We start from the raw sequence: 240,298 nt of genomic DNA, 5'->3' as shown, positions 1-240,298 counted from the left end.
TGACATCCGATTTGACTATAAATAACAGACTAAATTTACAACAGATAAGTTTACACCAGTGGTTTTCAACCTTTTTCAGTTCATGCACCCCCTTTTGATAATTTACACAAGCTTTTCCCCCCTATCGGAACCATGAAACCATTTAAACAGGTTTCAAGCAGGAGCAGGAAAACACCAATACACGGGCATTCTCAGCATCACTTGTGAAGGTGTGTGTTACGATTTATCGTCAACAAGCATATAGAGCTTTCTAAGCCAGATCTCACCAATACAGGCTTAGTCGTGTGTCCTTATAAAATCGATTTGTTTTCAACCAAAAAATTAGCTGATATTCAATTTCGAAAAATATTTCACTTATGAATCCTAGTTCATTCGTGTTACATGTTTCAACAAACTGTGTTTAAGTGGAAACATAAATGAAATAAAACTAAAAATCGGCCTACAACTTGAATAAAAGTTTGGGGCATGAGGAAATTTTTTGTTATCACCAGCGTGTTGATTATTTGCGCCCAAAAAAAAAACTTGTATTAGTGAAATCGACCACTAATACTAGCGCAGATAGAAAGGTCTATTTGACGTATGCCTATAGAGCAAAATAATGCGCAAAAACCGGTGCATGGGGTTTTCGCGAGCGAATTCATTGGACACTGAAAAAAAATGTCGCACCACCGTCAATCATAAAATCGCATTACATGTGAAATTTTTCCACTCGCGATTCCCCCCCCCCCCCTGCAACGGTCAAATTCCCCCCTAGGGGGGAATTCCCCCCCGGTTGAAAACCGCTGGTTTACACCTTGCATGACCAGATTTTGTTATACAACAAATCATAATGAAAATAATTTTCAAGCATGACCCGCCGAAGTTGATTGAATTTTGTAACGTCCAATTACGAATTTTATTTTTTTTTATTTCCATTGAGTCAACAGTAACACGAGTTGGTAAAATAGATAATTGCCTCAAATAATTTCTGTGAAGAGTGTGCTAGTTTCTTGCGAAATATTTAAAATATGTAATAACTTAAGGTTGTATGTAGAACACACACTTTAGTAGTGTATGGATTGTACTACTTCCTAACCTCCAAATTCATTCTCCGCCAGCTGGGCCACGTTAGCTTGACCAACTGTTTCAACCAGGACTCTGCATGTCGAGGCGGTATAAGATTAGATAAGCGTGTTACTCAAAATTTTAAATCATAGTTCAATGGAAGTGCAGCCGACACTTCGAAAGACGCCGGCCACGTTGGCCTGGCGGCTTTTGGTAACCTTTAAACCTGATTGATATTTCGCAATAGGTGGTTGATAATTTCGATGACTAATCCGCATACAAAAATGACATCCGATTTGACTATAAATAACAGACTAAATTTACAACAGATGAGTTTACACCTTGCATGACCAGATTTTGTTATACAACAAATCATAATGAAAATAATTTTCAAGCATGACCCGCCGAAGTTGATTGAATTTTGTAACGTCCAATTAACGAATTTTCATTTTTTTTTATTTCCATTGAGTCAACAGTAACTCGAGTTGGTAAAATAGATAATTGCCTCAAATAATTTCTGTGAAGAGTGTGCTAGTTTCTTGCGAAATATTTAAAATATGTATTAACTTAAGGTTGTATGTAGAACACACACTTTTGTAGTCCAGAATTTACCAAATGTGTGCTAATTTTTACAAATTTTCGGTTACGTGTGAGCAGTTTCGAACCTTTTCATTATTTTCTGCATTTAATTTATTTAATTTATAAGAGGAGAGAATAAGCCTTTTCTTTCGGAATACCTAATTAAAAAAGCCACGAAACTACAACACAAACACCTAATTATTTCACTTCCTCTAAAGATTCCTGGGTAATCTCATTATGCATTTCTTTTCAAGTTTACACTTTATACAAAATACAGGAATTACAAACCAAAGCCATTCTAAGTAAAAAAATCAAACGTGTTTATAATAAATGCAATTCCTAGAGCTCTTGAAAGAATATCCAGTGGTGGGCACCGCTAACCGAAAATTTAGCGACGCTAATCGCTAAGTCGCTAACCGGAAAATTTAGCTCGATAATCGCTAAATGCTGAACGCTAAACCCACATTAGCGGAACTTTCGCTAATCACTAATCGCTAACTTTTTAATATGTAAATAGTCATATCGCTATATTTATTGCTCGTGTTTTGTAAGATTTGGACCACTTTGATCTGTTTTGGTGAAACAAACGAAATCAATTACTTTTCAAAGCTATTTACAGTCAGAGGTTTACGAAACGGTATTCATATTTGATTTTGTAAAAACAGGAATAACAAAAGTTATTTAGCTTGCATTGAAAATAGATACTCTTAGGAATGTTTTCATAAAAATTCAATTATTATCTGAATCGAAAAAGTAGAACCAAAGTTGTCATAATTTCAAGCGCATTGCAATTTACCAAAGTTCTTGATGTGCCAAAAATTTAATCTAGACCTTGTGCTTGTTCTTCAAAATGCTCCTGTGGCTTGTACGATAACTGTAACTCCATTCTAGGGTAAAAAAACTGACAAAAGTAACTTTCGCAGTAAAGTATGTTCATCTTTCGAAGCAATTTACGTACGCCATCAGCAATTCACAGTTTTTCTAAATATTTTGTATTGTCGCCTCTCTACAAAATTTAGCGAATTAGCGTTTCGGAGGCCAAAATATTAGCGACGCTAACAGTTTCGCTAACCAGCTCAAAAATTAGCGAAATCGCTAAATCGCTAACTGAATTTTAGCGTCGCTAATTAGCGAATTAGCGAATTAGCGGAATGGTGCCCAGCACTGAGAATATCAAATATCACAACAATGTTACAACATCATTATGAATCATTACAACATCATTATGAACCGTTCAGATAATTTTCGGGCCCTATACTATACCAGATACCTCCATACTGTTAACAAGAACAAACTCATTTTTTTATGTAAGAGGTGTTGACTGAGTAAATCGAGACCACATTCACGTGTACGTTATTGCGTCTCAAAAGCTCATTCCACATTGACCACACTAAAAGCTAATCCTCTCGGTTTAAGTAGTCCTTGTAACCTAATCTACTTGTAAAGTTATCTACGGGAAATTTCCACAGTAAAACAATATGACTGAGTCATCTGGTGATAGTAATAATTTTTATTTTTTTTAAGGCAAATTTCCAATTAAGTATCTCATTAGTCATCGAATTTACACCTTTCAAATACATATGTATGCTTATAAACACCTTCTACATCTCAATTACGGCGCTTGTACTCAGTACTCCACCGGTAACTCTTCCAGGTTGTCTGCCAAAGTATCGCAAGCTCCATCCTGCAGCTTCTTTAGTCCATTCGCCCTTCCCAAATCTGAGTTAGCTTCACACCGCAAGCTGCACTCGTTGCTGTATGTATGAAGATCGGTTCCACAGACTGGCATATAGATCCGTGGACAGGCACATATTCCTCGCTCGCTGGAAAGTCGTCCTTCCACTGATGTTGGCAACAAAGACCCCAACAGGATCACTGTAGTCAAGATTAAAACTGATACACGATGCATTTTTTTTGTCTAGGCACTTTAGCTCACAGGCTTCACGTATACTACTGATGAATGCCATCGAAATGGTATTACTTTATAAAAAGAACCCACTTAGACTATCGATTTCTAGATACTACCTTATCGAATCGCCACACTCCTGACATTGATAACAGAACTGAGTGCAGTAGGGTAAAATCCAAGAGATTATTAACGCTATCATACCTGGTCAACATCTTCGAAAGTGCATAAAGGTACTTCAGAGATTAAATAAGTTTTTTGGATGAAAACTTATTATGAGAAATTTGCCCCACAACACTATATCTATATGTACTTTAGCACAGATGGAAGCAGACTTACATCAAGTATGTTCGGATCAATTTATAGCGCAAACTGTTTTAGCTGAGCTCAGTACATATATTACTCACTGGAAAAATAAACACAACAGGCATATAAATAGAAACATTCACTCTAAGTGTATTACGCTTTTTTCAATTAAATTAAACAATTTCGTTTCATCACAGGATCCACTGCGTCTCTTTTTCAATCCTATCATAGTTCCGGTCGCAGTAGCCATAGCACAATTCAGCACACAACCGTTGGAATAGGTCACGTCATCCGAGCCGCAGACTGGCTGGTATAGAAGAGGGCACGCACAGCTGGCCATTTCCGAATATATGTCAGCGCGGACATCCGCCATCACCACCGCCAAAAGGAAGCCTGCTGTGATAATTGCTGCGAAAAATGTCTTCATTTTCGAGATATTAATGTGTCGATGATTCCTGAAATACTGTTCAACAGTCCGTTCTTGCAAGCTATGGGTATTTCAGTTTCTGCGTCGATTTTTAGATAAGATATATTGCGTCCTATGCAGGTGATAAGATACCATACGGGGAATTATTTACTTTTTACCGTCAGATTTTAATGATTTAAAACTATGTAGCAGTACCTAGTAGTCAACGATGCTTTTGCATAGAACAGCGGTTCTCAACCTGGGGTACGCGTACCCCTGGGGGTTCTCGAAAGCCTTCAGGGGGTACGCGAAAGAAAATTCAATAATGGCGGACAAAGCAATTTTTCTCTAAAATACTTCATTTGTTTTTCAATCTTGCTCTTAAAACATGACTGTAGCAATCAAAAAAACCATAGTTAAATTTGAAACCTAAACAAGACTCTCTCCTACTCTGCGAAAACAATCCAAGCCAGGGGGTACAATCGATATGAAAAGTATCGCCAAGGGGTACGCGAATAAAAAAAGTTTAAGAACCGCTGGCATAGAATATGTTCTCTTCAAAAGTTGTAGGAATGATGGAAAAATACTAGAAATAATATCCGGCATCTAATGTAAACATATACCTACCCATCTTATTTGTGTATTCGTCGAGGTTCCGGAACAACATTCACATCGAGGTAAACATCAGCAGAATTATTTTTAAAGATGATTTTAATGTAGGATTAGTTTTTGCACTGTAAATACACTGGTGTAGCACTAAAATTGTTCGTTTTTCATTTTATAACGTATAGCCACAATTGAAACAGAGTGTAGTTGAACAAAAAAACAACAACAAGTAGTAGTACGAAACGGTGTTGCCCAAGAAGGGCGGATGTTGGATATTTCAGGATATTATTTAAATAATCTCTCAAGATTAGTAATAATATTGAACTAGCATGATTTCAAATTGAGTTCGGGATAAGAAGGGTTCATCCATGAACCTCGTATACTTCAAGGAAGCTGTTCGGAGGTAGTTTCTAGAAAAACAGATATTATTTGTGAGCTAATTGGCTTCAAAGGCTGAATAACATTACTTAGTAAACAAACCTCTAATTCGCACTATTAGATCTGGATGCAATTACGTCAAACTCCAGCTTTTTTGCTGTGTTGTAACGTGTGACTTTTTCTGCCCACGTCCACATCTTTCTCGTGCATTTTTTAACATTAATCTTTCACAATAGACAAATCGCAAACAATATTCTGTGATCATCTGATCCACTCAGTACAAAATGTCCTACATATTTCAGTTGATTACTTACACAGGTGGTCGTGATCGCTATCCCGCCTTCCATTTTGTACGGAGAAGGCGTTATTACGCCGTGTGTATTTGGGCCTTAAATAGGAATGTGTGAACTCAGACATAGCAGTGCGGCATCGCTTGTTACGTCAAATATGGTTGATGGCCGGGGATGACAGGTCATTTTTTCAAATGTCTCTACGTTCCAAAAAAAAATGTTTTTCCATTCTTTCAACCCGAGATGGTCGTAAAAACCGACCCGGAAAATTTACCGGCAAATCGGAAATGTCCGAACAAAACAAGGTCCCACCCTCTGCAAAATGCGGGTCATAATCACATATTTTCCAATATCGTCACAAATTTTTCAATGTCTTCCATTTGTCTTCACAAACAAGGATGTATTCGCCGCATGGTAAACGTCTCCAATTTGAAGATATGTCTTCCATACAGACGGTGTTATAAACAGACACGCAAATAGTGAGGTCGAAAACTCCAAATGAACCGTCAAATCGAGGCTCTAAGTGTGCAAAGTAAACAAACTCATGCGTGTTACCTTGCGTACAGAATGAATGAACCACGTGCAAATATGGTTTCAACGGAAAATGTGTTCGTAATGCTCGTATTATGAGTGATGGGATGAAAATTAAATAATTGTATGAACAAAGTCAGTAATATATCCTTACAAAGTTTCGAAATTTCATTACACTTTCTAGTGCGTATGAAAAGTTATACGAAATTAAATATGGTTACCACAGTTTAAAATAAAATATTGGCAAAGGGAAGCCATATTTACTACTTTTCTCTTCGCGTATCTATTTATAACACAGTCTTTAGTCTTCCAATCTGGTATCGCTGTTGATGACAAAAACGAGAGACGCTTGCTTAGCTGCGCCATCTGCTCGTCGTGTTGTCTAAAGCATTATACTGTTGATCCAAGCATCTTTGTCCCAGCATGCATAGGATTTGTGACGAACATGAGACAACTATGCTTGGAACGGCAGTATACAAAACTTATGATTGAGTTCACCTAGATTTTTTTAAGGGAATATTAACCACGGTGATCATTCGTCCCTAAAGAGTTCGCCTAGAGACCCGAATCAACCCAATGATGCCGTATGGCATCATATGACAAATTGAAAAATTTATCGACTTAAAATTCAGTGACATTTCCATCATATGGCAATACTTTTATGAACCACAATAGCGGCATGACAGAGAAAATCACATAAAGTTAGTTTAGTTTTATACATGGACGCAGAAGCTATCCAAAGTTGAAAAATATTCACGGGGAATCCTGGGCAGATTCCGGTTAAAACATAAATGCCATATCCTTTGCCCAACTTCTTTTTATACAATAAAGAAATTGCGTCAATCAAACGGAACTGCATCTTAAACTTCATCACTGATGTATCGCATACGTATGTCATTTTAACATATAAACCATGTCCCTTTTTATATGCTTCAGTTTTTAATTGGTCAGTTTCTAGCGGATTTACTTCCCTTGTTCAAAATTGTAATTTTACGATGTAAAACCTTGTTCTCGGCTTCTGTGAAACAACCAAAAATAGCCAAACACCATTTAATATGGGTAATTCCGAAGCCGACATGATACCTAGAGACCAGAAATCGACCCCAGATTTTAATTAAAGATAACTAAATGAGCAGCGAATGATATAAGAAATAATTCTTAATTTTAAAATTTCCTTTGTTAGTGACAGCGGTGTCGCCATTTCTTTCCAGTTGGCCTCGAGGTAGGATGCTGGCCTAATAAGCCAGTCGTCATAGGTTCGAGTCTTGGAAGAGACTGTAAGTGTTAGTAGGATCGTAGCGCTAGCCCCGCAATTGTCCTGTAAATCAAACAGTTGGCTGCGTAATCTGTGTATAATAAACAGAAGGTTGAGTTCCGAATCGGAATGTAGCACCAAGGCTTTGCTTTGGTGTCACCATTTCACATGATCCTCAAATTATGGATGTTTTTCCTTTTATGGCTGGGTCGAACGCTTAAGTTGACGTCTGCAGAGGTCTCCAGTGATGGTTTCGTTCGGTTGGAGCAGTTCATACATACAGCTTGCACGTTGATGCTGATGTATGATCAAGAAACATTTTCATTTAAAAATATCTTCCTTGACTTCCGTTTGATAAGCTGTTCGACGTTCCTTGGCTTGAACTAATGTGGGTAATTTCACTTTTGTATCACTCCGATGGTTTTGAGGCATTTTCCAACCGTCAATAAGTCAACATGAAGTGTTTGACACAATTCTCTATCGAGAAATGTCAACAATTATTAATGTTTCAACTTTTCGGGATGTTTTTTGTCTTCCAAATATAAAGTTTCCACTTTCAGACCGTGAAAACCATTTTCTATCGACATAGTTGATAATGCATAACAAAATAAAAGGTGTTCACCGAGTAAATACTTTATTGTGTTTCAAGTGCTCATTCCACATTGAGCACATCAAAAGCTAATCCTTTTGGTTTAAGTAACCCTTGTAACCTAATCTACTTGTAAAGTTATCTACAGGAAATTTCCACTGTGAATCAATGTGACTGAGTCATCCCGTGATAGTGATAAATTTTATTTTTCGTAAGGTAAATTTCCAGACCTTTCATGAGTCATCGAATTTCCACCTTTTAAACATTACAACAATTAACACTTTCTACAATTCAATGGAATCGTACTCAGTACTCCACCGGTAACTCATCCAGGTTGTCTGCCAATGTATCGCAAGATCCATCCTGTAGCTTCTTAAGTCCACTCGCTCTCCCCAATTCTGAATTAGCTTCACACCGCAAGCTGCACTCATTGCCGTATGTGTGAAGGTCGGTTCCACAAACTGGCATATAAATCCGTGGACAGGCGCATATTCCGCGCTCGCGTGAAAGTCGTCCTTCCACTGATGTTGTCAACAAAGACCCCAAAAGGATCACTGTTGTCAAAATTAAAATTGAAGCACGTTGCATTATCTCTCCTTAATACTTTACTCAACAGGCTTCACGTATACTACTGATGAACGGTATCAGAATGGCATTACTTTATAAAACCAAACAACCAAGACTATCGATTTCTGCTGGACTGTCTTATCGAGTCGCCACACTCCTGACATTGATAACAGAACTGAGTGCGGAAGGGTAAAAATCCAAATTTACGATGGGAATTCCAGCTCAGCTCGAATCAACACCTTGTTTTCGCTAACATACCCAGGTGGGGATCACTTCAGAGAATAAGTAAGTTGAAAACTTGTAAGGTTGAAAACTTGTATTTTATGATTTGCCCCACAACACAACATCAATATGTACTTTAGCACAGATGAGAATATGCTTACATCAGTAACCACAATTTGATGCGACAACACAGCTATTAACTGAGCTTTGGGTAAAATTACTCACTCAAGAAATAAAAACAATGTTATTTATTTTGTAGCAAAACATTTCAACACAGTTTTTTTCCGCTTTGCAGTCAAATTTTACAGTTCAGATTCTTCGCAAGATCCACTACGTTGCTTTTTCAGTCCTATCTTGGTTCCGGTCGCAGTAGCCATAGCACAATTCAGTACGCAATCGTTGGAATAGGTCACGTTATCCGAGCCGCATACCGGTTGGTATAAAAGAGGGCACGCACAACTGGCCATTTCGGAATAAATGTCCGCGCTCACATCTACCATCACCGTCACCATAAGGAGGCCTACTAAAGTAATTGCTGCTTTCATTTTCAAGATATTATTGTGTCGATAATTGCTGAAGTACTGTTCAACAGTCCGTTCTTGCAAGCTATGGGTATCTGAGTTTTTGCGTCGATTTTATGATAAGATATACTGCGTCCCATGCAGGTGATAAGATATCAGACGGAGAGTTATTTACCTTTTTTTGTCAAATTTCAGTGATCTAAAACTATGTAGCAGTAGTCGTCAACAATAGCAAATCAAAGCTATATTGTTGGCGAAAAAATACTAAAAACAGCAACCGACATTGAACGTAAACATATATCTAATTTGTGTATGGTAAACTGAAAACTGCCACAATTTTTTTGTTTATGTGAAAAAGAGGTCACAAAAATGTCAATTGATTTGAAAAACAATATACATCATACTGAATAGAACATTTGTAGTCACTGGCGAATATGAAGCAAACAAACAAAAAAGGACATTTTGCATCACACAAGTTACAAAATACATATTTAGAGAAATGTTGTTAGATATATCTTCAACTGACTTGGCTACAAATAAAGCAAATGAGTGGTTTTACTCTCATATAATCAAGTTCGTATCGGTTGTAGTCGTTACTCATATTGCACTTGTTTAAAGCAAAACAGAACCTTCTGTGCTGCGGGAATAAGCATCGGATACGCATGCTTCGAGAGAGCACGACGTCGCTAACACACTAAAGCAATAACCGTCTAGAGCGGAGAGGGTGAGTTATGTTTTATTGTACAGGCTTATCTTTCGGACACAGAGCATGGCTGTTTGATCTTCAATATACCGTCAAGATGTTTTTTACAACTTAGATTTTTTTCAAGCTTGTACAATACAATGGAACCGCTATTCCAAAGAAATCAAATTATTTCGCAAATCAAGGTAAAAATCTGGAATTTATTAGAAAAAAATAGGGATTCGAACGTCTTCGTCAGTGGTTTTCTTCGGCCCCCTTTTGCATAAGATTGCGGCAGAAAAACTGCCGAAGAAAACCACTGACGAAGACGTTCGATACCCTATATAAATATTAGGGAAATTACTAAATGAACGATTCGAAACAAGAAAATTATAATAGCCAACGACCTTTTTGCCTTGAACATATCAACAAATTATATTACGATATGTTCATATTTTTATGTTTTCGCAAACAAACAGCCAATGGCGGGTAAAATACAGCTGACATCACTGCTTCTTATACCAGCATCAATTCATTAATGAGTATAAAAGAGAGGTGAGGAGAAAACCTACTAACACTTGCACGCGCCCCTTTGCTTGCCCCCTTCTGCCAAGAGATGATGCCAAATAGTGACGTAGCTATTTGAGTTTACCATTGAGTTCGTCTAGTTGTTTACATTTGAAGCATTTACTAATACTAGGAAAATGCACTCTCCTCCTCACCTCTCTTTTATGCTCATTGTACCAGCATGTCTCCCATCAACGAAGAGAGTGAGAAACCGACGCACATGCGGCCGTCAGTGAGCAATATCATCGAATCCAACAGAAGCCGTTACCGAGTCAGTTTCGTTTGAATTTTCAGTTTCACTTCTACTTTCAACTGGTGTAGGTGTAGGTGAATAAATTGCCGAGTTGTTCTTTTGTTTTGTTATTTCAATCTGTCCAAACTCTCCTGTCAGTGTTGAAAGAACCAAAGCTTGCGGTTGTGTAAAAAACCTGTGCACCGCTCATTATTCCCAGCCTATTGCGATTTCAATGCCAAAGTACACAAGTCAAGTGCAACATTGATCTGCATACAACAATAATAAACATAAGTCTGGGCGCGTAAATGAAGTAAAGTACAGCAAAAAAAAAACAGTGTACATACATCGCATGTGATGTCGAATGCGATTTAATTAGCTGCACTTATCTCGGCAAGCCATGGTGGCATTATCATGTAAAGAAAAAAAAGAAGCAATTTGAATAAAATAATTGGGAAAATATCCGCACAGTAAGTGAATAATTGTTCGTAGAGGTTTCTCTTCCACTCGGTATCTGTGCCATTGTACGTGTTTATGTCGGTATCGATTGACTGGAAGGATACAGGCAGAAAGTGATAATTTACTCTTTGGAAACAACAGAAGGCAGATAGAAGCCAAACAACAAAAAATGTCAGCTGACTCCGAGCTGTCCTCCGTCCTGAACCGCCGCCAGCAGATAAACGACGCCCTGGAGAATGGTGTAGAGGTGAAGCACACGTACCGTGTCGTTAACATCTACACTGAGTTCCACGAGTTCTCACGGAAGGAAATAAAAGAATACCAGGCGACCTTCTCAAAGTGAGTAGGATGAACACGTATCTTTCTATTAATTCTAGAGTCCATGCTTGTAGTATCCATTGTCCTTAAGTGTTGAAAAGCAGGCTCGCGGTTTAAAACACAAAACTAGTAACAGTCTCCTCAGCTGGTCTCGAGGTACGATGCTGGCTTAACAAGCCAGTCGTCGTAGGTTCGAGTCTCGGCTCGGGAGAGACTGTTAGTGTCAGTAGGATCTGTGTATAGTAAAGCGAAGTCTGTGTATAGTAAACAGAAGGTCAAGTTCCGAATCGGAATGTAGTACCAAGGCTTTGCTTTTTTTTAACTTGTAACAGGTTTGGAATGTTTTATCATAACAACAACATAATGATGGCGAATACGTCATTCCGATACAAATTAGAAAAGGTCAAGGTCGTGTCTCATCTTAGAAAATATATGCGCAGCATTGTGAAATACGTGATTCAAAATTTTTGTTCCTGGTGAACTTGGAAAATTGCTGGAAGGTCGCGCATCTGCGTCGTTCAGCATCTTGAAGCTACTGGTGTGACAAAGAACAACACAACAAAGCAAAATTCGTGAAAATACATGCACATCAATTTTTATGCACTGCACATGCAGATCTGTTAGGATTGAAATCGAAGGCTTCACTCTTCCTGTTTCCCTTATTCGCTGTACGCGCCTGCCAGACGAAGCATGGCAGATCAGCCTCAGCTGGACAATGGCATTAAACCTGAACTACGCAGAACCTGTCCTTTTGAATCGACAAAGGAAGAAGCAAAACATGTTGAACACCCGTCGACACTGAACGGCACCAGTGGGCTTTCGATATTTGAATCCGATATTTCGTGCAGTGATCTTTCTTGTTGGATTTTAGGTTTACGTAACGATTGACCACTTGCGTAATCTGTGAAATTGAATTCAACACACGCCATATTTTTTTCGCTCAAGCCGAATTGACTTCAACGGGAATGCGAATAAAGTTCATGCTTCGTCCCAAATATTTATATGAAATTTTTAAAAAATAAGTTATATAATAAACCTGTTGTATTTTGTTTTCAAAAAAAAAAAAAAAATTCTCAGCTCTAAACAATTTTGCAAGCTATTGTACCGTTCAACAATACTGACCCAGCTATGAATAGACGAATGACTGAATTTATTTCAAAAGCGTGACCTGTTTAACTCAAACCAATCAAGAACAATTCTCAATACAATCGAGCCACCTGCATGATACTGAATTGATTGGACAGTACATTACCCATGTGGTGCTTATTGAACTATTTCTGAACTTGTAGCTTACATCGATCGACAGTAAGACCTTATACCCTAGGTTTTTGCTAGTCACAGATGTGTGTAGAATGAGCTGACAGCGAACCCAAATATGACCCATACGTTCTGAATTGAATCTGACTACAATCAACATGTATAGATGAAATAAGTAAACATCAATCAAGTGAAATTGATGAACATAGAAGCGTTTACACTAATTGTAAAGCACGACAAAACTGGAACGGGAACTATTTTGCAGTAGTCAAATCTCCTAGCCATCACGTTTGATTGACCCAAATAATTTTTACAATTTGAAAGTAAGCTGACACTTTATTGGCTGATTTAAAAAAAAAAAAAAAGATATGATTGCTCTATTCCGTTCATAAAAAAAAAACATAGAAAACGACGGCTAGCTTCAATCATGTATACTCTGAAAATTATATAAATCTTGAAAAATGAGCACCGTGTCAACAGAGGTTTTTTTAACCCTTTTTTGCTTTTATATCTTGAATTCATCTTATTTTGTTCAAAAGATACAATTTATCACTGTCGGTTCTACACAGTAGATCAGAAGATAGGGAAGCGGATTGATTGAAAAATTTTCAAGGAAAAACAAGAATTCGTCAGAAGACATTTTATCGCATGGACGAAAATAAAAAACTACAATCAGTTTTTTTCTTTTCACGCTTAGCTAGATTCGTGGTTTAGGGCTGGTTGCTTTTACCATTCGTATAAAAACTGCGAAACGATTATTTTCTGAACAAACACACATTGATAATAAATACTTGTTACAGCGAGATTTTGTTCCGAAACTCACGAGTAGTGTAGCAATGGAGTTTATGGAAAGAGAAGAAAAATTAGCATTTCAGAGTCGCACATCCATTTTTTGTTTTAAAAATGAAAAATAGGAATATATTTCAGTAATTCCGACTACAAGTTGCCAAATGTTCTGCCGAATACTTTCACTTGTAAATTGAGCCTTGAGGAAGCAAATGAGTATGTTTTGAACATTCATTGAAAATCTAAGGGAGTAGCGCCTAAATTGAGCGACAATTAAAACGTTTCTACTTTTATTTTTCGGTGAATAATAGTAAACATAAGATCAATGAACCCATATCAAAATTAAGACGAATCCGTTTACTGCCCGTCTAAACCCACTTTTTTTGCTGTGTGTTTCCTAAATTTCGCAGCTCATTAACGGCTGATTGTCCTTGAAAGTGGACGCACCGCAATTATAATGTTTGTTTGGATATTATTCGCGTAGATTCACATCATCCAATCTCGGCCGGTGCGGTAAACTCCACTATCGGTAAACTGAAAGAAAAAAATCGGATTTCAGCAGACCTCCAGCGTGTGCAGAACGTCAAGGTGAAACCGATTATTGTTTCTTGAACATATTTTCAAAAAACAGAAAAAACATCTCTCACAATGCCATCATGTGAAAAATACAAACACGTGAAAGGTACATCAGAAACGCATGTTTCAGCAGCAACCGGTAATTAACCGCGAGATGAAAGTGTAAGCTATGTGGTGCGAAAATTAGTATCCATTCCGCCGTGAATGATTCAATCCGACGTACATCGGCACGGCGAATCGACGAATTGATTCTCGTTTCTCGAAATGCGCGCCTAGGAGACCCAGCCGCGCCGGTTCATCGATGAAGATGCTAAACAGGAAAACCATCAGCTAAGCGTTCCACTTTTCGTTCGTGTTGAGGAAATTAAAGTGAACTATTATGCAAGTCCACTTTCTAGGTTACGATTTTCGCAAATTAATTCAGTCACTTTGGAGACCTATAGAAATGTGGTAATGCCGATTTTGTAATGACTGTAAAACCAGAGAATATGACGTTTGTCATACTTTCCAGAAATTTGTTTGTACACATTCAATTATCAACCGTCATTCATTTCCTTGTAAAGTAGGTATGAGCAATCGAATAAGCAGCTCGATAAACAACTGCCGACAGGAAAGTCTGTAATAAACTGTCTAAACAAATCCCCTCGCTTGCGGTTGCAAATACTATGCGAGCTGCCAATTGTGGTGGCGTACAATCTTACCTTTTATTATTATTTTTTTTTTCAATGAGCCCCACTCCGGTTGTTCTATGAGTCATCTGTATTACCGCGTCCTGTGACTTGACTTCCGTCAAATCGTTTCAAGTACTTAACTTGATGATAACAAACGAACGAATCAACTAGTCGTTGCCCTACGCCGAACGGCTTCTGCCATCAGCACGAGTACACTTCGATATGGCTTTCAAATTACTATATGGGTGTAATATCCTACCCCTCAGTTCTTTGTTGTCGCTATATTTCCACCGGGTATTCAACATTACGCTAGAAGGGGAGGCGTCAATTGTTTAATTTTAAAATCATGCTCAATTTCTGCTTTGGCTCCCGTTCTCGACCATGCCGGGTGGGGATGAATCATCAACGGGTATCCAGCAATAATTACTGAACGGTAATGTTTTGCTTAGCATTTTGGAATTTCGATTTTTCTGCATCAGGGTTATACATACCACATTGTGGGTATTGATCGGCTATCAATCGTTATGAACGGACGGTTGATTCGATATGCAATCCTGTTTTGTTGGTAGTGGCTTACAACTATACAACATTTTTTTTCGCAGCATTTCAACTAGCTTGCAATTCCTAAGAATTTTCATTAGTATGAATTTGCTTAGGGGCCATCCACATACCACGTGGACAGCTTTGTGGGGGGGGGATGGCTAATGGGGTCAAAATCGTTAAAAATCTGTCCACGTGGTATGTGGATGGCCCCTTATTGATAAATAGGTTCGACGATAGGTTGGTCAATATATTTTTAAGCAATTACTCAATTTCATAATATAAAGCGGGAAATTTTGGTCCCCTTTCACTTTCAACTCAATTTTTATTCGAACGACTACAAACTGAATTTCGAGAAGCGAGTAAAGGCGCTATATCCTTGGTTTCGAAACCCGAACATAAGGAGAAAATACCTATGTTCCACCCCAGGAGATTGGTCAACAAAGGAGTGTACTTTCTTAGCTTTGTCACTCCGAACGAATTATATTACTTCTTACATACGGATCGGTTAGTACGGATTGTCCCCGTTCTTAGATTATATTGTGCTACACAGTAGGCCTGACCTTTGACAAGAAAAATGTATGGAAATCATTTAAAAAAAATGGTGGATATCATTTTCCAGGATCCGTTCAAGTACTGGCTATGTTAGTGTAGACTAGACTAAACTAGAAATGACTGGTAACCGAATTTCGAAAATACTCATATTAGGTGGTATTTGGCCATGTTAGGCTGTTTGACATAAACCAGAAGATATAACAATAATACGTACGTCTGGAGTCGATTTGCGGACTTTGAACATCTCCGTTTCCGAGAATATCCATATTGGGTGATATTTGGTTATTTTATGTTGATCTCCGAAAAACGGAAATTGCAACCATGTATTCAGAAACAGCGTCTGATATTTATTTCATCATTTTATGCTGTTTTCGAAAAACCGGAAGTCACCATGTCACCAACTTCAAAATGGCGTCTGAAGATAATTTGCGGTCGCGGGGGATGATACTCTATCCTGAAAATATCCATATTATGTGATATTCGCAGTCGCCGCGGATTCAGCGTTTTTGCGAATTTTGCCTTTTTCACGGATTTGGCGCGTTTTTACTACTCCATGGCGCGGATTTTGCGGAATATTGAAGGATTTCGCACCAATTCGACTGACTGGTTTGCAGCACTCTTTCAGAATTCAATGAAACTTTGTGGGTGCAAAGCAATGAAGCAACTTTACATACTACATTTTTCAAAGTGTTATATAAACTATCATTTGAAAAGGAGTGATTTTTTTTATTGATCTATATATCTGAGAACCACAAGAGAAACAAAATTTAATGGAAGATGACCTTTGGGAAATTGTCAGAATTTTTATTTAAAATTATTTAAATAAATGAATTTAGAAACAAAAAGTGATTTAGAAAACGCTCATCAGGTTTCATCAAGTTATGTTTAAGATAGACAATTAAACTGTTTAAAACTATTATTAACATTTCAAGGAAAAAATGCTTATCTATCAAAAACTTCTCTATTGGGAAATCTCAAATTTGTTTAAAAGTAGAGTATCCATTTTGTTCAAATTTGAATTAATTTTGTCAAGAACCATTTGAACATTGATAAAAAATGTTCAAATGGTATAAACGATACCTTTGTTATCGCCACAGACGAACAGACGTGTCACGAAATCTCTTTTCGTGGATCAAAATAACACTCAATTCAAATGAATTTCAGTTACGCAGAATATGGCCACCTGCAGCGTTGGTGTCACTGACAGGGTTGCCAATAACATTTTCGAATAAACTGGAATAATTTTGGAAACAAAACTGGGAAAAACTGGATCCTTAACATGAAAGGAACAAAACTAACATGTGGGTATTCGAATTTTCAACATTTACTTTATCCATTATTGGTCTTTAGGCTTTGACATTGATTTGAATGTTTTTTTTTTAATTTTTTAAATGTCATGTCATGTTGCTATCAATTTGGCTGAGTTTCGTGCGAGCAAAAGATGGAAAGGAAAAAATCAGTGAACTCCTCATTTACTCCCTCCTAAAGGTTTTTTAGAGATAAATCAAGTTACCTTCACCTAAAAAAATATTTTCAAAATAGACAAAATAGAAAATGGGAACTTAGGCTGATGAAAAATCTGGATCGCGAAAATATACAAAAACTGGATGATTTTGTGATTCAACTGTTTGATTTCCAGTTGGCTCTCATAAATATTTATAGATTCATAACATTTGCAGATTTTTTTTCTGGGAAAATACTCTTCTGAAAACTGTAAGGTGCTACGATGCTTGTAGAAGAAGTTATTCACCGCAAACTAATTGAATATCTGACGAGTGGCTCGACATGAAATATTTTCTAGTAATACTGCTGCAGCACGTTGCTGTTGCAAAAGGTCCTACGAATGAGAAACAATTTTGCGTAGCATTAAGATTGGAAGATTAGATGAGCAAAAATTCACACTTTCAAACTTAATTCTACGCGAAATTGTTTCTCATGCGTTTGAGGTAAGTAACTTTTTTACAAGCATCTTACGGTCTCCAGAAGAGCTTTTCCTAGGGAAGTTTTGTGCAAATATCATGTATTGATTCATTTTTAGGAGCTAGCTGAGCATCTCTGGAGAATAAGTTTTGGAAAAGTGCATTTTTCTTATAAAATCGTACGGAAATTTAAAAAATCGGGCGCAAAAAATTAGTTTCACTGATCAACCTAAAAAATTACGCAGTTGTTATAGGACCCATAAAGAACACGAAAAGTGCATTGCAGTGAGAAATAAAAACACCATCACTTTTTCCCATATAACCGTATCCCAGTCTATTATACATATCAGCTTGACATTATGATATTAAGTTCACAATGCTTGAGACAATAGCTTCTAATAGTTATTTTGGTTTCGCATATTTAGCTTTGTTTTCATCTCTGCCTCAGTTTTAAGCATTTGAAAGTGGACAATTTTCGTGTGGCTCCCGATGTTGTCGGTTCTTCAATTTGACCCCTATAATGTGTCCATAAGACGTAATTCTACGTTAAAATTTTCATGTCTTATGAGATTGCCTTTCAGTATGCTGTACCCCACACTTTACGCGAGTTTTTTTTTATCTAGAAGCCAATGGTGTATTGAATTCTGTTTCTACTAAGACTCAAACCCACTACCGTACGCTTACCAAAGCAAACTGACTAACCTCACTGTCGAAGCCCTCTAATGGGTAGGTATTTGGAACAGCGTCGTTGCGCATAGCTAACTGCGAGGTAAGATACGTTTAATTTGCACACACAAAACTTAATCGATACAAAACCAATTAGAATTTCGTCTAAAACAGCACTTAGTAGCGCAGTAGCCCTCATTGGAAACCGCATCTCGGTGCCGAAACATTACCGTGTTTCTGTATGCAGCATGGTCATAGCTCCCGGTGCTACGTGTAGCGAATGTTAACCACACCGACAGCTCACGGTCTCCTATGATTGAAGTACGTATGTACGCTGACTCAATGCGTGCAACGGTTGAAAAACAAAACTATTTCGACAGGGTGGGAGTGCAAGAGATGCCTCCGTTTCCCCTTGCGAGGATCAAACTAACGAAGGTAATACATAGACTATTATTGTATTTGGCTGCGGTCAGAAGTGATTGATTACGGCTGAAATCGTTCAACAACGTAGGTTCGCAGTAAGCTTTGTAAACCCCAGAAGCCAAGTGTACCGGACGAGAATTATGCAAAAGCATCAATGTAATCCACCATCGGTTAGAATGCATTTGCAAGGTTTTAAAAAGAGGTATAAGCGAAATTAGACACCTTGACGATTGCGTTCATGAACCCGTTTCAGTTTCAACAGCCCGGTAAGCAGCCATAGTTGCGCGCAATGCGTTTGTTTCGGGCCACACTAACGAGAGCAAATATTTGATACGTCAGAGATAATGAGAGTGAAATTAAAAGAATCAGTCTAGTTGTGGCGTAAGATATAAAATTACATCGTTTGTCTCTGTGAGATATGTCGCCCACGTTGTGCACTTTATGGCAACACACTTCCGGGGGGAAAACCGTACATACCTCACGTGCTTAACGCAACACGCGGTACAATGTTCTCTATAGGAATACATAGTAGGCCATATCAGAAACACATTTGAAGTAACATTTTTGGTTCGATTTCACCAGAAAAGTTCTATTAACTTTTCAATTTGAGTGCAAAGGTATGAGTGAGACGGTGGATAAAGCAACAGAAGAATAAACCAACTTCAGTGTCATTCAAACTACAGAAGGTTGTCGCAACCTATGAAAACCGGAGAACAACTTCCGTTTTCGGCTTGTTTTTATTCAGCTGCTCATGGCCCATTCTAAATGGGTCAAGCGTTAACTTGCTGCGATTGAAAGTCAACCTATTCCTAGCCCGTCGAACAATGAATAGTTAGTTGATTCCACAATCTTGATTGGTTTCTTATGCAATGAACCGAATAAACAGGTGACCATTGCTGAAACATGCTTTATTCAACTTGAAGCGGTATAACAACTCATAGCGTGTTTAATTGGTGGTATTTCCGTCGCATTGTTCTTGTATGGTTCAGGTAAAAGTTTCTTCCGGTACCAACAAACGTATGAAAGCATTAAGCATGCAATTGACGTGCACACAAATCACAATTGCCAATGGAAACCAGAAGGAGCATGACAGCAGATTTGTAACGAATTATTTATGTAATTTTAACAAACTAAGTATTTATATTTGTATAGTTTTGTGTTAAGATAGTGATCAACATTGATATAACTTTTTATAATTTGTAAAAAAAAATGTTTTTTTTTTTGACGTAGGACTACGTCTAACCGCACTATATCGAGATACATTCCGCGAAAACTAAAACCAAGATGTAACGCCGGAATGAAAGATTTCAAACGGTTATACTGATGTAAGCACATGATGGTTCACAATAATCAATATGTCGTTGGATTGATAAAATGATGGACAATTTTGTGATTCTTCAATTTCATTATCACTTCATTGTTAAACAGTGAAAATTGAATAAAAGTTTCAAGGTCAAATTTTCACCAACAATGTACCAATCATATGCGAGCACGCCTAGCACAGACTTCATGAATAGACACCAACTGCATGCTGTGATATACTGTATAGCAGTGCCAAAAAAAATTTTGACAGAATCTCCCCGTCCCAATAGGTCAACTAATGTTAGTTTCCATGAGCCTAGACTATTTTGATGTCTTGAAGGTGAAGCTTTCTCGGAAAGTTCGTAACCACCTCCACTATTAGACAGTATGACGTTCTGCTGTTAATAAATATGTTAATATTAATAAAACTGATGTCTTGAAGGAAAACATGCTGGCACAGGCAACAGTACTGCACCGAGCATTGTATGGATAGAGCGCTGGTCATTCGTCGTCTATCAGTGCAGAAAATCTCGATATTCATTTGTGTGCAGCCAAGCCAAGTGAAAACTACATTGCCGCTGTTGACGCACGGTGGGGCGTGGAACACAATCGAATTGCCGTTTGAATTGTCTTCTTCTTCTTCTTGTTTCGTATAGCAGCAAATATCAGAATTCAATTTGATTTTTCGGGTACCGCAGAATACGCTGCGCCGCCGGGGACAACAAAATGCGTTGTTTATTTTTGAACTCTACATTCTGCTTTTTTTCAGATTTATTTAAATAACTGAATATGGTATTTGAAAGACAATAGAAAACAAAAATGCTCCATACATATCTTTGAATAGTTAGTTAAAAGAGCTGTACTGATGATTATATTTTACTAGCTAAATGAATTTAGTCCAATATGACAATATTAGTTGCATCCTGCGGTGGCGGTATAGAGGAAAACCAAATTCATTTCATCTTGATATTAGAGCTCCGACATTAGTATTTGTGTTTTTCAATTAATTTTTTTTTTGAATTTGCATTTACAAGAAAATATTACTTTCCATAACCTTACTTGTAATTGAACAACGCTATGCAAACATTAATTGCCGTGGCATCACTCTTGCCCAGTTTATTTTCGAAAATAACAGACATATAACCTTCAAATATGATATCTTCGTTGTTCTTTGGTATCTTGAAACTAATCAATTTTTTTCTGATTGATTCTGTATACTGATAAAATGTTTAAATTGACCTGAATTGAATGTTAACATGTTCATAAAATTCTATGTCAATTTCAAATTTTCTGTGAATATACCTTTTTTACTAAAACTGTCATTCATTATCTATATTTTTTCCACGAGCTTGTAACTGCAGAAAAAAAATTGATGTGACATCTTTGCCGCTTTGTGATCGGTGAGTGAGCCAACTTTAACAAGACAAATAGATATAGAAGGAAGAAGTTTAATTTCTACTAAATCGTACTCAATTAAATATTTTATAGAAGGTTGCCTTTTCGCGTGTTAAAGAAAATTCGCTGTATTAGAATGAAAGGTATTCATCAATAGTCTGGAAACCAAATTTAGGGGGAAATTTGGGTCTAGAGCTCTATAGCAATATTTTAGAGAAAAACTTTCTTCAACAAAGTTGTTACATATGATAAAGCGCTTATTGAAAAAGTATCAAGAATTGGGGTGACCAAAATTTTCAATGCTATCAAGTATCTTCCTTTTTATTTTTGTAGATAGAAAACCTTGTTCTACAATTTTATAGCTCCAATAATTTTGAGTAACTTTGTAAAAAAAAGATTTTCTCTAAAACATTGCTATATAGCTCTAGACCCAAAATTTCCCCTAAATTTGGTTCCTGGACCATTGTGAATGTTGAAGAGAATATTTTTTCTTCTAAGGTAGAGGGGTACAAAGAAATAATCAAAATACAGACCCCTTCGATTTTGGCAACACGCCAGAATATTTTCTGTTGCCAAAATGGAACCATGCCAAAAATGAACGGTTCTTTTTTCATGACTTTTTTGACTTTTTAAGTGGTCAAAGACGACCTTAACAGTAGAAATGGCCACCAATGAGCTAATTTTAGTTCCAAGTCGTTTAAGGTGTCGCTTGATGAATTCGGGCTGACGACCTAGATATTACCACCCGAACCAAAATACCTCCCTTTTGGAAGATGTTGAGTTTAAATTGGTTAAAATAAATCAAGCAAACTACAAAAGTAAAACGAGCTCAAATCAAACATAGCTTTAAAATAAAAATATAAAATTATTGTAGTCCTACGTCAACTATGCGGTCGTGTCTTGGATACCACCCTCCTACTATTTCAATTAATACAATAGTAAAATTTTGCGCTATCTACATTTGACGCTTGTGCCATGTTCTTATATTGGGCTAGATTAGGAACTAAAACAATGCTGAAATTACTCCAAAACTTAATAACAGAACATTGAATTAAGTTACTTACTTATTTTTGTCTTTTGATACTCTCTCATTCTTTATTTAACTTGTCCTTTCAACCACATGCACTTTTGAGAAGTTTCTCTTGCGGAATACATAACGGACCGGGTGTCAGCTAGTCATTGACTATTTCAGTTATATTTTGACGACTGCAGTGTGATAGAAAAAGTTTGAACAAAAGTTAAAACTACACGGGTCGATTCGGTAAACTCACCTACATCGAGGCAGCAAATGGTCGCCAGGGAACGGATGAGCAAATCACTTTCGCCCTGGTTGCTACCGTGCTACTCATACGTGGGACATGAAAATTTCCAAAAGTAGCACAGTCACGCAGCCTGCTAAAAAGCGTACACAAAACAAAACCCGACCACGGCGCAGGCAATAACTCAATAGTTTTCCCACGTTGCGATGCTCCATCGTCGCTTACTGCGACGAGCAGGAATTTTATGCAATCAACTGTCGAATAACGACCGACTAACCCGCATGGCATTTCTTCAAAGCGTTGGTGTATTCGGTTAATGCAGGGCGGTTATGTATCAATCTATCGCTGAAACCACACTTTTGCTGCTACTGGATGCATAACGTGCGACACGCGCATCACCACAATCAAATCCTGATCGTGTGTAATTATTCAAAAAGTGCCATTTCGTCTTTTTTCTGTCATCAGTTTCGTAATTAACTTACTAGGCTCCCATCAAAGATACCATAGGACGTTTCCATCTCAAGATTGTATAACAAATTGACACACAAGACAAATCAAAAGCAAAAAAGCGCCAGCATCTGATTATGGAATCCCAAAGCGCAAATTCAGCTTACTTAAAACCAACATGACTTTTTCCAATGCAGCAACTATAACTTGAAGCGAACCTAGCATATGAAGTGAACGGTGTAAAGTCCAACAAACGACCAGCTGCCAGTTAAAGTTGTGAGTCAAAGAGGAAAGGACACACAAAGCATGCATGAGTGCAACAGGAAACTAAGTAGAAACCGCATTCAGTCGACTATTATTATTTTTATATCTAATCGACGCAGTTGGTCGTTGTATGCTGCAGAATGCTATCCATGTATAGTCACTATATTACTAGTCTGGCGGAATAACAAACCATAACATTGGCAATCTACATTTTCCATCCTGATACCACTGAAAGATACTTCGAAGGGCATATGACTCTTCTGATACGTGAAAAGAAGTAAATGGGTTGAACTTTATCTTAAAAATTCGATTTCTTTTTTTTTTTTCAAGAAATTAACGATTACTTTTCGACTGGTTAACGAAATCCACTTCGCCAGCCTAGTAATGCAGTGACCATAACTCCATGTGCTCATGCAATGACAAACATAGATGTAATTTTAGACATGCATGATTTTTCTATGCATGAATCATTTCGAATTCACCTGACAAAATAGATTACTGGTGAATGGAAGAACGCTGTTGGGGGGTCATCAGTCGTACGACGAATGCATATAATTTAACAAATTGTTTTCGAACACACATTCCCTGCTGCGATGAAATGAAACATAAAGAGCTTGGCATGACAAAAGGTCATGTCTATATGAAAATAACCCATATCGCTTGTGCACAAGCTGGATCGGTTGTTGAGGTTCGCAGACAAGACGTGGTCACGTGGAGAGTTATTAGGAGATAATTAGTATGGTGAGAACAGGCACGACCACATCACGTCATATTTGGTTAGTTTACTCAACGGCGTCGCGATCAGGGAGGCTGAAGTTAGATAAAGTATAACCTCGACAGAGTCGAGATGCAAACCCGAAGGGAGAGCGTGGAAATCTGCTGATGTGAGAGGAAATTGAAATCTTTAGGCAAGCTTATGTAGAGGGTCGGTGGTTTTGAGCCCTTACGTAACGATACAGTTGAGTGGTGTGTGATGAAAACTGGTTGACGAATTGCACATCAATTTTGATCCATTATGTTGACAACTGTCATAATGTAAACGGGCAAGGAATCCATCACCTTAATTATTGAGAGGATACGTATCGGACGTACCACTTTGCGCTACACCGCTAATAAGCAAAGAAAAATGGAAAATGGGTCATGTTTTTCTTTCTTCTGTCTGTAGCACGTGAGTCACGCGGTTCCAGCTACCCTTGACGACAAAGGACGTTCGGTCCACTTACCGTTACAATCGAAGGCAGCTTTGGAAAATCGTTTCTGTTCAGCGGGGATTTTACGGTCTCTTTGAATTTGCGAACGACAATAGAGACGGTAGGCGTGAAAAATATGCAAATATTCGCACCTCATTACGGTGGGGATTGTAGCGTTCTACCGATTATGCGTAAATCTTGTAACACTATGACAGAAGCATTATTTGTGCTTTTCATTTAAGCATCAAAAATTGAATAAGTTGTAGAAGACCGAAGTATGTCACGGTGGATATTTAACGTCAAAACCTTTCGCTCTAGTAGTTTCGTTATTGGAAAGTTTGTACATATTTTCGAATACCTGGAACGACTTTTTTATATTAGACTATCAATATTCAATTTAAACACGGTAACTTAAAATAATTATTATTCACCATTATAAGACATATGTTATGCCATACGATTTGATCAGAATGCTGAATAGCAATTTTGATTAACTTGTTCCTGATCGAGAAATAGAGAATTGTTTAAGGGTACTTAAAACATCTATGTACACACCCTATACGCAATAAACTGCGTGTAATTGCTGCCGGGTGGCTGTAATTACTTTAATAATAATGGGAACTGTTTAATCGTTCATCAATTAACCCTATGATTTCCATAATGTATTAGGAATTAATAAAACACTTGCTGCGTGTTGTTTGAATATTCGTTTAAATTTTGCTCACTGGAATTTTTACTTAACTATTTGATCGGTATCGTTTACCCAGTATGAATTATGCTACAATTGAAATCATATCTTCTTTTCTCTACGTTGATACTCAACTTATGTATTATGAATTATGTCATTAGCAGAACTGGGACGAATGAAAATATACATCATGTTGGTTCCTGGAATCCCCTTTATATGAAAAATAATGATCCAGCGATTTGAGCTGGAGACAAATTAATAGCAATAATTAAAAATCATCGCACATTCAGCAATGAATGAACGTAACCTCTCCTCTAGTATTGAAACATTCCCACAAAGTTGAATCTAATTGAATAAATCTCCTTTACTAATCCATACATGACCCACAAACCAGAATAATCAATAATCAATTTAATCAACTTTACCTCCTATAACTCTGTGTTCTCGGTGTCTCTTGTCTCTCGACAGATACGACGTTGGAAAGGATGGTTTCCTCGATCTGGCTGAGCTTAAGATCATGATGGAGAAGCTCGGTGCACCACAAACCCACCTTGGTCTGAAAGGAATGATCGCTGAAGTAGACGAGGACAAAGACGGCAAGATTTCATTCCGAGAGTTTCTGCTGATTTACAGGTAAAAAAAAACATTCACTTTCTGGCATTGAGAATTACAAAATATTAACGATTGACGCTTGTTTTTTCGACTACTCACAGAAAAGCGCGAGCTGGCGAACTGGTTTCGGACTCCGGACTCGGTCAGCTGGCTAGACTCACAGAAATCAATGTCGACGAAGTCGGTGTGAACGGAGCCAAGAACTTTTTCGAGGCCAAAATTGAACAGCAATTGAGAACGAACAAATTTCACGATGAAATCAGGTAGGCAAACAATATTTACTGCCATGCTAACTAGATGAAATATTTGACTGTTTATCCCCTTTAAACAGACAAGAGCAGGAAGAAAAACGACGCATGGAGGAGGAACGCATTCTTCGACGACAGCAGTTCCAGCAGCGCGCAGCCGTGTTTCAGTAGAGAGTGCTATTTTTTGCGCAACTTCAGCCCGACGCAAGTGAACAAAAAAAAATGACGATCCAAGTTCACAGCGACTGGATAATTGACAAAGTAAACAAAAAGTTTCTGTAAATGTGTAAATGTTATCGGTTCTTTAGAATAGATTTTAATTATTTTAGCAAGTATTTGCAACTACAATGTTCAATGTTTGAGAAATAGACGAAAAGTATGTGTCATTTTAAGTTAATGAATTTTATCCAACAAATGGAAAACAAAAAAAAAAACGGGATTTGAAAAGTGCATGTGATAAAGGCTAAATCAAAGAAAGCAGGTAATTCCACAATTGTAAACAGTAAAATAGAAGAACATCGAGAGTAAACGAATGGCCATATTGTTGCTTCTTTTCATGACTAAAGGAAATTAGGCATACAACCAAGTATCTCACCCCTACTCTCCTAGTGCAATGGTTTTTTATCGCTCATTGCCGTTGTTTTAACAGAAACCAGGAAATGAAGTAAACTACGGCTAGTGCGCCATATAGGCAATGAGAGCACTGCATAGAACGAAAGTCTGCTCAAACTAATTGAGGTATATTTTTGATAACAAAAGTTAGCCGCGATAAAGGAAGTAATTTGAAGAATGCTTGCGGTGTAGGAACGAAGAGCTGTCTATAAAAGGGCTTTTGGCAATAGTCCTGGTGTGACTGTCTAGTTTTAGTGTAGTAAGAATCCATATAGTGCTTAAGTGGTTCTAACAGTCTCAATGTAGTATAAGGTTACAATAAATATTCTTTGAAATGATAGGTAGTTTGAGATTTTTGGAAAGATTAACAATTCCTGTTGTTTTTTTTTATTCCTCAACTTATAATTTCCGTTACATAATATAGACCTCTAGACTTTCCTTTTAGTCAGCTGACTAATGTTTTTCGTCTTTATTTAAAAGGTTGTCAGCCTCCATTCAACGTTTTCGCCATTGACTTATGCGTGAATCAATCGTGGGTTGATGCCACAAGACGTATTTCATAGAAATTTTTATTAAACAATACTACCCGTTTGTCTTGTTCTGCGGAACCTAGGCAGTGGTTTCCCTGTTTTGTGATTGGTCAGTTAAACTGTGAAAAACTAGCCAAAATCCTTCAACTTTGAATGTCGGCATCGTATCATGTCGGCTTTTAAGGCAAAATCCCTACGACACACTGTACACTGGTACGGTTTGATTTTCATATGGAAAGCCTTCACGTGTTGGCCAAGACCGCCACTTCTCTTGAAAACCTGAAATGCAGGACATTGATTGATTAAGAAGTTAGATTTAAAAAAATCCTTTTTACCTTAGGACATAACTTGCACGTAAATCGTTTTTCATCAATATGCGTCAGCCGATGCTGGCTGAGATTGACCTGACCACCGAATCGTTTCCCACATGTTTCACAGATGAAAACTTTTAAACCTTTAAAAAAAACTTCGAAAAAAAATCGCACTATTAAATTTTAACCTATCACATACCTGTATGAACACTTTCGTGTACTTTTAGACTGTTGTACGATTTAAACTGTTTGGTGCAAGTGGAACAAACATAGAGCAGCCTATCCGAAGGTGTACCAGCGGCCTGCAAAGACACAATTTCTTCCCCGCTCGTATCTTCGTCTGGCTTGTGCTGCGAAAATTTACTCCTATCCCCACTGCTGCCAGCACATTTAGACAACTGAAAATGTTTCTTAAGATCGAACAGCTTGTCGAAAATTTTCTGACACACGCCACATTTATGATTCCACTGGTCAACGGGTCTGTGGCTAGCCTTGTGGCGTTTCAAGTTATAAAGCCTAGTATATGACCGGTCGCACATTGTGCAATCGAAACGCCTGTTTGTCTTGCCCGACGATGATGTTTCTTCAGTGTTCCGGTCGTGTTTACTGTTCTCTTTTGCTCTTTTAACCATATCGTTTCTTCGCCGTTGTCTAAGCATCCTGCGGCGACATACGGAAAAATGCATTTTCCGTTCATGCCAAGAACACAAACTTCGCTGACAATAAAAGCAACGATACGAACGAACTACTCTTGACGAACAGTGTAAAATTTTATGGCGAAGCAATTGAACTCGCGAACGGAACCTTTTCTCGTGACACCTTGAACAGGCAAATTCAGCAACAACGGGTTGTGGAGGCGGTAACTCAACATGAATTACCCTGACAGTCGCAGAATTACCCAATTGTATGGGCTCTATTGGCTCTAGCTCCATGTGAGTTGGAAATAGTTCATCTTTGTTATCGTCCGCTTGTATGGGGAGCTTGGAGTAGCTGTGTTCTTCCCACGCTGTAAAACCGGCCATAAAGTCTTGAAAATAACCAGAATAGTCTTCATATTCCTCCTCCAGTTCTGCGGTGTTTTCCGTTTTCAAATTAATTATCTGCGGAGCGCATGGTTGACAGGTTGCGTTAGATAGTGATGATGGCAATGTGATTTCATAAGGCTGAACCTCCCGAATAGTTGCACTGGTTATGTCGACAATAGGAGGATATAAATTGACAATCTCAAGTATCTCGCAGTTTTTGGATTCCCTGTTGTGTTTCGTATATTGTCCTTCATTTGTCTGACTGTTATTAAACAGTATTAACTTTTTCTTGTCGTTTGTAATATTCGGGTTTTTGATAATCAAAGAATTTTCTGCTTCCCTTCCCTTTGCGGCAAAATCGATAGTTTCTTCCTTAATGCTTGTTAGTGGTTCCTGTTTGATTTTCATCGTTCGAGAGGGCACATCTGTCATAGGTTTGTAAGTAGAATACTGTTCACAGATCCCAGTGTATTTTTGCTCGAGATCTCCCTGAACTTTGACCACATTGTCGTAGTAGGTTGAAAATCCGTTCAATACTTTCACACAATTAGCACAAACCTTAGAAGGGTAATGCATAAGTTCCAGATTAACAAACGGTAAACACTTGGCAATCAATGCCGCATACATTCGGAATTCCGATAGCAAGCTTTGGCACCATCTGCTGAACACCGTTCCACACAGCCTACAAGTCATTTCTAACATGTGTGTATCCTCTCCCCCGGATAGCTCTTCCTGATCTGTTTCCGCTTCGTGTATTTCACCATGTTCCGGTGGCGTGTCTGTTGTCTCTTTGTTCTCCTTCGATTTTTCAGGCGCATATGCAGCCAATTTGTCAGAATGCTTTTTCACTCGAATTGATGGAATTGCTGTACTGACTAGATTCTTACTAAAATTAAATACATATGTGAGAAACAGTGGAAGCAAATACAAGCAGAAATATTAACCGATAGATGCAATCCTTAAAGTCGGTTGCTTTAAAATGTCGACTGCATATCGTGCTCCACTTGGTAGGCAACCATTCTGGGTTACGGCCTGCGAATTCGATCCATTTGGCCAGCTGTTCTGGCTTTTTTAGCGGATATCTGCAAAGATAAAAAGTACAATGTTTGTATACATAGTAATGAGTAATGCATTCACTTACTTGTGATAAGAAACATCCTCGGAATGCGCATATTTTAATTCACAATCGGGAACTGTACACGACGCCGGCATTTCAATAGCCCTCCAATGTTAAATATTGCAATTAAGAGTTGATCTTTGCAATAATTCAATGAAAATAAGAATTATATCACAAGACTTGTTGGTTCGAATCGAAAGTTACAGTAACAAATATTGTGAAATTGGGCCGATCAGGCACAATCAGCGTTGCCAGGTCATTTTTTCAAAAATCTGGAAAAGGCAAAATAAAAATCTGGAAAAAATCTGGCAGTGGGGTGAAAGGTTAATTTTTCGAATAAAAGTCTTGGGGTACGCAAAATTTGGGGTGACAAAATTGCAAAATTTCGCGCCGAAATTGAAGTGATGACCTTTTTGCGGAACAGAGAAAATAAAATCTGGATAAAATCTGGATCATCCATGAAAAATCTGGATAATTGGACATCAAAGCTGTCTACCTGGATACATGTTCAAAAGTCTGGATAATCCAGCTAAATCTGGATACCTGGCAACGCTGGACACAATGCTAATGTCATCCATTAGCGTCATATAAAACAGGGTTGCCAGAGTCGCAGGCTTTAAAAAATTAAATATTTTTACACTGAAAATATTTCTCACGCACATATCATAGAACCATCAATTAATGATGTCACGCAAAATTTGGAAAAAAATTAAGTTTCCCCCTTCCCCTTGTCACAAACTGTTACAACTTCCTTGACCCCCTCCCCTCCACTTACGTCCCGTTCTGTTACACTCCCTCCCCCTTCTTTGGTTATAATTGACTGAAAATTGAGAAATTTGTAGAAAATGCATTTTTTAAAAATTAGAACGATTTTGAACGAGATGAAGAATATTATAAAAAATAACTAGAAAAGGCGTCCAAGGATTCTGTTGATGGAGTCATAGTTGAGTGTTGATTGAGGCGACGACATAGAAAACCGAGACAGTAACTGCAGCATCATTGCTGATTTCTGAAAGACCATCCGTATTCAGTTCCTCTTCTTTAATCATTTCGCAACTCAAATCTTCTTCACGTGTTAATAGGATTGAGAGACTAAAAAATGAATTAAATTGCGAACATTGTGCTTTTTAAACGAAAAAAAAAATAATTTATTTGAACTCAAGCAAATCTTAAACAAAAAAAAGAGATCGTGAAACTATGAATGAATGATGCAAGTGTCATGAATTGAACTCTGTAGTATAGGTATGTTTTTGTAGTTGAAACGTGATGACACACTAAAGCCAACCTCTCCTCTCCCATATGCCACAAAATGTCACAATAATCGAATGTAATAATGCTTTCCATACATCTAGAAGTCACTGATAATATTTTTCATGGTAAAATTATTGTCGGTGGTAGATTCAACCTGAGGAGCGACAACTGGCTTCTTACTCTTCTTCATCACCCACCTTGATGATCCCTGTTGTATTTTTCGCAAGTGATGCCATTCACACGAAAAATACTTGAATGTTTTACTGCTTTTTAGATGCATTAGTGTTAGTGAGAATGTTTTCTTTGTTAGATGTAAGAATTTTTGATTAGCTGTAAGAATCTCGAACAATATTCTTAAAATCCATCGATGATTATGATTCATTTATTGACCCATCTAAATTGTTATAAACTTAATCCAGAACGAATTCGAAAGAGAAAATAAGCTCACATTTCACAATTTACGACATTGGGCTGCGGTATGTCGTTCTTATACTTCACGCAGAACCCGCACGCGCACTTTTGGATCTTTTTATCGAAATGGGATCTCTTACTACGCCCGTATTTTTACGCTTTGTACTTTATACTTCCGTGCAGGTATTTACTCAAGAATATGTAAATCATTTTTACCTAAAAGTACCTTCCCGCACAGAAGGGTTGATTTACGTAATAAATACGCATATTTGGGTATTTTTATTTTGCTGTGAACTATTGACATCCCTATACCAAATAACAGTGAATGACAATGAACTCATGTCATGGGCTCAAACTCATTTGTGTCCGCTTTCAGCTGTCAGATAAAGGTGATATGCTATCTCGTTTACATATACGTTGAGATGTTAGCCTTTGAAACCTGGCGCGATGCCAAAGGGGTATTTTTCTGTGAACGTTTTTGTCTGTTGAATCCTAAGGGGAGACAACTGAGTATAGATTTGCATCCGCTTTGGGAACCACTCGCTGATTGGTTGAAATTGAAAACTGGAGAGCTAATCACATGTCTTACTGTTTTGGTTTTGGCAGTGCTGCTGAACAACACGTTTTGTTGTTTTGATACATAGTTCATTTATGATTTCACCTGGTATAATCTGAATATCCAAGTGAACATTCAAAATAAAGTTCTTTGTGTACCAGAGTAAGACCACATACATGAGACATACATAACACTGGCGTTTTTTTCTGGTGATCGTTGTCCTATAATACTCCGTACCTCGTGCTGTCCAACTGCTCGACAAATAATAAACAAAATGAATTTTCATTTCTCGGCTTTATCGAGCCCCAAAGAAAATCCCATAAGGAACTGTCAAAAAGTTCTTTACAAAATCAATGCAGCATTTTTCGACTGGGAACGAGACAAATGCAGGGCTGCTCAGGCACACCGCCTTCGTAAACTACTCATACAGTGATTTTATTCCACGGGGATGGCATCGCTGTCAGTTACCATACATTTGACGCGTTACCAGCAACACTGGCACTGGCACCCGAAAAATGGTCAGGTTACCCTTATATTATGTTGATTCGGGCAAACTTACCAAATGTTGACTGCAATTATTGATAGCATATCAGATAGTTTTGAACAATTTTTGAAAATTTTTGCATATTATGTGATATTATAAGTGATAAGCACTTGTACAGAAAAATACAGATTTTTTTACGAGTGCATAGATTTTTCAAAATAAAATCTGGCAGCTCTGCATCGCATCTCTCGCAAAAAATTGTTTACAGCTGCTACTTCATTCATCGCAAAACCGATAAATCACGCAATAATATCTAACCTTGAATGATTTGATTCAGTATTTGCCGGCATTTCATTGAAAAGATAAACTGCAACGTTTTGCTTGTTACTTGCTATTGTTACACTTTTTTTTGTTCTAAGTAGGTAAATTTAAGAATAATGTTCGAATTTGCGTTTCTATCGTCTGATGCGGTAGAGGATGTTTCAAATCGAGCTGCAGGTAAGTTTTTGTTTGGGTCCGCTTCATGTTGACAGTAGTTTTGTTTACGACTACTTTTAGCGGCAGCTTCTAATGAGCAAGAATGTGTAGAACTACAGATCCCCGAGGACCTTCGTCAAGGCATCGATATTGAACCGGATCGATTGCATGTTTTCGTAGCCAGCCTGGATACTCAAGTTGAGTATCTAAACTGTCTGACACTGCCACAAGAAGACCTGTCAGGTCAAGTTCTATCAGCTGAAATGAACCACTCGGATTTGATTCCGGGAGTGTATGAGGGAGGACTGAAGGTATGGGAGTGTACTTTCGACCTAGGAGAACTCATCGCAGAGCAGGAGAGATACACAAAACTACTCAAAAATGCGTCGGTGCTCGATTTAGGATGTGGCTCTGGAATATTGGGTATACTAGCAGCTAAACTAGGTGCCGCCTCGGTGTGCTTTCAAGACTATGTAATATTGTTTAGTTTGATATATTAATATGGTTTTAACATGTATAATTTCTTATCTGCAGAATCGAGAAGTACTAACAAATGTTACAATTAAAAATTACTGTTTCAACTGTTGCAACGAGAAAAACGACATCCAATCCCAGGCAAAGCCGAGTTTCTATTCGGGCGATTGGGCCAGCTTTGGACGAAAGACGCAAGAATTGTACGACATAATTCTTACCTCAGAGACGATTTACGATACCAGAAACTATGGTAAATTGATCAATTTGCTAAAAAGCAAATTGAAGCGTAATGGAGTAGTGTATCCTTTTGAAAACCGTACAAAGATTATTTTTTTTGCAACTAAAATTCATGCGTATAAAACGATAATCCTTAACTCAGTCCCGTTATCACTGCGACGGTGTTTGCAGTTTGCTGGCCGCCAAGACATACTACTTTGGCGTGGGTGGTGGGCTGCGCCAGTTCGAACAGGCCTTGGAAGCGGATGGAATGCTCGGACATCGGGTTGCATGGGAGTGTGACAATGGCGTTCGACGTGAAATTCTTGAGATTCGTTGGAATGCAGAACCGCCGGCAACAGCTGAAGCTGCAGTCGTCGAGACTGTCGAAAAATGATGGACTTCTTTTCAGTTTCAAACGAACTACAGGTTAACTTTTTTGTTTCTTTCTAATACATTTTTTTAAATATATAGATTTCATGTTCATTTCATCCGTCACGCTTGTAAGAGAAGCCCGCGTTTGAATTTACTTTGCTTGCATTACCGTCTTGTTATGAATGGGTAAAGATGTACTGTTTCATTTTCTTGTTGCCAATAATCAGCTTCAGCTTTATTTAGACAGAAATGTTTTATTTATAACACTGGATATTTTTGTTGTTGTTTTTTTTTGTATTTTTGTCTGCTCACTGACATCAAATTATGTTGCGTTCTACGTGCTGTTGTGTGTTTATGCTGTGTGCACATTTTAGGTTTTTAGTTAGTTTATTTTTCTTCTTCTAACATTCATATTGACTTACACTGTTTTTTCCAATGTGAAAGTAAAAGCAGAGATTCTATGAATGTGTAGATTTTTTGGGAATGTTGTTAACTTTGGTATCAATTCTTTATGTGTCACTAACTCCTTCAGGGTTAGACAGAAACAGTTTGAAAGTACTTCTGGTCACGGTTGCAGTTTTTTGTAACATTTCGCCTAATCGGGAACAACTTTTCATCGTACAAAAATTTTATATTGAAGGCAGTATAATTCGCACAGTTTGTAGTTATGTCTTGATAAAGATTTCATCTAAAACAGGTATTAGTGTAGTCTTAGGGTACCAAAAGCGTTCTATTTCGTGAATTTTCTTTTTTTTTTTAATTCACGCTAAGGCCAGAAAGATTTCGCACAGTGATTTCTTGTTTCCCCTTAGTCGTTGAAGTTATGTTGTATTGCACGTGTAAAGGTTAAACTTTTTTGCATCAATGCATTTATACATTAATATTTAATCTGGGTAAACTAGTGGGTATTTACTAAAAGCTAGAGAAAACATCTGTTGGGTTACAGCGAGCTTATCGTCACTTGGATTGGTTATTTCCTGCATGTATAGAGTTTTCTCTTTTGTTTTTTGGTTTGTTTTGGTTTGCCATCACTTTTGTCAAATAAAACACCCGCTTCTCATAACGTAAAAAGCACGATCTACTAATAATAGCCCGTTTTAAAATTTTCCTTTGACTTTACACTTAAAATGAACAACATTTTGTTTTAAAGTATCTCTGCTTTGATTCAACGCTTAGTCCGGTCTTGTAATATATAAGTTTTCTAAACATGATTTACTCGCTAATGCATCTACGCGTACAGTGTAGTATAAATATATCTGGTAATTGACATTTACAGCGCATTTTTTGTCCTACTTTCAGTCAAAGACCAAAGAAAAAGTAACTGATCCTAATTTCAGTTCCAGTGTACGCGAGAGGGCATTCCCTTTTCTCCGTTATCACTGTGATGAAGGACAGCAGGTCAAACACGTTTATTTACAAATTTTCGTTTTTATTAAGTGTCAACTAGAGTGCTGTTTTCAGGCTCAATAAGGGTACCAACAACTGGTTGTAGTTCAATGTGCAACATCAAATAGCTTATTTAGAAGTGTCCCTCTTTTTTCTCTATTCTGATGTTTTTTTTTCCGAGAAAGGTTAACAAACAAAAATTGAGAACCGAGAAATGAGGTAAAAAGGACCAGAGTACTCAATACAAACTAAATAGTTACGGAAAAGCTGTGAAATAAATAATAGTATACTGTATAAACAAACTTTTTACACGAAACGTATAACTTGTCTTCCTCTTTTAATTAACTAGAGAAATAAACCTTATAGGAAAAAATAATTACCCTTATTTTTTTTTTGTTTTTCGGTCGTATCCGATACTCGTACGTATTTTTGCATTTTCAAATGTATTAAATAAAGCGGTATTCGAACATTCGTTTTGATTCGAACGAAAATAGGAATGCGAACTTTTGATACTTTCGTACAAATGTGACTCGTACAAAAACAAGAATAAGGGTCAATGTCTAATGAGTAGTTGTTAAAAGAAGTAGTTCCACAAAAACAAACATATGAAAATGTGAGGATGAGATTGCGTTCCTATTCGATCGATGGCCATTGGCCGGAGGGTTTCTATTCTGTTTTCGATACTCGAACACCTGGTGGGTGAACAACGTTAATCAGTAATCAGTAATGCTCCATATTGTGTACTACACAGCAGTTTTGCAGTAAGTAATGATAGTGGGTGATCTCTTTTTTCCGTTTTTTTTGGTATACTCGGTTCTGATGCCGAATTACATTGGTTCCGTAGCTACTGTGGGCATGTATTCTTTCAGTAGATCCCGTAGCCGAAGGATTTCTTTACCAGCTGCGGCAAGATCCCCTTGTAAAGAAAGTTCTCGCTCTCTCAATCGCTTGATGTCCCGCTGGCAAGTCTAAAATAGAATTAGAAATGGAAATTATTGATCAATACGGAAGAAGTTTATTTTAACTAGCAATCAGTCGTCTATGCTGGGGAAGTCTGTTACTATCTTCTCTTATATATAAAATAAAGTTACATATATGTGCAACCGCCCATAACTTTACAACGGAGCGTCTGATTTGAGCTGGCTTTGTTCTGTTGTGTTCGTCTTCTAGGAAAATTCGAAGGAAAATGGTAGAATTCACGAGAAAAGAATTTCCATACAACGAAGAAATAAGATCGAAGAAGGCGCAATAAACAACAATATGACAGCAATTTAAAACAGATGACTCTCGACAGTTATTTTGAAATCATCCTTCAAATCTACCACCGAAAATAAAATACAAATAGGAATACACTCGACTGGTAGCTACCGTCACGGTAATCGGTTGAACTATCTAAACATATAAAAATGCAGCTCTGTCGGTCTGTCTGTCTGTCTGATCCACATAGGCTTGGAAACTACTGAAATGATCAGCGTGAAATATTGTGTATAGGGGTTTTAGGGATAGTCCGAAACCCCCCTCTTTTCTGGAAGGGAGGGGTCCCATACAAATAAATCACAAATTTATGCACATCTCGAAAACAGACCAAGCAAATCGAACCAAATTTGGCATATGGATGTCTTTAAGGGTAACAAATATGTCCAAATTGGTTCGACACCCCTCCCTCTTCTGGAAGGGAGGGGTCCCATACAAATGAAACACAAATTTCGCACAGTTCGAGAACCAATCAAGCAAACATAATGAAATTTGGTTTGTGAATATTTTTAGATGTAACAAATATGAATAATGGTTCGACACCCCTCCCTCTTCTGGAAGTAAGGGGTTCCATACAAATTAAACACAAATTTCTGCACATATCGGGAACTAACCAAGTAAATGGAACTAAATTTGGCAGGTGAATATTTATAGGGGTAACATATATGTTTGACACCCCTCCTTCTTCTGGAAGGGTGGGGTTTCCTACAAATTACACTCAAATTTTTTTACAACTCCAGAACTAATTGAGTAAATGGAACCAAATTTAGCATGTGGAGGTGTTTGGGGGCAAAAAATATTTTAATGGCACCCTCCCCACTTCTGGATGGGTGGACACTCATACAAATCAAATTCCAGTACTCTGGAAGGGGAGGCAGATTTCCCATGCAAGCTGAACAGATATTTCAACCAGGTTTTCCGGAAAATAGCCTACAATGATCGGGTCGATGGACAGGAGCCAAAACTCGACTCCAGACGCCATTTTTAAGTTTGAGATTGTAATGGTGCACTGAAGCTACATGTCGACCTCAGACAACATTTTGAATTGTAAGATGGAAACTTCCGGTGTCTGGAAAACAGCCTAAAATGACCAAATACCACCCAATATGAGCGTTTCTTTTACCAGAATCACGCTCAGAGGCCAGAAATTTTCTTCAAATGCCATTTTGAAATCCAAGATGGCGACTTCCGGTTTCTGGAAAACAGCCGAAAGTGACCGAATACCACCCACTATGAGGTTCTCCGGAATCAGAAGCTAAAAATTTACCACAAACACCATTATTAATGGAATTTATGAAGAAAACAGCCGAAAATGACCAAATAACACCCAATATGGGTGTTTCTTAAACCAGAATGACGCTCAGAAATTGTCTCCAAATTCCATTCTGATATCCAATATGGCGACTTCCGGTTTCGGAAAAACAGCCAAAAAGATCGAATAATACTTAATATGGATATCTTCGTAATCGAGTTGATGCATTGAAGACAAGCTTTGACCCTGGACACTATTTAGAATTCAAAGATGACCACTTTCGGTTTCTGGAAAACAACAAAATTACTGAACACCACCCAGTATGGGTATTTCCGGAATTAGATCGATGCCAGCCAGAAAAACAGCTAAAAATACCAAAAATACGAATACCACTCAATATGAATATTTTCAGGATCGAGGTGATGTACAGAAACCAAAAGTCGAGGATGTTGTCATTCCAATAAAATCCATTGTTTCAAACGATTTGTCTTTTGACATTAATCATATCCTTTGACCAGTTCGTTGTGTATTTGCAGACTATAAACAAATCGCAAGGAATCAATGAGTGTTTAAAAATATTAAATTGAACACAAAAATGGGCGAGACGAAGTTTACCGGGTCAGCTGGTCTTTTCATAATTTTGATTAAAAGTAGAAATTTAACCTTCATTACAAACCACAATAAATTTATCAACCGTTGTGTTACTTGATTTCGTTCTGAACGGAACTGAAAACGCTTTTCCTGGTTTCAATATACTACATATCATAGTAAGCAGGTACATGTTTGTTTATGATTTTACTATCAAACTGATCAAACTATATATCGGTTGCCATGGCAATTTACCCGCCAAACATACAGTGAAATTTAAGTCCATAATGTATAAAACATGCCAGTAGGATATTTTGTATTGAGATGTCTATCAGGCTTACGTCGTCTATAAATTCTGTAAGATTACTTAATATTTCTAGCTCAGGTTTACTTACCACATTCTGCCTCAAAAGATCCAGTTTATCACACTTGAGACGGGTAATTTCCTGCTTGAATCCGTCGACCTGCTGCAGTAACTCCTGTGTTTGCATAACACCGATCCCGTTAACAACGGCGACGTTGCCAGCGCCAGTGACAACCCCAGTCCCGGTACAGTTTGCTGCAGTCGTTCCACTGCTTCCGGTGCTACTTCGCTGATCCCGGGTACTGTCCCCACCGGTGCTTCCAGTGCCGACACTGACACTAATCACACTGCCTCCACCGTTCGTGGAACGTTCCGCCCGATCACCATCGAGGCACAACGAACAGGCCTTGGTGGTTGCGTCTGCGGACGACATCGATTCCAGCCCTGTATCGCTGTCGATGTAGGTTGCTCCGGCATCTACATTTGGGAAAACTTCAGTTCGTAAATCAAATTCGTCAGGTGGTGTTGGGAAAAGGGTAGGGAGCATTATCAGGCGGGAAAAGTCAAGCATTGTTCGTCGGGGGAAGTTTAACCAATTTTACAAGTTTAACGGGGAAGCAAAAAAGGGAACAAAAAGAAAGCAAACAGATGCTTAGATTAGTATTACAATCCTAATTGTATTATTGAACAGTTCATTTTGATTAGATGGTGATGCGTGATAGGTTTCAAGGATGAACATGCGGTGTGCAATGGGATGATAGTTCTTAACTACGTACCCATCGGATCGAGATCAACACTGTTTAGACTGGAGTCATCACTGGTTTCTGACATTGCCACTGGGCCATTATTGTTATTGTTGTTATTATTATTCGAGTGGGTTTTTGCTCCATGACTACCATGATTGTTGTTTGCTGTGTTGCTATTGTTGTTGTTGTTATTCGGGTTTGGATTTAGAGAACAGCGAGATGTGATGTCTGGAGATGAGGCAACCGAGTCATTGGGCGACTTTCTCGAACCAGTCGTGCTGCTTTTCGATAGCGATCGACCAATCTAGAAATCAAGATAGTTTTTATTATTGTGGTTATTATTGTTCAATGACTACTAGTACTCACGTTGATATTCTGTCCTGCTCCGTAGGAGGCATCAGACATGTCCTTAGACTTTTTGATTGAGTTTTGATGCTTTGGGTTAGAATCAACTCCATTTGTTTGGTCGGAGTTTTGTGATCGCAGTCGAGCGTTAAGTGCTTTCTTGACCGTATCGATAAACCGTGATCCGGTGAAACCGCTCTCGGACTTGGGAGTTTCCGGAGTGGGTGAGGTGGGAGCTCCTAATAAATCAGCCCCAAGGAAATCCCTCGTTTTCTCCTTCAGTTCGTCGACCAGATTCTGCAATAGAGAAGTCCTGGTACGTAGTTCCAACTGAGCGAACTTATCCGCTTTATAACAGGCATTTTCAGCATTAATCAGTTTCGTCAAAAGAAACTCTTTCAACTCAGGTCCCTTTTTGAATACTGATGGTTGAGGAAGCGTCGGTCCAAAAAACGGAACGTCGTCTCGGGCAGTCACTGAAATCTTATACCGACAGTTGGGAGTATTAGGCTCCAACGGTTGAACGACAATGAAAGCATGAAGGAAATGACTCGCAATCATCGCCGGTGAAAATGGAGTGTTTTCTTCCTGAAAAACAATCGCCACAATGTCATTTCCAATGTGACGTTTCCGTTGGAGCTGTTGAGGATCTCCTTCAGTGTAAGGTAACAAGGTCGATACGTGGAACATAATCTCTCGTTCTTTGAACACTTCGTACACTGCAGTATCGCCAGTGTGGCCGTTTTGAATGTCTAGCCCTCCACGATAGCCTTTATGATCACGTAGTCGTATTCGTTGACCGAGAAGATCGAGGAATTCTTCGAACGCTGGCGTTGTATCACTGTTGCAGAAGAGTTCTTCCTCAGCGGTTTGACCGTAACGTTGGTACAGAACACCGAATTTAAAATTTGTCACTAGCACGTGTTCGTCATAGCTAGCGATCAGAGTAGAAGCTTTAGGACACAGTACAGGCATAAAACTATCCACGTTGATCTGTTCGTTTAGTAGCCGCGCCATTTTGATGGGAGACGGATTCGAACCGAGACATGATGCAGGAATAATTTCATGCATGGTTCCTGTTCGCAATCGCAGAAGTAATCGAATGTGATCCTGACTTGCTACATTTTCCGATTTAATTGAGAGCAGTACTGGGCCCAGTTGATCGTCATGTCCGACCAGGTTAGAATGTTCACGAGAGATGAAAAACCGTCGGTAACATTTAGCCGTATCGTCTGACTCAATCTTACCTACGCGCCACGTCGTATGCGATGGTATGTCATAGCCGGCATCATGATCGGTACCATCTACCCAGTAACCTCCGCTATTCGGTATCACGATCATCTGGTAGGGTGCTGATTTACTGAGGTGATCCTCTAGTAATCGCTGCAGCGGTGGGATTGTGGATATGATCGACGAACTTTGGGAACTTACTGATGATTGGCTTTGATATTGTGGGTGATGGTGCAGGGAGCTGCCATTCGAGAGCGTGTGATGTAGCTGGCCACTGCTGCTGTTCGAAAGTAGATGCGGCGAGGCTGGCGTCGAGCTGGAGTTCGAGTGCGGATTCGAGGACATCGAATTCGAGTGCCGCAGGAGCGTTCGAGTTTGTTGAGGAATTTGAACGGTGAGATTGTTCGGCGCGTCATTGTTGTTACCGTGCGGATTGGAGATTCGTTCTTCACGGGAGTTCTGCAAATTAGAAAAATGAAACAAAAATTAGACCTCGTGTCGATAGATTTCGATTCATCATGGTTTGAATTCAAATTACTACACCGCGACAAATTGAGCCGATCGATGATCGATTTGCATTGCACGTATAGCTTTCGATTTTGTTTTCTTGATCGTGAAGGTAATACTCAACTGAAAGACATACACGTTTTGGTGTCGTTAAAAGCGTGCTAAGCATGATCGATATGTGACTCAGTTTCGAAGGCCATGTTTCTACCATCGGTAGGACAAGTTCCAAACATGGAGCTACTCCCGCGCATGCTTGAACAGCATTCGATCACGTTCAGCTGATGCCGGACCAGATTTGCAAATTGCACAAAACCTCGCAGTAGGACGGGGTAACTACTAACAAACGCGCACAATCGACGGTTTTGCGGGTCGTTAAAAGCCGCAAATCATTTCAGTTTTAAGTGCTAATAATATAGATTTGCTTTTTTCAATTCTTTCTCAGACGCCCTAAAATTAGATGCCCACACGCACGCAGCAAAGCGGGTATGCCACGCAACGCAACACAGACCAGACACTTCACCCATTGAGTGACAGAAAAGTCATTAGCGAACAGCAACCGGTTTGCTGTTTGCCTTATGTTTGTTTTTCACGAATCAACTGTTGATTGATCGTTCGGGCGCCGTGACAGAGGAGCTCAACAAAGGTAAGGAAAAGCGAAAATGTTGGGAAAACTTGTGTGTAATATTGCCACATCCAATGGTATGCGCGGAATGAAATTTTGTCGACAGCTGCTACACCAACTTTTGTTGACAAACGCACGTTTAAACATCGGGTTGAACAATGTGTAAAAATGTTTGGTAGCTCGGTTGCTTCGATCGTTGAAGAATCGGTTTATTGTCATCAAAATTATCCTGCGCGCATCTACTAGACTAGAATGTAAACAAAAAACAACTGGCGACAATGAAAGAAACGTTGAAATAATGAATGACCTTGAAAAAAGTGTTTGGCCTCCACAAGGACGAAATAAATGTGTGACTGTCGAAACACGACCGAAATAAGATATTTATCGTCGCGGCGGTGATTAGAGCAAAATGTCAGCAATAACCAGCGGAGAAAATGTCGTTTCAACTAACTAAGATTAAGTAACGTAAACCGAAAGGCCAATAAAGGGGAAATGCTAATGAGGAACAGTGCAGAACTTAGTGGCGCTAAAAATGGTTTCACTCGTTTTGAGGGAGTGATACATTATTCAACGGTCCTGCTGGTAACGTTTGCACGTGATTGCGTGTCTGCGATTCTCCTTACGCACGCTAAGGAGTTTGCTTTCTTAGGTCGATTCACCAGGTTTGAGCTACCTGTTCAATTGAAGGTCACAAGGCTATTATTTAACCCCAAAAATAAACTCATTTGGTCAACGGTTTCCAACTAGTTTGGTACTAATGCGGTACGAAAAAGTTTCCACGAATTACCGATCTATCGATTACCGTGTCACATTAAACAATTTTGCGCCGTTTTTTGATCGCGAGGGAATTTAACTTCCGTTAAATAGGTTTGCTTGAATTCGTGCTATTTATGAATCACAACCAATATGAAGGATTATTACTTCTGTAGCGTATTTGTATAACACTGGTCGACAGAAGGAAACAAATGTTACTCTTAAGCTCAATATGTGTAAATTTTGGTTCGCTCGCCGGGTTCGTCGCTTCTACGTTGGCTCATTCAAGTCTCTGAAAAATGTATCTTCACTAGTGGCATCAAAATTGACAGGAATGGTTGAAAAGCTATGATCTTTTTTTTCAGTTTGAGCTCTAGGGCAAAACCTGTGTTTACCTGTGTTATCAATTGGCAGTGATTATGTAAAAGAACTAATTAGGGCTCTGAACAATCAAGATACATTAATCTTGTACAAGTGGATCAGTGGATCGTCTTTACTCCTTGAAAAGAACAAAAGTGCCGCTGTCGCTGATACAATTTTAGATAACGACAAAATGAGTGACGGTGTAGAAATCTATATCCATATAAACATTTGAAGATGTGAAACAGTTATGCAGCTATCATACGCGCCAACAAAGTTGGCGAGTGTTTGTTTCGCCTGCTATGTTCAGTTAAGATAGTTCAAATTGTTTATGCAAATTTGATGCAGCGAAATCCAGCTCATGACAAACAGCACTCGCTGTGTAGCGTGGGCAAGGGGGACGAAAATAAATAAAACTCGAAGATAACAACAGCCGACCGACCGACATGCGATAATGCTTCGATGATACCTGACTATGTGAACTTGTCAGGAGGGCTCATTGACAGCCAGCCGGCTCGTTTGAGACAGTACCTTCGCCCCCCAGTGCGGTTTCGAGGTGTAGCAGTTTTATCTTGTTTTTCTTTCATTTTTTTCATCAGGCCAAAAGCGGTTAACCACTTCCGCCATGTTGGCCGTAAACCTGTACAAGGAATCTCATTCTTCCGAATAATCACACTTTATCCACTAGTAATGTTAAACCAAAAAACGAGTATATATATAATGATGTTTGATGAGTGAGTTAGTTTCACATTTGTTGCTTTCACGATTGGGCAATAACCAAGTTACCTATCTACATCCAGATTCACAAAATCCTTTATCAACAATACTGGTCAACCTCCCTAGAGCTCAAATTGGAAAACATGAAAGATTTTAGCACAGACTAACAGACGTAACATTGGAACCTAGCTTCATTGCACAAAAAACGATCATTTCAAATTTCTAATAAAATAACGTCTGGAACGCTGTAATGCAATCTCATATACAATTAGTAGTTCCCAATTTGACACATGCATGTACGATAGCGCTGATGTCCAAATACAAGACGCAGCGCGTACACGACAGCAGATAATACTGGTGTTACTAATGTAAAGCGCTGGTATCATCCAAACGATAATTTTATTGAAAATTTGTTCAAAGTGTTATGTCTGTTAGTCTGTGCATGAATTATTGAAAATTTTTTATAAAAGCATCAAAGATTTAACTAGTTTTTTTTTGTAACGGGGTAAAAAGCGACTTCAGTATATTTCGCGCGTTTGACACGCATCGTAAACGATCTTCCGACTTTACTGGCCGATGTAGTGTAATTGGTAATACCTTACCCGTAGCCATAGATATAGGATGTGAACAACGTGGATTGCATTCTGCTATGAAATGAATGAATAGTTCTACCTGAAGTCGTCGCCACAGGCCGGCAAGGAAGTACCATGGGTTGGAAGATAAGTAATGCAACATGATAATGGAAGACCCTTCACCGTGTCTCTTCAGCAGTAAAGCCAGGCACGAAAGAAGTGGTGCAGAAACAAAGAAAAGAACTTTTTGCCGTCACAGTCGCTGTGGTTTGTCTCCACTAATGACGACGACGACGACGAGGCCAACGTGCTACCGAGCGCTAGGAAATCTAGTGAAAAGTGTCTGCTTTGATATCGACCAAGTGTCGTAATCTACATAATCATAATAAAATGTGGGAAAATGACCATCTCCGCAACGGAGTAGAAAGAAAAACTACAACCAGAAACAAAGCCTACAGTATACTTAACCTAACCCATTCGTATTCATATTCGCATTTTACGCCTTCTTGTAGGGTTCTGCAGTTTCAACCGAGCTTTGAATGAAGTACGACACGACGTTTATAACGTCACAGAACAATGGGAAAATGTTCTCCTTCTTCTTGCTTCTGGGTTGGCTGATTAAAGTAAAACCAGTTGGACATGGCGGCTGACTGTAGATTTCTTTGGGCGATCAAGCAAGCGAATCATCACCGTAGTTGCGTTGTCTCGTCGTTGTTGCATTTTTTGATTGACAAGTGTCATTCATTCAGCGCCACCGCCGGTGAGCTTCCGCTGCGAGTTCAAGGAATTTTTGCAGACTTGCACAATCAAAGAGTGCTGTTTAACACAAAAACAAGCTTACTTTGTTTTCCTTCGGAAACTAGCTATGATTCATCTGCTTCATCTGCCATGTTTTTATCGGAGAGTATTTTTTTCTCAGTGTTCAATCGACTGCAAAGTAAAAACGTCGCAGTTGATAGGAAGCAGGTGTTATCGTTTGAATAATATACGAGCTCCTAAAGTGTTGGTGGTTTATTTATTTATTCTCCACTTGCAAGACAGATGCAACTGGAAGAAACATGTGGGCAAGAAATGCTACATTCGCGGGTAAGCCATCGAAACACATAAGTTGTTGAAGTCAAATATCTCCTAAAGGCAATTCGAAGAACGACGACGACGTGCTTCTAGGGCTATCATTTGAACTCACTTGAAACAGCAAAGGAAGAGAAGAGATGTAGGTGGAAAAGAGTGAGGCTCAGGACCTGCTTAACAACTTCCGGAGTCAATTGTTGAATATTAAGGGGGAGGAACCCGTCCGGTTGCTAATTTTTGGGCCAGTATGTTTTTCGCTGTTGTCACTGAATGAGCAATTAATTTCCTTTTTCCGTTTTCGGTTTTAGCAACGCATGAGAATCTTCAAAAACGCAACGGACAGGATAGTCAATAAAAAATGGTGAGGGTGGCAGAATATATTAAATTCTGTACGTGTACGTGATGTGGTTATAATTCTTGAGATCTTTGTCGCCATTTGTCAGGTATGGTAAATGCGACCTTCTTATTAGTTTTCTTTCGTTTCTTTCGTTGCTATACCGAATTAGATCTGATAAAGTAGGCGGATATGTTAACGAATGAGTTGTACAAAAGAAAAACCGATACAATCAAAGTAACACATCCGGTTCTACTAGTTGAACCACTGAAATAGGTCACGGGGCAATTTATGTGTGTTTAAAGCAGACTACGGACGACTTATGCAATTGCGATACGTATTGTGGAAAATTGCGGCGCGGCTGTAATGACGTCAACCATAGATAGGCTTGCATAGGGAACTACCTGACAAATGACATATGAATGTTGAATGGTTACAATTAAAACGTATTTAAAACCTAACAAAGGTGATTTGAGAATTGTTAGTTTGGAAAATAACGAAAGAAAATGCTGTTTTCATGGTAACAACATAAATAAAATGTTTTGAAGTGTGGTATATTACATTGAAAAGGGAGCCTTAGGTGTATTCATCTGAAAGGTAGACTTCAGGAGAGGAAAAATCACAAGCGGATAATTATGCACTACCTAGAAAGCACTTGCCCTCATCACTACCAGTGCTGTTAAAAAATGAAAAAAATATGTAAACGTGATACAGTTTACTGTTTCCATGGTCATCTATAACTTCTCCTACAAGCAGATAGGAGCCCAGGGAACAGACTGAAAAACTGCTATAATATCGTAGTAGGCCGGCTTTTGGTTATCTGAGAACGTGAAGTGAAGCGGATAAAGTAGGAAAAAAACACAGCTGGCTGGAAATAATAAATAAATGAAAGGCACCCACAGCAAATGAATGTAGGAGCACAACAACCCGCAACGGCTAGGTATGGAGGCGCCCGGAGCGAAGAACGTGTTTAGTGCTCACAAAACCTGATGATTAACGACAAGTTAAAGGAAGCACGCTCCGTTGACCACGCCGTCACGCGTTTTTGCCAATCTCCACCAAGAACTTCTCCGTCCGATTCTTCTGTGCACCGGTACTCGTTCTTCGTCATTGCGCCGATGTGATGGCCTGAGAGTTTCTTGAATTTCTGCACCATCTATGAACCAAGTCATAACTTAATTACGAGCTAGCCATTTTCCTGTGGAACTCGTTGCAACCCAAGCAAGCATTGTTCAGAATAATCACCATCATCCAATGCCTACTACAGAATGTAAGCTTGCGTCATTTCTTTGACCTTATCCTCCTGCATAGCAAATCATGCACACGATTCGAAGCACGGTTCACCCCATAATTTTTCATCCACAAATGAGCAGTTTGAAATGGTTTTGATGCAAAATTGATGATATCGATTGACCTCTTGCTGAAAATATTTTTTTCTAGGTTGTCATGGTTGATTGATTTTGCGGATATGAATTGAATACATATTCATTTTTCTTTCTATTTATTAACCAATTTCCATTAGCTCGTAAAAGCAGAAAAACCCGTCCACTCTTATGGAAAACTGTCACATCTCTGAAGAATGTGCTATAAGTGATTGAATTACACCATTTCTTAGCTAACAAATGTTTCACTGGAAATCAAAAACAGAAGCCGTCAATTATCGACAGTCAGACTTTTGCTCGAACGCAAACTAAACTTCATGTTCATTTTTTAGCCCAACTCTAAGCCGCGGTGGAAACACGCCGCTCAAATTCCATCACCAATTGGTTCCTCGATATTTATGCAGAAAGCGTAACATGCAAATCGCCTTATACCCTAAGTCCAGGCTGTCGGCAACGGATTCACAGTCGAATTTAGTCTTTTGATTTGGCTTTAAAATTCAACGCACTCACGTGGCGCAGTGACTACATACTACCAAACTAAACAACGGTTCGAAAGAAGTAGCTTGTTTTGCGCGAAGTGAATTGTAGTAGTTGGGTTTCCTTCCTGAACCCAAATCGAAAGGCTGGCAAGTTACCTATGTTTTTACGCCTCGCAGCACTATTAAAAAGAGTTCAAGCTTGCCACTTTATCTGCTCATGAGTTGTGATAGAGTGCTTTACAGTAACGCGATGATACCGGAAAGTTGTAGTTTATATTATTACAGGTACATGTTGGGAGTGCAAAAGCAATATCAGAAAAACAATCCTAGTAGGCTATTGTCAGTTGCTAAATTGCTAATTTACCGAGGTCGACTAACGGTTAACATTAACGCCGTACACGTTGCATTCACGAAACGCAAGGAAGCGAATCGACAACATTAGCACATGCGTATTTTAAGTGATTTAATAGTTTTATTTTAATGTTAGAACCTGATGAACATGCAAGTTTTTCACTCTGCGAATATCATTTCAACGCCGGTCGGTCATAACGGAAGCCAAATTATCTTCTCTTAAGTACTTGAATTCAAACCTTCTCTTTCTTCCTGGCACATACGCTCTGGGTCATATCATGTTGAAACCATTTTCTGGTACCGGCCATCAACCGAAATTAGCACATAGCGGTAACAAACTACCATGCATTCTCCGTACCAGAAAAAAACTTACACTTGCGACCATATTTCGGTTGACACATTAGTGGGTAAAATACGAAGCCGCTAGGGTGTAAAGTATTCCCATCACCAGCTAATTAAACAGCTTCCATCGAGAAGATACTCGACAATAAAATAAAAACCGTGCTGTGTGCCATGAACGTCTTTCAATGCTTCGTGGTTTCATGGATTGTCTCGTGGCCTACTGAGTAGCGGAGCACGTGTATATTAATTTGATAAAAATGACAGAACATAAAAGCTGCAAATGAGTTCATGGTAAAAATAGCTGTTACACGCTTACTGCAATGTTTCTTCATTCGACTCTGTCCCATTCCAGTGGGAGCCCTATTTACAACCGCCCTTCTGTGTTTAACTTATTGCTTCGCTTAGGCAAATACAGCTGGTTCGGCCGCTCGCGATATGGCGAAGAAGAAATGTAGAGCAAACAAATCATCGCCGGCGATTAGTATTTATAGGATAAAATATAAATCAAGCGTGTGAGAGAATGCAAGCCAGACACATGGTGATGCATTTCATCGCAGCCTAGCCCCTAGTGTGAAAATATTGGTGGGCATTAGGTCGTGAGGATCCGCTTCTAAGGCACGTGGTCATGTTCTGGTCAATTTATGTACCACCTCTCCTTGTGTGATTAATCGGGGTCTTTTGATCAACACCTTCCAGTGACCATATGGATTTTTACTGCATAATAGAAACAGCAAACCCTCTTGTGATTGAATGTTAGCATCAGTTGTTTAGTATTTAAGCCATATAATAAGCTTGAGGGCTCATTTAATCCTGAATGTTTACCTTTGGTATCATAGCTTTGGCACTGGGAGCAGCTTCTCAGATATTGACTCAGATCTCACTCATATTTATAGCAGTGACCGACAACACACAGAAACGAATAATATATTAACGTGAAACGGGACGGAGTCCAAGCATGGAAGGACTGGTGGCTTCCGGCATTTCGGAATGCCGCATAAAATATCGTTAATTTTTCAACTAACCTGAGATTATTCATTGTGAAACTGCTAAACCAGCACCAGAGCATCGAATTCAATCAGTTTTCACATTTACTGCAAAACCTTTGAACGGTTTGATCTTGCTATTTTTTTACATCACTTTTTTTATCTCCCGGTGTTGTTTGTATTTTCGCGCCGGTAGCGACTAGAACATTTTCCACAAATACCGGCACGGAATAGTTGCGTAACCATTCAAGCTAAGCATACTTTTCTTTTTACGCTAATAAACATCGCGATCGTAGCTAGTTTTCGCGAAAAATCGTCCGAAATGGGCTAAAACTTGCATTTAAAGTGTAGCGCCTCGCAAAATTCCGGTTTTTGCTTTTTTCTAGTTTCAGGTCAAATGCGTGTGTCAAATTTTGCGCCCGTGTTGTTAACACCATAAGCAGCAAACAGCGCTAGTATATAGAAATGTTCAAATTGACGATTCTGTTAAATTTTATGGCATCAAAAAAATTAAGAGTTCGGTAACCATGTACTATTAACAATGATAAAATAATGCTTGGATTTCGTTCTGTTTCACCTTAAACGATTGCTATGACGAAGAAAAACAGTCATTGTTTGCTTTGTTTATCGTCATTCCTATCAGGTAACTTTTCACTATGGAAGCTGGTAACACACGTTATGCATACGTGAAAGTATAGACGCGACCCGTCTTTGCTGGAAACTGTTTTCAACATCCATCTTGTATCGTCGGGTTGCTCTAGTTTTGCGCTCCAACCGCCATGGGTTGAATTTGACAGCATTAATGTGTGTAAATATATATTTCCATAGCAAAGAGAAGAAAGACACGATAGACACTCGTAGCAAACAAGAAACAAGCCTAAATGAATTATCATTGATTCAAAAAACAAACGATAGCAGCATGGCACTACGGTTCTTTACGGCACATCGATCCTTTATTGTTTATGAAGCTGAGACCTATCATTAGCCTAGTATTGACGATACACTTTTCTCCGCACACCGGTAGGTGTACTAATCTTCATCCAGCCCGCGCTCCGGCATGCTATTGTGTTTTCATATACACGCATTAATTTTCATTCATTAACTGGTAATTAAGTCAACATATATATTTTCAAAGCTTTGTGGATTATGTAAAACGAGCAACACCGATGGGAAAATATACGGTTCTTGCTGCTAGTAGTGGAATTATTATTTTATCTCAGTTGACAGATGTTGACCGCCAACAGAGTGCTTATATGGTTGCATTTTCTGTGTTAACCTCGAGAGTAGGGTACTAATTTTGTTCTTTCCTTTCATTGCTCGAAAAATGTTTTTTTTTTCTGCATAAGAAGATTACTCTTACTATGTAAATCTTTTTAACTAGAATTCAAAATCAAATTCACCGCAAATATTGCACCCTTTATTGGGAAAACTTTAGAGGGATCAAATCATCGAGCAGATATCAATTAAACTTTTTTGTAAGTTCGGTGATATCGAAACCTAGACACCTTTTTGAAAAGAACCAACTAACTTGAAAAACAGTTTTTCTCAAACACTATAGAATCTACTTTGTTATTTTTATACAAAAATATCATTTGTTTTCTTAAACTTTTACACTGGAGGACACTTGATTTCAAAAATTAGCATTTTAATATCTTTTATTTCTATAAACGTATTTTGTTCTTAGATTTTTCGAAAATTTACTGCTAAAACCAATGGAATCTCAACAAATTTTATCAATGAGCACTTTCTCGAAAAAGAAGTTTTCTAAACAAAAACAAGAACCCAAATTTTTCTCGAATAAACAGTGTCATCAAACGCATCAAATTAACAAAGTTTCAATAAATTTTGAGAGCAGTTGGCAACTCTGCGGGCAAGTTTGAATTTAAATTTTTTCCAATTTCGCATTAGCGGGTACCGAACTCGAAACTCGTACAACCTTCAGCGAAATCGAATTCGCTATTAGTCTCGCCTATTGTTGTACACAATAAACAATAACAACATCGCAGTTCACGATTTTCGCCTTGTTAAATGTTCCGATCAAATAATTAATTTCACAAACTGTATATCGCATTAGTTTAAGCTTATTACTGTACCTAACGCTAATGGAAATAGACAAAACGTTCAAATTTTCCCTGACCAAACAAAGAGCATATAGTCTATGTAGACTTCAACTAGCTGGCTCTCAAGTGTTTTGTGTGTTTGTGCGGATTTGGGAAAGCAAATCAAGCGATTTCAAATTTACCAATTCGAAGAAGCAATCGAGAAAGAAAACTCATTTCGTGAGATTTGCGAAGATGCTATTTACCGTTGCCACTGCACCTCAAATAGAGTGAAAGTTAGTCACTTGTAATGGGAAACGGAGATTGAACTCTCAAGTTGTGCTAATTGCGCGAGTTTGAGTCACCCCTGTGTTCGTCACGACGGCCATTACCGATGTCGAGCCAATATCAGCCCACTTATGCAACTGCTTGCCTTCATAAATGACCAACGTGCAGTGCAGTTTCAGCACTGTAATCATTACTAGCAGCATCATCATTCAATGAGTTGGAAATACGGGGTGCATCATCATCTGATTTGCATTATGAACGTGTTTGCAGAAGTGCATAAGAGTATCGATTTCCCAGCCTCCAACTCTTGATAATGGTGCACTAGTTTATAAACATCAACATATGTTAGGCGCAGTGATGGCCATCAAAGCGGTGACGGTGCCGTCTTGTCTGGGTACCACGGGATATAATGTTACCTTTTCTGTCAATCATTTGGTGGTTTTCATTCAGAATACCAAAAACAGTGAAGCCTAATCATGGTAGAATTAGTGCCGAAGGGTATTAGGTGTCGCAATCGATATTGTTTCCATTTCCATTGCTCGCTGGTCCTGGCCAACAAAAGAATCCCAGACCGCTGTGTTTCAAGCAGTTGTTAATTACATTATTTGGTGTACATGTAACTAGAAAAGAATAATGAGGATATAACTATACGATGATTCGACCATTTGCGCAGCTAATCAAAAACAATTTATTTTCAATTTAACAAAGCACAACTGATACTGATGGCAGACTGCCAGCGACGGCGTGGCGCCCTAGAATTGAGCGTAATTTACTAATTTGGATGCGTTTCTACAAAACGCGTCATTCGACTGGCTACAGTAGCACATAATGGCAATAAAAAAAGATTGATTGATTGATATTTTGCTTCTGCTGCTTGAAAGTCTGTTTCTTTCTGCTGTTATTCCCCAAGTTCGTCCCGATTCAGGGTAATCAAACAGGTCGATCAGTCGCGAGACTAGTTGGATAGATTTATATAGCTAGTTCTAAGAATATTGTCAGCTACGCTTTATTTCTCTCTAGGGACAATTAAATAACGCTTTGAGTTATGTAGCGTTTAAGAAAATAAGCAACGTTCATAAAAATACCTGTGACATCAGTGAGCCTTGAACTATTTCTCGAGTCCCGCCTAGTTGTGTATTAACTACCGCTGTGAGCACGTGCTGCTTCACCTTCAATTAATTGTTTCCATCATTTATTATTATGAAAGTTCACACATTCGTAAGGCAAGCTTGGAAATCGGATGTTGCCTCCCATCAGGCGAGAGTATCGGTTGAGTTTAAGCCAAATAATCAGCTTCTTTCCACGTTGAAAGATAGTTATCGATTTCTCTCAAGCTGTGACTAAATTAAATGAATTTTCCGTTACCCGCTGAGTTTCTTTAGACGTCATCGACCGCTTTTTCTGTACTTGAAAAATAAAAAGCCTGTGAGAGTACCATCATCGGCCTGCTGCCATTATCCACTTCATAATCATTGCCATAATCCTCACGATCACGATCATGCTTAAACAGGTAAGCTGAATGGGCTGAAGGGTTTCATCCGAAGTGAAAAGAAGAGAAGAAAACTCAGAGCCAACTATTTGCATGTTGTTAGTCGCGGTCACGTTTGTGTTTGCACGCTCCAGCAGTACATCGCGCGAACGGCACACCTGATCGGTGTGTACGACTCGAGTGCTGTCATCATCGGCGTCCAGCAGCGCCGTTTCACCGCACTACGCAGACGGCAATGTCAACGTCAACGGACACTTTGTCGGGAACTAATGATTTTCGGAGTGATTTTTCCTTCACCTTTCCTAGCCATTCATTTCGTTTCATCAAGCAATGAGTTATTGCTAATAAAATAGTTAGTAATTAGAGCATGGCCCAGCGGGGGTTCTTGGTAACGAGATCAAAATTGATGCTTTGACACCGTTACCCGTCCGTTACAAGTTAGTCTGTTACTTTCAGTTATTTAGACATTTATTGCATTTAACTAAACCAACTCACAGTGAAAATGGTTTTTACAGAAATGCGGACGAAAGCCAAAGGTTCACGAAAACTAATGCGATTCGATAATGTATGTGAATAAAACGTATTGAAAAGGCTACCTAGGAATAATAATTTTGGTGATCTATCATCAGTTCACCAGAAAACCAATTAAAATGGCCTGCTCGAGTAACAACGTGAATTCCGATATCCATCTGCTTGAACCCAATTATCCAATTGTTCATACGACTAAAAGTCCCATGAAAATCTATTACCGATCAGGGACCATATCATCAAGTTACCTAGAAGGTATGAAATAATTTCAGGAGTTCAAATACAAATATTGCAAGAATTTATTTCATCGTTTCTGGAATCATTGAAAGCCCCAGAGGAATCTGTCCAGAATAAACTTTTTTGAGATCACTCAGAATTAGCCTGATTAAGTGGAAGCATGTATATTTCTTCTACTTCAGTGAAGGAAAACCCGTTAGAGTGAAAAAACCTTCAATCTGTTCAATTGTGTTTACAATAGATGCACTTTCAGTGAGCATAGTTGCTCTTTTTAGTAGGTGCGGCGAACTCAGGGCCAAATTCAATGTTATCAAACATATTATGAAAGTGGCCAGATATCGATCGTTAATAGTGTCCTTTAGCAAAAACTTAAAGTTTGATATGTCGCAAGCAAGGTTTCGCTACCGTTTTTAATCAAGCCTGTGTCTCTGGAAGGGTACTTAACCCACGGTTCCCCTCGATAAATCCGGAACAACGGAAAATTTCAAAATGTCCCCTACTGTTCCAAAAACTATGATATGTGATCTTTTGAAAAAGGTTCGATCAAAATCGGTTCAAATCTTGCGGAATGGCAGGTAAAAGAATTTTCATTTTTTCGGCTCCGGAGGGGTCGGGTACGCAAGTGTTAGGACAGCAGGAGAAGCGAAGCAGCGAATGATTCGAAAATCTTGAAACTTGGAACTAGTGACGCACATGACTCGATAGGTAAGTTGAGGGGATCAGTTGAACATCGAACTCAAGATAAACTGATGATGGTAATACTGTTGCCGGAGATGACGTTAATTCTTACAGTATAGTTGATCTTGTTACAGTTTTTTAGAATTTTAACAGACTCCTCTCATTTTTAATTAAAGCAGGCAAGGCATTGTAATGTGATTTTGCAAAGTATGAACAGGAATGTTTTATCAGCTCTGTATTTGGCCTCCTAAGTACCAAATTGGTTCGATTTCTTGTATCATATCTGTAAATTAGAAACAGCAACGGGCCTAAATTGATTCCTTATAGAACACTAACAGCAGGCCCGGATTTGAGGGGGGGGGGCAAAGGGGGCAGATGCCCTGGGCCTCCCGATTCAAGGGGCCCCCAAGTCCTAAGGCGACCTTTTTTTTTGCTCGTCACTTTCCAGAACAGGTATCGTTAAATGTTTTAAGGAAAGAGGGCCTCACAAACAAATTTGCCCAGGGCCCCCCGCCGTCTAAATCCGGCCCTGACTAACAGTCAAATAACACGGGACACTTTTAGCTCCATTGGTTTCCACGTACTGCGTTGGATTGTGAGAGATAGCTACCAATTAATCGATTGGCAAAACCTTTAATTCCGTAGTACCCAAGTTTCTGGAGTAAGATTTGGTGATTGATGGTATCGGTATGCCTAGTGCTCCACGAAATCCATACTGGCAATTATATAACACCGTGCAACAGAAATTGACCTTTTTTCTGCCTTGGTTTCTATACATAATTTTTGTGTATTTTGATACAAAACCAAATTTCCCCGAGTTTGAACATATTTCAATTTAAGGGGCATCAATGGCGTCATTTTGAATTTTCGAGAAATCGGAAATTTTCGATGTTTTTTCGACGCCATTTTGTTTAAAGACCAGATATCGAAATTCTAAGAGCAGCCCCCTCCCCGCAAAAGGGGGAGGATCATGTAAAGACAAATTGTAATTGTGTCTTTGAGTATCGCTTACACTCTAGATATTAAATCAAACAAATTTTAAATAAGTTAATCTAACGTCGAGAAGAACCTAGTTTAGTATTGTAGGGGAATTGGGGCAAAATTGATATGTTGCTGGCATTTGACGTGGATCAGAAACCTACGAATCGATTCCTGAGACTTTTTTACTCAATGTAAGACATAATTTGACTACCACTTTTAGATATTAGCGCATTACCATTCATGCTCAGACAAACTCGATATTATTTTGCTTTGTGAAATATACTAAAACCATGTCAAAACCGGTTCCATAAAATCACCGTTTTTGGCCTCGTTTTTGTCTGCTTTAAAATCTGTTTTTTTTTAAGATGGGTAAAAAGAAGCTAATATGTGGACAAACTCTTAGAATTTCGATATCTGGTCTTAAATCAAAATGGCGTCGAAAAAACATCGAAAATTTCTGATTTCTTAAAAATTCAAAATGGCGCCATTGTTGCCCCTTAAGTTAAAAAATATGTTCAAACTCAGGGAAATTTATTTTCGCATCAAACATCATCAAAAAATCATACTTGGAGCCAAGGCAAAAAAATTGTTGCAATTGTTGTTTAATTTCTTCCGGCCCACCAACTCTTTTGGATTCTTCCACATATTTTTTTTAATCTCCAGCTCGAAAAATCTAGCTGTAGTAAGACTTTTTCGCTCTCTCCTTTTCTAATTAAACTTTGCATGGTCTAGAAGTTCCTTCCAATGATTATCGGCAGGCCGTTTTTTATGTCGTGCAAACGAGTTTTCTTCCATTTGAATGAGTTTTCAGAGGTCAAATGACATCCATGGGCAAAAACCCCCTATCCTAGCTCGAACTGTGACTTTCTTAGTAAATTGCTGTTTTAATCGACTATATATATGCAGCATATCTTGTATCTCTCAGTTGGTCTCGAGGTACGATGCTGGCCTAACAAACCAGTTGTCATAGGTTCGAGTCTCGGCTCGGTAGAGACTGTTAGTGCCAGAAGGATCGTGGCGCTAGCTCCGCAATTGTCCTATACACTTAACAGTTGGCTGCGAAGTCTGTGTATAATAAACAGAAGGTCGAGTTCCGAATAGGAATTTGGCACCAAGGCTTTGCTTTGCTAATGTAAGCTAAACATAAATCCAGCATATCTTGTAAACGGTTAACTGGTATTGCGCCTGAGAGATCATGAATGGCGACTGCGAAAGTTTTCGCGTGATATTACAAATTATTATCGTGAACTCATCAAGGTTCTGAGATTACCCTTATTCGTATCATTCTGGATTGATGTGAATTTCAAAATTACAGGTTATAAAATCTATCACAAAATTTCCAAACAAGCATCACCTTCGATACATCAGATTGGTGCATGCTTATAAAAGTATACACGAACAAGGATATAGACTAGCATAGCATGAACAGTTGCACAAATTCGCGGTTAGAGTCAGCAGTAATGCTCTGTTCATGAGGGAAAGCAACCTCCGTTCGTTAGCAGCAACATGAAACTTGGGATCCAATTGTCCACAAGTGTCAACTGTCTCCAGAGAATTCTGTTCTGTCCACGTCCTGGAGGTTGAAAATAAGCTTAGTTAGTGCATAGATATTTGATGAAAAAAAAAACAGATTGGAATAAAAAAAACTTTCGTTTGCTGCTGGCGTAATTCTTGAATCCAAATCCCTACGTAAAACGAGAATTTAGGATTGCTTAGCATAGCTTAGCTTCAGGCCCGTATTTGAGGGGGGGGGGCAAAGGGGGCAAATGCCCCTGGCCTCCCGATTCAAGGGGCCCCCCTAGTCCTTAGGCGACCTTTTTTTCTTGCTCGTCACCTTTCAGAACGTTTCCTATAAATGTTTTTAGAAAAGAGGGCCTCACGAACAAATTTGCCCCGGGCCCCCCACCGTCTAAATCCGGCCCTGCTTAGCTTGACTGACTGCACATATCAATGGTTGGTAACGCCGCCGACCACGTCCTTGCAATCAGATGGGAAGCGTAAAGGGATGTTGGTGTAACCTTGCTCGTCACCTTTCAGAACGTTTCCTATAAATGTTTTTAGAAAAGAGGGCCTCACGAACAAATTTGCCCCGGGCCCCCCACCGTCTAAATCCGGCCCTGCTTAGCTTGACTGACTGCACATATCAATGGTTGGTAACGCCGCCGACCACGTCCTTGCAATCAGACGGGAAGCGTAAAGGGATGTTGGTGTAACCTTGCTATTTGGAGACCGTGTTAACCTCTGCATCTCGACAAAGGTCACAGGAAGGAGGTTTTTGTTATTAGGAAAGGGTAAGTTGGATCAGGATTCACTTTGATAAGCGATGCAATCATACATATAATTTATACCCGACTCTATATAAGAGAATTCAGAAATGCACTCTCAAAGTAAAACGTAGTCCAACGTCATAAGGACACGAAACTCCGGTGTCATGCCTTGTAGCGATGTAAAAATCCTAATGTCCATGTGTTACCAGGTGTGGGTGCTGATGCTTACTTGGAAGGGAAAGAAAAAAAATCGTATCAAATTAAACGTGTTGCGACATCGTAACAATTTTTAAATCATTCCATCATGATTATTCCATTGTGCTCATTCACAATCGGCTCAAAATGCCTAAGCTAACGTTTTATTATGATTGGTAATAATAATTCAAATCAAACAAAAACCTGTGTCCTGCAGTGCGATTTAAAACAACGCAACCCCGCTTGGATAACAGCTTTCGTTTGAAACTATAAGCACAAGCGTGTGCGGAATCGACAATTAAGGCAAAAATTATCATAAATCGCAGAATAAGCCCTGGCTCTTGCTTGTTTCGGTGTCAATTTATATTAACTTCGCCAACAACGGAAGGCGGTTTGTTGTTTGCCCATTACTTGTGGGCGATCTGTGTGCCGCTTTGGAAATAAATCTGAATAAGTACTGCAATCGTTTCATCACGCACGACGCAAAGGTTGCGCAACGGAGCGTTATTTGCCCTCTGGTAGACGAAATCTAAGTTCAACGCAACAAACCAAAGTAGAGTAAAATAAGGTGGGTAAGTGGGTGTCAAGCAGTTATAGCAAATATAAATGAATTAATTATAGTATAAGTAAGCGATAATATAACACAAACTAGCAGGGAGGAGAAAGAGAAAATTGAAGAGAAAAATGTGGTAATAATTTATATAAATTCAGTATGCCGCACAATGAATAAAACACAAAGCGGGCTTGCAAAAAAGTATCGTTTATGCTAGACTTTTTTGTTTCTAGTTAACCGTCCAACGCTGAAAGTCATTAATTTGTTGCTTTTCCTCTACGCTCTTCTAACTTGACGTCCTTTTCGTTATTTATAGACTGCTGACCCCCGCGTGATTAATTCAGCACCATTGTCGCTACGCTAATCGGACTGTTTTGACTTTCGCATAACCGTAGATCACTCTTTTTTCGCCAAGCTGCGACAAACCGGATGAAACTCACTCAGACATCGACAAACGACAGCCGCTGCTGGTGGGAAATATAAGTGCTTGGAAAAGTGAAATTTGATGCGCAATGCGACACGCAGATGACGTCATCGGGAAAGTGACAAACGTGCGCGCGCGCCGACACTGCTATGGCGCAATCGCCGACAGCTGTGCGAATGTTCCTTCTCAGTTACCGTCATGTCGCTGCTGACGACGTCTACTATGAAATGATGGTAGACAGTCAGGCGTTGATGAACTAACGCGGCCAGTAACAGCATTGCACCGATGACGAATGCAACGGTTAAGAGATAAATATATTTTTTCATAAAAAAAACTGTGAATTATATTACAAAAAAAATTAGGATCAACCCTTGATAATTTTTCCCTGCACTGTGTGAAGATGCATGAATACACCTTTCGTTCACAGTTTTGTTACTTATTTCATTGTCAGCAGAAAAATCATGTAGTTCTTTTGTTGCTTACAGTAACAAAAGTCATTCAGAGAGTTAGTCTGCACTCCCACGTTCGACCCACCCACAAAAGACAATACAGATAAAAAAGCGCTTGCAAATTTGTATATAGCAGAAACTCCACTAGGCACACTGTACTGTGATTCAGACGGAAGAAGAACGAGAATGATGTTCATCAGTAATATGACAGTCGTTCTCGCGAATAGAAATTGTGCAGATCCGTTCGTGATGATATAGCATATATCGTCATTACTATTTTTCACATCAGAACATGACGTAATTTACGATCAGTACCTCTGGGCTGCACTGCATGCAAACTAAAGTGTCTCTCCACGACGAGGAAATAAAACTAAGACTGAATATGCATCGTCTCTTCCCAAGGAAAGCCTTGTAAATAAATTGAATAAAACTTTACTTTCTTTTTGCATTATCTTAGAAAACTTTATGCATGAGTTGGTAAACAAGCGTAAAGATTAAATGTAATGTAGAGCATAAATCTGTGCTTCACAGATAAAACCAAAGTCACAGTCAATTACATTTTCAATTTGAAATTGATTGCAAATTTATGAACCTTGTGTAACGAGTCGTTACACGTCGGCTAGTGTTAGATATCAAGAAAGAAAGTTCTCTTAATTTTTATTATTATCAATAATACTATTATTTTGGGTCAGTGCCAAACAGTACCAACTCATTTTTTTCCGGACGTTCAGCTGCTAGTGCAAACCCAAATGGCTAGAGCATATCTGAAATCGCTAGCAACATTAAGAATTTAAAACGCACCGTTAAAGTGCTATGTAAATAATACGCAGCCGCTTTCTCCTTGCTATTTCGGAATCAAATCGATGCTAGAGTGCCAATTTCACACTTCTCGAGAGATTTCCGAGTGACTTGCAGTAAGATGGACTTAAAAAACCAACGAACCGACAAGACAACGAGCAGACGATAGAAGAGGCGCCCATGTTGCCAATATTTACCGTTGCCGGGCCCCTCGTACCATTTGTGGCTAACCTCGAATGTAGCATTGGACGGGGCCAAGCAGATTTTGATTTCCGTTTTCTCTTTTATTATTTAAAAACGTTCGCGCGTACCAACAAGCAACTGTGTAAGGCGAAGCCAGTGTGATGCATACTTCACTCATAAAAACATCTACAAATTGCCATTAAGCGAGCCAAGATTGGAAACACTCCAGCAGTCAGCGAAAAATGGAAGTTCATCTCTGTCTAAACATTTTCGTCGACAGTCGTTCCATTCCGGGCCGACGCGTGTTGCTATCTAATTTCGTCATCTATGCATCCTACGGTTTGGAGTAGGATGCGATATCGTAAATAACGATAACTGTGCTTGAATTAATCAAATTGTTTCTCGTCGCTTTTCTTGGCGATGTTGTCTCAAGCTACGCTAGGCCACATCGACGTTTAGCTCCAGCCAAACGAATCTACCGATCAGACAGCGTGGATCGCGGCGTTTGCGGCGGCAAAATCATATTCGTACAGCTGCATTAGTGGCCTGAATCGAAAACGTGTGCGCAATTTTCGAGGTTGATTGAAGAAATATTATTACGGTTCAGGAGGAGAAGGTTTGCTTTTCTTGCGGGATTTTCCTAAACGCCAAACAGATACGGCTTTTTGGGTTGCACTTGATGATGAACGTGAACGAGAGAGTGTCTAGGAGTTTCGTTCCATGAAACGGTTAATGCACTTTGATACGATCAATGAAGCGAGGGAAAATAACCTCGAGTCGAGAGAAAAGCGATTATTGTTCTTTGCACTCAAAAAAAAAAAAAACAGAAAGCAATGAATCGAATGCCCAAACTTGTGTGTAAAAAACAAGACCTTTAAATGGGTTTAGTTTTCATTTTGCCATTTAAGTTTTACTTCTATTCAACTTTTACAAATAAAACATAATTAAATCTAGAAATGTGTGATACCATTATAGCAGTAATTACAGCAACCTCGTCAACAAAATTACTGTACGGATGCGGAAAATTCACCCGTGCTTGGAAGTGTGCATGACTGCCATTTACTGCGTCCAACAGCGTTAGTCCTTTCAACTGCAAGGATGGGTACTATCGCTCACAGGCATCAGAAAGTGACCAATTATTTTCTTCCGCTTTACATGACTCTAGTCGATTCAGCGAGTATAAAATAAAACTGAAAACGACTTGATGTCGTCAATATGCCACGACCACGACCACATGCCATATGTAGTGCTGGAGAGATGACGAGAAAAATATTTGAAACTCAGTGATTGAGTCAAAAATTCAATTCTATCTCGGAATATGTTTCATAAACTAAAAATGTTATGGTTGAAGTTCACCCTAGAATTTAAACTAATAGAAAATAAATTATAGCTTTTTAACCCTTCTGGAGAATTTTGGAGTTCCTAGCCGCCTCGGAAATGCATCAAGTTTTCGAAGACTTCAATGAATTTTTCCCGTAAACAAACGATGAAACGACGCACCTGGTGAGCAATTACTCTGTGGCCTTATGACGTACTTGTGAGGCGGCTAGGTGCATCTAATACACAAAAACGATTAAAAAACTATATTTTTTCTTTTTTTTCATTTTTGACCTTTAGAGCAAAACCTGTGTTTATCAGTGTTGTTTAAAATACTTTTCAGAAGAATAACGGCGGAATTGAAAGTCTTTATTGTCGGATTTCCTAGCAAGTTTAACATTGAAAATCCTCTACTTGAGTAGTTCAAACATTTTTAACATTCACGGAAACGTTTGTGTAAAATACAAGAGTTCTCCACATTCGATTTTACAGTGTCGGTTTTATTGTCAAAAAATAGTTTAGAAAATATCAGGTCGGAATAAACTGAAATTTTCTTTTCTAAGCATCCTGCATTTTTTTCAAACAGAATGAATCAAACTGAAACTTTTAACTTTTGAAACTGTCATAAGATTCCAGAAACGACCATTAGGAGTTCTGATGTCAAATTAGCAGTAGTTTTGGATTCGAACTGATTCAAAATGGTTGAGCCTTCAAGGCTTGCGGTAAAAAAAAATACTTCTCTGAAACCATCACCAATTGCTACGATAACATTTTCCACAAGCGTCAATTTTCGGCTATATTACTCTACACCGAACCGCACACCGTTACAGTTGTTGGACGTTGGTCTTAGCACAGAGCAGCATGAGTCTGTAGTTTTCCTTTGTTAGATCTACTTTGCTTACGATGCAAAACATAGCACAGCATAACCAGAGCCAAAGTCGGGAGCGCTTTATTGTTTCTCGTTACCTATGTAAGCCTACTTGCATGAGCACTGCTTCTTGGCATTCGTGGGCTCCGAGATTGACATTTAAAACCAGAGGGTCTGCTGATTGCTTCAAGGAAAATGGAATTTAACATTAGAGCCTTTTTGCGTTGTTGATCTCGTTCGTGCACCTAATGGCCGCAGCAATGATGTCATTTTTCGCTAGGAACGAAGCACTACAAGCCATTAGCATGACTCCCAGTAAAAAGTCAAGCGAATTAACCTTCTGTACAGCCGGCAAACTTTTCATTGCTTTTTATTCTATACTATTCTGGTGCTAACCGGGATTTTCAGCTCTGTTCAGGTAGCCTTTTTATGGTTTGCTTAGAACCATTTCAGTCGACAGCTATTTTAACAAATTTGACATCAACTTCTAAGAAATCGGTTAAAAATGAACTATCAATAACACTTTTTTGGCACCTTGGATATAATATTAGAAAATACATGCCTTGAAAATAGGTGCGGGGAGTCGATTCAAGCTCATTTCACCGAACCGGTTGTTCATATCAGTAAAGCACGGATCAATTGTTCGTGTTTGCAGTTTTTATCGGCGTAATTACCACACAGGAAGCAGCACTCGGCAGTTTTTCTGGTTTCCAGCCGTGCTCTGTTCCAGGAAATTGGCGTATCCGGGGCATGCTGTCCACAGATAACGGAACTGGAAACCTCGAAGCACAAGGTTATACATGTTACAATTATGGCCATTCGTTTCAACGAGGAAGCTCTAAAGTTTCGCACCAACATTTGGGGCTTGCTGAAAATAATATGTATTATTCGTACTAATCGAATTAGTTTCGAAAACTGAGCCAATGCTTGTACATGCATTGCTTCGCACTCGCTTTCCTTTTTTTCCCTGGCGCCTCCAAGTAGACTGCTGATTCTGAGATGTACATCTTCTTCCAGACAGCCTACTTGAATCTGTCGTGTTTAGGAGATTAGGAGGCAAGAAAAGTTCGAAGACAACAAACATATGCAAGTAAAAATACAATATCCAATATTCAAAACTTGTTACCGACTGATACGCAAAAGCAAATACATTACAGCCAGCTTTATGTGATCGATTTCTTGGAATTGAATGCAACATCGAATTGCAGTCGGCGAAATCCCGTCGCACATGTTTGTTGACAGGGACTTACTACTTTGGGTGGATGAATATAGAAAATGAAAAGAAAAAAAAAATCGAAATACGAAATCGAAATGTAGAATGCAGTCACGCCTTGATATGTGTTTCTCTGTGTGCCGTATCTTGCCTGATCAGTCACTCGGTCAACTCGCAAAACCGGTTCCCGGTCGAGAGCTTGCGAGCTGGACAAGCAGCAACACTATAAACTAAGTAAGAAGGCTACGTGTGTGCATCGGCTGCGCAAATTTATCACTATAAGCCTGTACGGTTATAGCATCATTTAAGCTTAAGATAGCCTGCTCCAAGACGATGAAAGTCGATATGACGATGAAGATGATGATTATTAGTACTGACACAACAAGACAAAAGTGAAATTGGAATCATGAATGATGCTCTGGTTTTGCTTTCAATGCACAGATGATGTCGAAAAAGCAATGATTTTTTTATATCGCATTTGCAATGCTTTTACGAAACAAGCTCGATTCAATGAGCAGCCGTTGTTAGGCAAGTGGTTCTCATTAAATACCGTAGATGTCACACTTGTTTAGAAAAGTAGGCCAGCAATTGTCAATCGATTGGCAGCACAAAATGATGCAGTCGAAAGTTTCGATTGCTTTCAATTATGCAAAGCTATCTATTGTATAGTGTAATCAACGAACAATCAGCAATCAGCCAACGTTATTTGAAGTGCAAGGTAAGGCTTCCTCCGAGCCGATTCCGTTTCTAGTCAGACTTGACTTTGATATTGATACCGATTTATATTTTATTGAGCACGCCTTGTATCAGCTTAGTTGTCACGGTTTGCAGTTCAGCTGCATGTTTGTCTATTCCCTTCTAAGCCTCTTATCGTCTCCGTGCATCGATTGATCGTTTTTAGCTGTGGCGCAGTGGTCAGATAAGCGAACCTTTTTTTATTTATTTTGTTGCGCACAGTTAAAGAAGGGAGGGAAATGTTTGAGCAGTGATGCATTAGTAGCAAGGGGTATTATAAACGGAAACAGCTGGTAAGCGGTATGTTCCTACCCCAAATCCAATTTATTCTTTGTATTCTTCGCGATGTTAACTTTGAAATAAAAAGGTGTCATTTTTTATGTTCAACTTCTCCAACACTTGCATGTCGGATAAATGATCAAACAATGATGTATTAGCAAACAACAAAGATTTAAGAACCAATTCAACAGAAGCTGCGTAAAACATAACCACGTGTCTTATTAAATGGCCATCCGAATTACACCAAGCCTGACAGAAGTGAGCTTGTGCACTCTAAGTAATTACTCAAAAATCCATTATTCAATCAGAAATGGTTCATTACCATTAAGCAGGTCATACCGAAGAGGATAGTTCCATGATTCAAGCAAACACATTAGCACTTCGTAATTGACATAAAAAAACATCAATCCAGTTGAACTCAACAAAAGTTAGACAGAGTGCTTCCCAATTGGCTAGGTTGGTGTTATTGAAATTGATGCCTGAATCGAAAAAAAAATATTGATCGTGTTCCGAAAATCATCATTACTTATCGAAAATGTTTCATGTGTAGGTAGAGTTTTATGATGAAAAAATACTTTGTTGAGAGGTAGTTTAATAGAGTTATTCATTAGTGAAAAAGTGCAATTACAACCTTCCCCTTTTATCTATCAATTTATTCTATGAAATAGCTCAATTTTTACCTCAATTCGATTGTTGTTTATGCTGTTTGCATTGCTGATGCTGGTTGTAGTAGTAGTTGTGTTGGTACTGCTAACGGAACTCCTATTTCCGGGCAGATCCCGCCACCGAAGGACCCCCATAACGGCCTGTCGCACCCAGCGGCGCTCTCCCGCTTCGTTGTGGAAGGCCACCGTTCTAGCTTTTCCGTAGCCAATGGTGGAGCTGATTTCCTAGTTCTCCACCTAGCAACTACAAACTGTACTTAGTCGTCGTTTTAACGGTTACGTAGGAGAGCTTCGAAAGTTCTTTCCCCTATCAAACGGTAACTTTCAATCCTTATTGACTTTACAACATTATGCGAAACATTCTCGAAGTCACGGGACGCTGATCTTTGTTGGATGACTAATTGCAGGCTTGGGTAAGCAATAGGTAGCCCTCCAAAGTTCCTTCAACAGTTGCTAACCTATTTTTTCTGCTTCCTCCACCTTCAAGCCGAGCGATGACTCATCGTCAGATGTGACTCCGTTCTGTCTCTGTGCTTTTTCTCCCCTTTACGTCAAGTCAGTCTGTCTGTTGGTCTGATTGGTAACCAGCCAGTAGGTGAGAGTCTGTTTCGCCTATTTATTGATGAGGAGCAGGCGCGCTGTATGACGCGAGCCAGTCAAAACAATCTCCGTGCCTATTAGAGGCGAAAGTCAATACAAAATTTTCACTACAATTTCCTTCAGTTCAGCCAGCAAGCTTTTGGCGTCCAGCGAATGAGCAATTAACAACACTCAAACCTCCTATTTGTATTGACTGTCTTCGTGGCGAATAACAGGAAACGAGACTTTCGTCGGAAATTGAACTTCGGATGAAAACCCACTAAAAAACTTATTCAGCTTCACTTCCTTTTGAAGACGGTCAGATGTCACACACGCATGGGAAATGAGAAAACGCAAAACAGTTTTATTAATCGCTGGTCCACTTTCGTTGAGGTTGATCGGAATTCAACCGCCAATGGAATCGGCATTTGGGCAAGGTAGACTCGACTCTCACTTTCGAATGTGCTTCTCAATCACTTTCATAAACACACTTTTCGATTCGGTACTTGGGTTTACTGTGTTGTTGTTCAAAGCGATCGTTTCGCGCGCCGGCAGCGACAAATTCGACGGCATTCATGTGTACTTTGCATTCGATTACTTTCTACTATACACCACAACGAACGGCAGCTACCGACAGCACCCCCCTAACGTACACACTCGCAAGGCCAAGATGATCAAGTTGTACCAATGCTCACGGAATTCCTGACATGTTGATCGATTTCAAGAACACTAAGCACGCAAACAACACCATCTTCATCGCAGCAACTGGTGTTCGTGACGATCGTGATCAAGTTTCAAGCTGCAAAATCTGTGTACTCTTTGTACTCACAGTTGTGGGTGCTAAAAAAAACACCTTCCCAACACACCAAAGTACATCCGTTCCGTTATAACATCATGCACCACTTTGATTACCATCCACTAACTCGGTGAACGCACGGTTGTTGATTAAATCCTAAACACGACGCAGGCGGCGACGACGACGGGAGGTGACACAACAACAACGCATCGTGACGGCCATTCACAACGAAGGTTTACTTACGAATGAGATGGCTTTGCTTCTCCTAGTAGGCCTGTCGGATGGAAGGCCCACCACTTCGAGGAGAGAAAAATAAACCACGACAGAGCGGGAGAGATCGAGAGAAGGCGGAAAATAGTGGGCCGCTGCAGTGTGTAGTGTAGCTAAACCATGGCTGGAGTGTGGCATCGAGTGAAAAGAGAATTCTGTATAGGCTGGTGAAATAGGTTTTTTTTGTGGACATTGATTGAAAAAGGTAATATTTTGAGTGATGGTATGCCGTTTCGAGAGAAAAAATCTGTACCAATCTGAGACCTTGAAACTCTAAAAATATCTCTAAAATTATACGGCACCTGGCACAAATTTTATTGCAAATGGTAGATTATTATAGATTATATATGTATTTTTTCTTCGCAATAATAATATCTTCAAAACAATTACTACACGTTAACTTAAATTATATTTTACGCGGATTTCGGAGTTCACGCGATTGTTGCCGCGGACTGCCGAAAAGCAGAACTGGAAAAAAGATTAAAAATTTTAGCTTTTTCCTTCGATTTTTGGTGTCCCTAGCAAAGATAGAAGTGTGTCAAAAGGCCTCCAAGTAAGTACTCGCCGGGTTCGTCGCTTCTGCGTTTGCTTACGAGAAAACTTCATTCAGGTCTCTGAAGACTTCCGATTTGGTTAGGAGCCTCAAAATTCATAGGAATGATTAAAAAGCTATATTTTTTTTACGTAGAATTACGTCATACGGCAACATATATAGGAGTACATATTCAAAAACCGAAAACATCAAGAGTGTTACGAAAATTCAGAAATAGCATTGCACTTCCAATAATGGAAACTAAGTATTTCTGCTTCAAAATATTTTTACCTAGCCTGATAGCACTCCAGCTCGAGAAGATTGCAATTCCACCCATTCGAGAGAGAAAAACCTTTCTCAAGCATGAGAAAGAGCAAAAATAATTCATTGCTGGTGGCCACACGAGAGAAAATAAAAATCATATGGGTGCTTTGCTATCCTTATCTCACCCACACCGGTGTTACGGACCAAGGCCTACTACAATATGCTATCATCGTCCCAAATGTGTTCAAAGTGACAACCAAGAAAGGTGACTATAAATTTGCTTGAGTTTTAATGACGCCAGAGCATTCCGTGACTACCTGTCCGGTTGAACATCTTGAATCGTAATGCCATCGGTCGGTAGACCGCGAAGCGAAAACTTGTAAATATACGGATTCGTATGTGTGTGCATTGAGTACACGACGTCAATGAAATATTACGCGAAATTTATGTATGTACGTGAAAAGTGTTCTGTAGTCAGCTGCAATATGTATAGGTATCGCAAGCACATGCACCGGCTCCAGGTTGGTGCTGTGATGGCATGGCATGGCAGTCGCCTGCATTTTGCTCCTTGTTTAAGGGATTTTTTTTTGCCTACAGTCTGCCGGTGCTCCTTCCTGCCTGACGTTTCATATGCATAGCTCAAACAAGCACTTGAAATGAGGCAGGATGTTTGATGTGCCTTTCCTTTTCCGGTTGAGAAAGGGAGGTTTTGCATCTGGTTTGAGCAAGTTGTAACTGAATTTTTTTTCTACTAGTGATACACAGGTGAACCTGTTACTTATACATTTTCAGATATTCAATGTTTTTTGGTGCATACCAGAAAAAAAAAGAAAAATGAACTTTAGTAAAAGGGCCTCAGGGTGCTGGTCGAATGTTGCTGCTATGTGCGAGCACATTTTTAAGCTAAATGTCAGGAGGCTTAAACCAGCTTTGAACAAACAAGTACCCTGCTTCTAGTATCCATGTGTATTCAGACTTAGCAAACTGCCTACACTGCATCGTTAAGTTGAAATATGTACATTTCCAACCGACATCATCTGCACACAGTACCAATGCTGTGCACTGTGAAAAATAAAAATGGCATTATCTTTTCCACTAGATCGCAGCAGCGCATATTTGATGGAGATAATTTTTGAACAGTGTATAACGCCTGAAGTGGCGTCGCCTGCTAAATTGAAGTTTGCAATCGAATGGAAACTCAGACAATGGTAGCGATTCTGCGAGAGAAGACCTCTAACTAGACTTTTGGTTAGGTTAAAAAAACTCTAAACCGATAGTTAAGCTAAGTCTAAAACTAAGAGACGTTTAGAATTCATGAGATCAACGCAGGTGACAAACGATTTTTTTTAATTGTTTCAGCTTTGGTCTTGATTCGTGAAACAACACTAACAAATGGCGCATTCTGGCATCACGCCGTTTAGTCAGAAGAAATGAAATCTGCGATTCACATTTCGCGAAGGAGGAATTGTGGTCTCGCCTGATTTTACCACTTTTTAATTCAAGCATATTGAATAGAATTTAACGATTTAAATGAGGCTCAGACTCGCACTGATAGTTGCAATGTATGAGAGACAATTTTAGAATCCAACCCGCTCAACACACTTGGTAAAAGTTCCATTTCCGAGTTGGACGACTAAAGTTTACACTCTATTTTTAATTTTCTTCATATATGCGACACGAAGTGGCGGCATGCAGAGTTTGTTGAAGTTTTGTTTGATTTAAAACTAATATCCATGCTCAAAATTAGGTCTTGGCGCTAGTGCACACACAGGAACACCCAGCAGGGCGGACAGACGTATCCGTGGGTTGCATGTGCTGTTTACTTCACACGGTTATGCCACTCCCAGGGTATTGGGTGACGCGAGCTAAGACAGTATAATATGTGTGTGGAATAGCGAAAGACTATACGACACTACGCTATACTGTAGCTGTGATTGCTGCAGCTTAACTACAAAGCGAGTATCCTATGGGGTAAAATAGTTTCACACAGATGGAATGTGTTTCAATCTACTATTAGTGTGATTAATTAGATATGTTCGAAGTCGAATGAAACTGTGGTTCATTTTATCCGTTAGAGAAAAGATATATCTTGTTAATTCACATTACTAAAGATGTGCATCACTATACTGGGTAGTATTGTAAGTAGACATTTATTTTTTTTTTAATTTTTATTGTTGTGTTATTATTTTTGTTGCCTTGTAATTTTTCTGTCACTTTCGTTATAACGTTGAAAAACAAATAATAATTACCAAATTGTTTAACGGGCTGCCTTCACACGCATTGACGAAACTACGCATGCAACATCAATCTTAGTAACCCATGAGTCAGCAGAAAAAAAAATTGACAGCTCTATCAGTCGAACTCTAACCGTGATGGCGAAAATAGTGAAGCTAATCCGTTCAGAAGTATGCGCGTTCAAAGAACGGTTCTCCGCTGCGTCGAAAACGGACATCGTGCGGCACTTGCGCCTGTTCCGGCATCAATAACATCTTGGCACTATGGACAAAAAAGTAGACCATCGAAAGAAAGCCCGGTTCCGGAAGGCCGACTACCCTGAGCAGCAAAAAGCTCCAGAGGATGCTGAAGAGGAAGACTGAGGCTACATCGCTGCGTCCGTCTGGCGCCTGGTCGAGAAATCGCTGCAACCGGCCAAATAGTAAAAGGTATCTGGCGAACATGGACACACATGTCAGGAAGCGGCAGTCCTGTCCACTGTTCTTGGAGCTGCAGATAATGACACAGCGGCAGCCGGTGAATAAAATGGTCAAGTCGAATTTCCCGGCGAATCGTGACGTGACGATGATGATCGACGAGACCTATCTCACATTGGATTGCAACGACTGGCAGGGTACTTCGTGTTCTACATCCCCCACGAATGAAGTTCCCAAAGAAGGTGCTGCTGTGGCTGACAATCAGCGATGGGTGTCAAAACTGTTTTTCTTTCGCTCTGGACTGGCCTTGAACGGGAAATTTATAGCACGAAGTTCCTGCCAGAAGTTGCGTCGTTCATCAAGAAATTTCGTAAGAACGAAGACTGGCTAAATCAGGCGTTGGTTCACTACTTGGAGCGATCGTTGGAGGTGATGGAGCGGCTGAAAATCGTTGTGGTACCCAAGTCCCCCAGCTGTCAATTATTTGTCAATTTCACCAAATAAGATTTAGAACGAAGGGATGTTTAATCATTTGCTTCGCGCAATAAAGTGATTGAATTATGATATAATAGTTTTCATAACTGCCAATAAAAGTAATCAAAATGTTACCCATTCAGCACCAAGTTTTGCAACATATTTATTCAGCCACACTTCAGTGTTGAATTTAGTCTGTCCTAGGAATAACTGACTCGTACCTATACGGGTTTGTAAACTGTTCGAAAAGAAAGCAGTTGTTATTCAAAGTGTTGTTCAACCAACTATAACAATGCTTCCGTCTGATTCTGCTCCACTATAGGTATGTATACACAACTGTTGATGTGGAATGTGCTATTCTGTTTTTTTTTGGTAAAAATTAAGCAAGGGAAACCTAACAGTAGTCAACCTGACAACCTCTAAAATGGGCCGGTCTGTTAAATGTGCCGACAATGTTTAAACACTTGTCAGGAATTCTTTTTTTCTTAGAGCACTAGTAGAACACAGAGGTGTCAGGTTTCCATGTTTGATCAGCTCGATGTAACATCCTACCTGTTTCAAATATAACAGAAAAAATGCTTTTTGTATATTAGAGCGTGAATCTGTTTGATGATAATTTAACCGAAATCATTCTTTTCATAATTGTCTTATTTTCCGTTCTAGTTTTTTTTCTAATATCGAGCAATCAAGGCAAAAAGAGATACAATTAATCTATTCACACTCCAACAAAATTGATGATCAGTAGGGAATGCCAGTACAAGCACGTGTCTGCAGCCGACTTGGATGGAATGTACAATTGAATTTATTCGCGCACTTCACCGACCACCGATGACATCACCATTGTTGTGTTTCACTACCCATTCAACCTTAATTTTATAAATAGCAATTTCTCCTCAACTTTTCTGTTATATGCGTTATGCTTTCAGCGGAGGAACGTAGAGAAGAGGATATCTCGCTCGGCACATGACAAAAGTCAACCGCCAGTCGAAAGTCATTAACACGTCCGTCGTGTTTTGGTTCGACAGTAAAGAAGAAGCTTGTCGTTTAAAGACGGGAAAATTTTCGTACCCAACAATTATCGTTATTAGTAGCACGGGTTTATGAGCATCGATTTGAGTAGCGCCAGTGCTTTAGAAATTTATCATCGTTTGTTGACAGGCGACTTCCAGTAACTGTTGCATGCTGAAAAGTCTAAAAAGTGCACCTCAGCAATGACAGTCGCGAGACACTGTCAACCCGAGTCAATCGAAGTATTTTAGCCATTTTGATAAATTCAAGTGTCAGTTGAGAAACGCATTAGAATTTACTTTTTTTCTGTATAGTGATTACGACTTAATAAACCACGCTTTCAAAAGAATTGCTTATGGGACTTCCATCAGCATCGTTCGCGGCCCTCGTCTAGTTTTGCAACTTTCAATTACACAAAGAGCTCTCGCTTGGACCGACCGCGGCGGATCAGTACAATGTTGTGCTTGCTTAGGTAATTATTGTTGCTCATCATCAGTTTTCCGAATCTGTACCGCGATTCAAGATGAGCCAAGCTGACGGTAAGCCACCATCATCATTTTCGAATGCAGTGCAGACAGACTGCCACGGCAGGTGGATCGAGGCTTCTTTCTGTTGCGTAACACTCCGACACACTCCCGTGCGCTTTTCAATCACTTCACTCTTCTAATTACCACCTGGTTTTTCATTTAACATTGAACATTGTGTTTGTCAGAGTGTGTGTGTGAAAAAGTTAGGGAGGGATGGCACTGAGCCACGATTTTTTTTCCTCGATGCGTACGTACATTTCACGGGGCTATCTTATGTGTACGGCCTTCATTAATGCGTCCGCTAATTTTGGAGAGGGTTTTTTTCGTTGTGTCGTCACCCGGTTGGAACAAGTTCAAGCACCTCCTTGGAAGAGGTAAAATTTTTCCAAACACGCGATTCCATTGTTGTTTTCAACCAGAGAGCGTGGGACTGTTTTGGCACTTGGCTGGTTCCGAATAACGTAGCTACATTTCATGTTGATAAATATTTCTTGTTGAATTTTGTTAGTGGGCTGAAAAGGTATGGCTTTAGATAGTTATCGTTCCACTTTCAAGAAATGGGAGATTCGTTTCGAAGGGCGCAGGAAAAGTTATACCGCTGGGTAAGAAAAAGAGGGCGAAACCTACCGGAGTGTGACGTGTAGCAGAGTAAAAACCTCTGCGTTCATTATAGAAACAAAAAAAAAAACGGCTGACCATTCTGGAAGGAAGCATGAGTCGTCTAGCAAACCGAAGGGAACTGCAGTTGAAGTAACAGACGGTATCCATTTACATATCAACCGTCAACAGTGAGTGGCCATTATGCTTTGTTTTTCACGGACTAAAGAACTCTGGTAATTTACTGGGAAATTCATCATGAATAAACTCAAATAATTTCGCGTGCTTCATAAAAAACCGTTCAAGGTAGACCAAAGCGCTCACCCAATTAAAACCTTTCAGAGTAAGCGGAAAAATTTGCATACTTATGCCGTTGCAACAGACCAATTCATACCGTCATCCGTTCGTGATTCGAATTTTCATGTCCTGTTTAAAATATAAGTAGGTATTTGTTGTGAGTCTCATTGAGCAACTTTTATGTGTACAAGCATACAGTGGCTCTCTCACTTGAAGGCGGGGTTTCCAGAAACACTTAGTGCATAAATTTTGTAACCTCCGAACATCGAAAGGTTTGCCATCTTCCATTGGAAACAATTCCATTAACAATTACAGTGCACACACACAAGGAGATTGGCAAAACTAGCACTGAAAAGGCATCACGAAGCTTGTAACGTTTTGAATTAAAATTGTGTTAATTGAATTTACAAGCCATTGTAACTCAACTCGAGCAGAAGACAGCGGGAAAAACAAATGCGGAGATCTATGATACTGCTTAACCAACTTACTTGGCTTTTTATTGCACTGATTTTATAACACCCTTTTGTTTCTGGTTTTCCATAAACCTTCTTGGCTATATTAGCTCTGTAAATCTTTGCGGCATCGCTTCGAGTTTCGGTCTCTCCGCTAAAGTGTTTGTAATTATCTTTTTCTACACAATCATTTGTTCTGTTTACCTTTGCCCAGATAACGTTTCGTCATTCGCTTCTGCACTTTCCTGTGCAGTTCGTAGAAAAAGTAGTGGAAATTAAAGTTTCTGTTTATCTGCTAGCTACAGCATAACAAGAGGGAAAATCGGTGTGCTATACTTGTAAAATTGGTTGTAATTTTCTCTTTCATTATGATCTCATGGTAATTGTAGGGTAGTTTTTGTTACCTCGGTCCCGACACCGCGCACTCTGATTAATGAAACCGAAAAAAGCAGATCTGTTGTAACAACGGGTGCTGTAGGAGTACGCTCGAAACAATGCAGGCTCGCTGGCTCCTCATCGAACGAGGGAGAAATGACGGCCTAGATTCCGACAGACGTCACTGACGGAACAACTCACCGGACGCACTGGCTGTCTGCCTTGATAGTAGCTTGATTGGAGTGGTGTTTATTTAATTAATGCCCATGTTACTCTTTGTTAATTTTAGGCTTGCGAGAGCGAAAGTTATTGGGTATCGGAAGACGGTTGATTATAAGCGAACCAAAGGTGGATGTTTGCAACATCCAGCCAAATATGGCAACGGATGTTTTGGTTACAATGACGGTAATTCAGTTAAAATCAGTTCTATTTCGGAGTTGACTCAACGTATAAAAAATCTCGAAACAGGTAACATATTCAATAAGATCATTCTGTTACATTCTGTACGCATTTTTCAGAGATCTCACAGCTCTGACCGTTAGTCAACCTGAGTAATTATTTTATTTCACGAGGTCTTTTTCAATAAAATCCACGGTACTCATCGGTTGTAAGAGCAGCACCATTGTCTTGTTTGTATTGTACTATAGTCTGTTCCAGAAATTATAAGCACACCTAATGTTAACGGTCATTTTGAATCGATTGAAATGTTTCAAATTCTACTGGCTGCGTCCTTTCGTTTACACATTTCTGTACGTCATAACATCAAAAAACGGTTTAGTTTCTGATTACTTTTCAGAAAGTGTGGTCTTACTCCGGAGAAGAGAAAAAGTATTGTGCACAAGTGGTGCACTGTGAGTGGAATGTCATTGCGAAAATCGACCAAGGAAGAGGATGTGAGCTTAGGAGCGGTACGGACAGCTATTAAAAAATATGGAGAACAGTGTAGTTTTGAAGATACACCGAGGAGTGGTCGGAAATCACGCCCTGTAAGACCTGCTATCGACAAAAAAAATCAGGGATGACTACAAGCAGAAACCATCGGCTTCCGTTCGGGATGTGGCGAGAAAAATTGGGATCTCGACGTCTAATCTCGGCGTGCTAAAGAGCGGCTTGGGTTCAAGACGTACCGGAAGCAGAAAAAACATAAAAGGAATCCAAATCAAGCCGCTTCTGTCAAACCAAGAGCCCGGAAACTGTATGATTCAGTATTTTGCAAAAGTTCTGGGTGCACTATCATGGACGATGAAACGTATGTGAAATTGGACTATAAAAACCTTCCTGGACCACAATATTTCACTGTAAGCAGAATAAGGATATCCCCGAAACGAAGAAAGCCATTTTCACCAAAAAATTTGGCAAGAGGTTCATGGTGTGGCAGGCAATTTGCTAGTGCGGCAAAATATCTAGCCCGTACGTCACATCGGAAACAATGAACGCCCAGAAGTACATCAAGGAATGTCTCCAGAAGCGTTTATTGCCGATGGTCAAAGCTTCGAAAATACATAAAACCAACTGAAAAATATAAAAGAGATTGGCCAAAAGTGGTGAAAATGGTGGGAATTGCAACTGTGCAGAAGCTTATGAGTCATGTTCTTGCAAAAGTGAGAAGTCTCGCTTATGATTAAAGATTTTCATCAAATAAGAGTGCAATGTTGTGTAAGACACAAAAAATGATACAGTGTACCAAATAAAAGAATTAAAATTCAATACAACTACTTTTTTATTATTTTGAAAGTGTGCCTATAATATCTGTAACAGTCTATATATTTAGCAGTGCTGAGAATATTCACTATCATGATATTCAAAAGTAGTTTTATTAGCTTTCCTCGTATTGATAATCTACTACCCATGCGAACGTTGATATTCATGATACCAAACAACCGATGAACAACGACCGGATAAACATTAACACTCGTATTGATTTTGATAGCCAAAAATGGAAATCATTTCAAAATAGGGAAAATCAAAGCTACCTCATTCGACAATTTTTACTGCACCGTGCGGTGACATCGCCTGAATAGACTTTCACTACTTGAACCGATAATCACTAACTAAACTAAACTAAATAATCACCTTATTCATTCCACTGTTCTGTCATTGAATACGGTACACAAAATTAATGCATCGTCGCAATGAGCATCGCTTACTATGTTTCATAAGATAACAAAAATACTGACACTGCGAAAAATTCAATTCACCTACCTACTCGCAAATAAACATCGATAATCTAAGGCACTGATATTTATTATCGATAGGTGCAAATCTATGCTCAAAATCCACTTCACGTACGTTTCGTCGAAACTTCCTCTGACCGTTAGAATTATGTTTTTGGCCATATCATATTTCAAGAGCACCGAATTTCAATTAATTAGTAATTTCAGATGGGTCGACGATAAATCCACAGGCAAAATTTTTGAAGAACCACGAACGTTCAAATGTGAGTTTGAAACAAATGTGTAATTTAACATGTCAAGTAATAATGTGCTTGAAAACTGGTGCACCATTGTGTTTTTTGTTACTGTTACGACACGTAACTAGTTTCAAACTGGGTGTAATACTGTAAGATAAGTGCACTTTTCTGACAATCAAGCACAAATCTGTCTGTTGATAGCTTTCGGTGAACAAAGAACTGTCTCTATTATAAGTCGTGCGTGGGTACAGGCATACAATCCATGTAGGTATATTATTCTTTTATTTGCCATTCAAGATTGCAATCGACAACATCTGGGAAGAAGTGAACAAAAGGTTAAAAAGGATGGGTTCGAAACGGTTCTATGGTTTATGTTTGGGGTAATGTTTCATTCACGTTAGAAGTAGGTGTAATAAAATAGTTTGAGAGGTGCAGTTGTACGTGAGGTTCCATAGCGTAGGGCAATTTCCATTGATAATTTCTTTTTTGCTGCGACGTTCTGACGCCTCCGCATGGCCATCAAGGCACGTTCTGCAATGGCTTTATTCGCTTTTTTTATTCCTTGCGATGCTCCCTTCATTTATGTATTTATGTTGGAACCATTTCCGTTAAAAATCGGAACTTTATTTATGGGAAACTTTCTCTTTTATGAATGTTGAAATTCAAAATTATATCTTTAGCTCTCTTGAGATCCTGTACTGGAATAAATTCATTTTGAAAACAAAAATCGGTCTTTTCAGTTTTTTTTTTCAAAACAAGTTTTTTTTACAATTTAGTTGCCTTAAGTTTTTTCAATTGAGTAAATTTTCTAACTCCTTTGCCTTTCTCCTAGAATTTACCATAACCGTAATGACAAGAGTGAGGAAAAAGTTGTCGAAAGATGGTTTTTAAGAAGTTATCTAAATTTTTATTTTGAAATGCTGGAAGAATGAGTTCTGAGTTCTTTTACTGATTTTTGTTTTGTTCTCAAAAACAAAAACAAAAACAAATAAGTTTTTATATAGACAATTTTGTTGCCTAAAACTCTTTTAAACAAAACCAAAGCAGGTACTACGAGAATTTTGTTTCCTAACAAACCCTGCTATTCTTAGAGATGGTTGGACGATTTTCCACAGTCCTAGTGTTAAATGAATGTTCCAGTTGCCTCGTAGGTTGCTACCTCTCAAACATAAAGATTGAGCTTCCGGTAAAAAATATTCGGAAGGCAACTAAAATTATCGAAATTTGTATGTTTATATGTGTGACTGTGTATTCGTATGTGTGAGTACAGGGGCGGATTAACGCGAAGGCGAAGCAGGTGGTCTCTTGCTCGTCAATCATCGAAGGACGCCAAATGAGTGAGCAAAAATTTGAAAAATTAAAACTCGAATGATAATAATAATTTGAATGTTCAGCAGGTTATCAACTTCTCAACGGCTGCCTGGCAGTGCCTACTTCTTTAAATATGCTCATAACATAAACTTCACAATGATGAGCAGGAGGGGGCGCCAAATCAATTTTCGCCTGCAGCTCGAATTACCCTTCGTCCGCCCCTGTGTGAGTATATGTGTTGATGTGCGTGTACGTATATTCGTTTGTGTGAATGCATGTTGGAATAATATAATAAAAGATTTCGAATGAGGAAGGTCAGGTAACACCGGTAGCTAGATCAATTCGTGTTTTTCATATTTTTTCTTTTTGATTTCAATTATAAAAGAAATGTCGATAGTATTTTTTGTGTAATTTCATAATTCTTCCAATTTCCTCCATGGGCACAAGGTTAATCAAAATAAAGCACAAAAGGCGAAAAGCAAACACAATCGCAGAGTAAAACATTTTATGTTTGCAAATCGTTCGCACAGCGAAAGCGATTTAACCTTTTGTTTCTATTAAAATGTTGTCCTCATAATCTCATGTTACTGTTTAACTAACGATAAGTGACAAAAAAGTTACCATAGCAGCAAGATTGATAAAAACATCATCTGCAGCAACGGGAAGAAATTTAGTCAATTTCACATTACCATTAGAGATGTAGCGTCTTTCAAATGCTCGAATGCAAATGACATCAACTAAGTAGGTGCCGATGTCGTGAAGTCGACGATGCACGGTTGACATCCTGTCTGTGAGTGAAAATGTGTGCTAGTGGTAATTTTGTAATATAAATGACATCATAAAGAAGACAGTGCAATAGGAGGTAACAGCTGCTGATGGAGCTTTGCTCTGTATTATACGAGTAAAAGCGAACAAAAGTGCACTTTTATGTAGCAAGCAAGATGAATGTTGCATGCAATTGAAGCTCGAAAACAGAAACGGAAAAATACACCACCAAGTTGAGAAGCTTTTTTCATGCATGCATGCAAGTTTCTGTTCGTTGGTTGTTAACTGATGTCGAATTCTTTTCTGCGGCGAAGCTCACACTAATTCTGCAACAAGAAAAGACAAACGAAGCTACACCCAGTTATTGGTATTTGCAAACGACACTGTGATTCTTTTGCGTTCTACGTTGGGTAGGAGAATAGTATTTCAGGTGTAGCTCGTTAACCAAAAACGAGCTACACCGCAAAAAAGGATTCGATATGAAGCAGTAAGAAAGCACTAAGCGTTGAAAGCTCGTCAAACTTTTCACGTTTTTTCACTTCACACATAGAGGCACTGCATGTCAACCCAATGAAAGCGTGGTGTATAGAGAAAGCTTAACTAAGTTCAAAAGCGTCATTGACCATAGATGCCTTATTTTCGAGTAGAAGCTGAAAGCTTATGAAGCTGTTGAAGTTTCTCTCCCTTTATAACTCTCAGTTTATAACTAAAACCGCTGCTTCAAAGTTACCGTAAAAACCCAAGCACCGGAACTGGTTTGAAATTAACATCTATGAAAGGCAAACTTGTAAAGAATAAAATTCGTTTTGCTTATGCGTTAACTGTCACAATTGCCGATTTTTTCAATTAAATCAATTCAACCAAAATTAGAGGAGGTTTCTTTAAGATTATTTGTCATCGTTAGCAAAATCAAAAAAGTGTCAAATCATAGACTTTTCATTGGTTCGAAAATTGCCAGTCATGAAGCTGTTCGCGTTCATGCTGCTTATCCAGTTAGGGCTAGGGGAAAATCGGGTTACCATTATGGCTTTCGTTGCTTATTTGACCGGCAAATCATTTTGTCGTAATTAAAAATATTAAATTCCCTGCCGCTATCTATAGTCTGCAATAGACTAGGTGAAATAGGATATTCTTTGCTGCAACGAATAGGACCACTTTTGCTGGGTTCAAACGGTCACCACCCTTCGTCGACGCTCGTCTTCGTCGGACAAGTGAGAATAAACCGGGCAAATTCTATCTACTGTACATGTATAACTTCGTTCTCAGTTTCCGAAGTGGCCATCATTTCAACGTCCGCATGAGAAGGAGTAAAAAATCGAAGCTGGCTCCGATCTGTTGCAGCAGCCTTTTCACCCTTTCGCTCGTGATGTTGCCGTATTGTGCGTGCGTCCCTCGGCTCCCTATATTACGCGGGCTTTGCTCGAAAGGGTTCGATATTGAGAGCAGGGACATTTATCATATTTCAATGCTTTAAAAACAACGCTTTTTAGCGAGGTAAAAGTAATTATATTCTCACGTCCAAATATTTCATCTTTTTTTGCTGCTTCTAGAGAATAGACTAGGATCTGATAAAATGAAACAGAAAAATTGATAGTTTTTTTTTTAACCGGATCCAGTTGAAAAATATTTCGAAAGCACGTGATTTATGAATTGCTGCTTTATTAGTCGACTATTGTTTTGAAAACAGTTTGTTTTGCGGCAGTGACAGATGTAGCCAGCTGTTGCACACAGTCTTGAGCAAAAAAAGGAAACGCTGAAAATGCACTACGATTCTTTATTAAGCACGGAAGTAACAATATTCACATTGATCATAGAAAACCAAACGCCCCCACCTGTTTGAGTAACACAAATACTTAAAAGATCGCTTCAAGAATGCCGCCGCAGCCGCCTACGGTGACTCTTTCTCTTTCTTATTCCGTGTAGGATTATAGCGTGTCGTGCTGTGGCGCATAAGGCGAGAACGAGGATAAAGTGACATCTTCACACCTGTGTTTGGCATGCTTTCCTACAGCGTCGTTTGCTTTGATATTTCTGTTGACATCGTGAGAGGGTGTGGTTTGTTTTGTTTTCGCTGGCGGCGACTGGGAATGCATACTACGATTTTTGGTGGTTGTAATTACCCGTTTGAATTCGTCGGTATTCATCAACACGTGGAAGTTAAAAATATTTTTAAGTATGAAATTGTCAGTAGCAACCATATATGAAAAATTCAGGTTTGTTGGAAATTATGTGGCTATGCTTTCGGATAGACAGAATTTTGATTTTCCGCTACTGTTGCGATACATAATGGTCAAACAGCATTTTTGATGTCGAATCCTAAACTAGGATGACTAGCAGTGGACCAGGGCATATTAAGGGTGAATGGGCTAATATCATGCGCATATAATCAAGTGCATTATTATAATTTAATCATTAGTCATTCTACACACGAGTCATTCGCATACCACATGCTTTCTTAAGCTTGGCACGTGCCATTTGGATTCAGAACGCCACGAAAAAACTACAACTAGGAAAATAAATTATTTTCAATAACGAATTGGCAGGTGAAGAAACGTCAATTAAAGCGTACCACAGGCTTCCTTTATAAATCTTCACCGCCATAAATTTCCCTCATCATCGCTTTAGGCAGGTCATCTAGCATCTAGGCAGGAACGATAATTAATTAATGACCGAGGCGCATCATGTATTATAAACACAACTCTCCTTGATGCTAACCGATCCAGTTGTGATATCGGTTTCTGACAAGGGAAAAAAAACCACGCAATAAAATGTTGAATAACCATCCGCATCTCATCCGAGAAAATTATGTGTTGACTTATCCTTTCTACGGCTTCGGAGGGATACGAGTGAGGCAATGCACAATGATGGAAGAAGCCTATTACTTTTTTTTATCATTGCACCATCTATATTGATCGGGAAACCAACATCGATGCAATAAGCGTTAATCTCCCGCAAGTATCGTTATTCATCATCAAGCACCGCTTATAGTAAGATGTCTATCCTCGCACAACGATGATTGATCTGCCGCAGGACTCGGAAAGGAGTGACTGATGGAAAATTTGCACAAGCTCTGACAGAAAACAATCGTTTACACTTTTCCGCCCTTTTGATTCCTGTTGCAGTGAATTACACACAAAAGGACCACTGATTGCGGGAAACGTTTCCATTGCAACAACGCGATTAGTAGAATAAAATAATGCACATGTAGCTGGTCATTCAGTTTAATTCCCTAGTATTGTGTTCTGCAAGGATATGAACATTGTAGCAGTAATTAAATTGATCCCCTTCCAGGCTACTCTCGGCATTCACTTGAACATTGCATACTGCATTGTGAAGCGATGAAAACAGATGTGAATGCGAATCCCTCTTGACTGTTGTTAATTGTGCGGAAAACAAACACACATATTAGTAACCTGGCCAGCGGAATTGAAAAGCATTTCACTTCCCTGCATGGATGTGTGGCCATAAATTCCAATCCATCTAACGTTAATTCCATGGAATTTATTTCTGGACTGACATCAATGAAGAGCAATATTATCTGATTCTAGTCATACAAGCGAATAAAAAGAAAGAAAAAAAGCCCGATTACGCAGCGATTATCACTTCAAGGTTAATGCATCTTGTTGACCGTTTCCAATTAATATCGGTCCTTCGGTTACCTTGGTATCGTCAAAACGTCAGTTGCTTTTTCAATTGTGCACCCGATTCTGATCACACCGCGAGTAAGCGTGGCATGGCATCGTCTCGAGGTGCTCAATTAAAGACTCATTAGGTGGTACCTCAGAAGGGCGCAGATGGTGATTTACGGAAAAAGGATGACGGCGACGAAAGGAAAAACAAACCGATAATAATGCACGTCGGTTGTTGAGAAGCATAAGGCACTACGATTCGGTATGGGTTTTGTGGAATAGGATAGAAAAAATGTTCCTACATCTGTGACAAATGGGTCACCAATTGGTGTTTATCTTTTGACACTTCACGGGTCGCAGAGCTAGGAAGATAAAAGATGACACGTACGAATGAGCAGCAAATGGCACGTAAAACAATATGGGACAAATCTTCTAGAGGGGTAACCACTGGATTGTTGGTAAGGAAACCAAAGAACATTGGCTTATGCCCACCAGATGTTTCTGGTGGGTTAGCCGATTTAGAGTTTATTAGTGGCAAGCGACGAAAAGTTAACTGCTATCGTTTCAATGCAGATCAGTCGCGGAGGTAAAGACCGGGAGCAATTTACTGTCATAAAAATGAATCATTTTATGGAGATTTCAATTTAACGATTACGTCTTGCATTTACAAACAGACACGTGTGGAAAGGCTAATCGCATCTTGGGGTTGAGGTCATGACCCATTTTTCACAAACTTTTCAGCTAGCAAAACTTTATAATTTACAGTCGCTTCTATTTTCCTGTAAACGATGCTCAACTTGGGAAACTAACTAACACTAACAAGGATCGAAACAAAGCACTCTCAAAATAGCTATTTTCCGTAGAGCAGCTAGAAACAAAAGCGTAGGGATTGATACCGGTTACAAACTTCACCCGTCGCTTGCCCGACCACAGCAGCAGTAAACACAAGCTCATTAAATTTAATCCACGTGTGGAATTATCTTCTTTTCTCGAGCACCCACCAGGTGCAAAATCAAAACGGCAATCAACATAAAGCATGGCACCGAGTATCCTTCTCTGCCCTGGCTAGCAGTGCTATGGGGTAAAGCTCATTGATGGGATGCTATAAATCTACTTAGGAAGCCCTCGCCTCGGCCCGATGGCATCCACGGTGAGCTTACCCATGGAATGCAGCATAGCAACGGCCAGTTATGAGATATAGAGGAGAGAGCGGATAATAAATTTCGCGTGACGACGGCGACAGGCGACAAAGGTCCCGAGCGCCCTTGGCCTTGGGTGCAAAATTTTCTAGTGAGGGCAACGCTGCGAGACATTGGCTGGGGCGATAATAAGTAAACGAATTTCAGTCGAAATCTCTGCCACGGTAGAGTCATCGATATGATCGAAGTTTGATGATTAAAATTGTTAAAATTGCTTCCATTTTTTGTCCAAACTCACTTCGTTCCAACTATGACCTGAGTCGACTAATCATTTGTTTTATATGTTTGCCTCGCGGGTGGGGTCATCAAAACTTTACTTCTTTCCCCGGCCCTACGCTTAGGAAATGCAACTTCAAACCTTAGCTTGGTGTTTCTCTTTCCCTCTCGATTAGGTGGCACGCGATAGGCTGTAAGGCTATCTGGTTTCGAATACAAAAATACCGTTTAATGTTATTGGGTGATCAATTTGACAGCAAGATCGAAATAAAAAACACGAACTAATTCACCTAGTAGTGTGATTTGTTTCTCTTATACAAAACATTCTTTACCACTCATATTTCAATTATGAAATTTCTTTTTGACGCTTGGTCTTTGCAGCATTACCTACATTTTTAATCTAATTATTAGTTAATTAGTGCAATTCCTAAAAAAACGGGCAATCATTTTGATCGACCATTTTTGATCTTAGTAAATAACGGGTGACAAATAAAGTTTTGGATTTTTCTGAAGCTCACTCACTCCACAACAAACACACTAAGAGTGAAATGAGAGTTTATGTGCATGCATAACACAGTTCTATTTAAAATTGCTACAAGACAGAAAGCTTCACGCAAACGTGTTGTACAGTTTTAACTGAACTGCACAAAAATTTTGGCTAAAGTAGTGAACAAAAAGAACTTTTTTCTTCTTGTCCGAAGGCCCGAATGCACACACGGCGTGACAACGCCTTCCTTACGAAAATTGTCAGTAAGTTCTTGAAACCTTCCAATGTGCCTTCTAGCTTCTACCACCTTTCGCTCGTCTACACGGAAAGCGCTATCGCGCCGTCTCGAGCTCCGCCGTTGGCACACCTTCTTGTCGACATTCCTTTCAAATTATATTAATTTTTGTTTGTTGAAGGAAAAAAAAAACAACATACTTCTCGAATCACCAGCAGACCGAAAATGATTCAACACGGTGTTGCCAGCGCCTTCGTCAATAGAAGGCGACACAAGGCCGCGTGGACGGAAGGCAGTCAAGTACGCAGTAGGAGGCGGCGGGCGATCACTTTCTTTGCGAAGTTGGAAGGTTCTGGATAGATGGTGTCCCAACGGGAGGTGCGATTACACCTTCTAATCTGTATGGAGAAGACGTCATTACGCCGTTCGGGCCTTAAGTCATGGTTAAGGCATAGTGGATTGGCTATCAATCAAGATGTATATCAGAACAAATATTTGAATCCCATTTCATCAGAAACACCATACTGAAGGCGGAGCGCCTAGCGTAGTTAGTAAAGTCTACGCCAACCACGCTGGTGGCCTGGGTTCGAATCCCACCGCCGACATAGGTGTCGATGGTTGTGGGGTGGCGTGATCCAGATTTAACCCTAGCCGACACTGAGAGATTTCCTGGAGCGAAAAATTATCTGGGATCACGCCTTCCATCGCATGAGGAAGTAAAGCCGTAGGCGCCGGTCCGTTAATCAACGGGTCGTAAGTTAGGGTCCTGGGTGTAGTCGCCTCCCTGGGCGTCGGTGATTGGCACAATAACAGTGGCGAAACTAGACCGACGGAAAATAAGCGAGAATAAAAAAAACACCATACCATACCAACGTTCCTGGACAGCAATTCGACTCCATTTGTACCCTCAAATACGCAACCCAACGAATCTACCTGAATCTCGCCCAATCGAAGATTTCTTTGGGATTTCAAGCTCCTTCAGGGCAAAAATGACTGGAGATCAAAAGCAATTGATTGCTAGAATCAAAATAAATGCATCCGAAAAGTCGACGTGAAGTCCGTACAACGCTCTTGTTCCGGTATAATAAAAAAAAACTTCGCTGGAAGCCCGGTTACGGACCATTCTGAAATGTTCATTGATTTTGTTTTCGTATATATTTTTTCACCAGTTCTTTGTGCTAAAACTAGAGTGTTTCGAGTGTGTAGATACTACAGACTGAGGAGGCGTTCGAATATGCAACGAATTCAATGGTTTCAGTTAGATAAGTACAAGTTATTGTTTCAAATTTGTGACGTGTTGACATTCGAGCGCATACCCTATAAAAATCATTCGACGCCCTATCTTACCACTCACACTGTAGAAGGCGCAAAGTAAAATTACAATATCGAGATTTCGTCTAGTATTATTTTTCATTAATTTTCATGCATAAAATATCCATTCCTGTGATGCTTGTGGAGTGTCAGAGAGTATATCCGTCCTTTCAATGATCTATGTTCTGGACCGGCAGGCGTCCTTATTCATCAGCATACAGGGGTCATTGGAGATGCACATCCAATAGCGTAAAATATTATCTCATATAAATATCAGTTTCTTCTGACATAAACCACGGTCTGATCAGAGCCTAGTGTTCAGCCGCTCTACCTCCTACAACGATCGCTCCGAATAACAAGCCGACGCTAGATGCGGCCAGAGCACCGCGTCTTCGCCCTTATGGAATTTCTTGATGATCCAGTCATCCAGGGTGAAATAGGTAAGGTGAGCAAGGCGCCGGGATCGGATGGAACTCCTAACCTGGCAATCAGGCTGGCGATAAAAACAACCTCCGGGCTGTTTCGGGCAGTGGTACGTGGATGACTACCTTTTCCTGGAGAGGTGGAAGCGGGCCTGTCTGCCTGTGCTAGACAAGGGCAAGGCGCTTGAGAGGATTTTTCTCAACAGGTGAGGCAAGTAACTGGTTCGGTTTCCGGAAGCGCTCGTCCATGCTGAATGTTATCCTTTTCGTCACCAAGACGGTGGAGGTAGCACTCCAGCGCAAGAGAAGGGGCATACGCTATTGCGCAATCGTCTCTCTTGACGTGAAGAATGCGTTCGATAGCGTGTAGAACGTGTACAAGATTCTGGAAAATTACTTCCCGAATCGATTACTTACTAGCCATTAAGGAGGACGTAGAATGCTTCGACCAACGTGACAAGAGGCATACGCAGTACAAGAAGATCATTATCGATGATCAGATGGCAGCAGAAATGGTCCAATTCCGCGAAAGGTAGATGGACGCACCGACTTATTCCGGTGGTATCCGGATGGGGCGGGAGGCGCCATAGAAAAGTTAACTTCCACCTTACACAGGTCCTGTCAGGTCATGGCTGCTTCGGACAGTATCTACACAGGTTAGGGCATGCGTGGTCCCCCATGTGCCCCGAGTGCGTGGATGCGGAAGAGACTGCTGAGTCTGTTTCCTTCGTATGTCCTTGTTTTTCGCGTGCGCGGAGTAACATGATGGTAATGAGTGGGCCAGACACTAGTCCGGACGGCCTAGTTCGAATGATGTGTGAAGACCCGAACATCTGGAGGGCGACAGGTTGACCACCGACACGCCAGTATTAGCTAACTGCCAGTATCCAGGTTAGTTCGCTAATTAGCTAGAAGACTTGATAGTGCCAGGAGGTTTCAAAAAGCATAAAAGCCGCTCCCTGAAGCAATACCTAGCGGTCGTCCCGGGGAGTATTATGGGTTGGAGACTGGGGAGTTTTTAGTGGGTCAATCCACACTACTTGGAGTTGGTATCTCAGGTGTTTGGCAGCAAATTTTCCCCTCTTCCTGAAATAAAAGAGTGGGTGAAATAGGTCTCGTCGTCCATCACCACCGCCACGTCGCGATTCACCGGGAAAATCGACTGCCGCTGCTTCACTGCCTGCAACTCCGAGACTAGAGGACGGGCCAGCCACTTTCTGACATATATATGTTCGGCAGGTACTTTTTCACTCGTTGGCTGGTTGCCCCTCGATGTAGCCACTTTTCTCTTGGTCTTCCTCTTCAGCATCCTTTGGAGCCTCTTGTCGCTCAGGGTCGTCGGCCGTCCGGAACCGGACTGTCTTTCGATGCTCTGATTGCTGCCCAATAGTGTCAAAATGTTGTGGATGCCTGAACAGGTGTATCCGGTGTTCACAATGTGCCGCACGATGCCCGTCTTTGAACGTGCACACTTCTGAACGGAGTAGCTTCAATGTTTTCGCCATGACGGTTAGAGTTCGACTTACAGAGCCGTCAATTTTTTTGCCGACCCATGGGTTACTACGATTGCATGGGTAGTTTCGTCAGTGCGTGTAAACTTCGCAGCCAACTGTTTAGTGTACAGGACAATTACGGGGCTAGCGCTACGATCCTACTGACACCAAAAGTCTCTCCCGAGACGAGACTCGAACCTACAACTGGATTGCTAGACTAGCATCGTACCTCGAGACCAACTGGGAGGAGGCTAACTCATGAAAAATCGACATTTTTTTAGGCAACAAAGAGAAAAAAAATATTCCGGATAATCGAATCCGACCTGTATATTGAAATTCTGGAATTGCTCATTATCAATAATTTAATTCAATCTAATTATCGATTACGTGGATTCATGCAGTATCGATTGGCGAAATGAGTTGTTTAAAGCAATCAGTAAAAAATTATGACACAAAGTTGAACATAATGTTTAAACTAAAATTCCGATTGCAATAACAGTTTTTTCACAGTGATTGCTATACCTTTCTAGGAGAAAGGTAAAAATATCACATTATATTTTAATAGAGCAAGCTTGATCGAATGGAAGTTTGGGTTTACCTTTGAAATCTTTTATTCGAATGTTCAACCCTGTCATTTCGTTGAAACGAGAATGCATGAAACGGACCAATTTTGAATGGTAAAATGTTTTATCGTTCAAGAAAGTACCAGCAACTGCCTTTCCGTGTAGAAGTAAAATGGATAATAATGTCTTAAGTAATAAGCAATAAATGGCGGAATATCCTTCTCAAAGAGTTGAAAGCCGTTGCTTCGTGAGCAGCAAATGTGCTTCTCTAAAAAGGCGGCAGTATATGAAGATCGCAAGTGACGATATCCTAATCGGAACTACCATGGCAGCACACTGGATAGCATGCCAAGTTCATCATCAGTTATAAATTATTGTGAACCGAAGAAAACGATAGCTGCAAGCTGGAAAAACGGTTTCATGTAACAACTCATAAATGAAACAGTCTTTCTAAGTGGTGGCACGTGAATGAATAAATTATGACACCGGAAGGTTAAGCAACAACGCTTCCGTCAAGGATAAACGCGCTTATGTAGAAGAAATAATTAATAACGGTGAGGATTCTTTGACATATTCCTTCTACTTTTGCCAGTCATGAATTGCATGTTTTCGCCCTGCGTTTCATCAGTCCGTTTGTCTATAAATAGGTAACAAAGTTTGCACGCACCTGTGTGAAGTACGACGGAAGAACACATCGCTGGTCGTCCAATCGTGAACATTGCACACGTTCCAGCAGCTCAAACAGATCGTGCGTTGCCCCCCGGAGCCGGTCCGGACTGGTGGTGGCACTTTTGCTCGGCGTTGTCGGCAGACCATTCTGTTTGGTGTTCGTTGCAGCCGTGGTCCACCCGCCCATATGCTGCCGTCTGGTGTGTGAAAAGAAAAAGAAAATATAAGAATTATTATAATAAAGTTTCTATTTTTCTTAATTCTACTGTTCAAGTAATCGAATGTACCTAATTAGAGAATAGTGAAATTCAAATCAATTTTTAATGAATAATCAGGTACTCTACTAATAAGTTGGAGATTATCAACCAATGGTATTTAAAACCGTTCAACAAATCCGTATGTGACAAAAAGGCAGATCATCTGAAAGCCTACCACACATATGCCTAGTATGTTATATCGTTTTGATCCTTACTGACTGGACCGCACAAAAAGTCAAACCGATACTGTAGAGCTGTTATGTCCATTTATCAATTTTGATAAATTGATTCGTTAGCGTGATTACACAACACTTATACCATTTCGTACACAAAGTGGGTGGTGCGGACAGGCGTGGGACGTCAATTAGTCAGCTGTCAGAGAGTTAGTTGAGCTGGTTATTTGTTGTGTGTACATATAAATACAACCCGATGGCAAACACTGAATGGCCTATCACCTTTCAAGTGTAAATTATAATGTTTTGCCTCAAATGTTGAGTTGACATTTTTTTGCGATCAGAGACAGTTTGTGGGTTTGAATGCCATTACTTAGCATAGCACTGGCAATTACAATCAACATCAAGCTTGATTATTCTTAGTACACTTTGTTGTTCATAGCATACTACGTAAAGTAGCTACTGCGCAAAGAATATCATGAAAAATGCGAAAAAAAAAACAGAGTAAACAGAGAAAGTCTCTCAATGTTACTTAGGTTCTTTCGAAAAGTTACGTGACCTTTCTTGTTTGAAAATACAGCCTCTTAATAAATAATACAGCGCGAAATGTAGACGATGCCACAGTTTTAGAAATCGACACTCAAAACAGATAGATTACACTGGGCACAATCGCTTGCCCTTACTGCTCCGCTACAAAAGCGTTTATCAACTACATTCAAAATTTCCACTCTAAATAATTCTCGACCCCGTTGTTTCAATAAGGTATTTTATGTAGCAACAAAAAAAAAAAACAAAACAACAATATGGCTCTGCCTGCTGTCGGAAGCGGGATTCCGCAAAGGTGTCAGTTATTAACGCCTCTACCTCTGCGCGCTGCGCATATTTCATCTTACTAGCCATTCCAACTGACCGACAGCAGTTTTCCCCCTTCGAATTCATACGCACAACATACACTGCACCTTTTGTTTTGATTTTTTTCCTTTACCATACACCGCCTTCTTCGATACTACAACTGCTACTGACCATTATTGTTGCGGTTCTGTTTCGAAGAAAAAAAAAGAAATAATAGTACGGAAAAATGGGATAGTAATTTGATGCGGATTCTGCACTTTGGCTTTGCTACAGGCGGGCCGATTGGTGTTTGATTTGAATGCCGTTCGTTGACCCACTGACAATCTTACTTCCCTCAAACAGCGTGCGTTCATTACCGGTTCCGAGAAACAATGCATGCAAATAGATTATTATGTCATGCCGAAAGAAGGAGTTTTTGTTCTCCGCCCATAAAGCTGAAGGTAGATTTTGAACAGTAACGTTCCATTTCACGCAAGGAAATTCAAACGATTTGTAACGGTCGACAGAGTTTTCTATAACCTCTTTAAAATTATCATATGACCTGAAACTGCTATACTCTTAGTAGGCCGATGATGATTCAACCGTTTGCTCATTTATTGGTAGCTCATGGAAAGTCAAGGCATGCTAATGAGTGTTTATTTGCCAGCTAAAAAACAATCTAAAAGACGTCCAACGTCCATTCTGACCTGACATTATTATTAATATGCTCTATCATTCAAATACTCCTACTCCTACCCGCATGCACCCGAAGTCCGAAGAAGTTCCGAAATAAGATCAGGTTATAATCACCAGAACAAAAAAACCGGACACTAGTAGCGGTATGAATCAGAGCTCTGTCGAAAATTGCTTCTTAGCATGAATCTCACGGAAATTATGAGAAGTTCCCTGGGATGGCTGACCGGCACTTTCCGCACCGTTGCCTGTACAGGAAAATTCGCAACTGAAAAATGTTCGTTTTTGCAGAATCATCATAATTGAATTAGGTTGGCACCGCTGGATTCTTTTCGGACTCGGCGATGGGTGGGTAGATTGTTGGCAGAAAGGGATTTTATACGATGTTTTTTTTTTGGTTGTGTTCTAAATTTACATCATTTAACAGCATAACGAAAAATTTTAACAAGCGAATAATCGTTTCGAAACAATTTATGCTATGGAGCAAAAGAGCAACAGAGATAATAAAGAATTTCACTTTATTTAAATTCAATACCGTCGGGAGGGTGGCATGCAACGCTAAGCGTGGCATCAAGCGCTCAGTAACTCTCAGCTTAACAATCTGCAAAGGCGACACAAACTCCCTCATAAACATGTTAATTATTAACAATGTAATCGCTTTCTTTAAAGATAACGGAGCGAGCGTGATGTTTGCGCTTGAATTATGATTTAAGGGAAATATTGCGAAGTGAGATTGTCATTCAACAAATTGGAGCTATGAGTGCTAAATGGGGTGATTGGAACAAATGTCTGTTATGTTGTTATGCAATACTTTATCATTATTCATTTGAACGTTATTTCAGTTGTTTTTTTTTTTTCACAAGTAACGAATAGAAGAACGCCAGAAATCCTGAACATTTTTTCAACATCCACAGGCTTAGGCATACATCGTGAAAAAAAAACATTCTTAACCGGTTTGGCCTACGGATGATGTTACAATTTTTTCGCATGAGTGAACCCACACACAGGGCACAATGTGCAGCCACATTACGCGGAACGGTAAAGTTAAAATCCGATTAGGGGTTGCATACAACCCAAACAGGAACTTCTATTTTACATCTCCATTTCGATTGCTGCCAGCCGCAGTCAATTCAGCTGTCCGCCAACAATCAACGAGTTATTTGTTTTGGGACTATCGCGATTACCAGCTATGAGTTTCCCTATCGCAGAGTGTAAATGATACCGTTCTTTATTTTTATTTTTGTTCGCCTTTCTTTCATTTAGATTACGTTCATTTCGACAAGTCCCCGAGAAATATCCGGTTTTGATGACGACAACCGCAAACGGGTAAAAAGTATTATCGGAAAATTGTGTGATTTCAACCGCATCTCTACCCTATCAGTCGCTGCGGAGAGTTGGGTTTAGCTTTATTTATTTTCAATTATTTTGTATTATTTCAGTAAATAAGCACAATGTTTTCTTCTTCGCTACGAAGGAAGTAAAGCCTTCCAATGAATGGACGGCGATGGGTTTTCTATTTTCTCTCTTTTGGTTTCGTCACAGTAGGAACCATTTAAATTGGTTGTAATTGATTTTATTCGAACATCGAATTATGTAAATAATTCATCTGAGTGGTTTTTAATGGCATCACGCCGATATAAATGTTAACTAGTCTGCAACAAAGAAAGCAAGGGCGATACGGCGCAAGCTGCACCTTCACGAATGGCACGTGGTTACAAGAATGCTCGAGGTACAATCAAGCGGTAATTATATTTTTTAAAATCCCATTTAATCACACGGTTGCCACTCACCATCGGCTCTCAATCAATTATTTGAGTGGCCTAATCAGCACTGAAAGTTCGGAAGCAAATTACGGGTGAAATAAATCAATCCGTTTATTAAAACATCGAAATTCAGAATATGAAGTAACAGGATAAAAAAAAAGCGATGAGAGAAAACAGTAGGCGAGATAAACAAAAGAGCGAGAAGAGGGTTTCGGTAGTCGGTAGTTCTGAATTTGCCTTCCGTTCCACACAAGCAGCCGGTAATAATTAGGTCTAGAGAACGAGAGCTATAGAATTGATGTGCAATCATATTTTGCTGTTGTTAGAGCAGAGGCCAAGAGCTCTTTGGCACACTTTTCGTTCACCGGTTAAAGCTGGCAGCTCATTCGCGTATGTACATCAATATCGGCCCCGAGGGTGAGTCTGGGTTATTAACGGTCCAAAATTGCTGCTCCAAATATGGAACTCTGCAGAAGAAACGCAAAGATGAATGGGTGTTACCGTATAACTATTTTAGCGACCTCGTTTCACGGTTAAAGTACGATATTATTGCAAAATTCAACCAAAAGGTCACAGCTAAACAAGATCTCAATCAACTGCAACCTAGATCAAACAGCCGTCTTTGTATTCGGGGACCACCGGTAAGTTTTTGGAGGATACAACCTGTACACTTACCAATGAAAAAGTAACCAAACAAAATGAATTAATTGACTTTCCTTCTTTACCGCGCCACTGGCGGCGGTATGTTGATTGGCCACCTGGCTTTAGAGCATTCTCTCATTTATTCATCGACCCGCTCGGGGAACCTTGAGACAATTAGCTGAACTTCAACTCTGACCACGTCCAACCCGGTTGGAAGTCTGAATGTGTCTAGTGAGTAAGCTTATTGTTGTTGAATCCACAGTCCACATGTTGTCTTTGGTTACCTCGAAGCTGTGGTTTAACTCCACCAATTAACTATTAATTGCATAATTTGTGAGCTAGTCGTGGTATACGTCCATGTTGGGAACAGTATGGTCAATTGCTGTAAAATTTAGACAAAGTTTTAGCAGTTCAGTTAACAGTTAGTTTGAATTACGAACCACAACGAAAGCCACTGTTGTTACCAATTATGGGTTCTAAATTCAAATTATGTGACACTTGATACCACTACTGTTGAACCCAATATTACATTCTCCCTCTACCCTTCAAACGAACGTAATGATCGGTGTCAGTTACATACCTAATGCAGCTGGAATTTGACATTCGTTATGCGTTTGATTTGTTACGTGCCTAGGAAAAAGTTCCATTTATTTGCAATGTACAATTCCATTCACCAATCGTATCGAATCGCTCTTCTCTAGTCCGGAGTATCAATCAATATTCATAGGGTAAAAGCAGACGCCGAAGATTTATCCATCACTCTTTTTAACCCTCTAGTGCCCAATACCGCCATTTGGCGGGCTTCGGTCGAAGTTTTGAAAAGCATCAAAATGTACTTAAAAAGTGTTTAACTTGGGCGCTAGAGGGTTAAGTTTGAATTTTGTTCCATCAAGCCGCGACTATGACTAATTTCGGGCTACCACTACCGGCAGGCACATTTCTGCACAGACATCAATCAGCCAAGCGCTCGACTTGAACTCGACGTTTTTGGTGATAAGCTTATAACGGCTAATATGAAAAATGCAAAAAAGGTACACACGCACACCACAGTGATAGCAGAGAAAGAAAACGATATGCGCAGCTGAGATTATCTTCCTGATTTTTTTCGAATTAAAGTGGAAACCTAGTAAAATCAACTACAAATTTAGACGTGTAAGAAAAATATTTCGGGCTTGACCTAGAATAAACGTAAACTTTGATTCAAGTGCCTACTGGTTTCGGGAGCGGTTATTGTAATAGCAAGCAATTAAGGGGCCATCCACATACCACGTGGACAGCTTTGGGGGGGTTGGCTAATGTCCACGGTCCATACAATTTTTTTTTAGAATTTATATGGGCAGTTGTCCACGGAGGGGGGGGGGTGTTAAAATCGGTAAAAGTCTTTCCATGTGGTATGTGGATGGCCCCTAACATTTCAAGTTTACGCAACGTTTCAAAACATTTATCATTCACTCAGAGTTAATTTTTCGTTTGGCCTAAGTAGAACTAAAATAATATCGAAAATTAGTTGCAGGTGGCACAACAATTTAAACAAACATATTTCGCACATTTTGCGACGTATGGATCAGCCTTAAAAAGCAGGCAGACCCAAGTGGTAGCTGGAGAATCAAATCAGCCGTTATGTCGTCTGGTGCAAATGGTACACTCGTATGAGGGGGAGGAAAAACATATCAACAAGCGGCAACAAATACACGAACAATACAGCTAGACATTAATTGAAATATGAAACAAGACCGTAACCGCAATAACTACACACCATCCGTTTTACGAGTATAGGCGCAAACGGACAGACAAATAGACCGACGAATGAACGAACGAACGAATGAACGAACGGACGTAATCTGTACGAACCGAACGACTGGCCTACTCAGAGCAAACATAATGTGTGCCTTTGTCTGGCTGCGGCTGCTGCAAACAGCAAATCGCAAATTGAAACATTATGGGACAGGTCAGGTTTTCGAGGAGCGGTGTTTCTGCATGAAATTAAATCTGGGTCTCTGGGTTTGAGCTTAAAATGAATACTTTTTGTGCGAGGGGATATGTATAATAACCATAATTGCAGAACTGAGCATGGCACGCGACAGACATGGGCATAGAACAATAATAATTTCTGCCAAATTTAGTTGTGAAATTGTGTTGAGAATGAATACTTTAATTAGATATAAATCATGCCGTGGTTTCGATTTCCAAAGGGGATCAGAAACTAGCAATAATTCTTCCCTATCTATATCAATTAATGCGGGAGCGCAGTGAGTATCAATATGCAAAGCATTCAATTTGCTCTGCTTACATTTTCTTTTCTGCTTACACATTCTATGTTCTTTTCCTAGAATCGGTGTTTTTTTGAATTTGCATATACAGGATAACCTATGTAAGACTTTCCATTTAAAATGATGAAAATTTATTTTCTAAATTAAATGGTGTAATCGCGTCTGTTACAGTTTACCAAAACGTCATGTTCATAAGGTTGAATAAAAAGTACCATAAATATTCGAAGGTCAGTACTAAACTGATCGCATTGAAATCATTCCAAGAATGAAAACATTATTTTAACCACAGTGTAACCATGATAAGTGGAAGCATCCATGCATCCACTCTCTGGACAGTCCAGTCCGAATCAAGACCTTGAAGTTATAACTCGCAAAACAAAAAACAAACAAAATAAAATCCACTCGGGAAGATTAAGATAATCCTGACGTAGTGCGAGCAAATAAGCAGATTAGGTTTGGTTTCATGGGCTCTTGAGGTGAGTCGAGAACCGGCTTTTGGGTGAAGTAATGTTCACGCAAATAACATAAACACGATTACCCTCAATAAGCATGTGATTTGCGGATACTCTAGGTGAGGTGATCACAACGCTGATAGAAAACGGATGCTGTAAAATAGGTGAGAGCTCAGCTGTCCACTATGCCAGCATCATTCCCTCGCCACTGGATCGCACAACTCAGGAGTGCACTCGAGGATGCATCAAGCATGATAATATGTTCCCTCAGGGCAGGGCGATTTGAAGTGCTGCTAAGCTGTTTGTAATCCGTTGCATTTGAACTGCCTGTTTCCAACCGCGAAATGCGATGTCGCGCCCTCAATATATGATCAACACAATTTTATTCATAAATACTGTCAAAAAAAAAAAAGAGACAGAAAAGAGCAGTAAGCGTAAAGCTGAAACTGCCAGCGAGTAATGATTATTCAGTCAGAGTTCAACCCTTTCTCGGCATGAAAACACAAGGACGATACAACGCCTGCTACGTCCAAGAGCAAAGTCAAGAGCAGTCCAGTCTCTTTTGTTTATTTGTGCGACGTATGCAGTTTGTATTTTCGTTATTCAACAACGTTTTGTAGAAAAACTAGTTCAGCAATTGAAAACCCGAATTGAATAAATATTTGGGAGGAAAGAACTGGCAAATGATTTTTATTTTGCACTCATCTTTCGGTCGGCTCGTGTATGATTATTAACCTATCACGCCGGCGAGTAAAATATTACCAACAAAATCAAAACAGTTGTATTTTTGATGGAATGGAAGGGATGCGCAATATATTTTCATAATGGGTTTATCATTTATTCATTTCGTATGCAAATTTGGTCCCGCTGGTGAAAACTAAAAGCGGCAGCAGAATGATGTGGAATAAATTAGTAATTCAAGAGAGATGAATTATATACCTCGCTCTCTGGCAGGACACACGCGCATACGTTCGGACGGTTTTGAACCAATCTGGCCCAGGGATCTGTGTGCTTCGACCCTCTTGATTGATTATACACCCTAATACCCAACAAACGGCGTGTTCTACTAATAAAGCAGCGCTCACACATTTAAATACCTGTATGAACCAACGCTAAAAAGACCCAACACAGAAAAAGGAATAACAAAAAAATAACGCATCTAAAGGTCGGATCTAATCTAAACACCATCTGAATTTGGGATGTTATAAAACTCTATTGGTACGCAGAGCAAAGTAGGATTACTTGAGTTAATTGAATCACATAAAAATAATAAAAAAAAATGCCAACGTTATCTAAACAAGCTCGCTGGAAGATTTAATCAAATCCACCGAAACGGACGCGAACGTAAAATTAAGTATTCAGTCCGTCATCCAATGTGATCACAACGCGGAGAGTAAAAATAAAGCTGCTGATTGCTTCAAACGCTCAGGATTGATTTCACCAACTTTCTTAACTTTTTCCTCGCCAAAGTTGAAATGTGTGCACGGGAGCATAGAATTTAAATCAAATTCCGAGTTTATCCTTGAAATCGTAAAAAAATGCTAGCGAGTGGATTTCAGATTATATTTCAAGTATAGAAACCGGTTCTTTTAAACAATCGCTCAAAAAAGATGCAAATGCAGTGAATATAAAATTAATTGTCGAATATCATAACCCATGCGTGATTGATTTCCTCATGTACACTTAAAAATTCAATCAATAAATATTTTGTCTCAATTAAACCGCCGCATATGAGACAATCAATTGTCAGATAATTACATTTTCAGCTATGTGACCGCTAAAACAATAAACGCTCATGCACTGAGGCACACGTGATCTCGATTCGTAATAAATGAAGCCGAACACAGCTGACCGCATTGGGATATACCTTTGAGACCCCGAGTGCCGTTTCCATTTTATTGCTGCAACAATTTGTTGCCGATTTTAACGGTTTCGTTTAACCTCTAAACTCACCTTTTGCCTAGCATTAAACATATGGATAACTGGTGCAATTATGTAAAGCCAAAAATTTGAATAGAATTGCAATAAAAAGCTTTTTATTTTATGGGCAAAACATAAACATTGACGATCGTTATAGCAACAAATCAAACGCAGCCTTTACAACCGCAAACCTTACCACACATCAATGGGAACGCTAATCGATCCCAACGGGATCGATGCCAAATCGATGAAATTATACCTTTGCCCAAATGTTTGCTTTCAGACCATTAATAACTGTGAATGTTATCCGAAACAGACGCTGCAAAACTGCATCTTCCGGTACCCGCCGGGGTTTTCCTCCTCACACTTCGCCACATATGCTAATGGTGCTTGATTGATGAAGAAGCCAATTTCTTTCGTCTCTCAGTCCAAAGGTTCAGCTATAAAGTACATAAAAATGAGGCAATAACAATAAAACGCTACACAAAGGTAACTTCTGCATTTTTTGACGATGTTCAGGGGGAAAAGAAAACCGTTTAACGTCACCCTAGGCTCGATGCATCCCGATACGTACATTCGGCAAGATCTTTAGCGTTCCAGAAGGAAGGATTTCCCCTTGTTATCATGAAAAGACGAACATTTCCTCGACAGGTAGGGACCGAAGATTCAGTGAAAAACTGATTTGCAGTTCCATTAAACAGTAACAGTGCAGCTACTCAAGTCCACCCGGTTTTAATCCCGGCGTCGTTATCGAAGAAATTCATGGTAGGTACCTACCAAGTTCGTTTTTTCCGCTCTATTCTTGTTTTTCGATTGCATGTAGCACCAATTGTGTGCACACTTGAGGACCATTATTTATCACCTGCTGCTTCAGGGAGAGACGAATGTTGGTAAGGGGTATCCATTTCTTCGCGGACATATTTTACGAATTCTGGCGTGGAAAGTCTTTGAATGGTAGAATGTGTAGTACAAGGGAATTTTTGTTGTTGCTTTACTGTATGGAAGGAGATTTTTCAACTTTAATTAAATAGAAAAAACATAGGGTATCGGCTCTATTATCGTCAGGTTTTACCTATTATCGTCCAGGGCGTTAATTTCTTGCATGATGGCTTTTCATATTGCAGAGTACCTTCGTGCAGAAGATTAGTTCTCTATGACTTCATTAATCCCCCGGACGATAATTGGACAAACCTGACGATAATAGAGCCAATACCCTTTATTAAGCATTTTCACACGAAAAATCGTTAATTTCATTTTTCTATAACAACAAATTTTCAACAGTGTGTTTTGAAATCTTGAGAATATTTATAAACTGAAGATTCGGTCGCATTGCAATGAAAAAAATGCAATTATGTTTGAGAAATTGAAAACTATTTCAGATCTATCACGTGATTTTTCTAACTTCTTCAAAAGTAAAATAGAAGATATTCCCTGAGATTTGTTCAAAAGTGTACTTCAGATGCCTGTATATTACTCTTTTAGAAAAATGTTGAACATAAAAATAAAACATTTCACAGTTTTAGTTTTGCTCTCACCAATCAGAAAACTAGAATCTCCCTAGGAATCACATGGTACCGAAGAAAGCGATAAGTTAAGAACCGTATGGACAACTAGACGTTAATGACGGTGAACAAAAGCACTTTCTCGCGAACACGTCGACTGTAGGCAATTTGGTCGGAACTGTCGATACGCAGAGCAGTTGCAATCTCCGCAGGAAACCCCTGCTCCGCAGTCGAAGAATTTACCATATTGACTCACCCTTATTCTTAGGGGACCACTTTCGATGGCTTGTTAAGGTAGCTGAATAGTGGTTTGCATTTTCGCTTACCCCGCGCCGCTGGTTTCTTCATCGAGTCGACCGCTAATAAAACTAGTCGTTTTTTATTAATTTGCATTGTTCCGGAAAATTTTCAGACATTAAAATATTAGGGATAGAGTAGCGGTATAAGTCGCGTGAAGCGTACAACTGCGGACGGATTATTTTCTCACGTAAGATCGAACTGATGACAGTTTGCAAGCACATGGGAAGACTACAGGCAGTAGATGGAAAGACATACATATACGCTATTGGAAGAGGGAAAGTTGTTCCAACTTTCGCTAGAGAATCCGCTGACAAGACGCGAGGCAGGAGGTGATGAGCTTCCTTTGTCGTGAAAGGAAGGTAAAAGTAAAATAAACATCCCAACAAGCAAACAACTATGGCCGAAAAAAATAAAACGAATCATTCTTCCTGTCTATCATCGATGGATTTCTGTAGGACATCATGTCAAGTGTCATTTTGATCGGAGAATGGCACTTTTGATCGCTCGGTATTGCTGGACCCAGCTACCGAGAGAATATTGTATTGTAATTCGGCATTTGCTGGTCAGAATCGTGTTTTACATGACAATATTTGATAGATGTCGTACTAACAAAAATAGTTGATTCACAGGGAGGGATTTTTAGCATTTAAAAATATTTCGTCTCATGAGGGAACTTTCATTCGTAAAATTTAAAATTAAAAAATCATTAGTAAATAACCACAAAAGTAAAACAAAACCATTTCGGAAACACTCATTGAATCATTCATCGGTGACGTTAAGGATATCGAAGGAGGTATTTTTTTCTTAATTGACGTGTAAAATTTTCTCACCAACAATTTCCGGGCACCTACTGAGCTCTGAGATAAAAAGAAAAAGGGAAACCGGTGCAGCTGATGGCAAAATAATGATCGATTTTGTTTGGGTTTCCTTTTTTTCTATGATGGAATTCCAATTTCTTGAAGTAAGTTTTCTCAGAGGAAGTTGAAAGCTATAAGTGATGTCTTTTTTGTTGTTCTAGTGGGAGCAGGACCACCCATATAAATAATATATGGGAATATATTTTCTTGCTTGACGGAGAATATTATATTTTGTTTTCTATGCTTACTGTATACAGATACTTATGGCATTAGGTTGTTTGCAATTCAAGTTGGCGATGCTTCCGGTATTGTTGATTTTGTTCGATTATCACGTGCAAACTGTTGCTGATGTGCGCTTTCCATGTGGACATGGAAGAATGCCTATACGGTTCGAAATATTTCTCTTGCTAATTAATCATTCACTAATTGGTGCTTATGGTCATCCATTAGCATAAGCCTTTCCAACTCATTTAATAATCGTAGCTAATCGTATATAATCACTAAAGTCGTTAAACTTTGAAATAACGGAATACGGGGTTTGGAACTTTAATGTACAACGTCGTATCGATAAATAAATCGTTTCTTTAGGTATAGAATTATACAACTATTACAAAGACTTCCGCTTGTTTTCAAAGCAGAAAGTCGACAGTGAACATGGAATCGAACAAACTAAGCCGCTGTAGGTGAAAATGTTTTCCACTCGACACAGATCGTAAGTCGTTGTTCCTCTCCCATCATCGCCTTCTTAGGGGAAGACGAACGATGCACCTTTTTGTGTTAAGTGCACACGCCACAGAAAAAATCTCTCTTCACGTAATTTGAGTTTCTATACTGCTCTTTCATCGTCCGGTAGAAATGGGAAATATCTTCGATAGAATCACAGGGATCGCAATGCTAGCGGAGCGATCTAATGGATAAACTTGAAGGCTATAAATTTTCACTCCGTTCGTGTGTACAAGAATAAAACAACACCTTAGCATTTATTTATTGTACAATCAGCCGGTTTCCGAAGACCAGGCCAGAAATTATATCAGCGACCGTCCCGTTTCGGTTGGGAAGATGCGGTCAATAGGAGATGACCGGTGACCCTTGAAATTATTGTTAACAAAAGCCAAGCCAGGTTGCGTACACTACGGCCCCGGAAGACAAAGGTACACGCTCTAATTATAACTCGACGGGCGTCCCTTTTCCAGATAAAATGTCCAACAGTGTATTATGCCACAGTTAGAACAATACTTGTTTCTAGTCTGCGTGTTCTGTCTTCCGGTACGAAGTTAAGCGTCCCTCCTTTCAACGCACTCATAAAAGCAGGCACAGTTCTTATATTACCAAGTAAACAGCCTGCAATCATGATATTTGTATGCGCTTTATGGCTACTGGTCAACTCGCACTGCGGTTTTAGGAAACAACTTTAAGGCAGCAATTTCCGGTTTGCTTAGTTTTGTTGACTAGAAAAAAAAAAACTGAAACGTATTAATTGTTTCAACTGGTAGTCAAGTAAAATGATACTTTGTCGAAGAAAATCAAGAAAATCTGGTCAGTTCAGGTAATAAATGTCACCTGAGCGAGTCTTTATCTGTTGTTTCCAATCTACCCTTCTCCTATAAGACTAACATTCTTCGAAATAAACGCAATCGTAGGGTTGAAAATTGTTTCACAAAACCAGCGTACCGAAATAGTAAGATTTATGGACGATTATCTCTCATCTTCTGAAACATCTATTTTACGAACGAGGCTATCAAAGTGAATTTCGTTTTTTGTTGCTTTGTAGCAGTGCCGTATGTTTACTTACTTAAAATTGATATCTTGAAGCTTTTATCTTTCTTCTAAAAAGAACTCGCCGTGGTGGTTTTTCTTGAATTTTTTGAGGTGAAAAAGAAACACAGAGAATAAATCTTGTGCATTAAGTAAAGCTAAATATGGACATGAGATTTTTTTATTAGTTAATAAAAAACAAAATAGCGGATTTATTAACAATCTCTCACGGCGCCATGTGCTGCCAGCGATTTTGCTAGATTTTATTATTTTTTTTTTGTTACCGTAGCGTATCCACCCTCAAATAAATGCAAAGAATTTTTTCTCTATGCCCCTTTTTTCGCTTCGAACAAAATCAAGACAAACACTTTTTTTTGGAAGGCACTGGTGAGGACCTTTTCTGAAGTCTGTAAAGTGTAATTGCTGGTTGATTTAGTGTTCATTGAGGAAACTGGATGAAATATACATCCGATGTCCGATTAGACGTAGTAAACAAAACTGTTTTCAACAGTATTAGAAATGATCAATTCACACTCTAGTCTGCGAGTCATAAATTACAATCGCAGTCATCAAGTCGCGACCATAGCCTTTTCGCGCTATCGCTATACTCATTAACACCATTCTCGTCACGACACCGCGCGTAACCACATAATTTCTAGCCCGGGTCAAAGTAGTACATATATAGTAGAGTCAGTAAGCCAGCTGAATCTGACTTAAGTCGCTGGCCGTATTGGAAAAACAGAACAGAGTGTAGGTTCTGCAATTATTATGCGTCGTGCATCGCGTGCAAACGAAAGGGTACAATGTTTTTGGTAAGCTGCTCGCAGGCCGTACTATGGGCATGTTTTTTAGCAAATGATGCTTACCAAATATGAAAAAAAAATAAACATAGGTTTATTGAGCGCCATAATACGGTAGTCGCGACGATCACTCCACGCAAACCTACAATACTTGGGATTTGCTGATGCACCATAGCACAGTAGGCCGTACGCGCACATTAGTTGATGACGATAACACATTGCGAATATGAATGAATGAACCATTGAATGAAATTACTATAGTCGTGTACAGCGTTTGCTTTGTGGTTTACAACAGGTTCAGACTTGTTCAGCGGGTGCTTTGATTTGATAAGAGACACGCTTCCCACTTTGTTCGGATTGAACACTCGTCAAACAAATGGAAAAAAAAACTATGATCAGGTGGGTTGAAAATTGTTGGCGTGAATAAGAGAAAATCCCATTAGCGCTGGCTTATGTAACTTTTTCGGAAGAAGTCGTTCAAAAAGGGAAAATGATGCATTTTCGTACCAATAATGGACAGCTCATACCGTAATGTTTAGATATGCAAACTTTCGTTTTCATCCTATTAACGTAAAAAGAATTGTTATTTCCTTTCGTTCAATTACCTACCAATATAAAATAATGTTTTATACTTGACCTTAGGTAAATTTTACGAAAAGTAACGAAATAATTAAATTTCCAAGTCGCATCCTCACTTGCTGCAATTGCGTCCAATCACGACGTTTGTTTGCAATTACCAAAATGCCAACCACTTGCAGTGCATAATGATTGCGATCGTAACCGCCCAAAAGCCACATCATACCCTCTCTTAACGTAATCGACAACGAAACGCGATCATCATCACATCACTTTATATCGTAGCCGGTGCCTTCGAAGCACACACATATGGGTTGTCCTCGATACGGTCGGCCAATTTCCTTGGCAACACACCACTAAACAGGTGTCTTCTGAGGCTTACACGGTAAACTGCAATGATCACGTGCCTTATTTAAAAAAAACTTACTGAACATATCTATCACCTCGGTCACACCGGTTACAAAGTTGACAAAAAATTAATAAACGTAGTTTTAAAATAGTGCATCGGTCATGCACTTAGTTTGCCTTTCAAGGGCAATGGATAATGTATGCCTTTAATATTTATTAATTTTAATCGTCTTTTTTGTTCGCTTCCTAGTTCAACAACTGACCTGAGAAGGTCGATATTGTTCGCGCCTACGTTCTGGTAGTTTTGATTTTGATTAAAACCGGGTGCGATAAAATATAGGTTATAATGGCCATTGTGTTGTGCGCTTTACAAAACGGCAATGTTCACGATATTGCGCCTACTCATTGCTCTGAACATGCAAGTGTCGCATTGGTTTGCTTCGTTCCACTGTTTCTAAGTAATTTATTAAGATTTAATCTTTGCAAATACAAGTATTGTCCACTCTGGTAGCACTTGTGCTCGGGGGCGCAGAATAGATGATGGTGATGACTGCATGCTTGCATTGAAACAGAAGGCGGATAATTTTCTTCGACAACTAAATTTGTCAGGCAAATTGGCATTTGAATTTTACACCTGCTAGTATTACCAGAGGCGTTGATATGCAATAAAAATTGTTTTTAATCAATGTTCCAATGTTTTGAACAAACCGAAATGTGTTTCCAATCAAAAAATTGCCTGCATTTGTACAGTGTATATGGTCGGTGTTAAGTCAGACCGGACCAAGTCGCAAAACTGGAAAAAAACGAGTTAACGAGTAAACAAGTATTGGATATAGATTTTCTTAAGCTACATCACACAACAATCAGATTTTATTTATCTCTAAAACAGCAGAAATAACAGCATGATTTTTGTCTGCATGGCCAATGAAAAGTTAGACTGCCTTCGATCAGCTATTGATAAAAGCGAACGAACGGAAGAATTTTCAAGCGTTTTTTCCGAATTTCTTTGTATCAGAGAACTCTTTCACTCACCCCCCATTGGAATCTGTAAAGTTTTACGCACTGCCGTGGTTTTGAATGTGTTTTTGGACCGTTTATTGCTGTCACTAACATGATCTGATATCATGCCTTATAGTGTGCAGACAAAGTGAACCATGTGTCAAGCAGAAAAAAGTTGAAATTATCGGAATTTACAGCATCGGTTCGAAGTCAACATAGATGAATTTCAACACTATCAGGCAACTTATCGGAATGCTTCTTTACCCGTTAGTCAAAAAAGTATACTTTACCAATAAATGAGGAAAACGACATGGTCCACTCTGATTGAACACGTCAATGAGAAACGTTAGTCATTTGTGTGGGTGACACAACATTTCACAATCTCAGAAAAAAGTTCAAGTTACAGTAGTAATACTGACTTAAAACTTGATAATTTTACCAATGAATTATATCCTCAGAAGGTTGAAATAAGTGGTAAGTGTATGTTTGTTACTATTTTATGCAAGCCATTGATTTGTTGAAACAAGCACAGTTCAAAGTTTATTCAAACTATTTTCAATAATTGTTGATGTCGCAGAAACTAACCATGTAGATTAAAAAGTTTTTGGCTGTTCGGCGATCAATGGACTAAAATTATTTGTTCAATTGTTCAGTCATAATGGACCAAGTCATTAATGATTCTTCTTTGATTCAATCAGAGTGGACCAAGTACATTTAGTCAGTTACAAACCTGTCCTTTTTGAGCTCACGGCACTCCTTTTTTTCAATTGTCATATTGCATGATACAGTTAGAGAGTTACTCCAACTTATAACATCAAAACTGCGCTAAAATATTGAAAACTTCAAAATTCCTAGAGCAACAAACTTCATACTCGTTTTTCTCGAAATGATCAAAATGTCACTTGGTTCGGTCTGACTTAACACCGACCATATGTCCTTTTTTTCGACAACATAGCTCTTTAAGATTTCAAGAAAGATATTGCAACGATTGAGAACGAAACGCAGCAGGCTGAATTTTCATACTAGAGTATATCAATCGACGTTTTATCGCATTGCAGTGCAATAGAAGGCTGCGAGTTTATGACCCTTTAGATTAGTTCATTCCTTTCACGGGCTAGATAAACTGCATATGTTTCGAGCGACCGTTTGACTGCGTCGTTAAAAAATGTCTTAAGAAATAATAGTAATTACATTTATCTGACATTCCTTTTGCCACAGTAGGTGTTCCGGTGGAACAATCAGGTCGAGAATGAAATGGAACAAACGCGTATTCCCTACTACATGTCATCGTAGTACCGGTAGTACCAATAGTCGGAAATTTAATATAACTCACAGCACGAGATTGTCGCACAAAAGGGCTGTTACTGGCAGTAAAGATAGAAGGAAAATTATAGAAAATTGCTTGGCCTGCAAGGCTGCAATAGATCGCGAACCGAAACAAATAAAAATGTCATTATTTGTCGGATGGTTCACTTTCATTCTTTCATCGAGAAAGGAAGCTACTTGGTGACCGGGTGTAAAATATCCTGGAGCGATAAAAATCTATTCACACTATCGATCGAGCGTATTGGCATCACATTGCCTTGCCTGCAGGACACCTTCCGTTGATTTGTTTGAACGCATGCGGTGAATTGTCTGTTTGCTCACAATATACAAATAGGACCGATCATCACCGCTGCTAACGGTTCCTGGGAATTGAAACAGAAGCGTACACAAATCGGAAATGGTAACATTAATTTATTTGTAGAGCCATGCTGTCAACCAGCGATTAGAATGTACATGCTCTTACACACACTCTCAACCTGCAGTTTTGCTCCCTTATTTTAATATGGGGGAGAGAAGCGATTACAAGCAATTAGTCATTTATTCACTTCCTAAACGCTTTAGGCCGTGGCCGAGAACGGAAGGCGATATAGAAATTATTTTTCCCTGGAGATCGGCTACGCAACAAAGAGATCTGCTGGGCGATAAGAGTATGTCCTGCAAGGATTCTATTTCCTAGATTTATAAAGTGTTGATTGCGAGATAATTAATTATCTATTCACGCCGGGTAACATATGCGAACGCAACAGAATGTTGTTCCTGTAATAATAAGGTACTTTCAACGTTCTAACGTTATTACCCCGATAGTTTCGATAAGAATCAGTCATTTTTTTAACATGTACATATCTCACATTTCCCTTCAATTCCAATGAACTACTTTTTTCTACTCATGCTGTAAACTACAACACGCTCTATTACACAGTACTTTGAAATAAATCTCATTCACTAGGTGTTGATACGGAAGAAAGCAGGAACGCAACCGAGGATAGAGGAACAAAGCTACGGCGGAACTGGAGGCGATGATGGCGGTTGTGGAAAAAACAGACAACAGAAGCAAAAAAATATGTACATACAGCATCCGTTTCATGTACCTCTTGCGGACGACCAGGGTGTAGGATTCCCGGTGCCCAGAGTTGAGGTATTTCATCTTCGATTGACTTGTTACTCCTGGGAGCAGCTTTCCTAATGAATTGCTCGCCCTTGCGCGAGATTTTTCAATGGAAAGGTTATCCAGCAGTTCGAGCGTGTGTTAGTATTGGATGAATTTCGTTCGTTGATGGATAGCACGTGACTAGCGTCGTTGATCCTGATGTCGCATCAAGATTGCCGTTGTAGTACCGTTGAAACGCATGTGATCAATCACACGGATGCACTCACTTATACCTAGTCGGTTGTGTATGAATGGGTTCGTTTGATCTCATTTGATCGGATGAATGAAGGGTGATTTGCGCGCACTTGACTTGGATATCAGTTAAAGCCACACGGATGAAGGTGACAGATGATTTGTTAATCCAGAAAAGGTACATTTATTTATTTCACGCGTAATAATCACACTCACGTTTGTTGTGCGAAAATGTGGCCTCAATATATCATAAACGTTCCGAGAACTAGAATCCAATACACGTTCTTAGCACAAGCTTGCTTTGATTTACATAGACACTTAGCGGGAAATCATTGAGCACTGAGTAGCTAATTGTAATCTCGATATGCAACTCAACAGACTGTTGAAATTGATCAAAATAAACCACAACGCACTACGGCTGATGAACGTCAAATGATCGATCAACCACAAATGAGCTTCTTTATCACTTGCTTCAGTGTTATCGTTCCTGCATCCCGTTTCCCTTCCCAATATATTATTCTGGAACACGAAACAGTAAAAATCAATTTCTTGATCTTCCTTTTTTCACCGATTTTCGTTTTGATTATGATAATTTGTCTTCCAGTACTCCCACTCTCGGCGGGTCTTTGGACACGTTTCTCTGGGGTTACTTTTCATCTGTATTCCATTCAATCCAGTAGTTCACTGTGTGCTGTATTGAAATGAGCTTCAAAAAAGAAACTTCATGTTACAGCTAGGTACGTATAATTGTTTACACCCTCAAACAATCCTGAGATAAAACACACGAACCGGAATTCTTCAGGACACAACTTTTCCCGACTTTCGACAAACAAACCGACATAAACACATGTTCTACGTGCGATTGCCAAATGCACACTGACTGCCTACCGCAGACATCGTTGCTAAGCTCGCATCACCATCGCATAGCCAACGTTGATCCAATGTTCGTTCGAAGCAAAGCAAGACTCAATGAAAACATTGAACGATGAATGCACGTACACATGCGCAAGCTCCGCCGACAGCGTGCTATGCTGCTTGAGGCAAGCAAGGTAGCATAGAAGCATAACTCCAATACGCACCCTGTTTGCGTTGGACTGTCGGCGCATTGCTGTACGTATAAGTTTTTTAGGGTGCTGCACGCACACGAAGTTCACTGCTGGGAATAATTTCGAGCAAGTCATGGAAACACACAGAACAGTAGAATCATTCGAGCAGTAATGATTTGTTGTATTAGCTATAAGGGAGTCGCACAATCTATACCAGTAATTTGAAATTGTTGAAATTAGTTTTCAAATCGGTTCCACTAGTATTGTAAAATATTTGTTTATGAAATACTAGTTGATGTAGTATTGATTGTGAGTTCACGACCTTGCACTGCTTCTGTTGCTGGTTTTATCTTTTGTAATACATTTCAATGATTATTGAATCTCTCGAATCGCTTCGCGGAAAGGAGCTAGAATAGGTTTCACCGTAGTGTTCCGAAGAATCCATCATCTTAGCTGGATCCTTGGGCCTTGGTCCTCGTATGATTTTCCTGCGATCTGCTTCATATTTCGCTACAAAGATTTTCTTGAAATCCGTGAAAATAGTCGTACACTCAAGAATCGCTAGCTGAATATTTGATGGAATGGAGCGGCAGATACACAGTTTTGCTGATCAATATTATTATTTTGACGGACAGCCTGCTAATACGAAGCTCTCATTCAGTTAGAGTAAAAATGGCAGGACTAAAAGTTGATCCCCTGAAATTCAATGTAAAACTGCTCATTCGAGTTTGCAAACTCTATAAAACTTGCTGATTTTTTCATCATAAAGGTGGAAGTTATAGAGTTTCAACTCTCACTTGCTTTCAACGATACGCACATTCGCAAATACCGCACTTCCAGTAATGTATTTAGAGCTAAATAGCGGCCTCGAAATGATTGCAACACACAAAACATTGTGTCAAACATCGCATCCCGATCAGTCAAAAATATATAACAAATCTTGATATTTTGTAACGAACTTTTTGTATCAACTTGTGTTCTAAACTTGGTCTCGTTAATAGTTAAAATATCAAAATTACTTACTGACTATTACAAATTATAGCAAGTTTCGTAAGGTTTTTGACAGAAAAGGATCAGAATTAGCTAGAATGTACAATATTTTGGTAATTGAATAACAAACTTTGTTATAAATGTGCTTTAAAAAATACACTTTCATACATAACATAATTGGATATAATACTGTACTTTTTATCATTCTGGCATATCAAGAATATTACAGGCTTTATTATTTCTATCAAGTTTAGATATATTTGTGTTACCCGTTAGTTATAATCGTTTGATCGGGATACTTATTTTAAGCATTAATAAAACGTTGTTTGCATGTATTGGATCAATCTTTGGAGGTTCTCGATAAAACGTTCGACACTTTCGCTTCACGCCATCCATAAGAGTATGTACAGTTGTATCCGGTTTCTTTTCATCGTTTTTCTTCTATTTCTTGAGCATGGCACTTGCATTTTTCACATTCTCCTTAGTCTTTCTGGTGTCCTGTTTAATTAGCCCAATACGTTCAATTAGCCCAACACGTTTAGATAGGAAAAACTGCCTCGGGCTAGATCTTACCAAAATGGTGGGCTTTCTATATGCTGTCCCAGAATTGACAAAAGGCATTCTGTCTTGTTATTTCACTGTTTCTTCTTCTGGTTTCTTCTTGTGGCGAAAACATGACTTCGCTTACCACAGGTGCAGATAGCCTTCCAAATCAGATACTTGGCAGCGAATTTGGACACTTTCTTCTTCTTGAAACGATCATCCACTTCAAACTTATATTTTCCAGTGAAAACCTCCTGTCCTGGTGATTGTCATCCATCTCACAGCAACTACTTTTCGTCTACAGGTTTATGTGAAGCTGGCGCGGGTGTTGGCAGTTATCTGATGGCATTCATCAAGATTGGGGAGCTTTTGAACTTTGTACGTATGTAATTTACTTCTTACCTTGATCTTCTGGATGAACGATTTCGAAACTCCAAGCCTTTTGGCCCTATCATGTATTGAAGTGTTGGGATGACAGGTAAAAATTTCTTGGCCTTTCCTTCCAATTTTGTGTCGGTTGATCCCGATTTACTTCCAGCTCCACTCTTGTGATCCAACGTCAACTTGTGAAGAATTTTCCCCAACGCATGATGGGAAAGCTCCGGATTTGCCATGTGTGCGTATGAAACTTTTTCTCACCCTTTTACTCGAAAAGCTTCCATATTGGCGTACAATGTACATTCTAAAGACAAAAAGTTCGAAATTTTACTTTCGGTTATTTCCTTCGTATAGGAAAAAGGTCACAGCCCATTGAAGGTGTTGCAATAATTTCGTGTTCACTCCTTAATATAAAAAATCCGTGTAAATAACATGATATGTTTTACTGTTCACCCTTTTCAGATTAGCTTTTTTTTTATTCTCGCTTATTTTCCGTCATTCTAGCTCCGCCACTGTTGTTGTGCAAATCACCGACGCCCAGGGAGGCGACTCCACCCAGGAAAAAATAAAATTTCTCGAAACGCTGCAAAAAGCTGCAAAAACAACAGTCTTCACTTGGAAGACGAAGATTAGTACTAGCTTCCCCAGGTGGTTTTACTAGGCAGTCTCTTAAAGACTTGGGCGTGGGTGAAAATATTTTTTTTTGTTTTTCGGCGTTTTTCATGTTTTTTTCTCAAAAGATGTACCAAATCGAAACGATTTTTGATTTCCCATTAAAAAGTACGAATAGCATTTATATTTACGGCACCGTGCATTATTAGGAAAACATAATATATAGAAAAAATAAGGATATCTAAAAATAAGAATGTTGCTAATTTTGTTAAAAAAAACTTCGCATTTGCATACACTAGTGACATAACAATTGTTTTCGGAAAAAATCAATTTTTTCTATATGTTATGTTGACCATGTAGAAAATTTCGGTGCTACAATATCTTTAACAATGGTTCGGAATGATGGTTTTAGTCTAGCTTTGAATAAGACAAAAAAGAACTAAGTATTTCCAGAGGCGTCGCGTGGCTGATTTCGTCACATGTGCACCAAACATTTATTCAAGTTATTTTTCCTCAAATGAAATAAGATAATCAAACTAAGGTGTTTTATGCTTTAAATTGTAGGGTTTCACTAGTATGCTACTTGTTTTTATAGGTTATTATATTTCGATAATCGCATATGCTCGGATATTAGGGAATAAGGTACCTGTGCAGTGCACATGTTGCACAGGTGGACCCGACGCCACTGAGTATTTCAAGTCCAATGTTGAGTTTGCTTCTATTAGCAAGTTTTGCTTTATATAAAAATTATACATTGTTTTTATGTAATGTATAATCTTACATACATAACATTAACATTAAAATCATTACTTGCCGCAATATGATCGCTTAAAACTCAACGCGCATGTGAACGGGATTATTCATTGAAAAAAAAAACAAAGATGCAAATACCATCGTCTCAGCAGACGGAATTGAAGTGCAGTGAACTTGCACGTTGCCACACGCGAATTGGCTATCTTCCACCGTGGAACGTCATTTCATGCTATGCTTGACGGCAATCCGTCGTCCACCATTAGCCATTTCGCGATCATCGCTACCGCCTTCATAAACACCATCATCGCCATCATCGATGGGCAATCGCAACCAGCTGCCAGCAGCTACTTCCTCATCCTGATACCCCATCGGTTACGAAGCGCGTTAACACCATGCGAGCTTTGAAAACGTGCAACGCTTCGCGCTATGGGGTGCTGTCCTTCAGTCATCGTCAGGAGAAGACCTGCGACGACAATATTTCGATACACGTACTTCGCATCAATTTTCAATTTAGTTATATTTTCCACTTTCACTTATCAGCAAGGTACAGACTACAAACTGAAGCTTGCGTATTAAAATTAATTTCCGACAAGTAAGTCTAGTATGGTATTTTCGGTTTTAGACACCGTGACCGAATGTACCAAAATAGAAATAACCTTAAAAAAATTTAATTCCATGTAAGTCATGAATTTTGCGACATAAATAAAAGTGGTGAGGTGAAGTTTACTTAGATATGGGTAAAGCAAACATGTTGATATGAATTATTGTGGAAATGTATTGTTATTATAAGGAAGATAGTGCCGTGAAAGATGTTTTTCTTTACATTTTTGAAGTACACGACAATTTAGATAAATGGCAATAAATTAGCGTTAACAGATTGCTCAGGTTGTAACCTGCTGAGCAAGCTCTAATTAATTTATTTATCATGCTCTAAATCAACAAAAAATTGTGTAGCTGCAAAAGTCGGAAAATCTTTTTTCTTACTTAAAAATAAAAACTTTCGAGCTACTGTTACGAACCTGAAGATTCATCCGAACTGCTCAACATATCTGCGGTTCGGTTTTTTATGATCTTATATTCACGGTGCTTCTTTCACCTGCCGGCTGCTTGGCACAGGTAGCCTTAAGAGATTTGCAGGCTCATCACTTTTCCGGTGGCAGCACAGCAAATGGTATAAGAGAGATGTCTTCAATATTGGCAGCAATCGATCATAATTTTATGATAATTGCTCAACTTTCATCGTTCGCGCAATCTCTAGCGATTGAACTGTTTAGTGTAATTTTCTCATTTTCCTATCCCTAGTACACTCACAAACAAACGCACGTGTTGCCTAACATGATTGGGCAAATGTATCGTCGTTGGTGTAGCAGAAACCTATCAAAGACAGGGAAAATGTTTTGACGTGCACAATGAAAATTCATGGCAGACTTGATTCACGCTTTCAGCGTTTTAACATTTACATACTTGTCTCGTGGTGTAGTTTCAGCTTGAAATGGAAAGTGATCGTCATCTCTACTCGCGCCGCTGATCCTTTCCAGCTATCGTTTGAAGTCTGTCTGGTTTGCACACTCGTTTTCGTTCGAAATGTGCCACAGATCGCTACGCAAAGTGATAGTGTAATAATACTATAGTATCGTAACACGATTGTTTGGCTTATTTCGCTTCCTGTCGAAAATTACTTCGCGTGGCCGTCGCTTGAGGGTGATGATCACTTCACTTTACTATGATTATTCTCCACCACCCCTTTCCGTGTACGGATTGCATCGGTTCGGTAGGCGCAAAGCGGACGGATTTGTGAGTTTGTCGGCAGACACACGGGTGTGCTACAAATTTAAGGGGTTGATTTCCGACAACAACAAAAAAACGATTAATTTTTCGGAAAAAGTGCTCTTTTTTCGATCGGAGGATAATCAATCGGATTTTGGTTTGCATTTCTTTTTCCGCTCGCAATAACACGTTTCATAACTTCTGTCGAATTAATATTTCGACAAGTTCTTTGTTGCGTTGTTTAACCGTCGGTTGTGATTTGTTTGAGTGGAGTTGAATGTGAGTGATAATTTTGATTTATCAGCTTGGTAATTTGGCATGAGCATGAATCAGACAATAAAACGGATTCAGGTCATGCAGCTAACGGCGATTAAATGGCAACATAGGCAGTGGTGATTGAGGAAAAAACCGAGCGGGTTTCTTGTAATGGTTTTACATAGTTGGATGGGTTTGCTTCCATGAACATCACTGAATGAATATATCTGTGAGGTGTCAAATCGTGTTGCGCATGCAGGGTTTTCGCTACATGGTGTTATAATAAATGATGATAATCATTTCTGCATTTATCGTTTCACAGCTGTTAATTGTGCGGAAACTAAAAACGAATTGCGTGTCTGCATGATTGTTTTTGCACACGCCGCCGAATAACCCATAAGATTGATTGTATAGGTGTTTCATGTACAAAAGTAGCATAATAAATTTAAAAATGTTTCAGTGTTCATCAATAATTATGAAACATGAAGATTTGGACTCGAAATTTCACAAAAAAGGCATGGAAACTATTGAACCAAAATAATAAAATTTGGAAATGACTCGAAAATAAAAATTGTTAATCTCTAGGATTTCTACACTAAAGGACTGAAATTTATATGGTATTGCTGGGAATATTACCGACTCGATGTTTTTTCCCTCTCCTAAGTTGAGGGGCTTGACGGTTTTGCAATTAGTAATATCTGGTTTAAATTCGTAAACTAAAATCCTCTTCGGTTATGTATTATACAAGATAGATTCATGCAAATAAGGCCAGATGCTAGTTGCAAAACACCTCAAACGTTCTTTGAAAATACTTTGATGGGCTTTTCTTTGTAATCAAAATAAAGAAGCAATAAAACTTAACCTAATACTGCATACAGCATGATCATTGTAAATAATTTTAAATGTCTATAAAGCTCATTAGAATATTTCATTGTAACGGCCGTAATAAGACGAAGTTGAATGTTAATGATAATGATTGGGTGGAATGCTTGAATCATTTAACACTTTGATAAAAGGACAGATTGATTGATCTCGTCTTTTACGGATTGAGCAGTTTTAATTGACTATTGTAACAACTAAGACATGCTTTCTTCTGAGGTGCCGAGAGGGCTCAGTAAAGGAATTTGGTATAGTAATCAAAAGATTGCTTAAGTATTTATGATGAATATTAGTAAATAATGAGTATGTGTGTCCAATCACAAATGGTGACTTCTCAACACTGTTAGAAATTTGTAATTTCAATTGTTAGGATTTGTTTGCTTTCGAATTTAGGACTTATCATTCGTAGGGATTTAAACCTACTTGTCAGAAAAGGGGAAATAAACTTACAACTAACTTAATTGCTAACTTATTGGCTATAAAGAGAGCTTATCGTAGCAATTGAGGATTGCAACGATTTTTGTCGAAAATTGTTAATAATTTTATTTGACATAGCTTCTAATGGTTCAACACCAGTAAGTCTATGTAATTCGAGTGTACCAAACCAAGGAGGACGCTTCAAAATCATTTTCAGAATTTTATTCTGATTTCTTTGGAGCGTTTTCTTTCTTGTTGAACAGCAACTTGACCAGATCGGTACAGCATAAAGCATTGCTGGTCTAAAAATTTGTTTGTAAATCAAAAGTTTGTCCTTTAAACAAAGTTTAGAATTCCTGTTAATGAGAGGATATAAACATCTCGTATATTTGATGCACTTGGCTTGTATACTCTCAATGTGCTCTTTGAAAATAAGTTTTTTATCATAAATTAGTCCCAAGTACTTAACCTTGTCGGACCAACTTAAAATAACCCCATTCATCTTGACAACGTGATTATTGTTTGGCTTGAGGAAAGAAGCCCTAGGCTTATGCGGAAAAATTATCATTTGAGTTTTAGAAGCATTGGGAGAGATTTTCCACTTTTGCAAGTAGGAAGAAAAATATCAAAACTTTTCTGCAATCGGCTGCATATGACACGAAGACTTTTTCCGTTTACGGAAATGCTTGTGTCATCGCAGAACAATGACTTTGTGCATCCTGGAGGCAAATCAGGAAGATCTGAAGTGAATATATTGTACAGGACTGGACCCAAGACTGAAGCTTGAGGTACACCTGCTCTGACAGGAAATCTATCAGATTTTGAATTCTGACAACCTGCAGAGTTCGATCAGTGAGATAATTTTTTAAAATTTTGATTAGGAAAATTGGAAAATTAAAAGTTTGCAATTTCGCAATCAAACCTTTATGCCAAACACTGTCGAATGCTTTTTCTATGTCTAAAAGAGCAGCTCCAGTGGAATAACCTTCAGATTTGTTAGCTCGTATCATATTAGTAACTCTGAGCAATTGATGAGTTGTGGAATGCCCATGGCGAAATCCACACTGTTCACTTGCAAAAATTGAATTTTCGTTGATGTGTGACATCATTCTGTTAAGAATAATTCTCTCAAACAGTTTACTTATTGAAGAAAGCAAACTGATTGGTCGATAACTTGAAACTTCAGCTGGTTTCTTATCCGGTTTTAAAATTGGAGTAATTTTTGCATTTTTCCATAATTTGGGAAAATATGCAATTTGAACTTATTTAAGTTAGTTTCAATTATTACTGCAGGTAAAAAATTCTGGGAAGAAATTAAATCAAATTGACGTGTGACTTCATTTTCAATTGGACTCACAAAATTCAAATTTGAGTTATGGAATAGGCTTTGAAGGTTTCTTAAGAATCTTCGACAGCTTCCAAAAAGGTTTTGAATATGGTTTCAATTTTTCAACTTTAGTCTCAAAATTTTGATTTCTCAGAAGAGTAAATCTATGTTTAATCTCTTTCTGTAAATCTTTATAAATAGTTTTAAAACAGGGTCACGAGAACGTTGATATTGATGTCTGCGGACATTTTTCAAACGAATTAGAAGTTGAAGATTTTCGTCAATTATTGGTGAATCAAATTTCATTTGAGCCTTTGGAACAGAATAATTCCTGGCATCAACAATTGCACATTTTAATGCTTCCAAAGCGGAATCAATATTCACTTCGTTTTGCAAATCAAGCTCATTATTGAAATTTCTCTCAATATGAGTTTTGTATCTTTTCCAATTAGCCTTGTTATAATTAAAAACAGAGCTCATAGGGTTTAAAATTGATTCATGTGATAAGGAAAAAGTAATTGGAAGATGGTCAGAATCAAAGTCAGCATGTGTGATCAAATCACTACATACATGACTTTGATCTGTTAGCACCAAATCAATTGTTGAAGGGTTTCTTAGAGAAGAAAAGCATGTAGGACTATTCGGAGACAAAATAGAATAGTATCCTGGAGAACAATCATTGAATAAAATTTTACCATTGGAATTACTTTGAGAATTATTCCATGATCGATGTTTAGCGTTAAAATCGCCGATTATAAAAAAATTCGAGCGATTTCTGGTGAGTTTTTGTAAATCACCTTTAAAATAATTTTTGTGCTCGCGTGTGCATTGAAATGGTAAATATGCTGCGGCAATAAATGAAATCCCAAGTTCAGTTTGAACTTCAATTCCCAAAGTTTCAATAACTTTCGTCTCAAGATGGGGAAGAGCACGATGTTTGATTCGGCGATGAATAACGATTGCAACTCCACCGCCGGAACCCTGAATCCTATCATATCTATGAACCACGTAATTGGGATCATATTTTAATTTTATGTTAGGTTTCAAAAGTGTTTCAGTAATAATTGCAATATGCACATTATTTACTGTTAAAAAATTAAAAAGCTCATTCTCATTGGCCTTCAATGAGCGAGCATTCCAATTTAATATTTTAATTGTTTTATTTAAAATCATTGCTAAATTTTAAATTAGAAACAATTTTAATAGTAAAATTTGTGCCTATTTGAATGGCTTCAAACATTGGTTTTGCCTGCAACATGGCGTACATAAGATCGAACATTGCCTGTTGCAAAAAAGAAAGTTTACCTGCCGTAATAGGCCCCAGGCAGTTGACATTAGAAAAAATATTTTCGGCAGCAATATTAGCTGGAGTAATAGGTGTACAATTATTTTATAGCGTGTTTCGCTTACCCATAATAACGGTCATTTTCGAACTACCAACACTAGGCGGTATAATGTTCGAACTACCTGTAACCTGTGCATAAGTTAAACGGGTATGCAAAGGAGTAGGTAAACTATGCGTCACTGGTACGCTTGGAGAATTTTGTTTTGAAGTTTGTTTTGAATTTTGTTTACCTTGCCTTGCCTTAACAATTGCTAAACGGGCTGGGCATTGATAAAAATTCCACATATGGTTGCCGTTACAATTCGCACAGCGAAAATTTTTACTCTCTTTCACAGGACATGTGTCCTTTTTGTGAGAAGAGTCTCCACAAATGAGGCATTTTTTGTCCATGTTACAAAACTTTGAACCATGGCCATAACGTTGGCAAACACGGCATTGGGTGATATGCTTTTCACCTCCGCCAAACTTTCGATATAATTCCCATTTTACACGCACGTTATATAAAGCATGTGCTTTTTCAAAAAAATTTAAGTTATTAACCTCACTGCGGTTAAAATGAATTAAATAATTTACAAGGGAAATTCCAGTTCGCTAACTGTTTTCGCCTCGTGATTTATGTTTCATCAGAATAACTTGGGTAGGGGCTATACCAAGTAATTCTCTCAAAGTAATTTCGATCTCATCAACGGTTTGATCGTTGGTGAGACCTTTCAATACGACCTTGAACGGCTTGGCGCTCTTCGTATCATATGTAAAAAATTTATACATCTTTTCAGTTAAATACTGAATAAGACGATTCCAATCTTTCAATGTTTGGGCCAGTAAACGGCATTCGCCTCTTCGGCCAATTTGATAAGTAACTTTGACGTCGGAGAGAAACGTAGAAAGTTCTCTTTTAAAAATATTAAATTCAGAAGCAATAGTTACCACAATAGGTGGAATTTTCTCCTTTTTTACAGAAATTTCACTTTGAATAATTTTACTTTCGAACATTTCAATTTCGCCAGCTTCTTGCTCAGGCAGAATATCATATAAATTTTCACTGCATAAGCTAGTTTCAGAAAGAGATGCCTCTCTTTCCCTCCCCGTAGCGATGCGTGGTTTCTTTTTTCAACCTGCCATTTCAGGTGATACGAAAAAAGTTCGAGAATAATATCAAATTGCAAGTATTGAGAAAGAAAGAAATAGGTAGTCTTGAGAAAGAAAGACTGATTAAAGTTAACTACCAGGTAATCTTTAAAAGACACACTGACAAAACACAAACTTTGAAGCTATAGGCAGTCAAAGACCAGTCCACAAGCAACCGAAAACACGTCTGATCTGTCGGGCAGCTCAAGACGCACTGTAAAGATTGCGTTATCAACTTTCTCAAAGCCAACGCTCAACCAGTAGTTAGATATATGCGCGATCGTAATTCAGACTTATTTACATTAATTTTTATTGTTCAAACCAAATTATTAATCCAGTTTCCTCTTTTTTTTAAAAAAATATGCGAGAAAAATCAAGAATTAGAGCAAACAAAGAATCAAGCAATTACCCTGAGGAATACAATCAAACAAAGGTTAATAAAAGAGTGATTAAAGTGAAACCTCATTGAATCCAAAAATGGCCGACATCGAGTCACCACTTCTAATTTTCGAAACATAAAACGGGGTACGTAAAGGATTAAGGCACAGCAGGTATGTAAAAAAGCAACTTACTATTACTATTGTTATTACTATTTATCAAATGTTTCATCTGACAAGAGTTTTAATGAGTAAAAATATTTAAATATATGTGCGGTTGGGAGGGGTTGCCTTGAGAGGCCCTGGACGCAGACCGGCATACAAGACAAATATTATATACATATATTACAAGTGGACGAAATTTATTAACATCAACCACAGTTACAACAATTCTTTTTTTCTTTTCATGCACCTTTCTGCAACTACTATCACTGTTCTCTTCGACTATCCCCTATATTCAACCTTGTCTTACTATACGGCATTCCAACGCAGAATTTATTTGACCTCTCGGGTTACTATGCTGCGATGCCAAATCTAATCTCTCCACTGATACAGCATGGAAAGTGTTTAAACACTGGAGACTTGGCCCTGCGGCCCCCTTCTGTACCCGAAAATGAAAAATGAAAATGAAAATATTACCGACTCGATATTTTTCAATTTTATGGAATACTAGTTGAACGTTCCCGGCGATGCTCGGGATCAAAGGCTTCAAAATTAGGAATTATTTTTTATAATTCATTGCAATATTAGCACAACTTACTTCAAAAATATTTCACATCTTATACGTCCATCATCACTTTAAGTACTTTAATATTCTGAGAACGCACAGAACGGAAATACTCATATTGGATTGCATTTTGTGATTTTGGGCTGTTTTACAGAAACTGGAAGTCGCCATTTCGGATATCAAAATATCGTACGGTGTTCCACTTTCGGAAGTATTGAAATGGTTGGTCAAATACCACTTCTGGCTATTTTCCTGAAACCAGGAGTCGCCATTCTGGAAAATGTTGTGTGGGGTCATCCCAGTTCCGAATATACCAAATTCGGGTGATTTTTCGGATATTCGATAATCGTTTACAGTAAAACCTCTTTTTATGTAACTTTTGAAAGAAAGAAATCGAAGTAATAAGAATTGAGAATGACCATTCATGCTTAGTTCTCCTCTATAATGACATCTAAAAAGATAACATGTGAATTTTCATAACGAAAATGTTTTCGGTGTCCAAAGAAACACGTCTGAGAGGAAGTTAATGCTTTAATCCACAAAACTACGTAGAAATTAAATAAAAATTAATGCCTAAGTCACCTCCTAATCGACCAATGAAATGTGGCCTTTTTTACAGCCAAGTTTCGGTAAACGTAAAAAGGAAATCGAATCCCGTAATGTGTTTACCATTCACAAAACTACGAAAACATCAAAAATGTATTTTTTTTTCTGCTCAACTCGCACATGATCAAAACATGGATTTTGCTGCAGGAAAATATTTGCAGACGTTGAAGGAACAACGAACTTTTTATTGAAAAAAAAAATCACATGTCATCGCTTAGATTTTTTATTTAGAGGCGAATTAAGCTTATGCTCAATGAATGAATGAATGCATTATATGCATTCAAATATTCAAAAAGAGTATTTTAATGTGTTTTTCTGTATGCACAAAATTATTTTCAAACATAATTCAAACATACTTCAAACATACTTCAAACATACGTAGTTTTTAAAGTAACATCTAACAGTAACAACTTTTAACAATAAGATACCTATTATTATTTCCCAAATGTTGTTCCTGAACATTAACAAACATTTCAATGAAAAACAATTACATATCATAGGTTTGAATTTTGATTTAGAGGCAAATTGAGCCCAACTATTCATGATTTTGCATGTTTTACATAGTGTTATTTTTACTCAAAAGTCATTCCTGAACATACACAAATATTTTAATGAAAAAATCATATATCATAGCTGCAGGACAAATTGAGCCTAAAATATCATGGTTTTGCATTTTCATGTGGTTTTGTGAAAAATATTTAAAGTTTAAATAATCAGATACCTATTAATTTTTCCTCAAATATCTTTCTTCAACATCAACGAATGATTTATTATAGAAAAAATCACAGCTTTGGGTTTTGATTTAGAGGCAAATTCAGCCTAAAAAGTCATAATTTTGCATGTTTCACGTAGTTTTGTGAATAATATCTCGAGTTTTAGTAATCAGATATCTATTATTTTTCCTCAAATGTCTTTCTTATACATCAACGAACATTTTAGTGAAAAAAGAATCACAAGTCATCGCTTTGAATTTTTATTTGGAGACGAATTAAGTATAAAAAGTCATAATTTTGCATGTTTCACGCAGTTTTGTGAATAATATCTCAAGGTTCAGTGATCGGATACTAAATATTTTTCCTTAAATGTCTTTCCTGAACATTGGCAAACATTTTTATGAAAAAAAACCTACATGTCACCGCTTATATTTTTGATTTAGAACGATTCAAAATGATAATAATTACTGTACACCTCAGAAACGGAGGGAATAATATCAATAAGATCAAACGTTACGGAATTCCATTTTTATATAGTAGATATTGCGAAACATGTAAAAATCTCGTAAAAGACATGTATAATTTCCCTAAAATCTTCAAATCACAACCAAATAATGCAAATGAAGGTATTTAAACACAAGATGTCTGCTTCTGTTGTAAGCACTGACATACGCACGCTAGACAAATCACAAAAAACATGATTTATTTTCGTTCCAAGATCTAGCTCTCCCAATCAGCATAAACCATGACCATCAGACATTTAACTGGCCAAAACAATGGGCAACAAACTAATCAGCTGTGGCAGGAGTGAAGTGACCGTAAACTTTTTTGCAAACAAGACCCTAAGCCAACTGTGGCGCGCCAACAACGACGGTAATTCATTGCCGGTGGCATTCCGCTTTGCTACCTTCTGTGGCCAGCACAGAGCGTCGTCATTGTTCGAGATGCCCCTGACCCTATCCGCTTATGCTAAAGTTAACCGTAAAACAACTAAACAATAGCTAACAGTAATTGATAAAGAAGAACCACCGCTCCGAGCTTTGTTTGCGTCCCGAGCGCCGAAAACTTCGGCCCAGTTGGATTAGGCTGGAAAGGACAATAATTCCGATCTGTAGACCCCTCTGGTACACGGGCATGACCCACGCGTTCAAAGCCAAGACAAACAACGTCCCTTTTTGTAAGCAGGAAAGACCAGTAAATCACCGCTCACGAGAAGCCGCTCAAAATATGTTCCGTTAGGAAAGCGGCACCACTTCCCACACGCTGCAGGCTAAAACTCTAGTATCCTACAAAAAAAAAAAAAAAACGACTGCATGACGATTGCACGCAGTCGTAGCACGCTTCATGCAATTGATGAATAGTAATTTATTGATTATTTCTTTAGGTTTTTTTGTCTTTCCCCGGTCTCAATTGATTCAGGCTTAAAGGGACGTCTCTTCTGTTTTGCAGGGTTCCCTCAGTGGCAACAAAGCAAATGCGTACACCGAAGCACCTTACCGAGCTTTTTGCCCTAGGGCAGTTTAATCAGTTCCAGTGATTTTTGCCTTAGTAAACGTGCTGAGCAAAGATAGGAAATATCTACAAATGCATAGGGCACGATAGGTACAACTATCTCTAGATTAATTACATAATTGAAGTGTTTTTTTGTTTAGTTCATCAAAAAATAGGGAAATCAGTGTAGCTACGCTGAACTATCAAACATTGTGAATGAAAATGTGTAGATAATGTAATAATAATGGTAATATGTTTTCTAAATTTTTTTTATCGCAGCCCCAAATGACGGTGCATTAACTGGTCAAACACCGTAATAATTGCATTTGTTGGTCTAAAAGAAAAAGAAATAAAAGCGTAGAACAAAACATCCCACATCTTCATCTCCGCTTATGAAAAGCATCAAATCATTCACCTTAATTGTGTAATTGCTCACGTACCGCTCCGAAGTGGGTCGATATGGGAAAATAGAATGTTGCCCCCTGGCATCTTGCCAGTCTGCATGCGGTGTCGGTGCCAAAAGCAGGAGGAGAGTTTATGCTTAACCAGAAATGGTACATTTCTTACAAGTACAAAATCCCACACCACGAGGGACATTCGTCTTTATTCAACAATCACCACAATGATGACGTCAAACGCCGTTCGAGCCATTGCGCCACGGTTGGTACAGCGAAAGACTGCAGGGAAGATAAACAAACCTTTCTCGGTCGGACTAAGTCGGATGGCGAGATCCAATCATAGACGAAGCACACCGTCAACTTTTTCCCACGAAATTGAACCTGCTTGATTGCATAACGTTTGTTTAAGGTATAAGCCCAGTAAACTGTTCTCAAAACAGCGGCGTCTTTCTCTCGCTGGCTATCAATGTTACAGAGCGCAAAAGTTTCCTACCGTTCTTCCATTGTTCCTCCGGTGTACTTTGCAATTGAAGAAAAGGGAATTTTACCTTTTACTACAACACAAATTCAATTTTTCTTCCGTTCGAACCCTCTGGTAAATAGTCTATTTCACCTTACCTTGGTTGGATGGATCGTCCATTTGTGAGTGCAAACTGTGAATGGAATTTACCGCATCTAAGATGCTGGAACCAAGTAATCCAAATGTCATTGGTGGTGCCTTTCAAGAAGGAAATATTTTCTTTTCCAACTTGTATTGTTCTAGAAAACTAGAAGCCAAACAACAAAAGTGGAAGTCCCATTCAGCGTTGAATTGGTGCATCCCGACAAAGTGCAGACACCACTTTTGCGGATAATTTACAGTAACCTTCGGCCATACCAGCAAGTTAGTATGTGCTAAGAACATAATTTATAAAAGAAAGTATTTATTTTCCACACTGTTTGATGTTTATTGTCCCAAGATCAGCATCAAGATAACAGGATAACACCAGCAAAATGCTTACTTTATAATTATGTCAATACTCACAAATATAAGCAGATAAAATTTAAGAAGAATAAAGATATAACATTTAATTATAGATGATGCCCCAGAGCCTTTTTTCTAATAACTCCCAAAAATAGCTTATGCGGTGATGAATTGTCAAAAAATTGGAATCACAAATTATCTAACACTAGCTCGAGTCCTTGCGTCACCGAAAAATCGCGTTTGGTTTAGCGAAACGCTGGAATTCACCAACCTAGCAGACTTCCTTTGTTGGACGATTTCTTAGCCTTTCATGATTATGTTAACGACGAGTGTGTCAATGGAGGAAAGAAAAACTGCTTAAACATTCGCCGACAGTCGGATGTATAACGACGACAGAGGAAACACTTATTTTCTCATCTTCATCACACTTCATCCGATGTCCTAGCTAGACAGCCAAACAACACCATTTCCACGGTTAGGCGCAGTAATATAAAAGCGAGTTTGTTCCACGCCCTGTCAAGAACTGTTTTAACCGAGCTGCAGAAAAAACAGCAACCTACGTTATAAGTGCATGATGGTGAAAAAAACCAAGGCCTTCTTGATGATCTCGTGCGCACGATTTACGTCAAGGGTGTCGCGTAATGTCTATGGCTATCTATACAAAATCAGTGCGAGGAAGTAAAGCAGACAGCTTTACTCCGCCTGATGCTCAGAAAAATCATCTTATTCTGCTGTTGTTTTTTAGCTCTCACAACGGAAACAGTTTTTACATCATTTTACGCGGAGGAAGAATATAACACGCAAACTAGCGGTTGGTTTAGTAGAAATGCAAGGTCAAGTTTTTTTTTCGTTAGACACACGTGTTTCTGTCTGAAATTTTTGTGCTTTCTTGAAATCACTTTACTTATATCGTAAATTTCAAAGCAAAAAAATAAATTCGTCAAACCCACTTCAGCTTGCACCAGGATGTCTATTGTCTATGATAGGCAGAGTAGTATCTTATACAAAACGGACGGATTTTTCATATGTCTTCGCTTGTATCGGCGAAAAAAACAAAAGAATTTCATTCCGTTTTTAACAAATGCAACAAATGTGATAAATTGGAAAACGGATACACATTTAATTGTAACTGATACTTTTTGGTTGTGAAGTTTTTCTAAAATGCGGATGCAGAAACATCCACCCAAACCATATGTTTACCTCTAACCGACACTGCGCCGACAATATGTTAATTCAACTATTTAAACCCTCGGAAACTTTCGGGGTGAAGGGTTCAGTAACAATCAAAACATTAAACATCCTTCAGGGTAAGAATATTCTTCAGCGTTCAAAACTTTGGGTAGTATCAAGACTAAATAATCTAGTTTTGTTATCAATATAAACATAAAACAAAGTTTTGGATATTCATACACACAGACTTTTTTGCCCATAATAATCACAAGCTAACCAAATATTTGCCATCTGGTTGAAACAACAAACACGTAGAACAATATCAATCCTTCTATTCTACACCACAACCCTCGTGAACCCTTTAGTATCAGCGATGACAACTGAAGGCCGGAAGCAAGAAAAAAATCCCGTTCACGCGTTTCATACTACAATGATTTAGTTCAAATGTAACAAATTTTAATTGACGGTGTATAATTTCCACCGTCTTGCGTCGAACGAAACCTATACAGGGCCCGAATTTACCCCGGAGGATAACGCTCATCATCGACCACGCATCGCTTAACCCTTTTCATCTTCGATGGTAGCGGTGGTGATGATGCGCCAGGGCGGTGGCGGTTCAGGCAGATAGCTGACGGGACCAATAAATAGGATTTAGTTTTTTCGTTCGTTTACTCCTCATCATCCGAATAACCGAAACCGTTCAAACAATGTAGCACGCTGGGCAAAATAAATTCACCTCGGCACATAATTGTCATCATTATCATTTGAAACGCACGATCAAAATATGAAACGGCCCTTGCTCAGTGAACTCCACCTAACTTTTTTTTTGTGAATGAGATACGTGTATTCAAACAATCTGTTCAAATTTTGACGGAGCCTTTAATAGAATTCGAACATGTGGCAATGATACCCTAGTTAGTCGTAAGAAAACTGTTTTGCAACGGATGTACTGATTCAAAGAAATTGTGGATTGCCACCCTCTACCCGTTTCGTTATTAGGGAACATGAAAAATCGTACAAAATAGACGATGATTTTTATGCATACCTACCATACCTGAATCTAGCGTTGTGCGTGTTGCCGAACACACGGGGTTTCTGCACCTGCAGCACCCGATTATCGTATTTATTTCGATTCGCCCGGATGGACAGGTGTAAACATCGTACGGTTAGAGAATCGAAAAATAGACTGCGAGCAGGCGATAAATCCAAAGAAAACATCGAACACAAACAGCTTCCACATGGTATTGGGAATGTTTATAAGCTGTGTGAATGAATCAAAACAAAGTAGGCTACCTGTAGGCAGGTACGCGGATAACGAAAACATTGTTTCTAACCAGTTGAAATTTCTTCGTTACGTATTTCGGTTGGGTTGGGTGTAGGAAGATATGACCGCGTAATTTTGAAAAATCTGTTCAGAATGACAGAAAATACATATTGTGACAAATTCGGGGTGCTGAGCTCATTTCTGATGCCAGAAAAAGTTTTTCACCTTAGGTGCCCTCTTAATGATTAGATAGGTGGACGGTTTTCGCGCGTTGTTCGTATAAATTCACGGTGTTCGACAAGAAAGGAAATGTTGTTCGATTCTGTCTCCTACCACGGTGACACAACCCTTCCTTTCCGTCACAGTCTTGGTCTCCGAAAATAACGATTATTACACCTCCTTCCTTACAATTTGATTCCTTACCCTTATGACGTAATCGGCGCCATTATCGATGTATGCAAAGCGAAAGCTAGTGAATTATTGTACATTGGAAATGGCATATACGTAGTTCTCTTTTATTCTTAGGGTGCTTCTTTGTGAATTAGAAGTGTCAAAAAATCAACAATCTTTTTAAAAAATTGTAACTTTTAGGCCGTTTGATCGATTTCAGATTTTTTTACTGAAAATTGAAGGTAACCTTCTTTCAAAGAAAAATGAGAAAGTGTACGTCAAGGTACATTACAGTAGTTTTTTACTGTTTTAAGGTTTCGAAAATTACTATTATTAACTGCTTGGACCAACGATGTCAACAATTTAAAAATACATGTTTTTTGGTCCTCTCTGCAATATGCTTTGAATTTAGTTTTTAAAATAGGTTTAATTTCCACAAATGTTGAAAATTGACAACAAACTTCATAAATTTCCCTACAACATGAAACTACTAATCCAGAATTGGATCAAATTCTTAAAAAAAAATACGAAATTACCTACAGCAACATTTTACTGATTCTCATAAAATTATTCAGAGTATATGAAAAAAGCAAAACATCAAAAATATTGACATGAAAACTATAGGCTTTTTTCTGGCCCGACCAATGCACACTCTTTCCAAAGCTGCAAAACCGTAAACGAAATTATTTTAACCCAAAAATTGATTTTAGGGCCACAGTGTCTTCAGTAAAGTTGTTCCATTAATTATTCTCCATGTATTAGAAGTTGCAATTTTGTGATTGATCCACTTAAGAAACGAATTTAACTCTTCTCATTTTGGAATATAAAAATCCACTTTATTCAGCAAAGTTATAGCTACTTTTAAAGAAACAACTTTGTTGAAAACATCATACTTTTATCTATTTATTTGAATTGACTTTTTTGGAGTTTTCTATGAATCATTCCTAAAAATCAATTGTTTGCAATTTAATTTTTCATAGTGATTTTCCACAATTTTTCAGTGTTCTACAACATTATTTGCTATAACAAAACAAATAATTTCTTCTCACATATTTCTTTAATTATTGACGATTTCTACTTAAATAATTATTTTAAAGCCGAAGTGTTTTCAGCAAAGTTGTTTTGTTAATTATTCTTCAATTTATGAAAGTAATCTACCTAAAAGTGAGAAACAATTTTTTTTTCATTTTTGCATATTTTTGCTTTTTGCGAAGAGGATTTTTGTTGAGTAAAATTTCAGCACATTCTATGTGAAACAACTTTGTCGAAGACATTATACTTCTATCTGTCAATTTAAATGAACTATCGTTAAGTTTCCTTTAGAATGCCCCTTAAAATCATATCAAAGTTCTATAATGTTGTTCACTAAAATAAAACTCACCAGTTCGCCGAAGAAAGTTTATTTTTATTTCTTATATTTATTTAGTTATAAAAGGTTTTTATGGGTTGAATGATGTTCTACTTATACTTTAATATAGAAATGGTTTAGTCTGCCGATATTTGCTGATTTTGAAGATGGCTATTAACAAATTAATGCATTGTTCTAATTAAAATCGTCAATAACCTAAGAAATGTGGGAGATAAAAAAAACTATCTTTGATGACATTATTTGTTTCGTTATAAATATAAATTGTGTTATAAATTGTAGAAAATCACAATATTTGAAAAAAAAATAAGTGGCAATCTTTAAAAAACTCCATGAAAGTCCATTTCAATAGGTAAGTATGGTATCTTTGAAAAAGTTGTTTCTTATAAATTGTGCTACAACTTTGGCGAACAAAGTTGATTTTTATATGAAAAAATGAAAAAAGTAAAAACCGCTTCTCACTGTTTAGTGGATTAATCACAAAATTGCAACTTCTATAACATGTGGAGTAATTATTGGATCAACATTGCTAGAGCCGCTGCGGATCTAAAATCCAGTTTTTTGGGTCGAAATTATTGCTATCACGTTTTTGCAGCTTATGATTTTTTTTTAAGGGGGGGATTTGTTAGTAGTTTAAGTATTTATGATAAATATTAGTAAATAATGAGTATGTGTGTCCAATCACAAATGGTGACTTCTCAACACTGTTAGTAATTTTTATTGTTAGGATTTGTTTGCTTTCGCAATTAGGACTTATCATTCGTAGGGATTTAAACCTACTTGTCAAGAAAGGAAAGTAAACTTACAACTAACTTAAATGCTAACTTATTGGCTATAAAGAGAGCTTATCGTAGCAATTGAGGATTGCAACGATTTTTGTCGAAAATTGTTAATAATTTTATTTGACATAGCTTCTAATGGTTCAACACCAGTAAGTCTATGTAATTCGAGTGTACCAAACTAAGGAGGACGCTTCAAAATCATTTTCAGAATTTTATTCTGAATCCTTTGGAGCGTTTTCTTCCTTGTTGAACAGCAACTTGACCAGATCGGTACAGCATAAAGCATTGCTGGTCTTGCAGCTTATGAAACAGTGTGCAATGTGTAGCTGTAAATCAAATCTGATGTAAAAGTTTGCTTTCGATACCGGAAAATAAACTATTGAAACAATATGGTTTGTTGCTGGCCAGTTTGCGATGAAATAAAAGATTACATATTTTTAACCATTCCTGTGAATTTTGGTGCCCCAAGCCACCAACTTCTTTTCAGAGACTTATCTCGTAAACATAACGTTGAAGCGACGTATCCGGCGAGCAACTTTGACGTAAATTGACACATTTCTACACTGGCTGAAGGCACCGAATTTCACATGAATGGTTAAAAAGTTATAGACTTTCTAGGGAAACTATTTTGAACATTAGGGCAGCATTTTTTCGCCTCTGAAGACCAGTTTTATACTTGGTGTATATCTTCAACGTCCCATTTTCAAGTTTGAGCTTTGTGAAATGAATTGATTGGTTGATTGATTAATAATCAAATTATAGTGGAAAAGATATTGACATATTTGAACACGTGTCGGTTATTAAATTAACGTAACATCTTATGCTTGACTTCGTGTCGCTTGGTTTGATGTTACACATTCTAAAAACATTTCCATCGTACTGCACCAAGTTCGACCGAAAGAGGAAAATTGCCACCAGAAACCCCCCAGAAGTGTAAGCAAATAGCTACATAATAGCACATTATTATTTTCATTGCACTCTACGTACACACATCATCGCGGATGGTGCCAACCATTTTGCCACCGACACAGTTATCGTCGTTCAGGAAGCGTAATCAGTGTCGGATTGCGCTTTGTTCTTTGAAAATAAAGATTGCATAACTTATTTCGTATTTTTCACATTGACTCTTTTATTTCGTAATGATGAAGACCTAAACATAAGAAAAAATTACATATCCATAACTGACAGAGATTACCAAAAATCTTATTTATAGGCGAAATTTAGTAAAAAAATTGTTGTGTAGGCCGTACATTTGATCAGAGACGAAAAAACAAGCATTGCGACACAAAAAAAAAATCAATTCTCTCAACGATCATGAAAAAAACAGTAGCACTCCCTCGAAAGTACACTGTAAACCAATACAAGCTTTTGTAGACCGACAAACGAAGTCTTTTTATGAGATCACATTTAAAGGGAAATTACTGCAAGTAGTAGACTAAAGTGGGCGGTAATTCCCCTAATCTTATTTTGGCACTCGAATCTGTTTTCGCTACAAAAAATATGCTTCTTGAGACTCGAATTGGTAAATCTCCACTCATTACACCCGAACGGCAAAAGGAACTGTTATAAAGCACTTTGATAGCAGCCAACATCCATTCATCACTCGTTTGCAAGAGAAGTAGAGAAGTGGTGGCAAATGGAGAAGTAAGATGCTTGGTTGGAGCTTGGCTCAATATCAGCTGAGTATTCTCAGGGTGGCCAATTGCTGTCTGGTTTCGCTAGTGATGCAACATGAAAGGGGAACAAGCCGTAGAACACGATAACGAAATCCATCTTAAGGCGCGACTCCAATGCCTTTGCAATCACTTTTGATTGAATTCAAGAGAGAACCAAGATTATAGTGAGGATTTCAACGAAATTGAAGCAAGTCGTTTGCTGTGAGCGATCAACCGAGTTCTGCATCAACAGTGCCGACAGCAAGTATGGCCAGCGGAGTCTAATGTGTGTTTATTTATTTATTTTCCCAGCTGGGTTGACTCAGCACAGATTTCCCTGCCGACTGGAGTGAATCCGACTGGAAATATCCAAAGTACTGGAACAACAGTTTTACGCAGACTATGGCTTATGATTGTTTGTCGCCATGTCGGTATTGTATCGTATATTAATTTTTTTTTGATTGATTAATCGATTCTCAACACTTTTTCAGGAAGTAGTATTCTGCAATGATAATCCGTTCGAAGAGTGATTGTTCCTGGGCTGTATCGTTTGAATCGGTAGCTAGGTTATAAAGGTTTAGGGTTGCTTTTTGCTAGTAACAAGTAACAACATAATCTCAGACCATTCTCCACATCCGTCGAATTCGATACGGGTATATTCCAAAACATGGCAACAATTGTTTACTGTAGGTTTGATTGATGCTCATTACCCTTTTTGGTTGAATATTTTTGAACCCTCTTCCCCATACAGTAAATATTCAATTTGGCACACAGAGACAAGTACGTAGAGCTAGGCTGTTTCGCCCTCTGTCTGCAATTTGATACATTCAAACATAGTCTTCGGTTCGTACCCCACTGGCAGTACGCATCGAATTGCATCACAACGGATGGATTGTATGCAAATTGAATGTACATTTTTGAAAATAGTGTGCCGGGACCTGTCTCCTGAACTCGATGGTCCGTTTGTATTCGATTCAGTGCGATTTCATTGTCCCTAACGAGCGAAGTCAAGCGAATTTACATATTTGCACGCACATATGGTGAAGTGTCCTTTATAACGCCTCTCTAATCCATTCAAGTGATTTACGCATTTTAGCACGTAAAACGTAAATGTGTCACAACAACCGAAAAAAGATGTTATTTTACCCCTCCGATGGCTTCATGTTGACGCTTGCATATTCAACTTTCGAAGTCTGAGTGATGCACTAAGTCGAATGTAATGTAATGTAACATTGAAAAAATCATTGTTTTAACACAAAATAAATAATCGTCTAACAAAATCATTCGTGATTACGAGTGTTTACGATATTAGCAAAGAGCCAAAAGCATTAAATCTAAGGCGACAAGTAAATAAAAATCAATCATCAACTATATCTATAGATCTGAACCGCTCGAAAATTTACAAATCTAATTCACCATCCGGCTTTCGCTAGATGTAATGTTAACAACCTGTTGCTAAACACAATCACCCACCGGCCACCAGTACATCACTCGAGTCACCTTACGGTCCCTGCTACCACAGAAAAATATTTGTACATACAATAAAAAATTTCATCTTCTTACTGTTTCCAATCCGCAATGGCATACTTTCATACTTTCCTTTTAACGATTTTTGAGTGTTTTTTTGCACAAACTGAATCATGCTGCTCAGCCGATAGACAATCATATTATAAGCAGCGTCCTTACCACATTCAAATGTACAAAATTCCCGTGATGGTCGTTTAAAGAAACGGTTTTATGATAATTTTGCAAAGTGTACGCATAGCATAAAAAAAATTGAGGAGGTTCTGCACATTTCCGGCGTATCCCAGATTAACTGACACTTCCTGGCTGTCTCGTTTCGGAGGGGGACGATCTGGTATTTGCATATCAACAAATCTAGTTGCTGTTCGCCGACCAGTTGCACTTCAGCTCCGAAAGGTAAATTATGAATCGTAGAACAAGCTGAACCGCTTCGGAATGTTTCATGAATAATTTAAATCTCAAACTGTCACCCCGAATGGAGCCCATTCCGTACGGGGCTGTAGCATTGATCATAAAGTACTTGTCTGTGAGAAAAGATTTTTTTTTTTATTCTCGCTTATTCTCCGTCGGTATATTTTTTTTGCCTTTCTCCTAGAAAGGTATAGCAATCACTGGAAAAACCGAAGGTATAAAAGTGGTCCCAATGGCCGAATGTCATATACCACTCGACTTCTTTCGACGAACTGAGCATTTTCTGTATGTATGTATGTATGTGTGTATGTGTGTGTGTGTGTGTGTGTGTGTGTGTGTGTGTGTGTATGTGCAACTTTTTTTTCTCACTCACTTTTCTCAGAGATGGCTGGACCGATTTTCATAAAATTAATTGCAAAAGAAAGGTCTAGTTGCGCCATAGGTTGCTATTGAATTTCATTGTAATCGGATTTTCAGTTTAGAGGTTATGTATCAAAATGTAAAAATCACGAAACATCAATATCTCAGAAACCACAAAACCGTTTTCAATAAAACTGGTTTCAAATGATCGGGCTGTCTCCAAAACCCTTAACTTTTAAGTTTCGTTATGATTGAACATATGGTTCAAAAGTTATGTAAAGAAAAGTTATCCTGAAGTTGTTTAAACTCACTCATTTTTCTCAGAGATGGCTGAACAGATTTTCACAAAATTAGTGTCGGATGAAAGGTCTAGTTGCGTCATAGGTTGCTATTGAATTTCATTGTAATCGGATTATAACTTTGTCCGTTGTTCATAAAAATGTGAAATCACATAATGAAAGTAAACATATTGACTTTCTCCTATTTCGGTCACTGGCTAAATAAAAGGTTGAAAAGTGATCCAAATGGCCGAATGTCATATGCTACTCGACTCAGTTCGACGAATCGAGCATTTTCTGCATGTATGCATGTATAGGTGTATATGTTTGTGTGAGAGTGTGGGTGTGTACGCGTGTATGTGCACCTTTTTGCCTTTCTCCTAGAAAGGTATAGCAATCACTGGAAAAACCGAAGGTATAAAAGTGGTCCCAATGGCCGAATGTCATATACCACTCGACTTCTTTCGACGAACTGAGCACTTTCTGTATGTATGTGTGTGTATGTGCAACTTTTTTTTCTCACTCACTTTTCTCAGAGATGGCTGGACCGATTTTCATAAAATTATTTGCAAATGAAGGGTCTGGTTGCGCCACAGGTTGCTATTGAATTTCATTGTAATCGGATTTTTAGTTTAGAGGTTATGCATCAAAATGTAAAAATCACGAAACATCAGTATCTCAGAAACCACAAAACCGATTTCAATAAAACTGGTTTAAAATGATTGGGCTGTCCCCAGAACCCTTAACTTTTGAATTTCGTTATGATGTAACATATGGTTCAAAAGTTATGTGAAAAAAGGTTATCCTGAGGTTGTTTAAACTCACTCATTTTTCTCAGTGATGGCTGAACCGATTTTCACAAAATTAGTGTCAAATGAAAGGCCTAGTTGCCCCATAGTTTGATATTGAATATCATTGCAATCGGATTGTAACTGTGTCCGTTGTTCATAAAAATGTGAAATCACATAATGAAAGTAAACATATTGACTTTCTCCTAACGATCACTGGCTAAGTAAAAGGTAGAAAAATGATTGAAATGGCCGAATGTCATATACTACTCAACTCAGTTCGACGAATCGAGCATTTTCTGCATATATGCATGTATAGGTGTATATGTTTGTGTGTGGGTGTGCACGTGTGTGTGTCCACCTTTCTTTCGCATTCACTTTTCTCAGAGATGGTCTGACCGATTCTTTCTATCTTGGTGTCAAATGAAGGGTCTATTTGCCGCTTAGGTTGCCATTGAATTTCATTGTAATCAAACTTTTAGTTTCGGCGCTGCGTCAGAATGTGAAAAACGCTCTTATACCTCAGAAGCTATGAACATAGTTGAATTCAAATAAATGGGCTTTCAAACCCCTAAACAATGAATTTCATAATGTTTAAACATGTGGTTTGAAAGTTATAGAAAGAAATGAAATACGCAGACTGTTTAAAACTATAGCTACGATCAAAATATGTGGCCTCAACATCATTTAAATTCAATATTGTACTATTTCAATGTTTGCGGCCTTGCTCGGGATTGAAGTTGAAATTAAAAGTCATTTCTATCATTTCACTTTTTGCCTTTCTCCAAGAAAGGTATAGCAATCACTGCAAAAACTAAAGGTATAAAAGTGCTCAAAAGGGCCGAATGTCGTATACCACTCGACTCAGTTCGACGAGTTGAGCATTTTCTGCATGTGTGTGTGTGTAACGTTCTCCCAATCTCACTCGATTTGCTCAGAGACGGCTGAACCGATTTCCATGAAATTAATTGCAAATCTAAAGTCTAGTTGCCCTAAAAGACCATATTGAATTTTGTTGTAATCTGATTTCTAGTTAAGAGGTTATGTATCAAAATGTGAAAAATCACGAGACATCAATATCTCAGAAACTACACAACCGATTTGAACAAAATTGGTTTCAATTGAACGAGCTACCCAAAAAAACTCTTAACTTTTAAATTTTATGAAGATTGAACATGTGGTTCAGAAGTTATGGAAAGAAACGTGTTCTGGAGACTGTTCAATCTCACTCATGTTTCTCAAAGATGGCTGGACCGATTTCCATAAAATCAGTGTCATATGGAAGGTCTTGTTGCCCCATATAACCCTATTGATTTTTTTTGCAAACGGATTATTACTTTGCCTGTTATGTTTAAAAATGTGGAATCCAGCTATGAAAAGAAACATATTCCGAAGACTACATAAATTCACTAACTTTTCTCAGAGATAGTTGACCCGATTTCCACAGAATTAGTATCAAATGAAAGGTCTAGCTGCCTCATAACACCCTATTGAATTTTGCTGTAATCAGAATGTAACTTCGTCTGTAATGTATCGAAATGTGAAAATCACTAAACTTCATTATCTTAGAAACTACACAACAGATTTGAACAATATTGATATCGAATGAACGGGATAGTTAAGGGTTAACTAATGAATTATGATCATATTTTATACTTTAATTACAACATCAATATTTTAGAACCCAAAGAGTGAATATATCTTTTTGGATTTAAACATTCATGTAAATCTATTTTTACAAATAATAAGTTTGAATGAGAAAGGCTGAGTCTGACCCGCTAGGTGGATTAATTTAGGTTTTTTTTTATTCTCGCTTATTTTCCATCGGTCTAGTTCCCCCACTGTTGTGGCCAATCACCGACGCCCAGGGAGGCGACTCCACACCCAGGACCCTAACTCACGACCCGTTTATTAACGAACCGGCGCCAACGGCTTTACTTCCTCATGCGATGGAAGGCGTGATCCCAGAGATTTTTCGCCTCAGAAAATCTCCCGGTGTCGGCTAGGATTGAATCTAGACCAGTTGGGTTGGTTGTGAGTGGATCACGCCACTCCACAACCATCGACACCTATGTCGGCGTTGGGATTCGAACCCAGGCGTCGAGCGTGGTTGGCGGAGACGTTACCAACCACGCTAGGCCCCCGCCTTGAGAAAAGATTTTATCAGGACGGATATTCTAGGAAAGGAACATTTGCCATTTATTCTGTGCGTTTTGATATTCCGCAGATCATGGTCCTGAGTATTTCCCCACTCGTGAAATTAGAGCGGCGATACCTCAAACCAATAACGGGTCTTGAATGAAGAAACTTTAGCCCGAGCTTCAGAAAAACATGCACACACTTGACAAAAACAATTAGCCGACTAGTTCGTCGAACACTTCTGGCATTGATGGAGGTACAGTGGGGCAAAGTTTGATGTAGCATCCACTAATAATTCGAGTAGTCATTTCTACAGTTGCAAAACGAAACATTACCGTACGAGTTTACATTTGCCCTATTGTACTTTACATGGGGAAGTGGATATAGATGCCCTTGTTTAGTTTTGGAGCAACAGCCGATGATTGCAAATTTTGGGGAGATAGAGTATTGAGAATGAAACTTTCCCGCTATTGCCACTTAGTACCAATAGATGTATCCGAGTTTTCCCATTCAGCTCACGTCTTGAACTGTTAAGGAGAAAGTATTCCAAGTTTAACTTTAGCCTGGCACTCAGACAGCCAGTCGAACATATGCAAACATTGCAAGTGTTCAACTGAACAGGTCTACATCAATGAGCTGTGTAACGAGCTGAATGTAAATTGCTCATTGCCACTGCAATTAAGTATCCCCGGGAGAAAGAAAGAACTCAGGCTGAGCTGATGTATTGCCGAGGAAGAACCAGGCCAACGTCGTTGGTGAAGCGTGTCTTGCAGTACTGAACAGTTCTCCCTCTAGCCGTCTGACCGACCGCTGTTTAGGAAGTGATTCTTGGTCGAACAAACATAATGTTCGGCCAGGGTTATGTAGGCGATAGAAACGATTTTTTATTTTCCATGTTTTTTTTGCATCATTGCCGTCGGCAACCTGCTAACGACAAGGCTAGTAGCGCTTATCATAACTCAACTGGTTTTTAATAGGTCGTAATGATACAAGGGTTGAATAAGTTAATGCGTGTAGCTTTTTAATCAAGCTTTAAATAGAACTTGAAATGATAACGTTTGCATCAAAAAATGGATATAAAATGACCGATTTTCCATGGGTAACCCTTCACACGCATTGTCGAGACTACCCAATCATAGTAAACCATGAGTCAGCAGAAAAAAATTGACAGCTCTACCAGTCAAACTCTAAACGTGATGGCGAAAACAGTGAAGCGTTCATTGAACGGTACCCCGCTGTGTCGAAGACGGACATCGTGCGGCGCTATGTGGATGCAGTATACGCCTGTTCCGGCATCTACAACATCTTGGCACTTTTGGACAACAATCAAAGCATCAACAGAAAAGTCATCAGTCACAGGATGACGAAAAAGTTTTCACAATTAAATTCCCTGATTTTCCCTGATATTTTCTGAAATATAATATTAATTTCCAGCATTCAGCACAAAAAAGTGCAAAGTAGATGAACGCAATTCTGAAATTCCAGTGAAGAAAGTCTTAGACCGGATATAAAATCAAACAGTAAAAGTACCACTCTAGCCTTTTTTTAAAAAAAAATCGCGTCTCGGTTTGAAAATTTTTCCCTGATTATTTTTCAGTTTTCCCTGATATTCCCTGATTTCCCTGATCGAAAAATGTATTGTATGTCAATTCCTTGATTTTCCAGGTTTTTCCAGATTTTCGTCACCCTGAGCCAGGAACTTAAATTTTTTACTGGAAAGCAGGATGCATGACGAAAATTTACATGAAAAAAGATCTTTGATATCTTATCGGGGAGCTGAGGTATTGACATTTTTACATGTGCATTTATACAAAAATGCCACTATGGTTCAGTATTTCCATGGTACTGTGTTTTATTTTGCCGTTTGTGCTATTAGCTACTTAAATAGTGATTCAAATGTTGATTATGGCCATAACGTATGTTCTGAGAAGTTTCAGGATATTCAAAAATGCATCTTTGAATGCAGAATGATGCGTGACTTATTCACCAAAGAGTGAGATAAGAAAATTATTTTTTAATCAAGTTGAGATAGACGCTAGGTGTCTTCGACAACATTTTAGGTTATCTCAAAAAAAAAAGTTTTTTTAAAATAACCCTATAAAAATAAAAATATATATGGAAGGATGTGGAATTCGAACGGAATTGCGCAATGTGCAGAAGAGAAATTTGGAAGTTTAAAACATATTTTTTTTTTCATAAATCAAATTTAGAAATATAAGTATATAAATTTAGAAAGTCGAAATGTTCTACAGAAAAAACTATGAATAACATTATCTTTTAATTTAGGGTTGAGCACCTTGACTATTGCAACATTGATTTTTTTGGAACACCCTTCTGCACGTATCAATGGTTGCTACTCCGTGGTTGATCCGAATCAGTAAAATTGCACAGTGAATCATCTGAATGGGGCTGGGAGTGGCCAACCATTCTCATTGCACAAATTTCAGTAACTCAATACTTTAAAAGATCACTAACGGCGCCGGCCACGTCCTTGCAATCAGGTGGGAAGAGAAAAGGAATGTAGGCGTGACCTTCGCTATTGGGAGACCGTGTTAATCTCTGCATCTCCTTAAAGGTCACAAGAGAGAAATTACAGAGAGAAAAAGATCTATAAAGCCAGTAACTATAAAACTTGCCGACAAAAGCGAAAAAATCTTGGCCAAAAGCTCAAAAAAGTTGGCCTAAGAAGATTACAGCTTTTCAACCATTCCTGTGAATTTTGGAGATCCTCCCCGCCACTAAAAAGCCACCGAGTAAAGCGACTTCCATAAATTACGTAACGCAAAAAAAACTTTAACCTACTTTCCCCTATATCATCGATTTCGTTTAAAAATAAAATAAAGGCATATTCCAGCGTTAATTTTGAAATACGTTTTTTTTTTGAAACAATAAATTTTGAGTTGCGCCAGTTTCGAACGCATCCGGGAATTCGTATTTTGACTAGTCTCATTTGGTTAAACCATAAATTAAAAAATTAAAAAAAAAATAAAATCTGAAAATACCCTAACCTAACTTAACTCTAAAAACTGACTTTAAAAAAACTTCCGAAAAAAAATTCACATGTAGGAGGAAAGAGGTTACATCCGTTTCAATCAGTCGCTATCGGAAGGTAAAACCAGACGTACACAAAAAGAAACGGTAAAAAATCGCTTTCGCAAAACGTACAACAAATATTTGATTGAGCTGTCATTGGGTATGCCGGATTTTTTTTCTCCTCTGCCGACTACACACAAACGTTCGCCGGCACCGGTTCGGGAAAACAGTGAAAACGACCTTGCGGCCATGCAGCACTCGATCGCATTTGTCGCCGTTCGGTCGACCAGTCATTTGCTACAAAATGGACCCCACGGAAACGTATCAGTCAAACTGCTTAAAGGCAACCGAAGGTGACATGCGAACGGTATTGCCAACTAGTAGCGTTGGCAATAGAAAGGGTTCAGTGCGCTACGTCAAGTACTTGTACAGTCTCTACACGGTTCAATTGGTAAATGTTGAAAATTGCGCTCACGGCGGGATGTCGTTGGATAGACCGGTGGCTACCCCATGCGCTTGTTTATATTTATTTTTCTCTTTTTTTTCGCGTGTGTGTACCCTACTGTCGACGCATTGTGATAATACTGTAAAACTTTATGGCCCCCGCAGAGGTGGAATCGATGCTATAATTGTGAACTAGTTCTTTCGTACTTTACAATAGTTTGTTTGAGCTCCAATCTATATTAGATTTTTGAAACAAGCAGAAAACGGAATAAGGACGAATAAAAAATTTGTTGGTGAGATAGATACAAAATATTATTTGTATTCAAAATATTTAAAAGACCTTTTTTACAAAATATATCTTGAGTCATTGTTTCAATTCGGGCACCAGTTTCGCCAAGATAAACAGAAAGAAATCAATCAGTACGTTTCAGATGAGCACTGAATTTCGTAAACTAACAGTCAAAATGCTTCCTCATGTGTTGAAAACCACGAAAACAGCTTTCGTTAAAACCTGTTCGCAAAATTATCGAATTGAATATGGCTTGTTTACAAGAGCAAAAATTAAAGCAAAACAACCACCAAACAACCATCAACGTTTGTGTTCATATGTTGACAAGTTTTTGCGGCATCGAAAATACTCCAGCTGATAAATTAAATTCTGCTTTACTAGTGTTCGTTCGCCGGTAAGTTCAGGCTGATGAAACCGCATGATTGATTGTTCTCCACCCATCTTCGGCTGGCGTTCTGAAAAACGGAGGCTAGATCCTGCACCTCATGATAACGTTTTTCAACAATGCGAGAGCAAGAGAGAAAGGCATTAAAAGATTAGCCTCGTTTATCAATGTGAACCGGTGGCACCAGATTCCGTTCTGACTGGGATTTTAAATATTTCTACACGCAACTGAGCTGTGCAAATCTGTAGAGACAGCAAAAAGCATTCCATTGACATTTGCTAACGATGCTTGACAATTTGATTTTACATCAACGATAGTACTGGCAAAAATAGCTTTGATCGTCATCGAGGGGATATTATTAGCGTTTTTGACGTGCAAGTTCGTTCCAAGTATGGAAAGATAAAAAACAGTTCCCAATTTTTATGCTTCTACCGTTCTTCAGTCAGCCAATCAACTGTATGGATCCCTCACACTGACAATATTATTAACAGCACAGACGGGTGAGATAATTGATTTATCCATTCGATCACTGCAGCTATTCAAATATTGCTCTACTAAACTGGACGCCCTCCTTCCGTTTAGTGAGTGATAAATTCATCCCTCATCTATGGATTTTTTCCATGGCTAGGCAATTTAATCCCTCTATTTCATCCGCACACGATTACAATCGAAACAGTTTTTGCATGGCGAAAACTTTTGGCAGAATGAAAAATGTGCACTATCATTCCAGGGCCATCAATTTTTATTATGCTCTTCGGGCCCAGCATCCGACAGATAAATAAAGACAGAAAAGGACACAAAAAATTCGTATTCATAAAAAATAATGCCCGAATTGATGTTTGTTAAAAAACGTTTCATCATTTAGCAATTAACAGAATATTTCACATATCTGTAACGTGGCTAGACGCAAAGGGACCGTATATACATTCAGAAGATTCGCCTACCAGACCCTACCGCAAACGAAAATGCCCACTCAAAGCAGTGACTGTTCGCTAAGCTAAGCAGAGGGATAGACTAGCTGAAGTTACAGACACCCGAGAAACGTTTTATTTTCCTTGCGTAAATATGCATGCAGCATAATAGATACAATATGATGAATTGCTCTTGCTCTCATGTTTGCACACCAGTTCGGATGCCGGTTGATGGCACTTGGGACGCTCCTTGTCTGTAAGCGTCTTGAAAAAGGGTAAAAGCATACATCAACCAGTTCATGAAGCAATGCACCCGGTAGCATCCTGATGATTGCAGTTCCATGGGAAATTAAATATGTACGAGTTGCCATTAAGCTCTCATCTGCTGACAAATTACTATTCGAGCGGTGACTTTGAAGTTCAGTCGCTAATCGGCAATTTACATAACTATGGTTTGGTATTGGTAGAAAACTTCGAATTCTACACAAGTTGTATTGTTCTTGGATTTGTAACATTTGATGATCAGAATTCAAAATAATTTATCAATTATCCTTGTAGTCTGGATTATTTTTGTTTTTATTTCTTTTGTGTGGATTTTAATATTTTTGTATAAGGTTTACAAAGCTATTCGCTATGCGTAAAAAATTGAGTAGAAAAAGAAACATAATTTTTTTCTCACTTAGTTTCCGTCGGTTTAGTTCCGCCACTATTTGTTGTGCCAATCTCTGATCCGGGGAGGCGACTCCACCCAGGACCCCAACTCACGACCCGTTGATTAACGGCGCCAACGGTTTTACTTCCTCATGCGATGTAAGGCGTGATCCCAGAGATTTTTCGCCTTTAAAAATCTCCTGGAGTCGACTAGGATTGAATCTAGTCTAGACCAGTTGGGTTGGTTGTGAGTGGATCACGCCACCCCACAACCATCGACACCTATGTCGGCGGTGGGATTCGAGCCCAGAAATAGTAAAAATGGTAATGAAACAGATAAATAACCTTTAATAGCAAAAGAGGACTATTGCCTAGTTTGTGAAAAAAATCACAAGAAGGTTGTATGCAAAGCCACGACCGCAAGGTTGAAGTAGAATACTTTTACAAGAAAGATAACCCGGCTGCTTGCGTGTTAGTCATTTTTTCTAGTAAATAAACGTTGACCGTTCATTGGCAGTATTGTAATTTCTTTTTGTCTGATATTTTGAATGAAGTTCATTGGATATTTTTAAATTTTGTGCAAATGAGAAGTTGAAGTGCTGCCGAATTGTAATATGCACATATATTACGACATCATAAAACGGGAACGGAACAAAGGCTACGGTTATGCAGAACGCGAATGCCGGCGAGATGCGATTCACCTTACCGTGGTGAAATGTACAGCTCTTTTTAAGGCGAAGTAGAGCTATACATTTCAGCAGATTTCGTCTTGCCGAATCGCATCGCGCCGTTATTTGCGTTCTGCATGACCGTAGCCAAACACTAAGCGATGCAAACACGTAATAATAGTCAGAGTATGCATGTAGATGAAGATAATTAACTTTGGATTATAGCGCAAAACGAGAAAATATTAACTCTCCAAATAATCATTTGTGTTCTTCAAATTTCAGTTGTTCAGTTTAATATCCGTTGAAATGTTTGTTTATTATCTGTTGAAGCTCTTATATAGGCCAAATGATGCATTCCCAATTGACTAGGTCCATAACTCTGCCGACCGTGCTTGAGAAAGCGCGGTATAACGACCAATCAGAGGTCGAATTTTGTGTTTTGACAAGGCTTAAGAGTTTTCAATAGTACAATAGTTCGAATGATAAAATTGCAAATTCATGCATTTGGTAGGAATCTTAGAAGATTTTCTAATCGATTGCTGCAAAAACGAAGGAAATCCATCGAAAACTAACCGATTTATTAGCATTTGAAATTTTTCTTACTTTTTTCAGTTTTAGATTTTCATTTCACATCCCTACGTAGCCGAACTTCCTGAGAGAAGTATTCTAATTCAAAATTAAATCTTCATTAATTCATTTGTTGTCTTTATAAGGACAATTGTTCAATTTATCAAAGGATGTAGTGTTTACCTACATCTCTGTGTTACCTTGATAGTGAGGACTAAGGCGCACGGTCACAATGTCACAACACAATGAGAAAAGTGTTTTCACATTGAAAACTAGACACGGCTTTACTGGAGGAAGTGTTGGCAAATGCATCTACCGCTAGTACCACCGCTATCATACGAAAGCGCGTCGTTTCATGTGGGGAATATCAACAACGAAAAATGACGCGCGTCTAAGCATAACCCGAACTGTTTCGCCGTGCTGCTCCCATTTACCTTTACATCGGCCTCAGGGAAGTACCGGCTGCATCTGCATCTACCGCTGAGGCTGTCACTATACTGCTATTGGTACCAAAAGCTATTAACTCTTCAAATAAGTGTGTTATTTGTTCTCAAAATAACAATTGTTCAATTCAAAATCGGATTTACGCAATCGCATCTCTGTAATATTACCGACAATAATATTCTTCTGATCAAATGATTCAACTTTTCCATTAGGCCTCTGCCATAATAGACGCGAAAAGCGACGCGAACCGATTCGCTCGGCTGTAGGTTAATGTACAGCCATCAGTAGAGCTGTACATTAACCTACGGCCGAGCGAATCGTTTCGCGCCGCTTTTCGCGTCTACTATGGCAGAGGCCTTCGAGAAAGTTGCTGGCTGATGTATTCACTTCATGCAAGCCTGCTGCTGATGCTTCCCGCTACCACACTCAAACAGCATTTTAGTGAAGGGAGTGTCGTTGCATCAGCTGACCCTGCTACTATCGATGCTGATATACCCGCTGCAACAGCTATGCTATGCATAGCCATGACACAGTTGTGGCCGCTATACGCTGGCCCAACTGCTTAGCAACTGCAACGCTATCCGCAGCCATGCCACAGTTGTGGCCGCTATCCGCTATCGATGGTACCCACTGCACTGCTCCCGCTCCTGCTAAGGTAGGACTGCTGTTGTCGCTGTTCAGAACTATTATGAGCGGCTTCGACTAAAACAGGCTCTTATATAGGGATGAAAATAGGAATTAATTATTTTACGTACGTGGTGGAATGATATAACTTGAAAAATATGTGTGACTTCATTCTGGCTCAGAGCGATCATTTGATAAGCTCCACCTCTTTTTTCAGTTTCTAAAGTTTTTCCTCAGTTTCGTAGCACGGATGCACAAAAATGATTTCTTGTGGACATTCTGTCGAGCCGGACCGATAGCACTCTCGTTGAAGCAACAAAATAACATGTTTTGTGTCGTGTTGTGCAGCTTGGTTGAAGAAAATGTTCCCGTCCCCGTGTCGCATGTAAGCAGATTATCGCGTTCAGTAGACAGTAGATAGTGTATCCAGCGAACAAACACCGATGGTGCTCTCACACACGCAACGGTTTTAACCCGTATCTTATGGCGGTTTGTAACATCAAGCGATTTCGTTTGCTCGCTGTTGCATGTTGCATCATGTTGCAACTTGGCAGCTGGGAGACGACGAAATTCTGTTTATGCTGATTGATTGAATCGACTTCATATTAGCTCTGCATAGTCGAACTAACTGCTTTTGTGAATGCGTTCTAACAGCGCAGTTTATTATTCAATGTCGGTTATGCCGATCGCAGCCTTTGCGCTGCCCCTACAGTGGGGAGTTTACTAAATAAAGTAAAAATTAGACAACTACAACAGAATTTGATTGCATCCCGCACAGAATGTCTGCTTGTGTTGATGCCAGAAAATTATTAACCTCCAATTATTTTTTTATTTGCCTTGAAAAAAGCATGTTGCGGTTCAAAATCGGTTGCTAATTACAACCTTTAAGCTGCCCTAACATGGGGGGAATTAAGATACACGGACAACATGCACTGTGGAAGCTATGTCACATTCAGTAAATTAGACGGGTGCGACAAATTTAAATTGATAGGATGCAACACAGAATGCTTGTTTGCGTTGACAAAAATTATTAACTTTCAATGACTTGTTTATTTGCCTTGAAAAAAGCATTTTGATTTCCGAAATTGGATTTCCTAATGGCAATCTTCATGCTGCCCCAACACGGGGGGAATAATGGCTGTCTGGCGACACACGCTGAGAAAAACCGCGCTGCTCCTGAGACGTGGTGACCAACCACAGGGCTAGTGCTGCTGCTAAGGAAGGACGACTGCTGTTGTCGCTGTCTAGAACTATTATGAGCGGCTCCGGCTGAAACAGGCTCTTATATAAGCCAAATAGCATGTTTTCAATTGCAAGGTATATGATCCTGTCTACCGTGCTTGGGAAGCAAGCATATAACGACAAATCAGAGGTCGAATTTTTCGTTTTGACAAGGCTTGACTATTTTCAGTAGCACAATAGTGTGAATAATAAAATTACAATTATCTTATTTTGGGAAGAATCTTAGAAGATTTTCCAATCTATTGCTGCAAGAACGAAGGAAATCCATCGAATTCTAACCGATTTATTAGCATTTGAAATTGGACATATTTTTCACTTTTTTCGGTTTTAGATTTTCATTTCACATCCCTATGTAGCCGAGCTTCCTGAGAGAAGTATTCTACTTCAAAATTAATCTGAAAAAGAGTAACGGTGTAGAAAGAGAGTTAAAAAATAACTAAGGACTTCTAGTGTGTGAATCTTAGACAAAGTTGAAAATTATGAAAATAAGAATACTCACCATAATTCGTATGAGGAAAATGATGTCTCATAACCACTCTCAGTTCGACTGATTTCCTTGTTTACCACGAAACATGGTGTATGTAAGATCACATCGCACTAATCCTGGTGCACTGTGGTGGTCACCACATGTGGTCTTCAGATTACCGCACATCAATAGTTACCAAATTGCGCTATCGGGCTGGTACCGAATGTGGAGGACGCATTTTACGCCTCGACATGTCATGCGTCTCGTATTACATTTCGAAAATGAACAACAATAAAAAACGAGCCGCAGCAGTGGCCACAATCCGCAATGGCAGCGGTGGCGTAACGATGATTGAAAAACGATTCTGCTTTTTTCACACCAAAGCACCTAGACCTGATGATGTTCGAAACAGTTCTCATAGAGGGAAAAGCTACTCATCGTCGTCAGCGTCGTATGCACTTTATCAAATGCTCACACGTAGAATGCATGCATAGTGCAGCTGCTTTTTGCGGAAGCGGATTTACCGGCCGTTACTTTGTAGGTAAACCCACTAGCAGTAATTCTTCAGTTTTGTGCTCCAGTTACAGACAGGTATCTAGGCAGATTCCAATCTCATCTGCGGTTGCCGCATCACGTTCAACGGTCATTTACGCTTCGTTCAGATCAGCGTGGCTATGCAACATCGCATACTATCTAATTAATTTCGAAATGAGATTGGTTTACGCACAAGTTGGATACACTGTAAAAGCACCTACAACGCATTTCTCTCAAAAACGTATTTACGTGGTGCCATTCTACATCAGGGAACACAACGTAGAGAGGTTTTCCGAATCATTGGAAACCATTGCGGAACGTGAAGTCATCACCAACGGGGTCGTCTTTCAATTTCAAAAGCATACGTTGCTTCGTCTGCTCACGGTTGCACATTTGTTGACGGTTTATGACGTTAATTACCCATTAGCGAAACAGAAAGAGAAGTAACTTCTTCAGTTTTTTGCGCTTCATTAGGTTTTCCTTGCCATCGATCGTCTGCTAGTTTCCCCTGGTCAGTAGCATACTGGTGTTCATGCACAAGGTATCCGGTGTATTATTTTATACTTGCACTGATAGTTCTCCTTGAGAAGCACTTTCGTCCCGGGGTCGGTACCGGTACCGCACCGAAGAAGTTTCTGTTCCATTTCAAAAGTAGAACGTGAGGAGGGTAAAACTTTAATTTAATGTCGATTGGTCTACACGCGTTGGGAGAACTGCGCAAGCAATTTGCTTCTACCAATTTGTGATACGCGATGCAGAAACATTTGTTATTTTTTATGACTAGTTTTGAAATATTTTCGCTTCACAATTCTAGAGAAGGTGCCGAACCCGAACTTGTGCTGAAGAACCATTAATTATTATTTGTAACGGCTCTACTGTATGGAAAAGGTCAACAGTGAGTCTTAAAACAATCACTCGATCATACATAGAAAGATGCAGACGCTAGCGATGAACTGGAACTATATGGAACATGTGTGATTGATTGTTTCATATTTTTGAGAAAGGGGAAATAAAACACGCGTGTAAGAATACAAACCAAGCTTCCAATATATGTTATAAATTATGTGTCTTAATTAAGACAAAATAAAAGCCACAACAGCCGTTTTCTTCGAAATCATTAACCTGAACGAGGCTACTTCCGACTATAACGCGCAACCGTTTTTTTTTACTTTCAATGCAGTTGAACGTGATATCCAGTATTCCTAAATTTAATTTTCATTTTACTTATAATGAACTTCTTTGCAACATTCTTGAAGACCCATCGTCTATATGTGCATGTAAAACACTTTCCACTTCAGCCTTTCGAAATTCTGCATGAGGTTTCAATCGGGACACTCCTAAACTTCACGTCACGCAGTTTAACTGTCACGTAAGACCATAGCGGACAAATCGTATATTGCACATCTCACAACAGCAACTAAAAGAGGCAGGGGTAAATATGATTGAGGCACAAAAGAACAGGCAGAAGCATAAAATTGACACGTGCTCTCGATGTAACACCGTTTGATACACACGGAAACCTTTTAGCGTTGAATTGATAAACCTATGACGCGAACAAAACAGACGAAGGAGAAAATCATAACCCATTGTTTACCGGGAGTTTGAATTTTTTTGCTAAAATTTTTCAGAACCAGTTACCTTCATATGCTCATTTAACCACGCTTGTACGCGGTATGTAGTCCTATGCCCTCGGTCGGTGCCCACTTTTAGTCATTTGGCTCGTGCCTATCGTTTTGTTTCCGTGAAATTGAAGCAGTTGTGCGCTTGGATTGATTGCAGCATTCGTTAAAGTTGAATTAATCTCGATTGTTTCAACATTTTAACTGTACAAACTGCACATGAAACCAGTGTCATGTCACCAGTGTTATGTCGCTGCCCTAGTTTTTTGACGCGGATGACGATCACGATGATACTACCGGAAGCACATTTTTGAATGATATGACGAATTGGGTTTTAATGCATCGTCCATTTGCTCAACCCGTTCCGCCCTTCAAGCGGTAATTTTTTCCATTAGAAAAACTGCGCCAGAAACTCTGGTGATTGTCAAGCGTGAATAAGTGCACCTTCGGCCGGGTGTCGTCCTTTCCTTACCTGTATGCATACTACATGATACCTGTATGCATACTACATGATACGCGGATTGGAAAATTTAATATGCAAATTATGCTATTGTGATCGAACACCCCGCTTGACGAGGCCCCTCCGTTAGAAATCAAAGGCTTATTATTCCATTAAGAGGCAAGATGCACACAGGCGTGTAATTCAATAGCATAATACAAGCCGCTCTCAGCGTCAACAAACCATCGAAAACATTAGCAACGGTAAACGGTCCTGTTTTGTCGAAGATAGCAGCCACGTGGCATGTCAAGCTCCGTGGTTCTCAGGTAAGAGAGCTGGCGGGTTGTCAGTGTAACTGATGAATTTACGTGATTGATTGTGGTTGAAAAAAAAAAACTCCAACGCAAAACTATATATAATGGTTGCAGGTTTGATTTACACAACTATGATTATTATTATTAATATGTAGGTATTATTATATAACATTTTTTTATAAGAGTCCTTCATTACTTTGATTAATCAACAACAAAAAAACATTATAATTGCACAGCTTGTATAAGCGAGAGAAAATTTCGTTACATATCCGAAAACCAAAACAAGTTCGCACACATGCAACGAACAAGTACAAAACAATTATTCTAATGTGTGTTTTTCATGTATAACCATTTTTTTCTGTATGACTCATCACTGCGACCAGAAACATTGTGCTTTTGTGATACCGCCCGGGTGTTTGCTGTATTCCGCACTTCTGTTATTATCAATATCACTATTGAGAGTAAGTGTCGTGATTATTATAATTCGTGCTTGTGTGTATGTCCTTCCTTTTTTGTAGGGAATTATAATTACGTTGTGCATTGATGTGAACTTTTGTAATATATCCCAGTCAATTGCTATACGTGTCCCATTACAAAATACAATTGTTGAGTGATCAGGTACCTGCACCGAGGCGCTCCTAGTCAGGTAAAATGTAAAATCTCTTTGGGCTGTAAACAGCCACTGCCAAAAAAAACTTGATCTGCGTTTAAATAATGCACCACAACTGCACAAACATTCGTACTTTCAAAGATTGCAAAAATCTCTACTTGAAACACTGTTAGCCAGTGTCTCATTGCCACTGAAATAATAATACCAGGGCCGGAGAATCATGCACCAGTTTTTGTACCTATTTTTGAGCCATCTGTGAAAAATATCGTTGAGCCGGGAATATCATAGTTATCCTGAGGTGTCATCCAGTCTCCATTCATACTCAACTCGGGTCCTCTTTTGAAAAAGTTCAGTATAGTTAGGTGACCCACAAGATCACCTGACAAGATAGTTTTTGTTCTTTTGAGCCTCAAAGCACTCTTCTCTGCTTTGAGTTGCACGTGTTCGTACAACGAAAGAATGGCATCAAGAGCATTTGATGGGGTGCTGCTTATTGCTGCTGTTATAGAAATGTACGCCAGTCGTTGAACTTTATATAGCTTTGTGCTAGCGGTGGACTCTTTAATTTTCGGCCACCATGGTCAGTTTTGGACGTATAATCGATGTGAATACCCACATTACTATTTTTGGTTTCAAGCCCCACTTTCTTCCAACGGTTTCACAGCTTGGCATCAAAGATAACTCCTAAGTATTTAACCTGTTTACTGAATGAAATTTCCATCCCTTCAAGCTTGAGAGTTCTTAGATTGAATTTCCTCTTTTTAGTGAAAGGTACGTTTACAGCTTTTGTCGGATTAACGCTGAGACCCTCCTTTATACGCCAAGACTGGGTAAACTTCAGAGCCTCCTGCATTCTTTCCGAAACTAAGTTGTCAAACTTTCCTCTTACCAAGATGACTATGTCATCTGCAAACCCCACAACTTCGAAACCTGTTGCTTCTAAGCTTCTGAGAAGATCGTCCACCACAAAGACCACATAAGTGGCAAAAAACACCTCCTTGCGAACATCCTTTCGTTGCCCTTACCGTGATAGACGAACAACTCAGAAGTGATTTATCTTTTTGCAAGCATAGTATGAATGCAGTCAACAATACTCGTGTGAAATTCTTTTTTCCTCATTAACTACACTAGACATTGAAAAATAGGACGCGTTATCAAAAGCACCTTCAATATCTGAGAAAGAGCACAGAGCAATTTCTTTAGCTGAAAGTGACTTTTCAGTTTTCATAACCAGCAGTGATAGTGGATTTCCAGCTTGATAGGCAAACAGTAACTTTGAAGGCGGTTTTGTTTGCATGTAAAATGAATGAATAAAATTATTCAGCACTTTTGCAGTCAGCATTGTCTTTAACAAAACCTAAGAAAGACTAATGGGTCTGAATGATTTAAGATGCGTCCTGTCACGCTTCCCAGTTTTAGGTATGAAGATTACTCTCACTACCCTTCATTTTGATGGAATATGATACAAACTTAAGCAAGCCTCAAAAATCTCAATAAAAGAAGGAATTGGTATTGTTTCACCTTTTTGAAGGAATGCTGGAAATATTCCATCTACACTTGCAAATTTGAAAGGTTCAAAGGATCTTAGTAGTACTTTCCACCCTGGTTCTCGTAAAAATTTCATCCGCTACATCTGATACACTACTTTCCGTTCTAGTAGAGCCAGAGCAAGTCTGCATAGAACCAATTTCTTTATTTATTTTTGTCAGAGGTATTTGTCGAAGCTTTGTAGAATTCAACGTGAAGGAAGGGTTGATAGATAGTCTGTGAATAAACCCATGCTTAAGTCCGTTGACTTCGAATGACCCTGATTCTACCAAGATTCGAACCCACGACCACCCGCTTGTTAAAGTGGTCTCTGTAACCTTGCGGCTGTGAAGCCTTTATGTAGAACCTTAGGTTTTACAGCTGAACTGGGTAATAATAAATAATATTGAGCCTAAAAATAAAATTCAGTTTGTGTTACTCCAATTTTCTCAATGGCACAAATAATAATAACATTGAACATTTTCAAATTTTAATTCAAAGATGTTCATACCCGTTATCGCTGTAATAATCCTAATTTAAGTTTTTCAGCTAGGTTTGCAAAACAGTCTCTGATTAATACGATCTAGATCGTTTCCAATGCTTTCAGACAGATTCACTAGATCATTTTTCAACAGTTCGCTTTGTTTTACTTTTCCTGGGTCGTTATGAATTCAAATTCATTATATTATTCAATCCTATGTTATGATAATAATGATCGTTTTTTGACATTTGACATTCATGGAAATAATTGAAATCTATTTGAATAATCAAATAATTCATTTTTCTCCTGTAACTGTAGAATAAAAATTTTTCTCGCACCTGTTTTTGCATCGTATTGGTCTAACGCTCGAGTCTTACATTACCATTAACACAAAAGCTCGAACGAACCATTTCGCCGGTATACGCGTTGCTGCGAACACATAAACCCACATGGGGATTTACTTGGCCAGCTGCAAGTCACGATCATTCCAGATTGAATGGAAGTAGCAGAAATTAATTTACCATCACTAACCGACATAAATCGACGCGTTTCTCTCACTGGAAGGAAAAATCTTGATTCGATTATTCCGGTCAGCAAGCGGAATTTCAACGGAAAACGAACGCTTCGGTAAAATGCACAGCACATGGACAATGGACAGCAAATTCCACAATCTGATATTGAAGGTACATTACAGCTCAGCAAGCAGCGTCTCGTACCGTTACAGGTAGCAATATTTCGGTGTGCTGATGGCAAGCGATTACACAAATAATAATATACAGTTATATTAAATATCTTCTGAACTCTTGAAGCTAACATGGTCGAATTGACGTTGACTCAACAATTAATCATGAAGGCGAACGTTTCTGTCACAGTGGTTAAGGTCAAATAATTTCGTGGAAAATGTGAACAACTTACTTCCTCTAAATGACGTACACAACACCGCCCCGCGGGCCAGCTTCGCGTAGGACAATCGTGCCCATATCGTCAACGTTATGCTCTTCTGCTCAATCGCAAAATGAAAAGCGCTCGTAGATTCGATTAAATTAGACATCTGGTAGAACAACAAAACTAAAATTGTGGCAAATATTACTTCAACAGAATACGGAACAGAAGGTACAAAACAATGCGAGAAGCTATACCTTGGTATAGATACACCCATGAGCAGCAGCTTCGATTGATGTATTGGCTGGACGAAGAATTTTAATCACGATTGATTGTTGTCTGGCTTCTAGTGTGTCATTGTGTTAACCAATCACGGGGAGAAGTTCGAATTAATGGGGGTGGAAACTACGATTACTGATAGCGCTATTAACTGCGTTCCGTTGGATGATTGCGGATTGTGGTTAATTGCTTCGAATGAAAGTATCAATTGATGTGACATTTGCGTTTTTTAATGTTCGATAAGGACACAAATAGCCCCACTTATATAAATGAGACTTTCAAAAAGGAATGTGCAATTTCATCGTCCGACTAGGGATGAAAAAAAAATCATTTGCTAGAACACTTTAACAGAACGAAGCCATGTGCTTGATCCATTTACTCGTTATGATCATTTGAAAAATAGCAAATTTTGAACATAACACTCTGTTGAGTGCAAAAAGCGAAAGATATTGCCTGAATGATGGAAATAAACCTGTAACTTCGCGTTTTGAGCCAATCAAGAGCGAGCTCCCATACATTGCTATGCCATCAGTAACTAATATGGAGAACTAATTTCGTCGGTTTTTCCTAAGTGCAATTATAGAGACTGGACAACGATAGCAAAGGATCCTCCAACATAGAAACTTAATAAAATTAAACAGCACTGTCAGCGTATGTGAGTTTTCTCACAAAAAGCTGGTTTCATTTGATTTTATTCTGTTCGCGAAATGTTCATTGATCAGCTTAATGGAACTGTGCGGTTTTGTGAGCTAGTTAGTAGTTTGATGGGATCTATAATTATATCATTAACTATAAGTTAAAACTCAGAATTATTAAAATGATTATTTCGCTACTGATGATCATATTCATACACGAATGATGGAAACGAACTTATGTATAGGCGCTAAGCAGATCGAGCGACCCAATTCTGAGTAATTATTCTCAGTAGTTCCTTCTTTAGAGCGCATGGTGTTCAAAGTCACAATCCGTCGAACGAAAGCGATAATTAAAATTTGCTCTGATTGAAGTGCGGAATAGGAAGCAAAAATATTGTTCATGCGGTCAGTCGAAGCAAACACTAATGGGGCTCACAGCAGTATCGCCAGTTGGCGCTAGTTGGTTAACAAAAGTCGCTGCACGGACAACATCTAGGATGTTTCTAGACTAATGGAGTAATGCTTCGTTTACAGTTTAATTGGATACACTAGAGTACAGCCATCGTAAAATTGCAGACGATTTCCTTCAACTTGCTGCCAACTACCGAGTGAAGCGCTAAAACCAATTATCAATTTCTATGCTAAAATCCATCGTCATACAACAAACGCAAGGAAAAATTCGTTATGCACAATGTGGAATTTATTGGACGATTTGTAGCGTGGAGCATGGAAACAATGTGTAATTACTACATACTATACAAAACAGCGCTTCAACCCTCCACGTCCGAACTTCCAACAAACGGCGCGTAGGAAACGCTGTAAATTAGTTACGAGCTTAAAAAACATCTGAACAGTGGCGGTAAGCCACCTTATGAGTAGGAACTTATTTTACTATTATCATACACAAAGCCCGAGAGAAAAGAGTAGTTGCTATAAATAGGGAAAAGAAAAGTGAACCAAATTTACGCAGTAGACATCAATTAGCCGTACCTCATTTACTGAAGATTACAGTGATTATGGATAATTTTCAACAGTTTCTAATGGTGTTATTATAGGACAAATCAAAATTTTCAGCCAATGCACTTGTGAATGTTCCGTATCTGAAGAAGGAATACACGTAACTGATTTACTTTTATATTGGACAGTTTTGTAGAAATTGGCAATGTTATCGCAGTTCGATTTGAATTGAGCAGTTCTCGCTGAAACTAGGCCACTAGGTTCATAAGGTCTTTCAAATTTGATATAAATGCACAAAGTTATTAGAAATAGAGAAGAAAAGATAATGCCATTTTTGTTTGATCGAATTTGTTGACCCCTTGGTTGACCCCTTGGTCATAACATGTGCATCCACTTGGACAGGTTACTACGTTGATCGCGCGATGTACGATGAATATTTTGAAACTCAGCTTGGAAAATAGCTTCAATTGATGGGAACTGATGCTCACCAAATTTTTTTCTTGCATCTTATAGCATTTTTTCTCTCAGCTTTCCAATGCTGGACTCAGATCGAAAATCGGTAGTTGCGCTCTGATGCTCTGATATAATTCAAGATGGCGGCCAAATTCAAGATGGCGGCCAGAATTCTGATCACTTCAAATGAAAGCCCTACCATTCCTCTTTACAGACGAGTGCTACTTGTAGTACTTTACACAACGAATTTCAGAGATATAGCTCAGACAATACATCAAGAATTGCTAAAATTTCAACTTTTCTGAAAACTGTTCCGCCCCTTGGTGACCAAGGGGTCAACAAATTCGATCAAACAAAAATGACATTATCTTTTCTTCTCTATTTCTAATAACTATGTGCATTTATATCAAATTTGAAAGACCTTGTGCACCTAGTGGCCTAGTTTCAGCGAGAATTGCTCATTGCTGTCTCATGCAACATACGAATTAAATGGTACAAACAATGCAAACCAATGAATTCGAATAAGTTGTTTTCAATTATTGAGTGTGGATTTTTTGTTTTCGCAACATGTACAAAAAAATAAAGTTTTGTTGATCCAAAACCTGCTAAATTTTATTTATTAATTAAAGAATCAACTCGTATTCAAAGTTCACACTAGACGATTAGCCTGTTTGAAACGATTTATAAATAAAATTAGTTGTTAGCGTGAGGTGCAAAAATCGCGCGCAAATTACAAACGAGGCGGACACACTATCAGCGAACTTTCAGAAGCGGGATGAAATAAAAAGCGTGCGTGGTTATTTCTAACAAAATTTAGTTCTAGCTATATTTCGATGTACAATGTGAGGTTTATATAGGGAGTTAAACAAAGATAGTTAAATCGCCTGAAGAGAGAGATAAAAAATGTTGGTGCTGACGTCATCGATGCAGGGCGAAAACACTCTCGCTCGCGATTGCAGCAAATAGGGTTCTGCTCCTCATTATGGCTCTAACATTGGTTTTAGGTCCTCTAAACCTGGAACATTTTTTTGCTGGCCTTTTCTATTGAACAAGACCAACATTTATTCCCATACAACACTTAAATGCATTGCAAAATGTAACTACTAGTCACGTTCAGATTCCAATTCCAATTAGGAAAGAAAAGTTAGTGCCAATCCTTCAGTACTTCTTTTAGCAGATAAAACCGACTCCGTGAGATCATTATCGCTAATTGATTAAAACAATTCCAGTACACCCGGCTCTGTTGTACGCTGTTATACGCTGTTGTCCGTTGGGATTACTTGACCAAATTTATCACATTGTGAAGCTAGAAAACTTTGGCGCAGCATGTAGTGTTAGGGGTGCAATTCCTAGCGCTGATATGGCATTTCACTGTACATTTGCGAAAGTGGCTGGTGGATTTCGATTGGAATGTCTCGGCCTGGTCTCCCCATATACCATTGAAACCGTTGCCTCACAAACTGCCAACACGCACCGTTTCCATATATTGACTACTGAGTACAGCTTTTTTGCTGCTGATTTCGGTACAAATTGGTGCGGCGTGTAGTTCGACCGTCGGGTGTGATTTGACCGATTTGTTAAAGCTAATTTACCCGGCTCAATGATGGAAAACAGTATGTGGATATTTTCACGCTTCTTCTTTTCTGAAATGTGGATCAAATTCCACTATTCAAGACTTCCGCGTGGGGGATCATTGCTTTTGCCGCACAGATGGTCGAAAGCGAAATAAATTCGGTGATTCGTGTTCTAATTTTGAAGTAAACAATTGCGTAACGACAGCGAAAGCAAACTTACCGCTACCGTGGGAGGTAGAAAAATTGAAAACAGTTACAAACTCAACCGCGTGGACTTCGTTGCATTTGTATAATTTATTAACGTGCAAAAAGCCGGAAATTTCCTCGGAATCATATTGTTTCTGTGCCATAACTAACACCAGTCGGTGAGCCCTGAAAGCGCAAAAAATAATCCATTCAACTATGTCATTTTATTTTCTGCATAATTAACACAGCTCCAAATGGGAGAAAGTGAAAACTTTTTTCCGGTAGCAACCAGCAAAGTTTTGCGTTGTTTTACGATTATTAAAATATTCGAGTAGACGTTAGATCAACTTTTCAAAAATAATTACTACTAATCGCCACCGCTGTCTGCATGCTGTAGCTTTACCAACTATTACGTTAGGCCTTTTACCGTTTTTAATTGTTTTTTGCAGCTTCGGTAAGTGGCGTAATTTAGCGTCTCCGAACGAAAGAAAAAGTAAGTGCAGATGTCGATTTCTACAAAAGCGTTCGAAACATAGCTGGCTAGCCAAAGCGTACATTCGAGACAAATTATCTGCGTTTCAGATGAGTGAGAATATGCTTCCAATACAAACTTTCTAATCGATCGTGATAATATGTAACAATATTTTGAAGTTGACAATTAGAAATTAATGGATGTAGGCACGTGTAAGTTTCAAATATAAAAAATAATGATTTTACAATCTCGATTAGTATGACATATTGACAACACTGATATTTGAACCATTGAGAGCAAAAGTGGTACATGTGCCATTTTTTCACTTTTTGGGTTTTTTGTATAAATTGATGCAGAACGCAATAATATACCATAATATCGAAGAAAAGCCGAGATCTGAAAACTTACACCAGAGTTATAGTCAGAACAATTTTTAGTTTTCCACTCCTAGTATTTCTGGGTCCGGCGCGCAACCGGTAGTCTACCGAAATTTCAACCTGGGTCCATCGTGTAGTTATATTCGGCCAAATAACAATCCTAAAGATACCAGGGTGTTTTCCTTTGAATTGGCCCCAGTCGATCTAGATTATGTGAAATTTCTTTTGTTACCAAGTACATGTACCCTAGCGCCACGAAGTGACAGAATTCCTTAACAAAAAGATCCTATCCTATCATCCACCTGGACAACTCCGCTGCAGACATGAATGTTCTATGTCCTACGATTAGCTTGCTGTAATGTATCCTTCATGCTCAAACTGGACATGTACCACTTTTGCCCTAAACGTTTTATGGTTGTCATTATTTTTCGCATAGAACAAAAGTGGTACATGTGTTTTCCATTGAAGTTTGTGTAAGTTTCTCAACCAGAACTCGTTATGTTTTCATGTACCGTCTTTTGTAACCTTTCCAGCAATGATTCAGTGCAGTTATGTTGGAAAAAAATGCTGAATATAGTTTACTATTCGAGTGTTTTTGTTTATCGCGTCTCTTGAAAAATTTACTTAATGGCACATGTACCACTTTTGCTCTCAACGGTTCATTTATAAACAGCATCCTTAGTTACCGTGGTCCCCGTGGCTCTGTGGTTAGCGATGTCGGTCGGCTAGCTCTCCCACACGGTTGTGATATCGGGTTCGATTCCCGATCGAGTCGAGGATCTTTTCAAGCTGGAAATTTTCTCGACTCAGCACTGGGGCATGGTGTATCGTTGTACTTATCCTACACATACAAAATGTGCCAAAAACAATATCGATAACGAATTCTCTCAACTAATCAAGTTGATCAAGACCGCTATTAGCCCCCAGGCTTAGCGTGCGATATTGTTGTTGTTGTATCCTTATAGTTACCACATTCGGAATGTAGGTTACTTAACGATGTTTTTGTATCAAAATAATTTTTTTAGGTCGATTAAAACAATGCAGGTCATCGTGGCTCAGCAGAACGAATCCATACATGCCATTCGACGATTATCAGACGACCATTGAACAACAAAACACTGATTGGAAAATCCATGCTAGTTTTAAATTAGACATAATTTCAGCTCGTAGTCGGCAGCGAGGATAAAAAATTTGCTTTAGTTTTTAAGTCATCAGATATAATTGGCGCCGTTAAACATTACATTGTATTTGTGCCGTGTCAAATAAATGTTATGTGAAGAAAAAAAAAAACAATGCAGGCATCCATCAATTATCTAAGATGCTGAATACTTTATGAAGAATGTATATACTCATGTCAAATTCGTGAAAAAAACGAATATAATTAGTGTAGTTTTATAAGTGTTGATTTATAAATTTCTTTATCAATTTTTTTTTTTTTTCTTCACATAACATTTATTTGACACGGCACAAATACAATTTAATGTTTAACGGCGCCAATTATATCTGATGACTTAAAAACTAAAGCAAATTTTTTATCCTCGCTGCCGACTACGAGCTGAAATTAAGTCTAACTTAAAACTAGCATGGGATTTCCAATCAGTGTTTTGTTGTTCAATGGTCGTCTGATAATCGTCGAATGGCATGTATGGATTCGTTCTGCTGAGCCACGATGTCGTAAGTTGGGACAGAGGCTCGTAGTCCTTGGGTCCTGGTTCTATTGTGCGGGGTCTGGTTGCTGGTTTTGTGCTTAAGGTTCAAACGTGTTCTTGTCGTTTTGTTGGGTGTAGACGGAGGGGAACGGGACTAGACTGGGGCGTGGATGGATTTCAGGAAAACGTATATAAGGGACATGTAGGATAGGTCACGGCTCGCCAAGACATCACGAACAGGAACAGCCGGCTGTCTACCCTCGGCCTGCAGGGAAGCTATTAATTTAGACCTGGCGTCACGGTGTACAGGGCATGACCAAACCACATGCTCTATGTCGTGATAACCTTCACCACAGGCACAGATACCACTTTCCCCGAGCCCAACACGACGGAGGAGCGCGTCAAATCTATAGTGATTGGACATAAGCCGGGACATCACGCAAATGAAATCCCGACCTACATCCAACCCCTTGAACCACGGGTTCGTCGATACTTTGGGGATTATGGAATGTAACCACCTTCCCAATTCCCCTCTGGTCCAAGCATTTTGCCAACTGATGATCGTATTCTGACGTACAAGTGCGAAAAATTCATTAAAGACAATTGGTCTTTCATAAATATCACCGTTTGTTGCGCCCACCTTAGCCAAAGAGTCCGCTTTCTCATTACCCGGTATCGAGCAGTGAGAAGGGACCCACGCTAAGGTAATCTGAGTAGATTTTTCGGATAAAGCACTCAGATGTTCCCGTATTTTCCCCAGGAAATACGGAGAGTGCTTAACATCTTTCATCGATCGGAGAGCCTCAATGGAACTGAGACTGTCCGTAAAGATGAAATAATGGTCCGTGGGCATTTTTTCGATAATCCCTAGGGTGTACTGAATTGCAGCTAATTCTGCGACGTAAACAGAAGCAGGATTATCGAGCTTATGGGAGACGGTTAAATTGTTATTGAAGATACCGAAGCCAGTGGACCCATCAAGAAGTGATCCGTCAGTGTAGTACATATTGTCGCAGTTGATGTTTCGATATTTATTGGAAAAAATTTTAGGGATCTGCTGCACGCGTAAATGATCCGGGATTCCACGAGTTTCTTCTATCATGGATGTATCGAAAAACACAGTAGAATCAGAAGTATTTGATAAGTCGACACGATTTGGAATATTCGAAGAAGGGTTCACATTTGATTAGAATACGAGAAGACAGGCTCCAGAAGCGGTTTTTCAATGGTAGTACTCCAGCTAAAACCTCCAAACTCATCGTATGGGTCGACTGCATGCAACCTAAGGCGATACGCAAACAACGATATTGTATTCGCTCCAGTTTGATCAAATGTGTGTTTGCTGCGGAGCGGAAGCAGAAACACCCGTATTCAATAACAGACAATATCGTTGTTTGGTAAAGCCTTATAAGGTCTCCTGGATGGGCTCCCCACCATTGTCCGGTTATTGTACGAAGAAAGTTCACTCTTTGTTGACATTTTTTCATCAGATACCTCACGTGACAACCCCAGGTGCCTTTAGAGTCGAACCAGACACCAAGATATTTGTGTACCAAAACCTGAGAAATCGTTTTACCCATTAATTGTGTTTGGAGCTGAGCAGGTTCATGCTTCCTAGAAAAAAATACTATCTCAGTCTTCTCCGGAGAGAATTCGATACCTAGCTGTAAAGCCCAAGCAGACAAATTGTCCAAGGTATCTTGCAATGGTCCTTGCAAATCGGCAGCTTTGGCTCCTGTAACAGAGATTACACTGTCGTCTGCAAGTTGTCTTATCGTGCATGAATTTGCCAGACATTCGTCGATGTCATTTACATAAAAGTTGTAAAGAAGGGGGCTTAAACATGAGCCCTGGGGAAGACCCATGTAGCTAATGCGAAAAGTTGCCAAATCGCCATGCGTAAAATGCATGTGCTTTTCGGACAACAAATTGTGCAAAAAATTGTTCAAAATTGGAGAAAATCCTTGTCAGTGAAGTTTACCCGAAAGAATGTCAATAGAAACGGAATCAAAAGCCCCCTTAATGTCCAAGAACGCAGACGCCATTTGTTCTTTACGAGCATACGCCAGCTGAATATCTGTTGAAAGCAACGCAAGACAATCATTCGTCCCTTTGGCACGGCGGAAGCCAAATTGAGTTTCTGATAGTAGACCATTTGATTCGACCCAGTGGTCTAAACGACGGAGTATCATTTTTTCCATCAATTTCCGGATACAGGATAGCATTGCAATCGGCCTATAAGAGTTGTGATTAGAAGCTGGTTTCCCTGGTTTTTGGATGGCGATCACCTTCACTTGCCTCCAATCCTGCGGTACAATGTTTTGCTCCAGGAACTTATTGAACAAGTTCAACAAGCGCCTCTTGGCATTGCCGGGTAGATTCTTCAACAAGTTGAATTTGATTCTATCTAATCCAGGCGCGTTATTGTTACAGGACAGGAGGGCAACTGAAAATTCTGCCATCGTAAAAGGTGATTCTATCGCGTCGTGGCCCGGAGACGCATCGCGAACAATATTTTGCTCAGGAACAGAGTCCGGACATACTTTCCTGGCAAAATCAAATATCCACCTACTTGAAGACTCCTCGCTTTCGTTGACCGTTACGCGATTCCGCATTCTTCGGGCTGTGTTCCAAAGAGTGCTCATCGATGTCTCCCTCGACGTCTCGTTCACGAACCGACGCCAATATCCACGTTTCTTTGCTTTAGCCAAGCTTTTAAGCTTGGTATCAAGCTCCGAATACCGTAAATAGTCGCCAGGTATACCTCCCGTCTGGTAGGCCTTAAACGCGTCGGATCTTTGCGTGTAGACATCGGAGCACTCTTGGTCCCACCACGGAGTGGGAGGCCGTTCTTTGATCGTTACGCCGGGATATTTCTTCGTTTGGGCTTGCAACGCGGCGTCGAGAATCAAGCCCGCGAGGAGGTTGTATTCTTCAAGTGGTGAATGATGTTGAATCGACTCGACCGCTTTTGAAATCATTTCCTCGTATAACTTCCAATCGACATTTCGTGTGAGGTCATACGAAATGTCAATTGGTCGCATGCGAGTTGACCCGTTAGTAATTGAAATAAGAATAGGCAGATGGTCGCTACCGTGAGGATCGAGGATTACCTTCCATGTGCAATCCAACCGTAGCGACGTCGAACATAAGGATAGATCCAAAGCGCTTGGGCGCGCTGGAGGTTTCGGGATACGTGTCATTTCACCGTTGTTTAAAATAGTCATGTCGAAGTCATCGCAAAGGTTATAGATTAAAGAGGAGCGGTTATCATTGTATGGGGAACCCCAAGCCACGCCATGAGAGTTGAAGTCTCCCAAAATCAAACGTGGCGAGGGAAGAAGTTCTATTAAATCAAAGAGCAGCCGTTGCCCAACCTGTGCTCTGGGGGGAATATATATTGAGGCAATACAAAGCTCTTTACCTTGTATTGTCATTTGACATGCGACAACTTCGATGCCTGGAATCGAGGGGAGGTTAATACGATAGAAAGAATAGCACTTTTTAATCCCTAAAAGTACTCCTCCATATGGGGTGTCTCGATCAAGGCGAATAATATTAAAATCATGGAAGTTGAGATCAATATTTGAAGTAAGCCAAGTTTCACAAAGGGAAAATGCATCGCATTTGTTTTTATTTATCAAAACTTTAAACGAATCAATTTTTGGTAAAATACTTCTACAATTCCACTGTAAGACAGAGATAGAATCCTTCATATACGCAGTTGAATTAGGCATCGAAGGATACAATCGCTGCAAGGAGAGGCCATTGGGCAGTCAACTGCTTCAAAAATGATCTAACTGTTGGGAGGAATGCTGTAAGAAAAATTTTAATTGGATCGGGTACATTGAAAGTTTCAAAAATCCAGTCCACAATGTCAGAAAATTTCACTAATCCAGAGTTTGTTTCATCAACTGGGAGTGTAAAAGGAGCAACTGGGGTTTTAGATGTTCCTGGCAGTGCTGGGAACTCCTTCTGGGACTTTAAATTTGCCAGCCCAGGAGGAGTTTGCTTCGGGTTTTCCGCAGCACTGTTTGGTTTGTTTGTAACTTTCATTTCACTTTGAGAAATCTTAGGACCTTTTCTGGGAAGTTTAGGAGAGGAAATATTTTTCCTCTTTCTAGACTCCCCAGGATTGGCGTAAGATGCTCCCGCTGGTGAATCGTCAGAATCGGTTTCATCAGAGGACAACAGATCGAAGGGGTTCGAAGTAACGGGAGAAGTGGTAACGGTCTTCTTCAGCATGTCAGCGTAGGAACGCTTTGAACGCTCTTTGAGAGACCGTTTTATTTTATCCCTGCGCTGCATGTACACCGCACATGTCGAGAGCTCATGCAGATTTTCTCCGCAGTGAATACACTTTTCAGCGTTAACACTGCAAGAATCTTTCGCATGAGACTCCCCACACTTGCCACAACGTGCCTTATTGCAGCAGTAGGCGGCTGTATGGCCTAACTGCTTGCAATTCAGGCAGTTCATGACGCGGGGCACGTAGAGCCTCACAGGGAGACGAACCCGGTGGATCGAGACGTGGCTTGGTAGTGCAGACCCGGCGAACGTAACTCGAAACGAGTCTGACGGAGTGTATACTGTTTTGCCACCGATGATCGATGCTGACCGCAATTGCTTGCAGTCGAGCACCTTTACTTCGGGACACGTTTTGTTCTTGAAGCACCCTTTGGCACTTTGCAGTATACACTCGACGGACAGACTCGAATCGGTTATGACACCGTCGATCTCCACGTCTCGTGCGGGTATGTAAACGCGATACTCGCGTGTGAAGAGCTCAGAGCAAGCTATATCGTTGGCCTCTTTCAGGTTACCGACCACGACACGGAGCTTGTTAGGCCGGACCTTGGAAATTTCGGTCACGGCCTTGTACTCCTTCGTCAGGTCTTTAGAAATCTGCAAGAGGTTCAACTTTTTCGATTTCGGTCCTGCCTTTGGCCGAAAATAAACAGTATAGCTGCCCTGGGCTCCGTCTGGGTAAAGCCTGGGGCGAGGGGGGACTGAAGAATGAACAGGGGAGGGGGTAACAGAAGGGTCAGGGTCAGAGGGGTTCGGGGATGGGGGCGCGGGAGGCGAGGGATCTACATCCATCGCGCTAAGTCTAGCGCACTAGCGCTGACAAGAACACGTACCTTTTTATTTCTCCCTTCCAGTAAGGTTGGTTGTCCGATCGTTCGAAGTAGCAGCCGTTACAGCCAGCAGCACCAATACAGCAGCACCAAACAGCCACCAGCAGCGAGCCAGGTGTGAGATCACTCCACACAGCGATACAACTCGCTGACACTGATGGCTTCTTCTTTTTCCTCGTTTGTGTCTCGTCCACTGCTGTAGCACAATCCAGCCAGCAGCCAAATCGGCTTACGCACCAGCTGGCAGTCACGATGCGAAACAGTTGCACAAAGGCACGACCTTGAACCCGGATTTATTTCACTTGACCAGGCAAACAATGCCAACACTTGTTCACACGTCTTTTGTTTTATACTCTATCGGACCGATCACCAAACACGTCCAGTACTGATGCGTGTTCGGCACAGAATGTTATCAATTTATTTACTCAGTAGAAATTTTTCACTGCAGCTAGAAAATAGAAATGTGAAATTATGAAACCGTAATAAATAGCTCGACAGATGATTTCACAGTACAGTACGAAAAAAGTGTCAATTTCTTAATAATATTGAGCTAAAACATATGCTCATTGCTTTAGTTTATGGCCAATTGTAATGAAAATGTTATAGTAATATTCGAAATTAAAAATACGGAACGAAACAATCGGCAAGAACCTAGGCTACGAACACGGAAACAGAAAACGGTAAATGATTGGAAATTAAGTGTTTCCGATCTCTCAATGATCCGGCGCGAGCTGGTTCGTTTTCCCGAGAACTGCAGCGATAGGCAGTCAAAATCGCAACGATTCAGGAGGTTCGGTGGCCAAATTCCGGAGAAAAGGGATTCTGTGCAGTAGACTCTATTGTAGCACTTCTTTCAAGTAGCACATTTACTACAGTGGCGGCAAAGCGATGGTACGGGGCGTCGGTTTCGAAGTGCTGGAAAATCAGAAAACCGTTTATGCGTGTTGAGGATTAAGATCAAATTCTTCAACTACAGTTCAATCAACACCTACGCACCAACAAACGACCAATCCGTGACGTCAATGATGAGTTCTATGAAAAGCTGGAACGAACCTATAACGAGTGACCGAAACACGACCGAAACGAGTGACCGAAACACGACGTAAAAATCGACATCGGAGATGCAAACGCGTAGGTTGGGAATAAGGAATTCTTCCGTCCGGTCATTGGAAGCCATAGCCTCCACTCGTCCACCAATGAAAACGGCCTAAGGTTGATAACTTCGCCGCGGTCAGAGGAATGGGCATAAGTAGCTACTATTTTCCACGAGAAGCCTGCTCTTAAAATCGATCGCGTACTGATTGACGGTCGACACTTTTCGGATGTTACTGATGTTAGGTCTTTTCGGGAACCGAACATTGACTATGACCATTATGGCCCCTACTACAGGAGGCGAGGTGAGCGGTGAGTTACTGGTCTGAATTTTGATATTGCAGATGGCGAGTCGGCAAGATTTTGGACGTGTAGCTTGTCTGTCAATCTGCTGTCACCAGAGATTCACTCGCGTTCCCTAATACAACATTATGCTCGCCTCGTCAGGGACTGCGGGCGAGGCGAGTTCTTCGCCTCGTCATCTGTAATAGGGGCCAATATCGTCGTTTGTAAGATCCTCGAACGGTTGTCGAACGTGCTGCGATCTCGCACAGAGAGGACTATGCGTTTCAACGGAAGAATACGCCAGGAGCTGGATCAACGGATCTCAGAACAGCAGGAGAAACGAGTGGACGAAATAAATGGGCTGTGGAGTAATACTTACAGTGCCATTGAAACGACTGCGAGAAAGGTAGTAGGTACGAGGAAGATAACGTAACAGCTGGTTTGACGCTGAGTGCCTAAGAGCGACGTACGAGAAGAACCATGCCAGGAGCCGCGTGCTCACTGTGGCTACATATCAGGAAAGAGAGAGATACAGAGAGGCAAGAGTTGTCGAAAATAGAGGCCACCGTCGGAAGTAGCACGAGCACGAGGAGTAGGTGCTCGCCAGCGCTGATGACTACTTTGCTAGAAACGACGTCAACAGAGTAAGAAGCAAGCATTTCCGGTCATGTGCAATGACTAGGACGGAAACCTGCTTACGGATAAACCGAGGGTTGCAACCATGTGGAAGGTGCACTTTCAGGCGCTATTAAACGGTGTAAAGCGATAGGAGTAAAACACGAAAAGGATGAGGATTATGAGCGACGAATTAGCTGTTGAGCCATCAACACGAACAATATCGCACGCGCAGCGATCAATCCAGGCACGAAGGGAGATCAATCCAGTCGATCGCTCAATTCCGCATACAAAGTGCTTACCCGTATCCTGTACTCCAGATTGAGACCGTTAACGGAATCCTTCGTCGGCCAGGCTGGTTTCCGACAGAGGCGTTACACGACAGATCCTCGATAAGTTCTGGGAATTTAACTTGCAGACTCACCATGTAAATTTTAAGACGGCATACGATAATGTAGATAATGCTGGAACACGGTTTCCCGACGAAACTAATTAAGCTGAGTCGTGAAACGGTGGAGGGATCGAAATCATGCGTGCCGGAAGCTGGTGAAACATCAGCCGCGTTCGAAACATTATCATCGGTATCGATTATAACTGGGGATGTAACTGCACGATAAAACCAATTCTTACAACTACATTAAAACTTATTAACATCCCCACTTTCAATAGTACAATAGTTCGAATAATTAAATCACGATTTTCTATATTTGGGCATAGATCGAGATCGATTGCTGAAAGAACGACGGAAATTCATTGAGAAACCAACCGAAATATCTTCACCCTTTTCCATTTTTAGATTTTCATTCACTCTCTTTATGTAGTCAAATTTTCTGAGAGAGGTGGTTCTACGTTATAAAATGGGATGGACGAAGTTTGTCCGGTCAGCTAAGTCCTCATTCTCCCAGACCTCAAGTACATCAATGCTGGTTTCTGTTTGATCCAAATTGTAGATCTTGAATTTACACAGTCAAGGCTGCGCTTTTAATTCAGGTAAGTACTTAAATTCCATTTATGTGACCTTCGTTGCATGTAAAGTGGTACGCAGTTGGCTGTGATTTAAATAGCACAGCATAATTTACCGCACGCTTGCTCTACTTCGTACCGAAGAGTTAATAAAAGTCATTTTTTTTTCAAACAGGCAACGGACAACGTGCGATCACTCGGTCTAGCCCTCGATGATGAAGACTGTGTTCAATGGTAGAGCGTGCCGTGTAATGAATCCAAATAATTTTGGTTTATTTGTTGAGCAAACATTGTCCGACGATTGTTTCACTGCACCACTGCTTTGAAGAATTGAAATGACAAAGATTTGAATCATACGAAATGATAAGTGTAGAATTATTGAAACCTGCCGCCCTGTTTATGTCAAATTTGGTTGTTTCACTACACGCTTCACTTTTTATTCACTTTCACTATTTAATTCTATCACTATTTAATTCTATCACAGTGATAGAATTAAATAGTGAAAGTGAATAAAAAGTGAAAAGTGTAGTGAAAATTTTTCTATCAAGACGCTCGAACAGAAGTGAATAAATTTGGTTGTTTCGCCACTAATCGCAGTGAAAGTATATATGGTGTTTTAAACATGCTGCTGAATGATTTGTCGTTTTTCTGTGCAGAAGAAAGTTAAAGTGCGCATCTTATACTGTACCGAGAAAATCTGGCAAATTGGGGTTTCTAAGGCGCAACACTTCATCCGAACACAGACAATCTAGTAATTGTGTTGGAGTTCTCTCCGGAATTTGGTCAAGTGTTTTGTTATGAGTGCTACTGACAGAAACTCTCCTCTTTTAACCAACTATAAATAATACGATTGTGGATTGTGAGAGGTTATTTGCCTTTTTTTGCCGTGCTGGTCCCGCTAAATAGTGAATACGTTTTGAGCTCCAAAAGAAGTAAGCTATACGAGGAAGTGGGAAGGTATAATAAAACTTTTTCTTGCTTTATCGATCTTGTCAATCTAGTCATAATAAATATGTCTGGGTACTGTTGATTGCAAAAAATAATTTAGGAATTTAATTCGCATTTGAATTTTAGTTTAGAGTGAGTGGATCTTTTAAAAAGATTATCGAACTTGCGAGTGGTGCCCGAAAAAGTGAAAACACATGGTTTCATTGTTTAAGGGTTGAGTTTAAAAAAAAAAAACGCAAACTATTTTTACTGTGCAAGGTTTATGACCTAAGAAAAATTGTACATGCTTTTCTTTTAATAGCGTGATTACGAAAATCGCAGATTATTACTTGTCCCACACATGCTGCAACACGTTCTGGGATTTTTCTTCTCACGGTCACAGGAAAAATAACAAATTGTTCGCATTTCATCTCATCGCGTTTCACCCACCGGAACCGGTACAAATTGAAAACGATCAGTCAAATCACAGCAAGACTGACGTCATGCAGCTGGGTTGGTATAAAAAAAGCATCAAGAAAAGAATATAGTTTACCTTACATACAATACAGAAAGCATACCTCGCATCAACTTTCGATTGGAGCCCCGTAAATGCGCTTCGCTTCGTGTTCTATCAATAATCTATTTCGCAAACCATAAATCCATTATGCTCCGAGCATCGCAGAGATATTTACTCGCATCATTCATTGTCTTAGTTGCTTTAGTCCCAGTAGGATGTGTGTTTGTTGTTTCATGTGAAAGCGTATCTGAAGGAGCAACATCCTGAGGCAGCATCCTTGCTATTTCAATGCTCTGCTGAAGGCGCGTATTTTTAGCTCCGGTTGGGGATTATTAACTTAAATATTTATGAATGACCTGAAAATTTTATCCGGCAACCAGACTTTCGAATGAAACATGAAAAGACATCGTACAAACAAAACAGTTCCAATTCCTTAACCAACTGAATGCACACTCATGGAAGCTGCTCTACAAGTGGAACATCAAGATAAAGCAAACACATATGGGAAAATGAAAATATAAGCAAGTCGCTCGGAAATATCAAGACCAAATCATGCCTTCTCAATGCTTGAAATTAATGATGCAACTAAATGCGTTCCATCGTGACCGCCAAGCCGTTTTGAATCCCAAACATTGCATTCGGTTGATTTGTTGTTTTCTCTTACAAAAGATTTTTTTTCAGAAACAACGTGATAACTAACAACTGTAGTGACGACAAAAAATACATTCTCACTCCCGACGCACAGTAATAAGCATGTTGGTCTGTTCTGTGTTTTGAGCTTCAACTGTTTGTTGGTCAAAACACGCACAGAATGCACTTTGAAAAGATTTAATTTATTAGAAATGTTTATTTTTCATATTGCGAACCAAACATAATCAGATGTGTTTATTGTTTTTAAATGCAACTGTTCGCCCTCATTTAAGAAGAGTGGTTAAGAAAATCTTTGCGGTTTAGCCTAGGTCTTCTCTGAGGGGAAATTTTCGAGGAAATTAGCACTGACGATAGCAAAGGGCGCCATATGTTACGATAAACAACGTGAGATGCAACAATAATGTCTGGTATCTAATATTAATGATTAGAATATACGTTAAACAGCACATACATATTACGTACCCTTGAGGAGATAATCGATTACCGCGATTCAGACTTTTCGTTTCCTCATTGTCATCCATAGTACTGCCGGAGGGGCTGAGACAGGCAGCCCCTCCTGATCGTCCGTTTCCTCCGACAGCCAGCTGATCATCCTCAGCCATGTTCTCGTTTGCAACGATTTGCTCGAGCATCTGAATTTTCAACATTTTCGCGGCTCACAATCCCTTATCGAACTGCTTTATTCTCTCTCTCTCATTCGTATGATCTTTTTTTCACTTTTTGCTAGCTTTTCAATAATGCATTTCTTACTTTACACCAACAATAAGCGCTACCATTAACACAAAATTCATTTCACACCTTAACTACAATTTTGAATAATTGTCTTTTCTTCTTCAAACCAGTGCTTAATCCTTTTTCGCGGGCTTTTCTCTGTCACTTTTACATTATTCAACTCCGTGCACAACAAAAACCGTCCTATTTCTTTTGGCTTAAGATACGCTAGGTTACACTTTCATTTCACTTTCAATGCCAGAAACCGCGAAAGCACGTTTTATAACGAACAACCGTTTGTTGATAGTAGCTAAAGATGATTTGCTTTAGTTTTGATGGTTCGCCACCACACCAACAAAGCCGGGCTCGCGCACTGTTAACTACTGATCGGTATTCTGGCGTCGCCGTTTTCGCCGCACTTCCAATGGCAATGGCAAGATCATATCCATCGCTCGCTTCAGTTTGGGTTGCAGTTGCGGTATCATTGCGGCGAATCGTTGCGCTTTTGGACCTACGCTGCAGTGGCCAACAGTAGCTCTGCAAATAAATCGAAGAAGGTAATTTAAATCAATTTTGTAAATTGCATGGCATATTGCCAATACTTAAAATTAAAAAAGTACTATACTGCTTCTGGGTTTCTTGTAGTTGGTTTCTTTTTGTTTCTCAATCAAAAGCGCGTGCCGATCGATCCACCGGCAATTCGTTGTACAGTTTTCGATCACAGTTTTCCCGCGTAACAAAAAGGCAAAAATAGAGGGCAACACTAGCTTCAAGGCAAGCTAACTCGTATCATTACTATTGATTGCGAAAGTGAAATCGAATTACGGCGAATATTTGTTTTTTATTAAACATTGTTCATTAATTAAAGTTACCAGGTGACGTTGATCACGTGAAACCTAAAAGGCTATCTTTCATAAATTGATGAAGTCATTTGAACAAATCATAGCGATACTGGACTAAAAATCCTCTGCACCATGTGTTTTCTAATATTTTACTTTAACTCATAGGTCGGTAAACTCTGCCTATTGTTAAGATAATTTATCAAAATTTATCAAAATTTATCAAAATTCTTCCTGTACGGTCATGAAAAAGTAGTAAAGTAGTAAATTTTGGATATGAAAATTGGCTTCCATTTCTGAATTATATGTAAACTTTTTTGCTCTGATAATATTTTCGTTTTTTGTCTCAACTGTTTTAAAAAAGTCATTTCCATTTTGCATTGTTATTTTTTTTGGTTTTTTTTTTTCTTAACATGTTTTTAGTCACTTAAAGTTTCATTTAAGATTTTTTTTCGCCTTCTTCTGGATTTTAAGGATGTTTTTCCGGAGATGAACCAGCCGAAGGCTGAAAAACTTTTATACCTATTAGGGTGGGGAATCGTTATGTGAAAAAAAAAAACGGAACTTGATAGCAGAAAGCCAGAACCAAGTTTTTTTTTGTTATATTTGGGGCCCCAAATAATCCTAAATTTATCGGAAGTCGATTGGTTTTGTCTCCGCTTGGCGCATTGCATTTCAAATTTATATGGAGATTTGTATGGAAAAACCAACTTTTATGCATTTTCCATTCTAAGGAGCTCAAAATGGCTCAAACCATAGGTTTCATAACTTCAAAAGATAGGATTTTTGATGCCTAACAACTTGGCCGAAGACACTAAAGATCTAGGGTGTCCCAAAAAAAAATACTAGAGCTGTTCGAAGTTGAGTATGTCGAAATTTATGTTGCAAATCATTTTTTCTGCCAACACTGCCAGTGTACCGGCGTCAGTCAGATTTCCATCAGAAGTAACCTCTGAAACACGTTGTGGATTCTTTCTACGCCTAGAATATTGACCTAAATTTGTTTGCTTGATCCAGCTGAGTGTACAAACTCGTAATGACAGGTTACTACTGATGGGAATCCTACTGACGCCGGTACTTGATAATGTTGGCAGGAAACAAGGTTTTCTGCATTTAAATCGACATACTCAACTTTGAACAGCTATAACTCTTCTTAGGGACATTCTAGCTCTTCAGTGTCCTCTGCAAAGTTGGTAGGCATCTAAAATACTATACTTTGACATAATGCAGTGCATTATTAGAGCATTATTGAGCTCTCTAGAAAGGTAAATGCAAAAAGTAGGTTTTCCCATATAAATTTTCATACAAATTTGAAATGCAATGCGCCAAGCGGAGACAAAACCAATAAACTTCAGGTAAGTTTAGGGTTGTTTGGGCCCCCAAAAGGAACCAAAAAAACTTGGTTATGGAAAATCGATCACTTTTCCCCACCCTACCTATTAAAATGCAGTTCGGTCTGTCTGTCTGTCTGATCCTTATAGGCTCGGAAACTACCGAACCTATCGACGTGAAAATTTGTATGCAAGGGTTTTAAGGGCCGAGTAAGGTTCTTATGATGGTTTGAGACCCCTCTTTTCTCTGTAAGGGAGGGGTCCCATACAAATGAAACACAAATTTCTGCACATCTCAAAAACTAACCAAGCCAATGGAACCAAATTTGGCATGTGGATGTTTTTAGGAGTAACAAATATGTCCATATTGATTCGACACCCCTCCTTTTTTCTGGAAGGGACGGGTTCCATACACCCAACGCAAACGGGGAACATTTTATTACTTTGGGGCAATATTTTATTACTTATTGTGTCTTATGACTGCGCATTATACACAATTAGTAACAACTAAAAAGTAACAAAAAATATGACGGCCACACGCTTGTATGTGTTTCTGCAGGAGAACATACAGCCAAGCACCGCAATTCATGTGTTAGCAAAACTTCACTCGCTGCATTTGTATTGATGCAACGATCAGATTAATTTTTGTCCTCTTCATCCACACATAATAAGAATCTCACCCGTCAACCTCAAATGTCTAATTAGAAACATTTTCGTTTCGTCCCCCAGTGTTTACTTGAAATGAAAATATGTTATACTATCTGAACAGAGTTGCCGAAGTTGCGGATATTGTTCTGGATGGACACGAAATTTGTATTTTCAAACAGGTGCAAATGAGTTTCCATTAACCAATGAGTATGTTTTTTGGATAGCTTGCAAGAAAGCGAATGTTTTTGTTTTTCTCTAACGCAGTTTACAGATCGTGATGTCATTTGAAGACGCATTTCAAGTCTTTGAAATCATCAACGTTTGCATACTCTATGACGGGGAAAATGCTGCTTGGCAGCTCTTGTCATATTCTTTCTCTACTCCGTATGCATACAACGAGCGAACTAATACACGCTCACCGGATGAATTGGCGATTGAAGAAACTTGCATGCAAACAGGCATGTGGTTGAAACGACCATTATTAGATAGTCGTTCTCCCGTAACAGTGCTAAATATATGACAGTATGTGTTGTTACTTGACTGGGGAAGAATTTTATTGCCTTTTAAGTAATAGGTTTGTTACCATTAAGGCAATTTTGCGCTATTGCTTCTAAAGTAACAAGGAAAAGTTTTGCGTGTGCAAACGAAATACAAATTTCTGCACATCTCGAGAACTAACCAAGTAAATAGAACCAAATTTGTCATTTGGATGTTTTTAGGAGTAACAAATAGGTCTATATTGGTTCGACACCCCTCCCTCTTCTGGAAGGGAGGGGTTCCATACAAATGAAATACAAATTTCTGCACATCTCGAGAACTAACCAAGTAAATAGAACCTAATTTGATAGGTGGATGTTTTTAGGGGTAACAAATATATCCATAATCGTTTGACACCCCTCTCTCTTCTAAAAGGGAGGGGTTCCATACAAATGAAACACAAATTTCGCACAGCTTGAGAAGCAATCAACCAAATACAACCAGATTTGGTATGTGAATGTTTTTAGAGGTAATAAATATGTCCAAAATGGTTCGACTCCCCTCCCTTTTCTGTGAGGAAGGGATTCCAAACAAATGAAACACAAATTTCTACTTATCTCGAGAACTAACCAACTAAATGGAACCAAATTTGGCAGGTGAATGTTTTTAGGGGTAACAAATATATCCATACAGGGTTTGACACCCCTCCCTTTTCTATAAGGGAGGGGTCTCATACAAATTAAACTCAAAGTTCGCACAGCTCGAGAACCAATCAAGCAAATATAACCAAGTTTGGCAAGTGAATGTTTTTAGGTGTAACAAACATGTCCATAATGTTTCGACACCCTTCCTTCTTCTGGCATGTCTCCAAAAACCATTTCGAAATCCAAGATGGCGACTTCCGGTTTCCGAAAAATAGCGGCCAATGACCACCCAATATGAGTATTTCCAGAATTGTTATGACGCATTGAAGCCATAAATCGATCTCAGACAACATTTTGAATTGTAAGATGGGGACTTCCGGTATCTGGAAAACAGCCGAAAATGACCAAATACTACCCAATATGAGTGTTACTATAACCAGATTGACGCACGGAGGCCAGAAATTGTTCCCAAATGCCATTTTGAAATCCAAAATGGCGAAAAATGGTTTCTGAAGAACAGCGGCAAATTAACAAATACCACCCAATATGGATATTTCCAGAATTGTTATGACGCACTGAAGCCACAAATCGACCTCAGACAACATTTTGAATTGTAAGATGGTGACTTCCGGTGTCCGGAAAACAGCCTAAAGTGACCCAATACCACCCAATATGAGTATCTCCGGAACCAAAATGATGCAAGGAGCTAAAAATTGACCTCAGACACCATTATGAATTGTAAGATGGCAACTTCCGGTTTCTAAAAAACGACCAAAAATGGCCGATTTTCATACAATATGAGTATCTTCGGAACCAGAATGATACACAGGAGCTAAAATCGACCACAGACACCATTTTGAATTCGAAGATGGTGACATCCGGTTTCTGAAAAACAGCCGAAAATTACCAAAGAACACCCAATATGGGTGTTTCTTAAACCAAAATGACGTTTAGGGGCCAGAAACTGTCTCCAAATACTTTTAAAATCCAAGATGGCGACTTACGGTTCTGAAAAATAGCCTGAAGTGACCAAATACCATCCAATATAAGTATCACCAGATCCAGAATGATGCAAGGAGCTAAAAGTTGACCTCAGACACCAGTTTGAATTGTAAAATGGCAACTTCTGGGAAACAACCGAAAATTACCGAATACTACTACATATGGATATGTCCGAAATCGAAATGATGTAAAGAAGCCAAGCTTTGACCCTTAACACCATTTTGAATTCGAAGATGACCACTTCAAGTTTCTGGAAAACAACGAAAATAACTGAAATGCACTCAATATATTTCCGGAATAGAGGTGATGTACAAAAGCCAAAAGTCGAGGATGTTGTCATTCCGATAAAACCAATCATTTCAAACGATATAAACAAATCGCATAGAATCATTGAATTTGGAATGTTTAAAATTAATAAATTAAACACTAAAATAGGCGGGACGAAGTTTGCCGGGTCAGCTAGTCTCATTATAAAAGAGAAATAAAAAAAAGGATGTTTTTCAGTGTAAACTTTTGTATGCTTATTTCTAGCTTTAGGAAAACTTTTTTGATATCAGCATTCGGCCTTTAACAAAAATTTACTGCAACGTTTGATATCATCTTTGTTTTCAGTTTTTTGCGACTTCGGAACCAATTACAGCTAAATTTCGAATCAATTTCTGCTTTGCCCTTTTTCTTTGTAAAAAAATGTTTACGTGGACAAAGAATCCATGAAAGGGACGGGGGGTCCAGAATGACGATTTTTTTGTCCACGTGGAATGTGGACGGTCCCTTATGAAATCTCCTTTTTCGAACAACACTTTAGAAACATCAACACGCAATTGGCACAAAATTTCTCGCGCAGAGTACAACCAGGCTTCTTTCGTTCTCTTGATTTTTGCCCAAATTTCCTTTTCTACCTGCCAAACCCCTTGGAGAACTAGACTTTCTCTCACACAGAGTGAGTAATTATCCACATTTAGGCGTAGAGTATTTCAGTCGCAGAGTTCCTTTTCACCCTTTATCATCACGTGTTAGGGATAAACATTTGCTCTCTCAGTTTAAGAGGGAGTAGTTTTCGTTCTCCTTTACTAAAAGAGAAGTTGGCCAAATATCAAAACATTGAGGTTCACATTGAAGCCACATCCTAACCGTTTTCGAATTTAATATTATAGGAAGATTCACAACTCACCATGGGTGCGCATTAGGCAGAAAGTTCGATTTTATACTGTTTTTGCCGCACCCCAGAGCGATGAGAACTCTGCGCTCTCTCTACAGCAGATGCGGTGTGATGCACATTGAATGTAAGCTCGCGGTTGTTAAGAGGGAAGAAAACTCTTTCTCTTTAAGATGAAGATGAGCAAAACAAAGCCTGAGTACAACTGTATTCATCTGTCGAAAAAGTGGAAAAATATGCTTACGTAATTATTGAACGGTCCCTAAAGCAAAGCAAAACCTTGATGCTACATTCCGATTCGAAACTCGACCTCCTGTTTTTTATACACAGATTTCGCAGCCGACCATTCAGTGTACAGGACAATTGCGGGCCTAGCGCTACGATCCTACTGACACTAACAGTCTTTCCCGAGCCGAGACTCGAACCTTTCACGACTGGCTTGTTTGGCCAGCATTGTACCTCGACACCATGGGGGAAATCGAAGCATGTACATCCTGTAAATCACGAGTTCTTTTTGAAACAAGAAATAGATTTTTTTTTATTTTTGGTAGATGTTTGATCTAAAGCTTAGTGAACCAGCTTACGCATGCATACACTTGAGTGGCAATTAGAATAAGGCCCAGCATGCTAACAAGGCTCGTTGGGGGTGCAATCATGTTGCAAACATTCAATGAGCAAAAAATACCAGAACCGAATAGCGCACAAATGTAAATGACGACTCAGTCCTCCCATAGCCCTTGGAGTGATGCAAAAATTGGCCCTTCGCCGCTTTTGAGCATATGTAGCCACATACAACATACTGTTTCGTCCCATCAGCAACACCTGCTGCTGATTGAAGGTAGGCATGTTGGCAATGAATTGCATTTCAAAGAAAAAAATAACAATTCACTTTCAATGCATTTGCAGCACACGGCGGGATCTCAACTTCTTTCACATCTCCATTCAATACGTATAGGTGGTGAATGAACAGTAGGTATAAACATTGCTAATCTGCGTTTGTGGTCAGGTGAATGGGTACGTTTTGTTACAGTGATATTAACATGCCTAGTGTGTTTCGTACATGTTTTGTTCGCAAACGATTTGCGATACTATTTTCACGCACTAGAAGAAGTTAGACAACGTAGTGGTGAAGTTTAACACCACTTGTTTTCATGTTTCGTTGAACCAATAGCTTACTCCCGGTGTTAAACGAGCTCTAAGAGGTACATCATTTTATTGTTCATACTTTTGATACAGATAGGTGAACATTAGGAATAAGGAAAATGTAGATTCACTACTGCACACAGGACCGACGATGATTTGGTGGCAATTTTGCTGGACATAAAAGGAAGGCAAAAGCGTGAACAATAGGCGCATGTTCACGCGACCGACGACGACGACGTAATTTAGATAATTTTTACAGCGGTAATAGTGACACTTTGAAATGATTAATACCAGGTAACGCATCATACGTCATAAGACCTTATCATATACTGCTCAATATGTCAGCAAGTAAAAATTTTTCGTCTGTAATGAAATAGCAATGTGCAGTAAAGTTCCAGTTAACATCATTCGAGAAATAGGAGACCAACCATAAAGCAACATCGGCAAACAAATGTTTCCACCAGTTAGTTCCACCGAATTACCAAAGTTCAATAACCCTGTAGCTTCTATTCGAACTTGAAGATCAAATCGTATTCAATGATGAAATGCCAATCATCGGAAAAATTTTCATTCCTCAAAAAAATTGTGCTTCACAATAACTCTCTACTTGTAACTACAACAGAGAAAAAAAACTCACCAAATAAATCGTTTTATCTGTCTGTCATGATCACATCAAGCCAATTTTGTTACTTTTAATCACCTTTCCATTTCTACATCACATCATCATCGATTCGCTATTCCTACCTTGTCTTGTCAGCGATGCGCTACTTCCTAATAGGTATACTATTTTGTTTGGCGTTGCGATTGGTTTTGTTACTGCTTGAAAAAATATTGTAAACATAGTTTCACCTTGCTCACTTCGAACGGCTGAACAACAACGTCAAAGTATTGGTAATAACTTAAATACCAACTATATAAGACAGTGCCAAACGTCTTACTCTACCATGGGCCAGTGTGCCGGAGTGGATCAAGCTAGCTATAATAACTCATTTTTATTCGTTACTTATTACCTTCGTTCCGAAGTAATTTCGATTTCGAAAATAAAAACAGTACAATATTTGTTACATGAAGTGAGGCGAATCGTCTCTCTGCCCTGTTGTAACGGCCGCACCTTTCGCCTGGTGTTAAAAGTTTTGACCTGCTAGCTTTCGTCGTGTCAGCAAAATGAGTACCTGCCTCTATATGGGCGATGTTAGATATACGCCAGCAATTTCAAACACCATAGCTATTACCTTCTTAGCTCTCGACGCTACAACTGCACATAGCAATCTGACAAGGCTTCGCGGTTCGTTACGATGGACCATGGATTGCGCGGCTTCCTTGTTTGGCAAACTGTACCACTTTGCAGTGAAGCATTGGTTGGCTGTGTATTTCGCATAGATTTTACGGAATGACTGGTTCTATATGCCTCGTTTAAGGAAAAAAAAAACAGTCGAACTTTGTGTCGTTCTGCATAATTGTTAAGTTTTTACCATAGTAAATGAGCTATGGACGGATTGATTACAAAAATCCTGTGAAATATCAATCTTAACACACGCAGTTCCGGTAGCATAGATTTAATCTTGGGGTTTGAGCTAGGTTTTTTAAATTCAGTTTACTATTTTTATACTCTTATCCTACCATTTTTCAATTGTTCTGGTATCATTAGCAAGGCACAATTTGGCACAGGTCGAAATGACTGAAACAATACTCTTTTAATCAATGATTGAATCAAATAATGAAAACAATGCACCAGTTTATATTGCAATTGAAATCGCAGTACCTAGCAGACCAAGAGAAAAAACCAGCAAACTTTCAGAATCACGTTATGACTTCTATTTTATAAACATCAGAACCCACCTGACATAGCACGCTGTCGTACTGAAACAAATTATTTCTGATTTATTTTTCAATTGTTTTGAAAGTTTTGACTCGCCACTGTCGCGGATCAGTATATATATGAAAGAGAAACCTCGTCGTTTGCTGTCAGCAGCAGCACCGCCGTGTTCCGTTTATGAATATTGGATAGAGGTAGTAGGATCGTACGCGAACATACAGAGGACAACCGCATAAATCGCGGTGAATGCTGCCAGCTATTACGGTGTGGTTTATGCTGAGATGCTTTCAAAATTAGCCGCGCGGCTCCAAGCAATCTAACGGGGTCAGGCATGCTGCTATCATTGCGGGTCGGCCGGTGAGCGACTGCATGTCCACCAGTGCTACCAGTTTCCCCAGCAAACGCCAGCTTCAATCGTGGACACAAAGAAGTCATTCTTTTCGCATTTGATTCGGCAGGCGGACGTTCGTCGACTATCGCAGCGTAACTTATTATTACGTTCCGCTTGATTGTCATAGGCGACGATTTCTACACTGGCTGTAAATATGGCACTGCGAATATAAATAATTCACGCCAAAACGGGACGAGGCGACGTGCGAATAGCTGCACGTTTAACACAAATGCCGTTCACCAAAGTGGTTGCATTGTTTTACCCGAAAAAAAAACGGATTCACTGACCATCATTCAAGCAACGCACAAATACCAGAACACACGGAAATGGCTTCATTTCAAGGTTTAACCGATTTCTGACCGAGGTAACAAATCGTAGTTCGATTTCAACGATACTGCATATTTCAATATTGGTCGCTGCAAGCCCTCGAAACTTTTGCTCCAGATTTTCATTGGGATAGATCTTGAGTGCATGAATTTATCTTTTGTGAGAATATTTCGATGCTAATGCCGGTGCCCAAACAAACATCGCTTTCGTGAAAATAAATAAAATAAAATTTAATAAATATACATTAGAAAAAATCATTGCTACAATGACACGCTACATGCACGATGATTAGTAACATTCGAATAGTTTTTAATTTTACCGAGAATGTTATTCGGAAATGTATTAGTGTATCGTAACAGCAATTCATCAGAAAAAAGACTTCTGTGCAAATTACGTATATATTTTTGTTTCGGCTTCGACAAAAGTTAAACCTTCATTTTTTAGTTTCGTGCTTAGGGTGACTATTTTTAAATTAGAAAAAAATCCCAAAAAGAAGTTTTTGTTTTAATTTTCAATGTTTTGACAGTAAATGAAAGGTACTTTTTTTGAATACCTCATGTTTTGTCGTAAGAAACAAATTTCGTTATTTCTGGAAAATAGCTGATATACTACATAACATGTAAATTAGTCAAGTTAGAAGCGTTCAATTTCTTCATCTAAAGTCGAAGATTTAATGATTCCGTCTCCAAATAAGCGCTTAATGCCCGGAGGACAAACTGTCGAGAACCATATAGATTATGCAGAGGGAGTGGGAAAAACTTATAAATGCATGTTTACGAACAATTTAACACGCATGCTATTACTCCAACAGTAACGTTGTTCGGATGTGGAAACGAAGATGTAGATTGAGCTGCATATCTAAACAGCCGAAGCGCATGAATATTCAAATTGAAGAAAAGGTTTTTATCGACACCAGTCTGACGGTTGCACCACACCCATAGTGAGCTTCTCCTACGCGCTCTAATAGAAGAGAAGATGACAGATTGATGCGATAGCTGGCAGTCGCAGATACACAGATTCATAATATTGTTGCAGGATCAAGCATCGTTCATGTTTCGGCAGCACAATTGTGTCTTGATTTGTTTCCTGATATAAATTTTTCTATATCTAGACGCAGTCTCTGCGTGAACTGCATTTCCCAACGTACATTGTAACATTTGTAGTTGTCTATTTTTGTTTTCATTCGGGTGTGTGAAGAATACTTCATAAATTTGTGCAAGGAGGCACCTCTATGAAATAGACCTTCGGCATATCAAACCAGGTAAAAAATAAACATACAACTCCGCATACTGAAAGTATCACCTGTTGGCGATTCAACGCAAATTTAATTATGACTATGCGACTCTCGCATTTGAACTTTGGAATTTCAAAAAGGAAAATGTTGATAGATTTAATTTTGAGACAAACCTGATATATGTGCACGCTCGTAAAAATAACAGACTGGATTGATTTTAATTCCATTTCATGTATATGAATTTTACAATTCGTGATTCTATGTAATTTTTGTACTGATTATGGAATAACTCATTTTTGAATTTACCACTAAAACTCATTTTTGAACACCAAGCATGAAAAAACGACACATTTATTTGACAAAAGGGCTTCACAAGATTTGAAATTTGCGTCATTGTTTAGTTCGAGTGATTCCAAAAAAATGAGGAAATTGCTGGGAAGTTGGTCACGGACGTTTTGAAAATTTTGTTTTGTTTTGACTCTATCCATCCCAATGTTGGTAACTATTTTTACCGGCACGAAGATCTCTACGCTAACATCGCATTCAAAACTGAGTAATTTTAAATTCTTAAACTGAGTACTTTTAAATTCTGAAAATAGGTAGGTTTAAAGTCATGAATGGAAATTTTTCTATTCAAAAACTCGATTGTTTCAAAATCTAAATCTGTGCAGGTTTTAATTTTCAAACTAAATAGTTTTAGACTAAATAAATGGATAATTTTGTACACATAACTGATAGCTTTTAACAACTAAATGACTTTACTTGCATACATCATACTGAATAATAAACAAACAGTATTTGCTCATGCTGTTGTTCTCGGAGATGAACCAGCCGAAGGCTGAAAATCTCCTTAAGAAAGAGAAATAAAAAAATGCTGTTGTTCTACTTCTTGTGGAAATTAATTGATTTCTAATCATTTTTGAATTCAGTTAAAGGAGCGTGTACACTAGGGTGGGGAACCGTTATATGGAAAAACGAAACTTGGTAGCAGAAAGCCAGAAACAAGTTTTTTTCGTTATATTTGGGGCCCCAAATAATCCTAAATTTATCGGAAGTCGATTGGTTTTGTCTTCACTTGGCGCATTGCATTTCAAATTTATATGGAGATTTGTATGGAAAACCCAACTTTTTGCATTTTACATTCTAAAGAGCTCAAAATGGCCTAAACCATAGGTTTCATGACTTTAAATGGTAGGTTTTTTGATGTCTAACAACTTGGCCGAAGACATCAAAGAGCTAGGGTGTCCCAAAAAAATACTGGAGCGGTTCAAAGTTGAGTATGTCGAAATTTATGTTGCAAATCATTTTCACACTGCCAGTGTACCGGCGTCAATCAGATTTCCATCAGAAGTAACCTCTAAAACACGTTGTAGATTCTACCTACGTCTAGAATATTGATCTAAATTTGTTAGCTGATCCAGCTGAGTGTTAATAACAATGCAATTGGTGAGAAACTTTATGCAGCATCTAGTAGAGTGATCACTGTCAAGAAAATGTTCATGAGAAAGAAATATATAAGATTCGATTTTTGTTCATAATTTGAGGAACAGAGAGGCTTATAGCGTGTTGGGGATGATTTGTTTCTAGTTTAAACTGACTGAAGTTACAAACACGAATGCTGACATACTTTGAATGGCTGTTTTCTCTTTAATTTAAAAATGAATGCAATGAACTCGACTTATTGCCGAAGAAGGGTTTCAATTTAGAATAAATCAACTGCTCAAAAACTGATAAAAAATTTGAATAACGAAAGTTTTCATTGATATCACACTCACCTCCAATACTGTTAAAGTATCGTATGATGACTACCAACTACATACGTTATGACCCAATGATCAATATTCATACATACAGGGAGTCAAACAAGACACCATAGCAACGCTATCCGCTCAGTAGTCAATTGAATTTCAAGATACAGATAAATTTATCACTCACTATTTTTTTTTTTCTTTCCTTTTTGAATTGATTCCGCACACCGTCCACCACTGTTATTTATTGACGCCGTATGAATAAATAATTAGCACACAAAGGCATTCATATGCCAACCAATCACGGTTGATTTTCGAACTTCGACGCTTATTGACATTCTTATTTTCGCTCCAGCTGTTATCACTCTGCATCACTTTGTTTTACAAGCGGATAACTTTAGCTCGCACTCCGCTTTCTCGCACAAAAAAAAAACTAAGATCTTCCGTTTACCCACCGAGTACAATTACTCTGAGGATAATGTTATTGTATTAGTTTGCAAAAATCTGCTGCCTATAATTCTCAATAAGGCCAATATATATTTTCTTCTCATCTGCGCATCTTTAAACGACGTTTGAATAAACTAATCGAGCACTGTCCACTGGTTTTCTAGGATAATTGGTTCTTGACTGTGACTGGATTTGGCAGACTATTACGACTATTACAACAGGGTATGTTTGAATTTCAGAGGAAGCAAAACTAACCAATCACTCGGAATGCGACGACCTGTTGAAAGTCTAAATACCGCTCGTAGCCCGACCGTGTGGTGGTATGCAGAAATACCATCGATCTTATTTTACAGACACTAACGATGTTAGGAATGAACATCCGTGCGGAGAAAACAGAACTCTTTATCTGAAGAAGCGCCACAGATGCACCACTAGTCTACAAAGCACGCGACGTATCCAACCTCCCACGCTGTTGTTTGGATACTAACCGAACGAAGTCCGACAACCGTGCTTCCAAGCGACGCAACGAACGAACCAACGATTGCTGTTGTTTTTGTTTTTCAGTTTCCACTTGTTTTGCCATGTGCATGAGCCAAACTCAAGCAAGAGCGGTGATTTTTTGGATTTTTTTCTGGGAGGCCAAACCAAAGCCTGTCAACTATAAAGTCTGGATAAGCGTTGTGCGTGAATATTGTGTGACCGTCTGAAAGTACTCACTGTTCGGCTCTTTGCAATCGCAGTCCAAATCAGTGTTGCCACAAGAACAAGTCTCGGCATAGGTGCAAAATGTTAACGAATATAACAAAATGTTAACTAATATTCTCCAAAATTCTTCACTGCGTGTTTTAGATTTTTTCTAATCTATCCAAAATATTCCGTAATATCAAAGAAACCGTTTTTCTATCCAATCATGTGATAATGATTTCTCTAATGAGTATAGATATAGATGTGGCAACACTGGTTCGTATAAATCCGTTCGATTCCAGAGAGAGAGAGAGAGAGAGAGAGAGAGAGAGAGAGAGAGAGAGAGAGAATAAATTTAAATCTCTGCGCTCGTCTCGACTCGACATCGGCTAGGCAAACGGTCAATACAGAAGAACGTAGTGAATCACAATAAGCATTGTTTACATTCTTATCATTGCGTTATCCACTGTCTGCTTACAATTTAACTTGACTCACAGTAATTTAGGAACATTGATGAGATTGAGTATAAAATTTTATAAAACGTGTTTTTTACTGAATGATTGATATTGGATGATATTGGATGAATACTAGCCACCTTATTTTTTCAGTTGTTATAAATTAACCATTCATTATAACACCGATATTAATAATTATCAAATATTTTTTCTTCAATGAAAAATTACTCAGAAAACATTTGTTTTTCCAAAGAAATTTCTTCTATGATGAACAATTTCTTATGACCGTCAATAATTTTGATCAATAACATCCGAATTCAAATATATTCATGAATGCAGAATAAATTAAAATTTCTCTGAGACGTTTTGCTTCCGTTGTTTACAGGTTTTGTTTTATCCATATTCTCATAAACGCCCCATTCCCAATTTCAGGTGGCGTTCCTCTTCCAAACATATAAACCGTGTAACTGAGCAGTGAATTGATATTTTTCAAAACGTTTCGGATAGGGAGCGGCGTTACAGAGTTCGCTTTGAATTGACAAATTAAGTCCCTCATTTGATCAAACTGGCCAGAAAGACATATTATAAAATCTTCTCCAGAGAATCATATTTGGCGATACTTGGCAGGAGAAACAAGGCTGGTATAGCAGAAAGAGCAGTCAGCGTAATGGGAAGAGTAAAAAACATCCACGGAGGCACGGATAAATAATAAGCATATAACTTACACGCATTAGCGGTATTGCAAATTTTAGAAATGCGGCATATAGATAGCAGACACCCGGTCAGAGTTTCGAAAAATTCTAATTTATCTAATTTTAGAAAAATATTGGTTTGGGTGCGATAAGTATCGGTGTTAAGTGATTGGAATGGCAGTTTTGATAGTAACTTTCATAAACCAAAGTTTTGAAAAATGGCGTGAGGGTTATGAAATAAAAAAAAAATAAAACTATCAGGAAAACCGAAAAAGAGACGCAACTTCCTAGAACTATTGAGGGGGCAAAATGATACGTTGCCCTCTCGGAAGAAATATTAGGGGGGCGAAATGTGCCTTGCCCCCGATGTTGGCGCCTACGATTCGTAGTAAATCATATTCGGTATGCTACCTTACCAGGTCAGCATACAACCAAATTTTCCACTGGATATGGGTTACCTGATCTCTGCAGAGGTTATTCGTATCCCGATCGGCACCTCGTAGAGGTTGGGATAGGAGCTGCTGACCACAACAGTGTAACTACTCGTAACCAGCCATTTCCTGAACATATTTGAAGTGAATTTTCCCATGACAAAGACTTCTTTCTGTTGTGTGGTGTTGAACGAAGAATTTTCTAATGCGATATTTATATGCTGCGAGTCGCATCAAATGTTGTAAATTATCGTTGAAAATTGATCTCGACTGTGATGATTGTATATAATGTAACAGAGATTTTCAGACTGATGAACCGAAAATACTAAATACGTTATGAATTACCATAATAAAAAAGAGTATTAGTTCCGATGTTTATAGCGCTGAGATGAATGTCGGAACATATACACATATACGTGATACACTCATTTGAGTATCTCTTTTTGCATCCGAATGCCTACCCTGTCAGCTGTGTTTGTTGTGATTGCTGTGATCAGCTGTGATTACTGTGATCAGCTGTGTTTGTTGTGATTGCGACGTGCACTTGTGAGTGTTAAACGTTTCTAGAGGAAAATTGCAACAGTTAAGTAAAGAAAGAAATCAAGATTTTGTATGTTGCTGGGATGAGCAACATACAGATCAGAAGGAAGCCACATACATCAGATATACCTAACACTCAGGAAGAAATCTTGAATGAACTACTCGAATAGTACCACCCTCTGAATAAAATCACTGTTTGAGTAGTTTATGAAGGCAGTGTACCTGCGCAACCCTCATAGACCCTGCATTTGTCTCGTTCCCACTCGAAAAATGCTGCATTGACATTGTAAAGAACTTTTTGACAGTTCCTTATGGGATTTTCATTGAGGCTCGATAAAGCCGAAAAAAGAATATTCATTTCGTTCATTATTTGCCGAGTAGTTGGACCGGACGGAGTACGGGGTACTGTGGGGCAACGTGTACTAAAAAAAATCGCCAGTGTTACGTATGTCTTATGTATGTGAGGAAGCTATTCGTGTATAGGACCATAAAACGATTCGAGGAGGTTGTCCCCAAGCAAAAACCTAGTGAAATACGGAGTGTGCGGACTTCAACCTGCTCGGCAGTGAACATGGCTCTTGAGATGAACATGAGTCATCACACAATGCAAAAAACGAACAAAAATGACGATGGATATAGAATAAACAGAAAATTAACAGATTATCCCACAGAATGCCGATAGGGTTGCCAGATTTTGGTTGAAATACGCACGCGGCTCACAACATATTTTTTTCAGATAAAAAATTGTTTATGTTGGATGTTGGTTTAAAAAAGCAGAATGATCGTATGTATGGAGCATGTCTTCGCGGTATAGAAAAATGTTTTAATTTTATGGCATAAATAAAGTGTAACACTTTCATGGTAACACCCTGTTTTGAAATTATAAGTTTTAAGTTATAAAAACCGTAGCGCCACCGCTTCAAAGAAATTGACAAAAGTACACGCTGAATGCTCTATTGTTTAAATTTGACAGATTTAAAAATTTCATTGGTTAGTGCCTCTAGCGAATTTTCGAGTAGTGAATATATTACCACATAATAAAACATACGTAACACTCAGGAAGAAATCGTCCGAAAAAGTTGGTACGAAATGAACAACTGGAATGGTACCACCCTCTGAATAAAATCACTGTTTGAGTAGTTTATGAAGGCAGAGTACCTGCGCAGCCCTGCATTTGTCTCGTTCCCACTCGAAAAATGCTGCATTGATATTGTAAAGAACTTTTTGACAGTTTTTTATGGTATTTTCATTGCAGCTCGATAAAGCCGAGAAAAAAAAATTCATTTCGTTCATTTTTTGTCGAGTAGTTTGACAGGTCGGTGTACGGGGTACTGTGGGGCAACGTGTACCAAAAAAAAATCGCCAGTGTTACGTATGTCTTATGTATGTGATATTACTATTATTTAAATATAAATTATATTCGAAGTTACACTTGAAATGAAAATGTTATCAAGAGTATTACAACACATAGGTATTTGCATTAAGTAGGACTATTCATTGATAGAATCTTTATTTTAAATACCACATACTCACAATCTATCTGGTGTTTATCTGTTTCTATTACAATCTTTTAAATATTACTTATTCAAAAACAAGAAACGGATCTAACCCTACGCTGCATGAAATTCTCTCTATAAATAGGAAATTGTTAATTTTATTTATTATAGCACGAAAGTATACTTAGCCATCTTTGCTACTTTTTTCTTAGCATCCTTGTTTGATCATCAAATTGGCAAAACGGAAAACTTTCATCCAGCTGAAAACACCATATGGTCCTGCATCTCGTATCCCATCGCCGACCGGAACAACGCCAATAGCGTTATCAGGTGCACTACTCTCTGCGGCACCCTCCTGGCTAGAATCAACAGCATTTTGCTTAGTCGCATTCGATGAACTTTTGTCAGCAGAAATTTTTGGTGAAGTCATGATAGCGCTCTACCAGCTGGTTAGTTGGACTCTCTATGTTCTAGTTTCTCTCTCTCCCGTTTCCTATATGCAGCGGGTCGTCTTCAATTATATAATATCTAAAAAAATTCAATTGAAAACACGATATTCATCAACAAACGTATGCCTGCTTAATATGTCTCAATTGCTCAATCACCAACTAGAATAAATAAAATCCCGACATATTTATAACAAAAAAATTGAACGAATTTATCACTCTCTTACATTGCGTTTGTTCGATGAAAATACATACCTGACTCTTCAGTTCCGCTTTTTATAATACCTTAGATAAAAGATAAGTCAAAATTGAACGGTGCACAAACAAATGTTCGTTTACTTCTAAACAGCCTCAAAATGGAACAACTTCAAGACCGCGATGTCTGTGGTGTAGTCATAACCCGTAGAATAATATGAAGCACATTCTGCTCAACTGAATTGGGATATTCTTGCCGAGCAATTCACGAAGCCGATGACGACAAAATGCACAACCACGATGATAGCTAATATTTGAGCTGAGGTCAAGGTTTGCTCTCCAGCCGTTTGAAAAAAAAATGGAATAAAGATAGATTGAGATATTGCCAATTTTCATACTTTTGGAAGTTCACTCTCTGTGTGCTGATAATATTAAAACTTACGAATCACAGTGACGATTATAAAAAATATTATTAAAATATTTCAAAAAGTACTATATTTGCCCTTTTTATACATATATCTCCCCGCAACCTGTGGCACATGTCTCAATGAAATTGAAAATTTCGTGCGCATGCGGGCCAACTTCGTACTCGACCTTGTTATGCAATTCTATTCTAAGAGAGAGAAAAATTATGCAGACCCAGCTGATCGGGACGAAGACAACATCGTAGTTATCAGTTCGTGAGTACACTAAAGTACACTAAAGTCTGTTTTACGTGCTTCAGGAAAAAAATTCTTGCGATTTTCACTATTAGGGGAACAACGGGCAACACGGACAGGGCGGGCAAGATGGACTATTGCTCTTTTCTATATAAACCATTGGAATTAATACAAATCAGTTATGCCAGTTACATACCAACAGGATCCTGGGAGTTTCGAGATATCATGTAGATTAAAACAATAGTTAGTTATTTTAGAAATAATCAAAATAAGCTCACCCTCAACAGCAAAGCAATGTGATGTAGTTTTCACCGTGTCGAATTTAAGCTTCTGTATCGGTAAAACTTCAGAAAAATATAGTTCTTAATGGCATTGGAATAATTAGGCATACTTGAGACACGTGGGTGAAGATAGTTTAGTGAAAATATTATTTTTTTGGAAATCACATCGATCCAAAAAATTGACGGTCAGTTGTTGTGTTAGCAAAATGGGCAGTCTAAGAAAACGACAATAGCACCGATATGAGACCTAAAGTCATTAACTCTCATTTGAAACAAAAATCATCATTAAAATCGTTGTTAAAAGCTGTAAATATACTACATGTAAATGATGGGAATGATTCCATCGGCGCAGCCGACGATAAGCTTCTAACACGTGCTTTTTTTTGCGCAGCGTGTCGTCCCGTATAGAAAAGAAATTTGCTATAGTCTTTCATAGGTCCGTCTTACCAGCACAGCCGGTCCGTTTCATATGCACGTTGTGAAATAGTGGTTTTTCGAGACTGTTATTATTTTAGTGAAAACTAATATAAAATCACTCTAAAAAGGAAAGGTTTGCATTATTTTATGAAAAGCACTAGTCAATGTCGAATATTATGCTTATCCTTGGTTGAAATGTTGTGTTTTGAACAGAATAACGAATGATTTCCTTAAGGTGACCGTCTTGCCCGTTGTTCCCCTACACCAAACGCAATGAATGCAAGTCTATGTAAACAAACTCCCTAAGCTGTCGAAAAACGTCATCATGCTAAGAGTTATAAAAAATATCATGTATTTTGATCAATCAGAGGATTTTTTGAAGAATACTTTATTTTGTAGGTATATTTTCAAGGATACTCATTACTCTGAAGAAATTCTGTGCGAATTCGACATTAAAGGTCCGAACACAATCGATACGTTTGCGTTGCGTTGACATTAATTTGACAGTATAGATGAGGAAAAAAAAAATTAATTTGACAGAAAATGTATTAGCTAACTATCAAATTGCCACAAGCCTCGTACACCTGCGAAATAATTTTGTTGTAGCAAAAAGGTCGCCATGAGCCGCTAGTGCAGGGCCGGGTTTAGACGCTGGGGGGCCCGGGGCAAATTTGTTTGTGAGACCCTCTTTTCTAGAGGTGGATTCTAGAGGATTTTGAGGTATCGTTCTGGAAGGTGACGAGCAAAAAAAAAGGTCGCCCTAGGACTAGGGGGGCCCCTTCAATCGGGAGGCCCGCGGCATTTGCCCCCTTTGCCCTCCCTCAAATCCGGGCCACAAATGATGCACAAATGATTTATAACGTATTTTTGTTTGAGAGTTAACACGGAATTCTCGATCAATATTGTTCTTGATTGAACGTTTATCTGTAGTTTTATCAAACTAGCTATTCTAGGTACTGTCGTAAATGTGGTACACTTTTTAAGGACATAAATCAATGTAATTGTAATTAAATGTTTAAATAGACTAACGGTCCGATAGTTTCGGAATGTGCTTGTGACCGATCAAATAAACAAACAATAATAATAAATGTGATACAGATCTTAAGGTGAAACTGGACGGTGGTTTTTATTCATATAATTTTGAGGTTAGGTTTCTTCTCTCTTGACGGTTTTAAACGTAAAAATCTCAGCTTCCATCTAATAAATAGCGCTAACAAATTGCTACTCCATGCATGGGTCAGGAATGCGTACATTCGATCAATGTTTCACACACGTTATTTTAATAATTTCCGGAAAGATTATCTTTCAAAATTAGCGCAAAATTCGAGCACATTGTTTACCCTTAAAGAAATAATTGTATTCATGAAGTTCGTAGCACTCACTCTGATACTGTCGCTCTACGCATAGTTGTTCAAATGTCTATGCAGTTTCATATAAAAATTGGACAAATATCGGTGGAATGGCAGGTTAAGCTAAGCTAAGCGTTGGTGCCACATTCCGATTCGGAACTTGACCTTCTGTTCTTTTATTCACAGACTTCGCAGCCGACTGTTTAGTGTACAGGACAATAGGGGGTTTTAATTTAAAAAAATACCTGCTTTTTTATACTAATCGATAAACGAACTTTTAGTAGGCATTACGTAATTTGTCTAAGATCTCTACGAGTTTTCTTTGATTTTAAAATTGAAAAATTATATTTGTTTTAAATTTTCACCAACTGGCAAGTAGTGCACAGAGTGACATTGCTGTTGTTGGCTTGTGGAAAATATAACCCTGGTTTACATGTCATGGCAGGGATGCCAGAAGTGAAGACATGTCTTAAAAAACATTTGAGCGCGTGTGAATAAGTGGAAACCTAATAGTCGGTTGATTAACCGCACTCGATTTAATGTGTCACTGGAAGTTTTGTAAACTTTCAACGGGGACCGTGTTTACAGACTTCCTATGTATAGAGACATTGTTTTGTGGAGTGTGAAGATATCTGAAAAATGACCTGGCCTCCCTGTGTCATGATTTCTCGACGGTAGGGTATGACTTAAAACCACTTACAGTTGTGAAAATTCGAAATCGATTTTTTCAATAGTTTTGTAGTTTAAATTAGGAAAAATCAGAAGATTATGTATTTCTTTTGAAATTTCTCATCAGAAGAAAAAATAATATACATACTCCTAAAACACCCTATTTCGGGGCAAGCGCTACGATCCTACTGACACTAACATTCTCTCCCGAGCCGAGACTCGAACCTACGACGACTGGCTTGTTAGGCGGTTAGGCCAGCATCGTACCTCAAGATCATCTGGGAGATGGCAGGTTAGTCGGAGTATTTTCATATTTTATATTTTTATTTATCAATCTTACTAACCAGTACTTATATCAGTTTTTATTTCACACAAAGTTACAAACATTTTGCATATGTAAGATTGTTCTCTATCATTAAAATTGAATCGGTTTGTCGTGGTTAAAAGTATAGCTCTTTTAACGACTGTGCACTTAACTACGGCAAGGCGAATCGCTTCGCGAAGCTTTCCGCGTTCATTATATCATCGGCCTCCCACTGTGTTGTCGGGGGACTATTTTCATTTCCCTAGAAACTTAAAATAATCTTTTTTTTCTGGCGACGGAACTAGATTTCAGTGTTTTGTTTGTAAGCCTGTTTTACATAATTTTTAGGAAACTGTATTACAGAAACAAAAGGTGAAAAAAGAGTTGTCATATCACCTGCTATCCCATACAATCGAGCTGTCATCGCATATCACCTCGGCTACATGATATCGCGGATATCATGTTTGAAAACCAATAAAAACCAGATTCGTAGCAGTGGGCATCACGGCCCAAAGACATTTGATGCAAGTCTACAAATTTCAAAATTCGCGTCGCATGCGAAAAACAAGGAAGGAAATATTTTTGCTCTTGTCATCCCGCACATTTTGAAAATTCCATATGAGAGTTCGCGTTGGTGTGAGTCAACTAGTTGACATCTCTATTCCAATTACATTGCTCTTGTTGTCTTGTTTTTGCTTTGACCTGTTTTTGTTTTCTTCTCTTTTCAATTGCCAAAGCAAATGTCAAATCATATCAGCTTGCTGTTGTGTGAATACCTGAGGTGATATCTGCACGTTGCTTTATTTTAACTCTAATTTGATTAGGATCTACTCAGTTTGGTATTCTTATGCAAAATGTCAAAAAGTGAGTTATCGGGTACTGGATAACTGAGTAACATTTACCCAAATTTTCATAAATACCATGTTTACTCAGTTTTGAGTTATTATACATGATGTTTACTCACCCCTGAGTATATGTATATGTCAAAAGTTTTCAACAGCGATATTATCTGTTTCCGGAGAACAATTGGTGTCGCTTTTTATTCGTTTGCTAGCAGTAAGTATTTGATCTTTCATCAAATCAATAATTTTCTAATCAATTACATTACAAACAACATGTAACAATATTCCATAACAATTTCAGCCCAACATCATTATTGCAGAGGATTTGAAAACATAAAAAACATCTCTTCAAAATGAACAACCGCATGTTGTGTGTCCTGCGATGCCGTTTTAAGTCGGGCTTTTATTCGTGATAATGAACGGAAACATTTGTATCGTTGTACAGTGCCCAATACATGCAATCGATACAATTTAAATCATTCGCAGTGTTTGGTGACGGATGATGGCGGATTTTCTGGTGTGCGTACTGTACAAAAACATGAGCCACAGTTCACGGGCAACTGTGAACCGGTTGGTTGCCGCATTATATAAAGACACGTGAATGATTTAAAACTTTTATAATGTTTCGATGAAAAATAAATCTATGATTTTGATTGTTCTGAATTTATTTTATTTATTGAGTCAGATTTACAAAAACCAGAAATCATCAAATTTCCAAATTTAGGCAAACTGGGTAACTTGTACTCATTTCGTTAATTCTTGGTTTGCATAAACAGAGTAGATTCTAATCAGTTTTTGGCGTATGACGCCCTTACTCAGAAGTGAGTAACCGTAAAAGTACTCAAATTAGGGTACCTCCACTTTTTTCAAAAATGGGTCATATCTAACTCACTTTAGAGTAACAAATAATGAGCGTGTGATATCATCTGGCGATATCAGGTGATATGCGACGTAGTCTGAACAAGGTATTATCACAGACAGACGTCCAAGCAAGAACAACATTGATCAAAATTTCCGTGTAAATTTTCAAAGTAAATTGCGTTATAAATCACTTATACAATAACGCCGCCTGGTGACCTTATCGCTACAATACATTTTTTTCGCTGGTTTACGAGGCTGGCGGTACTGGTAGCGCTATCTGGTTACGGATTGCTACTAAAAAAAAAACCTTACACAAGTTTGGAACTCAGCTTGGACGTCTGTCTGCGGTATTATGTATAGTGTTTATAATTTTTATTAGTGTATACACTTGCGTAGTATCTTAATAGAATCTGGCAACTCCGATTTCGCAGTTTCATCGATTCGAATAAACGTCAAAAGTTTCGCACATGGTCTCATGCATCGATCGATTTTATCTCATTTTTCTCTTTCTCTCGCTAAAAAGGCAAGAACGCGTTATTGCTCGTTGGCGCTGCTGTGCTTTGCTTGGAGAAATTTTGCTCAGGTTAGACGTGTGTGCTTGGCAGTACGTTCAACGTTCGTGCATTTTGCAGCAATTTCTGTTCCCGAAGACGGTCAGTATATAGTTTAGTATAGTTTTTTAGTTTTATTCTACATCAGTTTGCTCTCTTATCTATGCTTAATTATAAAGTGAACAAAGCCCCACATAATCTCAGTTGAAATTGATTCTACTCCGGAATAATTTATACTCATAGTCAACCTGCAGCAGGTTGCTGATTTTGAGAAGTTTTGTGAATACTGAAAATAATTAACGACATACGGCAACTAACAGTTTCATTCCAAACTCATCACCTTGAAAATAAAAATAATAGTACCCTTAAAAGTGATTCTAGCAAAAAAAGTTACTGATTACGTAATACGGAACTCTACCCTTTTTTGGTACTACTCAGTGTCATGTGGGTTAAGGTCGAGCAAAGAAACATTTGCTGTTTACTCGATCATAGTTTGCCCCGGCAATTATTCTAATCACGAAATAATAGTATTTCAGTAAGTTAATATATATGATAGAAAAGTTACCACACATATCTGGCATTCACTATGAATTGCAATAGTTTCCTTTGTTACGTCATGTGCGTTAGCAAAAACTTAACCTTCAGATCAAGTAACGCGCGCAAGTGCAGCATTCATGTCCTTCTAGTCTTTTACCCATATATCCCGATTATATAACAACAAAAGAGTTAAGGCACGTGATTAATATAATTCTTTTTTTCTCATAGCTTTGGTAGTAATCATCTGAAATGGGCATTCCGGCTGGCGATGTTGAGAAGGGAAAGAAGTTGTTTGTCCAAAGATGCTCGCAATGTCATACCGTTGAGGCCGGTGGAAAGCACAAGGTAGGTCCGAATTTACATGGACTGATTGGACGTAAAACTGGTCAAGCTGCTGGATTCTCATATACTGATGCCAACAAAGCAAAGGGTATTACCTGGAATGAAGATACTTTGTTCGAGTACCTGGAAAACCCCAAGAAGTACATCCCAGGTACGAAAATGATCTTCGCTGGTCTTAAGAAACCAGGCGAGCGGGCAGATCTTATTGCTTATTTGAAGTCGACGTGCTAAACATCGTCCCCTAGCTTCTAGCAACAAATAAGATACCATGGCGGTTATTATACTCCCATAGACAGTTACAACACGCAGAAGTGTAGAGAGCCCTCGCTTCCGATTAAACCCAAATCCGAATAGGACAATTGCTTGATTATTTTAACTTTATTTATATTATAGTAGATAAAGAAATTGACAGATGTATCGTCTGTGATTCGGTTCGTCGATTAATTTAGTTCCAAGTGAAAACGCCTCCAAGTGGCGATTTATTTATTTTCCAAGCATACAAAAATTATACATAAACAGTAGTATTACTTAAATTTCCAAAGACGGGAAATTATCAAATCGAAGCAGTAAAGGTTGCACGAAAATGGGAAATGGATTCGGTTGCCTATTTCCTACTACTGATCATACGTTATCCTACACCATATTGTACATTCAGTTTACAAAGATAAATTGACGTAACATTTGACAACTAAAGCAAAGGAACATAACAATATAATCCTAATCTGACGAGGACGAACTACGTGAAACTACTTAGAAACAGCATTCAAAATTACGGATTGAGAGTTTTGTCGGAAAAAATAAATTACCGTCATCGGCGGTGTGATGACTTAACACTGCTATTTGTTATCCGAAAAGTTATCTCCATTTTTATTCGTAATTAGTTTCTTTGATGTTATACAGCTTCACTATCTTTTGTACAAGCTTCAAAGTTCAAGATGCACAACAAAAATTGTTATAAAAAATCTAGCTTGTTTAGCTATTCTATGTTGGAACAACTAAGCGTTTCTAGCCGGGATAGACATTTCTTGTTTAAAAGAAACTTTGTTAACGTATTTGAGCTAGAAACCTGAGTGACGCGGGTAGAAAATTCTTTTAGACTTGAGAATGATTTTCTAAAAAAGGTTTAGGTATTTTGGTCACTTTATTTGAAGCATCTGAAGTAGCTAAGAAACCTCCGTAGCTAAGACAACCGCGTGAAAAAGGCCTATACACTGCATGGGTTTTTTTTACGCGGATTGTTTTCCTTCATTACTCAAAAACGGTGCAAACTATCGACTTCATTCCAATCACGTTTTGAGCCACGAGTGATCATATATGAGTTTTCAAAATTTTATTTCGAGGTTTAGGACGGGTTCTTCGTTATGTCTGCAACTAAGAAAAGTCTTATTTAAGATTTATTTCTACAAATTATCAATAAAATCGTACGACTGTAACAATAGCACCACAAAGAACAGACTAACAGTCGACGAACAAACGGTCTGAAAAAAGCACGGGGATGGCATCGCTGTCAGCTACCATACATTTGACGCGTTACCAACATCACTGGCACTGGCACCCGAAAAATGGTCAGTTCACCCTTTTCTTATGTCGATTCGGGCAAACCGGTTAAATGTTGACTGCAATTATTGATAGCATATCAGACAGTTTTGAACAATTTCTCAAGGTTTTTACATGGTATGTATTCTAAGTGATATTTAGTTTATTAGTTGTGCCCCAAAACAAACTGAAGCAAACTGTGACAGCAGAGAAAGTAGTTTTGGGATAAACGGTACAGAAATAGATGTTCGTAACGCTTGAAGGCTACCATACCATTCCCTTGAAAAAAAGTGTGTAAAATTGTGCACGAAATATCCTCCGAATAAAACCCCTCGTGCTAAATGGTAAAGTAAAGTGTGATGTCGCTACCGTCGCTAAACAACCAGCGTGTTCATTAATATAAGTACTTTTCACTCCTTTTGGTACTGACGTTAAAATATAGATGCTATGCCGTTCGCTCCACGGCGACGGTAGCGACATCACATCTTAGTTTATCACTCAGCATGACGAGGGGTGTAATTCGGAGAGTATATTTTTGCGCACACAAACTGTTTTACACACTTTTTATCGTTTGCTTGTTAGTCTGTTCTCTGTGCTAGCACCATCTGGTTCCACTGCACCATCTTTAAGGTGGTAGTGTGTAGAAGCCACCAGGTGGTCACCACGTGGTCGACTACGAATTTTTAGTGCCATTAGACTCGGGAATAGTTAATGCGTTATTTATGAAAACATTATCTTATGTTTTTGTCACCATAACAAACATGATGATATGTTCTCACAAGTGCTGCATTAACTATTACCAAGTGGCAGGCATTTGAAAATTCGAAGACGACCACGTGGTGGCTCGAGGTCGGACATTTATGGCTTCAACACACTTCCACCTTAACGCACTGCGTCTTGTAGTTCGACATCAGCGTTAGCGTACACGTGCATGATTGAAAATTTGATTTGATCGTTTTTTTTGTGGCGATGGAGCTAGGCTCCAGCGTTACGTCTGTTAGTCTGTGCTACAACTAGTGAACCTGTATATTAGAGAAATGACAAGGCACTCAACGATAAGACAACTGTCAACATCAAAACGGGTGAGCTGTATAATTTTGCATTGCCGTTATCCGTTTTGATGTTGACAGTTGCTTTAACGGTGAGTGTCTTGGCGTCTCTCTGGTGTATAGGTTGACTAGCTACAACTTTTGTTTAGTGGTTATATACAGTTTTTACATCAGCGCTAACTACGTTTAGAACGGACCTCTGATATTTCTGAATATCTGGCAACACTGAATGAAAATATGGACTGTCAAGAGAAGTGCGAGAGAAGTATATAGCATTATCCGTTTTGATGTTGACAGTTGCTTTAACGGTGAGTGTATTGGCGTCTCTCTGGTGTATAGGTTGACTAGCTACAACCACAGACTAACAGACATAACACTTCGAACAAATTTTAAATAGAATCATCGTTCGGACGATTCCAGTACTTTACGTTAGTAACACTAGCACCATCTGCTGCCGTGTTCGCGCTGCGTCATGTATTTCGACATCAGCGCTAGCGATACTGCATGTGTCAAATGAGGAACCACAAAATATGTATGAGATTGCATGACAGCGCCCCAAGCGGCGTTGTCACGCGAAGAATGCTATAGGATTGGGAATTTGAAATGATCGTTTTTTCGTGGCGATGGAGCTAGGTTCCAGTGTTACGTCTGTTAGTCTGTGCTACAACCTTTGTTTAGTGATTATATACAGTTTTTATATCAGCGCCAACTATGTTTCGAACGGACCTCTGATGTTTCTGAATATCTGACAACACTGAATGAAAATATGGACTGTCAAGAGAAGTGCGAGAGAAGTATCTAGCATTACTGTTCGGAAATATTACAAGTCTTACGTCGAAGTGGGAAATAGCATAAGAGTGAAGAGTTATCCCATCTTCGTTAACTTGGTCGATGAAAGGTCCACAAATTGCATGAACATGATCAAACTCACATCTCATATGTTTCACTTCTCATTCAAACACAAAACAGGCCCCAAGATATTGTACTGTCATAAACGAAGTGTAGAGCGAAAAATCGATTGATTTTGCATTAAATCTCGCATCCAGCAATTGCTAATCCTTTCTGAACTGTTTGTTAAGGGTGCTAGTGTAGGGTTAGTGCTCTGGAAATAAGGTACGGTAGGTTTGCGTAATCAAAGGTAGCCCTTATTAAGGATATTTCAGTCGGCGCATCAAGAGTACAGAAAAAAGTGGGTAATTTTAGGGCGTTAAACAGTGATTATCGTCGTTCGCCTACTGCTTTGGTGCTACGATTGTAGTGTCGATTCAGAGTCATTCATATTTCCATCCCATCGTGAGCTGCGGCGGAGGGCAATAAGAAGATATTGTCCACGTCGCGAAGAAGAAAGCTTTTGCTGGGTGTAAGTTCAGATCTGTTATCGCATAATTGAGATAAATGGAGTAATATTACAACAGTGAGTGCTTGATTTGGAATATGTCTGCACTTTGCATGACCGAACGGTATATGCTAATAAAATGCAATTAATTAAAAACAATTAGGAAGTGAAAATTTGTTTAGAAAAATTGATTTCTACCAAAATTGCTTTAATTTCATTTTCTGAAACAATTTCTTCGACAGAGGCAGTTGTACCGGATGCAATCCTGAACGGCCTTTGCTGTCCGATGAACTGAAGTAACTTGTTAAAGCACATTGTAGCAGACATTCCGAACTAAAGTTCCGTCCGATAAAAAGTGTCGACAGGACCATAATTAGAAGCAAAAAGCGGTGAAATCATCTGTCGTTTTTTTGAGTTGTCAAACAAGGCAAAAGAGTTCATCGAGGAAACAATAAATTTTCAAACCACTTGCCAAGATGGCACCAGTTCGGGGAGATGGAATGCGTGGACTAGCCGTCTTTATTTCGGATATACGAAACTGTAAGTATCGAACTTTTTCTTGTATCTTCCGTAAATTTTCACCCCATCATAAAAAAGTATTATTTTTCTCGTTAGAAAAACATATGAATTTGTCATGAAAATTTTGCAGTATAATTTTTCAGATGATATGTTTTTGATGCTCGAGCTTTTTGATATTTTAGAGTTGTTTGAATTCTGCAAATCAGCCATACAGCATTATTAATATCTTATTTTTGGCACAGGTAAAAGTAAAGAAGCGGAAATAAAACGTATCAACAAGGAACTCGCTAATATACGTAGCAAGTTCAAAGGGGACAAAACATTGGATGGCTACCAGAAGAAGAAATATGTTTGTAAGCTACTGTTCATATTTCTGCTTGGCCACGATATTGACTTTGGCCAGATGGAAGCAGTCAATCTGTTATCTTCGAACAAGTATTCGGAGAAGCAAATTGTAAGTATTCATCGCTCGCTGCCAGCGAAACCTAATTAAAAACGGTCTGCTTATTCCAGGGGTATCTCTTCATTTCTGTATTGGTCAACACTAACAGCGACTTGATCAAGCTCATAATTCAGAGCATTAAAAACGATTTGCAGTCTCGAAATCCGATTCATGTTAACCTGGCCCTGCAATGTATCGCTAACATTGGCAGTCGCGATATGGCCGAAGCGTTTTCAACGGAAATTCCCAAACTGCTTGTCTCAGGGGATACGATGGATGTAGTAAAACAATCAGCGGCACTTTGCCTGTTGCGATTGTATCGCACATGCCCTGACATAATTCCAGGCGGTGAATGGACCAGCCGAATAATCCATCTACTGAACGACCAACATATGGGCGTGGTGACGGCGGCCACCAGCCTCATTGATGCATTGGTTAAGAAAAATCCGGATGAATACAAAGGATGTGTCAGTTTAGCCGTTTCCAGACTCTCTCGCATAGTTACTGCTTCCTATACGGATTTGCAAGACTATACGTACTATTTTGTACCGGCACCATGGCTTTCGGTTAAGCTCTTGCGACTTTTGCAAAATTATAATCCTCCGACAGAGGACCCTGGAGTGCGAGGACGTCTTAACGAGTGTCTCGAAACAATTCTCAACAAAGCCCAGGAACCACCAAAGAGTAAAAAGGTACAGCATTCAAATGCAAAGAATGCAGTGCTGTTCGAAGCAATCAACTTGATCATACATAACGACAGCGAGGCAAATTTACTCGTCCGAGCTTGTAATCAATTAGGTCAGTTCTTGAGCAACCGAGAAACGAACCTTCGCTATTTGGCCCTGGAGTCAATGTGCCATTTGGCTACCTCAGAATTCTCGCATGAAGCTGTCAAAAAACATCAGGAGGTGGTCATTCTCTCCATGAAAATGGAAAAAGATGTATCCGTTCGTCAACAGGCAGTTGATTTACTGTATGCGATGTGCGATCGTACTAACGCGGAGGAAATTGTTCAGGAAATGTTGAACTATCTCGAAACAGCCGACTATTCCATCCGGGAAGAAATGGTACTTAAAGTTGCCATTCTAGCGGAAAAATACGCTACCGATTTCACATGGTATGTGGACGTAATTTTGAACCTAATTCGTATTGCTGGTGACTACGTGTCAGAAGAGGTTTGGTATCGCGTAATTCAGATTGTCATCAATCGGGAGGAAGTGCAAGGCTATGCGGCTAAGACAGTGTTTGAAGCCTTGCAGGCACCAGCGTGCCATGAAAATATGGTTAAAGTTGGGGGATACATTTTGGGTGAATTTGGTAATCTGATTGCGGGTGATTCTCGTTCAGCACCGATGGTTCAATTCAAATTGCTTCATTCGAAGTATCATTTGTGTTCATCTATGACACGAGCATTGCTTCTCTCGACCTACATTAAATTTATCAACCTGTTTCCGGAGATACGCACGACGATCCAGGACGTATTTCGACAGCACAGCAATCTCCGCTCAGCGGATGCAGAATTGCAACAGCGAGCAAGCGAATATCTGCAACTGAGTATTGTCGCTTCGACTGATGTGTTAGCTACGGTGCTAGAAGAAATGCCATCGTTCCCTGAGCGTGAAAGTTCTATTTTAGCGGTGTTAAAAAAGAAAAAACCAGGTCGAGTGCCTGAAAATGCGGAGATTCGTGACAGTAAAAGTCCGGTGCCAAATGCCCATAATGCTCACAATGCTCAAACAAACCATGCGGCAGGGTATGTGCCATTTTGACCACTGCTTCTGAGCGGTTGTTTAGTTAGTTATTTTTTGTATTGTTTCAGGATGAATAACGCAAATGCTAGTTCGGATCTTCTCGGATTGAGCACACCACCTGCTTCACAATCGCAAACCGGAACTTTAATCGATGTCCTTGGAGATATTTACAGCACTACCAACGGTACCAGTAGTGTGATTAACAATGCTAAAAAGTATGCTGTTATACATGTTTATAAGAGCATAAATGGTTAAGTCTAGTCTTTTCAGGTTCGTATTTAAAAACAATGGAGTTTTGTTCGAAAATGATTTGCTTCAAATAGGCGTGAAAAGTGAATTTCGCCAAAATCTAGGACGATTGGGATTGTACTACGGGAATAAAACACAAACGGCGTTGCAGAACTTTGTCCCAACATTACAATGGTCGGCAGATGATGCGCTCAAGTTGAATGTACAGATAAAAGCTGTAGAGCCGACTTTAGAAGCAGGTGCTCAGATCCAACAGCTGCTGACGGCAGAATGTATCGATAACTACTCCGGAGCTCCGTCGATTGTTATCAGTTTTCGTGTTAACGGTGGAGCACCACAGAAAATCACCGTTTTATTACCACTAACTATCAATAAATTCTTTGAACCAACAGAGATGAACGCTGAATCGTTTTTCGCAAGGTGGAAAAATCTGGGAGGGTAAGAAGTAAGTTGCTAGTCTGGGATTTTTTTAATGTATTTTACCTTTCCGCAGCGAACAACAACGGGCACAACGAGTGTTTAAGGCACAACAGCCCCTCGATCTACCGGGAGCCCGTAACAAACTGATCGGGTTCGGTATGCAACTACTGGAGGGAATTGACCCCAATCCAGACAACATGGTGTGCGCCGGTATCATTCACACGCAGGCTCACAAGGTCGGCTGTTTGCTTCGTCTCGAACCGAACAAGCAAGCACAGGTTTGTGTGTGTACAAATTGAATTGAAATAAGCTCACGGCTGAAAATTAATTGAATTTTCCATGTTACAGATGTTCCGCTTGACAATCCGTTCCAGCTTGGAGAATGTCACACAAGAAATTTGTGAACTATTGGTAGACCAGTTTTAAAAAAAATTGTATAATAATAAAATTCAACACGTTATGTAAACACCTTTCGTACGCCAGAAGAGGAGTTTTCCTAATTAATTTTTGTTTTGGTTTATACACGGCGTTGGACATTATCAACCAAAGCACTTAAATTTTATTTTTGTCATCGCTAGCAAATGTAGGTGGTTTTTGGGAAATTTCCAGTCGTTGTAATAATTGTGTGTATCAAATTTAATAATGATTTAAAGCGTTATTTTCCAATTAGTTCCAATATAAAGTGGTTCGTGTGCGCTGTAAGTTACTTCCATATCACACGACTCATTCATGAATTCTAGATATTAGTAGAAAAGATAAATATTAATTGATGAAATCAATTCATTCTGATTTTTGCCCTCTTCTGGTGACGTACAAGAACATAAAACAGCTTGGCTGACAGTGTGGTTTTAATCACAAAAAAAACGTATCGTATCAGCGATATTTCCAATTACTTGTTAAATTCGTTAGGAACACTATGAAACATTGGAATAAACAGCCGTATATGGCACGATGAAAAATAAATAAAAATCTCATTTATCGATTACAGGCATACATGCTAAATTGTAAATGTAATAATAAACAAGCAAATTTACAAGCATAAAACTGTAATTAAGTAAGATGAAGCTAGAACAAATGCGTCCTAATTTCGACAGAGAGAACTCACGCAGAAATCGAATCATCACACACATTTTCGCCAGCGCTTATCGAATCGACGCAAACAGTTAAAAATTAGTGTAGCACAAACTATCATCATTTGTTGAAAATCGTAGTCCAGCTTTTACGATTGTGATACACAGAACATGATCCTCGGTTTCTATCTTTTACTGAAAAGAAAAAAAATGAGACTTCACGGTAGTTTCTTTTTCACCTTCTTATTAGATTACCGTTACTAATATATTATGTTATATTTGTATATCATGCAATATTATTTTACGCGTTAGGCATTGTAATAGATGAAATTACTGATTCGTGTAGATTATTATGGCTGAACTATTTCTGCTTCTAGGTCATAGTCATACATATTACAATATCATACTCATCAATCTGACTAAATGCTGAACCACGAATCCGCTAATTGAGAAGGATCATTACAATTCACAGTAACTGCAGAATTCGCAGAAGTGTTAAAACATCTTTAGCTTTATCAGCCTTATTCCGCAAGATAGTGGAATATGTGAGGTAGTTTATCCTCCAATAAAATTAGAAAAAAATACAATAAAAATAGAACCTCAACGGATCCATACCAGAAAGAATAAAAGCAGGAAAGTAAGAACGCATTGAAGCTATATTCACATTTACGATATGACAAAGCATATAAATATGAGAAAAAATATACGAAAGTTAATAAAAGACTTGTGTGAGTTATTCCATTTTACCAGATCGAATAAATCTATATAATAGGATATTCGAACTAGGATGGTTTGCTATTACTTGCTGATTGCGCGTCAAAATTTACTAAAAAAAGTGGTCAAATTTATAATTTAAACGTTTTAGCAAAACAATTCTTCAATTAATATTAGTTTCTATAGGATGTGTCGGATTAGCGTTCAATCATGAGCATGAGCATGAGCATGATTGACCGCCCGCGGTTGCTACTCCGTTATTGCCAGATCAGCTGTAATTACACAGAGAACCAATGGATGATGCTTGGGACTAACATTCATCCTCAATGTGTAAAAACTGGTGATCTTAATCTTTATGTTAGGCAATACCAGCGCCGGCCCCATCCGAATGCAGGTCAAAGAAGGAGTGTGTATAGGAATATGTTGACGTGATACTCGCTTTATTGGAAGCCGAGAACACCTCTGCACTTCCACGAGAAATCACTGGGATGTTGGAGAAAAGGGTAGGGTTTGCAGCAGGTTTCGTTTTGGTAAACGATGCGCTGAGTTCGAGTACCGGGTTCACAATAACAAATATCGCGTCTACAAGTTCATAATAACCTCCGCGAAAATTATTACGCCATTCGAGCTCGTTCTGTTTGATATACTACCGAAAAATAAGGGCACGCGAGGATACCGGACCTGCGACTAAATTAAGACAGTATAAAATATTCGAACATTCCCTCATCAAATCATCATACAACTACACTTCCATTGTTTCCTCGATGAGGTTATACCGAAAACTATATCGCGTTGATAATCTATCTGTAGAAAACACGAACTCATGGAAGGTATCGACGTGACATTCGGACATTCGGATATCTATTTATGAAGTCATTATGCAACTACCGAAACGTATCTCCCATTGATTTATCTCAGCTGATTACAGGATATTACAAAAGTTACTAGAGCTGAGTCCACGTTATGTCGGATTAGCGTTCAATCATGCATATTAATTTTGCTGAAATAGTTGAAAATTTACCGAAATCAAGGTGAAAAACGGAACTGTGGTAAAAATGAAGGAAACAGTATCACAGAGAACAGACATTCATGTTCATATAAAGAAATTTGAAAATCGTGTGTAAAAACTTGAATCCAAATACACTAATACACTAACGACATCTGTCACGGTTGCAAGTTTTTACACATCTTTTGAAAATAAGATGAACGTCTGTTCTCTGTGACAGTATGTCGTTAAAATCAAATAAAACACTTTCTGTTTGTAACATATGATAGTTACAAACATTGTAAGTATCGGAACTGTGCAGAACATCGACAAAAGACACAATTTTGAAACCTGATTCATTTAAAATTCGGAATCACTCATATTCCCCAACTTATTTGTGGAATATTCATTATCGGTAACATCGGTACATAATGTTCTGTTTTATTCAAAACTAATTCACACGCATCTTTTTTTTTAACTCTAATATTTATTTAGGCCCAACCGCTATGCATAACGGGGCCGAATGTCTTTTGGAGTAGGGAAAAGCCAGCTTGAGTAGAGTCTGTATCCCGACTGCTCCTCCTTAAACTGGCATAAAAACCCTAAAAAAAAAAAAAAAATTAATGTGACTCATAACTAATATGTACATCTTCCTATATGACTAATAACATTGAGGGATGATGAGTCCTTGTCTCTTGGAAATCAAAACCTGTGATGAAAAATAGAGAAAGAAAAAACAATGATAAGTATTGATCATGAAGATCTTGATAGCAAGAAAGGGACAGAGAGAAAGATAGAGAGTTCAGATATGATAATTTATTTCCTCAATGAATTCGTATACAGCACTCGTTCGCTAATTGCACGCGACTTAGTTGCACTGCGTTTTAACTGCACGTCCGCTAGTTGCACGAAAGTGCAATTAAAAAGCAGTTTTGCGTCAAACTACACGTGGTTTTTAAAGCTAACGTCTCTCTGTCAAGTTTTGCGAGGGGATAAAGAAATTAATATCTTTTAATTTTGTTATTTTAGATCTCAATTGTATGTACTCAATAACAAATATACATAATCACATTGCACGTTTGTACCATTTGTTTTCAATTATAGTCGACATAATTGATTTCAATTTGATCGCTTGTATCGGATCCTCACTGAAATGTCGCATTAAGCTGTCCACACACTGAACAGCTTCTGAAAACGTGGGATTCTCTGAAATACAGTAATGTTCGTTACACTTCAACTAAGTTGCAATGCATGAAAATATCTGACTGGTTCAAAATTGGTTCCTAAACGGATACACGAAAACAGAACATTAGCGCACCCCCTAAAATTTTTTGACAGTTTTAAGTTCATGCAATTAAATAAAAAGCCCATCCGCTAATCGCACTGCAACTTTCGTGCAATTAGCGCACGAGTGCTGTATAGGGATAAGGAAATTGGCATTATGGCTGGTAAGTGCATCACGGACTTGCATTGTGGGTGGTGCATTCCGTTTCCGGAGGGAATCGAACAGCTCTGTAATATTTAGGGCATACGAAGACAATGTGTTCGATATCCTCGTACCCTCCCTCCACATTCGCAAGGATTGCTATCGACTTATCCAATTCGATATAGGTGTGTGTTAGCTAATTAATGGTTTGACATTAGGCGCGAAATAACTCGTAAAAAATCCCAAATTAAATCGAGCCCTTTGAACCAAGCTTTTGTAGACACTTTGGGCAAGATTGAGTGCATGCATCGCCCTACACACGCATCTTTATTTACGGTCTTTGCCGACCTTTCCTCGATCTACATACTACTTTATTTCTAATCCCTTTCAATCGTCTAATCTATCTTGTGCGGTTTTATTTCTATCGATTTCTACTTGACCTCTTCGTTGGTTTCGCAAAAAGTAGGTTGATAAAGCAGCACGTTCCTTGACCACGTGTACGGTTCACTTAGCGGTGGTGGGAATGGTTCGCTGGTGACAAAAAGCCAAGCCAACAAAATCAAACCGAAGAAGAAGAAGAAAAAGCCGTTTGAACCTGGGTAAATAAACTGGACGCTGCGGAATCCCCTCAGTTAAACAGTGGGCTATCTTCTGGAAATTTGAACCGGAAGTACGTTATCTATCCGAAACAGGACAACGACCTTTTCAAACGAAAGGTTTTCCCAAAAACCAACTCATTGTTGATCTGAACTAGCATCTCTTTTTCGTTCAAGATGTTTAAATTAGGCCGTCTCATATTCTGACGCTTACTAAGAATCCCCCTACTAAGAGAGATCTAACCCGACGGAGAGAATATCGTAGGAAGACGGTATGAAGATTAACCTCGTATCTTCTGGTTAAGTGATGCGTGTCTGAGATATTTGCATACTTGCATCTTGTGCTTTTCTTATCTAGATGATAGATTTGAATTTGGTGTAATAAGTGGCACCACAACCGTAAATCAGAATTACTAAGAAAATTTTGGTGAACAAGACGGATAACAAACAATAAAATAAACATAATTCCTAACAATGAAATAACACTATCATCATGCATTTATACAATGATTGATGACTTCAAAAAAATAGAGAAGTTACCTCTATTGGTGACTCCACAGAAGTGTGGTTTAACCCTCTAGTACCCAAATTAATTTTTAGACGGACTTCGAAAAAATCACTATTAAGCCTCATAAACATTTTTTTATTGAAGCTTTTTAGAGGTTCGACTGAGGACCGCCTAGAGGCGGCACTGGGCACTAGAAGGTTAAGTTCGGAAAGTTGCGTCTAATGTTGAGCGAAACCTCATGAAAGACATTAGAAGTTTTGAAGAGTTATCGGCGAGAATAAATTTGAAGGATCGTAGTGCAATAATTAAGCTTGATTGAGATTCGCTGCAATGCTTGTTTTTAAAAGAGTTACGCAAGCTTCTCGTAACATCCAACTATCTAAACAAAACATCCTTTCAATTATGTATATCGAAAGAATATCGGTTCATCTAGCCAGGGATTGTGACAGGAATATACATTACTACCCTACTCAATTAAACGCAAAAGATATTTATTATCTTCTTTCATATCTCAAACATGTGGTGTCGCTAGTTCCAGCTTTACATTAATATTCATAGCAGTCAGCTGTGAAACTAGAAACCTAAATATGTACGGAATTTCTACGTATCCAATGTCCTTATCGTTTTGACACAGCCGACAGGTCGCTGGCATTCGTTGTGTTTCCGTCGTGTTTGATGACACTCTTTTTGTAATGCTGCTAATTGGACCGAGTAAAGTTCCACAACCCCGGCAAATCAAGGTGGTAATTTTATCTGAACCGTGAAATAGACGATCCTGCAGTAGGAAGGATGCACCATGAGCAATGAGAGCATCTCGTTCCATTTCACCGAAACGAACACCACCGCCTCGCGAACGACCCTTATTTGGTTGATGCGTTAGCTGATCCAACGGACCGGTCGATCGGACCTGCCATTTGTCGGAAACCATATGACGTAGACGCTGGTAATGTACAATTCCAAAAAAGATGTCAGCCTTCATTTCACGTCCATCAACGCCACTGTACATCCGCTCGGTTCCGAAATAGTTGTAGCCGCTGGCTTCTAGCAAACGACCAAAGTAGTCAATCGCCGTATTGCTTTCGGTGAACCGAAATGGTGTTGCATCATGCACAAGACCATGCGAAGCAGCCGTTTTACCCGCCATAGTTTCAATCATCATTGCAATTGTCATTCGCGATGGAAAACCGTGCGGGTTAAAAATGATATCCGGAATCATCCCGGACTCGGTAAAAGGTAAATCTATCGCCGGCCATTTTTGCGAACAGATACCCTTTTGTCCAGCTCTAGAAGCAAACTTATCTCCTACGTTTGGATTCCGCACGATTCGATACGTAATGACAGCTCGTTTTGGTGCGCTACCGGAAATCGATCCACAAAGTTTGATATTATCCACAATAGCTTCTTCGTGGCCTTCGAATTTCACTACATGATATGTATGATCGTTGGTGTCGAAATAACAATAAAGTGGATTTTTGTATCTCAACAGTGCACTTCGATATGGTAACCCGTCGTTATCCAGTAAAGCTTTCAGATGTTCATTGTGGGGGTCACGTGCAAAATAACTGTCCCCTTTCAGTTCGATCAATTCATTTTTGTATACCGTTCCATGTGCAAAACCACGTTCAAATGCCGACTTATTTATAATCATAGCATCCTCCATATCGTATCCTGGAAGTTTGAAGCAAAACACATTTAGAAAAACGCTGTTGTGATTAAGATTTCTCTACCTGTATATGAAATGACGGCTACGACAGCATTTGTTCCCATCGCATAGTTATCCAAATCAATATTATCGTGATGCACAGGTCGAAACAAAGGTGTTGCCGGAGTTTGCAACCGATAAAATTTAGCAATACATTGTAGTTGCCAGTTGTGACAAGGAGTTCCCATAGTTTGTTTTCCCATCTGGCACTGGTACATGTTTCGAGGAGACTGATTGCAATCAGGCATAGGAATAAGTTGCGCTAGGTTACTGAGAAAAGATGTCTTCGACAGTTCCATGTGGGTGGTCACTCCTGAATAGGCTTCATCCAGCGTAATACAAATGTCCATGTAAACTTGCTCAAAAGTTCCTACCAGTTCGACTTTTTTGGCAATAAGATTCATGACCGGTCGTACCATTCGAGCTGCTCCGACAAAAATGTACAACCCAGGATACTGGCCACCTTCTTTGTGAGGTATTAGTACAATTTCTGTAGAATCAGGGATATCCGTGCCTTGGATTTTCATTAAACGCAGTTTTTGCACCACCTGAGATGCGATGTTGTGCTGAATGTTTCCTATAATTCTGCCCTCCAACATGACTGGATAGCTACGTTTAATTGGTCCTACTGAGTAATACGCAAAACTATTCACTGGGAGCATGCCGAGTTGGGTAAGATGCTTTTCGATATTACGCACTTTCTCTGGATTGGGACTTCCAGAAACAAGACAATCAGAGGTCAAATGATTTAATAAACCGCAAGGAGTTCCATCAGGCGTGTGAACAGGACAAATGAAACCCCAAGCGTCTGGTAGCAACTGCCTCGCTTCCGTTGTTCTCATCGTGACGAAAAATGATCCGCGGTGAACTGCGCGAAAGTGTGACATGTACCTCATGCGATTGATGTTTTCGGCAACAATTACCAAACCAGAGTCCTGCATCAGACCCATTTCTTTTGATTTTGGTAAATTTCCTGTTGCTAGAAAATTCCCAAAGGAACGATCGAAATTAGCTGTGTTTTTACACGCCATCACTACATCATTCTGCGTAATGTGATCATCGGTATCATTGCAAAGTTTCATTATATTAAATTTCATTCCGTTTAGAAATGAAACCAAATGCTCCCGCAGTAACTTCTGATAGAGATGTCCCCCTAGAAGCAACTCCTGCATCATAGTACTATCAGCACCTTCAGTTTTGCAACGCCCTTGGGCAGCAGTAAATAATTTTTGCATCATAAACACTAGCAGGTTGAATTTGTCGGTATTGCTATCTAAGTGGATTAACACACATGTTTTCAGCATGTAATTTGCGATTTCTTCGTTACTATACCACGGTGGTAGAAAATAAAGTTTGTGGCGAAACACATTTCCTAAATAATTTTTACACTCCTTTTGATTGTGGATGCCCTCCTCGTGTAGTTCGCGTAGCATATTTTGGATGCAACTAAAATGAATAGTGTAATGCGCGATCTACAATAATAGGTATAACTTACTGTTTGTAATATTGATCATCTTCATATCCTGCCGTGAGCTTTTCAAAGATTGCATTATCCGTGTAACTGCAGAAAGCCTTCAGTAGCATGACAATCGGAACAAAGGTTAACGATTTTCGAATTGAGAACATCAACTTTGCCGTTCCGTTCGTTAAATAGTGAAGCACATTTTGCTGAAAAAGGTTTGTAAAGTATCAATAAGCAAATGGTACCATCAAATTTAGCTACCGTGGAAGTTTGATCTGTCCGTACGCATCGTATTATCACACCGGTGCTGCTGAAATCCTTTCCGCGCTCTTTCCAGGAATTCCGGTTAAGTGCGATTGGAAAATTTCTCCTAGTCATAATCAACATTCTAATCAGCTTTTCCAGACCATGTACGATGAAATGACCACCCCATTCATCTTCATGCTCTCCACGTTCGACCAGTTCACGCGGGCGCATGCCGGACAAGTTGCAGGCATTCGATCGCAACATTATTGGCAGCGGGCCAACATCCCGCGTAATCGGTGGTTTCGTTTGTCCATCTACCTCCCAATCCAACACAATTGTACACATCCCACAGTAGTTTTCGCTTCGTTGACGGCACTCCGAGGGAAATATTCGTTTTTCGCTAACATTTATTTGACTGATCGGAACGGTTGGTTTCGCAATTGAGCAACTAGAGATCCGCAGCCGAATTCGGCTTTTGTTGGCTAGCTCAAACTCTACTGGTTCTAAATTACGTATCACATCATCGATGCCTTCCTCTAACATGTAGTTGAACGATTCAACATGTGGGGCCCCAAGACTCGCTAAAATCTACGGTCCGAAAAAACGTTAAAGAGGTTATTGTTAGAATTTTCCTTCTGCTTACCTTGTTTTGAGTTTTTGGGATTTCTCTAAACTGCGATGTTGAGGTTGTTAACACTGGCAGATGTTTCATACTGAATTTAAAATTGTTCAAAATAACGTTGAACTTTGAAAATATTTTTGAATTACCGTTCCTAAACACACTATTCTTCGTTTCACGTGCCAGATCAAAAATGACAGTAAATGACGTTGGTATTGGTGTGTGTTTTTGAATGGAATGTACACAGTCAAGATTATCAATAGAGAGGTTGCAACTTTAGCGGTAACGGTTGCGTGGCGTACGCCACAGACTGGCGGACGCGTCAGTAGTTGTAAACAATTGAACGCAATTTTGTACATTAATTCAATTTCAGTTTCCGGACAATATAGGTCATGTAGATATTTACAGTACTAAGCAGATCGTCGGTAACGTATAATTAGATCAATACTTTATAGCTATAGCTTGTGTTGGTCAACTTAAAGGAGGACTATAAGTTGAAAAATAATAATTTTTCGTGATTTGTTTTTCGGATGTTTAGGGTAAGGTTAAGTGTTTAGGTATTTGGGTTTTTAATTAAGGTGAATTTGAAGATATATTTTGCATGTCGTGGATTGAAATATAATGAGTATTACGATATTGACAGCGTTTTTCTTGTTTTGTTTTTTTCAACTGGTGGTAAGTTTTTCTCAGCATCTACTGAACCGATTTGGTTGAAATTATTTTCTAGCATGTAAATTTTGAATTATCTAACATGTTACTTGTTAGCCGTTTTTCAAAATCTGAATTTTTCAATGTTTTATGATTTTTGCCTTTCTCCTAGAAAGGTATAGCAATCACTGGAAAAACCAAAGGTATAAAAGTGGTCCCAATGGCCGAATGTCATATACCACTCGACCCCTTTCGACGAACTGAGCATTTTCTGTATGTGTGTATGTATGTATGTATGTATGTATGTATGTATGTATGTATGTATGCATGTATGTGTGTGTGTGTGTATGTGCAACTTTTTTTTCTCACTCACTTTTCTCAAAGATGGCTGGACCGATTTTCAAAAAATTAATTGAAAATGAAAGGTCTAGTTGCGCCATAGGTTGTAATTGAATTTCATTGTAATCGGATTTTTAGTTTAGAGGTTATGTATCAAAATGTAAAAATCACGAAACATTAATATCTCAGAAACCACATAACCGATTTCAATAAAACTTATTTCAAATGATCCCTTAACTTTTAAATTTCGTTATGATTGAACATATGGTTCAAAATTATGTAAAGAAAAGTTATCCTGAGGTTGTTTAAACTCACTCATTTTTCTCAGAGATGGCTGAACCGATATTCACAAAATTAGTGTCAAATGGAAGGTCTAGTTGCCCCATAGGTTGCTATTGAATTTCATTGTAATCGGATTGTAACTTTGTCCGTTGTTCATAAAAATGTGAAATCACATAGTGAAAGTAAACATATTGACTTTCTTCTAACGATCACTGGCTAATTAAAAGGTAGAAAAGTGATCCAAATGGTCGAATGTCATATACTACTCGACTCAATTCGACGAAACGAGCATTTTCTGCATGTGTGCATGTATTGGTGTATATGTTTGTGTGTGGGTGTGTACGTGTATGGTTGCTTTCCAGAAACCGGAAGCTGCAAAATCGGGTTTCAAAATGAAATATGGAGTTTACTCCCGGCTTTCGAGCCCGGAATAATGTTCCTTAGAAACATTGGGTAATGTTTGTCCCTTTAAGGTTGTTTTCCAGAAATCGGAAGCTACTATGTATCTAGAAATTCAAAATGGCGTCCTAAGTTGATTTCTTGCCTCTGGGTGTACCGTTTCCGCAATACTCATAATGGATGAAGTCGGCATCTTCGCCATCGAAATACCCGGATTAGGCAAAATTTCGCCATTTAGGATGTACTCCGGTAACCAGAAGTAGTCATCTGGATTTTTGCGTGATGTATTTGAAACATATTTATTTCATTATTTTTGCATATGTATGTTTTAATGTATGCTCATATGTGTGTGAATGTTAGGTTTTTAATTTTAATTTAATATTGGTATAGTATTTTATAATGGTATGGTTGTGCTGAGACCAGCAGAAATTTTCAAGGAGTATTTTTTCTCTTAAATCGTGTAAATCTTTTTTAACATATAATAAGTTTGAATGAGAAAGGCTGGGTCTCACCGCTAGGTAGATTAATTTGGGTTTTTAAATAGTAATTTTCCATAAAAAAAAATTTATGTTATACTAGAATGGCCACAATTTTGGCAATCTCTGTTATTTTCAAAAACGGCTATGTAGAAAGTTAGATAATCCATTTTTACATGCTGAAAATGCTGCCAAATCGGTTCAGTAGATGCTGAGAAAAACTAACCACCAGTTAGGTACTGATTTAGAGAAAGTATCCACGTTCCCAGCTGTCAACCGCGTAATACTCACTATACAGGTCGGACTCGATTATCCGGAACATCAAAACAAATTTCATTCCGGATAATCGAGTTTTCCGGATAATCGGATCACACAAAAAATACTGAAATATTGCGATTAATGAACATAAAATGAATATTTCTTGTTTTTTTTTACTTGTATGATGCAGTGGCGTAACCAGAAGTTACTTCTGAGGCGAAAGGGGGTAAAATCTTGAGAAGCAAAAAAAAGTTGGACATTGATTATTTTCACCTAATTCGAACATGTCCCAAACATGCCGGAAGTGACTTAAATGGTATGCCAGAAGGGATGGTAAATGCAAAATTTCGGAATAAAAATTGAAAACGGACACCAAAAAAATAAAATTCCGGATAATCGAGTCTAAAATTTCGAATAATCGAGTTTCCGGATAATCGAGTCTCCGGATAATCGAGTCCGACCTGTATTTGCGTTCACGACATGCAAATTACATATTGGAATATACCTTAATCAGTAGCCAAAGTACCCGAACACTTCAATTAACTCTAAACAATCACGTAAATTCATTATTTACTTCTAGTGCAGGGGATTCTTTAGGAAATAGTATTATTTTGCGTAATTATAAAACTCGCCAGATTATTTTGCCGAGATTTCGCCAAAAAACTCAGCTTGAAGCTTTGATTTTTGTTGTTGAATTTAACGTTAAACACGGTTGATTCCGAAGTCAGCAAAAATATTACTGTCTCGGTACGAATTTTGCTCGTTGCCTCGTTTCGGCAACACATGTGTCATTCTCATAAACGAGTAGCCCGTCATCAGATTCGTGCGAAATGGCAGGAGCCCGAAAAAGTGTAGTTTTGTGCAAACACTTCGGGTGCAAACAAGCAGTAAGCGAGAAAAAGCACCTTAATATAAAATGTACGGGCTCAACAGAGACTGCAAGAGGAGAACGTGAGACTTCTCAATATTCCGTAAACATTCAACACTCAAAATGAATATTTTTTTATTCACTAAAACTCATCGAGCTTATAATTAATCTTTTAAAAGAAAACTACTGAATTTTCAGCGAAATTATTTCCTGCGATTGGATTCCGCTGAAAAATCGCCTCTCTGCTGTTCCGTCGAGCGCAGTCAAATATGTACCGACATTCTCCGCATGAAATGACATTTGTCAAATACTAGTTTACCGAGATTCTCGGCAAAAAAGATTCAGATGGTTGCCGAGCACTCGGCTGCCCAAATTTCGGAAAAAATAATGTCGAGACTCGAGGAATTTATTAAAGAGTTTAGTTGAATGTCTTTCATTTGTCATAAGGGGCCATCCACATACCACGTGGACGGATTTTTGACGATTTTCATATTTTTCAAGATGTGTAAATTGCCCTGTTTTACATTTGTATGAAGTAACCAGTACAGTTTTTTTACACGGTTATATATTATACGTTTTTTTACGATTTTCCAAATAACACGATTTTTTCCGTCGTTTTCTCAAAAAACGCGGTTTTTTACACGTTTTTTTGCACGAAAGACGTTTTTCCAAACAACGCAGATTTTACGACGTTTTCCCAAATAACGCGTTTTTTTACACATTTTTTGCACGGTACGTAGAATCGTGTAAAAAATAACATTCCTGTATGTTATGCAATAAAGTGAAAAACATATACATTACTACTTATTATATAAAATTTTGCAATTTATTTTTTCTTTGTTATGTTGAAGAAATAGCTCATAACTGAATATATTTACTGCAGAAAAATTTACAAGTTTAAAGTGGCACTCAAGAATCGGATTTTACTGACTTTGACATTTTTTTTTTTCAATGAGCTGTACATAGAATTGTTTGTAAACCGTTCACGTCTGCAAAATAAAGAACTAAGCAAGAACCTTGGTTTGTTTTCCTAACAGTTACTAGGTTCAATGATATTAAACTTGTGAAAGTTTGAATTTTTTTTTATTATTAGTTTATAGTTAAGACATTAGCAATAAATTGTTATAATTTCAACTACTATTTACATTTTGGTAAAAGTTATCGATACACTATGGAATGAACGAATTAGGTCGAATCAAAAGTAAGGTTTAGTTATTTATTGAAATTCAAAAGAACTAGATATGTGGTAAAAAATCTCAAGAATGCCAGCCGATTGTAAAAACAAAAATACTCATGAGTTGTTTTTTATATTCTGTGCCATGAATGCAGAAAATTTCTTCTAACAAAATAATCCATAGAGATTTCAACTCGAATTTATAAAACAGCCTGATTGTAGAAACAATGATTTCAAACTGTGGTTTTGCTTGCTTATTGAAGATCTTGAGTCAAGTAATGGATACATTGTAAAACATCTCTTACGTAGCGTATCTGGAAACTTGAACACTCAAGTTTTCCATCTAACGTCATGTGCAATCTTAACGGTTAGCGACCACCACTGACTGCTCAGTTTTGATTTCTGAACGATCCATTTCTTGGGCTTCTGGTTCTTCCTGAAGCCATTGGCATGCAAACTTTATTTAAATTTAATTTTTATCTCGATTGCAGTTGTCGTTCCTACTCTTTTCCTCACGTGCTTGTTTCCGTGCAACGCCGTATCAACGGATATTTCCAGAGTTCATCCACAGATTCTAACTGGAAACGAAAAATATCTTCATATGTATTCAAAACAACAGCAAAAATAATTTTCCGCTCCGCGCTCGTTTTCCATGAGATCACATAATAAATTGCAATATTTTCCTCTTAAAACATGGCATCTTCACTGTTCGATCGATTCAGATACTTCTGATATGCCCGTTCAGTGCCGTTTGCCCGGGCCGAGTCTCTCATGCTCACATGAATGTATGCTTCAGAGCCAGAACCCTGCATGCAGCAGCAGAACGATCGATGATATTGTGGGGGGTTGGAATTATGGGCGAACCAGGTCGAGCAAGGATTGCAGCTTCCCCAGCAGCCGGAGTAGAAAGAGAGAATGAATGTACACATAATCTTTATGCTACGGTGTCTTACGTGTACGTGTTCTTGTCTAACACTCTCGCTGGGTGCTGTGTCTTGCCTCTAAACATATCAAAACACTTCTCGAGCCGGAGGAAAATTCCTTCCCGGGATTGCTTTGGCCAAGGAAAATGCCTTCATCAGATTTGCGAAATAGTTTCCTTCGGTGTATGTATATGCTTTTAAATCGGGCAAAAGTCTTTATCCCGAATGGATGTTTTCAGGAATCGTAAAATTGATTGCAAGAATAAAATCTTTCTTCTTGTGTCCCTTTCACAAACTCCCATCCAGCTTGTGACCGAATGATGTTTCCAGTGGCTTGTAGAAGCACTAGAGGCACGGAAAATCAATACTGAAATGAGCGAATGGGCAAGAAATAGATAATATAAAAAATGAAGATGGCAGATATAGTTCGGGATGCATTAGAGTAAATACTTCATCGTTCTGGAAATTTGTTTGATGGCCTTGCGTTCGTGTACGGACATTTGAAAAGGCACGTATCACGGTATCACTCCGAATAATGACTACTCAATAAAAGGCAGTTGCAGTTAGTCGTTAAGGTTATATCAATGTAAATTTTATCGAACGTAGAGCTTTCATTTGCTTATTCGTTAGCAATCATATTCGTGATAATCCTTAAAATGTTAAATTGAAGCTTTGATAGTATTTCTTGTAAGCTTCTCCGATCTCTGTCAATTGCTAGATGCATGCATAATCAATGTAGTCATTGTTTGTTAGCTTCGACAATAATCAACGTTCTAGAGTGTATTGAACAACATTAGTCATGCATGGTTATGCAGCCCTCAACGTCTAAATATTATAATTCATACCCATAGCCATGTATCTTTCATTGACCAGAATTCAGTTATGAAGTTATATATCGCAGAAGCAACTCGCGAGTATTCCCTTTGACTAATGTGCTATCGAATAAAACCATTTTAATGCTAATGACATTTAATCGATTAGAAAGATGACCTTATATGTGCCGTTGCGGCTACTGATGCTGCCGTTGCCGCCACTGAACATAGGCCTATTGGTACTTATGTTGAAATTGAAAGGTCTTGTTTCGTGCAATCAGTTGCGCCGGCGATGTTTGCTCCGATGGTCTAAAGGAGGCGGTCATACTGGCTGGACTAACTGGCATTTTACGGAACAGAAGCAGTACAGTATAGCGGATGTCGCATTCGTTATCTTATAAAGATGTTCCATACGTTTCTGCACTGACTTTAGCAAGTACCTTTTATTATTACTGCACCAGAGCGCAGTTTTACATTGTGCCCCAGGGCTTTGAACCACCCTCTCACATAGTTTCTTTCTCTCTCGCTCGCTTGGACCGGATAATATACGAATGCCCACTAGTTATGCCGGATGGATGGGCAAACTTTCACAGCCTCGCGAGCATTGTGCTACCAATGTGGAGGATTTAACTACATCTTTTGTCTTTAACTGTTTCCTCCCTCGCTTATTTTTCCAACCTTGAGTTAACTAGACGGTCTTGACGGAGGGTAGTAGAGACGAAGATGTACAATGGTAAAACAATAAGTAATTGTAACAAATATACGCTATATAGACGTACAAGTGAACTTGCGAATAAATAAAAATAATAATATAAATATATGTAATAAGGTACAATAATAAAGCAGTAATGTGTATGAAAAGCCTGGTCAGAAGAATGGCGGAAGATGAGAAATAAGATGGGAAAAGAAACTTGAATAATAAGAAAATATTTCGTTTTCTGCTATTGGGAAACGAAAGCGGTACCCAGCAACGTGGTGGCGGAAAAAGCCAAGCGTTTTCGAAAGCAACACAACTTTTCAATAAGTGAAGGGTTGTGTTGTAATAATTTATTTCCGAAAAAAAAAACTTTTTCTCGACCATCGACATGGAAGGGTAAAGTGACCACAAAGTCGTAATAAGAATACTTTTGGATCGAAACATGACCCGACGAAAGTTATCGAAGTCAAATGCCAATCGAAAGAGGTAGTGAAGAATATCGGGTGGGTGGGGAATATCGACACAGATGCGCCAATATAGGGAGATAGCCAGCAATAAGGGGCACAGACGAAGCAGAGGAGAAAAACACAAAAAAGTTTCATATTCGAAATACAACGGATGCAACCTTTAGGTCCAGGATCAGCGGCTCCGTCTCTGAGGAGCCACCGAATCAGGCAAACAACATGCCAATGGACATGCGAAAAATTCACGACAATTTCTTGAGAGCAAAGTGGAAGACGGTAGCCACAACGCCAATGCAAATATTATAGCAAAACAAATCGATGATATTTAAACTGCGGACCAATTGAGCGTTGGCTTCGCGGCTGCCTTGGACGTGAATATGGTGACTTTATTGAACATGAAAGATACTTCGAGAAATGGGCAAGCAACAACGAGAAACTGATTCAAATGTTACCTCGAGATTATATTGCAGGTAGTATGAGGAGCCTTTTTCTCATCGACAGTTTGAAAATGTTCAAATGCTCAAATTTTTATATTTTTATATTATTTTTTTAGAAATATTATATCTCATGTTTTTCATAAAACATATAAGAACAGACCACCTTTTCGGCGGACTGTCAAACGTATAACGATTGACGTTGTTTTACCTTTTTTGAAGTGCACAAATGCACAATGTTTTTGGTGCATTTCATTTGTTAATAAACGGATGATTGCATTTTAAAAGAAGTGATTCGTGTAAATTTGTAGTTTTACGCTGTTTTCTATGTTGCAACTTTATATTTTCTACGTCTTAGACTAACTATTGAAAAAAGGCTATTTTACCTACACTGAAAATATATTTTATTTCTTTCCACGAAAACGTTTGTTTTACATACAAAACCTTTTGTTGTTTTTTGCAACGAAACCAATGCGTAATAAATATGAAAGTAGTTTCGTTCGAATTGTCGAAAGGTTTTAAAAATAAACGCAAATCAATCGTACAAACAAACGCTGCATAATGTAAACAGTAGAAAAATTAGTAAGCTTACGCAATTACTCGTGCTTCCGTTTTATTTTGTTCGTTATTATCCACGTTCGAACGAAAGTACATTCGTGAGTTGCACAAATTATGCGTAATGTTAAATTCTATTCGATAACTTGCAATATGAATGTTTTATACAACCAACAAAATTACTATAAATCTACGAATTCTCTGGTTACGAAATGTGCGTGAGTGGAATAACGAAAAAATATTTTCAGTGTGAACAAACACACCTCACATGTAAATGAATAAATTAACACATAAAATAAATATGACAAAAAATTAAATAATAAACTTCATGGTTCGGAGATCCCTCATAGAAATTCAAAGGACATGCTCGAAAAAAAAAAAAATGAGTTCGAGAGTTGAGTGACCAGAAAGAAACATAAACCTTTCATAGTGCATCAATTCGTTTTAAAAATATTCAGTTATGTGAAAGAATGCCATGCATCCTGTTTTTTATTTGTTTTATATCAAATCACTCGCTGAATTCATATGAAAATACTGAAATTTCTTAACCGCAAAGTATGTTTTTACGTTCAAAATCTATAATTTTATGCTTTTCAAAAAGCCGTCAATTCATCTCCCACTGACCGGCAGTGCCTTTATGTAAAAACTTCTCTGAATCTGTTTATTTAGAATTTTTATCATGACTTTTGTGTATAAATGTAAACATTTTAAGGCCAGATAAAATATGATAGCTTTAGTATTCCTAGTCCTAGATTAGTCCTAGATGTCAATTCACTACTATTTGTTCATAGCAATTCCGGTGCTTGTCGATTGGCCAGTGTAAAGCACACCATGAGCTCCATCATTTTTAACGAGTAGCGGATTATTATGAAACCATATAGCTAACAGCGTAATTGGCTTCTAATTAGACAAAAAATAGGTATCTCAAATATCATCCAAATTTTACAATCACAAATTACACCGATGATGAATGTGTACTCACTGCTCATTCCTGGTACTCGTTCAGCACTGTGTAAAACAATTTGAAACAGTAAAAAATATTATATCGCGCAATGGGAAGGGCAACGCGCATATATTAAATTACGTTCGTTTTATGAAACGAAAAAATAATAAACATAAACGTCGCCGCAAGCAAAGTTCGTTTTTTATTCACTTAATGTTATATTCTTGGTAGCAGGAAGCAAGAGGCAGATAAAAAGCGACGAACAGCAGCAGTTAAAATTAAGGTATTAAGGAACTGGGCGCCTAAAAATTATAAATTAACCTCTGGCTTTCAGCGCGCTTCTGCTAATGAAATTAAAAATAATTCTCTACCATTAGCTGGTTGTGAAATAACAACGAGAAGTACGAATCATTGCTTCGGCGAAGAGAATGAACGAAATCACTTCTGATTAGACGACTTCTTGGAAATCTATCTACACAGGGGAAACTTGAAGAGAGAAAAATATTGAATAATTTTAATATAAAGGTGTTCTAGCGGTATCAGTTTCAACATCTTAAACAACCAGAAGTTGCCGCAAGCGTCATGCAGAGGGGTCTTTGTGCAAAGTTTGTGTTGTTATTCATCCCTATAGCTTATGAATACGTTTTTCGCGCAGCTAAAAAGGGTGTTCATGTAGCACTGCTCACTAGAAAGGTGAAAAAACTTCCGCTGCCGCCCGAGGAGAAAACAGATCAATAATTAGATCAACAACCAACAAAAGGATAAACGACCGGACACTCGTTTCTTGCTTTCTCAAACCAACGTGGGCGGAATAATCAACCGAAAAACGAGAGCTATAATCTCATTACGATAGAATCGGTTGGTATTTTATGAAATTAATTATTGTGTGTATGGTGTATGTACCGGAATCTAATCAAGTTTATAGTATAACGTAAAAAGACAATGCATGCTGTATATGCTTAGTATGTACGTCGTTGGGGAACATTCCTATTAAATTTCTTCTATTCAATTTGTTGGTTATCATTTTTCACCACGCAACTAAAACAACGAAAAATCCGACCCAATTGGATGATATACTTATCGAAGTAAAGCCATAAAAAAAATCATTGAGCTTCCTTCGGTATAATGCCGTTGGAGCTCCAAACATGTAGCCTATAGGATTAGCTGTAATATACATCGAATAATTATCATTTGATTTGTTCACGACACTACTGCCTTAGAGTGTGTCTAGCTTTCAATATATAATGAACGAACGATTGGATTTCCGTATACATATCGGAATAAGGGAGCTCATCGCAGTTCAAATATGCTTTGCCGAAGTCTTCTTGCGATCAGAGCTGTAGTTAGGTTATCTGATTACATAGTTATTAGTTTAAGTTGTGAAAGCAGTTATTGAAAAATTATCTCACTCATGCTGATACTTTTTCAATTGAATGTTTGAAATTTATTCAGATAAAAGGAAACTTCAATCTTTACATTACATTAGTTATAAGTTTATTAGTCAATAACAGTTATGATGTAAAATATTTTATTACTTGTATCATATAGCCTATCCTACAAATATTATAAAACTAAAAATACTGAAAAAAATAGTTTATTTTCAAAGCTATCCCTCGAAAATTTATCCCGGTTGCACCACTGGGCTTCATTACAGTAAGCCATCTCTCCAATCAAACCACCATGACAAGAAAGACATAAATCAGAACAATATATGTGTAAGGAAGAAAGATATGATTAGTCAGTACGACCATCCTTGTGTAGCAGTGTGTGCATGTGACGGGCAAATTAAACGAAAATCCGTCCATCCATTTACTGTCGACATGTCCTCTGGCTGTCGTCACTGTCGTTTCTGTGGCTGAAACGAGATACCGATGATAGGTCAATTTCATGATTAGTAAAGTCCATAAAAATGAGCAAACAAATAAACCCACTAATAAGAGCTCAGGAAACTCAGGAGGCGCGCACAGGGAAGCACTGCACCGAAGAACATTGACGGCTATGTGCATGTTAAAGTCCGACATGGGATAATAATGAATTCGACGGTTTCCTCTGCACTACACTACATATGGTAAGTCTGTCCAGTGGCGGGCGTGGCAGGTTGAGTTGAAGGAGAGGGCCAGTAGTTACTCGGAAAACTTACAAATTCGATTTTCGTTTTCATTTCCATCATTATTTATTCATAATGCGATCAAGCGTGCTGAATGTCGACGACAAGGAGCAATGATATTGCATTACACTCCTGAGACGGTTTTAGTGCACATACCCTGCACGGCACATTCGACATCGCTATGGGAATATGGGTGGCTTCAGGAGTATGCTGGATTGTGGATACTTTGAACAATATACAGGTCGGACTCGATTATCCGAAGACTCGATTATCCGGAAACTCGATTATCCGGAATTCGATTATCCGGAATTTTATTTTTTTGGTGTCCGTTTTCAATTTTTATTCTGAAATGTTGCCTTTACCATCCCTTCTGACATATTTGTTACCATTTAAGTCACTTCCGACATGCTTGGGACATGTTCGAATTAAGTGAAAATAATCAATGTCCAATTTATTTTTTTTGCTTCTCCATTTTTTCCCATTTTCGCCTCAAAAATAACTTCTGGTTACGCGACTGCATCATACAAGTAAAATAAAGAAAAGAAATATTTATTTTATGTTCGTTAATCGCAAAACTTCAGTGTTTTTGTGTGATTCGATTATCCGGAAAACTAGATTATCCGGAATGAAATTTTTTTTGATGTTCCAGATAATCGAGTCCGACCTGTATAGCACAAAAACAAACCGATAATAAGATCACGTTGATATGTGTAATAATGCTAATGAATGACAATACGCTGAGCGAGTGACAGTTGCATGAACTTTGTTCATACTTTGGCGAAAATAATTTATAGTATACTTTTTATGATTGCGTGTTTGTAAAAATGGAATGGAATAGCTCATATACAGTGCACATCATTTTGAAAACATGAACATAGATTCGATTTTTGACAGCTCTTTAGGCCTGAGTAACAATCCAGAGCAAATGAAGAATGGTACAAACAATTCTTATTACAATCTATCATTTGCAGTGGTCACATTACGTTCTGTCTTCCATCATTGGCAGCATCCAGTTACGATGTTTGTCTAGCAAGCCAGTCATCGTTTGTTCGATTCCAGGCTGGGACAGTTATAAATTCTTCCGCTGTTAGAACTTGACAAAGTTCACAGACAACTACTGACAGTATGAGACTCCCTCGAGCCAGTTGGGACGTCCGCACGCACGTTTGATTATCAACTCAATAACAACGAATTTTATAATAACAAATACCTAGAATAAACATTATTTAGAGATTCTCGAATAAGTTAAATAGATGAAACTGTTAGTGAATAGTACAAAGAGGCGATTTGAATAGAATCGAACTGCATAGGGGAAAGTAAGTAGAGACACCCTAAGGTTCAAACTGAATTATTACTCGGGTATTGCCATTTAAAACGTAGAAGTCATACAAGTTGAAACTTAAGATCATTTGTCGTAATAATTATTTTTGGTATTAGTGAACTTCTTCCAAGTTTTATGTTATTTTGGTCTTCAAAAATATGACTACAAATTGCTGTTTTTTGACATGGCTGGGAAAGACGGACACCTGGGTGGGTAAAATGGACACTACGATGGTAAAGGTGGACACTCGCAAAAAAGATGTAGTACGTTACGTATTCTTTTGATTTATGTGTTAAGTGATGACCATACACTACTCTGCGTTATTAGAATCCATACATCGTGTGAACAGTTTGGAAGGGTGGGTTAGTATAAAGGCAAAAATTCACGGCCTATATGGCCTGTTTTAACTGCTAAGTGATTAATATCTGCTGGTTTTTCTCGCGGATGTACTTTGTAAACAGTGTGTCCGTCTTGCCCGACCTGGCTGTAATTTTTCGAACGATCGTTGCTCTCTATCGGTACATCGAGAATCAGCTAGATTTTCACTAGAAATCCGAGGAAAGACTAATTAAACACTTTACTATCGGGAACAAATGAAAACAAATAAGTTTCACGAGATACTATTCTACTATTCTCCGTGGAATGAAAATTACATCAAATAGCGCGTTCACGAAAATATTCTTTGTTTTACTTACAAAGAATGCCGTGTTGCCAACCTAACTACTTTCTCATACTTTTCTATGTCATGTCAGTAGAATTGATTCAATGTTGAATTCTTGCAATTTACATAAATTTAGGGTAGACTATGGTTAGTTTTCTCTAAACATGTATTGTGATCAAATTCCACGGCTTTTTTGCTGCCACATTTTCATCTTTACACAATAGCATGTACAATGTACATGACATGTACATATCAACAAAACATGTCTCATATTGATCGATAATTAATAATTAGAATTCTAGTGGTGATTGAAGAAATAGCTTGCTGATACTAGAAATACAGCAGGGTGCACTGCCTATCAGCCTATTTTTTTTTTCGTAGGGCGGATGAACTGAAGATGAGTCTTTTACCTGTAACAGATATGCTTGTTGTTACTCACCGCAAACGCTTGATTTTGGAGTCTATTTCAACCGTGACCGCGTATGCAGAACAGTCAACCACAAACGTGTGAAGTTATTCTACACTAATATGTGATCCATTAATCAAACAGCGATAAAACTAACCCTAAAGTATTCAACGCTGGTGTGCTTCCGAAATAGGTTCATTTGAATATCACCTCTTTGTGAGGCTGAAATACCCCGCAAATATCCACTCGTCTCCAACAATGCATATTTTAAAAAAAATTCTCCTTCCTCTTTGTGCACGTTTATATAAAAAATATTTCATTCAAATTTATCGTTAAACGCTGGATGGGAAAATAAATTTCAAACATTTTTGTTCTTATTTTCTTTGTTGCTTTCCCTTTACGTTCTGTTATATTTTAGTGAGCTTAAGAACAAATAAATTTTACCATAAATATGTATATTAGACACATATAAAACGGCCATCATTTAATTTTTTCTTCGTTTGTGTAATGTTTGCTCTTTCTGTGCGCTGTATAAGACCTATATAAATATGAAAAAATATAACAAGAGCTTTTATACAAAGAACTCGAGGGCAAGTTGGCCCTGGTTGGTTAGGTCGGGAGGATTCGATACAGAGCGGACAGCGGTAAAACAACATGGAGATTTTATTCATCAAGCGCAAGGGAATGAAACATGAAAAGCTAAAATGAAACAACATCCCGGCAGCAGTGGCTTGAGTTTCATGAGTTCGGTCAGTCGTGGTCGACTTCCAACCTGAACTGATTATTGAATGTTTATGCATACAAACTCGCCACTATGGTGTATACATATTTATGATAGTTCATGATGCGATTTACATTTATGTGTAACTCAAAATTATAAAATTTATATGTCTTCTATTACTTACTACTATGCTCTGCGGTAAGAACTGTCTGCAGTGCTTTTACATTAAGCATAAATATCACGGCAAGCGGGAGATGATAACGAGCGCCAATCATGCTGCACTGTATTCACACATCATAATTTATAACACAGTTTAGTGCGTCGACCTTTGAGTTTTGACCTTCTCTGGAAGTTCAGCGGTTAGACTTATGTTGTTGTGTTTTCATTATAAAAGACCGTCCCACAGGCATTACCCGAAAAATGGGCATGTTTTGTGTGTTTGTTTAGCTGAGTTTCCTGTAGGATCATAGAAGTGTGAAAAGTGTTCGACTTTGAGACGGTAGGCAGTCACGTGCGAGCAGCTGTCGTTCGTAAGTTTTGTCATTTATTATTACAACTCTAGTAGGTATACCTTCTTTCATGTTTCATCCCGTTGTTAAGAATTGTATACTTATACTTAAATTGTAATCTGGTTTACTTATTTTTTGCCTAAATGAAAGTAGTGATATTTGATGTTGGGACTTTTAGATTAGACTTGGTCGTTTCCGACCCTTCATATTTTATCGCGATTTTTATGGAAAAGACATCACATATTTTTTTTTTTGATTTTGTAGTTTGCACTAGTAGAATTATTTCTAACATTACGGGGGTATTTTGGACAGCTTAAGGAAGAGGTAGAACAATTTATCAAAATAACTCGGTTTTTTAACATAAATACCTGCTCTATCATACCATTGCTAAGAGCTAAGTGTCTATTTTGACATGCATCGTTATAGAGAAATACCCTAGAAAATTTCTACGAAATTATTAAAGCATATTTTGGACCACCAAGTCACCAAGTTTTGGCCAACCTCTGTATTTAGAACCGTGTGTGGAACTACTTTCTGGAAACCGGAAGTTCCAAACTAAAATTCAAAATGGCGTCATATCAATCACGAGTTTATATATTATATCGATACTATTGATGCGTAGCATCTATTTATCGTCAGTTTTCTTCTTTTTTTTCAAATATTCACCGGAAGTTCCGTTAGAATGTCGTACTGCAAAATTTTGAAAGCAATTGTCGATCAACACCCACTACGTACGTCCAGCATGATACACAATATTAAATTATATGACCTTTCTCTGTGCGGAGCAAAGCTTGTTTCCGCATTGAGTGTGCTTAAACCAGGACAATGCATCTCGGTGACCGGTGCAACCACTTCTGGTCATTGCAATCATTAACGAAGGACAGCCGGACGAATAAATTCGTGCGTTCGCTGCAGGAAATAGCGATCGGACATCTGGCGCTTGCTTTCAAGCCTAAGCACCACCCCCTCAGCTGCTGGAGAGATTTTCCAATGCAATAATTATCTTATTGGAGATTGCCACTGTTGTGCACATTTGAAACGGTACGTCTTTTTGTCGGTCAATCGTATTGAATTCAGTACGCATGGAATAAGGGTGGACAGCATCCGAAAGCGTTTGCTTCCACGGTCGTCTTTCGTTGATGAGTTGTTGCCTGTTGTGATTGAGGGAGGATCTGACGAGTGGAGAATGCATTACAGGAATTCAGGGTGTACTGTTTTATTTCTATTTATGACCGCTTATAACCAACGTTCGAACATTGAAATTGTATCGTGCTATACAGTTTCAATGTGCGACCGTGTTTTGTTTGACATCCTATGGCAGTTTCAAATTTTCCAAAGTACTTCAATTTTAACGCGATTTGTTTTGCTGTCAGATAGTCGGATCAATGAGCACAAGATGCGTTTATAGCTTAGGAAAATTGCTCTCATGAAGATAAAAAAATGACGTTAGATTTCATTTGTTTTTATCAAATAATTTTTCGATACTGCACCAGATAATGCATTATATAGAAATGAATTGCTGTTCGTTTGTGACCTTATACTAAACAAAAAAAGGATTATGAAAATCCGTCAAAAGGTTTCCGAAAACCTTTTGACGGATTTACATGCTGCTTTTTCTGTTTAGTTCGTATTGGGCTGCGTTCAGTTAACACGTGAAAAAGTTGGGAAAATTCACTAAAAAAACGGAAAAGAATGGAAATCTACTTAGTTATGAGAAAAGGTTCCAAAACAAAAACGCAAGAATTCGTCAATCGTAAAGCAAAGCAAAGCCTTGGTAATACATTCCGATTCGGAACTCAACCTTTTGTTTATTATACACAGACTTCGTAGCCAACTGTTAAGTGTAGAGGACGACAATTGTGGGGCTAGGCGCTACGATCTTACTGACATCCACCCGGAAGAAATACAAGGGTCGCTCCAATACCGCTAAACTAAGCAGGGTCAAAAAAGTGGTAAGAATCCAGCGAGGTCAATGTGATCCATGGCTATATCGGGTACTCGGACTTCTCAATCGGGCGAGTAATGGGCAAAAACCTTGGCTACGCAATCGTCACTTTATGAATACTGCGACCAAATTAAGGCGATTGGGGTAAGCTAAAACACTTTTGAGACGTTTGAAGTCGGCTTCCTCATCACATTAAACCTGTAATCTTTTTTTCTGATGAAAATAGTAGGAGGGTGGTATCCAAGACACGACCGCATAGTTGACGTAGGACTACAATAGTTTTATATTTCCCTATGAGGCTCTATTTGATTTGAGCTTGTTTTACTTTTGGCACGGTTAGATTTTGGCACACATGTTCCAAAAACGAGCAATTATGTCTGAGCCGGCATCCACAAATTACGTAACGCTCATAGGGGTGAGGGGGTGTGCTTGAGCGGTACGATTTGTTACATAGGGAAGGGGGGGAGGTTGAATCAGCGTTACGTAACGAAAAATCAATGGAGAAACTCTTTAAAACGAACATTTTCATTAAGCCAAATCTTCTACAGCGATACGTAATTTTTATGGGTAGGTGTTGGCGTTACATTTCGTTACATGTGGGGGTCGATAAATTGGGTTTTTTGCGTTACGTAATTTATGGATGTTGCCTAATCACATTTCTTAGTTTTCTTGATTATTTCAACCAATTTAAGCTCAACATTCTCCAAAAGAAGGGTATTTTGGTTCTTTATGTTGCCGAAGCGGATGACAGGAATCGGTAAAACGGTTCCTGGAATATGACCGGAACATGTGCCGGTAATATAATGATCATGATCTAAGCAGTAGTAAGCCTCTAATTACTCGGGTAGTAATATCAAGTATCTAAGTCGTCAGCCTCAATTCATAAAGCGACACCTCAAACGACTTGGAACTAAAACTAGTTCATTGGTGGAAATATCTATGAAAAAGGTCATGAAAAGTGAACCGTTCATTTTTGGCATGGTTCAATCTTGGCAAGAGGAAAATTCCGACGTGTCGTGTTTGGCAAAATCGAACTGAGTCTGTATTTTGATTATTTATTTGCACTCTATTTAAGAAGAAAAAATATTCTCTTTAACATTGATGAATGCCATTCATTCTAATACAGTAAATTTTCTTCAATACATGAAAAGGCAAGCTTTTTTACAGACCTAAATTGAGTACGATTTAGTAGAAATCAAACAATATTTATTTGTCTTGTGGACGATGGCTCACTCTTCGATCACCAAGCGGCAAAAATGTCACATAATAAAATTTTTATGCAGTTACAAGTTCATGGAGAAATAACGATAAAGAATTACAGTTCTTAAACAAAAATGTATATTACCAGAAAATTTAAAATGGACATAAGAAAAACACAGTGTAGAGTTCAAAAATAAACAACGCATTTTATCTGTACAATGAATCTAATTGATATACCCTGCTACCTGCCTCTTTCGACACGTACAGCATTTTGTTGTCCACGGTGGCGCAGCGTATTTTGCGGCACCCGAATGATCATATTGAATTCTGATATTTGCTACTATACGAAACAAAAAGACAATTCAAACAAACAAATCAAACGGCAATCCGATTGTGTTTTAGTTCGCAAAACGATACCTACGCGTTAACCCAACACGCCCCACTGTGCGTCGACAGCGGCAATGTAGACTTCACTTGGCTTGGCTGCACACAAATGAATATCGAGTTCTACTGCACTGATAGACGACGAGTGACCAGCGCTCTATTCATACATTGCTTGGTGCAGTACTGTTTCCTGTGGCAGCATGTTTTCTTCAAGACATCAGCTTTAATAACATTCTAACAGCAGAACGTAAAACTGTCTGATAGTGATGCTGATTACGAACTTTCCGAAAAAGCTTCACCTTCAAGACATCAAATCAGTCTAAGTTCATGGAAGCGAACATTAGTTGACCTATTGGGACGGGGAGATTCTGTCATTTTTTTTTGCCACTGCTATACAGCATATTACAGCAGGCAGTTGTTTTTTTTTTTTATTTAAAAATAGTTTACTTGACACGGCACGATACAATTTTTGTTTAACTGAGCCAAGTACATTTTTTTTAATTCTAAATTAGCAGGGGAAAGAGGGAGGCACATTTTTTATATCTCGCGGCCGACTACGAGCTAGTGGGGATTTAAGGTGAGAGGATGGGAGTTACAATTTTGTTTTTAACTATTTTAAATTATAGAATGTATTCATGGCTAACCAGGGGTGTTCTATTTGACAGTTTTGGTCTGAGGTGTCTGCGTAAACAAAAAGATGCCAAGTCTTCGTTTTAGTGTCTCCAGCATGGTGTATCATTTTCTTTCAGCTTGTGACGGAAATTGTAATCTAACAAATAGATAAAAAAGTTTCAAATTTTAATGCCAGCATTTCTTATGAACCCGTATAGCTGTGTCATGTACTGGAGATCACCGCTTCCCAGAATGTCTCTAACGGGTACGTTCGGTTGTTTTCCTCGAGCCCGAAGGGATTCTATAAGCTCGGACCTTACATCACAGAATTCGGCACACGACCAAACAACATGCTCGATGTCATGGTAGCCATCGCCACGAACGCAGTGATTACTGTCTACAAGCCCTATACGAAAGAGATGCGTGTTTAACGTGTAGTGATTGGACATAAGTCTGGACATCACGCGAATGAAGTCCCGACCTACATCCAACCCCTTGAACCATGCTTTCGTCGATACCTTAGGAAAAATGGAATGTAGCCACCGTCCCAGTTCATCTGAGTTCCATGATGATTGCCAACTGTTGAGTGTTCTCTGACGCAAAATGCTATAAAATTCATCATAAGCAATTGGTCTTACATAAATATCGCCATCAATAGCACCCACCTTAGCTAAAGCGTCAGCCTTTCCATTGCCCGGAATGGAACAATGAGAAGGGACCCACGCTAAGGTAACCCGATAATTTTTATCTGTTAAAGCACTTAAAAACCGCCGTATCTTCCCCAGGAAATACGGGGTGTGCTTCACAGTCTTCATCGATCGCAGAGCCTCAATGGCGCTGAGACTGTCTGTGAAGATGAAGTAGTGGTCTATGGGCAGGGTTTCGATGATCCCAAGAGCGTACTGAATAGCAGCAAGTTCTGCGGCGTACACGGAAGCAGGAGCATCGAGTTTGTAGGAGGCGGTAAAATTATCGTGGAAAACACCGAAGCCAGTGGACTCATCTAGATTAGATCCGTCAGTATAAAACATTTTATCACAACTCACATGTTTGAACTTATTTGAAAAAATCTTAGGGATCTCTTGTGGGCGCGATTGATCCGGGATACCAATAATGTCTCCTTTCATGGTGGTGTCGAAGAATATAGCATTGTTAGAAGTATCTAAAGGTGCGACATTGAAGGGAACGTATGAAGAAGGGTTAATATCTTGAGCCATGTAGTCAAAATATAAAGTCATAAATCTGGTTTGGGATTGAAGGTCGACCAACCTCTCGAAATTTTCAATTACTAATGTGTTCATGACCGTACATCGAATTAGTAACCGGTAAGAGAGATTCCAAAAACGATGTTTTAACGGAAGAATACCCGCTAGCACTTCAAGACTCATCGTATGTGTCGACTGCATGCAACCCAAGGCAATACGCAAACAACGATATTGTATTCTTTCTAGTTTCAAAATATGCGTGTTCGCAGCGGAGCGAAGCAGGCAGTTGGTGTCTTCTCATGAAGTCTGTGCCAGGCGTGCTCGCATGTAATTGGTACATGGTTCGTGAAAATTCGACCTTGAAACTTTTATGAAATTTTCACTGTTTAACAATAAAACGATAACGATAACTGAGAAATCACGTAATTGTCCATCGTTTTATCAATCCAACGACATATTGATTATTATAATCCATCATGTGGTTACATCAGTATCACCGTTTAAAATCCAACCAAAAAAAAAAACAACCCATGCGATGGTTCTAGGAATGGTCTCCAGCGAGGGGGATATAATGCCCACATATTTCATTGAAATTATGAAATTTTCACTGTTTAACAATAAAACGATAATGATAACTGAGAAATCACGGAATTGTCCATCGTTTTATCAATCCAACGACATATTGATTATTATAATCCATCATGTGGTTACATCAGTATCACCGTTTGAAATCCAACCAAAAAAAAAAAAAAAAAAACAACCCATGCGATGGTTCTAGGAATGGTCTCCAGTGAGGGGGATATAATGTCCACATATTTCATTGATCAAGGACCAAAGGTAACAGCCGATGTATACTAGAAGGTTCGGCAGGATATTGCTATTGATGTGCTGGTCGGGGTTCTCGGGGGCAAGAAATAATTCTATAGGAGCCCGACACTCCAACTCCTCTCTAAGAGGGGTAGAGGGTCTGCCATATAAATGAAATATAAATTTCCGCATAACTCGAGAAAAAATCAAGAAAACGGAGCCAAATTTGAAAGGGTATGGGTAAATGGGTACGAGAAATATGGGTTTACATACCTAACTCCTGAAAGGGGACCTCCCATTCAAACAAAACACAAATTTCTGCATAACTCGAGAATTTATTGAGCAAATGGTACCCAAAGTGGAATGTGAGGATTTTAGAGTACATGAAATGTTTCTATGATGGTTTGAGACCCCTTCCTCACATATTTAAACCAGTATTTCCGGGAAACAGCCCAAAATTATCTGAATGATGGGCAGAAGCCAAAGACCGACCCCACTATTTTTTTATATCCAAAGTTGCAACTTCTGGTTTCTGGAAATCAGCCCAAAATAGACAATTATCTCCCAATGGGAGTATTTTCGGGAGAAGAATGATGCCAAGAAGTCGAAAATTGGCTTCAGGTCACATTTTGAAATCCACAATGCGATTGCAGGTTTCTAGAAAACATCCAAACACCACCCAATATGGGTATGTATTTTCGTAATTGGGATGAAACACAGAAGCGAAAAATCCGCTCTAGACATTATTTTGAATCTCTCCAAGGCCACCATATTGTGTGCAGAAAGTAATTTTATTGGTGATAGGCAGAAGTTATCAATACAAACATATCGATAGAACAAGGTCTAGTGTAATAGTAGCGTCTACTATTTTAGGAATTACTGAAAAGAAGAAATTTGTTTCTAACTTATCACTTGAAATAACTCTCTAGTGAAACGACGTATTAAATATTACAAACAGCATTTCTACGCCAACCTTGGGGCTGTGGCTTTGCACAACAACCCTTCTGATTTTTTGTAAAAAACTACAGTTTTTTTAAAACAACTGTTAGCCATTGGCAATGGAAAAGTGCCAGTTGAGGTTTTCGTTTGATTGATTTCGTTCCCGCTATTATTTCTGCTGCCTAATATCGACGAAATGGAAACTCATCAGGAATGTGTTTCCGAATGTCGTTTGAAATCTAGTATTCAGAACTGAGTGCACGCACAATTCTGGCGGCGAAAAACACAGATGTCGACGATTTGAGTTTTATTATTCAAAACAAAATTCTTGAAAATCAACAGATTGTATGAATGAATCAGTAGATTGTATGAATAAACACGAAGAAGTAACCAACTATCGAACGGATCATGCTTAAATTTGAACCAACCAAAATTATGTAACAGAACAAGATTGTAAAGCGTCTAATGACCAATGTATTACATCAACGATACTTTGAGGCGAATTGAAGGCCGAGGATGTCCTCATTCCGATAAAACCATTCACTTAAAACGATTTGTCTTTTGGCGAGATGGACCAACATTGGTCTTAGCCGTCCGATGGACAACACAAACAAATAAAAAACGATTTGCCTTTTGAGTTTGTACTTATCCAAAATCCGATTCACCATGCATTTGCAATGACTGCAAACAAATCGCAAGGTTAATCTTTGGAAGTTTGAGAAATCAATTTAGAACTTCCATGCCTTCAATGTTCAAATTAATTTGAAGGGTCAGCTAGTTTTAGCATAAAAAAGAAAGGACCAAGATCGATCGATTATGCCTTCCAGTTGGATTCGAGAAACTATACTGGGTTAACGAATCAGTCGTCGTAAGTTCGAATCTCGGCTGGAAAAAAACCATTCGAAACCCTTAGAGTCAAATTCCGAAACAAGCAACATGTATAAATCAAGAAGCATCCCGGTGCTGCTTCATGTTGCTGCTTGTCATGTTGCCTAGAAAAAAAATTATACAGCCTATAATAACAAAAGTACTCATGGCACCTCCGTCGGTGCAAAAAAATATGCTGTTATTTTATTTAATGTCATCACTGTTATGATCTTCCATTTGCACGAGGTTACGGGCCGTGAATACAAACTCACTGTTAAGGTGGTCAAAAGGAAATTAAATTTTTGAACACACGCAGGCATATTTTACCAGCCTCAAGCGGTCCTCTTTCGCTTAGACAGATAACACACATCGAAAGGGCCTACTCATTTGACAAACAGCAGCTTAGCGAATGAAACGGAGTAATTTCGTTTCGGCAAATGTTTCGTCCTTTGCTGTAAAACTTTTGGGATTTCACAGCTTGAAGCATATTAAATATAATAGTCAGGGGTCAGTAAGGGTAATTGCTCAATTCATTCGAATGTAGGCATTCATTGGCGATTGGCGATTCTGCAACCGTACGCGAAATACCATGCCATATCTCTGCCGAATGTCGTTGGTTTACAATTTAATGAAAACTGTATTCGTTTCACCGACTGTTATGAAATTTATATTTATGGACTTTGGCTTCCTAGACGAGGCTTGGGCAGCAGTTGCACTATAAATAAATGACCGAGGCATTTGGTGCAGAAGGGAAGGCTCAATGCACGACTATTATAATAATAACCAGCTGAAAAACTATTAAATCAACATTAAAATAAAAGAAAACCAAATAGAAATGCAGGGTGTCCGTCGCGTCGGTTGTCTAAGTTGGGTCGTTGGTCTTTCTCGGTTCTGGATCCCAGTCGCAGAATCCAAGCGTACGCCGTATATTTCAGACGAGGATGTAAGTGATATAATAAATTTATGTGAACGCGTATCTTGTCCGTGCTTTGTTTTGTGCTTCCTTCTCCTCGTGTGCACGGAACTCATCGAAATTTTTAATATAAATATATATAAAGATTCAATAAAAGCCACGTTTTCGGTTTATTATTCAGCCTTAAAAATATCCTGGTAACCGTAAATAAGTCATTAAATTTACGGACTGAATTAAAATAAATTGTGATCTCAACATAAATAAACGAATATCTAAATCACTGAGACAGCCTCGGAGTTGCAACTATAACTGCCCGGTGTGGTTTGTTGTGTATATTTACCGGTTCACTTGCTCGAATTGCGGGATCGAAGTAGTTTTTCTGTCAGCAAAAGGCCCCTGAACGAATGAGAATGGGAAAGGGGTAGACCGTGTCTGGTTTAGTCTGCTGATCGAGGTTTAATAACTGAAGGATTCGCTGGGCAGCATCAGACTCAGTGATTTTACTGCACCGATCGGAAATAACAGTGCCGTGTTCGGCTTTGGTTTCTGCCATAGGTTGGTCTATATCAATTTTTGCATGCCAGTGATTAAATATAATAAACCAGCTGAACAACAATTAATGAGCCCAATGACCAGTCGACTAATTTAGAGTGGCTCCGATTAAAATACAATTTTACACACGTATATGACGCATAAAATTGATTATTTTCCACTGTTGTAGAAATTTTTGTGACTCAAGAGTAACCTTCGGATAGGGCGTATGCATTTTAGCATATACTTTATTTGAGCATTGCAGCTCGAAAACCTTTGGCTGTATAGGGCATTTTTGAATTCCAATGATGCCAAATGTTTTAGTGATCGTTTCACTCGTTTGCGGCGTACAACAGCGTCTGACTCGGAGCGAGTGGCTGAATTACGGAACGCGGTGCCTCGCCAGCTGTATCTAAGACGGCAGCCCCCTACTACGAACAATCCAGATATACATACGGAACGGAATAATCGGCATGAATCTTGACGAACGAAAAAGGACAACGATTATTGGAAACTCGGTACTTGGAATGTAAGGAGTCTACTCGGCACGTGCAGGTATCCTGGCTAGAGAGCTGCAGATGGTGAATGTGGAGGTTGCTGCCATACAGGTGGTGAGGTGGCCGAGAACGCGAATTCCGGGCAGTAGATCCTATTGCGGGCGCTTCATTTAAGTATCATATCTACTACAATGACGGCGTGAAAGCAGAAAGGGGAATCGGTTTCGTGCTCATACAGATGGAGCGTGTCATTAGATGGAGAGATGCGTGTTGAGAATTAGGAACATTTTTTTCAACAACAGCCTGATAAATGTGTACGCACCGACCAACGATAAACCCGATGAAGAGAAGAAGGAGTTCTATGAGCTCCTGGAAAAGGCGTATAATGACTGCCCAGGACACAACATCAAGATCGTTATCGGGGATGCAAATGCGCAGGTCGGGGAGGAGAACTTCTACCGCCCCGTGATTGGTAGAGAAAGCCTCCACTCTACAACGACCTGAGGCTTGTCAATTTCACTGCAGCCAGAGGTATGGCTATCTGTAGCACTTATTTTTCACGCCGGAGTACACGTAAGCACACCTGAAGGCACCCAAATCGACCCCCGGGCTTGAACATCCAACGGCTATCAACTGGAGAAGTGGCTACAGAGTACTTGCGAAAGGTTGATGAGCGATGATCGAGGATCAAGTTGGAGGTATCCTGAATGAAAAGTAGAGGCACATTCACAGTACAAGTACATTCACAGTAGTACAGTACATTCACAGCACCATAGCGGGAGAAGTGTTGGGTACATCTGCGACAGCCCAGTTCAATGAGCGGTTTGACGCTGAGTGACGCGGATGAGAAAAAACCGCGCCAGAGTTCATATGTTAACCACGGCTGTGACTCGTCAGAACGTAGGAAGATACCGGGAAGCTTGAGCTACTGAAAAAAGACTCCACCGCCGGCAGAAACGACAGCATTGGTAGCGTATTCTTGGGGAAGCAGAAGTCTGCTTTTCAAGGCACGATGCGAGAATCTTCTACAAGAAGAATAATGGAATCAGGAACCGAAACGTCTCATGTGCAACGGTAGGAAGGGGAAACTGATTACCGACATAACGGAGGAGGCCAGGTGTTGGAAAGAACACTTTGGTGTGCTGTTGAATGGCGAAGAAAACAGCGTAGTCGAGAGGAGTAGGATGGTGATTGAGAATGATGGCAAAGTTCCATGGACGTGCTTGAGGAAACAGTGAAAGAGCTGAAGAACTGCAAGGCAGCAGGTAAGGACGGCATTTCAGCCGAACTTTTTAAAGTCGAGAGCGAACAGATGTATCGTGCTTTACATCGGATCATGCTGAGAGTGTGGTCCGATGAAGAATTACCCTCAGACTGGTTGGAGGGTCTCATATGTCCGATCTACAAGAAAGGCCACCGCCTGGATTGCAGTAATTATCGGGGCATAACCCTTCTCAACACCGTTTACAAAATTCTCTCTCGTATTATGTTCCATAGACTGAGGCCTTCGTCGGAGACCTTTGTTGGTGATTACCAATGTGGTTTTCGAGAAGGACGCTCCGCTGCGGACCAAATATTCATTCTGCGACAGAACATGGTTTCCTAACAAAACTAATTAGGCTGATACGTGCCACTCTTGAAGATTCTACATCATGCGTCAGGATAGTTGGTGAGATATCGGACTCCTTCGTGACGTTAGATGGTTTGAAGCAGGGAGACGGGCTGTCAGATTTGTTGTTTAACATCGCATTTGAGGGTGCTATACGGAGGACCGGCGTACAAAGAAGCGGCACCGTCGTTACGAACTCTCATGCTTCTAGGTTTTGTGGACGACATCGACATCATTGGTATCAACCGTAGAGCAGTGTAAGAGGCCTTCGGACTTCTCACGAGGGAAGCTGCGAGAATAGGGCTCATCATTAACTCTACCAAAACGAAATACATGGTGGCTGGTAGAGAGCGTGGTCGATCGACGGATGTTGGTGCTGAGGCACCACTTCAGCTAGATGGGGAAACTTTTGAAGTAGTCAACGAATTCATTTACCTGAGTACATTAGTGACATGTGACAACGAGATTAGCCGTGAGATAAAAAAGTGGATAGCAGCTGCAAGCAGGGCCTTCTACGGATTACGTAACCAGCTGAGGTCCCGTAGTCTGCAAACCCGTACTAAACTTGCACTCTACAAAACACTATTTTTTCCGTGGTCCTCTACGGCCATGAAGCATGGACGTTGAAAGAGGCCAATAGGCGAGCTCTTGGTGTTTTTAAGCGTAGGATTTCGCGTTCAACCCTTGGCGACAAACTAGTGTTTGGCGCAGACACATAAACCATGAAATGTACCAGGCGGATATAGTTCAGCGGATAAAACACGGCAGGTTGCAGTGGGCTGGGCATGTAACAAGAATTCGACTATATTTAGCAGGAATTCCGATAGAGGTCGTCGACTTTGAGGTAGGCCTCGCACTCATGGATGCGTGCTGTCGACGAGGATGCCCGCGAAATAGATGTTAGGAGAGATTGGAGGATAGCAGACCAAGACCGAGGGAATCGCTAAGGCGCGAATAAGTTGCCATAAAAAGATTGTAGCTTTTTGACCATTCCTATGATTTCTGGTGCCCCTAGTGTATTCAGACTTGCGTCAAAAGGTTACAGAGTAGTTACCCGCCGGGTTCAACGCTTCTACGTTGGCCTTCCTGGCCTTTAGAAGTCCTTGGAGCTTCGGTATCGTTCTGTTTTTTGACCTTCTTTGCTCTCAGGAAGCACTTTTCGACGGTTTTAGGCTCGATTTGTGACCATTTTCTATTTTGGATTATTCCGGTCTGTAGAAGGATTTTCGGCGATTCTGAGCTTAATTTAAGATTACTTTGTTTGTTACTGGGCCTTTTCTGCCTTCTTTAGAAACACCTCGGCGTTTCTGGGCTTGATTTGAGATTATTTTCTATATTTAAAACCAACAAACTAGAAATGGACTTCTTCAGTTGAATTCATTCATAGTTTCCGTATGGATGCAATAACGCCGCTAGCCTAAGACTGATTGAAAAAAAAAAAGTTTATTTTCCAATGTTTTGGTGAATCAGAACGAATGACGCTCTGCTTTTTGAGGCAAGTTCATTCACTTTATGCGCTGCCTGGACTCCTCATATGATGCCAAAGCCCCAGGCATGAGA

The 240,298-nt window shown here is 38.8% G+C and overlaps 8 protein-coding genes and 3 long non-coding RNA genes across 22 annotated transcripts; 5 read left to right on the top strand and 6 right to left on the bottom strand.

Moving 5' to 3' along the window:
• Positions 1–3,113: 3,113 nt before the first annotated feature.
• Positions 3,114–4,652, bottom strand: LOC129732964 (serine protease inhibitor dipetalogastin-like). Its single transcript, XM_055694455.1, has 3 exons — positions 3,979–4,652; positions 3,649–3,733; positions 3,114–3,541 (listed from the first exon to the last, which is right to left on the bottom strand). Exons 1-3 carry the CDS (start codon positions 4,260–4,262, stop codon positions 3,251–3,253), a joined length of 660 nt encoding a protein of 219 aa, XP_055550430.1. The 5' UTR covers positions 4,263–4,652; the 3' UTR covers positions 3,114–3,250.
• Positions 4,653–10,741: 6,089 nt separating this feature from the next.
• LOC129729950 (EF-hand domain-containing protein D2 homolog) lies at positions 10,742–27,208 on the top strand. The gene is made up of 4 exons (XM_055688876.1): positions 10,742–11,479; positions 25,865–26,029; positions 26,110–26,271; positions 26,340–27,208. Exons 1-4 carry the CDS (start codon positions 11,310–11,312, stop codon positions 26,425–26,427), a joined length of 585 nt encoding a protein of 194 aa, XP_055544851.1. The 5' UTR covers positions 10,742–11,309; the 3' UTR covers positions 26,428–27,208.
• Positions 27,209–27,226: 18 nt separating this feature from the next.
• Positions 27,227–30,066, bottom strand: LOC129729949 (uncharacterized). Its single transcript, XM_055688875.1, has 5 exons — positions 29,876–30,066; positions 29,679–29,816; positions 27,909–29,620; positions 27,734–27,852; positions 27,227–27,677 (listed from the first exon to the last, which is right to left on the bottom strand). Exons 1-5 carry the CDS (start codon positions 29,944–29,946, stop codon positions 27,528–27,530), a joined length of 2,190 nt encoding a protein of 729 aa, XP_055544850.1. The 5' UTR covers positions 29,947–30,066; the 3' UTR covers positions 27,227–27,527.
• Positions 30,067–32,744: 2,678 nt separating this feature from the next.
• On the top strand, positions 32,745–35,533 carry LOC129727160 (histidine protein methyltransferase 1 homolog). The gene is made up of 5 exons (XM_055684683.1): positions 32,745–33,051; positions 33,112–33,503; positions 33,565–33,803; positions 33,913–34,149; positions 35,395–35,533. The coding sequence occupies exons 1-4, from the start codon at positions 32,991–32,993 to the stop codon at positions 34,115–34,117; spliced, it is 897 nt and encodes a 298-aa protein (XP_055540658.1). The 5' UTR covers positions 32,745–32,990; the 3' UTR covers positions 34,118–34,149; positions 35,395–35,533.
• Positions 34,151–184,485, bottom strand: LOC129727158 (rap1 GTPase-activating protein 1). 6 transcript variants are annotated; one of them, XM_055684676.1, is made up of 7 exons: positions 183,432–184,485; positions 170,400–171,185; positions 89,390–89,588; positions 39,992–41,659; positions 39,656–39,929; positions 38,971–39,371; positions 34,151–36,449 (listed from the first exon to the last, which is right to left on the bottom strand). In XM_055684676.1, exons 2-7 carry the CDS (start codon positions 170,582–170,584, stop codon positions 36,309–36,311), a joined length of 2,868 nt encoding a protein of 955 aa, XP_055540651.1. In that variant the 5' UTR covers positions 170,585–171,185; positions 183,432–184,485; the 3' UTR covers positions 34,151–36,308. The 6 variants fall into 6 exon arrangements, with proteins under 6 accessions (XP_055540651.1, XP_055540652.1, XP_055540655.1 ...); XM_055684677.1 differs by having other exon boundaries at positions 38,971–39,356; XM_055684680.1 differs by lacking the exons at positions 170,400–171,185; positions 183,432–184,485 and adding an exon at positions 108,411–109,058.
• LOC129727161 (uncharacterized) lies at positions 45,806–46,491 on the top strand. Its single transcript, XR_008728493.1, has 3 exons — positions 45,806–46,047; positions 46,111–46,163; positions 46,309–46,491. It is a non-coding gene; the product is annotated as an uncharacterized LOC129727161 (long non-coding RNA).
• A 3,642-nt stretch (positions 184,486–188,127) lies between the features above and the next one.
• Positions 188,128–189,563, bottom strand: LOC129728152 (uncharacterized). Of its 2 annotated transcripts, XR_008728630.1 has the most exons (3): positions 189,233–189,280; positions 188,851–189,127; positions 188,128–188,677 (listed from the first exon to the last, which is right to left on the bottom strand). It is a non-coding gene; the product is annotated as an uncharacterized LOC129728152 (long non-coding RNA). The 2 variants fall into 2 exon arrangements; XR_008728631.1 differs by having other exon boundaries at positions 188,851–189,563.
• Positions 189,564–194,665: 5,102 nt separating this feature from the next.
• On the top strand, positions 194,666–196,433 carry LOC129730149 (cytochrome c-2). The gene is made up of 2 exons (XM_055689232.1): positions 194,666–194,825; positions 195,489–196,433. The coding sequence occupies exon 2, from the start codon at positions 195,510–195,512 to the stop codon at positions 195,831–195,833; it is 324 nt and encodes a 107-aa protein (XP_055545207.1). The 5' UTR covers positions 194,666–194,825; positions 195,489–195,509; the 3' UTR covers positions 195,834–196,433.
• Positions 196,434–196,441: 8 nt separating this feature from the next.
• LOC129730150 (uncharacterized) lies at positions 196,442–197,069 on the bottom strand. Its single transcript, XR_008728794.1, has 2 exons — positions 197,028–197,069; positions 196,442–196,973 (listed from the first exon to the last, which is right to left on the bottom strand). It is a non-coding gene; the product is annotated as an uncharacterized LOC129730150 (long non-coding RNA).
• Positions 197,070–199,137: 2,068 nt separating this feature from the next.
• Positions 199,138–204,697, top strand: LOC129730568 (AP-2 complex subunit alpha). Of its 6 annotated transcripts, none has more exons than XM_055689996.1 (8): positions 199,138–199,305; positions 199,766–200,063; positions 200,285–200,496; positions 200,556–202,237; positions 202,304–202,450; positions 202,506–202,922; positions 202,978–203,188; positions 203,253–204,697. In XM_055689996.1, the coding sequence occupies exons 2-8, from the start codon at positions 200,000–200,002 to the stop codon at positions 203,328–203,330; spliced, it is 2,811 nt and encodes a 936-aa protein (XP_055545971.1). In that variant the 5' UTR covers positions 199,138–199,305; positions 199,766–199,999; the 3' UTR covers positions 203,331–204,697. The 6 variants fall into 6 exon arrangements, with proteins under 6 accessions (XP_055545971.1, XP_055545966.1, XP_055545967.1 ...); XM_055689991.1 differs by having other exon boundaries at positions 199,138–199,547; XM_055689992.1 differs by having other exon boundaries at positions 199,138–199,601.
• A 3,984-nt stretch (positions 204,698–208,681) lies between these two features.
• LOC129727667 (DNA-directed RNA polymerase I subunit RPA2) lies at positions 208,682–212,971 on the bottom strand. The gene is made up of 5 exons (XM_055685708.1): positions 212,257–212,971; positions 211,629–212,201; positions 211,401–211,573; positions 209,931–211,351; positions 208,682–209,871 (listed from the first exon to the last, which is right to left on the bottom strand). Exons 1-5 carry the CDS (start codon positions 212,323–212,325, stop codon positions 208,715–208,717), a joined length of 3,393 nt encoding a protein of 1,130 aa, XP_055541683.1. The 5' UTR covers positions 212,326–212,971; the 3' UTR covers positions 208,682–208,714.
• Between the last annotated feature and the right edge of the window lie 27,327 nt (positions 212,972–240,298).

The sequence above is a fragment of the Wyeomyia smithii genome, chromosome 3, assembly GCF_029784165.1.
Source record: "Wyeomyia smithii strain HCP4-BCI-WySm-NY-G18 chromosome 3, ASM2978416v1, whole genome shotgun sequence".
Taxonomy (NCBI): Eukaryota; Metazoa; Arthropoda; class Insecta; order Diptera; family Culicidae; genus Wyeomyia; species Wyeomyia smithii.
The sequence above is the reverse complement of the archived record's forward strand: the minus strand, read 5'-3'. Positions and strand labels throughout refer to the sequence as shown.

What these genes read in the sequence shown, in the direction of transcription:
- LOC129727158 (XM_055684676.1), bottom strand. Translation starts at nt 170,584, where the DNA reads ATGTTGAAAATTCAGATGCTCGAGCAAATCGTTGCAAACGAGAACATG. An exon ending in TTCCGTCGTACTTCACACAG is followed by an intron (nt 41,660 to 89,389) that starts GTGCGTGCAAAC and finishes TCTAATTTGCAG; the next exon opens with AACTCCCGTGAAGAACGAAT. An exon ending in ATCTTTTGAGGCAGAATGTG is followed by an intron (nt 36,450 to 38,970) that starts GTAAGTAAACCT and finishes ATTCTATTTTAG; the next exon opens with ACTTGCCAGCGGGACATCAA.
- LOC129727667 (XM_055685708.1), bottom strand. Translation starts at nt 212,325, where the DNA reads ATGAAACATCTGCCAGTGTTAACAACCTCAACATCGCAGTTTAGAGAA. An exon ending in GGACAGATCAAACTTCCACG is followed by an intron (nt 211,574 to 211,628) that starts GTAGCTAAATTT and finishes AACCTTTTTCAG; the next exon opens with CAAAATGTGCTTCACTATTT. An exon ending in GATGATCAATATTACAAACA is followed by an intron (nt 211,352 to 211,400) that starts GTAAGTTATACC and finishes TATTCATTTTAG; the next exon opens with TTGCATCCAAAATATGCTAC.
- LOC129732964 (XM_055694455.1), bottom strand. Translation starts at nt 4,262, where the DNA reads ATGAAGACATTTTTCGCAGCAATTATCACAGCAGGCTTCCTTTTGGCG. An exon ending in AAAAGCGTAATACACTTAGA is followed by an intron (nt 3,734 to 3,978) that starts GTGAATGTTTCT and finishes GATGTTGACCAG; the next exon opens with GTATGATAGCGTTAATAATC. An exon ending in GAGTGTGGCGATTCGATAAG is followed by an intron (nt 3,542 to 3,648) that starts GTAGTATCTAGA and finishes TAAAGTGCCTAG; the next exon opens with ACAAAAAAAATGCATCGTGT.
- LOC129730568 (XM_055689996.1), top strand. Translation starts at nt 200,000, where the DNA reads ATGGCACCAGTTCGGGGAGATGGAATGCGTGGACTAGCCGTCTTTATT. An exon ending in AGGTGGAAAAATCTGGGAGG is followed by an intron (nt 202,923 to 202,977) that starts GTAAGAAGTAAG and finishes ACCTTTCCGCAG; the next exon opens with CGAACAACAACGGGCACAAC. An exon ending in ACAAGCAAGCACAGGTTTGT is followed by an intron (nt 203,189 to 203,252) that starts GTGTGTACAAAT and finishes TCCATGTTACAG; the next exon opens with ATGTTCCGCTTGACAATCCG.
- LOC129729950 (XM_055688876.1), top strand. Translation starts at nt 11,310, where the DNA reads ATGTCAGCTGACTCCGAGCTGTCCTCCGTCCTGAACCGCCGCCAGCAG. An exon ending in GAGTTTCTGCTGATTTACAG is followed by an intron (nt 26,030 to 26,109) that starts GTAAAAAAAAAC and finishes GACTACTCACAG; the next exon opens with AAAAGCGCGAGCTGGCGAAC. An exon ending in AAATTTCACGATGAAATCAG is followed by an intron (nt 26,272 to 26,339) that starts GTAGGCAAACAA and finishes CCCTTTAAACAG; the next exon opens with ACAAGAGCAGGAAGAAAAAC.
- LOC129727160 (XM_055684683.1), top strand. Translation starts at nt 32,991, where the DNA reads ATGTTCGAATTTGCGTTTCTATCGTCTGATGCGGTAGAGGATGTTTCA. An exon ending in TGTTTCAAATCGAGCTGCAG is followed by an intron (nt 33,052 to 33,111) that starts GTAAGTTTTTGT and finishes GACTACTTTTAG; the next exon opens with CGGCAGCTTCTAATGAGCAA. An exon ending in CGGTGTGCTTTCAAGACTAT is followed by an intron (nt 33,504 to 33,564) that starts GTAATATTGTTT and finishes TCTTATCTGCAG; the next exon opens with AATCGAGAAGTACTAACAAA.
- LOC129730149 (XM_055689232.1), top strand. Translation starts at nt 195,510, where the DNA reads ATGGGCATTCCGGCTGGCGATGTTGAGAAGGGAAAGAAGTTGTTTGTC.
- LOC129729949 (XM_055688875.1), bottom strand. Translation starts at nt 29,946, where the DNA reads ATGCCGGCGTCGTGTACAGTTCCCGATTGTGAATTAAAATATGCGCAT. An exon ending in TTTAAGGATTGCATCTATCG is followed by an intron (nt 29,621 to 29,678) that starts GTTAATATTTCT and finishes ATTTAATTTTAG; the next exon opens with TAAGAATCTAGTCAGTACAG. An exon ending in ACACGAAAGTGTTCATACAG is followed by an intron (nt 27,853 to 27,908) that starts GTATGTGATAGG and finishes TTTTTTTTAAAG; the next exon opens with GTTTAAAAGTTTTCATCTGT.